Below are 288,358 nucleotides of genomic sequence, written 5' to 3'. Positions count from 1 at the left end.
CACTGGAGACATTTGAGTTCTGACCAGCCACACCCAGGATATTCAGTAGAAATCCCAGAAAGGTCACAACCTGAGGAACAGAACTTAAGTAGCACTAAAGTAAAGGCTACTCCAGATTCACCCAACAGAGCTTAGAAACAAGCCTGGGAAGGACCCTGCTGATCTGCAAGTAAGAGAACTACCTGCAAGAAGGAAGCCCAGCACTCTGTCAAAGAGGACAACAAAATCCAAATGCTCGAAAATGAAACATTTGCAATATCCTAAATTCAATCAAAAGATAGTAGACATGAAAAGAAGTATGAAAATGTGACCCATATTTCGGAGGTGCGGAGATCAAGGCAATAGAAAGAGAGCCAGAAATGACAGATTTTTTAAATGTCAGGATCAGACAAGGATTTAAAAACAGCTTTTATGAATATATTGAAGGATTTAAGTGGGAGGCGGAGCAGGGCTTGGGGAGGAGGACACGCTGGGCTGAGAGAACTGTCTGGGAGCAGTTCTGACAGAGGTGGGCGAGCAGCCCGTGGAGGGGGCGGGGCGGGGCCGGGCGGCCCCCCCCCCCCCCCCCCCCCCCCCCCCCGCCGGGGTAGCAGCCGGCCTGTGAGCTGTGCGTTGCTCATCGCTCATGGAGCGCTTTGTGCTGCAGGTGCACGTGTCCACGTGTCGCTGCCTGGCCACCGTGGGATGCCTTCCACCGAGGCTTCTTCCTCTTCTGCTACCAGAGCCACCAGGCTAAGGCGGCTGTGAGTTTTTAGGAATCAGGAAAAAGGAGTATTACTCCTATGAGCCACCTTCTGAGGATCCTCCCCACAGACAGGAGAATCCTTGTGCCTCCAGCTGGAGTCTGGAGCTCCCCTCTTCAGGGCCTGCGGCTAGCTGGGCCCCCAGACCTGCTCCAGATGTCCCAAAGCACATTACCGCTTTGGATAGTTGAGTTCCAGACTCCCACTTCCTCTTTTAAGGATTTGAAATTGTAATAGAAACAGAAGATGGCATTACACCTGAAGTCGTGGGAAAGGATGTTGCAGAGATCATAGGAAGCGTGGGTGAAGCACACGAGAAAGAATTGGATTCCACAGCAAAACATGAGTCCAGGGAAGATAAAATCTTCCAGAAGTTTAAACCTACCATAGCTTTTGAATCTGGACAAGATTCTCAGAGATTGGCGGAAGTGTTGTCCTGATCTGGATTCCTGGTGAAAATATCCCCCCAGAAAAGGGTATTCCAGATTGCCCCTGTAGTGCCAAGAGAGTATTTGAATTCCAAGCCATGCCTCAGCAGCTCAGTTCCCTTGAGGCAGACATACTAGGCAGAAGTGTTGACTAGGCCGCCCGGCTGGCCTCCCTGGTGCTCAAAGCTGTAGACTGGGCTCTGGATACACAGAAGAATTTGTATGAAGCAAGATGTAACAGATACACCTTATGGACATCGTTGTAAAGCCTTAAAAATGCTGCTAATCTCTCAGACCTTGCAGTTCTGTGTCTTGGACTTTATCCTAAGGAAATAATTATACCAGAGACACTAGTACAAAAATGTTATTTTAGGCATTGCTTACAATGTCCAAGAAAAATGTCCAGTGACAGGGAATTAAATAAATTTTGGTACATCCATGCAGCGCAAGACTATGCAGTCTTAACAGTACAGACCTATATGGACACCAAACAAGATCTGGCTCTAAACTGATCCATCCCAAGGGGCCATTATAAATGGTATTCACAGTATGATCATATTTTCACCAAAATATTTGTACATGTGTATGTGCACAGAAATAAATCTGGAAAGACATATACCAGGTGTGAACTGGTTACCTATGAATGGTGAGACCAAGTGAAATGATCCTTTTACTTATATGTATATGTCTCTTTACAATAAAAGTGGATAATATGCCTAAGTAAGGAAAAAGAAGTTTTGTTTTCTGTTAAGAATGGATTTTTAGCAATCCGATGATGTAAAGTGAAATGGTTACAAAACTGTCAAATTAGGAAAGATTAGCCGTGCCAAACATTAGGTGAAGCAAGATAGAACTAGTTTTAGAAGGCACAGAACATTTGGATTCCTTTTCCATTGCATTATATCCAAAGTTGAGATTTCCACGGTGGGAGCAGATCTAAATATTCCTGACCCACTGTCCCTCTAGAGTGGTAACATGCTTGGCCAGAGACATCAGCACCAAACCCTCCTGCCCTTTGCTTGCCTACTTCATATTCTCCTCACCCTGTGCTGACAGGGTTTTTATTGATTCTGGCCCGACAGCTGGGCTGTAAAATGTCACATAGCACGGATGATGCACGTTCACCCTGGAACATTTTTCATTCCTCAGCAGTCTGTAGCCCAGCCCTTTGCCAGCAGCTGTGAGGCCAAAACTAATGACTTGGAAGCAGGTTGAGGTCCATGGGCATCTCAGATGGGAAAACCACCAGGCAGAGGTTCCTACCAGGGGGCATAGTACTTATAACAAAACGCAGTTCAGCAAAAATTGGCTGATGGAGAAGTGATTGAGACCATTCTCTACACTTAAGAAACTTCAAGTGTAGCAGAGAGAGAAGCAGAATTTCAGCGTAAAATTGTCAGAACCAAGGGGGTGCAGGAAATCCACGTGGGCGTTCAGAAAAAACGGATTGGGGAAGGGGAGCCACATCTGGAAATGGATGGGTGAGCAATGAATGTCTACAGGAAGAGGGATGGAGCAGGTGCCAAAGGTCAGAACTGCTCAGCAGGAGATTGTGGGGACAGAAGTATAGTACTGGGCAGGGCTGGAGGTAGGGTGAGCTGTCCCTGAGAGGGTAAGTCTGCTTTCAGCAGGTATCAGAAGTGCCATATTAGGGGGCTTGCACTTTATACTGTGTGGAAGCAGAATTGTAAGAGAAATAACAGAGGGTCAGGTTTCATTTCCAATAATGACTCCTGCCACAGTCCAAGGCGTGGGTGGGAATTTTTCTGTGTTACACAGTGCCTCATGGTAGACATGGTAGGTGCTCAGTAAATACCTGTTGAATGAAAGATCAGTGAATAAAGGAAAAGAAAAAGTTCCTTTTTAATAGGCTTAGTGGGTTTGCAGCAAAAAAAGTAGATTATGAAATTCTCCAGACAGGTGGGGTGGGGGTGGGGGAATGTGACACCGCTGTCACAGGCACAACCAGGTGCAGCTTTGTTTCATTTTGTTTTTAATATGCTAATGTTGCCAGGGAAAGGTTTATCCTGGGAGCTCCAGAGCTAGAATGTGTCAAAACTCTACCGACATTATCTAGAGCCCTGCTACTCACAGGATGGTCTGGGGGCGGCAGCAGCATCCACTGGGTGCTTGTTAGAAATGTAGGGCAGCCAGCCCTGTCCCCAGCTGAGTCAGAATCTGCATTTTAACAAGTGCCCCGGGGTGGGGGAGGGGGAGAGCAGGCAGTCTAAAGTTTGAGGTGTCGGTCTGGGTGTGGAAGCTATGCCCTACATGAGGAGTCATCAGGAGGACCTGGGAGAGGGGAGAAGAGCTAGAAATCCCCATTTCCCTACTTCTCCTCTCCTGAGGCTCCAAGTGGGACCTAACAGGAATCTATGAGTTTCTTCCCAAACCCCAGCAACTTCACACAGTTCAACCTCACACTTGCCTGTTTTTTTTTTTTTTTTTTGCCTATGAAAATGTATTACTGTCGTGTGTGCACCATCAAACTTAAGATCCTGGTCTTTCCTTCTTGCCTTTTATACAAGCAAAACAGAGACTTTGGCTACTTTGACATCCTTAATGTCTCTAGGAATGTCACTGACAACATGATCTTTGCGACCAAATCCAGCCACCAGAACTTCCATCATTTTCTTCAATAAAATTCAAACAACCATCATTGGGTACAAAGGCTGTGATTATTTATTTATTTATTTCTTGCCTTTCTTGATCACCTGGACCCTGACGCACTTTCTGATACAGAATTTGGCTGTTTGTCTTCAACCCCTACTTTTTCCAACGCAATGCCTCTTGCAGAGGAAGCACCTCCAAAATGGTTGGCCTTCGAGGCTGTGCCCAAGCTCGCTTGTGCTGTTCATCACACCACCTCTGATCTCAACAGTGGCTATGGAGCTCCCTGGCAGTACAAAGCCCCCAACACTTGCCCGTCCTGCTGGCACCATGGGCCTGAGCCAAAGAGCTCAACCTTACACTTTGGGAGTGCCCACAATGAGGCTCGTCCATGCCCTCTCCTCACTCAGCTACTGTGTGTGTGTGTGTGTGTGTGTGTGTGTGTGTGTGTGTGGTGTCACCATCCCTCTGCTCTTTGACTTGAGTACCAGCCATGCCTCCTGAGGACAGACAGGTAGGAGGCTTGGCTGGGAGAGCACTCTGTTTAAGAGATGACAGTTCTGGGGTGCCCGGCTGGCTCAGTCGGTTAAGTGTCCGACTCTTGATTTCGGCTCAGGTCATGATCTCACGGTTCATGAGTTCGAGCCCTGCTTGGGATTCTGTCTCCCACTCTCTCTACCCCTTCCCCACTTGTGCATGCTCACTTGCACTCTTTCTCTCTCTCTCTGTCTCTCTTTCTCAAATCAATTAAGTAAACATTAAAAAAAGAGAGAGATGACAGTTCTTCTGTACGTGTTTAATGCTATCCATAGTCTTGACCACAATCAGTAATAATATCAAATACTAGGGGTGCCTGGGTGGCTCAGTCAGTTAAGTGTCTGGCTCTTGATCTCCACTCAGGTCATGATCTTATGGTTTGCTTCGGATTCTCTCTCCCTCTCTCTGTGCCCCTCCCCTACTCACACACTCTCTCTGTCTCTCTCAAAATAAATAAGTGAACATTTAAAAAAACACTGCTATTTTAGCAGTGTTCTAGGTACACAAATGCACTGTTCTAGGTATTGCATTTGTATATAACCTTACAGAACAGCCATAATGACCATTCCTAGTTTAATGATGCAGAAACTAAAACCTAGAGAGGTTAAGTAACTCCCCCAAGTCACACAGCTTATAATCAGAACAATGCCGGATTATCATTTGGGCACCGGTGGCAGAGCTGCTTGATGCTCTATTGGACAAAACCTTCAGCAAAAGAGCTTTGCTCATTTATTGTTGGACATGCGAGCTAAAAGCTAGAGAAAGCATTCAGAAGGAACTTGGGACTTAGTGAATGGCTTAAAAATGAGTTAAAACATGGGGCGCCTGGGTGGCTCAGTTGGTTAAGTGTCAGACTTCAGCTCAGGTCACCATCTCGTGGTCCATGAGTTTGAGCCCCACGTCGGGCTCTAGGCTGATGGCTCTGAGCCTGGAGCCTGCTTCGGATTCTGTGTCTCCCTCTCTCTCTGCCCCTCCCCCGTTCATGCTCTGTCTCTCTCTGTCTCAACAATAAATAAACGTTAAAAAAAAATGAGTTAAAACAGGACATATGGATCTGGCTATCCATCTCACTGCAGGGTAGATGTGTTCCCTGGAACCAAGGTGCTCCTACTACGTTCCCATAACTGAGGCATAATCAGTCCCAAACTCCAGCCCATGTGTCTGGGACAAATAGAGGGATCTTTACTAAAAGATGCTGTTGTCATGAACAACCGGTTGACTGTGTGTGTGGAAGGCAGGAGAAACGGAGCCAAGGTGGGGGGAGAATACCAGGCTAAGGCCATGGAGCTGAAGGATTTGTTCAAGAAGATTTGAAGCCCCAGAGAGAAATACCGACTGTCCAAAGGGGAAGTGTCTGCGTCGCCAGTGGCTCAGGGATAACTGAAAGAACAAAACAGAAACCCTGGGTAGCCCAAAGCCAGAGCTCCCACCTCAGGCCATGCCCAGAAGTGAGAGAAGGAAGGAAACCAGTACTTAGGGGGACAGAGGGCCCCATCCCAGGTCCATTGTGGCCCAAATGACCCAGTCTCTCTGCTTGGTGCCCAACTCAGACAGGGTTGAAGTAAGGAAGATGGCGGAGGGGAGCCCAGTGGACGGTGCCAGCTGAGCCAATCTGCAAGACAGTTGAGTTAGGACAAGAATCTTGCAGCTTAGAAGTCCTCTGCTCCCAAGCTTTAGAGTTTCTCGTTTCTTTTTCTTTTTTTTTTTTAATGTTTATTTATTTTTGAGAGACAGAGGGAGACATGGCATGAGTGGGGGAGGGGCAAAGAGAGAGGGAGACACAGAATCCAAAGCAGGCTCCAGGCTCTGAGCTGTCAGCACAGAGCCCTACACGGGGCTTGAACTCATGAGCTGTGAGATTATGACCTGAGCCAAAGTCAGACGCTCAGCTGACTGAGCCACCCAGGCGCCTCTAGAGTTTGTAGTTTCTAATTTCTTCAATGAAGTTTCTAAGTTCATCTTACAGAACTGTCCTACAGGGGTGCCTGGGGGGCTCACTTGGTTAAGCATCCGACTCTTGATTTAGGCTCAGGTCATGATCTCACAGTTCATGAGTTCAAGCCCTGCATCGGCCTCCATGCTGACAGTGCAGAGCCTGCTTGGGATTCTCTTTCTCTCCCCCTCTCTCAGCCCCTCCCCACTCACACTCTCTGTCTCTCTCTAAATAAATAAACTTAAAAAAACAAACAAACCTTTTTTTTTTAAAGGAACAATCTTGCAAAAGGGCTCCCCACCTGGCGAGAAATTGGGAGTGTCAGTGAACCCCTAGATTGCAGGAGGAGTGGTGATCTTGCAGTGACTTGCCTGAAGGCCTGGACATAGAAGCTGGTCTGGGGATGGCAGGGCACCCAGAAGGGCCAGGATGAGGGGCATCTAGGAAGGCTGTTAATCCCTCCTGTCCTGGACTGTAAATTCTCTTCCTCCTCCTCCTCTTTTAGTCAACAGCTTCCAGCTGTGTTTCTCCTTAACAGGCTCCTCTTTCTGGAAGGTCATTATTGGTGCTCATATAGAGAAGGCCTTCTTTAACTCACATCCTCCTTTCTTCCACCTCCTGCCTGGCTGGCCTCCTCCTGCTTCTGAGCTTCTGGTTCTGTAAGAAGCAATAGCATCACAGACTGAGGAAATACTGCAGAAAATAACCACATCTTCTATGTTTAAAAAAAAAAAAAAAAAAAAAAAAAAAAACCTAGCTGAAGCCTTGCATAGTTGAGTATAGGATTCAACACTAAAAAAAAAAAAAATTTTTTTTAATTCTTATGAATAGAAGTCAGACCCACACACATGGGTGCTGTATAATGAAGATCTGCCCACAAAGACTGCTCTGGGTAAAAGCTGGGTAGATGGCAGCCCGCCCTCTTCCTGTGCCAGCACACACACCAACCCCTTGGCTTTATAAGAATACCCAAACAAAGGAGCTTGATTGTGTGAAATGCTAGCCAAGGAGCCAGCCTGTGAGCCTACCCAGGTGACCAGATGGTGCAGGGCTGGGGGTGAACACCACAGGTCAAGAAGGCAGGAATGCTGAGTGCAGGACCCCGCTTCCAGCAGAAGAGTGGCAAGCTATAGTCTGGTGTGTCTCCCATGAAGAGAAAGAGACAGGATCTACAACAAGTAACAGTCATACTGTCTTCCTCCCAGAGACCTGTCAGCATTGCTAGCAAATAAAACAATAGAAGGAAAAGGAGTCCATGCTGAGGGTGACAAGAAGCACACAGTTCTGTACAGGAGACAGTACTCATTATCTCTCTGCATTTTCTTTAATAACATAGCTTGGCTGTTTCAAGAGCTACTGTTTAAATCAGTCCACCCTCCTACAAGAATCCTGATTCCTATTATTATGTGGATCACATTAGACCTTTTAGTTTGGGGGAATGTAAATGTTGCTTCTTTATGAAAATTGCCCTGGCTTCAAACCAATAAGAATTAGTTGTTGTCATCTCTGTGTCTCCATGGCACCTTCACAGCATTTACCGCAGTCTGGCTGTACTTAATTGTGCTTATACTTGCCTCCCTGACTGACTTTGGAGACTCCTTGAAGGCTAGAGTATGTTTATTCCTATTTGTAATTTTTAGCACAACATCATGCACGCAGTGGGTACCCAATAAATATTTGTTGAAGTAAATGAATAATTAAATAGAAACATGACAGATGGAGCTACAAGACTTTAGAAATGACTGGATTCTGGGAGATGTGGAAGATAGTGGAGGTGGGACCATAGGTTTGAATCTCCCTTGACCATCCTTCCCCATCAGCACCACCCCCCCATCAAAAAACCCCCAAAAAACAAAGAAACAAAAAACAGACCAAGAAGCTAACTAAATGAATGCTCAAACTAAAAAACCAAAATCCCTTTCAGAACAAGCCTGAAAGTGAGTAAAAACTGCTGGAAGGAGATTCCATGATATGGAGGATAAGATTAACAGCAGCAAAGGAAAAAGAATATCCCAGTAAAAATGAAGGAGAGGCAACATTGAAGATCTTTAAAGTAGGGCGGCTTCTGAAGCCAACAGAAGGGGGAGCTATAGAGCCATTCACCCCTTAAAACTATCCTGGCCTTTCTCTTACTCCTAAAACCACCGTAAAACTCATTTCATCTAAAAATGGGCAACAGAAAAGGATCATGATCAAATCCAATAAAATCAAGAATAAACAGGAGCAGACTAATGTCTTACAAATGATGAAAGTATGCCAGAAAGACAACAGATACAAACTAGTGAAAACTGTCACCTCAAATTTCAAATTCACCAAAAAAAGAAGGAAAGTCAAGCAAAGGATAACAGATATATAAGGAAAAAATATGTTAAAATTAGAAAAACTCTGACATGAGATTCTTGGAGAAAAGAAATATTTGTAAATAAGTGAAAGAACTGAGAAAAAAAGGTAAAAATAAAGAAAAAGTTAAAAATGAAGTCCAAATTAAAAGGAACACAAGAGCAAGGAAACAGGACGGACACTAAGAGAATTAGTAGATGGAAAGAAAGAAAACACACTTTTAAAATTTATTTATTTTGAGAGAGAGAGAGAGAGAGAGAGAGAGCATGGGAGGAACAGAGAGAGAGACAGAGAGAGAGAGAATCCAAAGCAGGCTCTGCACCATCAGCATAGAGCCCGATGCAGGGCTCGAACTCAGGAACCGTGAGATCATGACCTGAGCCAAAATCAAGACTTGGGCGCCCAACCGACACCCAGGTGCCCCGAAAACACATTTTAATGAAAGAAAATGAAGACAGGATTTCTACTTTTGGCTGGGATGAGGCAATCAGCGTTAGATATATCTTCCTGACTGCAATAACTAAAAAGGGGGGCAAAATATATGAACCAATATTTCTCAGGACATTGCACAACAAGCAATGCATGACAGACGGGGGAGAAATACATCATCTATGTAAAATCTCTCCCAGAGAGCTCTGGAGATCTGCAGAAAGGTCCTCTCCAGTCTTGGGCTGAGAATTGACAGGCACATACAAAATTAGAAATTACTCAAGAATAGGGAAGGAACAACTGGAAAGCAGTAAACCAAACAATTCCTTGAGGTCACACAGGGCTAGGAATAATTTATGTTCCTGTGAGCTGGAATGGAAATGCCTCCTGAGCATTGCCTTAATAGTGGGGCTAAATTATCCCGAGACCTAAGAGTACTCTGGACTTGCCCTTTTGTAGCTTAGAAGCAAGCTTCGAAAAGATCCAACCTATTCCAAGTATGTCCACTCTTCTTAAATAACAAGTTTTTTTTTTTAAAAAGGAAGAAAAGAGATCATCTTAATAAAAGCAGCTAGGCATAATAAAACATTACATACAGGGAAACAAAGTTGATAATGACTAGTGACTGCTCATACAACACAAGTCAGGAGACAATACAATGCCATCTTTAAACTTTTTTTTTTTTTTTTAACATTTATTTATTGTTGAGAGACAGAGAGAGACAGAGCATGAGCAGGAGAGGGGCAGAGAGACAGGGAGACACAGAATCAGAAGCAGGCTCCAGGCTCTGAGCTGTCAGTACAGAGCCCGATGTGGAGCTAGAACTCATGAACAGTGAGATCATGACCTGAGCCGACTGAGCCACCCAGATGCCCCTAGAATGGCATCTTTAAAGTGTCGGCAGAAAATACATCATCTATGTAAAATTCTATATCCAGCAAAAATATCTGTCAAAAATGAAGCAGAATGAAGATTTTTTCAGCCAAACAAAAGCTGAAAGATTCATTGCCAGAAGATCAGCGAACAAAAAATGTGAAAGGAAGCTTTTCAGGTAGAAGAAAATGTTATTCAACCCAAACAGAGGAAGAGACCTGAATTGGTAAATATGTGGATAAATATGTTTTCCTTAGTTTTTAATGTTTTATAATAACTGTTTAAAGCAAAGCAGTGACAGTGTAGAGTGGGGTTTTCAAATATGTGAAAATAAGATATGGCTACAAACGCACAGAAAACAGAAGGGTCAATGGAAGCACGCTACTGGAAGGATCTCATCCTGTATGTGAAATGAGACACTATTTTGAAGGTAGATGATGGTAACTTAAAGATTTATCTTAAAAACCCTAGAGGGGCGCCTGGCTGGCTCAGTTGGTTAAGTTACCAACTTCAGCTCAGGTCATGATCTCACGGTTTGTGAGTTCGAGCTCCATGTTGGGTTCTGTGCTGACAGCTCATAGTCTGGAGCCTGCTTCAGATCCTGTGTCTTCCTCTTTCTCTGCCCTTTCCCCACTCATTTTCTCTCTCTCTCTCTCTCTCTGTCTCTCAAAAAATAAACATTAAAAAAATTAAAAAGAACAACTTAGAATAACCACTAAAAAACATATACACAATGAAACCAATAGTGGAGATAAAAACGGAATAAAAAAACCTCACTCATAATAGAGAACCAACGAACAATAACCAAAATTGAAGGTGAAAATGTTAGGACTCGAGTTGAAATGGCCTGGCTCCTAGGACTAGACTTTTATTATACGAAATGCAAAGAATGTGCCACATGAGGCATCAGGTAAAGAAAGTTTTCTGAGAAGAAGTAGAACCTTAGTATAATGCTAAGAGCTGAAAATCATTTTGGGAAGAGAAGTAAAACAGGATATTCTAGGGGGGAGGGGAGGATGGTATCTACAATGGTGAAGGATGGAGAAGAGGAAGTGTGACATTTTAGTTGGAGAAATTAATAAAAGAAAGTAATCGTGCAGTATATTGGAAACTAATAAGGGAGGTGAAGAGGTTTGCCAGATGGTCCAGTTCTTTGAATTTAGACTTGAGTCGATAGTCAAGATGGAACCTCTGAAGATTTGCTTATCTGTGTATCAGGCATGTGTCCTCACCTGCTGCTCTAGATATCCCTTTATACGTGGCTCTCATCACTTTTTTGATGTTGTGCTGCAAATATCATGCACTTTGGAGTCAGAAATCCCTAGGGTTTACATCCAGATCCTCCACTTAGAGCTGAGTGATTTGGGGCAAATTGTTTAATCTAAGCCTGAATTCTTTTAGAAACTGTCAGTTCCCTAAACGATGAGACTGTCAGTCATGTGGCCCTTCCTTGTGCACCTGCTAGGAGGGCACATGATACAGGTAGTTAGTTGATTAGTGTGTCTTTTCCTTTCTCACATTACTGATCAGGGATGGGCACCTGACACAGTTCTGACCAGTCTACCTTCTTCTTTTCTCTGGTTCTCTAGCAATAGGGTGGGTTGAAATGAGCCTAAAGGTGCCACTATGTGGGGAAAGCCCGCCAAAGAATGAAGCTGAAACAGAATGCGGAGGTAGGACAATAATAAAGGAAAAAGTTCTGATAACATATTTAGAGGCTCCAGATGTAATCATGGTGGAACTTGAAAGATCTGCCCCTGGACTTTTTGATTATGTGAGTCCATAATTTCCAAAACTTACCTTTTCATGAGCAAACTTTTAAATTATCTTGGACTCAGTCAAAAGCACCTAAACTATATAGCATTTCTGTAGGATGAAATGAGAAAAATGTGTAACAAACAGTTCACATTCGATTAATACTGGTCATTATCATTTTCTTTTTATTTTTCTTTTTATTTTTTTTTAATTTTTATTTTTTTTACATGTTTATTTATTTTTGAGACAGAGAGAGACAGAGCATGAATGGGGGAGGGTCAGAGAGAGAGCGAGACACAGAATCGGAAGCAGGCTCTAGGCTCTGTGCTGTCAGCACAGAGCCCAACGCGGGGCTCGAACCCACAGACCACGAGATCATGACCTGAGTCGAAGTCGGACGCTTAACCAACTGAGCCACCCAGGCGCCCCCATTATCATTTTCTTATCACTGTATACACCTCAATGACATTTAAACCTCTGATAAGTAGATATTAAGAACTCTGTTTTATAGGAGGATTTAGAGAGGTGGGGGGTAGCTTGTTAAGGACCCGAAGTTAATAAATGACATAAATGAGGTGTTTCTCATTCTACACTATAGTCTCTGCAAAGCATTCCTAGCACATGGTAGGCATTTGGTAAATGTTGATTCCCTTCCTCTTTCCTGTAAATGAGACCCTAAAATTATGCCTAACTACCCAGAGATCTAAAGGAAAGCAGAGTCTGGTAACTTGTTTCTCTAGATCTGGCTCACTTAGGCATAGTTCACTCATCAGAGCATTAACTTTGAACAATCTTTCCTACTTAATGTTTGACTCTTCCTGTCCTAACCTCTGAAAGCTTGTCCCTCTCAGCTGACCTCCAAGATTCCCAGCTACTTCTGGATATGGGTATCTCAGATTCCCTGGCATGGGCTGGCCCTCTAGCCCTTTGACTTGCACTAGTCACTGATGCCTACCAGTATCTTCCTGAGCAGGTGTCTCCCATAATTTCTTCCATGTGACCCATGTGGCCCCACAATTGCTCATGCCTGGTGTGTTCCCTGGTGCCCTCTCCTCCCACCCGATTCACCAAAGTAGCTTTGGTTCTTTCTCCTCAGTGATCAAGTTTGCAAGTCACAGTGAAATACATTCATGAAAGAAAAATCCTATTGCTTTGGCCTATAGGCCAAATGTTCACGATCAGCACAACCTACTACTACGAACATTTCATTATAGCTCTTTGAAAGGAATTTCTCTAGAAGTCATGAATGTGTGTTGTCATCAGTTGATCACAAATTAGAAATGCTGAGAACTAAGTAAACATTTTGATTTAGAAATTTGACTCTAAATTTTCTAAATATTGTAATCCCGAAGAAGAGACATCTTCTTTCAGGGGCATCTGGGTGGCCCAGTCGGTTAAGCATCTGACTCTTGATCTCAGCTCAGGTTTTGACCTCAGGGTCATGAGTTGGGCTCTGTGCTGGGTGTGAAGCCTACTTAAAAAAAGACAAGACAAGAAAAGAAACCTTTCATTCAGTCTTCAGCTCTGTGCTTTGGAAAATGAGCACTTTAAACATGAAGCCCTTTGCAAACTTATATCTACAGAGAGCACTGGAAAGGAGCTGAGAGATCTGGGTTAATGTCACTTCTTGACCACTTTTTAATTATGAAAGAAACTTCCAGTTTCCCATCCAGTGTCCATTCTCCACTTCTTCCTTTCTAACAGAACTTCTAAATTATTGGGGGGATAATGTGTCCATCTAAAAGCCTATTTGTACAGCCTTCCCTGCAAAAAGGGTAGCCAATGCAATGGAAGAAGAAGTCTTTGGGGGGACTCCTGACATTATCTTTAAGGTGGCTTACTTAGCTAGAAGGTACCTTTTTACCCTCCCTCTTCCCCCTCTTCCCTGCTTAGATCTCTACAGTCCCCTCCATTCCTCTAACTATACAATATTAAGACTCTATATGAGTGCACAAGTACAAAATCCCAAGGCTTTCCTAATCTCTATTTTATCTTGGCCATCTGGGCAAATTCAAAAGCATTTACATCGTTAGGTGGAAGTTAAAATGATTTTGAGCGTAGAGTTACATGTGACCCTACAATTCCACTCCTAGGTATATAGCCAGGAGAAACACACACACACACACACACACACACACACACACACACACGTACATGAATATTCATAGCAGTGTTATTATTTTTTTAATTTTTTAAGTTTATTTATTTATTTTGAGAGAGAGCGAGAGAGCAAGCAGGGGAGGGACAGAGAGAGATGGGGAGAGAGAATCCCAAGTAGGTTCCACACTGTCAGCATGAAGCCCAACGTGGGACTCAAACCCACAAACCATGAGATCATGACCTAAGCCAAAACTGTGTTGTACCTTTAACCAACTGAGCCACTCAGGTGCCCAGCAGCATTATTCTTGATAGCTAAAAAGTGGAAACAACCTAAATGTCCACCAAGTGACGAACTGATAAACAAAATGTGGCATATCCATGCAATGGAATAATATTCATCCATAAACAGGACTGAGGCACTGACACGTGCTATGGCATGGATGACCCTTGGAAACATTATGCAAAGTAAAAAAAAAAAAAAAAACCAGACACAAAAAAACCAGAGTGTATGATTCCATTTACATGAAATGTCTAGACTAGGCAAATCCATAGTGTCAGAAAGAGTAGTGGTTGCCAAGGGGCTGGAGGAAGAGGGGAGAGGGAAGGTCTGCCAATGGGCATGGGGCTTGTTTTTTGGGTGATGAAAATGCCCTGCAATTACATAGTGGTAGTAGTTGCACAACTCTGTGAATATAATAAAACTCACTGATTTGTACTCTTCTGCAGGTGAATTTTTATGGCCTGTAAATTCTATCTCAGTTAAAAGGAAAAGAAAATATGACTATGAAACATTTTGAGTGAAATAGACTGCACCCAAATAGGCTTCTCTGGGTATGTGTTGGCAAGCATGCCTGAAGAAAAACATGAGGAACAGGGAAGATGGGGGGAAAGCTTCTAAGAAACAAAGGTATGAGTGGGCCAATTTTCAAGGTAATAGCTCAACTTTGAGGTGCATTTAAAAAAAGCATGACTACATGATAGAATCTCTCTTAAACACTGGAAGGAAATCAGCATTACAGTAGTTGTCAAACAGCTTTGTCTAGTATATAAGTCACATCTCAACTAAAATGGGGATGTGTAGAAGGTGGCACTCCAATGTGCTACTTCCTACTCATTAACTTCCTACTCATTTTCACAGTAACCATCCCCCGACAGAACATTCTAGCCACCATGATTACACTAGAACAGTGTATCTGCAGTGTTTTAGAACCAGGAAATTCAGCATCATCAGTCAAACAGTGATGCCACTAGAGACAAAGGCCCTTCAGCATTTCATCTGTGCCCAACCTATCCAGGGAGGTTGAGTTGCATTGGAATTTTTTTCTGGAAGCCAGGACATTTCTCTTTCTCGTTTTCATGTGGCCTTGTATATAACAGAACCTGAGAGATGTTGTAGAGAGAAGAACCCTGAGTCCAAGATCTGATTTGTACAGAAAAAGTCCAGTGACCTTAAACAAAAGTCACTGAGCTTCAATCTCTTCCCTTCCAAAATAAAGAGGTCAAGCTAGATGATCTCTTTGGTTCAAATTTCGATTAATTGAACACACTTGTGATGAAATGGGAGCTCCAACATAGTCTAAGATCATCTCTGGGGCTGATGTAGAGGGGCAGACAAATTTGGAACATATGGGATTTCTGTTCCTTCTCAGATTCTTGGAAGGACCTCAAGGTAACTCCAGCTTCTCCTCCCTAACCCCAACCTTTGAATCCCAACCTTTGAATCCTGCATCACATCCCAGTGGGTTTTATACTTTGGATACTGTGTCTGCCTAATAGTGAATATCCTCTTGGTGGCACCTCAGGGAGCAATAGAACATTTCCTTTGTTGAGGGGTGAAAACCCACACACATACACGTACACACATACACTCACCACCACCACCACCAGCCCCACCAGCCCCACTGCCATGACTATCCCCACCACTACAAATTCCATCAATGTACAATGGTAATGCAACAAAGGAAACTAAGAGTTTCAAAAAGTATCTTTTAATCTAAGTGTTAGTCTGCATTTTCTTGCTTTTGAACTGTTTTCCTAAGTATGCATTCCAAGTCATAGTATACAACTGTGCTTTTAAAGCTTTGCCCCAGAGCATCTGCTTGGACTGGTCAGTCTGGCACCCACTGTTCTGATCATGCGGAAGTAAGGTCTAGCAGCACACAGACCTGGGTATGCTGACAGGCTAGCAGGCTGGCCTGCTGGGTGCCTGCCTGTCCCCTTCTCACAAGGTGCGAAAGAGGCAGGATACTTACAATATGCCAAGAAGCACCTGGCAGTGATCCCTGTCTTCTCCAAAGTCACTGGATCATGTGTCTGACAGGTTGTGGGGAATGCATGGCCAAGGATCCAGGGGGCCCTGGCAGCTGACCCAAGTGTTCAGGGCATTTAAAACCAATGTTCCCCTTCAATTAGGTTGTTGGAAGCTTTACATCAGCCCAGCAGGAATGGCACCAGCCAGTTCACTGTTAAATACAGAATATTGAAACAGAAGTCACTGACTCTTGACTCGTGCCCCTACTCATCACTAGGTCTAGTTTTTATAATATAGAATTCTTGTAAACTGCTGCTCTTTTCCATTGTGAGGGCCGTTTTCACACCATTTAGAATGACGCTGCTCACACTTTTTCTTTGGAACTGTTTTCATGAATACCTCAGCCTCTTTAAAACAGAAATCCCTTACCCACCCCTCATCTTTTCTCCTCCTCCTCCTTTAAAAAAACAAAACAAAACAGGGGCACCTGGATGGCTCAGTCGGTTGAGCGTCGGACTTCAGCTCAGGTCATGATCTCACGGTTCGTGGGTTCGAGCCCCACATTGGGCTCTGTGCGGACAGCTCGGAGCCTGGAGCCTGCTTCTGATTCTGTGTCTCCTTCTCTCTCTCTGCCCCTCCCCTGCTCACTCTGTCCCTCAAAAATAATAAATGTAAAAAAAAAAAATTCCTTAAAAAATAAATTAATTAAAAAAAACAAAAAAAAACCATTTGTGTAGGAATAGAAGCAAGTAGAATGAAATAAATACAGGGTCAGATTTAAAGTAATAATTTTTCCAATTTTGCATTTGTTTAAAAAATGAGAAAAATTATAGCTCCAGTGTTTTATTTTTCTTTCTATAAGGGTATGTAAACAAATTTTGTACCTTTGTTTATAACTTACTCTCCGCTTCTCTTCCCCAAATGAGAAACTGACCAGCCCAAACTAAGGCAGAGCATGACACAACTTGGCAGAAAATTTCCATGGAAAAATTTAAGGGATAGCTATTCTCATACACACAATGACATATACACAAAATTATTTATTGTGGCACTATACTGTAGGAAAAAAGTGTGAACAACCTACATGTCCATTGGTAGGGAACTGGTTAAATAAAGTATGGCACCATACTGTGTATCCATTTAAAGGAGGGAAGCTCTCTATATTTTGAAGATAAACTGTTCAGTGAAGAAGAGTCAGCAGAACAGTGTTCCTATCATAAAATGTGTGAAGGGAAAAAAAGGGAATAATCTACCCAGATTTGAAGACATATGGGATATTTCTGCAAGGATTCAGGAAAGAACAATAAGAATGGTTGCCCTCCAGGGAAGAAAAGTGTAGCAAGAAACACAGGAGGAAGAGATGTACTTTCCACTCTCTATCCTTTAGAATTTTGTGCTGTTTGCACGCAGTAACTTATTAAAAAAAATTTTTTTTTTGGTAAAGCAAGTGAAGACACAGTAGGATTTCTACATGAAAGGACACTTAGTTGGCTTTCAAGTAGGCAACCTTTCAACTAATAAAATATTTAAAGGCATTTACAAATTCGGGTTGATGTCACATCTTCAGCTGGGTATGACTGTGGTTGGTTCAATTTTAGCATGCCATCGGTAAATTCATTTTCACCCATCCCTTCCCTTTGCTAGAGGAAGAATTTAATATAATGTGTTCCAAAAGTTACATTCAAATGGCAATAAAGAACTCAATAAAGAGAAGGAGGCAGAAGAGAGGACACCATTAGGACACAAACGTTTATGTGATTTTAGCCGTTACAACAGTAGTTCAGAAATAGCTCAAATGTTACATTGATGTCAATATTACAAAAAGAAAGGAAACCAAATGACAGGCAACAGTGAAGAGCACCAAAGATGCCGCGCACACACCTAGAGAAGACCATGCTTCTTTCCTTCGACTGCCACGAGATTTTCACCACTAAGCCCCCCTCCCCCGTGCTTTTCCTTCTCAGCTTTCCCTAACCCGCTTTACACCGCGAGCTTAAGCCTCGTCCTCGCCCTCCTCCTCCTCGAACTCGCCCTGCTCGTCGGCCGTGGCGTCCTGGTACTGCTGGTACTCGGACACCAGGTCGTTCATGTTGCTCTCGGCCTCGGTGAACTCCATCTCATCCATGCCCTCGCCCGTGTACCAGTGCAGGAAGGCCTTGCGCCGGAACATGGCCGTGAACTGCTCCGAGATGCGCTTGAACAGCTCCTGGATGGCCGTGCTGTTGCCGATGAAGGTGGCCGACATCTTGAGGCCGCGCGGCGGGATGTCGCACACGGCCGTCTTCACGTTGTTGGGGATCCACTCGACGAAGTAGCTGCTGTTCTTGTTCTGCACGTTGAGCATCTGCTCGTCCACCTCCTTCATGGACATGCGGCCGCGGAAGATGGCAGCCACGGTCAGGTAGCGGCCGTGGCGCGGGTCGCACGCGGCCATCATGTTCTTGGAGTCGAACATCTGCTGGGTCAGCTCGGGCACCGTGAGCGCGCGGTACTGCTGGCTGCCCCGGCTGGTGAGCGGCGCGAAGCCGGGCATGAAGAAGTGCAGGCGCGGGAAGGGCACCATGTTCACGGCCAGCTTGCGCAGGTCGGCGTTCAGCTGGCCCGGGAAGCGCAGGCAGGTGGTGACCCCGCTCATGGTGGCCGACACCAGGTGGTTGAGGTCGCCGTACGTGGGGGTGGTCAGTTTCAGGGTGCGGAAGCAGATGTCGTACAGCGCCTCGTTGTCGATGCAGTAGGTTTCATCTGTGTTCTCCACCAGCTGGTGCACCGACAGGGTGGCGTTGTAGGGCTCGACCACTGTGTCTGACACCTTGGGCGAGGGCATGACGCTGAAGGTGTTCATGATGCGGTCGGGGTACTCCTCCCGGATCTTGCTGATGAGCAGGGTGCCCATCCCAGACCCTGTGCCGCCCCCCAGCGAGTGGGTCAGCTGGAAGCCCTGCAGACAGTCACAGCTTTCTGATTCCTTCCTCACCACGTCCAGGACCGAGTCGACCAGCTCGGCTCCCTCTGTGTAGTGGCCCTTTGCCCAGTTGTTTCCAGCACCACTCTGGCCTGCCAGAGGGAGAGACTTCGTAAGTCACTGATGACTGGACTAAATTCTTTTTTTACCTTAAACCCCTTCATGTAGATTAATGAGTCAGTGTTAGGATTACTTCAGATTATCACCAAAATGACCAGACATTAAAATATGTGGTTATACATATAATTATAAATAAGAAAGACTAGGAATACCTGACTATTAAGGCTGAAAGGCAAATTGTTTTAGCCGACACGAAGACTGAACTGGCACACACAACAGGGATGTTCTTCACACAGTAAGCTACTTTCTCCCTTGGGCAGTCATACACCCCTCCACCCCGAGCTGTCAAATGAGCGTCCCATGCCATCAGCCATGCCAGTCACTCACCAAACACGAAGTTGTCTGGCCTGAAGATCTGACCGAATGGTCCAGACCTGACTGAGTCCATGGTGCCTGGCTCCAGATCCACCAGGATGGCCCGAGGTACATATTTGTTACCTGCAGGGAACACAGCTGGACTTAGACATATAGGCAGAGAGCTCTAAAGAGAAAGGCTTTTCTCCTTTTTGCAGGCACTGCTCTTGTCCCCAACAAAGGACATAGGAGAGGCTCAAAGGCTTTGGTTGTGAACCGGGGAACCCATTGAAATCATGCAGTGTAAAGTGGGAATCCTGAATCCTAGAGTCCTCTCTCCCCTGGGGCCACACTCCTGGAGTTAGTCCCGGGGACTAGAGAGTAAAAAACTGAAGGGCGGCCTGGGGGGCAGGTGTAAAGCAATTACCAGTGGCTTCATTGTAGTACACATTGATTCTCTCCAGCTGCAAGTCACTGTCTCCATGGTAACTGCCAGTGGGGTCGATCCCATGCTCATCACTGATGACCTCCCAAAACTAAGACACAGAAAAAAGTTTGCATTTAGCCACGCCCGACCTCTCAGAGAGCTTGCGTCTCACAATGAAAAGCCCTCGACTCAGTTGCAAAAACCCAAACTTTCAGGCAGCGTGACCCGGCCCAGCCTCAAGGCTTGTATTTTACAGAGTGAGAAAGTTGAAATTGGGCGTTTCCCCGGCGAACAGCTGCCGGCGGCAGGAGGTGGGAGTCTCGTCGGGGCGGGGTCGAGGGGGGCAGCCAGCAAGCTGCGGGCTCCGGCGACTGCGGAATTGCGCGCTCAGAGTCGCAGCTGCGTGAGGCAGCAGGAGGCGGGCGCGGAGGGGGTGGGCTGGGGAGCAGGGACCGGAGGCAGCGGAAGGAGGGTGGTTTGGGATTCAAAGCACGTCCTGAGACCTCTAGACAATCGCTCTCCTCCCCTCCCCCACAGCTCGCCTGGGGTTCCAGCGGGTAAAACCACTTCTCCGGGAGTCTCTGCCCCTCCGGTAAACCCGCGCGCACAGCCTCGGGGACACACCCGAGCCTTCTCCAGGCACGCTTGCCTTGCCGAGTGAGGAGCAGGGAGGAAGCGGAGACCGAGGAGTGCCCGGGATTCCAAATGAGTTACAGCAAAAATGAAAGAGAGGTTCCTCCCCCCTCCAAGTCGCCTCCGAGCCCACGCCCCACACCGCCGCACAAAGCAGCCGGGAAGGTCTGTTCTTGGGGAACCCAGGGCCTGCTCAGGTCGAGGCTCGCACCCGGGAACCCCGAGGGGCTGCAGGCGAAGGCACCCCACCACCCCCCGACCCCTCCCGGCGCGGCGCGCCCACCTTGGCGCCGATCTGGTTGCCACACTGGCCCGCCTGGATGTGCACGATCTCACGCATGGTGTTAGCTAGCTTCTTCTGGCCCTGGTCGGCGTCTGGTCAGTCTGTCCGTCCTCCCTTAAACACCCACTGTGGGGTCACCGGGAACGCGCTCGGGAACCGACTGGCTGAGAACGTCGGCCCGGCGGACTGGGCCTTTTATGCAGGGAGGGTGGGGCAGCCTGCGTAGGCCGCGCCCCCAGCCGGAGCCCCCCAGTCCCCTTCGCGCTAGCGCTCTCCAGGCCCAGCTGACGTAATGCTCCGAGCCCCAAGGACCATCCCGGGGGCTGGACATTGGGCCCGCAGCCAATCAGCACAGGCTTGCGGACCAGGCGAGGGCTGGGGGCTTAGGGTAGTAGGGTGGGGGCGTGGGCATTGTCTAGGACTTGGATGGGGGGAGGTGGAAGAGATGGGTACTGAGAATTGGGGGTAGGTGAGGGAACTGAGGGCGGGAGGTGGGCGAAGCCAGGGTAACCCGTGTGGTAGGCCGGTGATGGGGGGAGAGCTGGTACTAGATGGGGTGAGCAGGGAGACTGGAGCAGGTGGAGAGGCCCTCAGGTGCTCTGGAAAGGAGCGCACGGTGCTCCGGAGGCTGGCAGGTGGAAGGCTGAGGTGGAGGGCATATGTGGCAGGTTGCTCTGCCAGCGTTGATTGAGGCGCCCCCTCAGCTAACGGCCAGGGATCTCTAACCTACCCGTCCCTCGTGAGACCACTGCCTCTTTCCCCAACCCTAGAAACCACCGACTGTCCAGCGGCCGAACCTCGGTCACACAGAGCCTTGGGACACACGCGAGCCCAGAGGAAAATCGTGTGTGATAAGGCTTTTGGGGTCTGAAGAACAGTGCCCCTGGACACCCAAAGCCCAGGAGCCCCAGGGGGCTCTCCACCCCTCCCCCAGCATCCACTAGCTCTCTCTTTTGTCTCTGTTAAGGGCTTCTGGCTCCCTCTCGCTTGCGGTTGCTGCATCCAGGGGTGGGGCGACCTCCACGCCCCCTCCAGCCCCACCCGACTCTCTCCAAGACTCCCCAGCTCCCTGGATGGTACCAAAGACCCTTCCACCCCAGGGACTGGCTTTTGTTCCTTGGGAGTAGATGGGGTGGGTGTGGCTGTCCGCGCACTGGTACTGTCCAGTGGTCAGAAAGTGGGTGGGGTACGGGGGGCGGGGCTGCGGCAGAACAAAGGGCTCACAAATATGTGGGATACCTCTCACAACTGAGTATTTAAAAATCACACCCCAGGCACTACTCCTGTCTGGATTTGGTTCATCTATTGTCCACTAAGGAGATGGGTTTCAAGGGTGATCATCGCCCGCTCCACCGCTAACACTCTTATCTTTCATCAGGTGCTGGACCCTGCTGCCTGCCTGCCACGAGGTCCCCAACCTTGGTGCTACTGCTTGGGGGTGAGGGACACGCCTAAAAACTGCGGCACAGCGAGGGAGAGGCCACCCGAGACCCTGACGCGTACAGAGCGCGTGCGCAGACTCTGAGCACTGACACTTTAAAATCCACAGTTTGTAGGTAGTCGAAGGAGATTATCTCTTTGTTACTTTTCGTGTGTACGTGTGTATTGGGGGCGGGGTGCGGAATCTGCTTGTGTTTAAGGGTGAGAGTTGAAAGCGTGCATGAAATGTTTACTACGGACCTGGAACCTGACCCCTGCAATATCATGGGTGCAGGACCCTTCCCCTTGTCGACTCAGGACCGGTCGCCTGCAAGGTGACGTGACCCTTTTTCATCCTCTGGCGAGAAGGGCCGAATGACCCGGGTTCCCGTGGGGAAGCGGAGCCTGCAGCTGTTGAGTGAGACCCTCCCAGAACTATCAGCAAGCTGTCACCGCCTTTCTTTCCCGCTGGGAGGTGGAAGGGGGGCTTTCAACTCAATTCCAGTGCACAAAGAGAAACCGAGAGAACAAAAGCCCAGCCTCCCCCAGACACCCATGGCGCCCAGACTGAACCTTCAGAATTCCCCAGACGCGGCTTCCCTTCTTGGGGTTAGGAGGGGGTCGGGAGAGAGGCAGAGGAGCCGAAGGTCTGCCCACATGCCACACTTGCGGGGTTCCAAGGACCCAGGACCCCGAGTTTCTAATCCAGCTCCTACAGATGCAGAAGCGTCGAGGGTGAACGACTCCCGAGGTCACACAGCAAGTTAAAAACAGGGCTCAGTCTGCAATCCCGTCTTCCGGGCCCCCAGGCCTCGGGGAAGGGGGCCACGTTGGGGCCGCAAGAGCTGTGGTTGGTGTCAGCACCCGGACGTGGAGGGCGGCTGCGATGGGACCGAGGCGTGCGGGAAGGAACCCAGCGAGGGTGGCACCCGCGCCCGGTGTAGACGCTCACTGAGCGGTTAGCGCCTGGCTACCAGGGCCGAGGGGTAACCCTGGCGCGCGGGGCTCCAGGGGATCGGCTCCATGCCGGGAAATTTGAGCCGGCCTCCAGCCTCCCTCACCTAACGGTTTATTTTCTCAGCTTCGGTTTCAGAGCCAGATTTCCTCGGAGTGTCGGGTGAAAGCGTGAGCTCAAGATTATGTGGCTAAAAGGACCCTTTCCTCTTGGGTTTACTTCGGGGGAAAAGGCTTGGGATAGAGTGAGGCTGGAACTCGAAGCCCTTCCTTTCACACATTTGCGGGTACTGTCGCCCACCCCCAGCCGCTGCGAAGCTGGCATTCTTGTTCTTGGTTTTACATCTCCCCCTGCCTCCCTCCCCCCACCCCGCCCTTTTTGGATTTATGCTGCTGCACATTTTTATTTTCACAAGAAGCTGATTTTACGTTGGTGACAGCCAAATCTTTCAGTTTATCTGCTGATCCTTATCATTCTTATTCCGTATAGTTCCTGAGGAGAGGCTGGTGAGGAAAAAAAGAGATTCGGCCGCATTTGGGTCTTCCATCATTTCTTTTGTGAATTACACAGAATTCCTCTCCATCTAGGTCATTGTATATCAGGCGTTAAAGGTGTCAGAACTATGTATTTCACCATCACTTACAGGCTAAGTAGCTTTAATGATATGCTAATATTTCTAAATTTTCCCTTCACCAGAAGTTGTAGACATAACTTGGTGTAAAATAAAGTTCAACATTTATTTTATGCATAACTGATTGTATGGCAGAGGTAGGATACCCCCTAAGCAATTAAAATTATGTTTGCCCTCACAACATTGAGAGTATTTAAATGGCAAATTCTCAAGTGATTTTGCATTTATCTATTAGTACACGTAGAGTCACTGTTTTAATTAATTGAAGTCTGATAGGGAGTACTGTACAGCTGAATTGGTGGTGAATTTTTAAAGCATTGTTTCCTTAAAGCAAGATTTTTTTTGTTTTACACGCTTATTGAAATCACAAGACCTCTAGCTTTCGCATTTCCTTACTGCCTGTCTGCATTCACCACTTAATACACAGCTCCAAGCCCGGTTAGCCTAACAGCCTACTCCGCAGCGAGATGCACGCGGTTTCCTAGGCAACCGACACTTGGCCAATGAATGAAGAGAGATTGAAAGAGACCGCAAATCCATCATTATTTCCTTTTTCTTTTCTTTTCTTTCTTTCTTTCTTTCTTTCTTTCTTTCTTTCTTTCTTTTTTTAACTCTTCCGAATACTCTCCAGCTAGAGGTATTGGAAAGCTACCAATCCTAACTTTTATGTAAAGAAGTCAAATGCCCAGGGGAAGGGGTCGCAGCCCTATGTTGTGACTGTGGGGAGAAGGTGGTGCGGGGGCTTCCTAGGCTCCACTGAGACCTGCGCTTTCTCGGCTTTGTCATTCTCTCTGTTCATATCCCACTGTCCTCCCCCCACTCCCAGGCCTTCCCCTCCCCTGATGAGAAGCCAGCAGTTCCCGGCAGAGTCGGCCCCGTGCTATTTGGTCCAAGGGTTGCGGGGCTGTGAGTCTCAGAGCCCTTGACCTTCCGCAGTCGTAGGGCTCTGTGGGGACCAGCCGGCCCAGGTAACAAAAAAGTGGAATGAGCAGAGAAAACTGCGAGCCCGTGAATGCAGGGCAGTGCGGAAATATTTACTTTTGTTCCTTGGTAAAGCTGGCTGCTTTCCCGTTGCCTGCGTTCGAATTTGGGTTAAAATGGCCTCGGTGCAGGCTGAGAGTGCTGAGCTTTCACGAAGAGATTTGCCTTCTTTGTCATACAAATGCGCAGAGGGAGTAGAACCCGGCTTTCCAAGGCGCCGGCGCCCTTTCATAAGCAGCCCCTCCTCCCCCAGTGTATCAATGATCTGTAAGACTCTTAGGCTGGGGGAGGGCAAGCCAGAGAATGCTCGCTCTGTGAATCCTAGGTAAATGGCATCTCAGATACAGAGCCAGACTGTGCAAAAGCAGAAACACAGGAGTAGAGAGTACTCTTAAATGGGAACATTATAAAATACTAAGCTTGACAGGGTGCAGCTTGCAAGGTGCAGTCCGTGCAGTAGACAAATTTATAAATAAATCCCTAATGAAATGAATTGCACACAAGAAGATACATTCGGGAGCCATTTTAAGTGGCAGTGGCAGACTGCTGTGGATTCATGCGATGGCAGTTCCGTCACCACACCTTAGAAACTTCCACCAGCAGCTGCTGCTCACAGACGGCTAGGCAGTTCACAGTGTCTCTTCTACATGGGCCCCTAGACCTTTGCTTGCCATTTAAATAAAATTAAAACACTCATATTCAGATAGATATAGATACATATGGTAACCCCTTGCCTCTTGGATTTGGATGCCTGGTGGACTTTAGCTATGTCTTCACAGAAGAAAGAAATAGGTCAGCTTCTGAACAGGAACTCTTCTCTTGACATGCCCAGCCTACTTTGGAGTGACAGCGCACATTCTCCTTACGTTTTCAAGAAAATAATGCATTAAGGGAACCTACCTCTTTCAAAATAACCCAGAGGAGGGGCGCCTGAGTGGCTCAGTCCGTTAAGTGTCTGAGTTGGGCTCATGATCTCACAACTCATGAGTTCTCATGAGTTCAACCATGAGTTCGAGTGTGAGTTCAAGCCCAGCATTGGGCTCTGTGCTAACAGCTCAGAACCTGGAGCCTGCTTTAGATTCTGTCTCCCTCTCTCTCTCCATCCCTCCCCCACTCCAGGCTCTGTCTCTCTCTCACTCTCTCAAAAATAAATAAGCATTAAAAAGTTTTTTAAAAACCCAAAATAACCCAGAGGAAAAACATTGTAACTTATTAAAAGATAAAGTTTTTCATACATACCCCAAAGAATTGAAAGTAGAGTTTTGAAGAGGTATTTGTAGGGGCGCCTGGGTGGCTCAGTTGGTTAAGCCTCTGACTTCAGTTCCAGTCATGGTCTCACAGTTTGTGAGTTGGAGCTCTGTGCTGACCATGCAGAGCCTGGAGCCTGCTTCGGATTCTGTGTCTTCCTCTCTCTCTGCCCTCCCCCATTCATGCTCTGTATCTCTCTCCTTAAAAAATAAACTTTAAAAAAAATTAAAGAAAAAAAGAAGAGGTATTTGTACACCCATGTTTGTAGCAGCATTATACACAACTTCAAAGAGGTGGAAGAACGTAAGTATTCATAGACAGATGAATAAATAAAATGTGGCATGCACATACAATGGAATATTACTTATCCTTTAAAAAAAAAAGGAAATTCTGACACATGCTACAACATGGATGAACTTTGAAGATATTATGCTAAGGAAATAAGCCAGTTATCAAAGGACAAATGCTTGATGATTTCATGTGTATGAGGTCCCTAGAATAGTCAAATTCATTCATAGTCAGAAAGAATGGTGATTGCCAGGGGCTGAGGAGAGAGGATAATGGAGACTTAGTGTCTAATGGGGACAGAGTTTCAGTTTTGCAAGATGAAAAGACTTCTGGAGATGGATGGTGGTGATGGATGTACAGCTTTTAGAGAATGTACTTCATGCCATTGAATTCACACTTAGTAGTGAATAAGATGGAAATTGTATGTTCTGTGCATTTTACCACAATTAAAAGTGAACTAAAAAAAAGATTGGTTTCTCAGTATCTCCTAAATATTAAGCGGCATTTTTTGTCTTGGTGCTAATATAGGACTGTACGTTTCCCAACGAAAAATAAGTGGTGATAGATAGATAAATATCCTTTAATTTTTTTTAATGTTTGTTTATTTTTGAGAGAGAGAGAATGTGCTAGCAGGGGAGGAGCAGAGAGAGAGAAACACACAGAATCAGAAGCAGGCTCCAGGATTTGAGCTGTCAGCACAGAGCCCAACACTGGACTCGAACTCACAAACCCTGAGATCATGACCTGAGCAGAAGTTGGACACTTAACCAGCTGAGCTACCCAGGAACCCAATAGGTAGATATCCTTAAAACCAATGTCAATATCATCATTTATTGCTCCTTCTGTTGCCAAGTAAACTGGGGGTTTGAGAGTGGGTGAGTGTTGCTTGCCCTAGGGGTTGGGTTTCTTTTTCTTTTTCTTTTTCTTTTTTTGAGAGAGACAGAGAGAAAAAGAGCATGTGAATGCACATGCTCACACAAGTTGGGGAGGAGCAGAGAGAGAGGAGAGAGAAAATCTCAAGCAGGCCCTGTGCTATCAGCATAGAGCCCTACCTGGGGCTTGATCCCATGAACCATGAGATCATGACCTAGGCAGAAACCAAGAGTCAGTCAGGCATTTAACCCGTTAAGCCACCCAGGCATCCCTGGGTTTTTATCTTTTATTGATAGTTGTTAACTAGGGGAGCAGAATATTCATTACTTGGGTAGAAAGCAGGGTTTCATGATTTTTCTTCCTAATTTAGTCAGTGGTTTCCTGTCATCTCACCTACCATCTTGGGCCTGTCTGTTTGATTGGCTTCTTGTGGAGTGCTGCCAGGACAGACCTTTGACCTTCCCATTAACTGGCCTTGACATCCTCCTTGCTGACCTCCAGGTATCCTTGTAGAGCCTAGTCTAACACTTCCCCAGGCCAATATACTACTGACAGTGATATCAGACAACTAAACTCCTAATTGGATCTTGCTCATTCATCTCTATTAACTCCCTATAGCTTGTAGTGCATGGTCCAAATTCCTAGCATAGAATTCAAGTCTTTGGAATTTGGGTGTGATCCACCTTTTCTGTGTTTCCTGCCACCCTCCTGCCTAGACATGGTACATTCTAGAAGACTTGAACTTGCCCATTGCTTTCCTTTTTAGGTCATGTTGTCTGAGCCTCTGAGTCTCTGCTCATACTGTTCCATCAACCTGAAATGAACCTCTTCTCTTCTTCATCTGGTGACATTTCATTCATTCTTGATGATGCAGCTCAACCATCTGTGATATATCCTCTGGTTGCCTGAAACAATGAACTGTTATGCATACCCAGAAGTTTCTTCCTTCCTACTACAGGTTCTGCATTTATTACATTAAAACAATGGTCACCAAGCTTATCCAGTAAAAAAAGAAAAGTTGAGTATATATATATATATATATATATATATATATATATATATATATATTTATTTATAAACTATATATGTGTATTGTTTTAAGTCAGTATTTTAAGGTGTATATACTTAGATTGAGATACATCATTAATGATATCAGGTGTTAATATTTCAAATACACTTTTCTGTAACTTTTAATCTTATTTTGGCCAACATCTTTTTTAAAAATATTTTTTAATGTTTATTTATTTTTGAGAGAGAGAGAAAGAGAGACAGACAGAGCATGAGCGGGGGACGGGCAGAGAGAGAAGGAGACACAGAATCCGAAGCAAGCTCCACGCTCTGAACTGTCAGCATAGAGCTCTACACAGTGCTCAAACTCACAAACCGTAAGATCAGGCTCAGATGCTCAACCAACTGAGCCACCCAGGCGCCCCTATTTTGGCCAACATCTTGCCACACTGGAGTTCCTTGTGGTTCCCTTACCTGGCAGCGGGCCCGACTAAGAGCTTACATAAGCAGCAGAGTGTCAGCTCTGCTATTTCCTTATGTGTTCACATCATTAACATCACCTTCACTTCACCACTTCTTTGCTGTAGTGTTTCAAGTCCCTTGCCCAGTTGTGAAGATCAGTGGAGCAAAATCTAGGTAACATGGTCAGCAAACTACTGTCAATTCCTCCTTTATGAACCTCCCTTTCTACGGAATGATTCACGACATGTGACCCAAAGACATAAGCATCCTGTGAGGACACCAGTGTCATTTGAACATTTATTTAAAGAGTAATTTATTTTGGGGGGTGCTTGCGTGACACAGTTGGTTGAGTGTCAGACTCTTGATTTTAGCTCAGGTCATGATCTCACAGTTCATGGGATCGGGCCCCACAACAGGCTGTGTGCTGACAGCAGGAGCCTGCTGGGATTCTTTCCTTCCCTCTCCCTCTGCCCCTTCCCCACTCGTGTGTGTGTGTGTGTGTGTGTGTGTGTGTGTGTGTATGCACACACGTACTTTCTCTCTCTCAAGATACATAAATAACCGTTTAAAAACCAGTAATTTATTTCCATAGGAAATAAGTATAAAAAAGAGTTCTCATAGTTTCTTTTCATACTACAAAGGATGCCCTTGCCTGCCCCACTCTGAGATTTCTAGATTAGATTAGAACTAGTTCCATAGATGCCTCAGTTTCCCACTGGTTTGTGACTCCTTGGTGGCAGGGACCATACTATGTCTGATTAGCCTTTGTATCTCCTACATGAAGTATAGGCAAACAACAAATAGTCCTTGAGCAAATAAAATACTTCAAACAGACGGCAACCAGAAAAAAACAAAAAACAAAAAACCCAGCTCTTTTCTAACCTGAAGCAGGAGCAGGCTATTCTGCAGGTAAGTAGTACAAAACTATCCTTCTCCTTCTTCATCATTACCTCCTAGCCCGGCCAGGCCGAGTCCCATCTTTCCCAGACCATGCTGTTCCAGCAGGATGGTTGATACTGTAGGGTCCAGAAAATGAGGGCTTCTCTGGAATGATCTTCCAATTCCTTACAAGCAGCTGCCCAGCCCTTCTCTTGCATTTGCACACTCTCTTATCCACATTGGTAATGCATGACTGAGATCCCTGGTTAAGCCTACCTAATACGGCAGAAGGGAAGGAGAGAAGGAAATCATTCCTTAGAAATCAGCATTGTTTGATTGATTGTCTCCTATTTCTCACCATATAAATCAGGGGACTTAATCAGACAACTATCTTCATGAGCAGGTTTGGAGATGACAGAACAAAGTGGTTTTCTCCCTCCTGAATGAGGAAAGGAGGAGGAGACACAAAACTGCAAATTCCATCTTTCATGAACCAGGGGAAAGATGAAACAGTCAATATCAACTTTCTGGATCTCACTGGTAAAGAAAGAGCCCTTTGGGCAACCCAGAAAAAAGATCAAGTCATTCATAAAGGTGGGAAAAAAAATCACAGTTGTCCCAGATTTTCCCAAACAATATTGGATGCTAAAAGATAATAGGACAATTTTTTTGAAGTTTATTTATTTTGAGAGAGAGCAGGGGAGGGGCAGTGAGAGAAAAAGAGAGAGAGAATCCCAAGCAGGCTCAGTGCTGTGAGCACAGAGCCCAATGCGGGGCTCAAACACATGAACTATAAGATTATGACCTAAGCCAAAACCGAGAGTCAGAAGCTTAACCAACTGAACCACCAGGCATCCCAATAATAGGACAATTCTCATGAAATTTTCAAACACAGTATGCCCCAATATTTGTTTATCCAGTTATACTGCCTTTTAATTTTAAAGGTAACAAATATTTTTGAACATAGAAGAACTAAGGAAATATAGTATCTGTGAGTCATTTTGTGGGGGAAAAAGGGGATCCTAAAGAATGTAGAAACAGATCTTAGAAAGGTTGGCTTTTTAATAGCTTGTGACCTAAGTGATAATGGTACGTCTGAATATAGCCTGGAAACAAATATGGAAATCCTTCAGAGAGGGGGACATTCTACTCTTTCAGTGAAGGATGTTGCAAATGCTATTCCAGGATGCTGGTGGTGACCCTGGCCGACGACCTGAGGCTGACCAATCTCCCACAAATTGGAGCTATTACCGCCTCCCAGGGAATTGGTTGTTGGCCAGTTTATTCAGGAAGCTACTTCTGTCACAAAGAGCAGAAGATTATCAAATGATGGAAAAGCAGATCGCACAGACGTTCAAAAATATCTCGTGAAAAAATAAATAAAAAAATAAAAAATAAAATCCTAAACAAATTGTAAGATTTTATTTTTATTTTATTTTATTTTATTTTATTTTATTTTATTTTATTTTATTTTGTTTTGCTTTATTTTATTATTATTATTTTATCTCTTAGGGTTAGTGATTTGGTACCCTTTGGATATATGCCCAGAGGTGGAAAATTGTAAGATTTTAGACAGAAGATCAAAGCAACAAAGGTGCCTTTTGAACTCACTATGCAAAATAAGAGTGTCTGAGGTGAGAGGGTTTAGTGACACAGTCAAAGGGTTGGAAGAAAGGAAACCTGTGGCAGCAGAAAATTCTGCTTCTTTGACAACAAAAGACAAATGCCATGTATGGGGAAGTCAAAACTCTATAAAAACATCATGTTTTTCTAAGGAATGTTAGAAAACTTTCAGAGAGAAAAGTATGTTGTAATGAAGCTGACCTAGCAAAAGATGATGTCTAAACTCCACCAGGCTAAAGAAGAAGATGACCAAATTGAAGAGAAACATGGAGCTGTTATTGTGGGAAAATGACTGGAAAAGGAACACTCTGAGTTCAGTGGACCAACAAAATCATATGAGAACTCTTAGAAAGATGTCTAAAAAGCCTTGCTTGCAGAGGGAAGGAAATTGAAACTTTAAATAATTACATTTTGCAATTGAAACAGAGAGATCATTGGGGCGCCTGGGTGGCGCAGTCGGTTAAGCGTCCGACTTCAGCCAGGTCACGATCTCGCGGTCCGTGAGTTCGAGCCCCGCGTCAGGCTCTGGGCTGATGGCTCGGAGCCTGGAGCCTGTTTCTGATTCTGTGTCTCCCTCTCTCTCTGCCCCTCCCCCGTTCATGCTCTGTCTCTCTCTGTCCCAAAAATAAATAAAAAAAAAACCAAAAACGTTGAAACAGAGAGATCATTGGAATGGGATTTTTTTTTTTTTTTTAATCAGAGAAGGAAGAAGATAAAGTGCTCATAGACGAATCTTTGCTAAATCCTTTGTTTCCAACATGAGCTGAGTGGTGAGGGGTCATTTAGGCATGCCGTTCGGCCATAATTCTGCGGGAAAACAAAAGAAGAAACCTTGCAGCAGAAAATACAGATCCTTAATGATCTCTAACTAGAGAAAGACTTGGTTCTGAAAAAGGCCCTGATTCATGGTTGGTATAAATAGGAAAAGAAACAACAGAAACTACCAGCTGCAGAAGTGAAAAGTTACAAGCAGGGGAATGAAGACACGTTGAATGAATTATGACCAGACTGTTCTTCATGGTGAGAAAGCTCACGACAGCTGGCCCGCTGTCCTTCTGGAGAGGATGGGGAAATACGCCAGAGCCTGGGACAGAAATTCACAGAGCTAAAATCAGGGCCCGCAGAGAGAAATCCTTTTCACCATGCTTCTCTTCTCCACTCACTGAATTGAGGCATATACCAGCTGTGCCCAGTACCCACATGGATGATGTATCCATAGCTCCGAATTTCTCTTCTCTTCTCTCTCTTCTCTTCTCTTCTCTTCTCTTCTCTTCTCTTCTCTTCTCTTCTTCTCTTCCCTTCTCTTACAAAATTTCCTAGGACATAGGCTCCAGGAGCCTTCATCAATAAACCCAAGAAACTCTTCCCTTTTATAGTGATGACTATCAAAGGTAATGCTGGTGTCAGAGAACACGGACTTTCAATAAGAAGATGCCACAGAGTTCACTTGGACACCTCATCACTGTGGGGGGGCCTCTGCGTCTTCGTCCACATCTCATTCTTATGGGGCTTCTCCTCCAGACTTAGGGAATACTGCAAAATTGAAGCAGGCTTTCCCCTGGACCCAGGGACGTGTCTTTTGGCCCTGAAGAGAGTCCACCTTTTCGAATCGAGGCCCTCACATACTCTTCTCCTGACCTGAAAAGACCACTCCACCCTCGGCCCAGCCCAGGACCAGGGACTATTGTCTCCACCTTCTGTGAGATTCAGGAATGTCTTCGGGTCCAGATTCGACCCTCCTCTCATGGCTGGTCACGGGATGACTCACAGGCCTCGTCAGACCTTCATCGTAACAACAAACAGGTTGTTGGAAACATTCCCCATGCTTCAAACCCATTTTCGTTGTACTACTTTTATTAAATTTTTTATTTGCTTAGGCTGACCTAAACAAAATGTGCATTTTGAGCTGCAAATGAAGACGACTCTGAAGATGAAGCCGCCTGCAGTACGACCCAACTGTTTTGTTTTGGTTATTATAATTTGAGTGATTAGCAAATTATTGTAAATGTTATGAAAACATTATGCAAATGAACTACCTTTAATATATATTTTTAACGTTCAGAAATGTCAAGGTACTGTGGGGTGCCTGGGTGGCTCAGTCAGTTTTAAGTGTCTGACTCTTAATTTTGGCTCAGGTCATGATCGTATGGTTCATGGGCTCAAGCCCCACATCCGACTCTGCGCTGACAGCGTGGAGCCTCCTTGGGATTCTCTCTTCCTCTCTCTGCCCCTCCCTCCCTCCCTCCCTCCCTCCCTCCCTCCCTCTCTCTCTCTCAAAATAAATAAATAAATAAATAAATAAATAAATAAATAAATAACATTAAAAAAGAAAGAAAGAAATGTCAAGGTACTCTAAATTGGAGAAAAGAAACAATTCTATAAACTGAAGTGCAGTGAGGAGGTCTGCACCTCCACTAATCTCCTCACTCAAGAAGTCAGTGATCTGGAGTGGCAGCACACGTGACTCGTTCCTTTGTACGAGTTGTTGTCTTTATCCTAGAAATGGTTTGAAATCATATGTGTTCCTGACAGTGGTGGCACGCTGCCACTTTAAAGGTGCATGGACTTCTCTGACCCTATATTCCTCAGGATCAGAAGAACCCAGGGAGAGTGGGTTATGTCACAATGGGAGGTGAGGTTGGGAAAACAGTGCTTGCCTCACAGTGCTTCCCAAAGCCACCTTTGGTTCCAGGTGTAGACCAGGTATGACATACTTGTGCTTTCTCTAGATGTGCAAAGAGGCCCGGTGGACTTCCAAGGAAAATGGGCTCTGGCCTCCTCCTCCAGGTGAACTAGGAAGCCCAGTGTAAGACCCTCAGGGCCTTTGGAAGCACAAGTGACCCTTGAACACCACGGGTTTGAACTGTGTGGGTCCGCTTACATGTGGATTTTCTTTCCAATAAATACAGTGCCATACTGTCAATGTATTTTCTCTTCCTTATAACTTTTTTAAAATTTCTTTTATGTTTATTTATTTTTGGGAGAGAGAGAGAGAGAGAGAGAGAGAGAGAGAGCTGTCAGCACAGAGCCTGATGCGGGGCTCGAACTCACAAACTGCAAGATCATGTCTTGAGCTGAAATCGGACGCTTAACCGACTGAGTCACCCAGGCGCCCGCCCCCGCCCTTATAATGTCCTTAATAACATTTTCTTTTTTATAGCTTACTTTATTATAAGAATACAGTATATGATACATAGAACATACAAAACATGTGTTAATCGACTGTTTATGTTCTTAGTAAGGCTTCTAGTTAAGAGCAGGCTATTAGTAGTTACATTTTTGGGGAGTCCCTAACCCCTGTGTTGCTCAAGGGTCAACTGCATTGTCTTACAGCCTGGCACACCCAGTTCATCCTTTAAAACAACGTTAGAGGCCATCAAGCTCATCCAACAAATAGGTACTGTGTGTCAAGCACTGTTCTAGGCGCCAGAAAGATAGCAGTGCATGAATCAGGCGTGAATCGCTGCCCCCCGGGGACGGACACTGCAGTTAGCCTTGCCAACTGAAACGTACAGTTCTTCAAGTCTGCAGTTTCCTGCCTTTGTGTTCTTTCTTATTTCCTTCCCCCTTCGTTAGTTTTTTTCATCCCTGTCTTGATTCTTTTCCATAACCTCTCTCCTCTGCTAAATAGCATGTGTGATGAGGGGGTAATTAAAGGTTACAAAGGACTTAGGTGATACTATAATAAAAGAGTGTCTGGGATGGCTTTATTAGACAGGTGCAGCCAAGGTTATCTGAATCTCACTGCCACATTCAGTAATGACACTGCTCCAGCCTCCAATATGGCTCCACACCCCTCACACTCCCCCACCATCTTTTCTCTTTCCTTCACTCTTTTTCTCTATCTGAATGACTATAGATTACCTGGTATAGGAAAATTAGTGACTGATTCTAGGATTTCATTCAAAACAAGCAAACAAAGAAATAATCTGACAGCCTAAACATTGGTGTCTTTAGTTATTAAAGAATCATTACTAGAGTGACCTCTAGTTTGCTAAGAAAATAGTGTTGGAAACCCCAAATTAAACAGTGCTCCCCACCACCACCACCAAAAAAATAATACTAATAAGTAAAAAAAATTACTCTTTTATCGAACAGCTATAGCCAGGAAAGGGTGAAGTTCAATGCTAAATGAATTCCATCCTCGGGGCTCATCCACAGGTAATATCACACAGAGAGACAAAGGTCAATATTTTACCAGACATACTTACTCATTGTCAGGTTAGCCAGTGGGAGGGTTGGAAGGTAGGTCCTCTTATTAGGCGACAATTTTTACAGTGACAAATGGATTCAGAACACAACACGAGGCAGCTGAATTCACTAGGAAGGAGCTGCCCGACCGAATTTGCTTTCTCAGCCTTTCACCAACCAGCTATGAGACCTTGAACAAGCCAGCCACCTGCCCCTGCAGTGCATCTTCAGTGCAGTTTCATCTGTAGGTGGGAATAATAAGAATAATAACGTGCTTTCCTGAGATGAGATAATGCTGCCGTGTGCTTTGAACTCCTCTCAGGTTGGCACTCAGGGGTCCCGGCATGTTATCACAGCCATGGTGTGACACCTCCCCCACAGCCTGCAGAACTGCACGCTGGAATCTTACGTTGTCTATATTCTTCCATACCCTTTGCCTGCACCAGTGGAACACAGATTGGATGAAAAATTGTTCATTTAGTGTCATTGATCTTTGCTATTTTTCTTCCCACCCCCCCACCCCCAATTGTCAGTCTTTAGTTAGTGAGTGTTGCTATTGCAGAGACAGGGTAGATGCGTTGTTTTACCAAACTTGCAATTTTATTGCACGTGAGCATGTGTGTTAACAAGCAAACTGCACGTGGCTAACGCCAGTTCTGCCTCACCTTCAGGCCTGTTTTCTGCAATGCAGGCGCCTCTCTAATCTTACGTGTGTGAAATGTTCACATTGTCTTTCCTTTTTTTTTTTATAAAGTTTATTTTATTTATTTTGAGAGAGAGAGAGAGAGATGAATCAGGGAGGAGCAGAGAAAGAATCCCAAGCAGGCTCTGTCTGAGCTGTCAGTGTGGGGCTCGAATGTGAGATCATGACCTGAGCCGAGATCAAGAGTTGGTCGCCCAACTTACTGAGCCATGGGTCACCCCTATATTGTCCTTCCTTTTAATAAACTGTCACCGTAATCTATATTGCCATAAGTAAATGTAAGACTTAATACCATGGTCCCTGCCACATTTCTACACATAATTCAGCTCAAATGTTAGTTAACAAGTGACTTAATGACTTCTACTTTTTCAGGTCTTTCCATCTACTATGCTTTATTTCTTTTCCATTTGGTATGCACACTTTTCCCCTATAATCCCTGTAATCAGTACCTCTTAAAAATTTTATTTTAATGTTTATTCATTTTTGGGAGACAAAGAGACAGAGTGTGAGCAGGGGAGCGGCAGAGAGAGAGGGAGACATAGAATCTGAAGCAGGCTCCAGTCTCTGAGCTGTTAGCACAGAGACCAATGAGGGGGTCGAACCCACAAATTGTGAGATCATGACCTGAGCCGAAGTCAGACGCTCAACTGACTGAGCCACCCAGGTGTCCCTATCCAGCACTTCTGTATGATACTTTCAGACTCCTGTTCTGGTCAAACCCCAAGTCCTTCCTCCATCCATAAAGGGTGCTTTCTTACTGTAAGAGAGATGGGTTATTTGGGTGTGCAGGCTTGCCCTGAGTTTGACTCCGGGATGAAATCAGGCCATGCCGCCTCCACATCATTCACTACACTCTCTGTCTCTCTCTGCATGGGACTCAGGGGCAATTTAGAGAGTTTCCTGTCCCTGCAGCAAGAACCCTGGCGCGAGAGGTGTGCCATTCTTCTGTGAAATCTGCACTGGGGGAGTATGAAAGTCCAGTTAGAAAAGCTGAGCCCACAGAACACAGAACGTTTGCAGGCACAACACTTACAGAAAAGATGTATGTGTAAGGCTTAGATCTGCAAACAAACCCTTAAAGCTCTACGTCACTGCACTCCCAGAAATTCTCCGTGTTCCCATGTTCAGTGTTTGTATATTGCACTGTGAAGCCCACTTTGCTATATGAGGGGGTGGCGGAGCAAACCCCCCTGGGTCTCAAATGCAAAATCAGGGATTCTTTTGGCCCCAGCCTCCAGCCACAAGGCTCGGAGCCTGCGGGGTGAGCACTGCGAGGAGCCCACAGAGTTTCTTGTGATTTGTTGCGGGTTGGAGTGGGGGGAGGGGCCTTTTCCATAAAAGTCTACTTCAGGGTGCAATGGGATGGGTGCTGGTGACCACGTGAGGATTTTCATTTGCAGCCGGGAGAAGACAGCACACACTGCCATAGAAGTCGGGTTACAGATCCTCTAGCTTATGCCTTTACCAACTATTCGAGTTACCAATTATTAGATTCTACCACGACTTTATGAAGACCTGTACCATGAGCCCTCTGGGCCCGAACTTAGCAATGACATTTTGAAAGGTAAAAGAAGAGACAGAGAATGTGCTTCCTCCCCTCTAGTGTCGGCTCCCACTGGCTGCAAGAATTTCTGTGGTTTGCATCTGGGAAGGAGTGATCAGCAGGAGGGCAGGATTTGGGCAGCTGCTTGCCCATCCTTCAGCCTCAGATGGACTTCGATCCAGGAATGGCACAGCATCCATCCAGGAGGATATGGGTCTTTTCCCCATGGGCTAGTCAACAGGTGCGTTGGGGTTGTATTCCATGCAGACAAGTGCCATTGGTGTTGGAATTGTTATTGGACGAGACATTAGGTCCAGTTAGAGGCCTGGAAGGAATGGGGCAGGCCGGGCAGGATATAGGAGAAGCAATAGGTCGCAGGAGTATGTGACAAAGTTAAGTATGTTGTTACATTCTCTTTAACCTGGAGGGAAGCCTTAAATATACTTTCAAGGGGAGCCCATAATGCATGAATGAAGAAGAGCAGAGTGGGAAAAGCATCAGGTTTGGAATCAAATTTTGTAAATAAATGATGAACCCAAGGAAGATTAGTACCTCCCTATACTGGTAGTGTGAGCACTTAACGGCCCTGAGCAGAGTTCCAAACGCGTGGTAGGCACCGTTGATTGGTAACTACTATCCTCGTTCTATTATGGGATGGGGGATCATCCAATGTGCCAAATGCTTGGGAAGAAAATCTTGGTGTCAGAACTGAGAACGAGAACATGCATTTTAATGCTGTAGACAGGAAAGAAAAGTACAAAGGAGTTAATTAAGCAGGTTAAATGGGAAAGGCACAGACTGACTTCTCCTCTTGGCTCAATGTCTGCGGGCCTGTGAGCAAGTCACTTAACTCTTTGACCTCTGGGGCACCTGGGTGGCTCAGTTGGCTGAGCTTCCAACTTCACCTCAGGTCATGATCTAATGGCTTGTGAGTTGGAGCCCCATGTCAGGCTCTGTGCTGACAGCTCAGAGCCTGGAGTCTGCTTCAGATTCTGTCTCCTCTCTCTGCCCCTCCCCCACTTGTGCTCTGTCTCTTTCTTTCTCTGTCTCGAAAATGAAATAAACATTAAACTTTTTTTTTTTAACTGTTTGACCTCTTGATGAGACAGTCAGTTCTCCTCATGGTGCTGCTGTCAGGGACAGAGGGAACTCGGCAAGCAGTTCACAGTTGCTAAGCAGTGATTCTTCCTGCCCTGAGAAGCTGTGCATGGTGGGCTTGTGGCCACAGCTTCCAGAGCGGTGTCCAGAAAGTGGGCTGTTGACCCCGTAGGGCTTTTGGAAATGAAGTTGATTCAGAAGTTAGGAGAACTGTAAAATGGGGTCATTCTAGAGTCGATAATTTGTTACTTGTTCTGGGTTCTTGGAGGAGGACCTCTTATATTTTGGGCAACACTGTACATAGAAGCACCTTGGGATGATGGGGTTTGGTTAAATTCGTTCACAAGATGATGGACTTTCCAAGCCAAGGTCATCTTCCTTTTTTACCTTTTAATTTTTAATTATGGTAAAACACACATAGTATAAATTACCATAATGTATAATTTATGGTTCAGTGGCATTAAGTACATTCACTTAAAGCTGTGTAACCATCACACCATCCATCCAGTGAACTCTTTTCATGTTGCAAAACTAAAACTCTGTCCCACTTAAACACTGACTCCTCCTTCCCCTCCCCTTGCCCCTGGAAGCCCCCATTCTACTTTCTGTATCTGACAATTTGACTACACTTGGAACCCCTTATACATGGAACCATCCGGTATTTGAACTTTCTGGCTTATTTCACTGAGCATATGTCCTCAAGTTTCCTCCATGTGGTAGCACATGTCAGGAATTCTTTCCTTTTTTTTTTCTTTAGTTTATTATTTATTTTGAGAGAGACAGAGAGATCATGAGTGAGCAGGGGAGGGGCAGAGAGATAGCTGGTTGGGGCAGAATCCAAAGCTGGTTCCACACTGTGAGTACAGAGCTCGATGTGCGACTCGAACTTATGAGCCATGAGATCATGACCTGAGCCAAGATCAAGAGTTGGATGCTTAACAGACTGAGCCACCTGAGCACCCCAGAATTTCCTTCCTCTTTAAGACAAGGTTACCTTTCTAAGTAGGTTCCCAGACATTCAGCTGAGGGTTTTACAGGGGATCATATCGACAGGGGGCATTTTACTGAATTTAGTTCTGCCCTTTTCTTCCATATTGCTGCCCTTTCTTAGCTAATTATGTCTCTCCCTACTTGAGTAATGGCTTCCTAAGGGGCTCCATCCTGTGGTACCGCCTTTGTTCCCATACTGCCCCCACCTTCCCATCACCTTGCTGTTCCCCCATCTGGCTTCCTTCCCCTCTCATGCATGTGCCCTCACTGCCCTGCCCAGGGCTCCTGCCAAGTGCATTGGACTCCTCATCATCCTTTCATTCTGCTCTGCTCTCACCTCTTCCAGGAAGCTCTCCTATCAGCCCCACCTGCCCTTGGAGAGCCTCCTAAGTCACTCTGTTTATTTTTAGCCCAGCACTTGCTGTGCTGTCTTATAGTTTTCACTGGTCCATTTCTTTCACTAAAAAGAGCTTTGTCTTCTTTTTTTGATATCCTTGGTGCCTGGCGCACAGTAGGAACTCAGAAATGTTTGGAGGATAACCATGTGCACGAATAAATGAAAAGCTGCTTGGGAAGTCACCGCGCAAACCAGACGCTATCATCATAATCAGTGGGCATGATGGCTGCATTTCATGGGCTGAGATTGGCCATAAAGAAGACCTCTTAGGGGGAGACATGTTAAAGTTTGGGGTGAACACTGAAGGGGCCAGAATTATTTAGATACGATCTTGAGCAAAGGTAATACATAGAATAGCTGCCTTTAAAGACCTCCTGCTCTCCGACTCAGTATACAAATATATGTAAAGACATGTATAAATAGATTCTTAAGCTGCTGAAGGCTAGATTCAGAACAACCTTCAGGTCATGGGTATATAGCTCGACACAAGTCCTAGTGAACACTACCAGCCTTCCAGAAGCCCTTGATGTCCTCCCTCTCACCCCAACCTCCAAAAGTAACACTGCCCCAACCTGTTGCACCAAGGATTAGTGAAGTTATATTGGGACTTTATAGAAATAGAATCTGCCAGTATGTTCCCGCTCTCTCTCTCTTTTTTTTTTTTTTTAAGTTTATTTATCTAATTTGAGAGAGAGGTGCGCCTGGGTGGCTCAGTTGGTTGAGCTTCCAACTTCGTCATGATCTCACAGTCTGTGAGTTCGAGCCCCGCGTCGGGCTCTGTGCTGACAGCTCAGAGCCTGGAGCCTGCTTCGGATTCTGTGTCTCTCTCTCTGACCCTCCCCCATTCATGCTCTGTCTCTCTCTGTCTCAAAAATAAATAAACATTAATTTGAGAGAGAGAGCAAGCGAGTGAGCATGAGTGGGGGAAGGGCAGGGAGAGAAGAAGAGAGAGAAAATTCCAAGCAGGCTCCATGCTGTCAGCACCAAGTTCAGTGAGGGGCTCAATCTCATGAACCTTGAGATCATGACCTGAGCAGAAATCAAGAGTCGGACACTTAACCGACTGAGTCACCCAGGTACCCCATGCCAGTATGTACTCTTTGATGTGTTGCTTCTTTTTCTGAGATTCATTCATCTCCTTGCACACTCACACACACCTCCCACGAGTGCTCTGCTCCTCAGACACCATAGCACCGTGGATGGTGAGCCGTGCTGCATCTGCGTGGGCCGGTGTCTCCCGCTCCCTGTGGTGCGCTTGTTTGGAGCTTCCAGGGCTGGACTGCTCAGGGGAGGTGTGGTCACCATTCTCAAGGGCATCTTTGTGTCTGTCCGGCCCTCAGTGCAATGCCTGGAGCACAGATGGCTTCAGTAAATGTTTGCTGAGTGAACCCGATGAATGGACATTTTGTCACTGGATCTTTTCATTTATCCCTTGGCTTATTCGACTCCCCCTGAAATACAGCTGCTTTCATGGGCTGCATCTTTCTGTATTGGGTAGTTGTGCTTGCTTTCGGTGCCAAGAAGATAAAACAAGTGCAGAAATAGGCCCTCCAGGCAGCCATATTCTCTGCAAAGGAGATTTCTTTTGTGCCAAGAATAGAACCATCTTCGGATTAGATGGAGGTTTACTTACAGTCCATCAGGACTCAAAAGGCCATGTGTGGGGAATCAGAAGGGCCAAGTGACCAGGCTGACAGACAGGCCATGGTTCATGAGTCATGCAGTGTCCCGGCACCAATGCGGGGGCGGGAGCCGGGGGGGGAAGGTTTCAACATTATTGGAAAAAACCCCACAGTGTGCTGAACAGCCAGCCCACCTGCCCCTCCCATCCACAAGCCCTCTGCAGAAGGAGGCTGCTTCAGCATCACGTGATCTGTTTCAGCAGGAGGAGGGGGGGAGAGAGAGAGAGAGAGAGAGACAGGGAAAGAGAGATGGAGAGAAACAGTCTTTTGTTCTGCCATCCTCCATGATTGCTTATCTCTGGCACAAGGCTCTGACGTCAGGCCAAGGGTTCTAATAAAGTGTCAGAAGACGCACCCAGCAGACAGGATGGTCTTTCACTAGGCACTAATTTGGGCCTAGGGATGTAAATTCTGCCTCCCCTGAGATAGTAGAGCTGTGCCTGCTTCCTGGTGAGTTTGTTGTGTCTTACTAACCCTCTGTGTATCCCAGAGCCTTGAAGTAACCCCCAAACACAGGCACACATATGGACTATCACATATCTCCTCACCTCTCCTCAGCAGGGTACATGCTGCCGATTAAAACAATCCCTCCATATGTGTGAGTTTGCTCAATGAAAAAGCGTGGAGTCACAAGATAAAATCATACTGAGGCCTGCACGTAATTGAAATATTACAAATTAGGGTTGTGTGGGGGAATCCCAGGCTATTGGATAAGACACCTAGAGCAAGGGGACAGAATACAAGTCCCACTGGCTTCAGTGACGTGGTCTCAGAGCCACGATCCATCTTCAGGGCCTGCTGTGGATGAACAGCCCTTGGGAGTTGACGTGCGAGGCGGCATAGTGCATGTTCAGTGGGGAGAGAGGAGTATCTGGGTAGGTGCAGGATCTAAGGGAGGCCCAGCTCCACCTGCAGGGCGTGGGTGCCTCTGAGCACTTCATCTATTCTCTGAGCGTCCATTTCCTTGTGAATCATAATACCTACTTCACAGGATTTTTGTGAGGCTCAATTGGGACAATGTGGGAGTCTTCAAATGTGTGACATCGCTCTTTTCCAGCTGGGCTAATCTACTTCCCAGGACAAATCTGCCTCCCTCTTGCCCCAGTACACCCTCCTCTCTTCTTTCAGCCTGTTATCCACCTCCCCTCATTCAGGCCCCGACTGCCTGTCCAGCCTTACCCAGCCTTCCTTGAACTCCTGACCTGTGAGTACTTGGCCCCTGGACCTCTCGCTGGCTTGCGTGTGCCCTGCCCTCCATTGTTAATTATCGTCTTGTCTCTTCAGCAATCTGTGTGTACCTGGAGATCAAGATTAAATACTCTATGGCTCAGAGCTCAGTGTATCATAAAAGCTGCTGAAAGAAGCAGAGGCGTCAGGAAGGTGAAGACAAACTGCCACCGTCTGTCGCTTCCAAACTGCTTCTTGTTGGAAACCCCTTTCCTGCTTTGCTTCCCTAAATCCTCAGGCTGTGCCCTTTCCTAAAACAAGTAAGTATGCGCATAGGCTGCCCCTTGGCTCACCTGACTAGGGAGGAACAATTTTATTCCCCACTCATGGCTGCTCCAGACCTGCACCTGCACTGTGAGAGGGTAGAATTTGGGCTCCTGTGTAGCTGGGGTGCAGTGAAGAAGGGGACGGCCCCCTCTGGGGCCCCTGGCAGGGCTGTCCAGTCTAAATGGCAGAGGTACAGTTGACTTACCAGCTGTCCTCTGGGTAAGGCAGAGCCGTATCGAAGCTTTGTTGGTTAAGAAAACTATATTAACATTTTCAAAGAGTTATAAAAATCTCTTTGTGGTGGATTCTGCCTGTGACCAACAGTGACAACGGTCAACTTGTTTCCAATCCACTTTGAGATTCCCCCCCCCCGCCCCCCGCCCCCCGCCCCCCGCAACAACCTGATAGGATTAGCTTATTTTCCTTTTGTGCCGGAGCCTGATGACATTAGAACTTGGGCAGGGGTTTTTCTTCCGTGTGCTGAGAAATGCTATGGGACAGCTGCAGCCAGCAAAAATATTTTGTCTGCACTTGTGAAGAGTGGGGGATGGGGGAAGCAGGGTGGAGAAGGTAGGGATGGGGGCAGGGAAGAGGTGGATGTGCTTGAGAATAATTGCCTTTGGGGGGATTCAAGGACTGATAGGGGAAATTTTAAAAAGTATGAATTGTTCTTATAGCACCAAGAAAGTCTAACATTCTGGAAGCCTCCCTTGGACACAGACTGCTCAAATTAGACAATTTTGGTATTAGAACCTAATCCTTCTATTTCATAAATAAGGTAAGAGGAAAACTGCTTTGCAAGAGTCCTTCTGACTGTTATGTTGAGAATAAATGGTAAGCGGATAAGGGCGGAAGTAGGGAGACCATTTAGGTCAGCACATGAGTCCAGACGAGAGCTGATTGATGGTGGAGAGGATGGCCACAGTCAGTCTGGACAAAGCCAGCAGGATTTGCTGATGCATGGGGTGAGCTGGGAGAGGATGAGAGGGGTCAAGGAAGATGCCAAGGTTTTTGACCTGACTGCCTGGAAGAAAACAGGTGCCACTTTCTGAATGAGGAAGGCTGTGAGGAAGGCAGGCTTTGTGGGGGACCCTTGTGAAGTTTCCAACACACGCTCCAGTGGAGGTGCTGGGTAGGCAGCTGACTCTAGAACAGGGTTAGAGCTCAGGAAAGCTCAGAGCCACAAATGTGGGAGTCATCAGTGTGCAGAAGGCATGGAAGCCATGGGCTGGGGGAGAGCACCTTGCAGGAGGGCAGCTGGAGGAGAGAACTGCCGGTGGAGCATTTCCACGGGGGAGGCTGGGACTATGAGTGAGAACCAGCAGAGGTTCTGGGAGGAGGGGCAAGGAGGGAAGAGACAGAATCCTGTCCCTGGAGTCAGTGCTGCCCAGGGCAAGGTAGAGACTCTAGGCCTTGACATCTAGAGACCTTCAGTGACCTTGGCAAGAGCAGAGTAGTGAAGGGAGGGCAGGATGCCAGGACAGAAAGGGAGGCGAGGATCTGGAGACAGCCATGGGAGCCTTTCCCAGGGGTTTTTCTGTAGAAGGGGCAGGGACACAGGGAGGTAGTCAGAGTGATGTGAGGCAAAGAAAGATATTTTAAAGCCAATATCTGTATGCTGATGAAAATAGCCTAGTAGAGAGGAGAAGATCCATGATACAGGAGAGAGAGATACAAATCAATGGCATGCTGTCCTTGAGGAGGGGTGAGGAGGAAGGGGACAGGTGCACAGGTGTAGGGTTATCTTCGGGTGGCAACAGAAGGTTCATCTGTAGTAACGGGAACCAAAGCGGACTTACTGGGTTCAGTTGTAGACAGTTTGTTGGGTTTGGTGGGAGGAGCAGATTTGGAGCAGAACGTGAATTATTCTATGCTCTCTAGATCAGAGGGAGGCCACTTGGGTGATGAACAGAGCTTTGGGCTACACCTCTTGACTCCAGGCCACAGGGGTTCCTCAGTGGAGAATCTGGACAAACACTGATTGGCAGATGTAGTGACTCGGCAAATCATTTGTACATCTTGTCACTGTGGCAGGTGTGGGGCATTCTGACTGGTGTGGGCGGTGAAAGAATTTACCCAGGGCAGATCAAAGGAGAACTTTCTGAGTATACTGCAAGGGAGCAGTGGGCAGGACAGCAAAGGAGAGACTGTCTGCCAGGAGGTGGTGGTAGGGGGCTGTAGTTATGGGGTGCAGTGAGGGGGGTTGGGAACCTATGGAATTTTCCCTTTTTTGGTAACTGTGCCTGGTTGTAAGTAGCCCATTGGTCAGTTAGGGCTTGTGGTCATTCAAGGTGGTCACTTATGAGACTGTCAGCTCAGTAGTCACTGTGGGCCCTTTTGCCTTAAGTTTCCATTGCTCAAGCATTTCAGGCAACAGGCCTGAAGGTGGCCTCCACAGCAGGACAGTGGTGTTCACCAAATGTTCTGTCTGCCTCCCAGTTTTTTGCACACACCCCTCCCCCGAATGCAGGGAGCCAACAACAGGTGACAGTTTCTGGCTAACGGGCTACAAGAAGATTTGATATGTCACTTCTAGGTCAGAGCATCAAAAGGCCAGACCCAACACCAGATGTTGTCTGGGGTCCCTAAAAAACTATATGGAGCAAAGTTCTCCCACCTTACCTCCTACCCCCAATGCCAATGCCCTTGCAGGATTAAAATGTTACCAAAGCATAACCCAGCCTACTGCTAAACCAAGCACCACATCACCAGTCACGGCATATAACAGAGTTTGGGTTGGGTTTTGGATTAAATGCCCAAGGGTCTCATGAGAGAATGCTGTGATGCTGAAAACATCCTGGATGTTCTTATGACTCATATAATTGCACTTTGAATGTGCCAGGGGCAGCTCTGTCTTCAGATGGCGTGCATTATAATTCCAAGACTCATCTTTCCTCACCTGGAAGGGAGGTGACAGGTAATCCTCCCCACAGAGCAGCTTCCTTATCTGTCATCTAAAAAATCCTGAAATTCTTGGTTCCTACTGAAATTCACAGCCCAGATTGGTGGCAGAAAGAGGAGAGGGATGAATCAAAGCACTAATACCCTCCTGGCCCTCTTTTCAAGCAGACAGCCAGTCGGCTGGCCTCTTTGGCGATGTACAGCTGGGTGTTTTGCATCCGTGGGCTGTGGGCTTCCTGAGAAACAAGACTTGTTGTGTCATCTCAGCATTCTAAAATTGCAGAGCCTGGTGAAAACACTACCCCTGACAGAGTTCCTGAGTTAAAAAGAGTGGGAATCCAGCCACTCACCCTTGCTTTCCGAAAGCGAAAGCTCTCAGGCGCAGTTAGCCCGTTTCCTTCCCACCTGCCACCTAGTGGCACCAGGAAGAATTACACCCTCCTGCTCGGGACTGGCCGCCTGCAAGGCTCTTGTTACCATTCCTCCTTCTTATCTGATCTGCAAAGGGCATTAGTCTGGAAGGCGCCTTACAGATCATCTAAGCCGATCTTCTCAGTTTACAGCTAAGGTAACAGAGACCTAGAAGAGAGGCTTAGAACTAATTAGTGGTGGAGCCAGGCCTAGCCTCAGCCTAAGGGCCTTAGGAGGCCTTATTTATCTTTCCAGCATTTACTCATTTACTCACTCAACCACTCAATCCATATTTGTTCTGTGCCTATTAGGTGCAGGGCACTGAAGATGAGAGCCCTGGTAGCCCTCAAGGAGCTTCCTGAGAAGGATGATGAGCCTGCATACAGGCCAGCACCTAAAATGAGTGCTCTGGGGGAGGTGAAGATGAAGGGCCAGAAGGGCTACCCCAAGGAGTGGTACTGGGGCTGACTTCAGGCCGAGGGGTTTCTCCAGCAGGTGAGTCAGGGATGGGCCCAGGCAGGGGGAAGCAGGAACAATGGTGCACAAGGCAAATAGAGGTGGTGGGTTCTGGCCGCGTTATGGGGTTCAGGAAAGCAGGAGGTGAGGGAAGGGACAGGCATAAGTAGACTGACAGCTGGGTGAGGGCCTTGTATGTCTGCAAAGGCATTGAGAACATCCCTGAACATCCCTGAAGAATTTTTCATTACAGGAAATACTGTGAGCAGATTTATCCATTCAGTAGATCTCTCTGGCGATGGTGAGAAAGACACACTGGGGCCTACTGCAACACGAAGCAGGGGAGCCGGTCAGAATTCCAGGGCAGAAGTTCAGGCAAGAGGAGAAGGGCAGGGTCTGCACCAGGACGGAAGCGCAGGTGGGGCAGATGTGAAGGAGGAGTGTGGGAGAAATCCGCAGGCAGTGCTGTTTGCAGTAACTGAGAAGATTCTTTAGTTGTGGTTCGGGAACATTCACCAATGTAGGGAATACAGTAAGGAAAAGAGGGGGGGCAGGAAGGTGAGGATGGAAGAGATGATGATATTGGGCATGGACATACTGAGGGTCCAGGTGTTGTTGGGGACAGTTGGGAAGTAAGGGCCAGGAGGCAGTGCAGCATGTGCGTGCCTCTAAAAAGAGCTATGATGGCCGTACATTCATACTTTAGAGATTAGGTGTCAAGGAAATCATTACCATGGATGAAATTGCCCAGGAATGCATACGGTGAGAGGAGAACAGGCCATAGAAGGAGCCTGTCCCAGGTTGGGTTCGCCAGAAAGCAATTTCAGAATTTAATCTGAATATTTTATTAGGGAGTACCCTTGGGATCAATACCCTTGCAGGGGAGTGAGAGGAAGTAGGAGTAGGCAGAGGAAGAAGGAAAAGCCTCAGTTGACCCTATGGGGACCTCTGAAGCTCACGTGGCTGTCAGAGTTGAGTGCATTGGGCTAAAGTGGCTGCATCTTTTTTCCCTTGCCCCCATCAGAGAGCCCCCACCACCCATCCCCCTCAGTCCCAGGAAAGACCTTGGGGCAAGACAGCTCTCAGTAGCAGAGGTAATCACTAAAGGATTGACTCTTGAAGGCCCTATGTTCCTAGCAGCTGGGCAACAATTCTTTGCTAGAAGGAGGATCTGCCCTTAGGCCAGAGTTACAGTTATCTGCTGTCACAACTGGGCAAGGGAGTACCAAGTGGCACCCAAGTAGGTCACCTGAGTGCCAGACAGTTTCCTCCCTGCCCCCACCTGGTGACAACAGCCCCATCTCCTCCTTATGATGAGGATGGAGACCCTCCCCCAGGATGGTGACTCTTCTTTTTGAGTTGCTGGGCTCTGGACACAGGGATGATTCTCCATCCTTGTAAATTACCATCTCTGAGCATTTCTGTCTTCAGTGGGCAGCTTGTGGGTAGCACAGACTGTGTGAGGGGGCCATTGGCTCCCCTTGTTCTGGGTCCACTCTCCCACCTCTTCTGCTGTCTCATGTGACATCACACACAAAGCTATGCCGGAGGATCACACACTCTGTAAGCACTCAGATAATGGCACTAAGGCTCTGTGGACAGGAAGGGCAAACACATACCCACCACGTGGTTCTATTTCTGTCACAACAAATTGCTGGTCCTTCTGGGTGGAAAGAACCCAACATCCCCACCTTGCTATGTAGTGGTCAGTTCTCCTTGAGCAGTGGTGCTGCACATAACAGAGCGTCAGCCTGGGTCTCTGTGGGTAGGTAGGATGTTTGGTGACAGCAGCAAGAACAGCTTGGCAAGCAGAATTCCATGCTGTTGGCCCCACACAACCTCACCTCTGTTACCGCGGCTGTTTTGTGCATGGCCTGTTTACTGTACCAGCCTGAGTGGTGGGAGACAGGGGCTGTCATCAACTGGCTGTGTCACTTTGCCCACTCATGTTCTCTGTTGGGTCATAACACTCGTGATACAGGGATCTTCATACTTTGTGGGCCCTCTATCCACATGCCTCTTCCCCCGACCTCCCTGTCCTATTCTCCATCTTCCCATCTTTCCCACAGTTTCCTGACTGGCCAGGCCAAGTCATTCCCCACTGCCCCTAAGTCTGTGTGCACTCTGACCTGGGGCTACTGCTCTGCCCACATGGCATGGATGACCAGGTGCACTGCCAGAGTGAGGCCGCATCACAGCTGCGCCCGTGTGTACCTTGCACCCACGCACTGACCCATCCCAAATCCAAGCTCTGGCTTTTACCTCATTCTTCAGCTATTCCTATGGGATCCCCCATGCAGCCATAGGTGCTAACTCAAGACAGGGCATTGGTGAAACAGAAGTGATAGTGACGTAAGTCATCAGTGTGATATTTTGTGGGATGTCTGGATAGTCTAGATCTCTTCAAATGACATTCTGACCGAGGGTGGAGATTTAACATGGTCTTGGATGAAACTGTATGTGAATATTGTCCATCTCATGTAAATGCAAACTGTTTCTGCTCCTCTTTTCTGATTGCAATAGAAAAGAATGCATTTCCCAAAGCTTTGGCCACATACTATGTACCTGAGGCCTTATTACACTGCTCTATCAAAGATATCACATCAGCTGCAATTGGGACTGCTTCTTGGTTGAGTTTATCGTAGTCTATTGCCACCTTCCAGGATTCAACTGGGGAAGTAGAAATATGGTGAAGGCCACCACCATTGAATCCTCTGGATCCTTAGGGGTGGCACTAATTTCCACCATGCTCCCCTTGATGCAATATTGCTTGGCTGGGGCAGGGGCAGTTTCATAGGCTTCCACTTGGCTTTCTTCACTATGATACCTCTTATCCCCCAGGTACAGGCCCCACTGTGGGGATTGTGCCAACTTTCAACTATGCCTATTCCAATCATATATTCAGGGACCAGGCAAATGATCCCAGATGGGGCTGCAGACCAAATGGACCCTTGGCGGGGACTCCATCTAATGTCTGGTTCCTGGAAGAGTCAGTTCCAACTCTAACTCTTAAAATGCTCAGATCTTCCTCTTTCCCTAGCATAGTGTTACCTGAGTAAATGACTTTTGGTCTCTTTGGGGGAGGGCTGGATAGTAATACTGTGTATACTTACTATGGTGTTGCAGGGGACCAGGACATGTCTTCAGTTATTGGGTTCTAGGTCTGGAAACTGAGCAAGGGACCATAAGATTTGACTGGGGTGACACACTCAGCATCCCAATCATCCATCCATAGTTTCCTCTGATGGTGTAAGGTGAATACAACTCTTGTAATCAGCCTCAGTTGAATCTGTGGGCACTGTGGAGCAAAAATGGCCCATCATAGTTGTCTTGCATTGGACTGAAATGGCCTGACCTCTATACTGTTACCTCCATCAGTCATTGGATGTGAGCTGCCCTGGGAGGGGTATTCAAACTCCAAAGGAGGTGACAATAGAAGACTTTCTGCTAACAGCTTTTCCAGCAGCTGAGACAAGTCCTTTCCTGAAGGGGGATCTGGGTCGTACATCTCAGAGCCCACCACTGACCCTTTGGAGAAGCCACCAAAGTTGACAGAATTCTTGAGGATGTGGAGAAAGACAGGTTCAGAGTACAGGCGGATAGATTAACCTTTGACAGGGGAGGAGAAACTCACTGTAATGGAGGGAGGAGAAGATGGCAAGAATGAGGTCAGATGAAGATAAGAGTAACCTCTGTTTTGTTTGTAAAATTAGAGGCAGCTTATCTGGTGAACTTGAGCTCGGGTAGGTTTAAGGCTTGAGGAGAATAGTCCTTAGAATAAATGAGAGAGGACACAGTCTAGGGACTGCAGGGTAATGTTTGAGGGGCAACTGATGTTGAGGGCCATGGCTGACTGTGACCCTCACCTGCTGGGTCAGGTGGTTTTCCCAGGGGTGCTCAGTGCCCTGATGTAGGTGCAGAGAGGGGTTCTCTTCCACCTGTGCTGGGTGCGTGTGGAGGAGAGCATCGAGGCAATAGGCTATTAACTAGTTGCCCAATTTCTCCAGACAGTTCTTCTGGATTCCTTAGATATAAATTCTCATTTTAAAAATTGTTTGTTGTCTAGGGGATGAAGCATTAGAGGGTGTTAGAGGTGAGAGGTGGTGAGATCATCTGCTCCATTGGTTCCATTTACCAATTTGTTCTTTTATGGATCTTGCTTTCTTTCATGATGCTTTCTTGTATCTATGAAATCTTTGTCTAAAGGTCACAAAGGTTTCCTCTTACATTTTCCTCTGGAAGTTTTATAGTTTTAAATTTTATGTTTAGGTCTATGAACCACTCTGAGTTTGTTTTTGTGCATGGTGTGAAGTATAAACTGAGGTTCATTAGTAATTAAGGAAATACAAATTAAAACCATAATGAGATACCACTACATGCCACTTAGAATGACTAAAATGAACAATCTTGATTATATCAAGTAGTTGGCATGGTCCTTGCTGTTTGATGGGGATGTGGAGGACCTAGAACTCCATACACAGATGGGAATGTACAATGGTATAATCACTATGGAAAACAGTTTGTCAGGTTCTTAAAAGGTTACACATACAGCTACTGTATGATACAACCATTCTACTCCTAGGTCTTTATATATGAGAAGTGAAAGCATATGGGTAACGGCTTTAGTGTAATAGCCCCAAACTGGAAACAGCCTAAATGAGCATCAGTGTGTGAAGGAGTAAACAAAGAGTGGTGTGACCATACGATGGAATACTGCTCAGCAATAAAAAGAAATGAACTATTGATACACACAACAATGGATGGATCTCAAAGTAACTATGGTGAGTGAAAAGGCAGACAAAAATAATTGTACATACTCTATCATTCCATTTATCTAAAACTCTCGAAAATTCAAACTAATCTGTAGTGACAAAATGCAGATTAGTGGTCATGGGCAGCAGGAAGGATTAAAGAGGGGCTTGAGGAAACCTCCGGGGCTGATGGACATGTTCACTATCTTGATTGTAGCCATGGTTTCACTGGTTGTACATGTGTCAAAACTTCAATATATACACTTTAAATATGGGTAGTTATTGTATGTCAATTATATCTTAATAAAGCTGTTTAAAAAATTGACCTGAAAGTTAACTATTATAGTGCATCATTGCTAATTAGCAAATAGAATAGACCTGTAAAAATACTTAATCTTTTATTATTTTTTTAACGTTTACTTATTTTTTTTTTTAATTTTTTTTTTTAACGTTTATTTTATTTTTGAGACAGAGAGAGACAGAGCATGAACAGGGGAGGGGCAGAGAGAGAGGGAGACACAGAATTGGAAGCAGGCTCCAGGCTCTGAGCCATCAGCCCAGAGCCCGACATGGGGCTCGAACTCACAGACTGTGAGATCGTGACCTGAGCTGAAGTCGGATGCTTAACCGACTGAGCCACCCAGGCGCCCCTAACGTTTACTTATTTTTGAGAGAGAGAGGGCATGCAGGGGAGGGGCAGAGAGAATGAGACAGAGGATCTGAAGCAGGCTGTTGCTGATAGCAGAGAGCCCAATGGGGGCTCAAACTCAGGCACTCTGAGACCATGACCTGAACAGAAGTCAGATGCTTAAACCACTGGGCCACCCAGGCACCCCAGTACTTAACCTTTTAAATTTCAATTTAGTCAACTGAGACCTATTAGAGATTTAAAAAGTAGGACTCTGGGGCGCCTGGGTGGCGCAGTCGGTTGAGCGTCCGACTTCAGCCAGGTCACGATCTCGCGGTCTGTGGGTTCGAGCCCCGCGTCAGGCTCTGGGCTGATGGCTCGGAGCCTGGAGCCTGTTTCAGATTCTGTGTCTCCCTCTCTCTCTGCCCCTCCCCCGTTCATGCTCTGTCTCTCTCTGTCCCAAAAATAAATAAAAAACGTTGAAAAAAAAAAATTAAAAAAAAAAAAGTAGGACTCTGATAGTTTTATTTATTTTTTATTTTTAATTTTTTTTTTTTAACATTTATTTATTTTTGAGACAGAGAGAGATAGAGCATGAACGGGGTGGGTCAGAGAGAGAGGGAGACCCAGAATCCGAAACAGGCTCCAGGCTCTGAGCTGTCAGCACAGAGCCGGAGGCGGGGATCGAACTCACTGGCGGCAAGATCGTGACCTGAGCTGAAGTCGGACACCCAACGGACTGAGCCACCCAGGCACCCCTGGACTCTGATAGTTTTGATGTAAAACCCAAGAGCCTGTTGTAACAGAATCTGACAAAATGGGTGCTGCTTGCTTTTACCATAAACATTCTCTTATATTGCAGGCTTCCTTATTTCAACTCTGCAATGTCCAATTAACGGGTTCTTTAGCAGGCGTTATAATGGCCACCATTGATGGTGCTTCCTACATAGAGACTCATGCTTTCTACTCCTCTGAAAGTTACCTATTCTTATTTTCGTTTTGCCTACGAGGAAGCTGAGTCTCAGAAAGGTTAAAAGGTCACCCCAAGGCCCAGGCTTGCCCAAGACTACAAACCTCAGGGGGTCTGAGTTCAATCAAGAGTTCCAGCCCAGCCTCCTGCCAATTTAGTTGACTCAACTTTTAGAGGCTTTCTCCCAATATTGCTGCCTTTCTCAAAGCCTAGCTGCATTCAAGGCTTCCCTGAAGGTACAGGGCTGCTAGGGGAGGAGGATTTTGGTAAACCAAACCTAAGACGGTGTGAGGGGAGGAGGCTGCGCTATGAGCGCTTAAGGCACTAATTTAAAAGTGGTTGTCTCCGAAGGGCTGTGAGTCAGGACTTGGGAAGACGAGGCAGCTAGCTCCAGCCCTTGAATGCTACTCATCGAACACTAATTGGGGTGAAGGAGGGAAGGAACAAGCAAGGGCGGGTTCTGCCAGGCGCCCGCGGACTCCCTAAGGTCACCGCCGGACACCGGCCCAGCCCCTGCTGCTGAGGACCGCGGGTTTTCAGTAGACCCGGGCGCCGGGAGAGGCCGGCGGGACAGCGCAGCCAGGGCTCGGCCTACTCGGCGTTTTCTAGCCGCCCGCCCCCGCCCACTCCCGGCCCCGCCTACGTCCCGGGCTAGCCCCGCCTTCTCCCCTGGACCGAAAGCGAAAGCGCGCTCGACCTCTCGTCGCTCGCTTGCTTGGGTCTGGCCCGGCCGACGACGGCGGCGGGACCGGAGTCTCGGCGTTTGCGGGCGTGGGCCCGCCGGGCGGCATGGACGGGCCGCCGGCCGCCGCTGGCGGGGACGTCTCCCTGCACAACTTCAGCGCGAGGCTGTGGGAGCAGCTCGTCCACTTCCACGTCATGCGGCTGACGGACTCGCTCTTCCTGTGGGTGGGGGCCACGCCTCACCTGCGCAACCTCGCGGTGGCCATGTGCAACCGCTACGTGAGTGCGGGTCGGGAGGGGGCGGAGGCTGGGGGAAGGACTGGGAATGCCGGCCGGCGTGGAAGGTTGAGGTGCGAGGGGTCGGGCGGGTATGGGGGCGGGGGCTGGGAGGCAAGGTGACTGAGGGTCCAGGCACGTGACTGAGGGTCCAGGCACGCGCCTGGTGCCCGCCCGGAGTAGTGGGGGTTGTGCTTCCCTACTTGTGCCCTCAGTCTTTCCTGGGCCCAGGGGGCCTCGGGGCTCTCCGGAACTCTTCCTGTGATGTCTTCAGGAACCGGGGTTCTGGCCTGCACCATCCGTGGGGAGCCGAATGCCGTCGGCCGGGCGTGGGCCCCCAGGCGATCCCCGCCGATCCCTTCCTCCTCTATCTTTAAGGCGGGCGCCCCTCTGCTGGCTCCTCGAGCCCCGCTCAGTAGTTGGAATGTTCAGGGCTTTGTCGTGGGACTTCTGTCTGGTCACACTCACCCTCCCGGAGGATGGTATCCACCTCTTAGTTTTCCTGCCATCTCTGTATTGAACACACCTAATTTTCTTTGTTTCCAGTACAGACCTCGGACTCCTGTGTCTCCACCTGAAAATCTGATAGGCATCTCACACTAGACTTATTTTAAGATCCAATTCCTTCCTCCCCGCCCCCCCCTCCCCCCGCTACTTCTAAGGTGCTGCTTTTTTTAAAATATGAAATTTATTGTCGAATTGGTTTCCATGCAATACCCAGTGCTCATCCCAACAGGTGCCCTTCTCAATGCCCATCACCCACTTATACCCAACCCCCATCAACCTTCAGTTTATTCTCAGTATTTAAAAGAGTCTCTTACGGTTTGCCTCCTTTCCTCTCTGTAACTTTTTTCCCCTCCTTCTTCTCCCCCTTGGTCTTCTGTTGAGTTTCTCAGGATCCACATATGAGTGAAAACATAGGGTATCTGTCTTTCTCTGCCTGACTTATTTCCCTTATAACACTCTCCAGTTCCATCCATGTTGCTACAAGTGGCCAGATTTCATTCTTTCTCATTGCCAAGTAGTATTCCGTTGTATATATAAACCACATCTTTATCCATTCGTCAGTTGATGGACATTTAGGTTCTTTCCATAATTTGGCTATTGTTGAAAGTGCTGCTGTGCATCAGCACTCCTGTATTCCTTGGGTAAATTCCTAGCAGTGCTATTGCTGGGTCATAGGGTAGATTTATTTTTAATTTTTTGAGGAACCTCCACACTGTTTTCCAGAGCGGCTGCACCAGTTTGCATTCCCACCAACAGTGCAAGAGAGTTCCCATTTCTCCACATCCTCTCCAGCATCCATAGTCTCCTGTTTTGTTCATTTTAGCCTCTCTGACCAGTGTGAGGTGGTATCTGAGTGTGGTTTTGATTTGTATTTCCCTGATGAGGAGTGACGTTGAGCATCTTTTCATGTGCCTGTTGGCTATCTGGATGTTTTCTTTAGAAAAGTAAGACCTAACTCAACCTCTTCCCTCAGACCTGCTTCTTTCACAGCCAGCCCATCTGTTGTTGTGGAAACTCCATTCGAACCTTGATTACTCTCCCACTCTCCCCATGGCGAGTGTCAGTGAATCTGTAGGCACTGCCGTCCATCAACACATAGGGGGAATCCAACCACCCTGTTGGCCTGGCTGGGTCAGTGAAAGAGTTCACCCAAGGCAGAACAAAGGAGGTAGAAGTTTATTGAATACACCGCAAGGGAGCTGGGGGAAGGACAGCAAGGGAGAGACTGCCTGGAGGCAGTGGTGAGGGGCTGTAGTTAAGGGGGTGTGGGTTCTAATGGAATTTTCCTTTTTTGGTACCTGTGTTACGGAACCAGGCTGGAACCCTGGCGGAAAAACCAAGCGGCACTAGGAGATCTTTGTGGATTGGAGATAATTATTTAACACCAGTGTTCTCAGAGGAGACTGTTTCTCCAAAGGTCTGAGCCCGAATGCAAGTGAGGAGGGTAATTTATAGCTGCCAGCTTCCATATCTGTGGGGGTTTTCGTGCACACAGCAAAGGAGGAAGAACCTGGAGGAGGGGTCTCTAAGCTAGAGACCAGAGTTTGTTTTAGCCCCATTGGCCATCTTTGGCGTACTTTATTTACTTTTCCAACACCTGTGCCCAAGTATAAGTAACCCACCCATTGGTCAGCTAGGACTTAAGGATATTTTGAGGTGGGTCACCTAATGGGCCTGTTTGTATTCAGCCAAGGGGTTGGAGGGCACTGTGGGCCCTTCTATCTTACTCAGGTTTCCATTGTTCAAGTTGGTTGCCTAAAAGGTTGCTTACACACCTCTCACCTCCTTTCCAGCCTGCCTTCGGTGAAGCCCGCAGCATCTCCTTTCCTCCTAGCCTGATTCCCCCTTTGCTGTTTGTGTTCATTTCTTAGAGCTGCTGTGACAAAGTGCCACAAACTGGGGGGCTTAAATCAACCAAGATCTATTCCCTCACAGTTCTGGAGGCCAGAAGTCCAAAGTCAAGGTGTCAGCAGGGCTGGTTCCTTCTGGTGGCTCGTAGGGAGAAATCTTCCCATGCCTCTCCCATCTTCTGGTGTTGGGGGCAATCCTGGCATTCCTTGGCTTGTGGCTTCATCACTCAGATCTCTGCCTGTGGTGTCACTGGCCATCTTCTCTGTGTGTTTCTCTGTGTGTTTTCTTGTAAAGATCCCAGTCATAATAGATTAAGGGTCCACCCTATTCCATTATGACCTCATCTTAACTTACATCTCTGCAAAGACCCTATTTCCAGTAAAGTCACATTCACAAGTGCTAAGGGTTAGGATGTGGACTTTTCTTTTTGGAGGACACAGTTCAGCCCACAACACTGCCATGTGGCTAGTTGCCTGCAGGGCAGCAGACGGCAATCAGATACTGTCATCCTTCTGCTGCAGACCTTTCAAGAGGTAACCTCAGAGTACAGGTCAGAGACTTTACAGTAACCCTTTAGGCTCTGCTACCTGGTAGAGCTCCCCTGCTACTGCCTTCCTCCCTGCTTTAGTACATGGGCATGCCCCAGTATTGCTTCCTCTGCAGTTTATTGTCAGTATCCATGATGGAGGTGAGGTTTGTCTGGTTTAGGAGTAGCCTGGCAAGCTGCTCATTAAATCATTGCTGAATGAAACAATGAGGCCCCCCTGGAGGAACTCTGGGTTTGCTAGGGAGGGCTACCAGTAGTAACCTGCAGCCTGGCAGACTGTAAGGATTGTAATCTATAAGGGGCCCTTGGGGTGGTGGGCAATCAGAGGAGAGAGCCATCAGGCAGGACCTGGCCAAGGCTTCGGGAAGGAGACAGCCTCTGAATGGGACCTCTGGATGTCTTCACACAGTGTCCTTCTTCTGCCCTTTCCCTTCTTGCTGTTCTTTTCCTGGGTGGGTTTTCTTTGATTTCTTTTCTGGTGGGTACCCGCAGCTGGGCCTTTGGGCAGGTGGCAGTTCCATGTCTTCTTTCATTGGAGGGGAGAGGTAGAGGGTCTACGGGGGTACAGGGTGACGGATACGGTGGTGTGTTTGGAGCTTGTGGTGCCCTGGAACCTCCTTCTTTCATAGTCCTAAGGCTATAGTCATAGACAGTGGGTTAGGCTGTGGGTCACATGGGGCTCAGGACTGCTCATTAGTAAAACTAGGCATTGCTTCCTTGAATCAATTTCAGGATTCCTCCTGTGGGCTGCTTTGGTGCAGTTTGGCAGTCTGACCATTTGGTAGTCATAGTTCCTAGAAGGGTGTATTTTCTCAAATGGAAGCTCACATTCCACGAAGATCAGGTAGGAAAAGGAAAAGGGGCCAGTCTCAGTTACCAGACCTGTCAGAAGTTCATTCCCCACTTATTGGCCACGTTGTGTACCTGTACATTGTCCTTCAGGAACAGAGCACCCAGCCAACCGGAGAGAAGTGTAGACCATAGCTTACAGCAGGAAACACAAGATTCCTGTGGAATAGGGCTTGGCAAACCAGGACCTACAGGCTGGCCTGCTGCCAGTCTACTTTTGTAACAAAGTTTTATTGGAACATAGATCTGCCCATCCATTCAGTGATGTCTGTCAGAGCTTTTGTAATTTGATAGCAGCATGAAACAGTTACAACTGGACCTTCTCCATAAAAAACTAAATGATTTAGGGGCGCCTGGGTGGCTCAGTCGGTAAAGCGTCAGACTTCAGCTCAGGTCATGATCTCGTGGTTTATGAGTTCTAGCCCTGCATTGGGCCCTGTGCTGAAGCTCAGAGCCTGGAACCTGCTTCAGATTCTGTCTCCCTCTCTCTCTGCCCCTCCCCCACTCGTGCTTTGTTTCTCTCACTGTCAAAAATAAATAGAAACATTTAAAAAAGCAGCAACAACAACAAAAACCTAAACGATTTACCCTTTGGCCCTTCCTAGGAAAAGGTTGTTGGCCCATGCATGGAGGATGGCACCAAAGGGTCTGTGATGTCTCCTCCCTCCTCCCTTTCCCCTCTACCCCCACACGCAAGACAAGACCATCTAGAACAAAATCACATGCCCTGCTTTTCTTCCAGCTGGCCCCATGTGGTCTGTTTGTGGCACCATGAGAGGCTTTAGAACAAGGGTGATACAGATTCCCCCAACATGATGGAGGCTGGCCTGAGACCAGGGAAAAGGGGACATGGGCCCTATTTGCTCAGGTAATTTAGCATGTGTTGGGCCCACTTGGTGCCCCATCCACAGTAAAACTGTCTAGGCCTATATGTGTGCCTGGGAGACCAGTTGGGTGCAGTATGATTTTGGAAATAACGAAGTACTAAGGGTAACAATATGGAGTTTTTAGTTTTGTTTTTGGTGGGAAATGACCACCTTGTTAAGGTAGATTTTCTAGAGTTTAGATACTATTAGCATAGAGCTGAATGTTGAACTTGAACTTTGTAAACAGCATATTCATTAAGATCATGTTTTTGTTATCTTTTCAACAAAAAAGCTTGCAGTAAATGCTTTTGTTCTTACCCTGTGTTTTTTGATCATCTCTTATAGACCCGAACAAGTTCTCTCTCCTTTTGAAGTGACTTTGAACCCCTAGGAGACCAAGAGCAGTCTCTGATCCATGCTTTACTCACAGTATCTGGCACACAGCAGGTGTTTGTTCAGTTCACCTGTCTCTACCTGGACAGTGTAGGGGGATGGGCACCAACCCCAGAGCCTTTGGTGGCAGAAGCTTATTCTTCTAAAAATCTTGCCTCTGTACCGAGGCTGTTTCTTTTAGAAGTTTAATATTTTGATAGAAGTAAGTTTGACCATATTATAAGTTAGTGATTTTTTTTTTCTCCTAAGCTAGGTAGGAATTTTAATGGTAAGGGGAGTTACTTCCAAAAGTAATTGAATGGGGCGCCTGGGTGGCTCAGTCAGTTAAGCGTTTGACTCTTGATTTCGGCTCAGGTCATGATCTCCTGGTTTGTGAGTTTGAGCCCCTCATTGAACTTTGGGCTGACAGTGTGGAGCCTGCTTGGGATTCATATTCTCTCTCTCTCTCTCTCTCTCTCTCTCTCTCTCCCTCTCTCCCTCTCTCTCTCTCTCTCTCTCCCTCTCCCCCTCTCTCCCTCTCTCCCTCTCTCCCTCCCACTTTCTCTCTCTCTCTCTCTCTCAAAATAAACAAATAAACAAAACCCCAAAGTAATTGGAAGTAACATTTCTTCTAAATTTCAGAAGGGCCACATTTATTTATCTTTAGTTTTATTGCTTCTTATCTGAAATGAGGATTGGCCAAACATAATCTGATGTTCCTTTATTCGATATTTGGACCCTGATGACTGATGTCCTTTTGCAAACTCATAGGGCCCTTGTTGACCTTGAAGAGCGTAGACCCCTTCAGGGGCATGGAGCCGTGTGCTCTCTTAAAGGTCTGGATGAGGAGATTGGCGTCCTGCCTTCTCCGTTGATGCCTGACTTGCGGGCGAGAGGGACCTGGTAGCAGTGGCACCCAGACTCTGTGACGAGCTTTCCTCTGCTCCCTTAATGATCTCTTGGTGGTAATGTTGCCCTTCAGCATGCTTTGGGGCTTCCAACCCTAAAACAAGCCTTTTGTGTAAAGTAAGTCTTATAGCTTATTAACAGCACTGTGATGCCAGCTTCAGGTGACTGCTCTTCGTCTGTCCTAGCTCTGTGACATCACATACAGTAGAGGGTCAACCGGCCTGGCTGTTGACACAGATGCCAGACCTTCCTCCTCTTGGTAAAAGTGTCTAACCTACCAGAACCTGCCACTGCCAGGAAGGATGAATCAGAAGCTACAGAAGTTTGGCCAATGGAGAAGCAGCATTATTTTCTTTGTTTCTTTTTAGGATTCCATCCCCGTGTCTACCTCCCTCCTCGGAGACACTTCTGATACGACCTCCTCTGGCCTTGCCCAGCGCTTAGGTACGTGCCCACGGCTGGTGCTGCAGGAGCAGCTGGGTGGGGACCTCTCTGTTTAATGGAACCATGAGGCCGGTGACTTTAGAAGGAAAGAATCCTTGTATTGAGAGATGAGCACAGATGTCTTCTTTAAGGAGGGCTTGTCCATGCCCTTGACCATGACCACTGTCTCAGGGCCAGCATGTTCTTAAGGGCCTCCCACGTCATGCCTTGGCTGCTGTGCAAGCTGATGAATGACAAGGTGATTCAGTTCCCTCCTGTAAACACATGACCTCCTCGTGGGAGGAGAGTGTGAGTGGTGCCCACAGTACCTATCAGGCAGTGGCTCCGGGTAGCCGCCTGGTGACTCAGGAGACCCCAGGCAGCCGCCTGCCAGCAATGCACAGGAGGGATTGTCCTTGTTCAGAGCTCGCAAGAGGGGAGGCTGGCCTGACCTGAGTGTGGCGTGGAGGGTGGTGAGCAAGAACGAGAGGTTAAAAGCGCCACCCTCTCCTGGGCCCCAAACACATACTTTCTGGAAATACCCAGGTAGTTGGGGTAAGGATGGTATGTGTTCTGCCCTCTGCCGGTGCTCAGTCGCCACGTCTCCCAGGGCACCTGGAGACATGGGACAGCCGGGCAACCTCTGTCTCCTCCTCGGGCATCGTGTTCACCAGTGCTTCCTGTCAGTTCGGTTCCAGAGCCCATTATGGGGCCCCATGTCCTGGTGCTGGGGTGTACGGTGGCTGAGGTCTGGGTCCTGACTTTAAGAAGCTTCTGGTTTAGTGGCACTGGCATTTCTATCGACCTATCCCTGCTTAGTGGGAGTTTACATGCTGGTCACTCAGGGAGGCAACTGGGTGAACAGCACAGCCACACACTGGAGGGGGGGTGGGGGAGGAGGGGGCAGGGTGAGGACTGGTCATTCTAGACTTGCCACTCTGAGTTCTGTGTGTGAGGAGGGCCGACCACGAGGGCAGCTGTGGCATTTTAGGAACATCTCCTGTACCTTTTTAGAGAAACCTGGCTAGTAACTAGTGTGTGCTAGTAACCAAACTAGTAAGTTCTGGTAACTTGTTATTAGTAAATAATTTTACATTTACAGAAAATTTGCCCCAAAGATACCGGGAATTTCTGCTTAGCCTTTGCCTAGATTCCCAGTTGCTCTCATTCCCTGTGTTGATACTATTTTTTTCTGAACCACGTGAAGTTAGTTGACGACAAGATGCCCCTTGGCTTCTATGTGCATCACTGTGTGTTTACCGGCGTTGAAGGGCTGACACACGTAATATCAAATAGACCACTGCAAGCCCTGCCTGGTCAGACGAAGACGTGGGAGAGTGTTCATGTTTATAGGATCACCCCAGTGTGGGAGACGGATTCTGGTAGAGGATGGCGGGGGCTTGTTTGCTGTGCCACGAATAAATTGTTTATGCCAATAAAGTAAGATGGGCCCAAGGGTACCCTTGAGATGAAAGCCTAGGAGCAGTTTGTATGCAACAAACTATTATTTTTTTTTAGTTTTGTGCAAATTTTAAAAAATATTTTTCCTATGTGGTTTCCATCAATTTATAATAATCTGTATAAATTGTGACAGAACATAGACAAAATAAGTCCTCACCAACTTATTATTAAACTCAGATATTAACGAAGGGTCCCTCCTGCCTTGTTATCAGCAAAACCTGGCAGTCCTGAGTCTTGAGTCCCAGCAAGGACAGGCACACAGAAAAATCTGGAAAAGTCAGTGGTATGATGTGGCTGGGTCTGGTGATGCACTGGTGCTGGGGGCACCAGGGGGCTGTCCAGCACTGCCCTTCCCTGTTCTGGTCATCTCGAGCTTAGGTCTGGACCCTGCAGTTGAAAAGACATTGCTTGTGTAGAGGGGTAATGAGAAGAGAGAAGCATCCTGAAACAGTATCTTTTTTTGTTTTTTGTTTTTTTTAACTTTTTTTAACGTTTATTTTTGAGAGAGAGAGACACAGCATGAGTGGAGAGGGGCAGAGAGAGAGAGAGGGAGACAGAATCTGAAGCAGGCTCCAGGCTCTGAGCTGTCAGTGTGGAGCCCAACATGGGGCTTGAACTCACAAACTGTGAGGTCATGACCTGAGCCGAAGTTGGACGCTTAACTGACTGAGCCACCCAGGCGCTCCCTGAAATGGTATCTTATATGGAGGATGAAAGGAAGTAGAAAAAGAGAAGATCTAGTGGGTTCAGAGTAACCCCAGAAGCATTGGAGGGCTTTGGTGTGCATGGGGACGCCCTTATTCTGTGCAGCACAGAGGGCACAGCTGGGTCTGCTGGGTGAACAGTGCAGGCAGATAGTTTTGCTCCCTGTAAGAGCCTGTCTGAGCAAGTAGAGTGATTGCCCACCCCCCCTTCTGGGGACAAGGAATTTCCTGCCACCGAACAAGAGTAGGCCGAGTGGGCTGTGACTTGACAGATGCCAACCTCACCTCACCTCACCTCACCTCACCTCACCTCACCTCACCTCACCGTGTTTTCACCTTTGATGACAGGGCTGGCATGGTCATCTGATGTCTGTGGGCTGGCGGAGGGCGGGTGGGTGTCTCTGTGGGGAGTAGGAGTTTGCACTTGCCCTGTGTGTGTGGTGAGGCCAGGTTGCGTCAGGAGGCGTCATCACTGGTGTGGTCGATATTTAACTGGTTTAGGCTTACTGCCTGAATTGCCGTCAGGATAGGTCTTTCTGATTCTGGGCATGTGACTGTGCTTGATTTTTGTAGTTGGAGCAGTACACCCCAACTGTTGGTTCTGTAGAAAGGGTCAAAATGTCTCTTCAACATCAAATTGAAAGTCCTACATTTGTGTGTATATTCACACAATATGTGCATGTAAGCGTGTGTTATATAAATGTACAGAAATGTAGCCCCAGGATTATCCCTGGGAAAAGACTGGAATTGGTAGAGAGGGTGGTACTGAAGGAGAAATTAAGTATTTTAAATACTTTGGTATTATCTGTATTTTAAAAAAGTGAAAAAACCCCACAAAAAAACAAACCAACTTTTTAAGTAGAATAGTGGATTAGCGCTTGGATCCCCTGGAGGGCTTGTGAAGCAGGTTGCTGGCCCCACCCCCTGCTTCCGGGATGGGGGCCTGAGAATCTGCAGCTCTAACAAGCTTTCAGGTGCTGCTGCTGAGGTGGGGCCGTGCTTGGAGAACCACTGAGGCAGAGAGCAGGAGGGGGTCTCAATGACTGTAGTCTGCATTTGTGGCCGCTGCTGGGGAAGAGCATTACAGATTAGATCCACCTTCTCTCCCTGAGACCTCGCTGTCTTGTCCCAGGCATCTGTCTGCTGTGAGGTAGGTGTGAGGCGCACACAGCCTCCAGGCTTTTCAGTCACGTCTGTGCCAATGTTTTCTCTTTTTAGCCAGGAAGACCAACAAACAAGTGTTTGTCAGCTATAACCTTCAAAACACGGACAGTAACTTCGCATTACTCGTAGAAAACAGGATCAAGGAAGAAATGGAGGCTTTTCCGGAAAAGTTCTAGGCAGAGTGGCAGAAGTGAGGATTTGTAACTTATGTACAATGTACATTTAAATAAATGGATTGAATTTCACTGTTTGTCATTAGGTTCATGTATGTGTTGACGTTTTGTTTTTAAAGGGTTAATCTTCCTAACTTTCCTTCTTCCCCTCACCAGCTTCTGGGCCAAAGGCTACAATTGATCAGCTTGGGGGAGGAGAAAAGCAAAATGGGCAGGTGGGGTTCCCCTTGTGACCGCTCAGTACTAGGGAGCTGGGGTAAAAAATGGGATTTTGGGGCGCCTGGGTGGCTCAGTTGGTTAAGTGTCCAACTTCGGCTCAGGTCATGATCTCATGGTCCGTAGGATCGAGCCCCACATCATGCTCTGTGCTGACAGCTCAGAGCCTGGAGCTTGCTTCGGATTCTGTGTCTCCCTCTCTCTCTCTCTGCCCCTCCCCCACTCATGCTCTGTCTCTTTCCATCTCTCAAAAATGAATAAATGTTAAAAAATTTTTTTAAAAATAAAAAAGGGATTTTGTTGGAACTGATAATTTAGGAAGGAGGTAAATTAGTTATGACCCTGCTGTGTACCTTCCCAATTAGAATTAAGGTAATAAGTCTTTGTGCTTCACATTATGTTCTTCCTGTCCCATTCTGGCTGAGCCTTTTCCCATCATGGCTCCTCCTGCCGTGTTCTCCCTTGGGCCTGGGTCCAGTCCTGCCTCACACTGCTCACTGGATTTATGGACTGGGTGAAGTTCTAACTTCTCTGGGCCCTGTTTCCTCACCTGTAAATCAAGAATAATCTCTGCCTTGACTGGGTTGTTGTTAGGATTAAGTACACCTACATGTTTTGCAGACTCTGTGAGTGCCCTCACAATTCAGATGTCAGTTATTGTATTTATCCACTTAATTTTTATGGATCCAAATGCTTTAGTTCCTCCTTGCTCTTTTTGCTATCACTTTCTTTTCTCCCAAGTCCTAAGAACCTGCTTTGGCTACCTTCGATCTGTAGCCCTTTCCTGCCTGCCACGTGTAGTGGATTCCGGACTTTCTAGTTTCCCACACTACACATTTTCTTTCACACTCTTTTCTAAAAGCCAGTATTTCATGGGTGAGTGGCTTCTAACCCCAGCTTCACATCTGAATCCCTGGGGGTGGCCTTCACAGATTGCCCACGCCTGACCTTTCCCCAGAGGTTCAGATGGCCTGCAGCCCAGGTTTTGGTGGAGTTGGAAAGCTCCCCACAATGTTGCTCTGCAGAGGCAGGGTTGAGGACCCCTGGCAAAGGATTTTCTAATCTTCAGGGTCCATGTGGACCCCTTTTGTTGCTAGAGGCAGATAGTTGAGGGCCCTGTAACATGTTTCATGCAGTGGCAAAAGTCTCGTACTGAGCTAGTAGGCAACCAGGGGTGGGTACACTCTGGCCAGGACATAAAGGCACTTGAGAGGAGCTGATCTGGGGTTTAAGACACTTGCCTCCTTTGCAGACTTCCTGTGCTAATGTCAAAGGCCTCGGCCACATGGTAGGTTGCAAGCACAGTGGGCCCCTCTCTAAGAAGAGTAAGTAACACAAAATCAGGGATATGGAGAGAAGAGTTTGGTATAAATACTTTATTAAAGAAATAGTGTTTTCTTGTTAAAAAATACTACATTAAAGAGAGTTTTGGGTTATCAGTCTTTCCTCCCAGAATCACAGTGTAAGAGAGTCATTTCTTGACCTCTCTAGGGACTGTCAGGCCACAGAATAGGACATCGACACACAAGAGAAAAGAACTCTCCAATTTCCTGATGGCTCCCGTTTCTCAGGTGGTTTGAGAATATCACTAAGTGAACAGTTTGTGTTTACTCCAATCTCTGCTTCTGCCTGCCTTTTAAGACTAGGACCCTGCAAGCGAGGTAAGAGGCCACCCGCTGTCCCCTCAGGGTGAGAGTAAAGACTCGGTTTACAGAGGCGCTGAAGTAGGGACAGTGAGAGCTGCATAAACAGGTAGAGTTTTTATTACTTTGTAGTCAATGGTTGTGAAATGCCCTTCATTGGATACCATCAGATGAGGTAGGGAAGACATTCCAGTGGAAATTTGTTAATGGGGCAACATTTTTATTTCTGTACATTTACATACAAATTTTCCCCAAAGGTACAACAGATGTGACATCATGCAGACGTTTAGCTTTGAACGACAGTTCAGAACCCGATTTAGGCTTGTGCTATGAATGAGCACCTCCAGAGTAATCCCGGTCGACATGTACAGTAACACGGTTCTTACAGAGAAACCTCAAATGTTGGGGTTGCAGGAAGGACAGAGGGAAGTATTCCCCACTAGACATAACACACTGTACTGCTTTTCCAAAACACACAATACATTAAAGTGAGGTGTCCTTTAAAAGAGTTGAAGTGTGGGCTCCCCCAGCATGTGCGTGCACCTGCGCGCCACCTAGGGGCTGGGCGATGCGATGGTCACACGATTCATTTAATGGCACTTCAGTCATTTCTTGTTTGGCTCTAGGAAGTGGTAATGTTTGAGTGCAATTACTTCCTTTACGAGGTTTATTTTTGCTCTCTTTCTGTTCTGTGGCGAAACCAACTTACCAGCCCCTTTTCCCTAGTTGAAAGTGATTATACTCTTTTAGAAAACAAAGCATTTAAAACTGTTTCCTATTTGTCTTGGTGCTAATATTTAGTGCATGTGGTGTTCTTGTTGACTTCTGGAAAAGAACAAAATGAAATATCCAGCCCTGTCTCAAGTGTTCACATTTGTGCATAACTTTTATTGAAAGGGGATCACAGCTCCCTGATAGGATAGCAGGATGCACGAGTGGGTGGCAGAGGAGGAGGAGAGCTGGAGCACGTACCCTGGGATGTCTCCCCGGGCAGTGGGGGGTGGGGGTGGTGGAGGTGGTGGGGAGGGCGGACTTGAATAGCAGGTGCCTGAGAAGTGTTTCCTCACTAACGACGAAGGAAACAGGACCGAGGAGTCCAAACACTACTGACAGGTGCCAGGGAGCTGGTGGCCTCAGCCCCCACCCATGCAGAGATGGATCAGGCTCCAGTGGGCCCCCTGCTGCCTTGCTCACTTGGTACGGGATTTCCCAGTGCTCAGCCCACACGGAAGCTTTTCTGCTTTGGCTCCGTTTCGTAAAGGCATTCCTCAAGAGCTTCAGAAATCCCTAAGCTGAACCAGCAACAGGACAGGAGCTCAGCCCGACCCTGAGGCTGCTGGGAGAGAAGAGCTGTGGGACCTCTTTGCTGAGACCTCACTGATTGTTGGCAAGACAGCCTCCTTCACATCTGCCAGACTTTGGTCCCAAGAGCCCAGTCCTCACGCTAGCTTCTCTTCTAGTGGATGATGAGTTAGTCCTGATCGCTGAAGCGACAGTGCTGTCTCTGCTGGACTAGTTTTTGTAGTTGTCACGTCAGATGGAGCTCAGAGACCAAGGAACAGGACTTTGTGCTGTGCCTCGCCTCTGCCTTCCTGGATAGAGATTACTGGCAGCACACGACAGCTTCAGTACATTTCTTACAGAAGGTCTACTTGACCAGCGAGAGAACACGCTCGAGTCCTGCAGGACAGCAAGGGGGCTGTCCCAGCACTGCAAGGTGTCCCGGGGCTGGGGTGAGGGATGCAGACATGTACCCGGCCAGGAGCAGCCCCAGGGACCTCACTGGCTCCTTCCTGCCTCCCCAGCTGCCCTGTGGCCTGACTGCTGCCTGGACTTAATGGGTCTTGCTGCCAGGTGGCTTTGTAGCAAGTACTCTAAAAAAGGCAAAAGGTATGTCACAAGTTTGGCACGTGAAGGCTGCACAGATGTAAAGAAAGTTCTTTTTAAATTAAGGTGAATGCAGACTAACATTGAAACATGGAACAAAAGTGACTTAACTGACATGAAGGAAGGCCTGGGTGAGCTGGGCTCAGAGCAGGTAGAAATGGGGAGAGACTGCTAGGCGCCCTTCCTTCCCAGGAGGCCCTCCTTCCCAGGTGGCTTCCTTCCCAGGTGGCCTTCTTTCCCAGATGGCCTCCTTCCCAGGCGGCCTCCTTCCCAGGCAGCCTTCTTCCCAGGTGGCCTCCTTCCCAGGCAGCCTCCATCCCAGGCGGCCTCCATCCAGGTGGCCTTCCTTCCCAGATGGCCTCCTTCCCAGGCAGCCTCCTTCCCAGATGGCTTTCCTTCCCAGGCAGCCTGCTTCCCAGGTGGCCTCCTTTGCAGGCAGGCTGGACACCCCAGGCACTAGTGATGAGTCAGACACAGTGCAGTTGACTCCCTGGAATCACGCATGCCTGCAAGTCTGCTCACCTCCCCAGCAATGTTTTTATCACATCCGAGGGCTCCTACTGGGGTCTAGCAGTTTTGGAGGAGAGAGGTGGGTGGACTGAGAATAGGCCAGGTGGAAAGCTGGAAAGGGAGAAGGGGAAGTTATAGCAATCTCTTTTCTGGCCCTTTTGAGTTCTAGCAGCTGTCAGCTGGAAGTCACCTAGTTGCTTCACAGACTCGAGGCCACAAGTTCCCTGGAAGAACACAGCTCACAGCAAAGACATATGTCACAGAGTGCAGAGGTGGACAATTCTAGAAAGAACCCAGGCTGTCCAAAAAATCGGGTGCCTGCGTTGCTACAAGGCAGTGCCTGCCTGCGCCAGTGTTGTTTTTTAGTGGCCCCCTGGGTGTCCTTGAGGAGGCCCTCCAAGGTTCCTCTGAAGTACCCCCAGACAGGCGGAGAAAGCCTGACCTGGAAAGGCAGGAAGAAGCCTTCACTGTCTGGGACAAAAATGAGGAACACAATGAAAACCCTTGGCTATCGGGGATGGGTGTTGAACTTTGGTGAGTTATTGCTTTCTCTCCACTGGTCTTGATGCTTTAAAGAGGCTGGAGGTCAGGTGGACTCACCTGTGAGATTCCCACTCCTCGCCCTAAGCCCCCCTCTGTGCTGACGGAAGTGACAGGAAGCAGGAAGCAGGCAAAGGCAGGCTGGAGGGGGCAGCGGCTCCCACAGGCTTCGCAGTCTCTCAGCGTGAGGTCAGTGAGAGCTGACAGTCGTCCGGGCTGGTGATCTCTATGCGGTGGTGTGTGCTCGAGATGTGGGTGACGGGCTGTGTCTGGGAGAGCACCCCTTGCTCCTGTGGGTTTGCCTCAGGCGTCTGTTTCAGTTATGTCCCTAGTGGTTTTCAGTTCAGAGAGTAGCCATGTTTTCAAGTTGCACTGGCCAAGAAGCTGAGTGTGAACGGGGCGCTTTCCTGGTGGAGCCAAACTCGGGAAGGATTCCTGATCATGTTAACATGTCTCACGTCTCCACACCGTTGCTCGTCGTGAGCTCGGCCAGGCAAGCCTGCGTCAGCGAACTGTGGCCGTAGTACCACTCATTGTTTAGGATTTCTGGTGAAATGTCCAAACTTTTCCCCAGACACCTTCCAGCGTCAAGTACGAAAGGATGATCCTGAAGGAAAGACTAAGCTGGTTTTAATGACATCTGGGAGCTGCTTTCCCCCAACACATGGAACAGAAGCTCTTACCTCACAAACACACACACACAAAAACCCTTTAAAAACCATACACAGACTCTCTAGCAAAAACCTAATCATTTACATTTCACTCTGTCTACAATGTGGTCATGGAGATGCTCCACGACCGGTCAGTCTGCACACAGGCAGGCGGCCTTGGGGGGAGCGGGCCCAGAGGGAGCGACCCCTGGCTCCTCTGTGGGGTGCTGGGCAAGGATGGTGTGTAACCTCCAGGACCGCTGCGCTGGTTGCCTACAGCGTCCTCCTTGGTGGCCGTGTCCCTCTTCCGAAGGAGGTGGTTCCGTTTCGAGATCAGAGGAAAAGGGAATAAAGTGCTTCTTGTAAAAATGACCAAAATAAATACAAACATTTCATGGCAGAAAAGAAAGTCCAAAGGGTTATTTCCAAAGAGTCTGCTTCTTCAAACACGGTCCTTAGAGTCTTGGAAAGACAGAGTTTCCCCACACCAGTTGACAGTCTTATCATCTGTGGCATCAGCAGGAGAATTAGGGTTTCCCTGCCCCCAGCCATGTGTTCGGTCCCTGGTCTGTAAACCTGTGCCCAAACAGCCCCAAACCCTTGGAGCCCACAGCGCCCCCCTTCAGGGAAGGCCATGCTGAGAGCTACATGGACTTCATGCCGTTGGCCGTGGCATTCTCCGGCAGCCCATCCCCCGCGGTGGCCGCGTCGTGGAGGCCAGAGTAGTCCTTGAGCTCGGCGTTGGTGAGCAGGAGGGGCTGCTCCCCCTTCTTGTGCGGCAGGAGCGGCTGCCGTGTGTAGTGCTCCCCATTGGAGATGTTCTCGGGCAGGCTCTGGTTCCTGCTCTCAGGCAGCAGGAGGATGCAGATGATGCAGATGAGCGTGCAGCAGGCAAAAATGATGTGGTGCAGGAAGTAGCCTTTCTGGTTGTGCAGATCGATGATGGGTGCCGTCAGCATGCCGAAGCCCGCGCTGGCCAGCACCAGCCCCAGCCCGCCGCACCTGCAGGAGGGCACGAGCACACACGGTCAGTGTCCACAGTCACACCCTGCCATGGAAGGGCACGGCAACTCTGTGGGGGGTGGCGGAGGGAGGGGACACGCTTGGGCAGGATCACGGAGCAAGTTCATGGCACCACCCCAGTGTATCCCACATGATGGATATCCCAAACCACCTTCGCCTTGGCCGGCTTTGTACCACCTCTAGAGAATACTTTTTCTCACCAGCGCAAGTTGTTTTACTTTATTTTGAAAGGCAATTTCACAACACTACTGTAAATGGAAAACCAGTACCACTTGCCATAAATGATATGCAATGAAAAACAAAGTGTTATTAAATTATGCTCTTTCCCAAGGTTTGCTCTTCATTTAGAAACTGGGGAGTAGGGGTGGGGGTGGATTAACAGAGGTTAAAGAGAGTAATATAGACATACCAGCACTAACAGATTTTCTCTGGCCATAACTAGAGAGACTGGGAGATACTTTGAAGGACAATAATTTTTCTCACCGTGAGTCGTTATTTATTGTTGCACACCATACCATCATTCCCAGCTTGGGGAGCTACTATACCAGGAACCTTACACTGTGATTGAGAGAAATTCACAGCAGCACTGAGCTCAGAAAGTCCTAAATGTAAGCCTAGAGCGAGTGCCATTTATCTCCGTTCCTCTGCCATTTGAGGGAACCTACCAAAAGTTCTAGAGAGATTAGTAGATATGCAACATTAAAATCCGTCAAAGCTCCAACATCTCTCCTTTGACATAAAAGCATATTTTGGGGGATAAGGTATCATGTGGCCACTGAGAAAGCAGTGCAGGGCCAGGCTGCAGTAAAGGGGACCATGAGATTCAGGTGACAGGAAGTCGTGGCCCCACTGGGCCCTGCAATGAATAGGCCAGGGAGGGCTGTCTGGTCTCTGCACTGGAGCTACAATGAAGGGGCCTGATGGATGCAGTCTTGTCTCAAGGAAGGGGTCGTCTCAGAGAGCAGACCCAGACCAGTGGGCAGAGGGTACAGGAATGTGGATTTCAGTTGTTTTAAAAAGGAAGAACTTTCACTGGAGTTGCTTAAGAGCTTATGCACCACCCTTTAGTAAAATGACCTTTATTCTTGGATGTGCTTGGGCAGAAGGCCCCTGCAGCAGGCTCTCGGAGGAGCCTCTGATTCTCTTGGTTGGCACTACAGGTGGCTCTAACTCACAAAAGTACTGACATACAAGGGGATGAGACACAAAACCAATGTGCGAAAGTCAACTGTACATCTACATGCTAGCAACAAAGAAGCTGAAAATGAAATTAAGAAAATTCCAGTTATAGCAACATCAAAAAAATAAATACTTAGAAATAAAAACAAAAAAATTGCAATACTTGTATACCGAAATCTATAAATCATTGCTGAGAAAAGATTAAAAATATATAATAAATGAAGAGACATTCCATGTTCATGGTTTGGAGGACTCAATACTGTCAAGATGGCAATTCTTCCATCTTAGAAGGAATGTATAGATGCAACACAACCCCTATCAACTTCCCAGATGACTTTTTTTTTTCCAGAAAAAGATAATCTGATCCCAAGATTTATATGGGAATGTAAAGGACCCAGAAGAACCAAAATGATTTTGAAACGTAACAAAATTCAAGGGCTTACCTTCCCAATTTTAGGACTTAGGATAAAGCTCTAGTAATAAAGGCAGTGTGGTATTTATTGGTGTGTCGATAGATCAATGGAACAACTGAGAGTTCAGAAGAAAAAACTCTTACATTTACAGTCAACCGATTTTTGACAGAGGCAAATTCAATGGAGAAAGGAGAGTCTTTTCAACAATGGTTCTGGGACAACTGGAAATCCACATGCAAAAGAACAAAGTTGGGTGTTTATGTAATATCACGCATAAAAGTTAACAAAGAATGGATTTGAGGACTCGAGTATAAGCGCTAACCCTAGAACACTTTTTTTAATGTTTATTTTTGAGACAGAGATAGACAGTATGAGCAGGGGAGGGTCAGAGAGAGAGGGAGACACAGAATTGGAAGCAGGATCCAGGCTCTGAGCTGTCAGCACAGAGCCTGATGCAGGGCTTGAACCCACGAGCTGTGAGATCACAACCTGAGCTGAGGTCGGATGCTTAACCGACTGAGCCACCCAGGTGCCCCAACCCTACAACAATTTTAAGAAGAAAATATAAGGGAAGCTTGTTGTGATCTTAGATGCGGCAAAGATTACATGTGAAATCAGAAGCAGGATCTAGAAGAGAAAATGATCAATAGGACTTCATCACAATAAAAAACTTCTGCCCTTCAAGAGACACTCTCAAGAAAATGAAAATGGAAGCCATGGCCTGGGAGAACACGGTTACTGAGCATGTCTGATAAAGGACTTGTATCCAGAATATATAAAGAACCGTTAGTGTGAAGACACCCAATGTAATAAATGAGGCACAGATCTGAACAGACATTTCTCCAGAGAAACTGTACAAACTATAAAACACCTGGAGCCCACAAGCAGGTGTATGGTATCCCTGGCCATTAGAGACATGGATATCCCCACCCCAATGAGACACCGCCTCACCGACACGCACTAGGACGGCAGGAATCTAAAAGGCAGAGAGTAACCTGTGTTGGCAAGGCTGAGGAGAGGATGAGACCCACAAACCCTACTGCGAGGAAGGAGGGTGGCGGCTGTGGAAAAGTTTGGCAGTTGGTGAAAAAATTAAATATAAACTTTTGTATGACCCAGCAATTCCACTCTTATGAGACATGAAAACATAGACCACCCAAAAACCTAGAAGCGAAGGTTTGCTGCGGCATTATTCATCATAGCCAAAAACCAGAAAGAATCCCGATGTCCGTCCACAGGTGACTGGATAAACAAAAAAAGGCACGCCATGCACAACGGAACAGTATTCGACAGGAAGAAAGGGGGTGAGGTGCAACAGGTGCTCATGGGTGAGTTTCAAAAATATACTGATTGTGTGATTCCATTTATGAAATACCAGAAAAGGCAAGGGGGGTGCAAATCTGCAAGACAAAAAGATGAGTGATTGTCTGGGGCTGGGAGTGGGGACAGAGACGGACTGCAAAGGGCCAGGAGACAACTTTTGGAGGTGATGGAAATGTTCTATAACTGGGTTTATGGTGGCGACTGCACTAAGATCATTGAATTGTAGATTTAAAATGGACGGATTATATGGTATGTAAATTATAGCTCAATAAAGCTGTTAAAAACACCCCAAATTATTCCAGCTGTGGGGACTGGGTCCTCCTGCAGACACAAACCCCCAAAGCTTCCAGTGGCTGCCCCTCTCTGTCACCCCTGCTCAGGCTCAGGTGGCTGAGCAGCCGGTTCCTTCTCCCTGGAGCCTTTGCTGTCAACAGTGAGTGGGACGAGCTCCTGCTGTCCTGCTGGCCAGTCTTGGATGCGCAGGAGTGACAGGAACAAGGGGGACTCCGACAGGGAGGGCAGGCGCCTTGGGGCTCTCCAGGTTGACAGTTGTACCTAAGTGCCACCTTAAAGCAGACATATCAGAACTCTACAGCCAAGACAGGAAGGAGCACAGAAAAGAAACACTTTTTGGGGCACCTGGGTGGCATAGTTGGTTAAGCATCTGACTTTGGCTCAGGTCATGATCTCAGGGTTCATGGTTTCCAACCCTGCGTTGGGCTGTCTGCTGTCAGCACTGAGCCTGCTTCGGATTCTGTGTCCCCCTCTCCTCTCTCTGCCCCTTCCCTGCTTGCACTCTATCTCGCTCTTTCTCAAAAATAAATAAATGTTAAAAAAATTTTTTAAAAAGAGAAAAAGAAACGTAAAGAAACACGTTAACAAAGAATGGAACAGAATAATGGCAATCCTGTGCTTGGGTGGGACAGTGGGTGAGTCTCCCTTCCCCATTTTGTCATGTTTCATAACAAGAGAAGACACTTCTCCCTTCCCTTCTCTCAGCCCCAAATGAGCAGCAGTCTTGTACCTTCACACGCGGGAGGGGTTTCCTCATGTCCCTTGTGCTGAGGCCAAGGTGGGGGTGGGGTGACACCGCTTGCCGGCTCACCAAGCACACGGCCCCCAGGACAGAGCCGGAGCCTGGGAGTCTGTTCCCTTTCCCAGCCTCTTCTGTCCAACCCATGGCCAAGCCCCATGGCCAAGTTCAGCCTGTCTGGGTCACACCCCCCTAACTGGCATATCTTGTGTCCTCCTCCTATTCCCTCGGGTTCTTTCCTCACTGCTGACAAGTGACTTTTCTAGAATATGCTCGCTGGCCTCTGGCCGACCCCTGGCCCTGCACCCCAATCCCTGAACTCCTTGGCTCCCCCGACCCCACTCCCTCTGTGAGGCTCTCGCCTCTGCTCTGCTCAGTTCTGCTGGTTCCCCAGCTGGAAATGGTCTCCCCATCCGTTGCTCTGGAAGGAGACAAGTCTCGTCCCCTGCGGTCCCTGGGCCTGGCACAGAGAGGCTCACTGGGGTTTGTTCAGGTAGAGGTTGTGAGGACGGGCAGCCGCCTGGCCCACACGCACAGGCCAGGCCAGAGCAGCTGCCGAACAGACCTTTCTTGCTCCCCAGGCTGGAGATGCACTGATTTAAGAGCACAGGTTGGGAGCCGGTGGGCCCCAGGTAAGAATTCTGGCTCTGTCATGAGCAGCCTCACCTCTGTGAGCCTCAGGGAGGATCTGAAACGGGGACAAGAAGTCATGCATCGGCAAAGCTGGGGCACTGTGTCCCTACTGCTGGGACAGGACGTGCTGAGTACACGTTGGCTGTTTTGATTCCCAGCTGTCTAAGCTCCTTCTCCCTTCTCCTCACAAAGCAGAAATATTGGTGTATTTCTAACTTCTTTCTTGCTGCGTTAATATTCAACAAGTGACACAGAGCAGGAAGTGAAGGGAAGACCGGGAGATTGGTGGGTTGGTCTCGGGTGGTGGTGTCTGTCCCGCTAGTGCTGGGGAGAAGCCTGACAGCAGGGGCCCAGCTGGGGCTGAGCAAGTTCAAGAACTGATGGGATGAAGACAGCATGAGCCCTTCTCATGGGTCCACCGGAGCCTCCAGGATGAGAGACCCACAGGTGGCAGAGGATGCCGGTGCCACTTTGGTCCTTCTTCTTCCTTCTCCCCCTGGCCTCCCACCCACACCCTGCAAAGGACGCCTCTTAAAGCTGCCTCAAACCCACCCACCCTCTTCCTCCCAGGGACCCCTGCCCAGGCTCCCTGCTCCTTCGGAATGAACACTTGCTCCCTCCTGCCTCTCCTTTGGATACACACATCCCTCCTCCCGGGCCACTGTCTCTCTGCAAATCACAGTCCCGGCAGTTTCCAGAGCACAGACTGACCAAGCCGAAAAAGTGCTCTGGCCCAGCTGCCCCGTCCTCCCTCCCCTCGGTGCACCTTACAGAGCTCAAAGACTCCTTTGTGTTTGTGTCTGTGTCTCTAACAGACATTAGTGGTTTTTAGGGGCAGGAACCAGGTGAACTCAGTTTGGTATCCCTCTGCATGGCAGTCAGATTTCTAAAGTGGCTCCAAAGATCCGCACCTCCCAAGCATTCATACCCTTGTACCTTGAGTGTGAGCTGGACCCAGTAACTTTTCACCAGTAAAATATGGCAAAGGTAATGAGATGTTCCTTCTGTGATTAGGTTATGAAAGACTTACTTCTAGTAGATTCTCTTGCTGGCTTTGATGAAACAAGCTATTATGCTGCTACACTCCAGGCAGCAAGGCTAAGGTGACCTCCAGCCAGCAGAGAACTGAGGCTCTTGGTCCAATAGCCAGAGAGGAACTGAATCCTGCTGTTATGGTCTGAATGTCTATACCCCCCAATTCCTAACCCCCATTGTGATGGTATTAGGAGGGGGCCTTTGGGAGCTGATTAGGTCATGAGGGTGGGACACTCATGAATGGTATTAGTGCCCTTAGAAAAGGGGCCCCAGAGAGCTCCCTCACCTCTCTCCCATGTGAGGACACAGGGGGAAGATGGCCATCAATGAACCAGGAATCAGACTAAACACCAAATCTGCTGACACCTTGATCTTGGACTTCCAGCCTCTAAAACTGTAAGAAATAAATTACTGTTGTTTATAAGTCACTCAGTCTGTGGTATTCTGTTCTAGCAGACCCAACAGACTAAGAGATCTACCCATTACTGAATGAGCTTGAAGACTGATCCTACCCTGGTCCACTGCAGCCTGTGGGAGATCCTGAAGCAGAGGACATAGCTAGGCCTTGCTGACTCCTGCCCACGGAAACTGTGAGACAGCAAGCCTGTGCTGTTTTAAGCGACTAAGTTCTGGGGGGTAATTTGTTACACAGCAATAGATAACTAATACACTCAGTGAGTGATGGAATTTCCTAGCCTTAGCTATGGAAGAAAATAGACAGCCTGCTCTCACCAGGCTGTGATGTGTCACCAGTTAGAAACTCTTCCACCACCAGAGGCACCTGGGTGGCTCTGTTGGCTAAGCATCCAACTTCGGCTCAGGTCATGATCTCACGGTTTGTGGGTTCGTGAGTTTGAACCCCACATCTGGCTCTCTGTTGTCAGCACAGAGCCTGCTTTGGATCCTCTGTCTCCCCTCTCTTTGTCCCTCCCCTGCTTTCTCTTTCTCTCCATTTCTCAAAAATAAACAGACATTTAAAAAAAAAAAAGAAAGAAAGAAAGCCTTTCACCAAGGGAGAGAGACCGGATGTACTATAGGAATAGTCACACCATTGTGCTACTGGGCCAACAAGGGGACACAAATAAGGAATAGCAATATTTTGGAGAGGGGAGGATCTTCCAGATATCAACCTCCTTCCCAGGCAGAGTCCCAGACCACTTTTTAAAGACACTCTGTACCTTTTTGTTAGTATTTCCTCATATGCCCACCATCTTCATTTAGTCTATGAGCTTGTCAAGGGCAAGGATTATTTTCTAGAATACCAACTGGCACGTATTATTTATGCCTAATAAATATTGGATGCTTGTGGACTATACTGGCTTCCTAGGTAGGAAGGTCAGCTCACCCAAATGAATGGGGTAGGTTAAATATAGACAGACATTATGAAGGGTGATGTGAGTAAAACCATCTGTAAGATGGATAATATGAACACCCAAAATAGCCACTCAGTCTTTTTGATAATTCTGGCCACTCTGGAAGCCACAGGATGCTGCAAGGGACATACTGGATGCTGGGGGTAATGGGTGTGTTTCCTTGGGGCTGTTAATACCAGTGAGACATCATTTTCTCTGAAACCTTCTGGGTTTCTGCCTGACCTTCTTGTCGTTAAGTGTGGACGGCACTGACTAGCAGTGAGAGAGACTTAACTTGCTTAGTGCAAATGAAGTCCACACATGAGTTTATATACAGGAGGGTAGAGGACACAGGCCCACAAGGAAGGGGGTTCACAGATTCACCGTTAGAGAAGTTGGCATGGGATGAAAGTCTTACTTCATAATATAAAAATATGTAATATTAATGTTAATAAATCCTGCCATATATATTTGATTTATGGTAGGATTAGACAGCTCATTTAAGAAAAGTATCTACATATGTGTGTGTATATAAGGTGCAGTCCACGTGCATATATAATATGCAGTATATCTTTATATATTTTTTCCATGAAAGCAATTTGCTATTTGGTTTTCTATCAAGGATACTTTGAAATTACACAGGAAGGTGAGGGACACTTTTGGAAGAATTTGGTATACCATTTTTGGCTTGGTGTTGTTTTTCTGAAATCTCAGTTTAGAGAATGGGGTCATTATTAACATTACGTTAATTTTTCTCTTCTAAATGCTGACTTTGTGCATTTTTTGCTTTTCTTTCGATTGGCACTAGAGGGCAGCATATGCCCATGTTTAAATATCACAGCAGGCGGCCACCTCAATTTACAGTTAAAAGAGAACCGGGGGGCAAATTTTGCCTCCCCGTGCTTTAGAAACAGAAACATTTTAATATCCAGTGGCTTTTATTTTACTAGTAATAGTATCTAAATTAAAGATATAAAGAGTAATACACAGGCCAACTGTTAGAAGTAGCAAGCTTAAATTAAGAATTCTAGAATCTTGAAATTATGCTTTTAAACACTGGAATCCCAGCATCTTGCATTTAAACAGAACAAACCTCCCAGTTTTCACTTCCTCTTTTATATTACTTAGTTTGTCTTTACTCTATTTCTGTAAGTCAAGGATAAACAAAAATTTGTGCCAATTCTTACAGAAATAAATATAACTGCCAACAACATTCAGGTAGGAATAATTAATAATATCAACTGTCATCTGCTGAGGCTGGATCCTTTCTACATATCCTTTTCCCCCTCAGCATCCCCGCCAAATAATAAGGCGGTCATAACGAGTTTCGTGTTAGGGCAAAAGAGATGAATGAAGGCTGGCAGAGGGACTTGCCTAAGGCCACCCAGAAAAGCAGCCCTTGGGATCACACACAGTTCCATGTCACTCCTTCCTCATGCTGGAGATGCGAGTCTGAGGCTCTAGGCCACATCCTCTGCACTTTGGTTGTTCTCACCCTGCTCTTGAACTAGCCAGTGTGCCTTGGCTCCTTGGTCCTCAGCATTTGTAATATATGTATGTATGTAGATTATGTAAGACACAAATCTTTAGAAAGGTTAAACAGACTCCAGATGTCACATTACACATAGGCCATCTCTGTCCTTGAGGCACTTTAGAGAGGAGGACATCAGGGCCCAGGTTCTTAATCCTGACGTGGGCGTAGGGAGGAGTTACTCAGAAGGAAGTTCTCCAAGAAGGCAAGTTCCAAGAAAGAAGTTTCTAGAAGAAAGGGGTGAGATAGCCTGGAGGGGAGGAAAGCAGGAGAAGACACTAGGAAGGATTAGGTAAGCTCAGACAGAACAGAGAATTAACAGCCAAGGCCCAGGGGCTCTGAGGAATCTGTGTGGAATTGTTGGAAAATGAAATGGGCCTGTTATCACCAGTGCCTGCCTCCTCTATTAACTGATCCCTTTTGTGAGGGGTGAGCAAGACAGCAAAGGCCTCAGGGGCTCCCACCTGCAGCTTCCAGATGGACACTGCATGGAAAAGATGATCTTGCACAAAAAAGCCACCAACTGCTTGTAGACCAACCAGGGCCCCTGGCCACTTCTCACCAAGCCAAAGGGGAGAGGGTGCTGCAGACAGGTCTTCCCCTCTCTCGCTTGCTCTCCCTCTCGTTCTCCCTCTCTCTCTGTCTCTCTCTGTCTCTGTCTCTCTCTCTCTCTCTCTCTCTCTCGTCCCTGTCTGCCTGCAGAGGCACGTAACTCCTGAAGCCTTTGGAAGAGAATCCAAGAACTTGTTGCATCAGCTGATGATAAATGAACAGCATGTGGACCATGCTTGGGTCGGAGGGAAGTGCTTCTCTGTAATATAAAGTCTGGATGGAGTCTCATGAAACAATGGTATTAATCAGTTCATTAGATTCTAGTGAGTCTCTGTCAATTTTTTTTTTTAATTTAAAACGAAAAAAAATTATTTTAGAGGGAATGAAAGAGAGACTTCTTGAGTGGGGGAGAAGGGCAGAGGGAGAGAGAGAGAATCTTAAGCAGGCTCCATGCTCAGCACGGAGCCCAAGGTGGGGATTGATCCCAAGGCCCGGAGATTGTGACCTGAGCCAAAAATGCAAGAGGTGCCCTGAGTCTCCGTCATTCTTGGACAATGGATTTCCACAAGCCTTTGTTCAAAAAAAGTTCTTACCCTCCTATTTGCTTCTAGTTAGTTAATCCTGGCATCTTAACCTTGGCTACTGTTCTGGTTCAGAAGGTATGTTTTTAATAACAGCCTTGTAAAAAAAGGTTAGTTTAGTATGAAGAAAAATGAAACTAATATAACACTGGATATCGATGACACTTCAATGAGAAAAAGAAACAAACAAACAAACAAACAAACAAATGAAGCTCACACACCCCAAGCCGCTCATCCTAGTTTATCTTGGATTTATCTTTGTAAAGTGGGGGGAGGGGAGGGAGGCCAATTATTGTCCAGGGACTCCATGGGAATTGTCCCTGAGTGTATTTGCAAAAAAGAGACTCTGAAGGGAAGGGTAAGGGAATGACACCAGCAACTCTTCCCTCCTGGCCTGAGACCCCCTTTGTACTTGATTTCCTTTCATCCTCGGCAAGTACAAAAACATCACCAAAGGTCAAATATTTTTTCCAGTTTGTCATCTTGGCAAGCCAAATCTAAGAACATATTTGTTGAATTTGTATTCCCAAATAATCTTTCCAGGTTTGCATCAAAGAGGAAAAGGATACTGTATTTCCTTCAGTTTAGCTTGTTAAGCAAAATCTAACAATGACTAATGAGGTCTATCAACTCCCAGAGTTCAGGGGTAGCTGGCCGCTCCCAGAGAACGATACATAATCACACAAATCTGCGGGGAGGCCAGCTGGAAAGCCAGAAGGTCCAACCTTGACTTGGGCACTAATGAAAGAACCCTCTTTGCTGCATTCTTTCGTAAAGTAAGGGAATTTAGGTAAAGAAAGGACACTGAGGGAGATGCTGTCCGCCTAAGGCATTTTGCAACCTCTAGCATGAAATAAGCTTTAGGCTCTTCACTTTGGCTTAGCAGAGGGTTGGAACAGGATGAATTACTTGGCATTTAATTGCTTTTTTCTTAAATATACAGTTCCTTGGCATGTATTGTAATAATCCAGGAGAATGAAGCAAAATGAGGTCATGTGAAATTTCTCTGGTCAGCATGACTCGTGGAAATGTAGGAAGAAAGTCCATGAACCTGCCTGTCTGCTCCCAGAGCCCCATGCAGCACCCGAGGGGCTAAAATGATTAGTCTGCACAAGTCCTGCCTTGAATTGTACTGGGCTCCACTTGTTTGCTCATGTGGGCAAGTAAGGGTGGATGGGTGGCATCAAGCTGACTTCTGCATTTTAATTCATGGCTGAGTAACTGCCTGATTTATTCACAATTTATATTTTTTAAAAAGCATGTGTGTTAAACATGCTAATGATATTCCCATGCAAAGTTCAGTGTGATGTAAATCAAGATGAGCTCTTCCATAAGTCACAAACAGTAATTACCAGGAAAATGACACGACTCTGTAGTTTAGTGATGCCCTTTTAAATGAAGGGAAACCCTTTTATTATACTGTGATCTTAATAGCATCATGGAGCATCCATGTACCACTATGTGGGCATAGCACGAGAAAGGATCAAACCTTACCTTGTGAACTAAAACAAAAGTAGCTAAGCACGAGCTTCCTATACCCTGAAAAGGTCCCTGCTCCCTGTTCCTCAGGCTCCTTGCCTGGATGGACCCCAGGGTCAAGTTCTCGGCTGACTCTCAGTTGCCTCAGAGTCAGGGCAAATTTCCCCATTGGAAGCCCTGACAGGTCCAGCACACAAGCCACGCCCTCATCCGGAGGCCAGGGTGGGACAAAGCTGATGCTGGTTCGTTCCACACAAGCCTTGCTAAACCTCCCGCCCTCTTCGGAGTCCTAGGAAGAAGATGCCCTGGGGGGGCACCTCCCATTACGTACCTAATTACTGTGGGGGTGATCTCTGCACAGAAGAACACGCTGAGGCTTCCCACTGCGTGGGAGGCGAACATGCCCACGATGGAAAACGTGATGGAGAATTTGTCCTTGACACTATCACTCATACCTGAAGGAGAATCAGAGGGAGACAGTGAGGGGGGCAGGAGGGAAGGGAAAAGGAGGCTGGCACGGCAGGCAGGGGGTGGGGGAGGGGTGCAGAGACAGCAGTGGGACAGGGGTGGGAGGAAGGCCTGGGACCACAGGAAGGGTCTTCCTCCTTCCCGAGTAGAAGTGCAGACTAGGGCACTCAGTTCCCTCTGGAGACCGAGGAGCACGTCAGGTGTAAGAGGTCAGACGCTCTTGGTGGAGACTTTGTTGGGGTTCCCGTGATGTCCTGTGGGCCTCAAATGCTAGAGCTCACGCGGACTCTGCCAGAGTTCCTTAGGCCACAAGCCGGGCCTGGCAGGAGGGAAGGTGGGTAAAGAGGGGAAGGCTGGTCTCCCTGGTGCTCTAGCAACACCCCTTCTATCCCAGCTTTCAGAGAAAGAAGGTCTCTGCTATTCTGGCCTCAGGGCTGACCTGTCCAGTACACAGGACAGGGTTTACTAGGCTGGATTTAAGGGAATAAAAACTCAAATAGCCCAAACAGAAGAATTTACAGCCCAGAGGGTCAGACTTAACCCATCCAGGCATTTGCAAATGGCACCAGAGTCTGACCACACACCCACGCATCATCTAGCACAGGGCATTGGCATGCTGTTGGGGTCATACACGTGGGGCACAGCTCAGTTCCCTGCAAGGCTGCATTACGAACTCAGGGAGCCCGCTGCAGAAAGCCCTGGCAGCATGGGCTCGGGTCAGGCCAGGCGTGTGTGACCAGCAAGATGCGGGACACCAGCTCTGCCATCCCCATGGCCAAGAGCAGCGAGCTTTCACGATTCACAAAGGGGGATAGCAGCTTCCCCAGGCAGCACAGTCAGCCAGGCCTCCAATGCTCCCTGGGGTTCTCTGATGTCACCCAGGCACTGTCCGAAAGATAGCCCGCGGCACTGTGTCGGCACCAGGGTGCCCTGCGCTGACCGCCCATGCCGGCGGAAGACATGAGGCCATGCGTGCAAGCCGGGCGCAAACGGGGAAACGAGGTGCTCTTTCTAGAGGCAAGAGGGAGTAGAGAATACAAATGTATGCTTATAGTGTCCAACCTACGGCCAACTTCAGCTGCAACTCTTGAAGGGTAGGAAGAGAGGAGGAGAAAGAGAGAGGGAAGGGAAACCACAGGTCTGTGAGTCTTTATGAAAACGTGTATTTGGGTGCAATAAAAAATGGTGATGTGCACAGCACAGGCATTTGGGGCTCACCTGAGTCTGGATGCTGGCTGTATTTCCCAATCACTGGGCCCATGCAGACGAAGGTGAAGAAGGTGGGTAAAGAGGGGAGAGAGAAAGCATGTTAGATACAAAGCTGTCACTGTGCTTTTCCATGGGACCAGTTTCTAAGCCAACTCCCCTCCACGTCTGGGTTGGCCCCACTGCCAGCCCGCCAGGCCCACTTGGGGAGCAGAACCAACACCCATGGAGGGGCCAAGTGCTAGAGGGACACGGAGACCTGGGGCTAACAGAGTCCCTAGACACTGGGATTAGCACCTGACTAAACAAAACTCGTTTTGTTTGGAGGGGAGAGGGCTAAAACCGTTCTGGCCTCCAAGTGTGGGGAGAAAATGGAACTCTTCAGAACAGAGACTCTAGCACACCTTCTAGACCTCAAGCCAAAGGGTTAACTTCATTGTGAAAAAAATTATCCCAGAGTCACTGCTGGTCTGTGCTCAAGGAAGCAGCAAGTTCTGCGGGGGCAGACCCATCAGGCGGCATTTCTGCGAGCTCCGAGCCCTGATGCTCATAGTTACTTGTGTGCAAGGAGTGCCTGGGACATTCCTGCTCAGGGACAAAGAGGGCCTCTGTGACACTCCCAGGGGCTGCTGCTGTCACCCAAAGCTCATGAGCTTGCACAAGGGGATGGGATGGTCAGGAGCCAGTTGCCACTTCTCCATTTCCTTATTGGTCACAGCTGACAATAAGACCAGTCTCCCATTAAGATACGGAGTGCATGAGGATGTGACCAAATTAGAGAAAGGGCTCCTGGGTTTGCAAGTAGCTGCTCTTTAATCCGGTTTGCACAATGAGGTTGAGAAAGTGTGGAGTTTTTCCGTCTGTTCTGGATACAGACTCTCGCAGCGTGGATGACGTGAAGGCTGTTTTCCCTGAAGTTCCACTGCACCTGGACAGTCGTGAGTCTGATTCCTGGCTCTCCTTGTGAAGCTGGGGGATGATCGGTGGCATCTGTTTCCTGCAGTGTCCCAGCCTGTCCCAGGAGGACCGCGCCTGCTCAGAGCAGGCTCGGCTGCCCGGCTCTTTTGTGTCTCGCTCTGGGCAGGTCAGAGAGAGATGCCTGGTGCCTTTTCCATGCACGAGGAGCTGTACCAAGTACGCCTCCCACAGCTGGAGGCGCTACATGGATTCCCTCATTTTCATTTAAATTATTTTTAACATTTACTGAGGAATTCTTTGGCCCAAACGCAAGCTGGTAAACTTGGGAACATCTGCTGACAAGCAGTGTCCCGATGTAGGGGTGTCCAAATGTCCCCCTTGTTTCCCATGAAAGAGTGCTTTGTTCTTCTGGTCATGTGATGTGTCACAAAGAAACAGTCTGGCCGTCAGTGAAGTCATGTCCACCAGGACTGGGAAGGCCTCACGTGCAGGGAATTGTGGTGAACCCAGGAAGGAAGGCTCCAAGTGGCAGCCCGGGGGCTGGGCTGGGGCAGGAGGGGGAAAGGCACAGTGCACTCAGGGACAGTCACCATGGATATTCCAGTTAAAACCTGTCCTTCCCAAGGTACTTCCCTCAAGCTGTTGGCTTTGGAATAATAGCTTGGGTCACAGAAAACTTCCTAAAGTCTCCCCCAGCTCTGCTGAACACCCTTTGGTCACAGGCCAGCTCCCCTCCCCCAGGCTCTGCCCCCGTGGCCCATCCGCACCCCCAACCCCCACTCACAGTTGAGCAGCCCAAGCTGCAGGAGCGAGGCCAGGGCGGTGAGGATCATGAAGAGCAGCAGCCCTCCCCTGCGCCCCAGGAACCTGACCACCACGCACATAGCCAGGCAGGACGCCAGGGCGATGCTGGCCACGGTGTAGTAGTCGGCATAGAAGTTCTCGAGGAGCGGCACCTTCACCTCGTGGCCCATCATGCTCCTTGCAAAGCAGTGGTGGATCCCGTACCCCGTCAGCCTGTGGGAGACGCACACGCCGAGGGGGGCGGTGTGCAGGCGTACAAGGACAGGAGGGCTCAGTGACCAGGAAACAGACATGCAGCTCAACACATCACAGAGAACATGCTGTTACCACGACCGCATGTCTGATGGGGTGCAATGCAAAGAGACTTCAGAGAAAGGACAGCAGCAGCCTTCTCACGGGGGTGCCTGATCACTCTCCTCACCATCACTTTAGCAGAGAGTGTGAACATGAAAGCGGTGAGACATTCTGTTCAAACACCATCAAATGGATCCAACATGTAAGACAAAGCGCTCCCATTCGTTAACTCACTTAATCCCATGTCAGCACCATAAGAGCTGCTGTCAGACCCATTTTACAGATGGGAAAAAAGGCTTAAAGAGGGTAAGCAGCTTGCAGAAGGTTACTAGACATACTGCCTATCTGAACCTCTGACTCTGCTTTCAGTGCTCAGGGTTCTGGAAACTTGGGGATCCACCCAGAGAACTACCTGCTTAACCCATTCCTGCTGCTATTGACAAACACACCCTGGGGAAGCCAGCAGGAAGTCAGGCCAAATGAAGACACCTGGTTTTAGAGACTTTGTTTCAGTTCTTAATTTATCATCGTTTCCCTCCCTTTGCCCTGGGTCAAGCCTCTCTAACGCCTCCAGAGGCTGGGAGGCTCGTATAAACCTGCTGGGAAATGTGTGTCCCACCCGCTGCAGACAGATGTCCACTTGGGGAGATGGGGGTACGAATGCACCCATGCACCTGGGAGGCTGCAAGTGCATGTTCAGGGCATGGGCAGTGCTGCAGGAGCGCATCTGTTACATCAGCGCTCGGCACCCACCCCAGAGTGACAAATGTCCTTCTCTCCCAACCCCCACTTCCGTGCTTTGGGGAAATCAAAGTGCTTTCATCAAACTGTGAGGATGCATCAAGGTCAACTGCGGCAGAGCCTTGCCCCCACAGGGGAAGCTGCTGTCTGCCAAATGAACTCATTTCCACTTGGGACGTACTCAGCAAAGGACCTGCTGGGGCAGTCGCTTTATAATCTTGCAACTGGGGAGATTCGGTTAATCTCTGGGGATCCCAGATGACTTTCTCTGTCTCTTGGCCTACAGAGGTCTCAGAGAAATCATCTTTTTGTTCTGGTAAGAAGGAAGTCTTCGGATCATAACGGGTAATTTTAAGATAACAAGGTCAAAGAGATTGATCCCCCTTTCCCCAAATAAGAAGCATTAAAATAGAAACTTGGCATCTCCTCTATGTTACAATTTGTGTTTTTTTTTCAAACTAAAGTTGGAAAAGGCATTCCATTTGTAATGGTCCCGTTAGCCTAGCCGGCATCTGCCTGAGACTGGACAGCAGCACGGTGGCCATGTCTGGAGCCGACTCTGGGCAGGGAGGCTGAAGCCTGAGGGCTCGGCCCTGACCAATGGAGTGGCTAGGGCCTCCATGTCCTTGTCTGTAGGACAAAGGTGACAGGAGGAGCCCCAACATCGAGAACTGATGAAGTGGAGTGGCTTTGATAGAAATAGCCATGGGGAATGGTAGGAACAGAGCCCTGACTCTGGGTCTCTCTCTTTCCAGGACAGGAGTCCTGATGCCTTTCAAAATTGACTGCAAACCCTGCCCCCTGCCCTCCAATAGTCTCTAACATCAAATGAGAGTTAACATCCTCCCTCACCTGAGGTGACCTGTGACCCTGAGTGAGGGCCACTCTGCGTGGTCAGGGAAGGGCAGGGTTATTGAGCTGTGAGTGAAGATGGGAAAGACCTTCTTGGTCTACACAGCGACCCTGGGGCTTATCAGACTTATCCAGGGCCCCGTGGCCAAGTGCGAAGCCCTGGGCTGACCAGAGACCCCCGAGTTGTGGCTGTAATTCAAGATGCAGCTGTGGGAGAAGGAGGGCCCTGCCGGCCTCCCCTCCAGACACTCTCTTCTCCAGCCTCTCCCTGACCTCCACCCTGCTCGTGTCCCTCTTGTGACTCACGAGTTCACACACAGGACCACGATGTTCTTCCACAGGTTCCGGGTTCCCACCACTTTCACGATGCAGACCTTCTTGGGCCTCCGGGAGAGTTCCTTCTCCAGCTCTGCAGACAAAGAGAACCTGTGACCTGTCGGCAAGACCCTGGATAGGCAGCCTCCTAGGCGTTCCTGAATTGGGGCATCATGAAAAGGGGCAATTTTTTTTTTCCTTTAAGCCAGAGGATAGGGTCTGGCTCTCAGGATAGAAAACGCATTCACAGAAACACTGACTTTGCCGTTCAAATTTCCCCATGGGGCCTGAAGGGAGCCGAGGCACACCCTAAGTGTACCTTTTCACTGCAAAGCCTTTCTTGTGAGTGAGGCAGGGTACATACAAATAAACAATGAGTGTAGACTCACTCCACTTTGCCTGAGTACCAAACTTAATGACAGGGGTGCCTGGGTGACTCAGTCGGTTAAGTGTCTGACTCCTGATTTAGGCTTAGGTCATGATCTCATGGTTACTAGGATCGAGCTCCACATCGGGCTCTGCACTGAGAGCACAGAGCCTGCTTGGGATTCTCTCTCTCCTTCTCTCTCTCTGCCCCTCCTCTGCTCATGCTCTCATGCTCTGTCTCTCTCAAAATAAACATTTTAAAACATGTAAAAAAAAAACCAAACAAACCCAAATGGGTTACAGAGGGACTAATTTTGGGTTACAGAGGCACTAATCAGGTTCAGGTTGTATTAAAACAAGCAGTTCTTTTCTGTGTGGAGTCTGATCTGTCCACCTCACCCACTGTTCAGAGACCAGGAGAAGCATGTGCTCATATGCTCCCTAACTTCACAGGTGGGAAGTACAGTGGCTGTGGCTGTAGCTGCTCCTTCTGATGCGGCCCCTAAGGGTGTGCATCTCTTTGGAAAGAGAAATAAACACATGCATGAGCATGTATGCACAGAAGTGCATATATGTGTGTACGCACATATGTGTATATGTACATTTTAGTTAACAGTCAAAGGTCTTTGGGGGCTGAGCAAGAAAGTGTTCTGCCTCAGAGTGATATGACCAACTACAAAGTTATTAGACAGAACTCCTCATGAGGCTCAGATTAGCTCTGAAAGCCATTCTGAACAGAGTCCACTAGTGCCCCAATGCCACATTGACATTTGCTGAAGCCCAGGTGTCAACCTGGCAGTTTAACAGGGAGGGTCAAAACACAGAAATGTCCCAGCCTTCAGGATCTGCCCTTGTGTCTGCGAGCAGAAATGCCATACATTCAGCCCCCAAGGCCCCTCTGTGCTCTCCTAGCCCAGCAGATCCTCAGGGAGTAATCCTCTCTACTCAGGAGCTCAACAAGAAAAAGGAGACCTAACCCATTGGTTGCGTGGCCCGTGCTCCTCAAGACTGTCAAGGCCATGAGAAACGAGGCCCAGACCAGAGGAGGCTGGGGAGATGACAACAAAGTGTGATCCTGGATGGGATCCCGGAACAGGAAGTCATTAATGGAGACACTGGCGACATCCAGATGAAGGCTGGGGTTTGGTTAACACTACTCTACCAATGGCAGTTTCTCAACTGTGACAAAGGTCCTATGGTATTATGTTAACAATGGGGAGACTATATTCAGAAATTCTGTACTAATTTTGTAACCTTTCTGTAAACCTAAAATTATTGCAAAATACGTTTACTGAAAGAAACAAAAACACAAAGCCAAGTAGTATGGGTGGGAAGGCCCCATCTAATGAGGGCAGGGCTTCTGTGCTTGGAGGAAACAGAATTACCTCGGGACAGACCCTGCAGCAGCCACGTGCATGGGGACTGCTACTGGTGTGCTCTCTGGCACTTCCTAGGGCCTCTTCCACCTCCTTGATTCCAGTTTGAAGGGAAATATGTTGCTTAACCATAAGGCTTTAGGAGTTACTTAAACAAAACATTTTTTGGATCAATGTCACCAGCTGGGGCATTGAAGGGAGAAGGAAAAACCTTTTCGATGTCAAAGGGATGCCATGCCACTTGAGTTCCCAGACCTTTCTTCCTTCCCACTTTTAGGTGCAAAGCCTGAGGTGTGTGCAAAAGCCAGAACAGCTAGCACTTTGGGTGTCTGTCCACGGATCCCCCTCGACTCCCAAGCTCTTCGGAACCTTTATTTTCCCCTCTGCAAAAATAGACTAATCTGATTTACAAACATCCTTTCCCCATGGCTAAAACACTAAAAAACTTTTAAAGAGCATGGCAATGTTACAGTTAACAGATAATGTGGGATCCAATGATCTTAGTATCTTCATGGTTATAAAACTCATCAGGAATCAACTATAATAGCCACACTTGCTCACCATGGAAATCATCCAAGAAGAAAATTTAAATGTCTATTAGCATGTTTACAGAAGTTAAAATCTCTTTTTGTAATGTGGTCCAAACCTAACTGCTAATACATTATTGTATATGAAATAGATGTTTAAAGAAACTGCAGCAATTTCAATTGTGACTTAATTTTTCTTTTTTATAGGATTAAACTGTAGAGCCCAAGGTCTAAATAACTGACTGTAGTCTACAGGGGTAACTGCATTATTCTAAATGGAATTAGATTAACCTGTCTGGAGCTATTGACATGTTGTCTCTGTTACATACCTTACCAGCCTATGAATAACAACATAAAGCTTCCTCAGCACTAGGTCTGTTTCTCTGGGACAAAAATCCCCCATCTCTGCATTGTGAGAAACATCAGATGACTTTTGAGACACCCTAAGGTAACTGAATACAGGAGGCCTTTCTGTCTCTCTAGTCATCAGACAGAAATCAGGGATGTCCTAAAGTCCCTGAACGTGACTTATGAGAATAAGAAGGGGAAGTGCAAGTTGATCAGACTCTGAGCACCAAGGAAATGACTGATAAAAGCATTTCCTCTCCCTGTCTCTCCTCCCAAGCTCTCTGACCCTCTGGATTCACAGCCATTAGAAAAATTTCAAAATGGGGCGCCTGGGTGGCTCAGTCGGTTAAGTGTCTGACTTCGGCTCAGGTCATGATCTCATGGATCGTGGGTTCAAGCCCCACATCAGGCTCTATGCTGACAACTCAGAGCCTGGAGCCTGCTTCAGATTCTGTGTCTCCCTCTCTCTCTGCCCCTCCCCCACTCACCCTGTTTCTCTCTGTCTCAAAAATAAACATTAAAAAAAAGAAAGAATAATTTCAAAACAAAACCAAGTGGGGCTTATTTAGTTTTGACAAGCCAGCAGCTCCCACTCCACTCTGTATTTCCCTGCCCCTTCTCCTCTGCATGTTTGGTCACAACCTAACCTGGGATACAGCAAGGAGTCTGAGAGACCTGGCAGAATCCCACTTTTGATTCTCTTTGCTGAGCTTCCTTGGGAAAGCTGCTCTGTGCCTCAGTTTCTCAGCTATTAAGCGGGACAATGCCCCTACAAGGCCCAAATGAAGGAAGCAGATGAAGCCCCACGTGGCCCTTGGTGGGCAGGCAGCCTTCCTAGCCCAGTGCTCTGGCTGACCAGGACTGTCCTGGCTCCCCCCCAAACAGCTGTAGAAGGGAGAGGTGTCCTTGCAGACACGCAGAAGGAGACATGACCTCTACGTATGTAAGAGATCCAGGCGAGGGGCCAAACCGTGCTTCTTGAGGACAGCACAGGGAGAAGACGGTGATAGTGCACCGAAGCCCAGGCTCAGAGATGCAGGGACAGCACACACAGACGAGAATCTGTGTTTGTTTGGATGGGGGTGTGAGATTAACTGGCTGTGCTTTGATGCTTGTGTGCACTGTTAATGCATTACGGGTGAAACTGGGAAAGCATCAGTTATAGAAAAGAGAAGACAAGAGAAGTAGGGGAAAGAAGAGGGAGGAGGAACGGGAGGAGGAGGAGCAGAATCAGGAGGAGCAGAAGCAGGAGAAGCAGATGTAGCAGGAGAAGAAACAGTAATAACAGGAGGGGGAGGAGCAGGAGTTGGAGCAGCAGGAGGAGGAGCAGGAGGAGCAGTGGGAGGAGGAAGAGCAGGAAGAGGAGAAGCAGATGTAGCAGGAGAAGAAACAGCAATAGCAGGAGGGGGAGGAGCACAGGAGGAGGGGGAGGAGCAGGAGTTGGAGCAGCAGAAGAAGGAGGAGGAGGAGCAGGGGGAGGAGGAACAGCAGGAGGAGCAGCAGCAGGAAGAGGAGGAGCAGGAGAAGGAGCAGCAGCAGGAGGAGGAGGAACAGCAGGAGGAGGAACAGGAGACGGAGGAGCAGGAGGAGCAGGGGGAGGAGGAAGAGCAGGGGGAGGAGGAATGGCAGGAGAAGGAGGAGCAGCAGCAGGAAGGGGAGGAGCAGGATGAGGAGGAACAGCAGGAGGAGGAGGAACAGGAGGAGCAGGGGGGAGGAGGAGGAGGAGCAGGAGGAGGAGGAACAGCAGGAGGAAGAGCAGGGGGAGGAGGAATGGCAGGAGAAGGAGGAGCAGCAGCAGGAGGGGGAGGAGCAGGAGGAGGAGGAACAGCAGGAGGAGGAGAAGGAGGAGCAGGGGGAGGAGGAGGAGCAGGGGGAGGAGGAGGAGCAGGAGGAGGAGGAGGAGTAGAAGGAAGAGCAGGGGGAGGAGGAACGGCAGGGGGAGAAGGAACGGCAGGAGAAGGAGGAGCAGTGGGAGGAGGAGGAGGAAGAGGAAGAGCAGCATAGCAGTCCCCCACCCCCATCACAGCCATTGTCAATGGCATGCACTAAAAGCTCCAAGGCAGTGGCTCTGAGGCCCAGGCCCAAGCTCAGAAGTAGAGAAGGCGCCCATTGTCTCCCCCACACAGCCCCTCAGTCCTCAGGTGTGGATTTAGAAATGATGGCACTTGGCCATTTGGGTAAGTGCTTCAGAAGCAAGCAGATGAGAGCGACTATACGGACCTTAGCGAAGTCACCTCACACAGCTCTCTCTTCAAAATCTACCCAAAGTTTTGACAAGTGACCCAGCAGTGCTGACCTCTGCGACTCCCTCTCTGTGCACGTGACTGCAGCTGGCCTGAAGCCCAGAGGAGAAATTTTCTGTAACCACTCAGGTTAGGATCAGGGCGCTGGGGTCAGCCTGCCTGGGCTGACCTTGGTGTCATCACTCTCTAGTGGTGTGGCTTTGGGCAAGTTACCTAACCTGGGGACTCTGAGGAGTAATTCACAGACCCTCTTCTCACCTCAGTTTCCGAACTTGTCCATCTGGACAAGACAGAGGGGGCAGTAAGGGCAGACTCCAAGCCTCATGCTGGGACTCACCCTCCCATCTGGCAATGCTGGGCCAGGTGGGCTTCTCCGGGGGGGTGCTTCCCAGAGAGGGCCTGATGCATGAGGACAGAGGACACCCACTCCCTGCACGGGGCTTGCTCTTTCCACATGGAGCCACATCAGCAGCAAGAAGCAGTGCTCCCCAACACTTAGCTTCTCTGGGCCCCACATCCCCATATGTCAAGCAGGGATGATGTGACGACTGACCTCATTAAGACTCTGGTGAGAATCAAATGCCGGTGGAGAGTGTCACCCATGCCTGCAGAGTCACTGCCCAATGACTGCCTGTGTTACCGTTACTATTGCCAGGGGCTGAGCACAGGTCTGACTCCAAGATGTCTTCTCACGGTGGGCTGCAGTCCACAGGCCACAGCTGGGGCCAGCAGCACTCAGACTCTTGAGAGGATGCTGAAAGTCTTGGGAATTAGGACGTGAGGACAGATGCCAGTTCCTGGTCGCTTTCTGTGACACTAATGTTTGCAGGAATGACACTGACCATGACACTCAGGAGGCACATCCGCTGATCTACCTAAATTCAGCTATCAACTCTGCTGGGGAAAGCTGACATGTTCAAAGATAAACCAAGATGGCTTTAAAAGAGGAAAGGGCATGGACAATTCTGGAACGTCAGGTTTTCTTCTAGCATGAATACAAAAGGATGTGCTGGCAGGGGCATGAGCATTGCTCCCACCCCAACCCCCATATGCATCCAGGCCTGAGACTCTCATCTACCCAGAGGTGACGTGTCCAGCAGCCATGGCCGATTCCCATGTGAAACTGCCCTGCCCCCTCCCGGACTGCGGGAGGCCTCGATTCAATCGTTCAGTAGACATTCAGGGCAAGCCTGCTTCGTGTCAGGTCTGCTGCTGGTGCCAGGATGCAAGGGAGCCCAGCCTTGCACACCCAGGCTGCCATGCCAGCTCTTGTCCATGGCAGGGTGATCGGCCCCAACAAGGAGCCACAGAAACTGGTCAGCTACAGCTGCACGTGAATGATGGGGGAAAACACCTAACTGGAGGGCTGACCTCGTCCCTGAGGAGCTGACCACAGTATAGATGGGGTAGCAGGAGGACCCAGTGTGGGGACGGCCCTGCAGTGGGGAGGCATTCGGTGTGTTCTGAGAGCCTAATGCGGGCTGCAGCGCCTTGGAGAGGCAGGCAGAGGTGACACAGGGTCTCTGAGCAACTTCAGTGAAGGTCTTAGGGATCTAGCTGGAAGGCCCCTAGAGACTGCTGAGGGATTTCTGAGCAGGTGATGTGAGGGGAGGGGCAGTGAGGTCAGAGAGAAGAAGACTCATTAATGTGAGTCCCAGTAAGGGACAGGTATTGGCAGGTGGACGAGATGAGGTGATGGGAGAAAGATTCCAAGCAGAAAAACAAGCCAGCCTAAGAAAGTTGGAAGTGGCTGATTCAGATGAAGCAGACTTCACCTACCTTCCCCCAGCACTGGCTTCAACGCATTTGACAGCTGGGAGTGAGCAGAACTCCAGAGGCAGAGGGGAAACATGTGTCCCCTGGGAGTGAACGCAGTGATAACCCTCCCAAGAGGGGGAAAGTCACATGCATCAAGCTACCTCTCCCCCCGCCTCCTGCTGGGACAGCAGCAGAACTCATAAGCAAAGACAGGCAAAAAGATGGAATACCACTTGCCAAAAATAGGAGGAAAATGAATCAGTGTAATTAGTATTGAGAAAACAAGCTTTTCCCAGACAATATTTTAACCGGAAAGAAGTGGATTGTGGTGATTTAATTAGGGAAATGCCAGAAACAAATTATACTGTAAGACTTAAGAACATGAACCTGCTAATGAATGTGGCCCAGAGAAGTTTGGGAAGATGGCTGGACATTCCAAAATGAGCAAACATGGCCCCAAAGGGGAAATGAAACCAATTCTCATTCTTCTCCATAGTTACAGTAGTATCTCTGTCTCTCAGCTCCCCCTGATCTCTCAGAAGCAGCACAGTGAAGCTGCCTCTCTTGGACTTCCCAGGTTCAGGTCCCAGCTCAATTACTTACTAGTCTGACTTTCAGCAAGATGCTTAACCTCTCTGTGCCTCAGTTTCCTCATCTGCAATTCCAGATAATTTTAGTACCTCTCTCAGAGGACTATTGTGAAGAAATAGAAGTTAATATATGTGAGGCACTTAGATTCTATATTAAATAGAAGTTGGTATTTGCAAATCATTTGGAAAAGTGACTGACATACAAGCACTATGTAAATGTTATTCTGTTTATTATCATTGCCACTGGATAAAAAGGGACCACAGATGTCCCTCTGCAAAGCACCAGCACTCAGTACTCTTCATGTAAAGCAGACCTGATTCATGTCCTTCCTCAATCCAGTAATGCAAGGGTTCCAGGCTTCCTGAACTCTTCTGCCTGTGCTGAAGTGCCTGGCAGATCAAGCCTACCCTATAGGTGGAGGCTGCCTAGCCTTACTGTCCCCATCTGCCAGGTCATAGGTACAGGCCAAGGCAAAGATGCCACCTGGTTAAGCAGCAGCATCTGGGGGACTTTTATTGACCATGAACCCCAGACCTGAATCAGGAGTCTAATGAAAAGCCTAAGAACCATGGAATAGATGATTCCAGAAGCTCTTCCTAGCCAGTGTGATTCAGATTTCCTGTGTTCCTTTCCTGTTGTGAATGGAGACGTCCATTCTCCTCCCGCACTTAGGTCTCTGCTTACCTGTTACCTTGGAGCCGGGCTCCCCCTGAGCATCTGACTGTGACCCCTCACCACCACCCTCTATCTCTCTACTCTGGATTTTTCTGACAGCATTCATTCCTCCTGATGTATTATACACTTAATTGTTCACTGCATGCCTTCCCCTGCTTGCCGGTAAGCTCCACGAAAGCCAGGCTTTGCCTGTTTCTTTCTCTGTTCTAGAACAGTGCCTGATGCCTGATACACAGCAGGTGTTTCAAAAATATCTGTTGGACAGAATTTCAGATCATGCAGAGGGGGATGTGCATGTTCTGTCTTAGAGCCTGCAGATTATTTTCCTGGGAAATTTATAACAACAGTTCTGTCTACACCAGGTTGTCAGGTTGTTGCAGTGGGTCAGAGCTTGGGACTGGTTTTATCAGGACTTTCAAAAGGTCTGTGTGCCATGTACCTCAGAATTTCTTCTGGTGCTTATTAAAAATGCAGCTTCTCAGAGCTTATTCCAAATCTACTGGATAGAATCTCTGGGTACCAGGGAGGGGCCCAAGAATATGGATTTTAATGATGTCCTGGTGATACTTAATATAGGATCCCCAGCCTGAAAGCCCCGATCTAGCTTGTGGTGATGCTCCTGGCACAGACAAATTCTATGGATCTGAACTGCTATATTAAAATACTTCACTTCTCCACTGCTTTGGATGCCCAACAAACAGGTCACGACAGAAACCAACAATGGCATCTATGAAGATCATGCTAGGGAAAACAGAGACAGTACAGACAAGTCCTACCCCCAGCCAGGACTCTGCTGGTATATAAACCTGGCTGGCAGGCAAGGCTGTGTTCCAGACTCAGGTTGTCCCCCTCCCAAATATTCCTTGACAGGTGGGTGCATATTAGGCTCAGGCCTCACTTCTGGGTCTGGAGAGGCTATGTGGGGTGCCACAGTGTGTTAGGCTCAATCAGGAGAGAATTCAATTCTCTCCAAAGGAAGGTGGAGAGAATTTCAATTCACCCACATTCCTAGTTTGGCTGCAGACAAACAGCTAAGGAAGCTGCTTGGTAGGAGAGTGATGACTCCTGGTCCAGCATGGGAGGCACCTCTCCCCACCTGGGTGGGGCTGCAGGGTTGATGTGAGCAGTACTCACCGGGCATCACACCTTTGATGTCACTCTCAGGGTTCATGCAGTTCTTCTGTGTGAAGTGCAAGATCAGCTTCTTTGCAGACTCAAACTGCTGGGTAGCCATCAGCCACCGGAGGGACTCGGGGAATATCCTTCAAAGAGACAAAGGGAACTGGTGAATGTCTTCAACTCTGCAGGGCATCCAGAGGAACAGCTTCTGTCCTGAGCCTGGAAGCTTCACAGGTGGGTGGTGTTCATTCCTACCCACGTGCAGTGAAGGCCAGTGAATGCTCAGGACTCTCCTGAGCCAAACCATAGCAGTGGACGGTGTCTAATTGTTTTTTTGAGAAAGTATAAAACTGGGGTGCCTGGGTGGCTGAGTCAGTTAAGTGTCTGACTCTTGGTTTCGGCTTGGGTCACGATCTCACCGTTTCACAGGTTCGAACCTCGCATCAGTCTCTGTGCTGATGGCGTGGAGCCTGCTTGTGATTCTCTTCCTCTCTCTCTGCCCCACCCACTCATAGGGTCTCTCTCTCTTTCTCTCTCTCTCAAAAATAAAGTTAAAAAAAGTATAAAGCTTACGATTTTTAAAATGTGGCACATAGGAATAACATCCTACCAATTATATCAAGAAATCAGTGTAAACTCTTCCAAATAACTATGTGTTTCTAAAGCATGTTTAAGCAGTTTGTTGAAGGGCTGCTTTTGTTATATGTTGTCATGAAAACAAACATTAATAGAATTATTTTAAGTTTTAAAAATGCCCGGCACGAGCAACTGGACAGTTATTTTCAGTTTTCGAACATTTCACAGGACTTGCCTATAGAATTATTTTCATCTTGCTGCTAACTACATGCCACACTGCTCTGAGATAATGCTGCAAGACAGCAGTTTTCAAGTTTTATTAGCAACAGATTCCTTGTTTGTTCTTAGTCTGAAATCTTGTGAGGATCCCAATAATAATAATAAAAAAACCACTAGTGTTTTATTATCAAAGCACTTTCTAAGTTTCCTTTTATGACGACATTTACAAGTCAGCCAAACAGAACCATGTGCCTGTTTGGAGCAGGGTCAGCTCGCTTTTTCTGTACAAGGTGAAAGTCAATATTCTAGACTTTGCACACGACGAGGTCTCTGTGATAATTTCTCAACTCTGCCATATGCAGAAGCGGCCACAGACAGCACATGCAGGAACAGGGGTTCCCTATGTTCCCTTAGACCTTTATTATAGGGGAGGTGGCCCCCCTAATTGGGAGAAAAGCAAAAGCTAGAAATCAGGCCAGGGCTCCGGCTATCACCATACTTTACTTCAGTTACACAGTATCAAGGAGTCATGGCGAATGCTGCTGAGACGTTACTATTGTAACTGCTCCATGCTGGCCATACTAGCTCTGGAGAGCCTCTAATTAAAGTAATCCAGAAGCTGGATTGTAAATCTTCCATTTCTTCATGCAGGATCCCAAACACAACTATTAAATCAAGCTCATTTTCTGCGTCCTCTAATCTGTCTGATCAAGTTATTGAGCTCTGAGAAGTGGGTTAAGCTGCTCCTGACTGTAGATTTTAGGTCCTGATTTGGGTAGAGAGCACTCCTTGCACAGGCCATTCTGAGTGGCCGGCCCCACGGCGGGTGATGGTGGGGACCTGTGTGTTGATCAAGGTGCTTCTATAAACAACGCTGGGGAGGCTGGATAGAGAGCCTCAGGCCAGCCAAGAAGCACCCCCATTTCCGGATGCCCCACACGACAGCCCCCAACGTGGCGGGACACCTGCCACGGCACTTGACTACTGGGCACAGCGACAGTGCAGGGCCTCTTCGGCTCCGCATGGCTGTGGCCTCAGCGTGGGACCAGGGGGCTGCGTGGACCATGGTGTGCCGTTCAGGGTGGGGGGCAGCGCACAGGCCCCATCGCCAACACCAGCACACAGCTGCCACCTTTCTCACATGGGCACGTTTGCAGGTGGTCCAAATATGCTTCGCCACTTTGGGAGAATCTTGTTAAAAGGCATCCCAGGACACCAGCTAATGTATTACTCTGACAACATGGTGGTTTTGCAGGTGGTCTCTGAAGTGTAAAATATGGTATACAACATGAGAAAGCTTAGAGTTCTTTTAAAATAATTGAAAATAATTTATATCCAATGTTTATGGAACTCTACAGCAGGGAGTGGAATTTGAAAATCAAGACCATAAACAAGCATGATGAGAGAGGAATAGGGCCCAGAGCACAGGAGGCAGCAGTGGGGAGGAGCACAGCTCACCTCTACTCCGAGGCCGATCCCCAGGTGCCCAGGGCTACAGGCACAGGGCCAGTAAACAAGCAAGGAGCGTCATCCACCAGAACACAAGGTTTGCATGTCCCCAGCACGCTGAGGTCCTTGGCCTCGATTTACCCTAAAGCTTTGCCAACAGGGTAGGGCTAGTTGTGGAGAACTGTAGGGAGATGCTTACTGTGAACAGTTTTGATCCCTGAATGGGAGGCAGGTGACAGTTCTGGGAAAATACAAAGTGATGTCTATTTGATGCCATTTTGTCTTCAAGGTAAAGCCCTGCATTACACATAAAAAGCCAACATTTTTGTTACTGAAATCCCATCAGTCTAGGCATTAAACTCCAGTGAGGACAGCTGCTCACCTCTTACCAGGACCCACAGAGCCCTTGCCCTTCAGGAGAAGAGGTTTTTTCCCCAGAGATCACAGTCCCATGGGGAAGGAGTCACATGCAGTCTGGCGATGCAGAGGCTCATGGGTCTCAGGGATGCTGCCCCACCCGGCTGGCTGCCCCACCCGGCTGGCTGCCCCCGTCACCCTCTATCACTTGTTTTGTCTCACCCAAATTGTGCCTGAGGACAACAGACTTTGGGTAACTAAAAATGGCTAAGAATAATTAAATACCCTTTACGAGAAATGACAATGAGGAAGATTCTTCCTGGAGAATCTTTGAGACTTGCAAAGCTTGTGGAAGAGGCTTCAAGGACAGTACCTTTGCAAATGCATGGCATGATCTTTGCATTTAAGAGGTGGGTGTGGGCCTGTTCTGGAGCTCAAACACCCATTCAGTCACCAAAGTATTTTTTTCTAACATGTGTTGATCATCCCAAATGGATGTATCCCTGACCACAACGTCAGAGTCCTGTACAAGGAGATCTCTGTAAATAAACAGGTAGATGGACAAAGTAAATAAGTAAACACACACACACACACACACACACACACACACACACACACACACGATTTATAAGTGATTTGGAGAGAAGCCTGTGCAGTATGGGACACAACTGGGGCCAAGAAGAGTGAGCACTTGTAGAAAGGAGGTGCAGGGAAGACTGTTGGGCAGCACTGTGCTTGGGCTCCTTAGGGAGACGGGCAGGTACTACAGCATGGCTGTGGGAGGGGTGTGGGGACAGGACCCCAAGAAGAGGTGCAGGATGTGAAACAGCATGTGTCTGGTGAGGGGTGGGGCTGCAAGCTGGTAAAACGGAATGCTGGGGGTGAGGTGAGAAGAGAGAGGAGAGGGAGAGTGGCAGGACCCAGGCAGCAGAGGCTCCTGAGTGCCCTGGAATCTCATGAGTGGCGGCCGTCTGACCAGAAGGACCTGCAGTGAAGAAGCAGTGCTCTCTGGGGAGACTTGAGCATGAGAACATGGGCCAGCTCCCATTAGCCACCCAACCCTGCTGCCAATGGCAAATGGCACTGCAAATCACCTTCCCTAGGGCTGGATTTATGACCACCAGGCACCCTTCTGCATGTTTCCCACATACTAAGCTCTGTCAAGCTTGTGATGGGGTAGAGTAATACTACCCCCATTTCACAGATAAGGACAATCAGGCACAGAAAGTCCAGACCTTTAGTTAAGTGGCAGAGCTTGATCAGAATCCAGGCAGTCTGACTCAGGAGCCCACATCCTTAACCTCAGTGGCTGCGGCAAGGAAACATACTCCACATGCCCAGATGGTGTTTAGGTGACAGCAGCTCAGGAGGTACCGTTCTAGTGATGCTTCCTCAGGTGTTCCAGAAAACCACAAGCCCGATGCGCACATGCATGGAATAATGAAGTTTTGTGATGCCCTCCACATATTTAAATTTACTGCAAAGTCATAAAGAACTTGTTGGCCCATCGGCCTCTGAGAAAGCCCAGAGATGGCTTTTTAGTTTGGATAACATGTAGTGTGGCCACGTTATGGGAATTTAATGAAATCTCTCCTGACAAGTACATAATGTAATAACACCATGCAAATTAAAAAGCCGGCTGACAGCCCAGGACCTGGAAGGAATGCAGCTGAACCTTAGAGAAATTGATCATTTTCAACAAAAATAAAAGATCACAGCAGGCAGTGGGCGGCCACGTCTGCCTGGTGTCCCCTCCTGTGTAGATATGGTGAGAAAGTGGTCGTGAGAGTGACTTCTGCTACCACGAAAGGTAACCTGGCAGAAAAGCCACAGTGGGTTCTCTGGGAGATAGCTTTGCAGATGGCTGCTGGAGGAGGCCGTGCCTCCGGAAGAAGGAAGTGTCCACGGAGCAAATGGCTTGCCTCAACCCCCAGGAGCAGAGCAGGAAGTTTCAAAAGCTGCAAGCATTTAATTCTTTCAAGCTCAGTATGAGGTATTGTTATTATTATTATTATTATTATTATTATTATTATTATTCCTCTTTTACAGATGGGGACACTGAGGCAAAGAAAGTACAGGCACATGGTCCAGCTTGCACAGCTGGTAAGTGACAGAGGTGAATTTGAACCCATGACTAGAGAGGTTGGGATCGCTCCAAGCCAGGTGGTTCAATGAACCCCAGGGCTTCTGCAAGAAGGATGTAGGCAAATCTGAAGTCTCCACTCGACCTGCTCTGGTCTTAAACCCTGCAAAGGAAGTGAGCAAAGAGCACAGTAAGGGCGGATGGAGGACCCTGTCAGGCAGACATCTCCTCCCTCTGCTGAAGATCACAGGTCTGATGGGCCTTTCGCCCCAAGGCAAATGATGGATTGTTCTGAGGCCTTCTCCGAGCTACATCAGGATGGTTAGAAGGTCCCTGATTCCTCAGTCACAATTTCAGAATCCCAAAGGTTCTGAAATCCAAAAACCTTACTGATTTAATTCACTTGGCAATGAAGCCTGAACTGGCCTGACCTCACCAGAGGCAGAACCAGACCTAATGGATACGAGCATTCTGAGTCTCAGGCACAGCTCCTCATGAATGTACAAACATTTCATTGCAGAAGCATCAAATATCTGATGCTGAGTAGCTGAAGATGGGATGGGGGCTGGGCACTTCAGAATTTGGGACAGGCGAGGGTGGAGCTGCACATGGATGATGAGGGGGGTGCGGGGCACCTGCCGAGTGCCTGCCTGAATGACACAGGCAGCGCCCTGTCTGGCTCTCCTGATGGCCTCCTGGCAGTCATAGGCAGGCCACCATCCACCGAACTACAGCTGGGGAGACTGGATCAAAGGCTTGGGCTATGGAATTCATTTTGCATTAAGCAAATCACAGATAAATCCATTCTCTACTTAAAAAATTAAAGCATTCCAGCCCTCCTGGAACCCTTCCCCCAATCCTGGTGCCCTCGAGAAGGCCTCCGCCCTCCCGTCGTCCTCCCCTCCAGGGGCAAATACACCTGCCTGGTGGGGGCGAATCCTTCCAATCATACTCTGGGCACTTGTACACTGATAGATCTTGGTGTTTCTTCTGCTGTATTGCATTGCCCCCACTTTCAGTGAAAAATACGAGTTTCACCCTCAAAAATTCCCTTCCTGCCAGACTACATCAGTGGTGCAGAGAGCATCACCCTCAGATGTGTGCATAGTGGTTTCTATCTCCAGGTCCTAGATATGACCTACACTAACTTCCTACTTGTGGGCTGAGGGCACCTGACACAAGGCTGGTCCAACATCAGAACAAGGTGAGCAGCATCATTTTCCAGCATGTACTTGGAACATGACAGAACCACCGTTCTATAGGTCACTCACCCTGTGGCCTCAATTATTCCACAAAAAGCCAAGAATCAGCAGTCAAGTGAAAAGGGTCTTTGACTCAATCACCTGCAGCTTTCAGAGGACATCCACTGAAACACAGACTTTCCTCAAAGAACTCTGAGGCTCCCGTTCAGACAACTGTGGTCTAGACAGCCCCAGGCCAAGGGGCAGAGGGTGCACACCGGCTTGGGAAAGACAGCAGGACAGCAGCCAACATGGGAAAACACAGATGTTCCAACCTTGATCAAGGTGCAGTGAAGGCTCATCCCACCATAACACAGATGTGCCTAGTGCCATGACGCAAACCCTCTCATCACCCACCAAGAAAAGGCAAAGTTACAAAAATAAACCGCAGAGTCTGAGGGGGGTGTCTCTCATTTGCACTTAATGCAGCTCCTCAGGGCAAGCACATGGGCTGAGCCCCTGCCATGCCCTCCTGGGGGAAAAGGGTAACATCAGTGGCAGGGTCAGACCTGGAACTTGATCTTTAGACCTCTAGATCAGTGTAATTTTCTGCATGTCATGCTGTTTACCACATTGCTTCAAAACCAGGAAAATCTATTTTAGAAAGATGCCTACAGGGGCGCCTGGGTGGCTCAGTCGGTTAAGTGTCCGACTTTGGCTCAGGTCACGATCTCGCGGTCCATGAGTTCAAGCCCTGTGTCGGGCTCTGTGCTGACAGCTCAGAGCCTAGAGCCTGTTTCAGATTCTGTGTCTCCCTCTCTGTCTCTCTGCCCCTCCCCAACTCGTGTTCTTTGTCCCAAAAATAAATAAACATTAAAAAAAACTTTTAAAAGAAAGATGCCCACCAAATAGCTACAATGAAGTGTTGACTCTTTAAAAAAATTTTTTTAATGTTTATTTATTTTTGAAAGAGAGAGACAGAGCTCGAGCAGGGGAGAGGCAGAGAGAGAGAGAGGGAGACACAGAATCTGAAGCAGGCTCCAGGCTCTGAGCTGTCAGCACAGAGCCCAAACTCATGAGCCGAAGTCAGATGCTCAACTGACTGAGCCACCCAGGTGCCCCTAAAATGTTAACTCTTAAAGAGGTATATGGAAAATTTATTTTCATAAACCTTATTTTCCCAATAGCGTCACAACTGATATTACCACGTCATCATAGGCGGATAAATTTTCTGTGTTTGCCTAATTGATACTATGAGGTGGTTGTTCTTCAAAGCTGTGTGTCTGTGTGCAATTCAGACAAGGAGAACCCTATCTGCTTCTCCAGCAACCCCAATTCACCACATGCTTTTCAGACCACAAGACTCTTATGATTTAACAGTCATGTGTTGTTTCTGATACACTTTCCTATCTTTGCCTTCATTCCTGCTTTCTCTGTTATTTGGCTAAGTCATAAACCCATCTGATTTACATTCATTGACCTGTTTTCGCACGTTGGTCTTTGTAACCTGTGTAGTCACTCAGTAGAATCAGTAATTAAAACTCAATACTGTGATCCTTTCCTAATACTATGAAGTCAGTATTTTTCTTTCACATTTAAAGATAAAACCACATATTTCTTCTACCCAATTGGAGAACCTGACACAGACAAGTATACTATCTAGGCTGTCTTCTTCCTAATACATTTAACACCAGCTCTGATGAGATGCCAACTTGGCAATTCTCTACATTAAAAGCATGTCTATACTCTTTAAATTACTGTCCTAGAATATTTATTCATAAAGGAAATATAGGACAGAGGTTACTAAGATTAACAGCTAATACTCTTATTAATTTTATCTTCAAGTATTAATTTTAGGGCGATACACGTGGAGAGGTATGTCTTCACACTGTCAAGTACAACATTACATCATTCATGGAATAAATGTATACGGGGCATGATCAACCTGCCAGCAGAGAAAAACATGTCATTTAACAGACACCTTACAGGTAAAAGCTTACAGCAGGTAGGCCATCCAATGTAGAGGGAAGGACACAAGGGTCATGAAAGGCTTTGTAGAAGTCAAGTTTCCCTGAATGTGTATGTGAAAAAAAAAAAATCTCAGACTGTACTAAGGGTACTTCTGATTTAGAGGTAATTGTAGCTGTTGGTACTTCAGATTATCACCAAGTTATCACATAAAATCCTGAAAAGGTTCTCAAAATTAAAAAAAATAAAATCAAAGTCTAGAATTGAATGAGTTACAAATTGGGAGAATATCTTAAGTTTCTGGTCCAAAGCTCTTATAATAATATAAGCTTGGTTCCTGTAAACAAGCTTTCACTTGGATTTTTTTAAAACTTTAGTTCTGTCTGATATATATTTATACACACACATATATACATATGTACACACATGTATATACATATGCACATGTGTATATGTATGTATGCATACACATGTGTGTACATAGGTACATATATGTATGTATATATATAAAATTAAGTCAGTTCAATTCAGGGGATAGCAAGTGAATATAAATGAGCTCTTTTTAAACAAAACTTTAAATCATGATTTGAGTTAAACTTAGTAATTAAGTGAGAAGGGATGAGTATCATGAAATCAAATAAAAATTGGCTTTTAGGATGGTTAAACCCCAAAGTTTTCCTGAGACAAATAAACTCTTCATATAAATCTCTTTGTAGAATATAATTCTTTCATAATTACATGGCCTTTCCACTTAATTATCTGTCAAATAAACTCAGAACTTTGTGTCTCTAATGTTTTCCAAAATGGTATCCACCTAAGAGCCATAATTCTTCTGTTACAGAAAAATTATAGAGGAAATACATCAGGAACCCTGTGTTTATATACTAGCTTTGTGACCTTGGGAAAGTCACATCACCCTCCAGACCTCAGTTTCTCTGTATCTACAGAATGGAGTGGGGGGTATGGAATGACACCAAGGCCTTACCAGGCACCAACATTCTCTAGATTTATTTCATGGGGCTAATGGTGACTGTTGCCTTCTTCTGAAAGTTAAAAAAGATACTGATCAGGGCAATGCACTGTACAAATTCTAACACTGCTTTAGGTTTTTGCCAAGCAGAATGAAGTCAGTAACTAAAATGTCTTTAGAGCTAGCCTTTTAAATAAGCAACCCCGGAATACTTAACAGTTGTGATAAATTGAAAACATCCTTCAGCTCACGTTCTAAACAGATGAATGCTTGGAATTCACCTAAAAAGATTCTGTAGCCTTGAGTGTACCTGGGTTGATTTTTTCCACATTCTCCCTCTTTATATTCTCTTTCTCCAGCTCCTTTTACTAATTTATCCATGTAAGCAATTATGAGGCCACAGAAAGTATAAGGCACCCAGGGCATTCAAAACATAATGCTACAGGGGGAATTAATTTGGCAGGCATTTTTGCAAATCACACTAAAAAAACTGTGATGTTGGAAAACAACTGGAGGAGAGAAGTAGGCAGAAGCAACAGAGGGTTTATGCGGCACCTGCTTCTAACTGGAATTTTATTGGCACCTCTGTCGTAGCAGTCTGTCCAGGGAGTCCTGTCAACCTTCTCCCCAGAGTCTGCTTCTGTCCTTCTGGGTCCTATCTTGATGACAAAGGAGCCCACGGAGGCCACACATTCATGGACTCATCACGAGGGTGGCCCCTGCCAGTTCCACCCTGACCTTGTACCTGACTCTGGAAAGCAGCTTCTTGCTATTAGCACGTTCACCCTCAGAAACAGTCTCTGAGACTGAGTGAGGTCATCCTGCTCTGTCTGGAACCCCCACTTCGTAGCACCAGGCATGTACTTTGCTAGAGTGGCCAGCTGACGGGGCTGGGCCCCTTGGCCTCATTCTGTGTTCCTGTCCACGTGGACACTTGCCAGCAGTCCGGGGGGCAACCGCTTAGCAGCTATCACTAGACATCTGTCACTGGGAGGCCATCTACCTGCTTTCTGCCTGCTCCCAGCCGTCTGACCCCACCACTCCCACAAAAGACACACGTGCATGCATGTATATGCACACGCGTGCACACACTGACCCCCCGAGGTCTGCCTGGTTCCAAGGCTCAGTGCTCCTCCAGCTGGCCTGAAGCACCCCAGCTTCCACAGGGTAGTGAGACGGAATGTTGCAGCACATTCCAGCTGTGGGGACAGTGGGACAAAGGAGTTGGTAACACTGGCTTTTAGAGCAGAGGCTATATCCTCTGGCACAGCACGTGGTTTTTAAGGATCACTTGTTGCCATGTTCACCAGGCTTTCTCCACTTTGAAGAGGAAGTGGTTTTGTTGACCACAGGGGTTCCTATTATTTTACATAATCTCTGCACAACTCACAAGTTAAAAATGGGCAGCCTCTTGCCTGAGGGTTCCCTAAAATTCCATGCCATTAGCAAATCCCCAAACACCAAGTCAGAGAACATTTTGATCTCCCCTTTAATTGCTCATTCAATTGTTACGATCGAAATGTGGGCTACCATTTTTATTTACACGCTTGCCTTGGTAAGTATTACCTAATCTTCTCGCCATCTGGATAACTGGTAGACAAATGGGATTTGAGTAATTTTTTTTGGCTTTAAATTTCCTAGAAGTCTCCCCAAATTAACTGTCTGATAACCTGTAAAAATAATTATTGCACATTTTCAAGCTCCCAGAGGCTATATGCCTTTTATGATTTACCTCTTACACTTTCCTTTGAGGCAAGCATTTTCTCTAGTGACTTTACTGTTGGTATAACTGAATTCTGTTTCCCTCCTGCTGTGCAGGGAGCCCTGCGGCCCTTATTTTACCAGTAATAGAGTTTTCAGCATGTGGTACTTTGACCCCCTTCTGAAATAAAACTGTTTTTGATGGAAGAAAGTGTTGGGTCCCTCAAGTGTGTGTGGGCAAGAAAAAAGACTGATAATCGCTGGAATGAATATATTTATGTATCTGTGTATAAAATTTAATCTAAAGGGTCAGGGTGCCTGCGTGGCTCAGTTGGTTGAGCGTCCGTCTGACTTCGGCTCAGGTCATGATCACACTCCGTGGGTTCAAATTCCACATCGGGCTCTCTGCTGTCAGCACAGAGCCTCTTTGTATCCTCTGTCCCCCCTTTTTTCTGCCCTTCCTCCACTTGCACACTGCCCCCCCTGCCCCCGCCGCTCTCTAAAAAGTAAACATTAAAAAAAAAATTTAAGGGTCTTTTGAAATAATTTTAACAATGACAAGAAGCAAAATTAATTCATCAATTTAACAAATTTTTATTGAGCCCCCCATTAAGGAAGGTACTGATAACCCAATGATTTTAAAAAATGCTTTGTGGGGCACCTGAGTGGCTCAGTTGATTAAACATCTGACTTCAGCTCAGGTCATCATCTCACGGTTCTTGAGTTCCAGCCCCACGTCAGGCTCTGTGCTGACAGCTCAGAGCCTGCAGCCTGCTTTGGATTCTGTGTCTCTCTCTCTCTCTCTCTCTCTCTCTGTCCCTCTTCTACTCATGATCTGTCTCTCTCGAAAATAAACATTAAAAATTTTTTTTTTAAAAAAGGAATACTTTTGTAAATGTTAAACAAATATAAAAAGAGGAACTAGAAGAGAAGACTCCTCTGGTGAGAAGTGTTGCTCTGTGCCTGGTGCATGTTGCTCTCGGTGGGCCAGGGCTCTGCTCATCTGCCTGACATTTTCGGTCCTATCCCTGGGGCCCAGCAGCACCACTGCACGTATGACTGAGCCAAGAGGCTTGTGGTCCTCATCCTGGCTCCGGGTTGCCTGCAGGTTTTTATATCCTGGCTCCAGGTACGAGTACTAGGACCTCAAGGCAAGCTGCAAATATCCCTGTACCTCAGTTTCTCCACCTGTACTGGAGGCCATCCTGGTCCCTACCTCAGAGGATTAGGGAGAGGAGTTAAGGGACCAAATTATTGAAAATGCTGGGCAGCACCTGGATAGGAGCAAACCTTCCAGATATGTTAAAACTTGGAATTATTCTGGGGGCGCTTGGGTGGCTTAGTCAGTTGAATATCTGACTCGATTTTGGCTCAGGTCATGATCTCATGGTTCATGAGTTCAAGCCCCACGTTGGGCTCTGTGCTGACAGTGTGGAGCCTGCTTGGGATTTTTTTTCTCTCTCTCTATCTGCCCTTCCCCTGCTTCACGCACTCTCTCAAAATAAAAAACTTAAAAAAGAAGTGGAATTATTCTGGCCAAAATATTTCTGATGATATTCAAAAGAGCCAATGATATTTAGGACCATTTACATATTGGAATTGTTAGTAAATTTTTATGCTGGATACTTATCTAACCTGAGGCCATTTAAATGTTTTACAATGGGTTTTTTTTCTCGAAATTTTTAAAAATTAAAATCCCTTTTAGCACATTCTTTTTTCCTAAGGGTTTTTTAATTGTTTTACTCCTCTACCCTGTGAGTTCCTTATGACAGCGTGCTCTAATTTCCTCTGTCTCAAGGTTTATCTTTCATTTGGGGAATTGATACTATTACTTATTCTCCGTGTTATTCAGTGCTGCTTGATCCATCTCTAATTTCCTCATTATTTCCCATACGGTTTATTATCTTCTTATTGCTTTCCCAGATGCTTTTGATGATCACACGGATTGCCAACAGCACTTTTTCTCTCGTCAGGATGAAACTCCCACTGAACAAAGCACTCTCCAACATATCTGTTCTTTCTCGAAGCAGCTCATGCAAAACACGCATTAGGTGAGTCCAAGATGAGAATCCGTCCTAACTCGGTACTTGGCTAACAGTCTTGGAAGAGAGCAAGAGAAAACTGTATGCAATGCTCTCCTGCATTTGAAGGTAGAAACTCACAGGAAGATGCCCCAAAGCAGCCTGCTCAGAGGGCAGGTAAGCAAGGTGGGAGAAACCTTTCCTTCCCATTAACCTTGATCACAGGCTGTAATTTAAGACTCCCAAACATACTTGTGTATAGGTTTATGTTTGCATAGTACGGATAAAAGTGTTAGATCCGGCACCCAGAGTTTTTGCCTTCTTTCATCAGTTGCAGGAATACCTATGACATCTGCTGTCTGAGATGACGAGACAAATTTGCTCTCCACAGTGGAATTGGATTGGACAGCCAGGTCTTGCATGATATCTCACTGATCCTCAAGGATGGCATCTGTTTTCTTTCCCTACAGAGCCGAGAAACCTCTTCCTACAAGACGTGTGGCTTCTCCACAGCTGACTCAGATCTTCCCTCACGCCTCAACACCACCTTTATCTGGGGAGCACCAGGTTCCTCAGTCCTTGTGCAGGACATCTGGCTTTTTCTTCTATGATACATCCATCATACTTCTCGACCTTGAGCACTCATCAGCATCCCCTGGAGGGCTTCTTAAACCACAGAACTGCACCCCACCCTAGACCTTCTGACCCAGTCAGTATGCCTGGGGTGGCATCTGAGAATCTGTGTTTCTAATGCGTTCCCAGGTGGTGATGATGATGCTGGTCCAGGGACCACATAACAAGAACCACTGATGTTCAGAAGCCAGCTTTTAATGACTTTCTCACACTTCTGAGTGTTCTGGTGAAGCTTTCTAAATGCCCTGGTTTCCCCAGCTAAAACCAGGAATAATCCCACCAACCTAATCCAAGGGTTAATGGTTAATATAGTGCCACACACAGAGAAGCTTGCAGCTGATCTCGGGAAAAGTGTGTTCCTAAAATCTGAAGATATGTTCAAATCAGTATATATTACTGTGCCTCTGCCACAAAGGAGGCTCGAGATGTGAAATGTGATGTTTCCCTCCCTTGCCGAGCTGTTCCAAGAGTTAGGATGGTGTCTGCCATGTTCATGAGGATACCCTGACACTCATGTTCTGCTCATGTCCTCATGTTGCAATGACAGCACTCATGGGGACCTTACTGAACTGGTATCACAAGTGTTCCCCAGCACATGCCGGGTCCAAAGCTGACATGCATACACTTGTTTTTACAAATAATCACCCATACCCAGCATCACTAATTTACATGTTAAGGCATGGTGATGTCACGTACTGACATCTTGGAAGAGAGGCAGTAACATCTTCATCATCTCTTGGAATCCATACTTGGTGCTGTTTCCTCCACTTTATATAGACACCATGTGGGTGCCCTGTCCACCACCTTCTCACTCCTGTGTCATTCTTCTACGAGACCCACCCAGAAGGCCAGGTGCCACCTGTTCTGTGTATCGCCTTCCTGATTTTCCACCCTGTGGTTTTCTTAGATGTTCTCACTTATCACAGACCTGGAGCCCCAAACACCCTGCCCCCCACAAGGGCTCCTGGCCGAGAAGGGCACCCTGTCCCCGAGCTGTGTGTCCTGGAGCAGGCTGCAGCCACCTGGAAGGGACACCTTTTACACACTGTGCAATCAGAAAGCAGAAGCCCTTCCAACCAGCCCCTTCTTCCACTCTGGGGTCACTGGCCACTTCCACATCCAAGCAGATGCTCTCTTAGATTCTCCCTTCCTCTAGTATTTTGGCTACTGAATCTGCGCCTCTGCCCCCTGCCTCCATTTGTTTTCTGTGACCCTGGAAGAATTCCACATTTCTTCTGGAAAAAGGATGGATCGATAGGATTTCCTTCTAGATTAGCATGGAAGCTCTACTGCTCTGACTTAAGTGATAATGAATGCCCAAGAAAAATGACTAAGGAAGCACTTCTATTTGGTCTTAGTGTCCTGAGGGACAAAGGCAGTGTGGATCTTGGCTTCAGGCACTGGCATCCGCCAGTGGATTTACCCACTACCTCTGACAGGATTTTCATTCAGATAAGAAATATTCACAGAATCCCCTCCTCTGTTTTTGCTTCACAACAATGTGCCTAAATATGACTCTGTGAAGCATGCTGGAATACCAGCTCCCAAGCAAGCACATCCTTTCCTTCTCCTGGGCCACCAGTGAAGCTCTCCCTTCACCTAAGCCTGCAGGCCAACTGCAGTGGGTCCTGCCTGGACCTGGGAGGTATGAGCATCCCCAGGCAGCTCATGAAGTGACATCAAACTCCTATCTTGGCTCCACTTGGTGGGGCACAAATCATGCACACGCCACATCCTCCCCAGAATTCACCTGTCCTCACCACACCCCCTGTCAAACTCTGTCTGGTCCCCAGGCACATCATGCCTCTGCTGCTGCCACCTCTTCCTGACTGGCTTCTCTAGTCCTGGGCTCACTTCATTCGAGAGCATTCTGTAACCCTGTAGCTGCTGTACGGCCGTGTATTAATCATGCCCTTTTATTTTCTATGTTTTCTGATGTTTCTGGGAGGAAAGACTGCCCCTCCCAGGGTCAGCCAATTCTTAGGGATAGCCAATAATTCACCTGCACACCTTTCAGATACAAACCAACCAATCAGAGCCCACAACCCCCACCACCTCCTCTGTGGCTCTCACACTCCAGCCGCTGTCCATCTGCTCTGATCGCCCCAGGGCCAGATGCCAGACAACCAGGGGCAGCCCCTGAGCCCCACAGCCTGCAGAAATTACTCCAAATAGCTAACCTGGAGCCTGCCTACCCTTCCTCACCCCTTTCTTCTGTCTGAAACCACAGTGAAGGCTCTTGCCCATGTTCCCCTCCCTCCTTCTGCCTCCTGACCAGCTGGTGCTTTCCTGTGGGGCCCCTGGGATGTGGTGTGCCCCCTTCTCTAGGGAACAGAGAGTAACAACCTGTCTTCTTTGTGGAGGTCATCTCCTGATCTGCTAGCCTCACCCCACACCTGGCTAATAAAAAACGTACACTTCCAATCGGGCTGGCTTTCAATCATGGCTGAGCTCTCCATCCCACTACCCTCAGGATCAAACCATCCCTTTTTGAAGCTCCCCCCAGCTGGTCACCTTGTTTCTGGGCATGTACTCTCTGAGCTCTGCCCTCAGGATAGGAATCCATGCTCCAGTCCCTGGTGGGGCCTCCACACCACAGAGAGCCCTGTCTCTCCACCCCAGGAAACAGCCCGAGGCACTGCTCTTTGCCCTCATAGGCCCAGCAGCACCCCTAACTGGGGCTACTCCCAAACACACCTGGAGTCAGGCCTCTCCAGGTGAGCAACCTGCCTGCCCCCGGTGCAGACTCCTGGCCCCGTGGCAGTGGCCATCCTCCCCTCGGTCACCAAGAGACTTTCTCACAGCACCGACCAGAGCACACTCCTCCCTGGCTTAAACCTTGACGTGTTTTCATGGCTTTTAGAACAAACCCAATCATGCTGAAGACAACCCCGTTGTGTGTCTGAGCTTGTCCTTTGTTCTCAGCCCCAATGGTCTTCTTCCTTTTCCAGTGGAAGCCAGATTTTGCCCTGCTGTTCCCATTTGCCTGTTTTCTCACCCAGAACCTTGTGTGACTTCCTCTCTTTGATCCTTTCCTTACGTGTCAGCCTGAATGTCACTCCCTCAGAGACGCCATCCTGACCACTGTTCCTCTCTACCTACCGCTTGGTTTCATAGACATAGTGGTGGTTCTTTGAAGAATATTATTTGCTTGTTTATGGGCTTATGGTCTCTGGCCTCCCTCCCACCCCCATATAACCCACTGTAATGTATGTTTCAAATGAGATTTTTGCTCACATGTCTGGGTCCTCTCTAGAACCCTTAGTATCTAGGACAGAATTTGGCATGAGGTGGTAGTAACTACTTTAATAAATTATTTGAATCCACTTCTCTTTCAGATTGCTGTATTTCCTAGAGTTCCTGAGATGCAAACTTCTCCATTTATAGTTCTGGGCCCTCCTAATGGATTCCTGTGGACCCTGTGAATTTTGGCTGTGAGTTCATCCTTGGTGAAAATTTTCTTCTACGTGAGTCTTGAGTATCTGGCTCCAGTGATTTTCCAGGGGAGGTTTTATTCTGGACCCAGAGGGTCCAACGAGCTTCACTGGTTCTTATTTCTCAATCTTGGAGAACGGTTGAAATTTGGAACCCATAGTCACGTGTGGTGCAAGACTTCAAGGCTCCACTGTCGTAAGGGTGGATCATTTATGCCCACAGTCCAAGGTGTCAGCCACCTTTGGAGGGGAGTCCCTATGATGGGAAAAGACTTTCTAATCCTGTTATTAGAACAGCACGGTTTGGAGGCCTGGATTCATTCAAGGAGCTCAGTTCGAAGTGCAGAAAGGGCCTGAGATCTCAGCTCCAGCCCTCAATGCAGGTATTACACCTCAAGCTCTCTGAGCTTCTTTCTGGCTCATGTGCCATGCAGGCTGTGTCTGTGTCCACTCCTGCTCGAACATTCTCCTTGGTCTGGGCCCCGGGAGTTCCCCTTTCTGGCACTGGAACTCAGCACTGTGTACATATTTGGTTGGTGCAGGGTCTTAGCCAGCCTTGGGTGTGTGTTTGGAGGGTCCCTGTCAGTTCAGCCCACCATCTGGACCACAGAATCCCTTCTGGCCAACCTCCATCCTTTGTCTTACTGCTCCCAAGCCAAGACCCTACGTCTTGGTGATGTTGTGTTATGCAGTTTGGCTTATGGTCCTTGTTTACACACCTGCTTCTGCATCTGTTCTTAGAGGTACTGAGAGCACCCTGGGTACCCACCATATATACTTGCTCATTAAAAGGAAAGCGAGAGGCTTTCAACATTTTGTCATCAACAGCTGGCCTTGCTAGTTGGTGCTGCAGCTCTGTCCACTCCCCAGCAGCCCACTTCATCCTGTCTAACTATGGAGGCTTCAGGAGTGAGGAACTTCCTACCGCAGCAGGTGGGAGGAAGGGTGGCAGGCGATAAAAAGACCATGATTCTTACGGAGACTTTCAAGGCTATAGACAAAGGTGGAATATGTCCCTCACCAGTGATTTCTTTACCCTGCCCCTGGCTACACCCTAGTTTCCATGCATATGAAGAAGTGATACAATCGCAGTCATAAAGTAGCTAATATTTATGAGCACTTGTAGGTCAAACATGTGCCAAGCCCCTTAGAGAATAATATGAATAAAAAATAATTACAGTAAAACCTTGGATGGCAAGTAACTTCTTCTGTGAGCATTCTGAAGGACAAGCAAACATTTCTAATAAACTTTAACTTGACAAGTGAGAGATGTCTTGCAATACGAGTAGTATGTGACATGGAACATCACATGATCACAACTGAGCCAATGGTTCTTGAAATTCACTTTGAGATATGAGTGCTTTGGATCACAAGCATGTTTCTGGAACAAATTATGTTCTCAAACCAAGGTTTTACTGCACTGTGATGATCGCAGCAGGTAACATATTTGGGTAGAGCTGGTCTACCCCAGAGGGCAGCACCAGAGCTGTAACCACATGGCGTCAGTGCCTCGGCACATCCATCCGTCTATCTGTTCATGTGTACACACGTCTCACTTATTAAATTACCCTGGGTGCCCTTTTTCACTATAAAGTTTTATTTTTACATTTGTGAGTTTTAAAGGATTTTTTTCCTTAGGTTTTATAACATATTTAAATACACGAATGTCCTACCTGTCATTAAACCTTGATATACTTTTTAAATTTAAATAAGAGATAAAATATGATAAGCGAAACCCCCAGTCCTTTACCATGTGGGTCAGGTCCATAGACGTATTCCAGGAAACCCTTTCCTGCCGTTTTTCCCCTGCCAGGTGTCCTAAAAGCCTAGAGGTGGTGGGGACAACCCCATCTTCCTGTATGGGAGTGTGAGCCTCTGAGAGGCTGTGCCTACCTTGTCCAGTCCCCCAGGGGCTGGCAGACAGCCCTGGGGGCCCTTGGGGCTATAGTGAGAGGAGGTGGCTGAGATGATGCCAGACCTCACAGAGCGAGGGTTTCCAGTGGTCAGAGACAAGAGACAGAAGCACAGGGAAGACAGGAGGCCGCGCTGCGTGTGGTTAAGAGAGGCCTGGGTTCAAGGGCCAGCTGGGAGACCTCAGTTTTGTCATCTGTACAATGGGGTGATGAAACACAAAGACTGAATAATCTACTATTTGTACAGCGCTTGCAATTTGTGTCTGACATGGAGCAAACACGGTATAAGCATTTGTTAAATAAATCAATGCCCTTGAATTCCAAAACAAGTGAAACAAACTCTAGATGCACCAAGGGAAGGAACAGGAAGGACTTGCATAGAAGATTAAAAGGAAGAACTGCCTACTCCATCCTGCTTTGGGAAACGATTTCATTCTTTGCCTCTTGCGACCCTGCTGGAGGGAGCAGGATGTCCTGAAATATGCACAGCTCCCGCGGGAGGGGGTGTGATGTCCAACCCCAGCGGGCTGGCAAGGCTGGAGGAAGCGTGGGGAGAGAAGCAGAGGAGACAGGCGCAGTTTTGGCCCCTGATGCGTGGCTCCCCGGCAGGTGGCCTTTTTTCATCTGTTACCGCCAGCTGCCTGCTGCTGAGGCTCTCCTGATCTAGCGAGCAAGAGCTGGGCTCTGGAGGAAAATGCACCTGTGCCCTCACCCAACGGTTTCTCTGCCGCAGGACCTACCCGCAGGGTGGGGCCAGGGCCCAGCACCGTGAAGTTAAAAGGTAGGTGCTTTCTTCCCCTCCCTGGCACCTTAGAAAAGGAAGCCTGATGAGCAGCCCTCTCTGCTCCTGAAAGCTATGACACAACTGACCTCTTGCCAGAAATTTGGTTTTCGTCAGTGACTAAACAAGAGCAACACAGCACAGTACGCGTTATCCATACTACAGTGTCTCGCACTAAGGGTGTGAAGTGACTGTTGGCATGAAGAGGGGCTGGGAGGGGCCGGGAAAGAAAGAAAAGAGTTATTTATAAAAAAGGCCAAACAATCATTTTTCCCCTAAACATCTTTCTATTCACAAGTGGGGTTTTTCGACCTCGGCTGTTCAGCCAATTGATAAACATCGATGTTTTTAAAAATCTGGTTGCCCAGGTCAGACCCCCTGGCCCTGTGTGTTCAGTTGTTTCCCGCCTACAGTCACCCCAGCCAAAAGCCAAAGTCACACATGGTTCGAAAAGTCCAAGTGGACTCATCTAGGGCAGGGGCGGGCAAACTTCTTCCGTAAAGGAGCAGAGGGTATATATTCCGCTTTGTAGGCCACTTTGTCTGTGGAACATACTCAACTCTGCCACTATAGCGTGAAAACAGCCAGAGATGATGACACTTATGCAAACATGTGGGCAGGCTGTGCTCCAATAAAACTTTATTTCCCCAAACAGATGGCAAGCCAGATTTGGTCCATGGGCCATAGTCTCTCTGCCCATCCCTAATCTGGAAGTGATAAGGGGGCTTTCCTAAATCACTCCTTGAACATCTCCGTATTTTACCCCTTCCAATACAAGAACCCACCCTTTGCAAATCAATTCATAAAAATCGTGTCAAAAGAACCCAGCAAGCAGGAGTCCGAGCAGACTGATAGAGGGCAGGTTCCTGGAGCTGGGTGAAGGGCACCTGGGAACTCACTCCCCTCTTCTGTCTACTTTTGTGTATGTTTCAACATTTCCCAAGATAAAGTGTTTAAAAAATGAAATTTCATAAAAGAGGAAAATTCCCTCACACACACAAAAAAGCACAAGCTGAAACCGGCAAGAAGCCGGGGCACTGTGGGACCCCAGTCGTTTGCTTCATGTGTCTCCTCCCCAGGGGATGCGCCCTTCAGAAAGCATTTGCAGATGTACCAGGCGGTGATGCCTGTGGGGAGGATACTCACGACCAATAGAGCAGCATGAGGAGGAAGGGGCAGATGATGAGGGCCTGCAGGACCTGCCAGTCCCGGCACAGGGCGGCCAGCCCGGGCATGAGGAACTGCCCCGCCATGGCCACGAAGCTCGCCACCATCGTGATCATGAACCGTTTTCCAGGGGGGCACAGCTCTATTCCTGGAACACAGAAGGGACAAGAGAGATGTGAGCGCCCTGACCCGTAGCCTGGAGGAGCCACGGGTGCACCATGGTCAGTGCACTTCTCAAACAGCCAACAACTATAAAATCGTATTTATTTGCTGGACTCCGTGAGAGCCCTACATCGTATGTCAATGTTGAGATCCTTGTTTTTACAGCTGGATGAGCTGAGGCCTGAACTGGGAAGGGAGCGATCATTGCTCGAGGTCACAGAGCAAGTCAGTGGCAAAAGAACGCTGTAATTCAGAGTGGCCCCAGCCCAGAAACTAGGAAACGCTGCTTTGTATGGGGATAGTATTTGTATCACACAATTCTACTTCCTCTGCTCTCTGGATGTTACTGAGCTTGTTGTAAGGCAGGATCCCTCTGAGGCTCATGTGCTCCCATTCCTTCCCCTCATGATGCCATATTAGGGGACCCCCTCAACCTCTGCACAGAGCACCTGCTCACTCCCACCCACCTGCACCATCCCTCCTTCTGGCCCCGACTCTAGTGCTCCTTCGGAGTTCAGAACTCCGGGCAACCTACTCACACTTGTGAGACCAACACAGACCAAGCTGCATCACAACTAATCTATTTGAACAAGACCAAAAAAAACAAAACAAAAACAAAAACAAAAAAAAGAAAAAAAAAACCCACAAAAAACAATCAATAAAGCAGATATGGACCATGTAGTATCTCCTCCTCCATACTGGAATTCTGTAGCCCATGATGACATGGGTGTGTCCCACTACCCTTCCTCTGTCCCTATTAGATAGTCAGCTCCTCTGACAGAGGCAAATCTGGTTCATCTTCATAGCTTCAAAACAACACCACTGTCTGCCTTCAATAACTGTCTACTGAAGGTGGGGGGCACCATGCTCCCCCTTGTTTGCAAAAGAATCTATGCTCTTAATTTGACCTAAAAAAGAGGGTCACAAAGCTTAAATGGTAGCATCCAAGTGCCAGCCAGTACAGATTAGTATGTAAATTCCTATATCAAGGTCCTCAGGGCTAGAATGGGAGCCGGGTTTTCTACATTTCCCTTACAGAACATGTGTGTTTGCTTGTTAGTCTTGTACAATATGCAGTATTCCTCAAAGCTGACTTTTTAAAAAGTATATATATTTTTAATGTTTATTTTTGAGAGAGACAGAGAGAGTGTGGGGAGGGGGGAGAGAGAGAGAGAGAGGGAGAGAGACACACATACACAGAATCTGAAGCAGGCTCCAGGCTCTGAACCCTCAGCACAGAGCCTGACATGGGGCTTGAACCCACGAACCAAGAGATCATGACCTGAGCTGAAGTTGGATGTTTAACCAACTGACCCACCCAGGTGCCCCCAAAGTAGAGTTAAAATGACTTTTTAAAAAAGCGGAAAGACTCTCAGGAGAGAATACTTTTTATGTGTCTCTATTCAAAGATTGTTTGTAGATCGGTTGCTACACCCCTTCTGCTGGTTGTCTAGAGACCAGAGCTGAGGTAGCAGATCGAAAGGCAACATGAGGGGGAGCAGGTTTGAGGGGAAAACAGACAAATTACAGTTGGCCACAAGGACAGAATCAGCCCTAACAAGGATAGGACATCATGCCGGCCAATATCCACACTGGCTCGACTACAAGGAAAGAAGAACAAAGTCATCAACGTTTCCATTCCTGCTCCACCACAAACAGACCATCATTGCAGTTACCAGTGAGTGAGAAACCTGGCCTCACTGAATGTAGCTTATAAAGGACTTTTTGCCATTTAATTAAGAAAACAGGATTAAGCATCCCTCTCCTGGCCATTTACTGTGATGCTCTTTCTTTCCACATGCACAGATCAGGCTCACTTAAAGATCACTTCTGGTGGGACTCAGGTATTCGCTCCAGACATGGCATTTCTGTTCTTAAAAATAACAGATCAGGGGCTTTTTAGAAAGGGCAAACTGGTGCACGTGCTAGCTTTCACTTATTAAGCACATGCATAGATTTGCCATGGAAACCAGAAACTGGGATTAGCCAGGGTAAATTCATGGCTCTGGGCTCAGCACAGGCTCTTATCAGAAGAGGAAATGGAGCACTTTGCCACCCAGGTAACCTTTTTAAAAAAAAAAAAAAAGTTTATTTATTTTGAGAGAGAGAGAGTGCATGTGCACACAAGTGGGGGATGGGCAGAGAGACAGAGAGAGAGAGAGACAGAGAGAGAGAGAGAGACAGAGAGAGAGAGAGAGACAGAGAGAGAGAGAGAAGGAGAGAGGCAATCCTAAGCAGGCTCTGCACTGTCAGCACAGAGCCTGGTGCGGGCCTCAAACTCATGAACCATGGGATTATAACCTGAGCCGATATCAAGAGTTGGACACTTAACTGACTGAGCCACCCAGGTACCCTCAGAAGAGAAAATGAAGCACTTGGCCACCCAGGTAACCTTTAAACAAAGTCAGAGAGATAATGTCAAAATAGCACAATGGCTTCATGTCAGTGGGTTGCTGGTACAGTGGGCACAGCACACAGCCAGCGGTTTATCTCTCCACCACCTGTGATAGGTAATTCCGTAATATGGTAAGTATGAAAATTATCCACAAATAGATTCCTTTACCAAAGACCCACTTTGGGACATCTAATCCCACACACTAGTCTACACTCCATGCTATCACATGAAGGATCACAAGGCAACTTTCCGAAGGAGGGTCTAGGTTTGTGGAGGCCAAATTTGTCCCTTGATGGGCAAATGATTCCACAGTCTGACTTCTCACCCTTCCCTTGCTGCAAATGACATGCTGTGACCGGTGCATATGTCAGTGTTACTGTCGATATGACAATGATGAACTGTCAGTTTCTCTCCCGTAGGGTTCTCTCGGCCTTCTCCCATGGGTGGTCCAAGTCTAATTCCTTGAGACGTCCTGATGAATCTGCACCACCTTTGAGACTGTCAGGGATGACACAGACCCTCAGTCCCCACGCAGACATCCAGAACCAGCTTCCGCATTTCAATGAGATCCCCAGATCACTCATTGAGAGGCACTGGCTAAGTATCCTTCCCCAAAATGGTTACCCTCACCCATAGCAGGAGAAATGTTTTTGCCTCCCAGACACACTATCTGAGAGCTGAATAAGTAAAATCATTTTCTGACCCCTCCACTTCTGTTTTTGTTAGGAATTTTAGCAGAGATTTTACTTTATTTCATCAGGTAGAAAAATGTAAGAGCAGTCCGGCTGATACATATGTATTTTAGCATTCCTGTCAGGGCAGGGGAAACACAGTGATTTGATGTAAGGACACAGGTATGACACTTGCATATAATGACCTTTTTAGCCTTGACTCACCAGAAATGCCTTCCCAACTGCCTGAAATCAACTACAGTCTGAAGGTGGCTATAAAGATGTTTAAAAAAAAAAAAAAGAAGCAATTATCAAAGAACCGTGGGCACTTTACACTTGCCATTAATCACATGTTCCCTTTTGGATGATGAGAAATCAGTTTTCCTGAAGTGGAAGACAGGAAGAAATACATCAGAGCATTAAAGCCTTAAGTCCTGGCATCCGGTAAAAAGGGATGGGGACAGCACGTAGATGGTTTCTGCCCACAAAGGGCCTGCTCCCAGCTCTGCAAACAGGAGCACTTGGTGTAAGGGTTTGCACACCTTGGAGATGCCTACAGCCACCAGGTCAGGGCCACCGGTTTTGGTCTTGAAAGTCAGAGAAACCTGCCACCAGCAGGAAATGGTATCCCCAGTCCCACTGCCTCCTCAGGACCTGGGGATCATGCAGAACAGGTCACCCAAAGGCAGGCATCCACAGACCTGAAGTGCCAGCCGGTCAGCAGCACCTGTGGGTGGCCTGGGCTGCATGCTGCATGCAATACTCCTTAGAGCCACTTGTACTGTAGGCCCAACCTAAAGTCATCTTAGCAGATTTTCACTTATGAGCAGCAAACAACTCCCACCCCCTTCCTTATGTAAAACAATTAAGCGTCACAAAAAAAGATCATCTTAGGTGAGGCATCACAGGTTCAAACGTGGAGAACATGCACTCTGGCACCAGACAGGCCGGGTTTCAATCCTGTCCCAGCACTTACAAGCTTGTGACCGTGGTTCAGTCATCTGTGAGTTCTGTCATCTGTAAAATGGGCCATTGTGAGCATTAAATAAGCATGGAACGCCTGCATATGGAAAAAGTGATTTTTTGGCTTTTTTAAGTAATAATATGGATTATTACCATATATAATAATGTAATTATTAGCAAGTCACTCTTTTGTCTCATTTGACCTCTTTATTATTATTCACCTGATCTGGTGAATTTCAGGGTAGGACTGAAGGGGCATGCCTGGCTGGCTTAGTTGGTAGAGCATGAGACTTTTCATCTTAGGATTGTGAGTTCTAGCCCCATACTGGGTATAGAGATTACTTTAAAAAACATAAATGAATGAATGAGTGAACGAATGAATGAATGAATGGATTCAGGGTAGGACTGAGTTTTGTTCTAAAAGACTGAAAAAGAGAAATAACCCACAGTGACAGTCTGCACTCTTTCTTCTCCATATACAGTAAAACCCTGGATCGTGAGAAATTTGTTCTGTGTGTGTTCCGCAAGACGAGCAAACATTTCTGATAAATTTTAATTTGATAAATGAGCAATGTTTTGCAATACGAGTAGTATGTGATGTTGAATTTCACATGATTGCAATGGAGCCAATGGTTCTTGAAATTCGCTTTGATATACGAGTGCTTTGGGTTACAAGCATCTTTCTGGAACGAATTATGCTCACAAACCAAGGTTATCCTGTATTTTATTTCACGGAGATTCTCTCAGGCCTAGCAACAATCCACCAATTAAAAACCAGAATCAAGTGATTCCAAGAAAACCACATCAAAAATCCCTACTGGTAAATTACTTTTCCCCTAATGCCTTCATGGAGAAGGCTTAAAAGCTACTCTTCCAAGATTGATGTATTTTGACGATAAGCAGAGGAACTGCAAAAGGTTATGAGAATTAATAGCATGTAATTAAGACTTAACTGAGGCATTTGGCCTGTAGAAGAACAGGGGATCACAGCCACAGCAGTCTGATCACGCAGGGGACAGGAGCAGCCCAGGGAACACGGGTGACTTCTGTTGGAGATGTGGTGTTGGGACAGGAGAGCTTTTCAGGGGCTGTAACCCTAGCAGGATGTGCTTTTAGAAGCTTTCAGATTCTTACAAATTTCCTGGAGGAAAGGAAGTGTGCTGCCCAGGTCAGTTGCTCCATGTGAGGGAGGACAAAGACCCAAGGGGAACCAGACATCAAAGTGTGTGTGGGGGGGTCATTAGCTGGCCCACAGCTGCTCCTTAGAAGAAGGATGTGAAGGTCAGAGTGATGGGTCAGTGTGACTAGGCTACAGTCTCAGGTATTCAATTAATAGTAATTGAGGTGCTACTATCAAGGTATTTTATATCTGTGATTAAAGTCCATAATCAGTTGACCTTAAGTAAGGGAGATTATCCTAATCTTGGTGAGCCTGACCCAATCAGTTGCAAGGCCTTAGCAAATAGAGCTGAGGCTTCCCAGAGGAAAAAGAAAATATCCTGCCTGTGGACAGCAGCTTCACTCTTTGCTCAGTTCCAGCCGGTTCTTCTTGCTGGCCTGCCCTCTGGATTTCAGATCTGCCTCCTGTGCCCCCACAGTTGTGTAAGCATCTTCCTTGCAGAAAATCTCTTCCTATAGATCTCCTCCTACTCCTGTTTCTCTGGTTGAGCCTTGATACAGAGGGCAGGCTTCTTGTACTGATGGAGGGTCATACAGGGCTCCCCGTGAAGCCTTGTCTCAGGAGCCGCTGGCCCAGCCGGCCACCTGGACTTCCTACAGTGCTGCCAGTGGGGATCGACACCTCCTACCTGCTTCTCTCTCCAGGCCAGCCTGGACCTGGTGCCCCAGCCTCACAGGGCACTGCCAAGCTCAAGGGGGCATCTAAGTCAAACCTGTGATGGTGGCATTGTTTCCCTCTGCACTAAGAAACACCACGATGGCTTTTATTTTTGTTTTGGGAGCACAGGGTTAGGAGAGGATGCTCTGTCCTACTGACAACCTCCCCACCAGGGATTTGAGGGTCAATCTGAAAAGGGAACAAACGTCTCTCCAAGGTCCCATCCAGCTTGGAAATTCCATGATTCTACAAGAGCCACTAAGAAGCTTCATACTCAAGGGGACCAAACTTCAAACACCCTCCTGCTCGAAGTGATGGCATCAGAGCAGAAGCAGCTGAAATTAGCCATGTGGTCTGGATGGTTTTAAAGGTGCAGAGTCCCCAGGGTGGGTCCGGGTGGCTCCAGCACTCAAATCCAGCTCCACTGTGACCTCTGAACCAGGAATGCTACAAACTCTGTGGGCAACAGGGCACCTTTAGGGGAACCTGGATAATTAGGAGGTGCTGCAGGTAGAGCCTAAAAGTTCAGGTGACAACCATGGAGGAAAGTTCTTCTAGAAAACACCCCTGAAGTTCCACCAAGAACCTCAATGTCCTCCTTGGGCTGAGACCAAAGGTTCTGCCGTCTCATTTATTCTGTATCATAATGTTCAGCCTGATGGGTTTTAAAAGCCTATGGTTTAGCTGGTATTCAATGCCAAATAATAACTCTAGATACTCCTTGCTTATATAATTTAATTAGAAAAAAAAGATGCCCTGTTCAGATAAAGCAGTCTTTGTGGATATGTGCACTCAGCAGCAGGTGCACCTGACCTCCTGCTCAGGCCCCCTTGGGTGAGTGATGTAGTGTTGGACCAGGGCCATGCTCCACGTGTGGAGAAGCTTCCAGCCAAGGAGCACTAGGGGAGAGACGAGGGTCTGTGATGGCATTAGCTGGGAGAGCTCGTCTCTGCGTCAGTGTCTAAGGTATTTGCCAGCCAGAAATATTCTGTCCCCACCTTCCAACCCCTGTCAGCACACTTACCTAACTGCTGACTGGATTTGGGAATAACAATATTTGATTTAAAAACAATCACTTTGGAACCAGGCTTAAAAAGACATGTCCCATCCTTCTAGAATATGTAAGTGAAAAAACCACGGGCCTTTTCTTTCTTAAAATACATATTCCAAAAGCTCTGTGCATGTTTGCTGAAATCTACATTTTCTTGGGATTGCTAAATGCTCCCAGCTCTCCTACAATGAGTCTCTGGGATTTTTCTGGATCAGAGTTGGCAATTAGTGAAGGAATCTGTGCAGTTGACTGATCATATTTACACCAGAGAATAAGGAAGTGTGCTCTGCAGGGGGAGCTTAGTTGAGGCTCAGGTATAGGTGACAGTGGGGGTTAAATTCCTCCTGTCTCGTCCAGGCCTGGTGAAGTCACTCAACCTCTCTGTGCTCCTGTTTCGTCATCTATATAGCAGATAATAATAGGACCTGGCTCACACTGGCGTATACCTAACTGGTATAGAAGGCTTCCTACTTACTGTTGTCCTTACAGACCTCAGGCCACTGCTGCAAGGGTCTGGGTGGGCTCAGGTCGCTAAGAGACTAACTCCAGTGAATGAAGTTCTTCCACCAGGGGCCTAAACTATCCTGTGTTTTAGGCAAAATTTGGACAGAACTGACTGAAACGATGTGATATGATGTACAAGCCCCATAATAGGATTCTTATTTTTTAATAGTCTCTGCTATCCAGGGAAAGCTGACAAAACTCCTTGGAAAGAAGAAGAGTATCTTCTGGGGGCAGCTGGGTGGCTCAGTTGGTTAAGCCTGTGACTTTGGCTCAGGTCGTGGTCTCAGGGTTCGTGAGTTCAAGCCCTACATCAGGTGAGCTCAAGCCCCTCATGGGATTCTCTCTCTCCTTCTCTCTCTGCCCTTTGTGGGATTCTCTCGGTCTCTCTCCCTCTCTCTGCCCTTTGCTCACTTGTACTCTCTCTTTCTCAAAAAAATATAAAAATTAAAAAAAATAATTATATATAAAAAAAGAAAAGAGTCTCTTCTGGGAAGGGCCTTCATCCCACCTGAGGTTGTGAGGCATGGTGGGGGAGGGCGAAGCCTGAGATCCCTCTCTTCCTGCCATCCACGTCCCCCTTGTGGTCCTTCATTCTAACCATGAAGCCCAGGCCCAGGCCCGCTCCTGCCTCCCTGATTAATTCATACACAAGTTTCTAAGGAAGGGAGCAGAGACAGTTGCACTGGGGATAGGCCTGTGAGCATATAAAAGCACACACTCCTCCTCACGGGTTCGGCAAGGGGTGAGCACACTTCTGTTGCACACCCTGGTTTATGAGAAACTTTGGCCTTTGCAGCTTCCCTGGCTGAACTGTCCCAGGTTATTCTGACCGGATCTGAGACACCTGTCCACACAGGATGAGCTAGCACAAGTTTAGGGAGGAGAGGGGGGGCGAGACCTGTTCAGGAAAGGGCAGCGTCTTCCCCAAACCATATCCAAGCACCAAAATTAACCACGATTCCCGGAAAGGCCCAGGGAATGAGACACCTATGGAAACAGCACACTCTGACTGGTGGCCCTGCAAGGGGGCAAGCCCACATAAAGACCGACCACACTACACAGCCCCATGCAAGAACGCATGCCATTCTCAGAGGCCACTTGACCAAAGTCACGGTCCTTTCAAAGGGAGCCCACTCTCCCTCTCCTCTGCCAACCCTCCTCTGTTATCAATCAAATGGCTCAGAAGCGCACTCACTGCAGCCACTGGAGAAAAACTGCCCAGTGGGAGGAGGCCCTGCTCGCTCAGTGGTGTCCTCCCACCTCATCTGGGAGACGAGGCGTTGGCAACACCACCCGCCTCACCCGGGTACTGGCTTCCTCCAGCCTGGCTCACTCGGCTCAGCGTCATGGCTGCTGCTGCCCACCCAGCGGCCACCGGAGCCCCCTCCAAGCAACCCCCGAGCCACTGTAGGCTCCCCCTTCCTCCTCCCTTCCCAGCAAGAAGAATTCCTTCCAATCTCTCACTGGCCTCCGGTCTCCCAACGCCTGTGAGCCTCTCTCCTCCTCACTGCACTCAACCTCTCCTTCTGGCCACTCACCCACCGGGCCTGGAAGTGAATGTGTCACTCAGTAATTACGGCCCTGGCCGAGGACACAGGGCCCCCCAGGATCCTGCAAAACAGACCTCTGCGCATGTGATTGTGGAATTCCTTATTATAGAAGAGGGCCTGAAATTGCCAGTCATGTCGACTCAAATAGCATTTGAGGGTATGGCTGTAAAAGGTTGCTATTATCAGAACAGCTCTGAATCTTCCCTGTGGAAAACTCCCTTTTCCTCTTCATTTAGGACCTGCTGTCATGAAGGAATGCTCAGAAGAGTCCGAGAGGCTGCCTTCTCCACTTAGTGAAAGGGAAAATAAAAAGCACAGAAATTGACATATTTCTTACAAATCACATTCTACTGTCTGCCAGACATGTGGACAGAGGCATTTAAAGCTCGGATGTAGAAGTACTGAATTAATTACCAGTCCAGTAACCTAGTATAATGTCTCCACTGCTGGCCTGAGTAACAACTCCCACTCACTGGGGGCCAAACGCTTTGGTAGGCATTTTTCACACATTAAACTCACTTAACCTGCACGACGACTCTATGATATAAATATTGTTTTTAATGCTCATTTTACATAAGAGGACCTTGAAGCTCAGGGTGGTTAAGTGACTCATCCAAGATCACAGAGCTAAGGGAGAAATGACGCAGGAATTGAAGCCAGGTCCCCCCTGTGCATCTCCAGCCCTCTGCTACAGGCAGGCGCTGTCTTCAAACAGAACCCCCGGTGTGTATGGCCTCTGTGCTGTGTCCTGCCAGAGTCTAAGCTCTGTGAGGGCCAAGGCTTCTTCAGCTTTGCTCACTGCCCTTCCCCAGAGCCTGGGACAGTGCCTGGCACACAGCAGGGGCTCGGATATCTGCATGATGCAAAGCTGCATCATGGACTCTTCCTGTCTAGATTTGTCACTTTTTTGTTCCTCCTTTCTTAGATTTCTATGATGGAATCAGTTATGGTGGCTGAGATCAGTCAGTAAATCTGCAGAAGCTAGTCTTACATGTGCACGCAGTCACATGCTGATCAAAATTTGAGAGAAATATTAACCATAAAACCCAGCTACCCAATTATGAACTGTAAAAAGTTCAGTTTCCTTTCCAGATAATAAATTATTTCTATTACTTCATGTTTTTTTAAAATAACATTACAATTACTCAAAATGAGGCATGGGGGTTTAAATGCTTATGAATGTTTCTGCTCAGAAACACTGTTTAAAAAACAGTGACTGATGGGGATGCCTGGGTGGCTCAGTCGGTTAAGCACCAGACTCTCGATTTCGGCTCAGGTCATGATCTCACGATTTGTGGGATTAAGCTTCGCATTAGGCTCTGTGCTGACACAGTCGAGCCTTCTTGGGATTTTCTCTCTGCTTCTCCCTCATGCTCTCTCTCTCAGAATACATAAACATTAAAAAAAACCCAAAACAGTGATGCCTGACATCCAGCAGTACATGCTGAAGAATTTAAATTAATACCACTTTTTTGGTTTCCTGGTATTTAATAAGAGAAAAAAAATCCAAGGAGAGAAATGACTTCAAACACCAAAACAGCCTCAAGTCCATTGAAATCCCTGCAGTTCAGATCTGTGGATCATTCAAGCTGAGTGAAAGCACAGAGGCAGAGAGTGGTGATTTTAGAAATCATCATCCTTTAAAATTCCACACTTTAGAAATTCCACACTTTACAAATTATCATCCAGGTTTTCCAGCTGGCAGTTCCAAAGTAACAATCCTCACTCTTCCTTTTCTCTGGTACTGTCCATGCTTTGGATTAAAACCACACTTACGAACTGATCACGTTTGCATAATTAGATTATGAATATGAACAAATGGAAACCTCCCAGGCTTTGCTGTTTGAAACAATTGTGGCCAAACAGAACAGTCCTAAATTACTTACAGCTCTGACTTCAAGCGGCATGCACTTGGCTCCCCAGATGTCCGAGGGCAGAGACTGGTGATATTGTCGTTATTTTATGAGACTGGCAAGCAACCAGGAGTTTTAGGGTTGGGTTCACAGTAAATGGAATATATCTCAGTACGAGTTCATAGTATCATTACTTGTAACATGTAGTAAGAAAAAGTGCATTTCACTCTGTGGAGTAATTTTCCTAAATAGGCAAGAATTATTAGTAACTTAGTCTTTCTAAATAAGGCCTTTCTTTTTTCTTATTTTCTTAGCTTCCCATCTTCTCTTGTTTCTGAAAGAACTTTTGTAAGTTCACAAATACACAAAGAGAGAATAGGGTAATCAATCTCCATATACCATCTGCTAAGATCAGCAATGATCAATATTTTGCTTCTCTTGGTTCTTCTGCTCTTTTCTCTCTTTTAGTCTGTCCCATATTTTAAATCAAATGCTTGAAATTATGTCATTTCACTTCTAAAGACTAATGTATGTCTCTTTAAAAAAAGACATTTTCTTACATAAAGACAATACTGTCATCATATTGGAAAAAAATCAATAATAATTATTTGATATTATTTCCTCTCCAGTTCGTGTTCAAAATATTCAGTTGCCTCAAAAATGTCCCTATGTGGGTGTACTTTTTAAAAATCAGGTCCGAGTAAGATCTGTATGTGGCACATCTCTTAGGCCTCTTTCAAGCTAGAAAATCCCCTCCCCATCAACTTCTCTGTGATAGCCTGGTTCCGTTGGAGAAGCCAGAGGGGTTCTGGTTTTATGGGATTACTTTCCCATGGTTCCTTATCCCTAAACTGGAAGCTAGACCAAAAGATCTCACTGGACTCAAGTTCAACGTTTTTGGTAAGAAAGTTTCCTGGGTGGGTTTGCACTTCACCTCACAGCACCCAGGGGCGCACCTGCTTCAGATGATGTGAAAATTAATCACCTGATTCCAGTGGTGGCCTCTCAGCCTCCTGTCCTGGATTCATTTACCAACATTCCCATTACTGGTTTTGGCATCCTCTGATGATTGATGCCCGTTATCAATTATGTCATTAGGGGGTACAAAATCGTGATGTGACTTTCTAATTCCATCATTCATTGTGCATTTTTTTTCACCTTGAACTATTTTGTAAAGGACTTTTATTCACCAACGAGGTCTATTTCTTCACCCAGAAATATAGTTAATTCAGAAGAGGCAGCAGTATATAATCATGATCACTCTGGGTGATGGATAATTTCACCCGTCATGTCACCCTCCCACTGCACTCAGAGCAAAACAACGCCTTTCACAATAACTCAAGACCTCATGTGATCTCCACCCCTCCCTCACCCCTCAGACCTCCTCATCTGCAACTTTCCCCCTCCATCATGCCACTTTGGCTACACTGGCCTTTTGCTGCACTTCTGTCTGTCCCCTGTGCTTGGAGCACCCTCCCTAGAGTCACAGCGGTCTGTCCTCCCTTCCTTTGGGTCTGTGTCCAAGCGTCACCTCATCAGGGAAGCTTTCTGCCTGACCAGCTTATACTGAATAGCAATCCTTACTCCCCCAGTTCTCCTTGATGACTTATCACCCGGGTGAGAGTGTCTATAAAAAGGCTGGTTCTCAAATGTGGACCCAGACCAGCAGCATCAGCATCACTTGGGACCATGATGGACACACAAATTTTAGGGCCTTTCTCCAGACGACTGAGCAAATCAGAATCTGGGGTTGAGTCCAGTAATCTGTGTTAACAAACCCTGTAGTGATTCTGCTAACTTTAAGAACTATTGTAGTGGACTTTACAAATATTATATCATTTTATCCTCCTAATCAGCCTATGAGGTAGGTACTATTTTATCATTCTATTTTCAAGGTGACAAAACACAGATTTCTGGGTCCCATGTCTGGGGATTTGGATTCAGGGTCCCAGTATCTACATTTCTAATAAATTCCCAGGTATTACAGATGCTACAGGTTCAGGGACCACACTTTGCAAGCCAGTGCTCTGAACAACGTAGGCAAAGTTTTATACACCTCAAGCCTGAGATCTCACAACTGACTCTTCCTTTGTAGCATTAGCATATTAAAACCGGGGCACCTGGGTGGCTCAGTTGGTTAAGTGGCCAACTCTTGATTTCAGCTCAGGTCATGATTTCACAGTTTGTGAGTTCAAGCCCTGCATTAGACAGTGTGGAGCCTGCTTGAGATTCTCTGTCTCTCTCTTAGTCTCTCTCTGTCCCTCCCCCACTCATGCTCTATTTCTCTCTTCCTCAAAAATAAATAAATAAATAAACATTAAAAAAAAAAAAAAAACAAAACAAAGCTACCTTACAACTTATAATACCTGTTGGCCCACTGGCTGTGGCAAGACTGGATGCTTGCTTTTTTCCTATCACCAGACATGTGATTTATTTTCCCTATTGAAGAAAATAGTTCTTCCAATGCCCAAAGGGCAAGGCAGGCAGAGGCACAAAAGACCTGGTGTTGCAAAGAAATTCAACTCTTAGTCTATTTCAGATGAAAGGAAACTCAGAGAACACCCACCAGTGCTGCTGGAGTCAAATGCCAGGCAGATAAGAAACGTGCGAAACTGACCTGGCATGGGGGGGTGGGGCCTGTGGCAAATCACCCAGTGCTCACCCATTTAAAGGCCTTTAAATTCAATTAGAAAATAAAACACTGTCTGGGTCACACAAAACATACCTAGGGTCAGGGTCTGGCCACTCACTGGCAGCCTGCAGCCACTGAACCTCACCCAAACTGCTCGTTTTATTCAAGGGGAAAATAAGGTCACAGAGTTAGCTGGTAGCAAAAGCAAACATGAATTCCAAGCCGGGGACTTTCTGGGCTTTACTGCCTCGCTTCTGGAGAATACAAGTCACTTGGATTGCTTCCGGTTTATTTTTAAATGGAGATTACAATAAAAACAAAAATTAAACTTGACGTGCCACATGGCAGTTAAAATTAGCTCTCTCCCCCTCCACCAAACTGGAAAACCCCCTTGTACTCAATTCAACCTAAGAACATCAACCAACTAAACAAAGGGTCAGATCAGGCCAGCAACTGGGAAGGGATTTTCAAGAACTAGATCTGTGGTGAGGGCATATACTGGCCAGAAGGAGTAACAAGTGGTTTTCCTCCCAAACCAAGTGCAGTATTCTCAGCAGAAGTGAGTGTGAGATGTTCTAAGATGTTCTGAGATGTTCTAAGTTCCACTGCCATCTTGCCCCAGGGCCATCTTGTTTGTTTTGTTTTGTTGTTGTTGTTGTTCTTCTTCTTTTTTAAGTTTATTTATTTATTTTGAGAGAAAGAGAGCACTAGCACGGTAGGTCGGGCAGAGAGAAGGAGGAAGGATCCCAAGCAGTCTCTGCACCGACAACGCAGAGCCCAGTGCGAGACTTGAACTCAAAAACTGTGAGATCATGACCTGAGCTGCAACCAAGAGTCAGACGCTTAACTGACTGAGCCACCCAGGCACCCCTGCCATCTTGTTTCTGACAGTTTGCTCTACTTGGTGTTTGACTCTGAATTTCTTGTATGTGGGTTGAGGGAGGGGAGGTGAGGAATTTGACACTACAGAGCACTAGTTCTTGGCCAAGTCCTGCCTGGGAAATTGTGAGACAACGCCTCCTCTGTGGCAAAGCCTCTCGTCCCAAGAGGGAACAAAGCCTCACAGGGCACGGCTCTGAAGTCCAATCTAGGGAACTCCAAAGGTCACACGGTGTTCATCACACCCATGTCCTGCTGCATGCACAGTGCGGGCTCAGTTAATAGATGCTGAGTAACATCTTTATAAACTTCAAGTAACAGAATACTCCTCAGCTTAAATCCCCCACCAGTTTGCCAAACTCTTCCACAGCCAGACTCAAGTTTACTCCACTGGGTATTGCCCTACAGTGACCCCAATTACAGTGGTATGGCCTCGAGGCAACCATTCATCCTCTTAAACCTTAGTCAGGGGCCTCGCCTTTCCAACAGGGAGTGTGCGCTTCTTCTCTCCTGGAAGTCAGGTGCTTGTCTCTCCTGGGGGGACTCTGTCTGTCCCTCCAGCTCTAGGACGTAGGAGATTATAACACAGCAGACTCCAAGCCAGCCCCTGGGGGAGCACTATGTTCAAGTACTGCTCTGCCGTCTCCTACAGGTGGCTCTTGGAAGCTATGGAGAGTGCACACACAGAAATGTGCAAGTCACTCAACTCGGCAGATGGCAAATGCTCCCAGAATGTCCTCCTGGCCATCCACTCCAGGTGGTTGGAGGCAGAAGACAGAGTCTCCATGGCACGATTCCTCTGCTACCCGTGTTGTTTCTCACTTGGACTGTTACAATAGCTTCTCAAGAAGGTTCTCCCCTAAATTCGTCTGAGAGTGCTGATAGACTACTGACCCTAAAGCATGGCTCTGTTATATTTCACTATTACTGAAAATGCCCAGTCAAGTCCAAATTCTGAGCATGCTGTTGACAGTTCTCTCTGATTTCGCCTTCCTGGCGCATTTCTCTCTCATTCTCTGCTCTCCCCGCATAACTCAATATGCCGGGCAAATCAGGCCATTCCAAGCCTTAACACTGTGCCCTCCACCCTTGCCCTTCCCAGCTGCCATGCCTCTGTCTACCCACCTTCTAAGGCCCAGCTGTCTCTGCACCTTCCCTGACGGCCAAGCCAGATGCAACCTCTTCCTTCTGGACCCCAGAGCACTCGGCCAGTGCATTCTAGCAGCTCTTACACAGCCTTCCCCTTGTGCGGACGCGGGATCCTTGAGAAGAAGAATGCATGCTTGCCCCTCTCTGCGTCCTCCATCATATCTAGCATTGCATTCAGCACCTGCCAGATGCTCAGTAAGTGTCTGCTGACTTAAAACACAGGAATGAGAGAGGCACAATTTTCTACAGGAGCCAGAGAATCTGGTAAACTAAGGACTGTAGCTTTTTATTAAGAAGCACACTGACGTGAGGGCATGAGGATCCATCATGAGTAGAGCCTGGGAGGGCTCTTTGCACCAAACACAGATGTGATGAGCTTCTCAAAGCTGTTCTACAACAGAAGAGCTTGCAGGCCTATTTGTTAGAGAATCTCCCCCTCCCCCACTAGGGCTTCCGATGGATATTTACTGAGCTCCTACGGTGGTGCTGGGGGTGGGGGACACACGTACCATTTACAGAGGGCTTCTATTTGCCAGTCACTGCGCATGGCACCTTGTATTTTTATTTTTTTTTTCTTTGTATTCTTGCAGGGAAACTCGAAAGTGTGTGATTATGATCTGTTTTGTGCCAATGAATGAACAGGCTGCGACAGGCTCAGTAATGCACACAGATTCATGCGCAGTGGGGTGGGGTACTATACACACATCTTGTTTAAATTTCATCTGCACACCCCCCCTCTTAGGTAGGTGTTAATATTCTTTTTTTTAATGTTTATTTATTTTTGAGAGAGAGAGAGACCGTGTGTGAGTGAGCGGGGGAGGGGCAGAGAGAGAGGGAGACACAGAACCAAAAGCAGTCTCCAGGCTCTGAGCTGTCAGTACAGAGCCTAACGTGGGGCTTGAACCCACAAACAGTAAGATCATGACCTGAGCTGAAGTCAGATGCTTAACAGACTAGCCACCTAGGTGCTCCTAGGTGTTAACATTCTTATGTGAGGCTCAGCAAAGTTACTTGACTGGCTCACAAACATACAGCTGGTGAAGGGAAGGGGCAGATTTGAAGCCCAGGTCTCTGTGGAGTCCCAGTGGAATGGTAATAGGAGAGGAAGGCACAGGACTCGGGTCAGTATTCCCTGTGTGCTGGTGTGCACACGCTCTACAAAGGGTGTAGACAGCCAGAGTGGGAGAAAGGTCCAGCAAGGCCCCAGGCTCGGCTCTGCCTCAGTGACCCTCGAGCACTCCCCTGGGCACTTAGTTTTCTCATTTGTAAAAGGAACGTTGGAGATCTGAGTTTGCCACTCCAAGATATGCCACTTTGGTGGAAAAACTGCTTTGAGCTAAAGGCAGCTGAGAAACATCAGATACAGGAAAAGCTTCTCGGCCTTCCTTTTTTTTTTTTTAAGTAAAATTTATTCATTTATTATTTCTGAGCAAGAAAGAGAGAAAGAGAGCACACAAGCAGGGGAAGGGCAGAGAGAGAGGGAGACACAGTATTGGAAGCAGGCTCCAGGCTCCCAGTTGTCAACACAGAGCCCGACATGGGGCTCAAACCCATGAACTGCGAGATCATGACCTGGGCCGAAGTCAGACACTCAACCCACTGAGCCACCCAGGTGCCCCTGCCCTCCTCCTTTCTGCCTAAAGCAGGGCAATACATTTGCTTTTCTGAAGGTGTCCCCCCTTTCCCTTTCCTGGATGAGGAAACGAGATGACTCTTGTCACTGGAGATGCCACCAACTAGAGTCCTCATAACACAACTCTCTGAAGTTGCCCTTATCTCCCATTGCTTTCCCCCACATAGTTACATCTCCACAACTGACCAATCTTAGAAATCTAAACCCTTTTTCTTTTGCAGGTAACCTCTCCATCTCCATATATTATTGCTATTATTGCCCCTTGTTAAAATTATATATAACCTCTCAGAGCTAACGCTTCTTTGGGTTTTCACTTTATTTTCTGTGAGACCTTACGTACACACAAAACTTACAATATTAACATCGAATAAAATTTGTTTGTCTTTTCTCTTGTTAATCTGCCTTTTGTCAATTTAACTTACACGGCCCCAGATAATTGAATCTAAGAGAGTAAAGGAAAAGACTTTTCCTCTCCTACAGTTGCATTCTTTTAAGTTTTATTTATTTTGAGATAGAGAGTGCTAGTGGGGAAGGGGCAGAGAGAGAGGCAGAGAGAATCCCAAGCAGGCTCCACACTGTCATTGCAGAGCCCAATGAGGGGCTTGAACTTACAAACTGTGAGATCATGAACTGTGAGCCAAGGTCGGATGTTTAATCGACTTAGCCACCTGGGTGCCCCTGCATTCTTAAAATTGTAACATTTTATAATTGTGTGATGATTTTTTTTGGTAATAATTATTAAAAAGGAACAATGTTGAGAAAGAAAAGTGTGTGTGCAAAAATAAAAGTGTTCAATTGTACAAGAAGATGTAGACATTTGAATTTTCTCCTTTTGTCTGAGAACATTGGCTCTTTCCAGCCCAGAGTGCTATTCCAGCAAGAATGATAAGATAGAGAATAAGAGGCAAGAGAGATATCAAGGTAGGGGCTTCAGGGGGAGAGCTGCAGGGAGTGGGGGTACAGGAGGGCTTAATAGAGAACATGAATCCCTAAGCTGAAACCTAAGAGATGTGGTGGCAGTGCCACATGATGGGGTGTGGAGAGAACACACAGAGAAAGGGAGGGTCAAGGGAGAGGGTAGTCGGTCATCCCTTAGGTGACACAATGGCTCTGTGGCTATTATTCCCATCACAACTCAAATCCATGCCAGCTTCCTGCCTGCCAATCAGGGTTTCACATCTCTTAAAACTCCCCGCCAATTCTGATTAAAAAGAAAACTAGTATACTTTCCCCTGCCCTCCCCATGCTATCCCTAACCCAATAATACAGCACCGTGTGCACAGGCCTTCGATGGAGACAGATGATGATCCGTCTTCAAAGACTGTGTCAAGCTTTGCTCTAAAGCTTTTTGTTTCCTGCCCACTCCCCAGTGCAGCTGAGTTCCCGAGCCCTGGCCCCATGCCTCCTGGGGTGAGAACTTCAGCTTTCCAACTCATAATGCTTTCGGATATATGCCCAAAGGCTGGCCTCCTGATGTAGACAGATGTATGGGATTAAAAATGACTGTATCCACGAGAATCCACCTTCTTTTTCTTGCTTCCCCATAGGCTCTCCTACAAAAACAGTTTTATCCAAGCGTGACAGACTGGAGAAGGCAGTGGAGAGAATGGAAGCTTTGAAGTTGGTTGGACTTTCCATCTTCCACTTAGGTACCAAGTGAGTGGCATTAAGCAGGGTACTTCGCGTACTCCTGTCTCTCTTATGAAATGATCATAGGTACCATCTGGAAGAATGGGAGCAAGAATTGAAGAAAATGAATGATAGTCCCTTGACATAGCACATCAGTATAATTCAAGGACACAGCTCGACTGTGGGCTGGCCAGGGGGCCTGTTCACAACCATAACAGAGGCTGTGACAAAAATGTCCCTTTACTTCCAGGTTAACCATGATATAAAAGAACTTTTATAAAAGTCTCTAACTCTTGCAAAAGTTGGGGACTTTTTGCATAAGAATGGCAACTTCCAAAATGACTGGATTTCTAACCACAATATAAAGGCCTTGCTAAATGATCTACTGTGTAAAGGGGGAAAAAAGAAAAGATTTCCAAGGTCCTATGTAAAAAAGGATGAGACAATTGCCATAGCAAATTTACAGAGCAACAGAGTGCAATTCTTATGGAAAACAGACAGGGGTTGATGGAGAACACACAGCCCCACAATGTGCTGAAAATGGGAGAGCAGGGAGATCTCCCCAAGATATTTGTGGATTTTGATGCAGATCCACTTGGAACAGACACATTTAGTAGTTGGAAAAGCAGAAATGGAGATAATATAGGTCTGGAATATTTATGTTTAAAAGGGCAGTTTTTTCACACTACATTCTTTCTTTAGGGGGAAAGCTGAGCGGTCAGGAGGCCTGTCTTTTATTTTCCGTGTGCACATGGTCATTAAAATCACATTTTGCACGCAACAATGCCTTCCGATCATTTTATACTATTGAAAACGGCCTGCTGTGAAGTCAGGGATTATATGGCTCCTGTGAGTGCTTGGTTCTGAAAGAAAAATGTTCAGAACACATACTATTTTGTGAAGAGAAATATTCTGCACATTAATGCCTTAGACAGGCTCGCCCATTCACAAATGCTCTTCCCAGTGGGACGAGCTTCTCAGAAAGCATTCCCTCATATTGAGTTGGGAGGAAAACCTTAAATGCAAAGGATTTAAAGTTTAGAAAAGTTACGCCACAGAAATTTGTTGTTTTTGTTGTTCAAAAGATGTTATTCCAGAAGTCTACCTTTTATATGGCCCAAGGGGCCATTTGGAAGTTGCGAGGGCACACCTGATGCTCATGTTTGGTAAGACAACTGTCCGACCTCACTGAAAAACTCCTTTGGTGGGTTTGTTTTGTTCTCTCTCCCCCTGTCTCTTCGGCCCAGGACATAAAAACACAGAAGAAGCCATTCCATTTACAGCACTTTGGAGGTGATGCAGCAGTCCCTGGTTAATCATTTCTGTGGTATCAGACGACATTCACATGGAAATGCCACCACACAAAACACTCCCAGACTCTGGGGGTAAATGTTCAGCCAGCACTCCTGACTCATGCTGGGCTGACTTTGACAAAGTTGACAGAAGAGAAGGAGGCAAAAGAGCAGAAACCAAGTGAACAATTCATTTACCATCTATGAGACCAAAGCCATGGCTTTCCTGCCAGAGTTGGGGGTGGGGCAGAGGGAGAGAAGCCGAAGCCTCGCTTGGCCATGAAATACAAATGGAGAACAGCTCCAGCCCATGCCTGGTTTGGGGAAAAAAATAAAATTCGAGTGATGTGCTTTATGCCAAATAAATAATTGAAGTAAATACTTTCAAAGAAAAGTTAACAGTTTTTTTTTTTAAGTCATATAACTAATCTCCATGTACTTCTCTCATTTCATAAACAATTCCTAGGGCCTAAGTGATTAAACATATATATATTTTAAGTTTATTTATTTGTTTTGAGAGAGACAGAGCAGGGGAGGGTCAGAGAGAGAGGGAAGAGAGAGAGAATCCCAAGAAGGCTCTGTGCTGCCAGCTGCAGAACCTGACATGGGGCTCGAACCCACGAACCATGAGATCATGACCTGAGCCGAAACCAAGAGTTGGGTGCTTAACTGACTGAGCCACTCAGGTGCACCTAAACTTTGGTTCAGGGAGACAGGAAGCAATCTGACTTGTGGAGGTAGGAAGATCATCTAGATTTAACAATTCCAAAGCTAGCATTTTCTTCCTTTAGGTAAATAGTGTCGGTTTAAGTGCTAGGGGTGTCAGAGTGAAAACTTATTTTTAGTGACCATTTTGTTTCAAGCTGATGAAAGAGGACTTTGGCACCTGCATTCTGTTGTCAGTACTTTCTAACTGATTAAGTTCTTCATTCCTGCTCATCTCTGAACTGGGGCAGAAGACACCGTGTTCCCTGTGGGAGCCAAAACTACCCCCTTGAGCATCAAGGGCTGTCCTGAGCCATCAAGACCCCTGTGACTGATCCCACAGCCACCCCACCTGACCTTCATGGCCCACCTGCACGTACCTGCCCATCTCTGTCCCACATCTTCCTGACTTAAACTTGCTAGGATTGTCAGTACTTTGGCAACAGTCTTTGAGACTCTAGTCCACGTCCTCCCAGTGTTGGCCTCATGGAAATAAATTCCTTTCTTGCATCATGACCCCTCATCTCTCTGCCTGTGGATTTTGTCAGCAGTGAGTGGCCGAACCTAGTCCATCTGGGACCCCCCAGAGCCAGATGCTCCCACATCCCTGTGCCCCAGCTACAGTGGAGCTCTGAATTTCAAATCAACTCGTTATGGTTTGATATTTCAAGGATATATATCTCCTTATCATAATTCAACTCTTTCAAAAAGTCTTTGTGTAGTGTTAAAAAGAAAACCACAGGCCCAAAATGGAGTCATTTTTGCCAGGCCAAGTCACCAAACTGGGCCTTAATACCTAACCTAATTGCAGTTTCAACCTCCCCCAGAAATGTGTTCTTCACCACTGAGTCTGGAATTTTCTGGTCACACCAATCAATCTGTCACGTGGGCCCTCTCCATCCCCCAAAGGAGGATGAAGTAGTCCACCTAATAAGACCCCCAGCACTTCCCCCTAAGGGAAGGTGACCTTGCCTGAAACAATTCTTTTTTTTTATTCTATTAAAAAAATTTTTTTTTAAACATTTATTTATTTTTGAGACAGAGAGAGAGAGAGAGAGAGAGCATGAACAGGGGAGGGTCAGAGAAAGAGGGAGACACAGAATCTGAAACAGGCTCCAGGCTCTGAGCTGTCAGCACAGAGCCCGACGCGGGGCTCAAACCCACAGACTGCGAGATCATGACCTGAGCCGAAGTTGGATGCTTAACCGACTGAGATACCCAGGCGCCCCAACAATTCTTTGTTCATTTTGCTAATCTCTTCCCTGTACCACCCTCCTTCCTATAAGCCTTCCAATTTGTACAACTCATCGGAGCTGCCCTCTACTTGCTACATGGGAGGCTGCCTGCATCACAAATCAATTAATAAAGCCAACTAGAGCTTTTTTTTTTTTTTTTTTTTTTTTTTTTTTTTTTTTTTTTTTTTTTTTCAACGTTTATTTATTTTTGGGACAGAGAGAGACAGAGCATGAACGGGGGAGGGACAGAGAGAGAGGGAGACACAGAATCGGAAACAGGCTCCAGGCTCTGAGCCATCAGCCCAGAGCCTGACGCGGGGCTCGAACTCACGGACCGTGAGATCGTGACCTGGCTGAAGTCGGACGCTTAACCGACTGCGCCACCCAGGCGCCCCAAGAGCTTTAAAATTTACTCCGTTGAATTTTTGTTATTTAACCGTAGCTGACAAACTGAAATAAACCAAACCCTAAACTTAAAATGGAAATTCAGAATGAAGTACAGCCCAGAAACCATGCAAGGTTGGGCCATCCCGGGTCATTGCCTACACTTTTTGATCTTCCTATATGCAGAGGTCCCTGAAAACAGTGCTTCTTGAAGTGTGGGTTCCTTAACCCTCTGCATCAGACTTCCCTGGGGCCCTAAGCCCAGACCTACAGTATCAAGATACTTTCGGGGTAGAACCCCAGAGGCCAGAGTTTAACAGGGGGCCCAAGAGGTTCTGATGCACATTAAAGTTTGAGAACTTTTGTCATCAAGTGTCAGCAAAATTGCCGGGATTTTCCATCCATCACAAACCACTACTGTACAAAGAACACCTTCACCTATTAGTGTTGGGGAGGAAAAACTTTTATATATCCTCTTAGATTCAATCACTGGGCATTGTAAATTAAACCAACAAAAGATTAGCAAGAGAAAAGACAAAGTTTGTTGGTGAACGTGTGCTTGCAAGGGATCATAAAGAAGGTGGCTCAAAGAAGTGGTTAGAATTTAGGGGCTTATCTACCATCTTAACATGGGGAGGGAGTTAGGATTTTAACAAACAGTAAATGGTGGCAAATGACTGCAAAACAGATGAATGAAAGCATTGAAAGGCGAAGTTTGTTTTAGTAAAGCCTATTTAAGCAATTTCTCATCTCTGGTGACAGGGTCACTCCTCTCTCTGGTACAGGAAGCTTCTCTTAAAGAAGGATTTATGACAGTTGAATTCTTTTGGAAGGATCTGCTTTCAGGCAGTAAGGGGAGCACAGAGAAAGCCTCGTCCTGCATCTATCAATTCTCGAATGTCTTCATCTCAAAATAACCCTTATGCCACAGTGGTATATTCTGGACTCCTTCATTAGCAAACACAGTCAGCTGCATCCCTGCATTTAGTCCTAACCATATTCTTGTCATGTAAACAAGAATTAATCCCATTTTACAGGGTGGTCCCAGGAGATTGGTTACCAACTAGGCCTCAGGTCATATGGTTTATGATATCCAGAATTCAGAGCTTTTGATTTTAAACACCATATTTATCCTTTCAGAACAAAGCAAACAACCCATCCTCCTAACACACTAGCTTCCTTTTAGTCATGTCTTTTCAATAAGACTAGCACAATTTATCACCAGGACTGTTAACAAGACCAGCCCTTAATAAACTACACTTATCAACGAGGGCTCTAGCCAGTGTTTGCCGAGACATAATTAAACACTCAGCAACCAGTCAAATGTCTAAGGACCATAGGTTGCTTTTGAATTGTCCATCTGCTTCCAAACATAATGACACTGATTGATGACCTCAGGGACTAGGATGCAGTTAAACCTAGTGAAGAGCTAATCTTTGTCAAACACTAGTATCTGCTAGAGAGTAGCTCTTACCAGGAAGGGAACAAGAGGTTTCATCTGGAAAAGGACAAGGAGAAGTACAAGAAGGCACTGGAAGGAACTTACATTCTATAAATATTTAGGATATTATTTCCTTTGGTAAATTTTAGACTGGTTCATTAATTCCTAATAAGCCTTTAAGAGGATTTTTTTTTTCCTAAGGAATGATTCACAAATTAGAATATACAGCCCAGTCTCTGATAGCACTGAAGGACTATCCTGGTTTTTGCAGATTTTTCTTCTAGAACTGCACCTGTCCACTATGGCAGCCACATATGGCTATTTAAAATTAAACTTAAATTTAATAAAGTTGAAATTAAACTTAAATTTAATAAACTTGAAATTAAATAAAATTTAAAATGTAGTTGTTCAGTTGCACTAGCCACATTTCAAGTATTCTATTAGACAACACTGATCTAAACTCTGATGTTAAAGTGTCAAAGTAAAGACATTTGCAAGAAAATATAAATACAAAGGCCAAATTGAACTTGAATTTTTTTCACATCATGAAATATTTCAAGTACAGTCGATCCTTGAACAATAAGGGATTTAGGGGAACTGACACCCTCATGCAATTGAAAATCCACACATAACTTTTGACTTCCCCCAAACTTAACTACCAGTAGCTTATCGTTCACTGGTAACATAAGCAGTAAATTAACACACATTAAAAAAAATTTTTTTTAATGTTTTTAATTTATTTTTGAGAAGCAGAGAGAGATGGAGTGTGAACAGGGGAGGGGCAGAGAGAGAGGGAGATACAGAATCCAAAGCAGGCTCCAGGTTCTGAGCTGTCAGCACAGAGCCTGATGTGGGACTTGAACCCATGAACCACAAGATCATGACCTGAGCCAAAGTTAGACACTTATCTGAGCCACACAGGAGCCCCTAATTAACACACATTTTATGTTACATGTATTATATACTGTACTCCTACCATAAAGTAATCTACAGAAAAAATTTTATTAAAAAAATAGTAAGGAAGAGAAAATACATTTACATTAATGCATTGTATTTATTGGAAAAAAAAAAACACGTATAAGTGGATTCACACAGTTCAAACCTGTGTTGTTCAAGGGTCAACTGTATAATGGAAAAAGTATAAGAGATAATAGAAAACATTTGGGTGTCCAACATTTGGCTTGGTCAAATCTTTCCATTTGTCATCTTCCCTCTCCGCCTTTGCTTAAGTGAGGATAAGAAATAAAACACAACAGATATAGAAGCCCCCCTGGACCCCTTAAATGAATCCAGTAAATGCTCTACTGAAGAGTTCAAAGCATACAAGCAATGGTGTTCGACACAACTCTGTGGTTAAGATCCTGCCTGGACTCTAGAACCAGACTGCATGGGGGTTCTAAGTTTCCTGGACAACTAAGAACAATTCTAGAATGTTTGGAGTTTCTTTGAATGTTAAAGCAAAACTAATTTGAATGCAGGGAATGATTCATAAAGGTCCTTCTTCTCGAGGTAGAAATGGCCAGCACATCTTAAAAGAACCAATTTCAAACTTTAAGCATATTGAAATAAGTAATCATTATGCAATCACATACCCCTCCCTCAATATCATAACCTTTGATCTTTATAAATAACTTCAGGAACAAGCTTCTTGCAAGCTATCTGCCAGCTGCCTCCTTAAAACAGAATGAAGGTGCTTGTGTAGCTATAAGCAAATTCACAGGAAGCTCTGTTTTGTTTGTTTGTTTTTGTTTTGCTTTGTCTTTAGGCAGCTCTGGGAACCTGGGCTGAGGCAGCCATCTCTGTACTCTTGGTAAATCATTCAATAAATATTAAGTGTCAGGAAACAAGGGGACCCCTCACTGAGTAAGCTTCCATTATTCAAAGAAAATGGCTCTTTATCGTCCAATACTTGACAAAAGATCCATTGCTAAGTCTGTAATAAATATGTCCCTCATCCAAATGTGATGAATGCATGGCTTGGTCAGAATTCTTTATGCTCTTCTACTTTAGTGCCACTTCTATTATGTTCTCAAATCCAGGAGAATCCAGGCATCAGCATCTGGGGAATGAGCACGGAAGGGTTTCAATGGCCACAGAGACTTCAATGATGGAGAAAAAAATCCGAAGACACGTGTTTAGTTTTGTGCGATCCATCTTTACTCACCCGAAGAAAATAGTTTCTTAGCAGGAAACCACTCACTTTTAAATTATAAAGAAAGTACACGTAGCCTAGATTTCTAAAAACATGCCATCTTTCCCAGGATAAGAAGTGGGACTTGTATTCACACAAATGCGAGGTGGCATGGTCCATGTGATCTGAGCAGCTGACGACAGTAATACGTTCCCATTGCTTAGAAACCCCAAATAATTGTTCTGCCTCCAAATAATCATTATAAAAGAACTGCCTACCTGATGGTAAACAGATTTCAGTTTTGTTCTTGTTTTGTATTTATAACCTACTATACATACAGATGAGCCTTTCCCTTATTTGGGGGTCTTTTATTCTCTAAAGCATGCTAAAGTAGGCTTCTTTGGTTTTGGAGAACACACCACATGACCCTGAAGTGACATGGAACCCAGCCTTGCTGTCAGCTGCCCTGGGCTACTAAAGGGCTTCTATCCAAGCATGTGAAGTGTTTCACAGGTGCCTGGCTGGCTCAGTTGGTGGAGCACAGGAATCTTGATCTCGGGGTTGTGAGTTCAACACCCATGTTGGGCACAGAGACTACTTACAACCTGGGTGCAGTTCACCCTGGTACCACTGAACCTCTTCTGTGCTCCAGCTGCTCAAAGCCAGAGATGGGCTGCTGTCCTTTAGAGGCACGGACTCCCCTCTGGTACGTGAAGGATGCCACTGTGCCCTGCCAGCACTGTCTTCCCTCTAAGTTCCAGCTCTACATCTCTGCTTCTCAGCTTGCAAGTTTCTGCCGTGTTGAAAACCCAATACTCAACATCTGAAACGAAATTGCCCATTGCCCCTGCCCTCCTCCACAGAAGTCAACTCTTCTGCTGACCTCTTACATCTGTTAATGGCATACACACCCCTTCACCACCCCAGGTGAGAGCTGGGGGCCTCTTCCTCCCCCTGTCAGGACTCTGTCTTTGGATCCAGCAAGATTTCTCCCTACAGATCTTAGATCTGACTATCCTCCCCATTTCTGTCCTACTGCTCCAGCTCAGGTGGGTCCCCTTCTTCTCCCCCTCCAAATCTGCCACAGAGCTTACAAGATCATTCCTCAACCATCAAGTTGCTATTGAAACCCTTCTGCTGGCATTCTACTCCTATAGTGGCTAGAATTCCAGCGCCTCCTGTGACTCTCCTAGCTGTGCCTTCCCACCACCATCCAGGTAGCGCACTGAGCGGTACTCATTCCCTTGCTGTCCTGCAGATGCCTTCTGGTCTATTTTCTGTGGTGCCATTGCTAATCCCAGTCCTCCCATTAGAAATATTCTGGGGATGCCTGGATGGCTCAGTCAGTTAAGTGTCCAACTCTTGACATTGGCTTAGGTCATGATCTTACAGTCATGAGATCAAGCCCTGTGTGGGGCTCCATGCTGAGCATGGAGCCTGCTTGGGATTTCCTCCCTCTCTGTCTCTCCGCCCCCCCCCCCCCCCCAGCTCTGCCCTCCTCTGCTTGTGTGCACATGCGCATGCTCTCTCTCTCTCTCTCTCAAAATAAATAAACATTACAAAAAACATTCTGCCCTTGCTGACCCCCAGGACAAATGCTACTCACCTTCTAAGATCTACCTTAGAGTCCTAGGACCTGGTGAAACTGTCTGGGGTCAGGACATACATTTGACATAGGGCACATGTTCCCTTGTAGCATTTAAAGAGCAACACTCACATTTTAACTTCAAACATTAAGACACATAACAATGCAGGAAATTTTGAAAATATAGGTTAAGTCTACATTAAGTGAATCACCAGTAATCCAAATGCCCAGTGTTGATATTCCAGAACATTTCCTCTCTATCTTTTGAAGAGTTACTTAAAAAAACGATATTGGCTATAAGTTTGCTTTCTTTATTTAGCATGACATTGTAAACATTTTCTCAAGTCATTAAATATTCCCCTAAAATATGGTGTTTCGTGAGTGTGTGAGGTGTGACTGATGGCTACACCATTAATGACCCTACCCATTTCTTCACTGCCAGACACCTAGCTTCTTCCCATTTTGTATGGTCATTTTATCTTATATGTATATGTATTTAGCTCCTAAAATGCATCTTAACTTGCGTCAGGGTCAGGTCCTCCTCTCTTACTTCCTGGCAGTCCCCCATGATATAGTAAAAACTGACCCAGCCCCGGATAAAGGTCAGTTGGTTGACTGATTTAAGTGCTGTACCTGCTAATGTCTGAGCTTCCCCAGATCTTACTTCTAATAGCAGAACTGTATGTAGAGTATGGAATCCAACTGCAGCAGAAACACCTGGTCATTTCCCCACCTAACAGGAAGCAAGACCCAACCACGGCATGAACTCCCCAAGGGCTTGGATCTCTGTTTGGGTCTCCTGGATCTCCCACACTGTTTCTCCTCCAGCTTCCCGTCCTAAGTAAGAAGCACCTATACTTGGGGCGCCTGGGTGGCTCAGTCGGTTAAGCGGCCGACTTCGGCTCAGGTCATGATCTCGTGGTCCGTGAGTTTGAGCCCCGCATCGGGCTCTGTGCTGACACCTCAGAGCCTGGAGCCTGTTTCAGATTCTGTGTCTCCCTCTCTCTCTGGCCCTCCCCCGTTCATGCTCTGTCTCTCTCTGTCTCAAAAATAAATAAAACGTTAAAAAAAAATTAAAAAAAAAAAAAAAAAAAGAAGCACCTATACCTGCTCACAGCTCATGCTGGAGACCTGGTGATTCTTCCTGACACTGTCCTCATTCTCCCAGCCGTCCCCAGGCCACATCTTCTCCCTCTCTGCCTGTCCCCATGCTGGGCTACTCTGCTCTCCTACCCACAGGACATCTGGGCTTGAAGCCTCTGCCCAGATGCTCTTCTCCTGTCTTTCCCCTTGCTAGCCCTCGAGGTCCCTGTGAGGGTGACATGTCCTCAGAGAGCCTTTTTTTTTCCCTCTGTCCCCTTACCTAAAATCAGTTCTTCTGTGTTACTTTAAGTCACCCTAAAGTCCTCCTTCATAGCACTTGTCCCACCTGGGGGGCTGATTATCTGTATAATCAGATATAGATCTCCATCCTGTCCTAGACCTAAGAGCATACCATATCACATCTTTAATACTGTATCTCTAATCCTCCTGAACATTACAGGTGTTCTGTGCTTGTGGAAGGAAGGAAGTGGGGAAGGGAGGGAGGAGGTTGCTTTCTGACCACTGCCCAGTACAACTACTCCAAATGACGGGGTCCTAACTTTAAAGCAAAGCCCAACCACCATCTTCCCTGGAGCAGGGGTTCTATTTTCCATGAGCTTCCATTTTACCTGCCTACATCTGCAAGGGTGTACTCTGGCTGATTTGTGGCCATTTGCTTCGAATGACAATACCAATCTGTATTTTATTCATCTTCCTCTCTCATGATTCTGTATTGAGGCGGGCCACTGCCTGGTTTGCTGGCTCCCATCTGTCCCATCCATATAGGACACTGGCCCTGTTGACAGAACGACACACCCTGCCATTCTGCATTTACTAACTCAGCAATTCCTTGAGTGTCCACCATGTTTCAGATACTGAGCTGGTTGTGAAGCTTTCCTCTACTCCCAGGACCTGCCTGCCCAACATCTGAGGCTAGACACCTCACTACATGTCTACTCACTCCAAATCCAACGGACAAACTGCACGGGGGACAGGGGACTTCACACCTTCCACCTAGGGAAGATTCCCTGATCAAGGACCTTACAACAAGGGTCCTTGACCATGAGGAGATAATCCCTCCCAGCCAACCTACAGGTCAGAAGCAGTTACCCAAAGGTCAGGGCAGGGGAGAAGACATCTGGTGTCAGTTAGAGTCTTTGTTCTGAAGGGGAAGCATCCGACACTCTTCCCTTCTACCCTATACTTCAACCTTCATCACCACCCTGGAAATAGAGGCTAATCTTTCATTATCCCTTCAGAAGAGTAAACATTTCTCCCCTTGGGTAAATAAGAAAGCCACAAAGCATCGTCTCACCCAGAGAACACGGAAGCATGACTCTCCTTGTGCTTCAGCCAGCAACTCCTCTCCTCCCAACAGCTCCTAGATGGAGTGTTTCCCACTCATTGGCCAGAAGCATCCAGCTGGCCTCAGGGCTATTCTCCCTGCTCCTATTATGTCCTCTCTGTGGAGGCCTACAGAGCTGAGAAGGCCCAGAGCCCTCTAGGAAGGCCGTCCCCAAGCACCAGGAAGCACAGGGCTGAGCTGAAGCTTCACACTGTTCAGTTTCCAGACATGTTTCTATCCCTCACTTTTTCTTCTTCCTCCCCACTCTCATTTTCTAGAACTGGTCTGAGAGGCAGGAAACTAATGGTCCATCTCTCCTGCCCCCTCCCCCATCTTACCGGCTGGAACACTCTTCAGCCTGACCGACCCTGACCACCAGAATGCAAAGCCACAGTCCCAGAGAGCCCTAGGGCCCCTGGAGTTCCCGGAACCTTCTCTAGGATGTGAATGACCTCCAGGGCATCCCCTGTGGGCCCGGAATTATTATAGTGCCCAAATATTCCTTGCTTCCTCCTCCTCCACCTCCTCACAGCCTGGCTTGCAGTTAGGCTAACAGTTATGGTTGGCATAAGTTGTTTTTATCAGATTAAAATGCACCATCCCTCTTCCCACACACAATTGTGTTTCTGTTTGGTGAAGAATACTGAATATCCAACCAAGTGCTTTAAATATCACAGAGTCTGGGGCGGCAGAAGAGCAGAGAGCTAAAGAAGGATTCTTAGAACTGCTTAGAAAGAAGCAAAGCATGAAAGTAGGCAATTTCTTTCATGTGCAGTGCCCCAACCAACCTAATATCATAAGCATAGATATTTGCTTGTTGCTGTTATCTCTCTCCAACTACAGATCTAGGAGAGAAAATCGATGTTAAGTCTTGACTGCTCTGACACATGAAGGAAGGTGACCACACTAGCTTCTGTCCCTCTTGTTGGCTAACAACCTGAGCACTCTGTTGATTCTGACTCTTTATGTTCCTTGGGGTATACAAAGTCTGGGGATGGGGAGGGCCACGGCTAACATAAAATTCTTTCTGAAAGCTCAACACAGTGACCCCGTACATTTAACTCTTACTATGTGTGATGCACTAAATCCTTTTCTTTTTCTTTTAAGATGCTGAGAGGACCCCCCAAATGGACTTCATAACCCACAGATGCATTAAAATTTTTTTTTTCTTTTAATGTTTATTTTTGAGAGAGAAACACACACATAGAGCATGAGCAGGGAAGTGGCAGAGAGGGGAGACACAGAATCTGAAGCAGGCTCCAGGCTCTGAGCTGTCAGCACAGAGCCCGACACAGGGCTGAACCCACCAGCTGGGAGATCTTGACCTGAGCCGAAGTTGGATGCTCAACCGACTGAGCCACCCAGGCTCCCCTTGACTGATGCGTTCTGAACTGTAGTTTGAAAATACAGCTTTAGAAGGCACCTGAGTGGCTCAGCCGGTTAAGCCTTTGACTTGATTTCAGCTCAGGTCAACATCTCACCATTTGTGAGTTTGAGCCCCCCCGTGCCAGGCTGTGCGCTGGTGGCTTGGAGCCTGCTTGGGATTCTCTCTCTTTCCTTCTGTCTCTGGCCCTCCTCTGCTGGCACTCTACCTCTCTCTCTCTCAAAATAAATAAAATAAACATTAAAGAAATAAAAATAAAATAAAATATGGCTTTAGAATAGGATTCAGAATCATCGCTTGGCCTTTTGGCTAAGATCAAATGTCAAGTAGAGCTCAGAAAACTATGACCTGTGGGCCAAATGCTGCCCGCAGCCTGTTTTTGCACAGCCTGCTGCCTATTTTTATTCAGCGTGTGAGCTAAGAATGGTTTTTACATTTTCAAGTGGTTCAAAACAACCAAAGAAGAATAATATTTCTTGTGTGAAATTTATGTGAAATTCACATTTTAGTGTCTGCCAACAACGTTTTATTGGAACACAGCCACTTTCATTCACTTGCAGATTGTCTGTGGCTGCTTTCACACCAGAACATTGGTGCTGAGTGGCCGTAACATAGCCTGTACAGCCCAGGTGGCCTGATGTACTGAGTTTTTGACCTTTTACGGAAAAAGTTTGCTGACATGTGTTCTAAGGCTATGATAGGTGCAGACTGGATTATCTGATTAATTTGTCAAATTGGTTTTCAGAGCTAAGACGTTCTAGTTTTACTTCAGCTTGTAACAGAAAAATCAGTAATATCACTTGAAGAAAGCAAATAATGATTTTTATTATGAGAACAGAGTCCTCAAGGAGGCTGAGCTATCTTCATATCAGAGATAACACAAATGGAATTTCTCAGGGTGTGGGGGAGATGGCCATGCTCACGTATTCCGAGAGCAATGAGCTAGCATCGTCAAAGGGCGTTTTAATTTTTAATGCTCTTCTCTTATTGAGGCATTTAATTTGTGGTGGGAGAGAAAGATTTTTAAAAAGCAATCCCTTTTGCATTTTAGTAACTTACAAATCATGAGCCTGCATTTCCTCTACAAGAAATACCACCAGGCTGATTAGAACAAAGTTCACTTAAAATTCAGGAAACCAATGTCAGCTGAAAAGTACCCTCAGAATAGTTGCAAACAAAGGCATCGTAAAAGGCTAATGCCATTTGTATAGAATTACAGGAAAGAAAGTGAGAGCTAGGGAGGCCCCACAGCTAAAGCCTCAGCTTTTGTGAGGCTCACACGGCATAGAAAAGAAATCTCCCTGTTAGCATCACAGCCCATGGTTCTTTGTCCAGTGTAATCAGAGTATGGTGGAAAATGCTGGGGATTTAGCCTCTTGGAGTAGAAAAAAGGAGGGGAGAAGGAAAAGGTGAAGGGAAAAGTAATCTGATGTTATCACTCATGCTGGCAGAAAGAAATCTCAAGATTTTATGGGGGTGGGATGGCTGAGGTGGGCAATGGACGACAAACCCTGGGGTTTTGTCTGAGAATGCGAGGCCCGTGTGCAGCCTTCGCCAAGTGTGTATAGTCAGAACTAATGAGCAGTCACTGCGGCTGAATAAATGGCCCTTTCTTCCCCGACCTCCATTCCCACCCAACCCCAGCAACTCTAAAAACCTCTCCTCTTTGCCTGTCCCAGCTTCAGCCCGAGAACGTACCACTGGCCACTTTGAAGATTCACCACCTCTCTCCCAAACCCCCCCACTTCCCATAGCAGCTGGCCTAAGGGAGGCCATATTTCTGCTATTTGGTACCAAAATGGTAGCCATGGAGACTTGCTGCTTCCTTTTGGACAGAGTCAGGAGACCAAGGCTCTAATGTATTCTCATTAGATATGCATACCCCTACCTGGGCAGGATTAAGGAATAAGGAAAACAATGCCAAGGCCTGTCCCGTGCTCTGCAGATGGTGGGATCCCCCTGAGGCAGCCCTGGTTCCCTCGTGGCCTGGCAAACAGGAGAGCAGGAAGGAATGCTCAGGGTTGATGATCGCCCAAGGCCCAACTGGCAGGGCTGCTCCTTCCCAGATGGGTGAGATCAGAGTGGAGGGGGAAGCTTTCTCCAGCCTCCCTCTGCTGGAAGGTGGGCAAGAAAGGCAAAGAACAAACCTGGGCCTACAGGGACCACAGAGAAGGGCAGTTATGAAAGGAAAAGTGTCTCTTGTCTTTGTACCCTGCCAGGGAAAAACTAAACACACACACACACACACACACACACACACACACACACACACAGTGAGAGACCAGGAGTGCGCTAGAGTGTCAAGCTTCAACGATAACAATGGTTTACAACAAAAGGGTTTGAAGAAAGCTCGCTGCAAGGGTTTAATTTCTACAGGCTTTGCCCTTTGTTTCCATCTGAGTCTCACTTTTCCACCTATAAATCAGAAGTCTCTACGGGGACTCACCGGAATCATGGAAAAAGGAATCACCTGTGTCCTTAAATCATATTCTCGCATCATGTGAAAACTGCCAATGTCTTAGCAGCAAGTTTCTGTGACTTCTGAGAACGATTAGTGCTGCTTACCAGTGGTAAAAGAAAAGACTACAATTCTGTCATTAATCCGAGTGAGAGGTTTTTGCTGAGAAGGGAAAGCACATAGCAAAACCTCAGCTTGCACAACACTTTGGAAACTCATTCGGGTCCGACATGCGGATGTGTTGAGAGCAGTGCAAACATCTGGGAGAACATTAGATAGCCCACCTGACCTTCCTGCTGTGAACAGAACCAACCCCTGATGACTGGCTTGCTTTCAAGAGAACTTTGTTGCTGAGAAGCAGGGCAAAAAGTCTTACTTAAAAAGGAAGGCGGTAAGTCAATATAATTACTGTACAAATATTGACTGTCCCACAATACATCAGGTGAAGCCAAGACTTGCCAAAACTCTGCTTAATCTAAAATTACATATAAGAATTGCTTGTGCCCAAAAGAATAACCTTTATCTTTTGGAAGAAGAGACAGCAGAGTGCTGCAAAACACATATGACTAGGGGCTTTACCTGGCTGCCGGAACTGAAACCTTGTTCTCCAATAAATGAACAAAAACAGAGAGGCTCTGTCTGTTCGATTCCCCACACTGCAGCCAGAACTCCAATTAAGAGGTGCCTCCCTTCCCCAAGCCTCTCAAGTTGTCAAATTTACCCTTTTCTGTGGCTGTTTTAGTTTATACAACAGCCCGTGTCTCCTCAAAATCTCTCAGGTCAAGTGGCCTGGATCATACCCAGTTGAGAACGCCGAGACCCTTGGTTTTGAAACACCCTACTGCTCTGAATTAGGTGTCTATTACCCTTAAAAAAATCATATAGGTATAGCCATCAGGAAAAAAGTTCAAATGAAAACAAAAAGACTAGAACTGCTAGTATTTGGTCCCCAAATCACCAAATGGACCAAGTGTTACTCTCCCAGGTGGGCGGTGGGGTGGGGAAGGGGGTGGGGAGGTTGTGGGGGAGCTTCCTCTTCTTCTTACAGAAGCTCTGACAAGTTCTTTGTGTCCCTCCCACTGCCACTCCAACGTGTTCCTGTGAGTTCTCCTTCCAGGAATGCTTCCCCAAGGGCCTCGACTCAAGGAGCCCCTGCAGCCCCTTTCTTAGTAGGGGCGGACCCCTCTCCTCCACTGGCGAATGTTTCCCAGGACCCTAGCTCTGAACATGACAGTACCAAAGAAGCCACATGCAGAGGCTCCTTCCAAATCCTAGCCAGACAGTTTTCTAGATCTTCTGGGGGTGGGCTGCTTTGCTTTTCTAGGAAGACAGTGGGAAAAAATACCACTCCTTGGGCAGGTTGACTGAATTCTCGGATGTGTTCCCAGGAGTGACTGATTAGTTCCCGATTAGGTAAACCTCACTGGCAGACTTGAATGGCTTGTGCGAATTTCAATGACAATCATAGGTATTTATTCCTTAGAGTTGGCAAGTCCCAGACAAGAGCCCCAAGAAAGGCTGGGAGAAACTTCCAAGCCAGAAACACACAGACAGCTTAGCATGACAGAATGATCCTTTCCCCACAGAGGCACAGATACTCCTTTCAAGAAGACTCCATGGTAAAATCAGCAGGAAATGTACATTTGCCAAAAAGCTAGTAAATAAGGGTACTCAGAGACTCCCCCTTCTCTTGGCTTTTGTTAAACAACACCTTTACCTAAAGGCGAATTAAGCGAAGGAAAGAAAATCTCGGAAAGATTGAGATTGTCCTTCTCTGATATCTCCACTGCATTCAGTATGTGCCTCCGTCACAGCGAACACTGTACCATGGTCAGATGCCATAGTCATACTAGAGACCATGCACCTCAATGTCAGGACAGTATCTTTTCATCTTTAGAGCCCCAGCATCCAGCAGGCACTCAATAAATGATGGGTGAGCCATTTGTTAGTGGATAAACTACAGCATAAATTGAAACATGCTCTGTTTTTTAGTAGATGCCCATTAAGAGCCTTAGGGGGAAGACAAGAAGTTGGAGGGGTTGCTTAGATTTCAATTAACAACACCATCTCTAATTTCCTACTAATCAATCAAATAATTAGTGAATGTCTATAATGGGGAAGGTAATACGCTGAGCCAAGTTACCTTGTAATTGGTTGCTGAATCTCATAATTCAATGTCATCTCCTTCAATTAGTAATTGTCCTTCCACGTCAATTAAGATGGTGGCTTTGTCAGTTCATGGGTGGGTGAGATGGTGTAATAGAAAAGCAATGATCTGAGGGTCAGAGGGTTACAGCATTGATTCTGTCCCTAAAAGCATGAAGTATTTGAATGCCTTTGTGCTCCATGATTTTCTTTAAACAGGAAACAGGAAAAATATGGAGGCTTCTATTAATGAGTTCACAAAAATGAAACAAACAAACAACACATTGCTTCAATACCTCTACAGCATGTTGGTATTTAAATCCTTATCTTGGGGTTCTTGTCCTCCAGCAGCTTGGAAACGGTCCCCTCCTTTGGTGGTTACTGCCCTCGCCAATCAAAAAAATCATCTCACTCCCCAGTATGGACTAGAATCTCTTCATCTTTACATTGTGAAATAGGATGAACAGAGAGGCCCTAACTATCAATTGTCTTATCTTCAAACTGAAAATCTGAAGTAAGAGTATCAGAGGAGAGAGATGAACTTATTATGTGTGGTAGAAGGCTTTGAACTTAAAAACTAGGAGAAAGACAAATTTCCAAACTTTAACTTTAACACAGACGAAACAGAACCACATTATTTCCTGGCTCATCTACTTCACTCCTGTGCTATTTCTTAAGGGAGGGTCTAAGTCTTGTTCAATCCTGAATCAGCCCCAACTATCAAAACTGGTACTATTCCAGTTCATCCCTTCTACCCCTGTCGACATGTAGGGACCTCCCAAACATAAAACCGAGTGTTCAAAAAGGAAAAAAAAGGCGGGGGTGGGGGTGGGGTGGGAGTTCAGAAGAACAAATACAGTATGATTATCACTTATTTTGAGCTTTTAAAAAGGGCAAAACAGTACCCTCCAGCGTTCTAGAGAGCACTAGGTGGCAGGGTGAGTAGAGATGTTAGTAAAAACCAAAGGAAATTCACAGGGATGATAAAGAGCAACGCAAAACTTCTGGAAATGGTGGGGAAGAGGAAGATGTGGGGCAAGAGGGTCAGACTACGCTAATAAAGCTTTGTTTCTGAGTCTGGGGAGTGGGCGGGTAGATACCTGATGTCAGAATTAGTTCATCATTAATAATGATAGAAGAAATCAAAGCACATATGCTTCTTCTGAGTGCCTTCCCTAAGCCTGTCAGCCCTTGGCATGTGGACCAGGGGCTACAGGGACTGTTCAGAAGGAGATGGTGAGCAACTAAACAGCTCACAGAACCGGACGGATCATAAAATAGTGTATTAAACCCAACCTAATTGCCTGCAAGGGTAAAGGGCCATACCCCCATAGGGCGGGGGGGGGGGGGGGGGGGACGCCAACCTTCTCAAGGAAAGTAAAACCTCTGGGGAGTGATCCCGGCAGCCCCTCACTTCCTCCTCTGCTTCTGAAAATGCAGCTGACCCTAAACTTAGCTACTACACATGGGGCCTTTCTATTTCTCTGGGCAAATCTTCAGCTCAAGACACGGGCATGTTTATTTTAGCACTGAGCTGGGAGGCCAGGTGTGCAACCTCTCTTCTCAAGTCGGGAGCTTTGTTGTAGCCGGGCCATCTCCCTCCTACCTGTGGTGTAAGGACTGGCTGGCTTGGACCCTTGGCTTTGGATACCAACAACCACACATAATAAGGTGTCCAGTTACGCCCAAGCCCTTCAAAGCACTTTTGGAGGTGTTACCTCCTAGGCCCTCACCAAATCCTATAAATAGGGACGTGAAGTACTATTCCCATCTCTAACATAGGAAATGGCCCTTTGGAAGGTCAGTTCATGGGCACACTGATGCCAAGTAGTGTCTCCAAGAGAGGTTTCTAGATTCCAACCACTGTGGCGAGCCCCAGCACAATGTATGGAGTTGAGTTTTTGAACTAGTTGAGGTCTGTGGCTAGTACAGTGTGTAAAAAGCTGGGGAAAACACACCTGGGGGGAAAAGCAGCCGAGACCACACACCCAACCTTGAAGCAGACAATCTAGCAATGCAGCCTAGAAGAGAAAACCAAAACAGAACGAGAAATAAGACACGAACGAGGCAGGCACTGTAGGAAAAGCTCCATTCGGTGCAGTGCCCACCTCACATTACCAGTCTCAAAAATCCGGCAGCTCTGAAATGCCATGGGAATATTTATCACTGTTTTTGCCAAACAAACCCTCCCTTACCTTAAGCGAAGGTCAAATGCACTGTAAAACCCCCAGTGCAAACAACCAGCTGGGAGGACTTGTCATAGCCTCAGTAAAGTGTTCGCTAATAATTATCCAGACAGCTTTCATATGTAAACACATGTGGTTCAGTAATGTTACACAGACTAGTCCTTTGTCAATTATCATGAAACAATGACTTCAAGCACAGAGTAGGTGTGTTTCCCCCAGCTTTTTACACACTGTACTAGCCACAGATCTCAACTATTTCAAAAACTCAACTCCATATGTTGTGTTGTTTATGCCTTTCTAAATATCAAAACAAGGGGCGCCTGGGTGGCTCAGTCAGTTAAGTGTCCAACTTCGGCTCAGGTCACGAACTCGTGGCTCTTAAGTTTGATCCCTGCATCCGGCTCTGTGCTGACAGCTCAGAGCCTGGAACCTGCTTCAGATTTTGTGTCTCTTTCTCTCTCTGCCCCTCCCCCTTCGAAAAAATAAAGATTAAAAAAAATTGTTTTAAGTATCAAAACAATATCTAAAACCACATCATAAATCGAAACTTAGTGTCTTTTTTTTTTTTTTTAAACCAAATTAACATCTCCTTGAGTTTAGAGACATTTCTTACTCAATGTCCCATGCCCAGCTCCTGACCCAGGGAAAACACTGAATAACGGTGAATAAGGGAAAACAGAAGGATGGTTGTGCATAATGAATGCATCCTGTCTACTTATGCAGCAAAGATGATGCAGTGGTGCTATGCCTGGGGAGATGCTGAGATGACTAAGCCACATTCCTGGCCTCAGGGGCCAGCAGTCTGATGGAGGAGACACATGACAAGGCACACCCAGGTATGATGCCTATGCTGCAGGAGTGAATCCTGGGGAGGATTTTGCAGAGGAATCAGCATTTGAATTTGACCTTGAAGGGGAAAGTCAGTAGGACTGTCCTGCCTGGTAGAGTGTTGGGGGAGAAAAGGGCACTAAGATAGACAGGGTGGGAGGCAACTCCTTGGAGAAAAAGGGCCTGTGCAGAAGAGGCTGAGAGAACAGGTTTGGTTATCAGTGTCAAAAAGTCTCTGGGAGGGTTTCTGTGTCATCAACCAACTACAGAACCATAAGGAGCCCCAGCTCTGGTGAAAAGCAGACAGCAGGGATTTGCCTTTGGGAGGCTGGCAAAGGCATTGGGAGATGTTGCCCAACATCAAACGGAAGCTCTGGCATCCCCTGCTTTCTCTCCCCCTACCTGTGGTGTTTCTCCATCAGGTTCGCTGCCCCCTCCTCCCCGTCCTTCACCCCTGTGCATCCCAGTCACTTAGCATGACAGGACGAGAAGTCCAGGTTATGTGCCTGCAAAAAACAAAACTCCTGATAAATTCAGTGCCACAGAGAGGCCACACCCAAAGTCACAGATCATTGCAACTGAGAGCCGGACGGGCACTGAGAAGGGGGAGTGAGGAGTAGGACCCTGGAACACGTCACTCTGGGGCAGTGCAAGAATGAGCATCTCCCTGAGGAGCTGCCTCCTTTGGGCAGGCAGCAGATGCTGTGAGCCAGGCTGGCTGCTCATCTCATCTATCTTTCATCATTGAGGGGTTCTTCTCAGGTCACACACATAAGTATCCACATGAATGAGTATCATGAGTTCAAGCTTAAAACAAAATAGAAACCAAGGAAGATAGAAGATAGCCAATAAGCACATGGAAAGGCGCTCAACATCGCTGATCATTCAGGAAATGCAAATCCAAACCACGATGAGATACCGCTTTGCCCCCGCCAGAATGGCAAGAATGTGGGGAAAGAGGAGCCTCTGTGCCCTGCTGGTAGGAACTTAACATGGTGCAGCCTTTGAGGAAAACAGCATGGTGGGTCCTCAAAAAGCTAAACACAGAATTATTATATGACCCAGCAATTCCACCTCTGGATATGTACCCACAATAACTGAAAGCAAGGACTCAAAATGATATTGGTATACTCATGTTCACGGCAGCATTATTCACAGTAGCCAAAAGGTGGAAGCAACCCAAATGTTCACTGGCTAATGAATGGGTAAACAAAATGGGGTATATCCCTCATTAATACAATAGTGTTCCGCCTTAAAAAGGAAGGAAGTTCTGACACAGGACACAACATGCATGAACCCTGAGGGCATTATGCTCAGTGAAATATGCCAGTAACAAAAGGATTAATACGTATTATCCCACTCACATGAGGTCCCTAGAGTCATTAAATTCATGGAGATAGAAAGTAGGAAGGTGGCTGCCAGGGGGTCAGGGAGGGAAAATGAAAAGTTAGTGTTTAATGGGTACAGAGTTTCAGTTTTGCAAGATGAAAAAGTTCTGGAATGATAATGTGAAGTACTTAATGTCACTGAATTGTACACTTTAAAATAATTAAAATGGGTAAAATTTATTTAATGTGTATTTTATCATAATAAAAAAAAGCCTCCTCTAAACAAAGAAAGAAAGAAACAAACAAACAAAAAAACCCCAAGATGTAAAGTAGGTGTATTTGCCCTTGGGGACACTGACCCCCAGGGTCTATGACCATCCCCTACCTTATTCTACCTGCACAAAGACACAAGGATCCTCGTGCTGGCCCCTCTTTTCCTTCAGAGGATCAGATAAACTCAATCACCAAGACATGGAAGTGATTCATAGAGCTTGCTGTGTTACCATTCTCAGTGGTCAAGTCTCTGTCCGATGTGGCTTAAAATAGAAAATGACATTCGAATGGTCAGATTTCAGGCACTGGCTCAATAGCAGGGGGGAGTTGCTTCAGGGCCTTTTCATCTCCTAACGTTAACCCTGACAATCTCATTACACACATCTCCACACTTCCACTTATACCTATGGTTCAATGCTCATCTCAGCCTCAGATGCTATCCCAGGTACTTAGGGAACAAAGAGAACCAGGAGCTGAGCCCTCCATGATAGAGACAGGGGAGAAGCAGGTGTCCTCCAACAGACACTGCAAATGATGTGGGCATCCTGCCTGGGCCAAGAGCAGGCCGAGAAGGGCGAACTGAAGGGGACTTCCCTAGGATGGGATGGTGGGAGGAAGGGCACGCCAAGAGCTAGAGCACAGTGGGTCAGTAATGGAGAGCAGGGTGCACGCAGCAACAGAGGAGCACGAGGCTGGAAGGACCCCACATCCAGGCTGCAGAAAGCACCCCACATTTTACATATCCACAGATAATTTATTTTCTATTTCTATGCATTTTACATTTGTCCCCAACTTAAATTCTTCAAACGACTCATCAACTAGCTGGGATTTAGATTGGGGCTTCCTTCCCAAAGAAGACCTGTAGCTGCATCCCACAAAACATACCCTCTGTGCCACCTTTCTACCAAAACATCAACAATCCACATCAAATGGCATTTTGAGAGGGAGGATGTTGGGTTCCCTAAGCCTTCCCTTTTTAAGATGCTTTAGGATGATTTCTACATCATTTTTCATCTTTTTAAAAACTTGGATGAATTAAACCTGTGCCAATGGGTGGTTTATCCCACGTCCTGTCCTTCTCTGTCCTTCGAGTGCCTTGAGTCACCTCATATAGCATGGCCAGGTAAGGGCCAACCTGTCACAGTGATGGAGGTATCTGAAATTCAGTGGCTAGGAGAGGTCACACAGGCCAAGGTCCTGAGAGGAGGTGGGGAGCCTACCTATCACTAGTTCAATTTCCAAAACTCTGGGGTTTGGCCCGTCAGATTTACACTTTTATTCCCAGTTTCAGGGCAAGGGACTGGGCTGATGCCCTGGAGAGATCTCTCTGCATCACCAATACCCCACTCTCTTTTGAAAGTGCTGGGAACACCCTCTCTACAAAGCACAGTCTTGACAAGAGCAAGCCCTATGTGATCCAAGAAAAACCCTCAATAGCTTTGTTTCTTAATATTCTTTCTGTTGAAACCTATCATTGGGGTGATAAGAAACACAAGGCCATCTCCATGGACTATAAGAGGCATTTGTGCAATAAACATTAGTGAAGTATGACACATGAGTCATTCCCATGTTAATAGCTAAGAGCGTACAGACACAGTCCCTACCCTGGGTGAACTACAGTGAGATCCAGAAAACACCCCAAATCCCAACATTGCTCTGCCTCATGCTGCCACGCAGAGACCATAAAGAAACACAGAAAACATGTGGCTCACCTTCCTCAGAGATTCATATGCATATCAGTAAGTTAAAGGCTCTGCAAACCTCTACTGGGCATGCGTGCATGTACACACACATGGTATAATCTTAAAGTATGCTCAAAAAATGTTAGTATAGGGGCGTCTGGGTGGCTGAGTTGGTTAAGCGTCTGACGTCAGCTGAGGTCATGATCTAATGGTTCCTGAGTTTGAGCCCTGCATCAGGCTGTCTGCTGTTAGCACAGATCCTGTTTTGGATCCTCTGTCCCCCTCTCTCTCTACCCCTCCCCAACTCGCACTCTTTCAGAAAGAAAATGAACATTAAAAACAAAACAAAACAACAAAAAAAATTAGTGTACATTTTAATTAGGCATTGAAACCCGTTCTTGACCCAAATAGTTGTTCAATAGGCAAGGGCCTGCTGGGGTCCTCCTGGGATCTCTCATGGAGCCAAGCTTTGTAGGATTAGGATTAATGACACTAACAAAGCCCCAGACCAATCTTCCTGAAGAAGATAGTGCAGGACCAGAATTCTGGGGCAGGAGGAGATCCCCAATGTGTCATCTATGAATGTGGTTTGTCTCTCCACCACTCAGGCCGCACAGTGGAAAACAGCAGTTCACAGCTGCAGGTCCCAGAAGCCTGTGGGCCCCTCTTAGCCAGGAGACACAACCTGAATTAAGTGGAGATGTTAGAGGACCATCAAATCAAGATTTTTGAGGGCAAGGGGGACAGGGTGGCGGGGAAAGGGGAAAGTTCTGTGCCAGCCTCTGCCACGGGCCAGCCTCTTTGTTTCCATGGGTGTGAATGAAATATTAAACAGGCTCAGCCAATTAACAGCCTTTCAGTGACGGATGCTCCAAGGCTGAGGAACTGAGTTTTGATCCGCATTCGCACTTGATGGCTCAGCACTCAGCCGGGAACAGTTTCCTGTTCTGCTGTTATTAGCATTCTGCTCACCTCACTTCCTACCAAGCTGGCAGCACTTGATGGGATCTGTGCCCACCACAGCTTCCGGCAGGCTACGGCCAGCCTAGGCGGCCTGATCCCTGTGCCTAAAGCAGGTGACATCCCCTGCTCTGAGAAAGTCTAACAAGGGCCCTTCACTGCTACCCTCAGGGCCTGTCCTGCAGCCCACCACCCATAACTTCTGACGAGGTCAGAAACGGGCCCTCCATTCAGCTGAGGACATAACGTGGGTTTTTTGTTTTGTTTTGTTTGGCTGTGTTCCAATAAAACTTTATTTACAAAAACAGGTGGCGGGCCATAGTTTGCTAACCTGCTTCAGAGGCAGCAGTGGAAGGCATCATTTTTAGCAGACAATTGCAGGAAATAGGGTGCAGCGTGTGGTAGAAGATGTAGAGAGGAGGTCCAGATTCAGTGGTTACAAACTGAGGCCAGAATGCTGCCTTCTTTTTCAGTTTGGAAGCAGCTGTTTAATGAATATTTATTTTGGTTCACATTGATATGAACACTAATAGTGATGGTTGGGCCAGATTTGGAGAATCTTCACTTCTATGGTTCTTTTAAGAGGGGATAATTAGAACTGCAATTTTCAGTATTTGAAATCTAACCATTTGACCTCAGTTTTTTGTTTTTGATTTTTCCTTAAGGATGACTTTTCTTTGTTAAAAAAAAAAAAAAAAAGGTGTGACATGCTTGAGCAGTGGCATTTTTTCCATGTGACTCAGGTTTGTATTGTTTCAAAACAAACAAGAAAACACAAGCAGTTGTCCTCCCTTCACCAGTTTTTTTCTCTCTGCAGCCCTGCCTCACCTGTCCTCACTGTGCACAGAAGCAGGGGAGAGGTTCAGAGAGCTCAGATAGCCATGTAACATCAGGGCTGACAGCCAGCAGGGGCCTGTGGCGCTCTGTCCCAGGGGCCAGGCCACCAGCCAAAACAGGACATAAGAAATGGCCCAACTGGGATGCTGTGGCCACGGCAGGCTTCCTCCTCAGAGAACAGTGATGGCCCAGGGGGCACAGGCTGAGGGGAAGCTGGGAGGGATAAAGTGAGGAGGAGGAAGTAAGAACATGGCTCAGGGGCTCAGTTCCCCTTTCACTGCCTGGCCATCCAGGGGTCACCTTGATGAGATAGGATGATGCCTGAGGCGAGCTCCAGGACTAGTGGGGGGCCCTGCTGCCACACCCAGATTAAGACTAGGAACTGAGGGTCCTGCCTCCTACTCTATCTGCCTCCTACTCTACAAGGACAATGGTTTTTCTTTCCAAAAAAAGGAAAACCTAGCACTGTAGGCTGGCTCTTTCTTGCTCCAGCCACTGCCATGCTATGGGGAGAAAGAAGCAGATTCTTCCAGGGGCAGTGCTGAGAGGGGCACGACTCAACCTCTACTCAGGCTCCACTTCAGCAATTACCCCACTGCTCCCACCCCTCCTATCCTGGCACACTCAGCGGTACTAGCTTTATGTCTCCAAGAGGACACAGAGACATGGGACAGAGCCAGGGACTGCCTGGCCCCACGAGTCATTAGCCACCTACCAGGCACAGCCAAAGGGTATCCTTAAACTTCAGGCCATGAGATTCGAGTCTGGTCTAGAGGCCCAGATGGATGCTGACTTTACCTGGCCTGACCCACTGGCCCAGAAAGCACAGGACCTCAGCGTGGACCTACGTCCATGCCCCTTACCAAACCCTGCCTCTGCTGTCCAGCTCTGCTGGGGCACTCTTATCAGTCCCTTTGGGATGGGACAAAGGTAAGGCATATACAGAAGAAAAAAGCTCATTATCCAATCTGCACACAAATATGCAATATTCCCTCCCTTGAAGATGAACACCAAATGCACTGACAGTGCCAATGAACACCTGCACGGAGTTTTCTAGTTTACAAAACCCTTTCCATGCATGCGAGCATGTTTGATCCTGTGTGATGGGGGTAAAATGGAATAGGTATAACTCAACTCTCAGCTCTCTGAAGTGAATTGGCCTCGGTTACAGAGCTAATAAATTCCTCACTTTAGGGCCATAATCTACATTTTTAGGCTCCTAGGTTAAAGTTCTTTCATGCTCATTCCCTTATTCAAACAAAAACCAAAAACCAATAGTCAGGACCAGTAAAGCACTGTGGATGAAGTCACATCTGTCCCACGTGCCCTATTCACTCTGTGTGATGACCTGCCCGGGTACCTTGCTCTTCCTACAGGATGAGGTCACACCTGTCCCAAGTGCCTTGCTCACACCATGGGATGAGGTCTTACAGGAAGGTCATCTAAAGTTGACACAGAAGTGAGGGAGGGTTTCAGGAGGTCCCCCCACTGCTTCATTTCAGTGTCAGTTCATGAAGCGCACATGTGAAGGAGCTGCGGGAGAAGGAACAGTTACTTCAGGCTAAGGAAGCCACCCAGGGAAGGAGGAGACATGCCCCATATCCACTGCTGGGCCTTCTGCTCAGGATGCCTGGGACACAGGTCCCTGAAAGGATCTGATGCTGCACAGTGATGTGATGGGTTTGGGGTTTAGACAGGTCACTCTGGCTGTGGAGTGGAGAAGGGATCAGAGGGAGGATCAGAAGCTGTTCTTGGTCCCTGGGAGCCACGGAGAAAAGAAAGGAACAAGAGGATAAGACACAGGGGTCTGCTTGTCACTAAGCTGTGACTAGAGATGGACCAGTCCTCCAACCAGTATTCTGGGTCTGGAGAACATGGAAGGAGACCACAATCAACCTAACAGCACAGAGCCTGGAGAAAGGATAGGACTTCCTTTAACACTGGCTTCCAGAACAGCCCAATCAGGCACTAAGTATATGCTGAGTCCCCATTGTGTGCCTGTCCCTGTTCGGGCTCTGCAGATGCAGCAGTGAGCAAAGCTGGCAGGATACACCTGCCCTTGGAGAGCACACGTTTTCCATTTCACAGTATTTCTGGCAAAGGATTAAACATTATAGAACATAGTTTAAAACTATAACCATGGAAACTATCCATTATGGATTTTCCAGAATAATTCCATTAAAAATCTCCTTTTCTGTTGTTACTGTAAGACAGGTGTTGAGCTGAAGTCCACAGAACTCACACGGACCTTTTTCATAAGCAAAACACCCACCCCAAATATCAGTCTTAGAGGAATACTAAACCACAGAGCTCACCCCACTTCTCCCCTGCCAGGAGCCACTGTGGGCCCTGGAGCAATGGTAGGCAAAATTTAGCTTAAGCAAGCGACCTGTGTCCCCACCCCATCCTCTACTTAAAAATAAAACTTCTTTGAAATCTGTCAGTGTTACAGCAATCGCCCTAAGTATTTCCTCTAGAAGGAAAGGGCAGGGGACGATCTCAAGTCTGGGGCAGTGAGCAGATGAACAGGATCCTACCTACACACAAACAAAGCCATCGGTCAATCCATGTGCCCCATGAACTTCTGATCAAACATCTTTGTTTTTTCGTGCCAGACATCGCTGCTAGCAAACCTTTAGAGAAAGCGCACATGTAGATCACGGGGAATGCTCTTTTTCGAGGAGCTTCCTGCTTTCTTGGGCTTCTTGGAGGTCACTGCTGCTTCTGTCTCACAAGCTTCAGGAATTCAAAGCACATAAGTAGTCCAGAAATCAAATTTTCATGGCAGGATGAGGGGTCCAGGCAAGTGCAATTAGTTGGGATATTCAAAGCCTTGTCCTTTGGTCATCTTTGAAAAAGTCTATTTCTATATGCCATCACCTCAGGCGTCAGTGAGCCAGGCTTGATGGCACCTGCAGGGCCATCCTCTCGCAGCCCCAGGCCCAGGCCTCAGCAGCACCTGCAGATAGCCCTGTGTATCTCGCTGCCAATGCCCCCTCCCCCACAAGCAGTGCAGGCCTGTGGCCACACCAGCCAGGACCGAGCCACATCTGGGTCATGGAGAGCAGAGAGGAGGGGCCAGACATTCACTACATGGCTTTATAACCACCCTGAGAGGAAGATATTGGTATTCTCATCTCACAGATGAGGAAATTGAGGCTCAAGGAGGTGAGTCAGGTTGCCCGAACTCACACAGCTTGTGGTAGCAGTAGAAGGACGCAGACTACATCCTAGGTGAGGTTTTCTAGTGGCTGCTCTGCTGAAGGATCTCATTAGCACTTAAAGATTAGTTACATGAGGCAAAAAAGGGATTAGATGTGCCCTATCCCCACTTATACCCCATGTCCTCAATTGGGACTCAAATGAGTAACTAGTGTTCCTTCTGCTTACCACAGGGCAAAACCCAGGCACTGGTCCCCACACCCTTCTCAGTGGGCTAAGTCACATTTTCTTGAATGCTAAGTCCTACTATGCTGTCTCAGCCTCATTCAGAAACTCAGGCTCTCTGCAGCTTTACAGGCATCCCAAGTGCCTGTCACGTGGAAAGCCCATCACTGGGTTCCAGCGAGGTCAAGGCCACTGAGGGTGGAGAGAAGCTGGGAGGCCTTCTGGGGTGGGAAGTCGCAACCACTGAAATCCCCACCCTTTTGGCCAAAGGTATTTTCTGGTACCGGGGTTTTCAACCCAAAATTTGAATCCTTGGTTCAATATGACAAAGTAATTGACAGCACCTCCATCTTGGTTTTATGCTTCTCACTCTGGTTCTTCCCAGAATGCATCTTCCACAAGATCCTAGTGTTTAGGTCACAAGTCAGGCTCCGTCCAGGTCCCCTGGCCCTGGTGCTCAGCCAGAGTCTGTAGTTCTCAACCTAGGATCCACAGATATGTTTTAGGGATAACCATGAATATTCTATAGTTTTATGTAAAACTGTGTGGGCACGTGTGTGTGTGTGTGTGTGTGTGTGTGTGTGTGTGTGAGAGAGAGAGAGAGAGAGAGAGAGAGAGAGAGAGAGAGATGCATTTTTTCCAGGGGAAGGACCCATTGTTTTCATCAAATTCTTGAAGGGGTCTCTGACCCAAAAAAAGATTCAGAAGACTCAGAAGTATTGCTTTAAAAGGAGCTTTCGTTTCTGTCAAATTGGCCAAATTTCAACATAAAGTGGGTCAGAGAGATTAAAAGCTGAAAAAAGTCAAGGATGGGCAATTCAATCTGTAAGATTTCAGGGAAATTAAAACAAACCCTCTGATGCTATTCAGAAAGGATCCCCACAGAATGGGGGCTCACCAGCTGTGAAGGGGCAGGGGCACAAGAACAGGAATCAGGGAAGGAGAGCAAGAACCAGCAGAAATGAAAAACGGAAAAGGGAGTTCCACACGGGGCTTGCTACCAACCAATTCCAGTTGCCAAGATGTATGCTGCTCATAAGGTGGGCTCTATGGGCAGCCTGTCGAGGCTGCACACCAGTTCCTATTTTTACCTCAACGTACTGAAAAAAATGTGAATGCAGCACAGAGGTCCTGGCATCCCCTCTGGGACCAACCTGCTGACACGTCAGAACTGCTCAGAGTGATGAGCTAATTAAAATTCTGTGGTCTTTCCCAGAGATGGCTCTATTTTTAACCTCATTCTGACTGTCACTTAACGTGTAAGGTTTACTTTTTTTTTTTAAGGAAAATACATTTTTTCCTTCTTAATATTCCCATGAATAATTTAGCGCAGCTGATAATTCCTCCAGACCCCTTCAAGCATCTCTTCACAAGACAGATAGGGACACTCCAGGCAGAAGGGAACTAATGAAAGCAGGGGAATCCTGTGTCCTACCCTTTGGGGCCCCTAATTAAAAACACAAGGACAAAAAAAAAATTATGACAAGCAAGGACTATAGTCACAACTCCCTATAATTTTCCTCTAACCCTATGTTCGAGGCAATTTCCACCTCACAAATGCTTTTCAAAAGTTGATGTGTAATTTGCTTATTAAAAATAATGGTGTAGGGAAGCATGGGTGGCTTAGTCTGTTCAGCATCCAACTCTTGATTTTTGCTCAGGTCATGATCTCACAGTTCTGAGTTCAAGCCCCGCACTGGGCTCTGCACTGACAGCACAGAACCTGTTTGGGATTCTTCCTCTCCCGCTCTCTCTGCCCCTCCCCTGCTGGTATGCATGCATGTGCTCTCTCTCTCAAAATAAATAAATACACATTAAAAAAAAAAAAAGAAATAATGGTGTAAACATAGGTTTAGATTCTCAACTAGAAGCACTTTTTTTAGAGGCCCTAGCCTCATCCACACAAGCATTTTAACCCAAAGACTGCTGAGATGCATCAGTCTTAAAACATGTCTATGTTGAAACAATCAATACTTCTTCAATATTAGAAGTGGTTTCCCTTCCATATAGATACTTTTTCTTCCTTCCTTTTCTTTCTTCCTTTCTTTCTCTCTTTCTCTCTTTTCTCTCTCCCTTTCTCTTTCTTCCTCTTCCTTCCTTCCCTTCTCTTTCTTTCTCTCCTCCCTCCCTCCCTCCTATCTTTCTTTCTTTTTCTTTCTTTTCTTCCTTCCTTCCTTCCTTCCTTCCTCCCTCCCTCCCTCCCTCCCTCCCCCTCTCTTTTCTTCCTCCCTTCCTCCCCTCCCCTCCCCTCCCCTCTCCTCTCCTCTCCTTTCCTTTCCTTTCCTCCATGCCCAGCATGGAGCCCAACATGGGGTTTGAACTCACAATCCTGAAATCAAGACCCGAGATCAAAAGTCAGATGCTTAACTGACTGAGCCACCCAGGTGCCCCCATAGAGGTACATTTCCATATTCAAGAGAAAAAAAAACTCACTACATTATAACCACAACTAATATTTGTTGTGCATCACACTTTTAAGAGAATGAGGCAAATTTTATGAAAATAGATCCAATTTTATGAGGATGACCATTAGAGAATGGATTACAGTGTCCTGAACTTCACTTTACGGAACACACACTTCTATTTTAAAAAATCCCTTGGTTGGAGCTTTTTTCTCCTAAACTTATTTTTCCACTGATTTTCTGTATAAAACTGAAGGTGATTAGCCACATGTAGGAATGCAAAGAAGTATTTTTAAAATTGTTTTTTGGTGGGGGGAATGACTTAAAAAGGGAAATTATTTGGTAAAATAATTTAAATGCTTAAAACTAGTTTTGAGGAATCTTGAATTGGTCCTTGAGGAACTTCAGGTCTTCCCAGGGGGCTGGGGGAGGGGGCAGTGTCCATGCAAACTTCCAAGGGCAGGTGGCCCCAGCTCTTGGTTCTGACTTTGCATGAGGCTTTCTCCACCGGGGTGTAATGAATGGAGCTCTCTCCTGAGGGACCCCTGAGCTCCAGAGCAAGCAGTCTCCAGGTGGGCGGGGAGAGAGGGCTATAACTGCAGAGCTGGCTGGGGCACTGGCCAGCTATGCTGGTCTAAGTCTGCTCTAGCTGCCAGCACATGAAGCCCCCAGGGTGTTCCTGTGCCACTTACTTCCTGCAGTCAGACAGAGTGGAGCTCCTCATTCACCTCAGCACCCATCGCCTGACTGTGGATCCATGTGCCCCACAGCTGGCTCAAACTCCAAGTTGAGCAAGCCCTACAATGACCTTGCGTGTGTCTATGCTTGCCTACGTTGTAAACATTTAATGAGGAGGAAACATTGATCCTGGTTTAGTTTCAATAATTTGATTGATCTCTTGAAACTAACAGGGACTTCAAAGCCAGGACTTCATGGATTCATTTCTTCACACACCTGCTGAAGGGTCTTCTGACAGCTGAACCCCCTGCCATCTGCACTTGGCCCTGTGGCAGCTGTATGGCACACCTTCTGAGGGCTGATGAGCAGGGAACTGTAAGTGCTCGGTTTTCTGAAAACATCTCCTACCTGAGACTTATTTACCCATTCAGCTGCTCCTAGAATGTGGCCTTGTCCTTAGGGAATCATTTTATTTTATTTATTCTCTAAGAGATACTGCAAAACAAATGTGAACATGTGAAAAAGTGTCTTAGAGAGTTTCTGTAACTGGTTTTCCTCTCCTTGAGCTTATGGGCATTTTATTTTGATGTTTATCTGGTGCCATGGTAACCAGCATGACTTGAGATTTACTTCCTAGACTTAGGACTGATTACAGAAATTCAATTCAGCAAGCACTTACTGAGTGCTTACCGAGTCTGGAAGATAAAATCATGAACAAGAAACTCTCTTTCCTCAAAAGGACACCCGTCAGAGTGCAAAGAGGAGTTGGCAAAATTTTCCCCTTAAAAAACCAAATGGCAAATATTTTAGGTGTCATGGGGTCATGTGGTTTCTGTTGCACTCACCTCTGCCACTGTCGTGCAAAGGCCATTACAGACTAGATGTAAATGTATGAACAGGGCTGGGTTCCAATAAAACTTTATTGAATATACACTGAAACTTGAATTTCTTATAATCTCTATGTGTCACAAAACATGAATCTTCTTCTGATGTTTACAATTTAAAAAAAAATCTAAACACCACTCATTGCTCACAGACCACATTAAAAAAGCAGCTGGCCAGGGGCACCTGGGTGGCTCAGTCGGTTAAGCATCCGACTTTAGCTCAGGTCATGATCTCACGGTTTGTGGGTTCGAGCCCCGCGTCAGGCTCTGTGCTGACAGCTCAGAGCCTGGAGCCTGCTTCAGATTCTCTGTCTCCCTCTCTCTCTGTTCCTCCCCCACTCGTACTCTCTGTCTCTCTCTCTCAAAAATAAACATTAAAAATAAAAAAATTTTAGAAAGGCTGCCCAGGTCTGGTCGTGGACTGTAGCTTGCAGACTCCAGGTGTGCACTTTGCCAGCTCCGTGGGAGAAGCTAAGCCACCAGGACTTCCTGAACCTCACTTGGCTCATCTGTCAAGTGGGGATAGGAATCTTTGTCTTGTGAGTTCTAAAGCTCCTATACCTAAACAGGAAAAAGAGCTGTTCTCCTTCCTGGAGGAGTATCTGTTTGATGATGACAATGAACTTGATAATGGCAATGACAACGACCTTGATAATGGCAATGACAACTAACTATCCTGCACATTTGTTCCCTATGAGGCATTGTGTTAAGTGCTATAAACTTCTACAGTATTTCATCTAATCCATGGTGCTATTGATTTTAGGGTGTACCATTACTGAATGTACCACTAAAAAGAAAAAGCTGCCAGTTAACCTCTAACACAGCATTGATTGTAAGATGCGTTCTGATTTCACAAATGCTGAAATGTGTGTGTGCGCGGGGGGGGTGGGGGGGGAATGGAGGATGCATTTTAGAACCAATAAAAACAGTATCTCTGTTAAGCCAAAAACAATCCTGCAGGATAGGTATTACCTATCATCCCTATTATCATCCCTAAGTTTACAGATGAGGAAACTGAGGGACAGTTTCGGTCTGTGCTCAAAAACCTACAAGTGTCAGTGCTTCGTAAAACAGGCAGGTTAACCTGGTCTAGAGTTGAAGCTGTGCCTTAAGGGCATGAACACTTGGAAGCCGAAACAGCTGGAACTTCGGGAACACGATCCACTTCGAGGAGTCTTGGCACAAGTGAACTTTTTCTTCAGGGAGAGGACACACCTCACGCCAATCACGTCCCTCTGGTATTTCAAAGTAGGGCGCTAGTGCAGCAAGAGGTAATGGGAAACAGGAATTCTTAAGTTTTTTTTTTAAGTTTATTTATTTATTTTGAGAAAGAGAGAGAGAGAGAGAGAGAGATTGAGAGAGAGAGAGAGAGGGAAAGTCAGAGAGAGGGAGAGAGAGAATCCCAAGCAGGCTCTGCACTTATCAGCATGGAGCCTGAAGAGGGACTCAAACTCACAAACCGTGAGATCATAACCTGAGCTGAAATCAAGAGTCAGATGCTTAACTGACTGAGCCACCCAGGCACCCCTAGAAAATAGGAATTCTAAAATACAGAGTAACAATGGCAAGGCGCACTAACATTTAAGCTTGCAGATTCCTTGTAACAGCTATACTGGGCATCCTGTCCAGATCATGGGCAGAGCAGGGCAGAGAAGACCAGGGAGAGGTTTCTTATCCTTGAGATGTATTTTTTTGTGGGGAAGGAATGTTTGGGGGTGGAGTCCAAGGCCAGAGACCAGCCAGCAGCTCTGGTGCCTGTGGAATCATGCTCCCCTGGGTCTCTGCACAGGGGGCTCAGGACACGTTCTGGCCTCCTGGCTTAGTCTCCATGTCAGCCACTGACAGCAGGAAGCACAGTGCAGGTGTTAGGTACAAGCCTGTGAGCGCAGAAATTACGGAAGAATCTGGGCCAAAATTCTCTTTCAAATTTAGAATTGTTTCTCCTCTCAAAAGTTTAGCCTCAAATCTCTTTCTCCCCATTATTAATTCATCACCAAATATTAATAAAGTGCTTAAAATATGCTCAGTGGGATGAGATTTCTCTTTTTCCTGTAAAATTCCAATTAGTCAAAAGCTTGCTCAACACGTAGCTTCGGTCTGAGTTGTTGTGCTCAGAGGCGTCAACACAGCAGACCCGAGAATGCCATCCTCAGAAGGGCCTGCTTGCATGGCTGGCCCTCGGCGGGCATCTGGGAACTTGGACTTCAGGAATCCTACCATTCCTTAGCTGATGAGTATCTCACACTGTGCCCATACTGTTTGTACAGACAATGTGGTTCATGTTGAGCACCTGCATTCCTTCTGAGAGTCTGGAGTTTGGTACATGCTCAGCAGAAGGTGCCTGTGTGAACAGCCTCTGGGAAAAACCTTGGGTGCTGGGTCTCTAAGGAGCTTCCCCGGTAGACAACATTTATGTTGTCACAATTGTCACATGTTGTCACAATTCACTGCTGGAGCAGCGAAGCACATCCCGTGTGACCCCACCAGGAGGGGACTCTCGAAGGCTGCTTTCCTCTGCACTTTGTCCCATGTGTTTTTTCCCTTTGCTAATTTTTCTCTGTATCCTTTTGCTATAAGCCAAACTAGATGCTGAGATGCTGAGTCCTGTGAGACCTAGTGACTCCCCCGTTGATCCTGGGGGTGCTCCTGGGGACTCTTGACACAACCACCCTCAACCAATTCACTTCAGAACACTGTCCTTCTGTGCCGTGCCAGGCATAGGAAGTTGGGGGGGGGGGGGTGCAGAGAGAGAGCCCACTTACTCTGCTGGTCCTGAAGCAGAGTACACGGGAAACCAGGTATCAGATGACCTACTGTTCTATTCAAATGTTGACCAAGCACCCATCACATGCTCAGGGAGATATTAACCTTGTCATTTCTGTCCTTGAAATTTGCAGTCACATGTAAGAGATGATGATGGGGAGGACCATGAGGACCAAGGTGATGGCAGGTGGAGATGATAATGGCTAACACTCACCTGGTGCTTACCGCGTGTTTGACACTCTCCTGCGCACTTCCAGTGTTAATTCATTTGATTCTCCCAGCGGCCCCGGGAGGTGGGCACAGTTATTATCTCCATTCTTACAGAGGAGGAAGCTAAGCTCATAAAGGAGACGTACTGCCCCAGGTCACATAATACACACCTGCCTCGTTATTGCCAACACCTCCTCTGGCTTCAGAATCTGAGTCCTTAACTACGATGCTGCATCATCTCCCTCTCTGGACCCAGAGGTGAATCTGAACTAGTGTAAACAGGCTCAATTTTACTACATCTTTAAGAACCACAGTCCTTATTACATTCCACCCAGCATTAACATCATTTATATGCATGTTTTAATGCCTGTGCTAGCCTCTGAGCTGTGTGGCCAGGCTCACATGCAGCACACCTCTGGGTCTCCTGTATGGCACCGCACTTTGCAGACGATAAGCATTTAGGCACAGATGGATGGAAGAGAACCACCGTTCAGGAGGAGGAAGTCAGCGTGGTCTGAAACTGTAATGATAGGTCTCAGGGAACACTGAGGGGGATCTCAAAGGTAAGTTCTGAATAGTCAGAAGGGGAAACAGGCAATCCATGTGGCAGTAACAGTATGAGCAAAGAGGTGGACCCTGCAATGACCAGCATATATGGTGAGAGCACCAAGAGAAGACTGGCTGGAATACAGGTGTGCCTCGGTAAAACTGGGTGAAACCAAACCATGGCAACCCTTAAATGAACAGAGTTTCAAACCGATGGGCAGCCCGTGAGGAAGAGAGTGATGGTGTTCCAAGGGATGATTTGGTAAGATTTATCTGGGGGCAGACAGATGGATGGCTTGATGGGCCAGAGCCCTGCAGCAGGGTGAGGAGGTTAGAGGCTGCTGGACGAAGTGATGCCACCCAGCACGAGGTGTGGCCAGAGCCCCAGACCCACTGTGAGGCCAGTGCCAGGTCTGCTGTGAAGGCAATCAGGGTCCAGGACAATGCAACCAGCTGACGCGTGGTCCCTGACCATCTCAGTCATTCTTCCCCGCTCTCACCCTTCAGGATTCCAACAAATTCAGGATGGAATTAGGATGGGAGCTGTGTTCTTAAAGAACCATTTCTAAAGAGAGAATGGATGGATCTGGTATCTAATGACAGTAGCAGGAGTGTTAAAGGCAGGCAACTGAGTGAGTCATGGTGATACTAACAGGACAGGAGTAAGGAAGTCCAGAAAGAAAATACAGACGTTGTCTATTTCACACACAAACAATGTGTTTACAGGAACAATCTTAAGAGCTATAAGAAGTGAGCCTTTAAATGACAATAAACTACAAGAAAAAAAAAAAGCAGAAAAAAATTAAAAGCAAGCCCAACAAGAAATGAATGAGTGGATAGTTGCTTTATCCACCGCTATTCATCATTTAAAGTTTCCAGTATGCCCAGCTTCAAAACAAACCACCCCCTGTCACAATATTGCTTATACAACTACAGTTGAGTCAGATTAATTCTCATGATTATATCTGAGCACACTCTGTGTTTTGAAATAGAATATCAGCTCCTGACCCTCAGGAAGCTAATTGCTTTTCCACATATCCTGCACAGTTACACATCCAGCTAAACCATTTGCTCCTACTACGGTGCCCATGCATTATAGTGAACTTGATCACTGGGGAGTATCGAGGGCCAGTGGGCCAGTGCCGCGGCTGTGAGTGGGGCAAAGAGAGGAGCTCTGGGGAGACATAGTTTAGTCCTACCGGACACCCTATTTTCAGCATTTATAACTTACTGCTCTGCTCTCTCTTTCCAGGGAGGGGAGGTAAAGCCTCTAATGTTGTATATCTGTACCGAATATACAAGGCTGATGTTAAATACGACAGGCTAAGCAGTTCTGCAAAATGGCCCCCTTCCAGTTAATTATCTTGCCTTGTACACATATACTAGGTCACTACTGGCAAACACCAATTTCTAGTTTAATGGGGCAGAAAGAAGAGATCCAGATATAAATGTCTATCAACTGTCTCTATTCTGATTAAAACATTCCCCTTAGAGGAAAGCACATGTCTCTTCTGTTTACTTGAATTTGCCTTTCAAGTACTTGGCAAACTAGGAATTTTAATACTAGCAACAAATTCATTTGGTGCTGTGTGTATTTCCATTCCATTTCTAGCAGGCACTAGGAAGCCTTTTCTATATCTCATCTTTGAATGCTTTATGGCCATAGATATTTCTCTGGAAAAACACATTGCATTTGGGGTAATAAAGATCCTGCAGATTTCATTAAACAACTGTGCCAGTAAGAACACAGCAATAAACACTAATGCTGGCTTCAGAAGACAAACATTTATTGTGCAATCATTTCAGGGTGGCACCCACTAGTGGGAAGCCAGACCAAAGGATGGACACCCAGCCTCTTCCTCCTCCCTCTTCATTTCATGGTCTAAATTGAGCAATTCATGTGAGCCTTGGCCAAACAAGGCCAACACAAAATCATGGTGCAAAGCGAATGCTCCCCTAGCTCTCCTCGCAAGCCGGCCTTTCCGGGCTAGGTGTGAGCCCCTATCAACCCTGCCCCCTTCCACTGCCCCTGTGCTCATACCCTGCAGCTGGCATCTGACCCTGTCACCTCGTGCCTTTCATTCTAGAATGTGCCTTCTTCTCCCTGCCACGAAACACCTCTGCTTCCAGCCCTTGTTCCCACAGGAAGGCTTTCTCAGCTCTCAGTGCTCATGTCCTTCTTCTCTACTCCTGAATTTCCAATGACTTTTAACGCCCCCTGCATCAATCCTTAATTCACGCACTGCTATTACAAATACTTTATGATCTGTTAAATACAGGTCAGTGTATTTGGGTGTAGTTCACTGTACAAACACTGTGTGGGGTCAGTTGGACAAAGCCCAGTGGGACACACATTTACCCTGTAAGCTGGCTGGAGAGGAACACTGATGATACAAAAATTATAGTCAAGTGGGGCAGGGGCTCAGAGACTGAGGGGGCCGCACCCTGGCTTGGGGTGTGGGGGGTGGAGGATCTCTGTAGAAAAAGGGCATTTTGTGCCCACTTGGGCAGCACATGTACAAACACTGGAATGATACAGGGAAGACTAGTATGGCCCTTGCACAAGATGACAGACAAATTCATGAAGCATTCTGGATTTTAAAAGAGAAAAAAAAGGGGCCTTTTGACTTGGCTCAATGAGACATTGGTAGAATTTGGAACTGCAAATGGTGGATGGAGGGGGAAGGCATTTCAAGTACAAATGAAGGCATGGAGAAGGGGTTAGGAGCAGAGTGAAGGGGGAGGGGTGGGTCCACAGGAATGAGAGCCCCGGGAAGGGGATCAAAGACCCCTCCTGAAGTTCAGATGGCACCTCCTCCAGGGGGTCCTCCACACTCCTGGCCAGGGCAGTTGCCCCATGGGAAGGAGGTGGTGATATCTCACATCTAGGGTCTTATCTCTTCCATAGAATGCACATTCCGAGAACATATCAAGTCTCCCCCATGGCTTGGTGGCCACTCCAAGGTCAAAAGGACATACACAGTCTGCTGGCTGAGGACAATGCTGTTAGGCAGCTCCTATGAGTGGTTCTACTACCAACCAGGATGCACATATCAGAGATGGGTGACATCGCTATGCCATCTGTTTATCAGGAAAGTAACGATGAGACACACTTAACACATTTGTAACTAATTCCTGCATGTTCTCAACTCTCTATAATATTTAGCACTGCTGACACTCCGGACAGCCCCTCCAGGTGGGCCTGCATTAGTCAGATGGGTGCACTGGAAGGTCAGAGGTCACCATGGCCATTGTGGTCAACAGGTCAACATGGTCATCAGGTGAGCACAAGGGGAATCTGGGTGGTTCTCCCAGGAATTAAAAGCCCATGTGTCAGCAAGACTTGAAGGGCACTGAAACAAAACTTTTTACAAAGTGGCCATTGCCATCATTACTACTCAGGCAATGGACCTCCATTTTTCATGTAAAGCCATCATTCCCTTTACTTTCTGTACTTTCCCTGACAACTCCGCTCTCCTTCCAGTATCTGAGGGGCATCTGACGGTTATTCATAGGTTTCCGTTCTGACTCTGGTTCAGACACTGTCTGGACATAGGTACATCTCTTAACCTCCTGTAGCATCAGATTTTCCCAGGAGGGAGGAGCTGGACTGCAGTCTGGGCCCAACGCTACAGCTCCAGCAAGGCCTGTCTTTATAGGACAGCCTGGTCTGGGCCTCCCTCCCAGCCTGCCCCTGTCTGCATTGTTTTCTCCATGATGTAAGCCTGAGTCCTTAACAAGCTCCCTGGAGATTCTCTCCTCTACCTGGCCTACCTCTGAGACAAGCTCCACTCTAATGCTGAGTATAGACAAGAGAGCAGAGCAAAGGGGCTTTAGAGACTTCTCCCCAACAGGTGCTTTCTTCTTGGCAAATGTCTTATAACCTACTAAACTAGAAGCTCTCTGAGGGAAAGTCCCACTTTTTTTTTTAAACATATATTTACTTTTTTATTTTTGAGAAGGAGAGAGTCTGAGCACAAGTGGGGGAGGGGCAGAGAGACAGGGAGACACAGAATCCAAAGCAGGCTCCAGGCTCTGAGCTGTCAGCACAGAGCCCAACACAGGGCTTGAACCCAGGAACCGCAAGATCATAACCTGAGCTGATGTCGAATGTTCAACCGACTGAGCCACCCAGGTGCCCCAGAAAGGCCCACTTTTTAATGATAATCTATAAACTTTAAAGATCATCAAAGGCTCCCTGAGAAAGTTCAGGGTTCTCTTTGTGCTTCTCCTTTTCAAGGATGAAATTTTCATCCCAGGCTATGGGACGCTGTCAGTGAACTAAAGGGCACCATGTGGCAAACTCAAGGCATCACACTTACAGCGCACAGGGAGGGAGAGGGGAGGATGGACAGCATTTCTACTTGGTTTTGGAAACTTTAGCTTATGTGAAAGAGAAAGGCAAACATACCTTGTGGGGATTGGAACGCTGCCATCTTTCCTTTCCCTCAATATTAAATTTCCCCCACGCATTCTACCCCTGCTCCCTATCACCTTGAACACAAGTTGAAAACCTAAGCCTCTGGAGTACGTGCTTGAGGCAGAAACTTAGGCAGTTCAAACTGAAGTCATGCAGCTGGGTGGGCTCAGATTACTGAGCACTACTCCAGTCTCCCTAAGTTCCCAGCAGAAGCGTTTCAAAGGGTTCCTACAGCTGTGTTCAGTGGGGGTGATGAGTAACGTGCAGACATTTTCCCCAGTGTCGGGGATCTTACAACAGGACCAATTTAAATCTTTGGGTGTAGGGGCACAAGGGAGAGGGAGAGAGAGAATGCCAGTGTGTGAGTGAGAGAAAGAGAAAAATATGAAGAACATGATGAGGGATAAGGGGGAGAGAAGGTGAAAGACATAGAAATCCTAAATGGTAGCTGTTCAAGACATGATGAATGGAAAACAGGTTCTGGGCTGGAATAGTGCTTGTATAGGGACAATACACTAACTCTACAGGGCTAGTGGGGTGAATGGTTTGCCCAAACTTGACAATTTAAGCAGGTTTTTAAAATATTTAGGTGGAAGTTGCAAATGAACAGAAATCAGTTCAGGCCAATAGGAATGATGTTGTTGAACACCACACCTACACTGACCTATCCTGTAACGTCTGACATAGTTGGGTAAGATGTTAGTAGAAGGTCTTCCTAGAAAGAGTGATTTCAAACCACAATAAGGAATTGATAGGAAGAATATCAAGGGAGTAACTTGCATGTATCAGTTAACAGTATTTATAAACATCTGAGTCCCCTAACAATGGCCTGCCAAGTTAATAAACATTTCTTGACAGTATCAGGAAGCCAGCCATTTTGGGATATTTATCAATATGTTACAAGGTCTTATGGAACTGGACTCTATTTTTGGAACTTATTTATTCTCTAAAAAACTCTATATACCCAAGGTCAACACTAACATTTCTTTCATGCTTAACTCTTATCAAGTAATAGTAATAAAAAATTGTATAAAAAAGCTGTTTGCAAGAAAACTGCAGTATGTTTATATATTAGTCATGAACTATGTCATGCTACAGTAATAAACAACTCTTAACAATTTTAGAGGCTTAAAATACCATAAATTTATTTCTTGCTCGCACTACATTCCCATTGAGGGTTGGCAGCGGGTGGGGCGGGGGGGTCTGGCTCTGCTCATCACTGTCACTTGGGATGCAGGTTCAAAGATCAGACTCCATCTTGAATGTTGTTGGTTGAAATGCTAGAGGCCTAGAGGGTGTCTCACGGGTAATTAAATGCTCCAGACCAGAAGGGACATGTCAATTCTGTTCACAGCTCATTGGCCAGAACTAGACACATAGACCTGCCCAATCTCAAGGGAAATACTGGCAAAAGGCACCAGTGACATCTATACTTTGTTATGTGCAGTTAATTATTTTAAAATGTTCCAAATACATATCATATGTGAAGACACTGACGTGATTTCCTGGCTGCTTTGTGTCCTTAGAGAAATGGCTGACATCTCTAGATCACTTTCTACGTCTCCTTCATCAGAGCCCTAGAACCATCCCTGGGACTAACTGAAGTCCCTTGCCATGTTATGTTTATAGAGCATTGAGGCATAACATCTTGGGGAGGTGGGAGACAGGATTCCCGGCTTAGCAATGCCTGCCTGGCCAATGACCACAGCACCTGTATCACAGTGTAGCTTTGGCTCTTTTCAATTTGCCATAGGTGGGTATAATCAACTACAGGAGAGCCGCATGGGCTGACCAAGTCACCTCAGTGGTGAGGGATTTCAGGAGCATTCCCCAATCACAACTGGCTATTGCTATAGCCAGACTTAAAGCCTCAGTACCAATACCATGATAAGCAGTGCCCTGGTGAAGGGTGGGGACTCTCCAGCCAGACACATGTGTAACAATCCTGTTTCCACCATTTACTGGCCAAGTGACCTGCCTTCTCTGGTGCTTTATTCACCATCTATGAAGGGGGCCAGTAACAGTACCCTCCTTGCCAGGGTCACTGTGAGGGTAAAAGGAGGACTAACGAGCTAGAACAGTGCCTGGCAGTGCATGGTACATTCTGGCTTTTGTCATTCCTATTCTTTTGCTTATCCTCATCATCTGGACCTCCTTTCAGCCATATTGCTTTGAAACTAATTTGCTACCGCAATGAGCAAGTTGTATTTCTCACAATAATCCTGTGAAGCAGGTATAAGTATTCTCACTTAAATGATGAGAAGACCAACACTGGGCCAGGTTTCAGATCTGTTTGTCCGAGCCTGCATTCTTGCACTGCGGCGTTCTACCCATGATATGGGTTTGCCCGTATCATGAAAACAAGGGGGTCCACTTTAATGTAAGGAAAATGACCCAGGACATCACATCCCTCCACTTATACTTAGAACTCTCCAAAGAAGCTGTTCTGCTCAACTCAACAAACAGAAGTCAGCATTTCCTCCATCAGGCTATATTTGGTGTGCTTGACACAGTTAAGACACCAGCTCTCAGTTGTCTGTATGCAGAGCCAGCCAGGCTCAAGCCTCAGATGTTAGAAAGGAACCAGGAAAGAAAGCGTAGGGATAAAAAATGGTAAGATGGATATCCAAACTCTTACCCAGCCTGCAACTCAAATATTATAGTAGTATTTTGATCCATGCCTTTGTAACACAGTCTTTATGTTATATACATTCATGACAACCTTGAACATGCATGTTGGTCCTAGTCTGAAAACTGCTACTTTTCCACTTTGACTATAGCTGTATCATATTGCTTAAGGCCTGATAAGGTGCCATAAGCCCACTGTATTTGTCTTTGTCTGTGCTAGACTGGGAGGGTCCCCCTGGGAGGCACAAGATGATCAAGGCTTCCTTTCTTGACCCAGTAGCTGTACTGGTCAATAGTAATTAAATGCTCCAGACCAGAAGAAACGTGTCATTTCTACTCACTGGCCAGAACCAGACACATGGAACCAGGAAAGTACTTTATAGCAGAGGCTGGCACGCTATATAGGCTGTGGGCCAAATACGGCCCAATGCCTATTCTTGTAAATAAAGTTTTATTGGACCACCCATTTGTTTATGTATCATCTACGGCTGCTTTCACTCTATAGTAGCTGAGTTGAGTAGTCACATGAGAAGCCATATGGCTCAAAGCATAAAATACTTACCATCTGGCTAGATACATAAAAAGTTACCTGAGCCCTGGTCCAGAGTGCTAGAGCCCGGGAAGGTGCAGGGAGGAAAAGCCTCTGTCAACCAAGAATGCGGTTGTACTGATTACCATTCCCCGGAAAACTCTCAGACCAAAATTTACTGGGGCTCATTTAACAGATCTTTTCTTACATGCAGGACACTAGGACATAACAGTGGGCAAGATAAACTCAATCTTTGCCCTTGGGGAATTTAAAATTGTCTCTTGGGATAAAGATGGGGCATAAGGGAAAGAAAAGGCATAGAAATATGTAAAAAGACAAGTACAGGCCAGATAATGGTGGTATATTCACATGGCAGTGAAATGAATTACAGCTATAAAGGTCAATGTAGATGCATCTAAGGGATAATGAGGAGTGAAAAAAAGAAACCACACATAGAAAAACACACGCGCTATGATTCGACTTACTAAAAGCCCCAAGCCATGCAAAATGAAATGATATATTGTTTAAGGATCCTAAAAAATGAGGCAAAATTATACAGAAAAGCAGGGTAAGGAGGAACACCAAAGCCAGGCTCATGGTTACTGGGAGGTCAGCAGGGACACAGGGAGCGCTTGGGAGGGGCACATAGGGCATTTCAAAAGTCACGACCATATTCCTTCTCTAGAACTGGGTGGTATATGCACAAATGTGCATAGTGTCAGAATCTTTTATACTTGATGTGTTTTATTGGTCCTTTGATGTGTACTTGATATTTAATTGAACTGAATTTTACAAGTAGAGTCACTGTGATGGGCACTAGGATTCAGTAAGAAAGACAGCAGAGGGGCGCCTGGGTGGCTCAGTCAGTTGGGCCTCCAACTGTGGCTCAGGTCATGATCCCATGGCTCGTGAGTTCAAGCCCTGTGTTGGGCTCTGTGCTGACAGCTCAGAGCCTGGAGCCTGCTTCGGATTCTGTGTCTCCCTCTCTCTCTGTCCCTCCCTGCTTGAGCTCTGTCTCTCTTTCTCTCAAAAACAAATAAACATGAAAAAAAAAAAAAAAAAGAAAGAGAGCAGAGAATGCTTTGGGAGGGGAGGGGCCAGCAGAGAGGAGGCACGGCTAACTCAGACACGGATCTCTGGAGAGAATCCCTAGAGAAAATGGCACATGTCACTTGAGGACTTCAAAAGCAAATTTCACCCTGAGAAAAAGTCAGGAAAGAGTGTTCTAGCCAAGAATAGTCTGTACAAGAGTCCAGAGATGCAACAGATTACACCGTTTTCAAGGAATTGAAACCAGCAAGGAACATGCAGCGTAGGGAACTCAGGCTGGCAAGGATCCCCTGGGGCCACACTAGTAAGCCTTGCAAGCCGCAGTGAAAAATGTGTACTGTATTCCAAAAGCAACTTGAGCCTTTGAAAGATTGAAGCCAGGGAGTACAGAGATGTGATCAGAGTTGTCTTTTATAAAGACGGTTCTTGCCGTGGCAACATGTTTACTCTGCTATCCGAAAGTCCCCTCTGCTTTCTGCCGGGCTGAGAACAATGACAGTTCCTGTTATGTGTGGAGCAATGATGTATATACTCCTATTACTTAAACCGATGAACAAAACCAAGAAGGTGTCAGGCCAAAATTACCAGGTACTTCATTAATACAGCAGATGCTTATTGATTAGAGACTGTTATAAGCAGAAATATAAAATTTTGTGTAAGTGAATTTTTTGTACATTGAATTAAATATTAGTGCACTGGAATAAATAAATATTAGCGCACCAGCTAACAATGGTAAAGACACTCCATGGTGGATCTTTGCAAAGCAGATGTTCCTTCTCTAAAATAAAGAATCTCCTACAATATACCAAATTTACAATAATAGATTTTAATCTATCAGCATTCTATCTTTAAACAAGCATTCTATCTAAAAATGCTTAAATTTACCTAAAAATACTTTTAAAGTATAGACAAGTGAAGACTGCGAGTGCTATAAATATCTTTAAATTGTAGCAGTAGGAAAATCAGTTAAAAACCACACTTCTCTAGTGGCAAGAATAAACATGGATATACATAATGTTACAAAGAAGGGACGTCTGGGTGGCTCAGTTGGCTGACCATCCGACTCTTGATTCCAGCTCAGGTCATGATCCCAGGGTCATGGGATTGAGCTCTCCACGCTTAGCTGAAAATTCTCTCTCTCTCCTTCTTCCACTCTCCCCAGCTTGGGCTCTTTCTCTTTCTCAAATTAAAAAAACAAACCCAGCACTGTCTTCTCTTCTGGTTTCATCATCACGCCTCCTAGTTCAAACTTGTACCTTAATTACTAAATAATGACCACGTTTTTTGCCTCCTGTTACTTCTATTTTGAAAAATGTCAACAGAATCTTTTATGGATTAAATTCTTATGACAAGTTAGGCCAAAACTCCAAAGATATTCTCCAAAGAATAGAGTGAGTTTAAGAGTCCTTAAAACTCTGATCCAGTAACTCTGTTTCAGAGGATGTATCTAAAAGAATTGAAAGCAGGGTCTTAGACAAATACTCAAGACAGTCATGTTTATAGTGGACAGCCATGTTTATCGCAGCATTATTCACCATGGCCAGAAGGCAGAAGAAATCCAAGTGCCCATCAACAGATAAGTGGATAAACAAAATGTGGTAGAGACATATAATGAAACATTATTCATCCTTAACAGGGAAGGAGATTCTGACACAGGCTACAACACAGATGAGCCTTGGACACTGTGCCAGGTGAAATAAGCCAGGCACAAAGGACACATGCTGGATGATTTCACTTACATGAGGTCCCTAGAGTAGTCAAACTCCTGGAGACAGGAAGCAGAAGGGTGGTTTCCAGGGAGGAGGGGGCAGGGGAGTTAGTGTTGAATGGGTACAGAGTATCATTTTTGCAAGATGGAAAAAGTTCTGAGAGGGATGGTGGTGATGGCTGCACAACAGTGTGAATGTACTTAATGTCACTGAGCTGTACACTTAAAAATGGTTTAACTGATCAATTTTACGTTATGCATGTTTTTTCACAATAAAACAAAAGAGTTCCAAAACATGGATGCCTCAATGGATGCCACACAAGTGCTGAGTTTATTACAGACTAGACTTGCCCCTCATTGTTGGACTCAATCGTCTGGGTTCCCTTAAAAACTTCTTTGGGGAAGTCCCTTAAGGTCACAGCAAGTGCTTGGCCTGGGGTCAGAGTATCCCCGACCACCTAGCTATGGTACCCCACACAAGCACCTGTTACTGGCCCATATGGAAAACAAAAATCCCTGTCCTCAGAGCCAAACATTCCTCAGAGAACACTTTGTTGCCAGGACGGAGAGATGCATTAGAGGTGGGATGCTGTGAGGGCAAATTTGGTCACCCAAGTTTTTTCAGTTCATCTTCTCTAGAGAACATCCACAGAATACTCCATTAGGCTGCCAAAATACTGTGACAAGTGACCCCGCTCTGAGTTCAAGCGGCATGCTGCCAAATTAAACGCATCGCGCCCTAACTGATGCAGCGAGAAAATTCCCCTTAAACATCAGTCCCTGCTGGACTTGGAGAAGACATGCCAATAAGCTTTAACAAATATCTTTCCTACATCTTTACATACTTGGCAAGACGGATTTTTAAGTGACCCCGCTCAACATTAGCTAGAAACATGCCCCGGACGCCACCAAGGCTCAGAAAGCACAGTTAGGAGTTTAGAAAGGGACCGGAGGGGAGGGGAGAGAGGAAAGCAGGCAGGGCTGCTGTGGGGAGGTGGCCATACAGATATTGCAGGAGGCAGACAAGCCTCCCAGCTGAAAAGAGAGAAGGAAAAAGAAATACTCACTTGTTCCACAGAAACCATACACAAAGCCAACACCTATGAGCCCTGGAAGTGGGCACTTGTAACTCATTTCTCCCTATCCCTCCTCAAACACTTGGCTTGTTTGCAAAATCGAAGGAGGGGCTCAAAACAAAGCAGCCACGGAGGCTGGAAGTTCTTCCAAGAGCCTTGTTCTTAGTGCCACAGAGGTGACTGGCACCGCTGGGCAACTCCCACCCCGCAGGCTGGGGGCTCTGAGGGCCCTTGTTCCTCAGCAGTCATGCCAAGCATTGCTGGAGATAGCCCCGGAGCACAGAGCGGGCTTCGAGGACCAACCTCTGGTTTCACAGATGAGGAAAGGGGGTCTGTAGGATCCAGCAATCCTGCTTCTGGGTCAATGTCCAGAAGAACTGAAAGTAGTGTTTGTACGGCCATGTTCACTGCAGCATTCCTGACAACAGCCAGAGGGTGGAGGTAACCCAAGGGCCCGTTAGCAGATGAAGGGGCAAACAAAATGTATATACATATACTGGACTATTACCCAGGCATGAAAAGGCGCCTCTATCACAGGCTCCAACGTGGACGAACCCACTTCTATGAGGTCCTTAGAGCAGTCAGATTCACAGAGGCAGAAAACAGAAGGGTGGGTGCCAGGGGCTGGGTGGGGAGAGGGGAATGGGGAGTTGGTGTTCACTGGGGACAGAGTTTCAGTCAGAAATGGACGGTGGTGACACTGCACAACAATACTATCCACGGAGCTACAAGCTTAGATGTGGTTACGATAGTCAATCTTATGTGGTCTTCTATTTTACCACAATTGAAATGTTCTTTGAAGCAAAGAATTGGAGTGTGCTTATAGAAGTAAGCTAGTGAATTCTGAGAGAAGAGTCGAGGAAGGGCTCTCTGAGGAAGGAAGTTGGGTGGAGGGCAGGACAAATGTCTAGGCAGAGATCTCTGGCAGCTTTTGTTTCTGCTGCTCTCTGACCACTCCATGTCTTTCACCTTTGCAGGCTATTTTCTGGCAATCCTCTCCTACTCCAACCTCATGAAGGTCTAGACTGATCAGGGTGAAGGAGCTAATATACATGTATTCGGCCCGCACGAGGGAAAAGGCTGTTGTTCCTGATTTGTGAAAGCATCATAATGAACACATGCAAACCAGGCATGAGGGGAAAGCACATTTCAAGTTGTGGCCAGATGCTGGAAACCAACCAGCATTATGCAGTTGTTACTGAAGAAGTGCTTTGTTGGAACCAGTTTCAAATATTTGCCTTTTTTGCTAACTCTGCAAAGTTGATGTCACTTGTCCTCAAAAGAGAATACTCAGCCAGTCCAAGGGTGAGTTAATAGATGAAAGTGACATCATAATTTTGTGTTTCAAAAAAGGTCCAGTGTTGGATAAAATGCACAGACCTCTCCTGGCATGCCATCACCAGGCTGGGTGTTGCCATCTGTCTCCTAGCTCCTTTGGAACAGCTACCAGCTGTAAGCGACAGTCAGGCATAAGGGAATGGTGCTCTCTTCACAACCTCTTGGCCTGAACTAAATCTTATATCTGATGACACTGAAGAAGAAAAGGTTTGGAAGAAAAATGAACAATTGCCTGGAAAATTTACATACACTCAGCCATCTCAAGTAACTGGCTTCAAATCACAGAACACACTCATCACAATTCTAAAGATCCCCTCCATGAGAATGGAGAGAGATCTAGGCACATCCTGTGTCCTTCTGCCTGCCTCACTGCCTCTTTCCTCCATTTGAATGCCTAGTCAAGTCCCCATTCAAACCTATGCAGGCCCAGAATTCTATTCATGGTTGCAATGACCTTAGCCCCCAGGCTCTCCATGAGGGAGAGCCTTAGAGCCCAGAGTAAACTAGTCCTTCCAGGCGGACAGAGCTGTGGGTATACTTTATGCCCACCAGCAGGTTTTAATATATGCTAAGGAATGATCTGGGCTGAGACGCTTCCCCTGCAGCCACCTTGGCTCCATTTCATGATCAATCTGTGTCACATATGGAAGGTTGGGTGAAAACGGGGGAGCTGGCATGTACCCCATATTGGACTGCTATGTGTCACTGGACCCTGAGGGAGGACACAGAATATATGAAATTCTGCTTTCTTTATTTTCAAAACATTGGTTTCAGGTCCTATGGGCTGAAATAAAATGCTGGCTGTCAGTCACACCATTGGCTGGACAGAGTTAGAGCCAAGGACTCTAACGCTGAAGCTGGAGTCCTGCCGAAAAGCCTCACACACCAGTATGAGCGAACCAGAAGACTTACTGTTGACGTTGGTTCCACTTTTTAAATGAATCTGGTGAACTGCATGGACAGAACAATACCCTGATTCTTTATAACAATGGAAAGTTTCCCAAACTTACCAGAAACCCCTGACGGTATTTCCCCCCATCTTTTAGTGATCATTCCTCAGAAGTTTTTATTGGGCTATTGGGAAGGCACTGTGTGTCACACAGAGGATGCAAGACAGGTTCTGTCCCCTCTCTCATGGAGCTATGATGAAGATAATAGCAATGACCCTGGGGGAAATCAACTAATTATGGTAAATAAAAGGAAGATGGTGACCCTATGTCATCATTCATTCTTGAACAGCCCTTAACTTTATGCTCATTACAACATTATTGGCACATAAATGTCCTCATCAAGTCGCCAAGAGCTTATCTGACTGCTACCAGTTCATTAATCAATAGTTGTGGGACATGGTTGAGGCCAGCTTTAAACCCAACCAACTTTTTTGGTGTCCTGTCCAAATCGATCCAGTGCATGAGGATGTCACGGGAAGTCTCAGCACATTATCTCTACTATTTATAACCTCCTATGTGACAACATCAGTTGTCCTTTATCCTCATCTTTACTATGTGGGAATTGAACTAAGAACTCCAGCCCTTCCAGCTTTACTAATTTACAGTCATACACCTACATCTACTCGGAACTACTGCTGCATAGATTTTCATCATGTTCCATGAGTTCATTCGTTCATCCAACTCATATTTAGATGCTCTTTCTGTGCCAGATGCAGAAGACATAGTGGATAAGAAGAATGATAAGGTCCTGCTTTTGTGCAGTTTACTCTAGAGTAGGTGAGTGGCATGCATGGGAATGCAAATAAATAAATCTATTTTCAGGGAGTGGTAGATGCTTAAAACAAGGCAGATGATTTTAAGGAAATTTTGAGTGCCGATTGGATAGGTGGTCTGAGAAAGCTCTGCAGATGTCACAGGAGCAGAATCATAGTGACAAGACATGGCTGGGCCCACAGATGTCAGGGATGGAACGTTTCTGGCAAGGGGAAAGGCTGGTACAAATGATCTAGGGAACAAGTGAGAGCTTGGCATGTAAAGAAACAAAAGAAGGTCAATTTGGCTGGAATGCGTGGGAGATCAACAGGGGTCAGACCCCATAGAACCTCACGGCCATGGTGAGCAGCTTACGTTGCACAATAAAAGCCTCTGGAGGGTGTGGCAAAGACCGTAGTCATCCCAGACACCATTCTCCCCTTCTTCCTGCAGGCATATGTCTATACAAAACGGGACGGTATTTCCCAGCCACCTTGCAACTGGGGTGGGCAGGTTACTAAGCTGTGGCCAGTGGGGTGTACAAAGTGGTAACTACAAGTTCTGGAAAGTGACCTTACTGGGAAGAAGGGCTCCCTCCTCTTCTTTTCCATTCCTCTGCTGGCTAGCACATGGACATGACAGCCAGACTGGCACACAGGAAGGGTCTGGGACCCCAGTGTCACGAGACTCTCCTTGTCAGCCCTGGACTATACTGATGGCAGAAACAAACTTCTACTTTGTTTAAATCCCTGTTGTTTTGGTTTTCAGTGTTTCACAGTGAAGCTGTTGCTAACTAACACAGAGCGTTTGAAGTAGGCGAGCATAAGGTCTGATTCACGTTGCAGAAATATCACCCTCGTCGTAGGGGAAGAATTAGTTGTAGAGGTTTGGGCAGGAAGCAGGAAGATCCGTCAGGAAGTTATGATTATCCAGGCAAGAAATGAAAGGCTTTGCCTCAGGGGCTGCGGTGGAGGTGGACAGAAATCCAGGGACTCAGTATACACTCTGGAGAAGAGCTGAGGCTGATCAAGAGAGAGGGAAGAAGGGGTGGCTCAAATATCTTTGCCTGAACAAGTGCACAGGTGGTGTTTCTCCTTACTGAGACTGGAAAGATGAGGGAGGAGGAGGTTTGAGGCTGCGGGAGGAGGAGGAGGGTACTACGGTGGCCAGACGGAATTTAAATGCCTGTGGGACTACCAAGTGGAATATCCACTAGGCAAGTGGATATAGGAGTGTAGAACCTGGTAGGGAGGCCAAAGTTTATGATATAAACCATATGGAGATGATTAAATGTCACATTTCCATCAGATCTACCAATATAGTGGCCACTAGCCACTTGAAGCTACTTAAGTTTGATTAATTAAAATAAACAGAAAGGGCACCTGGGTGGCTCACTAGGTTCTGCGTCCACCCTCGGCTCATGGTTTGTGGGTTCAAACCCTGCATCGGGCTCTGTGCTGACCGCTCAGAACCTGGAGCCTGCTTCAGATTCTGTGTCTCCCTCTCTCTCTGACCCTCCCCCTGCTCTCTCTCTCTCTTTCTTTCTCTCTCTCAAAAATAAACATTAGAAAACTTGAAAAATAAATACAATAAAATGAACAGAAATTACCGATTCAGTTCCTCAGTGGCACCACCCGCATGTCCAGTGTGACCAGCGGTTAGAGCACTGGCCAGTGCAGAGAGAGGACATTCCCACTGTTACAGCAAGTCTTCTTAGAAAGCTGTGCTCCGGGGCACCTGGGTGGCTCAGTCGGTTAAGCGTCCGACTTCGGCTCAGGTCATGATCTCATGGTCCGTCCGTGAGTTCGAGCCCCGCATTGGGCTCTGTGCTGACCGCTCAGAGCCCGGAGCCTGTTTCAGATTCTGTGTCTCCCTCTCTCTCTGACCCTCCCCAGTTCATGCTCTCTCTCTGTCTCAAAAATAAATAAAACATTTAAAAAAAAAAAAAAAAAAAAAGAAAGCTGTGCTCCAAAACTCTTTAGAAATAGTTTATTATGATTGCTTTGCCTTGTCTCATAGGATCACATGTGAGAGAGAATGGGAGAGAAAATAAAAGCATACGTTCCCCATTTGGTTTTCTTTTTTCTTTTACAACTTCAGAGGGTAATTGTCCAAAGAGTTTCATTTGTTCTTCCATTTCGAATTGCCTTGTCGTCCCCTTTAAAAAAGGGCGGATGGAAGCAAAAGTGATCTTTCAGTGTGCTGGAGGCGGCAGAGGCTGTCCCCTGCATGTCCCCTTCCCTCCCCACTCCACACAAACACCGAAGCAGCAGTGACGGAATGGAAAGGCCAACTGTGCAAACATTCGCTTCCAGCGTCACAAGACAGAAAGGAAACAGGCCAAAAAAGAGAGTTTGGAAAAACAGCAAAAGAGCAATTACCCCCTGAAGAGAACATGAAATAAGACCGTACAGTGACCCCACAAAGGAAATGGAAAATAAGATCCAACCATGGACAGGTCAGAGAACACCACTGTGTTCTTGGGTAAAACAGGATTTGGGCACTGTGATATCCCAGGACTTCATCCGGGGACTCACTGGGTGGCGCCTTCTGTAATTCAATTAAACCCTTTTAAAGAACAAGATTCATGTATCCTAGAGGAACTCGATACTCCCTGACAATTCCAAGCTCACATGAAAGTTCTAACAATAATTCTTGTATGTGGTTCGTAGGCTCTTTATGCGTGAGACTCAAGAGTCCACCAGAAGCCTGAGGAAGCTGCCCGATGATTCCAAAGAAGATCATCTTGTCAGTGACAGCACTGTCAAGAAAAGGAATGGTTTTGGTAAATTTCGTTTGTGGGAAATACAGATTTGGAAGACTAGTTCTCCATTTAACTTTTCCCAGGGATGCCATATACATCAAAGGGGGGAATTTAGGGGTCAAACTTGTCAAACTGCTCAAATGAGTATTGCTTCCTGGTGGCCCATGGGACAAGGGAAAGATCCCGAGAGTTATCTCCCTGCAAAAGAAAACAAAAGCTGATGACGGCTCTCCACTGCCCACAGAGAAAGCCCAAACATCTTGTCCCCATGGCCTGACTCCTTTGGGAAAAGCTTCCCAGTCCCTCCTCTGTTCCATCTTTGCACGGCCGCCACCTGTAGAGAGGTCATATATGGGCTGGCCAGGCTTCTTAGTGACAGGGACCGAGGTAGGTCTTGGGATGCTGGAGAACAACACCAAGAGTCAGAGTGGAAGCTGAACCATGACAGGGACAATGGAACAGGGAGCAGGTCTGAGCTGAGCCGCAGCACAGTAACAAAGTGGGAATTGAGGGCAGAAGAGGACAGGGAGAATGGGTCACCTCGGTAGGGTCACATTCTAGAACACGGACTTCTGAAGTGGGGCGGGAAGACTGTGGCCATCTGTGGATGCGTTCTTGGAGGTCTACAAGAATTTTTAAATTTTATATTCTTGTGTCAATGAAAATCTTAGTCGTAACCTGGCTCATCTAGATGAGGAGTTTGTAACTCAGTGTGGACCTAAGATTTCCAAGCTCACGTCTGCATCTGGATGTATACTCACAAAGACCAAATGTCATCATGACAGGCTACACAAATGCAGGCTTCCCAGGAGTCCACACACAGTAGCAGGAGAATGGAGTGGCCACATGTGTACCATGGCATAGGCACACAGGTCTCGGTGGAGCCTGGCATCGGGAAGAGGGTACCCATCACAAAGCACAAGAGTACTAGGCAACAGGTGGTAATGATGGTTTCTAGTCTCGATTCCAGTCATAAGTGGATTAAACACCAATTTAATCAGTATTTGAATAATGCCATGAATCTACCTTTACCTTCAAGAGAAGTAGACGGGTTGGTAGAGCCCTCAGGAGGCACCCTGTTAGAATGAGTGACACGGGTGCACTCATGAGCAGGGATGGGACAGGAGGAGGTTGGAGTGTTCCGCGACGGCAAAGCCTTAGAATGGTTCGCAATGGTTTAGATAGCAAAATAAGTGAAAAGGCATCATGAACACTGGAATTTTTCAAGTCCAAATGCCAAAGTAGATTAAATATGAAATTGCACCTGAAGCTCTGCCTTTCTGCTATTTAACCCAACAGGGGTGAGCGGGGATTCCCCTTCAAGAAAAGACCATCATCTATCACATTAAAGTATCGCAATTAATTTGGATAGTATCAGTTTTCCAATTGGATGTTGTCAATATTTTGATCTTATAGTTATTTAGAAATTATAAGAACTAATCTACTCCTTATAAGATATTTGTACACATTTAAATAATCTTATAACAACATGTTTTAAGACAAAGAAAAAGAGGGCTGTTTGAAACAACACTGGAGCCATGCAGACCTGGCTTTCAGTTCTGGCTCTCTACCTCTGGTAAGGGACCTTGGGCAAGTTACCCTCACCCACATGTCAAGTTTCCATTTGTTAAACGGGTTAAATAACAGTGCCCATAGAATGATGGGGTGGATTAAATTAAATATTTGTATTACACTCAGCATAGCAGCAATGTACGTTACAAAAACCCAATAAGTATTAGCTCTTACTTAAAGGCCCTACTAGTGAGGTAGGCAGGCAGGTACAGGGACTAGATGTCTCAGTTTCCTTATCTCTAAAACATGCCCATTATTAGGATCTACTAGGTTAGTATGAAATTTGAAACGTTGTGTGCATGTGGGTGTGTGTGTATAAATTAATAATTTAGCATAGTATCTGAACTTAGAAAATGCTCAATTAATACCTTATTATTGTTACCAAACAACTATCATCATGACCTCTTCAGTTTCTCCTTTTTACTCCTCAACATCAAAATACTACTCAGTTGTGAAATACCATGCTACATACATGCCATGCACATGCTGGACTGTGTGAAAAGGGAGGTCACAGCACAAGGCTTCCCTTAGATATTCTGTCAAACCCTTGCACATCAGAGTTGCCTGTGCCTCTTTCTAAAAGGAAAGAAGGGACATTATCTACTTATCCATCCATCCATCCATCCATGCATCCATGCATCCATGCATCCATCCATCCACCCATCCAAGCAAGGGAGTGATATAATGAGATACCAGACAAAATCATGCTTCAAGCACTGAGACCAGCTAAAGAGTGAGCAAATGACTGGGGATGAAGGGCCAGGCAGCCTCCCAGCATGACCTCCTACACAGTAAGGAAGGGCAGTCACACGCCCTCCCATCCACACACACAAAAGAAGCTAATAACATTTACAAACATGGTCCTTTGTTTTTGTTTTTAAAGTTTATTTATTTATTTTGAGAGAGAGATCACAAGCAGGGGAGGGTCAGAGAGAAGGAGAGACAGAATCCTAAGCAGGCTCCGCACTGTCAGCGCAGAGCCCCGACACAGGGCTTGAACTCCAAAACCGCAAGATCATGACCTGAGCCTGAGCCGAGATCAAGAGTCGGATGTTTAACCAACTGTGACACCCAGACACCCCAACACAGTAAATCATTTTTATCCCTACACGCTACTCCATCTCAGGAGCCCCTGGTCGCCTCTGCAATTAGAGCCCACGGCCAGATAGACTGGGCCGTGCCAGCTTGACAAATTACATAGATGTCAGGGAAGAAACAGAAATTCCAAGTCACAGCAGAACTAGCAATAGCTCTTTCTTATGTAAAACTGCTGTGACTGGGGGCTGGGCTAGAACTAAATGGCCCTAATTCCTCCCCTGCCCCCACTCTGACAGGGGTTTGGAGAGAGTTCTGAGCCCTTTCCCAGAACTGGCACAAAGCAGATATCAAGCCTTGATGCTTTCAAAAGGCACAGGTTGGAAGGGACACAGGCACCTTTCAGTTTTCAAAGAAGTGTGGTCAGAACCAACTCCAGTTGGACACAAAGTACCCTTTTCTACAAGAATCGTCAAAGGCCCCACAGAAGGAGGAAGGAGGGGAAAATAGTAGCCCTCAATCGGAGACCCATAGTTTTCCAGGCTCTGTGTTGCATGCAGGAGGCTCAGGGGGAACTCGAAACCTGGGTCTCTGAGCTGTCCTACTCGGTCACCTGAGAATGCTGCCCGGGGAGGCCCTGTGGTCTCATTCTGGGGCATCTGGCCCAGCTGTTATGCTGCTGGGCTCCTCAGACTCCCTGAGATTGGTTTCCATCAGGGTAGAGTCACAGCCTTAAAGATGCCCAGAGGCCCCGGGGGGTCCAACTTCACAGAGAATCACCACATCCAGAGACCCGGCCAGCAAGAGCGGTACACGGGGTGAAGGGAGGGCCTGCCTGCCATAGAGTTTAGTGGGTTCCGGGTAGAAGAACCGAGTGGGTCCCCACAACCCAGGAGAGAGCCTAACAGGACGTCCCAGCTCAGCCTCTGACACATGGTCCCTAAAGGCCTGGATGCTGGGTTGGGGGGCCTTGTTCCTGCAGAGGGAACACTTCTCCAGAGGGGGCAGCAAAACCAACAAATAAAACCAGGTGCTGTCCATCATGTCATCCCACATAGTGGTCAAGTCTTCTGGATTCTTGGACCAGCAAGTGGAAAGTGGCTCCTGAACAGCTTTTCCTCCTGAAGAGTCATTTGGGAAGAACAACAGAAAACGAACCTTGTGCCATTTCAAAGTAAAACTTCTCTTCACACCCCACTCACACCTGTCCTGGGAGCAGACATTTTCACACAAATCATGTCAAAAATAGGAGTTGCCATCTTCCTGATACGGAGGAGGGCAAATGACACAAAGTAAATATATTTTCAAAAGGCACAGGTTGGAAGGGACACAAGTACCTTCAGTTTCCAAAGACAAGGAGGATGCTTGTGCAGGGGACACATCAGTTAATCCTAAGCAGACCCCCAGAATCTCACTTGGACCTTAAAGTGTACGTGCTTGGGGGTTTGGAAATATCATGGCAGAACATGGCAGACAACAGGACCACAATAGGCCAATAGCTGCATGAAGGGACCGCAAGCAAGTTTTCTGAGTTACCATTTAAAACAGGGGCGCCTGGGTGGCTCAGTCAGTTAAGTGTCTGACTTCAGCTCAGGTCATGATCTTGCAGTTTATGAGTTCGAGTCCTATGCTGACAGCTCAGAGCCTGGAGCCTGCTTCAGATTCTGTGTCTCCCTCTCTCTCTGCCCCTCCACTACTCACATTCTGTCTGTCTCTCTCTCCCAAAAATACATAAACATTAAAAAAATAAAAGATAAATAAAAGTATAGAGAATAAAAGGGGCACCTGGGTGGCTCAGTTGATTAGGGGTATGACTCTTGACTTCGGCTCAGGTCATGATCTCATGGTTCATGAGTTTGAGCCCTGTGTTGGGCTCTGCACTGACAGTGTGGAGCCTGCTTGGGATTCTCTCTCTCCCTCTCTGCCCCTCCCCAACTCATGCTGTCTCTCTCAAAATAAATAAACTTAATAATAATAATAATACCCCGAAAACCACATCTCTAATTCAACTGTAGTTCTAAATGCCCCATTTCGAGCCATGAAAATGTACTGTTTCAGGTGACTTCAAGGAAAAACAGTCATTCCAGATTTGCCTTCCAGTTCAATTTTTTCTCTCAATTATAATGAACATTTGCCATTGTTAAAAATGTATTTCCTTGCACAGCAATATGGGGTATAATTAAGCCACTGAATTGTACACTTAGTGGTTGAAACGGTACATTTTATGCTATATATATTTAATCACAATAAAAAAAACCCCGTTATTTCCTTTCTCAAAATACTTGACGTTAAGGACAAGGCAGTGCTGCTCTGGGGAGGACAGGAAGTAAAACCTATGTTTGAAATGATTTAGATTACATTAATCACTAAATTGAATTATGGTAGCTTTTGCTCTAGTTAACTCTGACCTACTGGGCAATCATGGCTACATCCAATGGACATTTCTCAATCCCAGTCTTGCATCATTTGACACTCGGCCCCTTCCCTGACTCCCTGCTTATTAGCCTATTCAGACTTTCCGCTGACTATGCAGGCTATCCCTTCCCATCTCCCTCAACTAGTTCTTCTACCTCCACCCATTTATTCCTCATGTTCCATAGAGTCTGGGTGATCTCAGTTATCCATAACCCTTAACTGCTACCTTTATGCTGAGGACACACAGACCTTACTTCTGAACTTCTAAATAGCCAATCACCTGCTAAGCAACCCCCTCAGATATCCCTAAGGCACCATCGAGTCACCCTATCTGAGACTGAAACTGTCATCTTCCCCTACCAAACCTGCCAGAGGAAAGGAGTGGACAGTAGCTTCTAAATCCTAAAGGATTTGGAATCAGGATGCCTAGGCTGCATCCCTTGTCTCATCACTTGGGGGGAAATCCATCCAATTGTCCAAGCTGGCCACCTGGTCCCCCCTCTCCATTCTCCCAGTTCTTCAATCAGCTAGGCTGTGGATTCCACCTTCTGAAAGTCTCTTTTCTTGTGGCCATGGCTTTCTTCAGGCTCTTCTTCTGCACCTGGATCCTGCACCAGCTCCCAGCTTTTAGCATGACCTTCTTCCTTAGTCTGCTCTCCATTGCCACAGCCTAAGTGATTCCCCCAAAGCACATAAAGGTTTGCCTTTCTTGCTTGAGACCCTTCAGTAGCCTGACACTGTTCCAGGGTCATGGAGGATGGGACTTTGTGCACTGTCCCAGCCTCCTTCCCAGGCTGTGCCATTCGTGATTCAGACTCTGGGTTCCAATCAGTCCCAAATCACCCACAGTCCCCAGAATTACTAGTCTCCTTGACCTCTGAGCACCCACTGCAAATAACAAGCACCTATTCTCCCTGACCCCGACCTCATGATTCAGAGGTCGCTTCCTGACACTCTCGCTTCAACCAGGGCCTGTCCCTCATCTTTACTCATTAACTTCTGACGGTCCTGGACGGCAGGAAGGTGCGTCTGCCTTTGTGTGCTCAGCACTTGACAGTGCCTGGTAAGTGCCCAAGTCATTCCCCAGGCACCTAGTAAGCCCTCACATGTTTGCCAAGCAAGTGAGTGAAGAAGAAAGCAGTCTTGTGTTTCCATGAGGGTCACCAAAGACCAAAAGGTAAACTATCGAAAGGAGGGTTTATCTGGCAAGACACAGTAACACAATGCAAGGTCCAAGCACATCTGGTTTCATGCCCCTCCAACACTGAAGTTGAGCTTAGAACTCAAGAGCCATAGAAGGAACGGTGGAGACCTGTGGTTTTCCATTTGGTTTTGTTGTTATTGGTTTATTTTTTTACAGCAATATTAAATGTTGTCATATAGAATCCATTGTTTTTGTTTGTTTGTTTTTTGTTGTTTTCTGTCCATCTCCTCCACACATGGTTCCAGGAAGGGATCGCACAGTTCCACAGGACACAGTTTGAAAGCCTGTGCCCTGACTTAATAGACAGGGGAGAGAGAAGCTTACAGATAAAGCAATTTGTCACTGACACAGAGTCAGTCCATGGCAGAGCTCACACCACAGCTCAGATCTCCTGATTTCTAGATCTTTCTACTTCCCCTGTTAGTGTGGTGAACTGTTTTGTTTCAACTGAAGCACCACTAAAATTCCAGTGTGGGAAAAACCTCGTCCTTAAGGATGCATACAGCTTTCAGCATCCAATACTCTGATTTCAAAATGCTGGATATCTAAATATCTGCTGTTTATCCCCGTGATTTTGAGACAGGACCATCTTCAGCAAATTTAAAACACCCAAAGAAAGAGGTGCTTCGAAGCCTACTTATACTTTTAGATAATATATACACGCTGTCTTGGCCTGACTTCTGGACAGAAGAACACTGGGTGTGTGGGGCTCAATGACACCACCCAGCCACTTACCCTTCCTCTGGGTACCCTTCCACTTACCCCTCATCCCATCCTAATGTGCAAGTGAGGCAATAAATCCTTACCTGCTCTTCAGACATACAGACATTGTATTTTTTTCAGAGAAAAGTCTCAATATAAATTCAAGTTTGGGCTAACATGTAAGTAGGGATAGAGATGTTTAATAATTTTTATTTAAAGTGAGAAAAATCAGTCCTCAGTGGCATTTTCTGGTTCTCTGTTGGACAACTCATCCCCAGCATGTGGGGCCAGTGAGAAGCATGGCCCTAACTGGCTGCCACACTGTCTCCCTCCTGGGGACTAGAGCTCACAGACCAGGAGCTTCTGTACTGACTCAATATTTCGTGGTTACCCCCAAGAAGCGATGGTTCCTCAGAGCTGTGACAGAGGCAGGTAGAGAGGGAGAGGATATATATATATATATTTATATGTATTTGCTTATAGATTAACTCCCTTACTCTTCACAGTCTGCCTGCATGCTTAGTAAAGTTTCCAGTGAAGAAAAAGACTGGTGGGGAAGCCCCAGTCTGTTCTGATTTCCCAGCTACTCCAGTCTGAATCTGGATAAACCCAAAATTCTTCCCAGGCTTAAAAAAAAAAAAAAAAAAAAAAAAAAGCATTTGTCAAAGGCTTTTGGTAAACTCTGATTCATTTCCTTGGTGGAAAAAAGCCCTGTCAGTAGAGCTGGTCCCACCAGAAGATCGGGGTTCTGGCTCTGTCTTGCTGCTCTGGGGAGGGCCCAGAATCTGAAGATGGGGAGGGGTGAGAGGGGAAAGAGGAAGGCTGTGGTGGACAACCACAAATTCACGTGAAACTTCCCCTTTGCCCGAATGCACTGCCAATATTTGCTCTGCAGAAGAAGAGAACCACAAGCCAGGGGAGGTCATTTGTACTGGACAGTGGCAATCACCGTTCTTTCTATTTATTCCACAGTTCAGCAACTCACTACCTGAAGAGTTTTGGCTCAGTCAATTCTTCTTCTTCTTCTTCTTCTTCTTCTTCTTCTTCTTCTTTTGTTAATGTACAGTATGACTTTGGTGTTAACAACCCATCTGACTGAAATATGTTCCAAGGAATAATAGTTAAGAAAGACAGCATGTTACAGAAATATATGCAATTGTGAGGAAGTCACCCAACACCAGCACATTAGGAATTACTTGACCACTTCAGTGTGAAGTTAAAACCATCCGTGCCATGTGAGACAGAGAACATCACACCTTGAGCAAACTCAAGTCTTTTCTGAGTCTATCTACCAATTAGACCTGGCTTCTAATTTTGCAAAATACTCAGTACCTTAGTCACCTGTGACACTTCTGGTTACTGCCTGATTATGTGTAAAAATCACCCAGTTATTGAGGCTGATTGGGTCTAGGGAGGGTTGTTCTACTGAGAACATGAAGCTTTGAGAGCAATTTTCAAGAAAAGTGTTCACTGTTGTTAGGTCCAAAAACAAAACAAAGGAGGTGACATTCATTTGCCCATATTAACTAAAATATGGTCTCTGCCAGCAAAAAGTAGTGTTCATTATTTCAAATTGGGGGCAGGGGAGGTTGGCAGTGATGGGGAGGGGGAAGACAGAGATCAAATGAAGAGAGAGACTAGAAAAAGTATTTATATTTAAAAAAATTGTCTCCCATAAGACTTATTACATCAACATCAAATTAACTTAAAAAGCGATAATCTCGTATGGGCTTCTTTTGAAGAAAGATACATTTGAAATGATATTGCAGTACCCTTCTGTGATGTTATGAAACCCAGCTGGAGAAAGAATTCATACCACAAGGCATCATGACAGCCTGTACTGAAAAGTGACTATTTCTTTAGTCTTTGAGAAGACTTCATTCATAAACAAATAAGGAAATGTAATCCATTGCTTCCTTTCTCAGTCTGTGGTTCCCTACCCCTTGCTTAGCAGAGTCAAGATTTTCTCCCTTATTTTTTTTTTCAGTCCAGAGGCAAAGGGATACAATTAAGCCCCCGATTGAGCCCAAGTATATTTAATTATTTCAGTGTCTCATGATGGCCTCCCAGGAAGACAGGGACACACAAACCCATCTACCTTCACTGGTTCACTCTGGTGCCAAGCACTCCGCTTCCATGTAAAAACTCCTGGGGAAGTTGCCAATAATCTCTATTTTATGTCCTAATTACACAACCACATCTCCCTTTGATGACTTGAAAGAAACAAAAGTTTAAAGGATGGCGTATTTAACTGGAATGTACCTTAGAAAAATTCCAAAGCAGAAAAAAACCCACAAAAAACAAAGCAAAAAACAAAAAACAAAAAACAAAAAACCTCAGGCTGCCTTGCACATAAAGCCGAAAACTTTCACGAGTCAGCAGCATTTCTCAAAACTGAGAGTCCACGCTCACGGCAAGCTACACAAGAAACAAAATGTGCACAAATCAGTACTTCCCCTCCTTACATCGCCAAGCACCTGCAAGGCTAAAAAAGGACAATATCCAGTTCTCTTCTGAGACAGTACAGGCCTTTCCAGCAGATGCATTAAGTGAGATAAAAAACCTCACGGCTGAAGCAGGGAGAAAACGCTGGGACCATTAAGAATATATTTTCCAAATAATCGATGTCCCAAATTTAAAAACTTTTCTTCAGAGTCAATAAATATTTCAACCCTGTGACCTTTCCTTTATGTAAAACAAATTCCCAAGCATTAACTAAGCACATATACTACCTGGGTATAAACACTAGCAGGCACGTAGACTCAGCTTGCCCGACTGACTGGGGAGCTTGCCTCTCAACGTTTTATCACCAGCCTCTGTCTTTGCCCCAAACTGCCAGAGAGATGAGCTATCTCAGCCCAGCACATCCCATATCCTACCCCATCTGGTCTGCCCATTACAACTTCATTTCCACTTTCAACTCCCCTTGCCAGTCTTAGCTCTCCTGCCATGACTCAACCTCCCCCTAATTTACATTGTCTAGATAGTAGTCAATGAACTCCCACTACTCGCTGACATCCTTTTGCTTTAACTTTGCTCTATCAGATACGGTATTAACTCAGAGGACTGCTAGGTTGATACTTGAAAATGTTCGTTGCAATGATATTTGTCACAGTGTTTGACGTGGAATCCTGATTTAAGAAAATAATTATTTATTCATGCCTGGCTTAATTTCCCCCAAAAATGTAAGGCTCCTAACACAAACACATGCAATAAAGTTAACACTTGCATTACGGAAATAGGAAAATGGGGCAAAAAACAAATGAAGGCAGGAAAGTTCAGAAGGAATTAGGAAAGAGGCCAGAGTTTAAAGCTCAGCCTGACAGGCCCATCACACACATGCTAGATTACAGTCTAAGCTTTTTAGAGCTCCCTAGAAGCCAGTGGACAGAGAGAGACTCACACATATCAGTGGCTGAAATATTATGGCTCATTGGTCAAACCTGGCCCACTTTCTGTTTCAGTAAGTGAATTTTTGTTGGCACACAGCCACACCTACTCATTTACATATTATTTATGGTTGCTTTCAAGATACAGTGGCAGAGTCCAGTGGCTGCAACAGAGACCTGCAAAATCTGAAGTATTTACTATCTGGCCCGTTAAAGAAAAAAGTCTGAAGATGACCAGGTTATATGATTCTGTGCACAGCAGTTTCCTGGGACAAGCACACCCAAGCATGGTTCTGTAGTGGCAGAGAACTTTCTACTTTAAAGCGCTCACTGTGTAATCTCATGAAAACACATCCTTCGCTTCATTTTCCACAGTAAACACAACAACAGGTTTTGCAGGGCGGATGGCATGATGTCACCACACACGTCAGTGAAACCATTCCACGTGAGGCTGAAACAATGCAGGTCAGGAGAATTGGTCTCCTGCTTTGGCTTCATTCAGGGAGAGTTGTACAGATGGCAAGTGCCTCCCCACCCTCCTCGCTTATCATGGGCAGACATGGCCAATGGCTCCAGGTGGTTTCGCCCAGTGTCCTCCGAAGGCTTCTCTGAGTTCTCTGTCTGGCAGCCTCAGCCATCCACTAGCGATTGGCATGCAAGGTACATTGGTATGCCATCTTTATTTTCTGAGTTTTCCATTAACACTCCCTCTCTGAGTCTGAGAAGTACCAGGATGGTGAGATGGAGGAAATGCTCCTGAGCAGAGCCATTCTATTCTGCCTCTCACGGCATGCGTGAGGATGCACCGGGCTGATGTCCTCCTGAGAGAACCTGGAGCTTGGCAAGGACGGCTGCCTAAAGGGGAAAACCCATCACGCCTGCACATGTGTGGGGCAGGCGAGCATCTGAGAGCAGGGCCAGGGGCTCTCCTCCAGAAAACAGAGCAAGGAACCTCCTCCTCTCCACAGACCACAGGGTGGATAGGGCCAAACACTGGCACTGGCATTTTGTCCGCAAATGTTCAAGCCTGATGCCCATGTTGTTTGCTCAAAGAAACAAAACCTCCAAACAGCCATCACCCAGACCCACTGACCTTGAATGCACATATTCCTAAAGAAACCCTCCCTGCCAGAAGCAAGGGTTCCAAAATAAATGCAAATAAAAACTGGCAACGGTGATTTCTAAGAAAGTAAAATTCAGTTGAGTGTTGGAAGAGGAAGACAGAACCTGCCTGCTGTGGATCTGGAAGAATACATCTGTCACCTTTCTCTATGCTCATTCCTCCTTTGTGACTGTAAGACTATGTTATAAAGTGATTCTATTTCTATTCTCTACAATAGGGAGCAAAAATTCAGGTTACCCAAAAGTGCTACTGAGTCTAATATACAAATCTAAGAAAATCAAAACTATAGGGCATTGCCACTTGATGTGATTCCTACCCATGTTGTCAAAAGGAAAGAAACAGGCAAAATACGTTATAAATCATTTTACATCGTCCCTAACAGATCTTTCCACAAGGTAATTAGAAAGTATAAAACCAGGAAATAAGTAAAACATCAATGCCTAAAACCTTCCTCCTCCCTGTGAGTTTGCAGCTGTATCTCAACTACAAAGAGGTGACATATAACCACATCTGACAAGGGAATTAATACAGCCAACAAGCATGATAGGTCAGTGCAGGACATTTTTCTTCACCCTAAAAAGAGCAAATACTAACAAATGCTACCATTTGCTCTTCAAATACCAATGCTGAGGGTTCAAGTCCAGATTACACAAGGCCACATCTGGACACGACAGAATGTGGAAAATTTGGACTCCATATAACCCTTGAGAAAAAAAGTAAGAAACACTCTCAAAGAGCCAATCAGAATGCTGAGCCTAGACCAACGAACAGTGGGACTCAGTGTGCTGTTCCAGAACTAAGTTCAGGAATGCCCAATTATGCACTGGATTTGGAAGTACACAGAATGTCAACACAGAAGATTCTGGAGGAAAGCAAAAGCCCCTCCATATCAGGAGCGGGCTGACCCCCACTCCTCCAAGCAATTGTGTGACCCTCCACGTCCTCTCATGAGCCCTGAGCCCAAGCTGGAAATCAGAACGGAGTATTGGATGACATTGCCTGAGAAAACTTTTCCAGAACAGTTGAGGCCACTAAAGTTTGTGCTCCCAAAAGACTGTCATCCCAAACCACCAGCACGCAGGGTGCCCTGCCCATAACCTCATAGGCAGCAGCAATTACTTTTACTAATTTTTTCAAGACAGTTGTGAAGGCTCTTACTTACGTAATGCATACAAGGTAAGAATTATCCCAGCCAGGCAGAATCCTTCAAAGAACCTGAGTGTGCTGAACATTGTCACATTCACTGACAGTGCCACAGTTAGTCCGAAGATCAGAATGAAGATGATGGAAAAAAGCAGCACAGGCCGCCGGCCAACCCTGCATATGGAGAGGGAAAAAATGAGGAATCATCGTTAAACAGGATGAATGCTAGATGCTGAAACCCTGTGTCCAGCCGGTGCTCTACAGATGTTGATCTGTACTCACTACAGTAAAAGGCTTTGTAGTGTCTACACCAACTTCGTAGATCTAGGGGTCGCTCAGGAGACATTCAGCCCAAACCCTTGTTTTGTACATAAGGGGACAGAGGTCAAACAGTTACTGAACAGAATTGAGACAGGGACTCCATTCCTGTTGGCAAGTCTGTTTCTAAGTATGTAGGAGGATGACTCAAGGCAAGAGTAACAAAATCAATAGTAACTCCCCAAACACAAACCTCGACACGCCCAGCATAAAATGTGCTGAGAAATCGCTGACCTTTGGATTTGGCTCCAAAGTCAACATGGACACTGAGCTGAGTGGCTTCATTTCCTTTTTCTGGGATGTTAAGTTGTCCTACCTGACCTCAGGTACATGCGGCCTATCAGAATCAGGGCCCTGATGGCTGCTGGCTTGTTTTTTTTAAGGGATCACAGGCTAAACTAGGACAGGCTGAACTTTAAATAAGGAGTGTGGACCTGAAAGTGAAGCCTACTAGGCAGCAAGGCGGGGGTGGGGGGAGGGTGGCGGGGGTGGGGGGAGTGCAGGGGTGGGCGGTGGTGGTGGTAGAAAGAACCCAGCCCACTGTGTTTCTGAAAAGGGCAGCACAAACACTAGGTTGGCGGGCTACAGAGTGGGCTCCTGCAAGATCGGTGACCGCTAGGCGGCAATGTGCTTCTAGGTGGGGCTGGCAAGACAGTAGGGGTGGTCCCAGGGAAAGGGAAGTCACTAGTTCTCCATTCTTCCAGTGCTACCTTTCCATCTTTTCCTTCATCCACTCATTAGGAAAAAAACCAAAAAACAAAACCAAACTCTCCATCACACAAATTAACATAAATATAATCGGCTTGAACTAGAAGTCTAGCTCACAGAAAAACTGGATAGTGGACTGTCTGCCAAGGGGAAAAAAAATCTACGCCTGGCACCCCAAACACCTAAAGAGTTGCTGAATGGCTTAAGCTCGCCTAGACATCCTTGTGACAGTCTTATGACCAATAAAAACAGAAAGTAGATTCACAGCCTAGGGCTCAGGATGAGAATAGGGAAATGACTGAAAGTGAATGCAAGATTTCCTTTTAAGGTGCTGGAAATGTTTGACACTTAGAATGTGGTGATGGTTGTATAACTCTGTAAAGATACTAATATTCATTGAGTTATACACTTAAACTGAGTGAGTTTTATGGTATATAAATTACCTCTCAATAAAGCTATTAAGAAAAAAACAATACTCTGTAATGCATATCCTTGTCGATGAAAGAAATGGATGTAATTTCAAGAAAATTTGGGGGAGGGAACTCGAGGAAACAATTTCATCCATAATTTCTTAGGCTTCTAACCATCCCCATTAGTCACACTAGTTTAATGAAATGAAGCCAAGGCCATGAACTCAATGCCAATGTAAGTCAACTATCTTGTCAAGAGTTTTTAGCCATTACGTCCCTTTGACTGGTGCTGGGGTCATTAAGCCCTTGTTGCGTAAGACTCTATACGTAGTTTTATCCAAACCCAATTCATTTAAAGAAATAAATTTAGAATATGGCTTAGTTGGTCTCCTGAAATGAAGGAAAACAAAGATGAGATCTACCTTCCCCATTTTTATTTCCCTTTACTCCCCTTGTTTGTAAAGTGGGGATAACAGTCTGACTTCACAGCATCGAGATCATTAAGAGATGGCAGATACAGGCACAATGTGTAGCACAGACCAAACGGTTAAATGTTTAGCTTGTATGATTCCTCCCTACACATCTACATCCCAGTTGCCCACCAAACATGGTTTGCCCTGTTCCAATACTTTAGAAAAGATCCTGATTTTTTTTTTTAACTTGTAGAAACTATTCTAAATCTCTCCATCCCAAATGGTTGCTAAAATCATGAAGTAAAAATTATTTTTAGGAACTCTGGGGCAAACATGGTCTTTGAAAGCAGACACCCTGGTCTTGAATCCAGGCTCACCACTTAGAAACTATGTGATCTTGGGAAAGACTAAGCTTGTTCAAACGGGCCTTGAGTTTTCTTTAGGAGGGACCAGTTAATGCCGACCTAAGGGGGCTACTGTCAGGTGGGGATATGTGATTCAGTAAGCGTTCAACAACTGTTACAATCGCTGGAGTTTTAGTGTGAACTGGCTCCATCCAGAGCAGGATCCTGCTCAGAGATGTCTGACAAAACTACACTCCTAAGTCTGTAATGCAGAGGGGGCACCTAAGGGGGGGCAGAAGAGTGGCCCTCAAGGATGTCCACGTCCTACTCCTCAGAACATGTGAATATGCTACCTTTCATGGCAAAAGTGCTCTACAGATGCAAATACGATTAAAGACCCTGAGACGAGGTGGTGATTCGTTCAGGTGGATCCAGTCTAAGTACATGGAGACCCTCTTCTGGCTGTAGGGAGCCAGAGAGATATCAGCGTGAACAGGACCTGATTGCCATTGCTGGCTTTGAGGCTAGAAAAGGGGCCACAAGCCAAGAAATGTGGGCAGTTTCTGGAAGCTGGAAAAAGCACAGGAAAGGATTACTTCCTGGGGCCTCCAGAAAGAAATGCAACTCTGTTGGCACCTAGAATTTAGCCTTCCATGAACTGCAGACCTGTCAGTTCATTAATTGAAGCTACCAAGTGTGTGGTAATTCGTCACAGCAGCCATTGAGAAGTAATACAGGCTCTCAATAGGGAACAGATGCCCCACTCAAAATGAGTGAGTTGAGGAGATTTTAATAAAGGGATTATTTGCAAAAGGCTGGGCAGGCTGTAAGAGAAATTTGGGTCTGCTAGCAGAAGGGGGATAAGGGGGAAGATGGTCTGGGAACCCAGAGAGAGAGGTGCCATGTGGAGGGGCTCCTAATGGGAGGCAGCTAGCCTCTGATAGCCCTGCAGAGACCCAGCTGGGGACAAAAACATCCTGCCTCACTATCATCTCTCCTTCAGACCTCTAGCTGGTACTCTCTCCCCATGGCCAGGTTCAGCCAGGAGCTAGAGGGCAAGGGGTCCTCTGGTGCAGTCTAGAAAGGCCAGGGCCCAGGACCCAGGGCCCAGTGCCAGCTGGAGACCATGTAGAGGGCTCGTGGAGGGAAGCGTGCTCAATATCCAGCAACAGAACCAACCACGGAAGGAAGGGAGCTCATCTAGCAAGAACAGTGACTGGGCTACTCCCTTTCAAACGTCTCAACTAACACATTACAGGACAGTATATAATGTATATCCCCAAACAAGATTTGTGTGGAAAATGATACCTTTTTAAAGAAAAAGGTGTACTGGGGTGTCTGGCTGGCTCAGCCAGTAAAGCATTTGACTCTTGATCTCAGGGTTGTAAGTTCAAGTCCCACATTGGGTCTAGAGATGACTTTAAAAAAAAAAAAAGTGTATTCCTGAATTTCATTATATGCTGACTTCAGTCTTAGAAAGCTTAACCTAGGACTTGGTCAACTTCCCTATGTAGCCATGAAACGGGTGCTAGCAGCTGTGAAGTTTGAAGTTCCCTCTAAATGTGCTTATTTCCTTTCAGCAAGGCTCTAGCAGGGAGTAAAAGGCCAAAAATAAATTATAATAAATACAGGGTGGAAAACACCAAACTTTCAAGCTGGAACTGAGGCCCTCTCAAGATGTTCAAGAACCACAGCACAAAGCAGCCTGGCCTGGCTCTCCGGGCACCCCTCGCCCACTCACCCCAGACTTTGGAAAAGCAACCGCAAGAGACGTGGCTTTGCAGCATGAGGCTCTGGCTATTTGCAAAAGGAGACCTCCAAACTCCTCTGCCTTTTGTCCCCAGGCCTGGTGTGTGATCAGGGATGCCAAACAGCAGGTATGTGCCAGAGGTAAGAAATCACAAAAACAACTTCTAAACAGTTGAAGCCATTACAGACTGATCCATTAATAGAAGTCCATGTTTACTTTTCCATTATATAATTGAATAAGGACACTCAAACCTCAGCCAACTCTGCAGTTTTTACAAAGAAGTGACATGGATTATATTAGTATATCTTCCTCATCTATTTCAACGCAGATCACTGGGAAACAAAAGTCCTTGTGGTGAAAATATTGGGATTACAGTATGTTCCAAATTAGTAACCGTTTACTCTGAAAACCTGTACGCTCAAGTATTTGGTTAAAAAAACCCTACGCTCCTCCCACTTCCCCACTCCTCCCCATGACCATGTCAAAAAAAACCCTCAAGGGGGCTGTAGTATAGGTTTTCAGAGGTCACTGACAGCTTCTCTGTTACTGTTCCCAGGGAACTTGTCCTTAAGAAGCATTTACAAATGCTGATTAAGCAAATTCTGAACACACAGGAAGTCACATTACCTGAGAATGCAAGGAACTCCCAAATAGATGTTTGCTTTTGGCAAGAAATTTCCAGAACTTGGAAGTGCTTTTGGAACCCCTCTGGGCCCCACCTGCTGCTCTATTGCTCCCCTGCCCCCCTCCAGCCTCTTGCTGGATGGCCTCAACCAGCTGTGTCAGCTAACCAGGGTACAGGAACAGTGCAGAGCAAAGCCACGATGTCAGGAGTCTGCTCCATATCACTCTTAGCCCTTATTACATCACTGGGTCCAAGAAGTCCCTATTCACAAAAAGTCCCTTTAAAAACAAAACAATGTCAAGAGTGGGAGAACAGCTACCCCACACCTCTCTCCTAGAGCAGTCCCATTACTGGACAACCCTGTCACCATTGGGCAATGCTGCTCAGATGTGTGCTCGCTGCTGTCCTTGTGACCACATGGTGCCTTAAATAAAAGTGCTGTAGCATGCTTGTGAAGAGGCAGGCTCTGGAGCCACTGGGCTTTCGCTCAAATCCAGCTTGAAAAGCTGAGTAAACCTGGGGTTTTACTTAGACTTCTGTGCTAAGTAAAGCACTATAAAACAAAGATAATAAATAGTATCTACCTAACAGGGGTGCTCTGAGGATGGGATATTTTAATGCATAGAAATATTTAGCACAGTGCCTGGCAATAATAATCAGTGTTAGCTGCTAATATTGTTGCTATCATCATCATTATCATCATCATTATAATTCTCTTCACTACTCCTCTCCATCTTTCTAACCTTCTCACTTTATCATGAACCACACACTTTGCTCCAGGCACTAAGAACTCCTTACCCACCCAAGTAAAGCATATTCATTCTCACCTCTGGTCACCACCCTTCCTCCACCTGCAAATATCCATCCATTATCCAAATGCTGTCTACCTTACAAGATCCACCTTCCCCATGGACCCTGCAGAGGTGTCTCCTGGCCAAGCCAACTGTAAAGGACTGTGCCTCTCTGAAATCTGCATGGTATTTGGAAATGTCATCAGCCTACCCATTCAAATCATGTGGGTGGACTTTCTAGCTCCTCCTCTCCCCATTTTTTGATGCATCTCATACACCTCCTCAGAGCCCAGCCCACAGAGCCCTGAACCTATGCCCTCAAACTCTTCCCAACTCAACAATAAACATCAGGAGCAGATGGGGCTGCAAGTTGCATGCAGGTTTTGCTAGACTTAGCAGCTAGCAAATTGCAATGACTTTAAATTCTCACTTCAAAAGGGTCTGTTGTATGCACTGGCCAATCCTTTTGGTTCTGGATTCTCCAGGTGATGGCTTCAGCCCTCTGCACCAGCACCAACACCAGGGCAGAGAAAAAACCTAGTTACAGTAAGCTAACACTGACCATTCTTCTTTAGCCAGCAAAGGCTTGCTGTGGCTTCCAAAGGTTCGTGCACACGGCATGTTGGTACTCACCAGTCAGCAATGCATCCAGTTATTAGGTAGCCAAAGATTAATCCAACCAGTAAGGAGAACTTAGCGATATGGACCTTCCAGGCATTATCACACACAAGATCCCACTAGAGAGGGGCAAATAGAAAATAAATCAGAGAGAAACATACACAGATGCCAGTTGTAGTTAATCATAAGGGCAATATAACAACTACAGTAAGGATCATGACACCATTTGGAGCACCAAGTCACACATCCCATGAAGAGTCCCTTCCATGTGTTTGAAAATCCAACAATGAGAAATAGAATTTGCCCACAAAAGGCAGTGTAATGTTTTAGTCCAGGACAGACCATAAAAGTCTGCAGGGAGCACCCCATGAAATGTGGGGGCACATGCTCTTCTGTGCCAGCTACTTGGGGACATAACCTGAGGGAGAGGAAGCAGCTAGGAGGCTGGGCACCAACACCCCTTCTCACCCACAGAGCTGTCACATGCGCAGGGAGGGAAGGCCCTGTCAACTTTTTGCAAGAGGTATCACAACATGAGAAAATTAAAGGCAACTTCTGTGTTTCCATCCTCCCAAACCTCCCCTGTGCTTTATAAGCAGTCTTAAAAATATTTAATATTTAATGTTGAAATATCAACTAACAAAACATTCTCACTTTTTCCCTTGTAAGTGTCCCTTATGCTTTCCCTTATTCCATTCTAAGGCTATCTGCTTAGAGAAGAGAGAGAAAGCCAATCAATTGGTAAATACAGCATTTAGACGCTTTTTATAATTCCATTTTATTATTTAATAAAAAATAAAACAAGCCTCCAAAGTTTTTGTTGTCCTTTTGCAAAATCAGAAGAGAAAACCATGTTTGTTCCCTGGAGGTGATGTGTGTCCAAGTGGAAGACATGTGAGGAGGACACAGCGTTCAAATCCACAAATATCTGGGCCCCAGGAGCAAACCAGCAGGATCTCCGCTGGTGACGCTATGAAGGCTGTGGCCCCCACCCCACATCACCCCATTGATGTCCTCCTTCTGGCACAAAGAAGTGGCTAAAGAACATCAGGTCAGTGGAGATGGAGAGATGCACAACAAGGCAGGGGAGCTGGACATGTCAGAAGTTCTGGAAGCAGAAATGGGAATTTGTTGGGGTGAAACCTGATCTTAGCTGTGTCTTACTCAGTACCTCCCACTGCCCCCTTTTCTGTCCATCTTGAGACCCAGATGGCAAGCTCTGGTCCTGCCCCCCCGTTTCCAAACTTCTGGAAAGCCTGAGGGAGCCTCCCTAGGAACTCTTAGGTGTGGGTCTCAACTTCAACAGACTTTGGGAAAAGCCAAGCTTCTGCACCTGCCATTGCAGAGTAGAGCACTGGGCCTAGACAAAGCAGGAAGGCAGCCACCTGTCACACTGTTCCATGACTCCTTGGGACACACATTTGTTCCCTGATGCCCCCAAGGCATGTTCGACTTTCCAGAGACCTTGGAGAGAATAAATTTCTCTTCTACCCCATCTGTTTGCAGAGTGATGTCCAATGCCAGGCTCAGGAAGAAAGGGAATGCAAGCACAGACCACACAGGCCTTGTCAACAAAGGATGGTTTGTGCTTGGTTCTTGTCGGGATTTATTCAGGTGTTTGGGAGCGGGGCACTGCTGCTTGCACAGAATCTCATCATTAAGAATTGAGATACATTAGGGAGTGAATTTCCTCCTGTGTCTACTCCAGTGGTCTTCAAACTGTGCTCCAGCAACCAGCAACCTCAGCATCACCTGGGAACATGTTGGAAATACAAATTCTTGGGCCCCACCCCAGACCCATTGAATGAGAACTCCTGGAGTGAATCACAGGAATGTAGTTTACAAGCCTTCCAGGCAATTCTGATTCCTGCTTAAGTCTGAGAACCAATGGCCAGCCCTGTCCTGCCATTTCCCTGTCATTTTGAGGTTGGTGAATGAGCTTCGAAGTCCAAGGCTGGGGTTTAATCAACTCACCAAAGGCAGGATGCAGCCAAAAACTGCACATACGACAGTATTGTCTATTATCTTGTACTGCAAATGAAGGAATGTAAAATTAGATTTAAGTGGGCTTTTTGGAGGCAAATCTGGAAAACCAATATTCATGTATATATTGTTTCCAGGAATAAATATATTTAAAAAAATTTTTTTAACGTTTTATTATTTATTTTTGAGAGAGAAAAAGAGTGCACAAGCAGGGGAGGGGCAGAGAGAGAGGGAGACACAGAATTTGGAGCAGGCTCCAGGCTCTGAGCTGTCAGGGCAGAGCTGGACATGGGGCTTGAACTTACGAACTGTGAGATCATGACCTGAGCAAAGTCGGACATTTAACTGACTGAGCCACCCAGGTACCCCTGGAGTAAATATATATTTTAATAATAAACACCTTTCAAGGTGCAACCCATCTTCAGAAATACAGGTTCTGCTTTATAATGTGAGTTACGGCATCATAACTGTGTGTGTATATTTGGTTTCTCCGGCTAGGTTTATATATTCTGAAACCATTTCTGAATTGTTTTCTCTCCTCTCTGCCCAGCACAGATCCTGCCCACAGAGCAATTGATTCCAAGACTAAGAGCTACGTCTATAACCACACCTGGCCAATCTGAAGAGGAGGTGCCTACAACACCTGTAATCATTAATGTCCCAATCACGTCAGATTGTCCTGCACCTCAGCATGGCACATTCTTGGCAGGAGTGCCTCCTGGTCCCAGGCTGCTGTTGAGGAGGAGGGCACCAGCTGCTGGCTCTGGGGCAAAGAATCACTGGCTTATGTCTCCACACAAACTTCCCATTGATGAGTTTATTTGAGGTTAAGTGACGCAAAAGAGTACATTATGCTTATATTAGATGGCCAGGAGACAAAAGAGATTTTAATGAAAACATTCAGGGAGACGGGGGTAATGCCAATACTGTTGTGAGCTCAGCCACCTGAGCAATAATGGTACCCAGCTGAGGGCAGCCACAACCCCACTTAGTTGCTACCTAATAAGACTTTCCATGGTTACCTAACACAACTTGTATCAATTAACAATGCTGGAATGAAAGAAAACACAGTTGAGAGAGACAGAACTGCTCCCATGGCCAGTAAGGAAAGAAAGCCTGCCTAGAAGTGTCGGCCAGCATGGTTGTTCTCAGCTTGGGGTAGGGGGTCAGGGAACCCAGCGGGTGCCCTGACCCCCTCCAATTAGGCACAAGACTAGACAACTTCTCTGAGACAATAAGCAAACTGCCTCCAGACTCCCCAAGATAAGGTGTCTCATTCCTGGGGATCTGTCTGTAACACCACCCCTGGGGCACATTCCAGAAGCTGGGTAGGGTGGGGCTGAGGGAATCCATGGAGATGGCATCCCTTCCTTTGACTTCTACTTCTAGGATGGACAAAAGTAACTGGAAGACAAAATGTGTTCAGATACAGTAATATCTCCAAAAGAATTTCAGAAGCACGAGGAAGCTTTGAGATCACCTTTCTCTTGAAATATGTTCACACCAACTCTTGATAAAATAGAGCAATTAGTCATTTCGCTAAGCAAGGACTAAGAGACTTTTAAAAATCTAAAATGTATGTAGTATCTGGGTGGCTCAGTCGGTTGAGTGTCTGGCTCTTGGTTTTCAGCTCAGGTCATGATCTCATGGTTCCATGAGTTCGAGCCCTGCGTCGGGCTCTGCGCTGATGCTACAGGGAGCCTGCTTGGGATTCTCTCTCTCTCTCTCTCTCTCTCTCTCTCTCTCTGTCTCTCAAAATAAACAAATAGACTTTTAAAAAGAATCTAAAATGTACTTTGTCCCTGACATTAGTCTCTACACCCTTTGCCTGCCACCAAAACAATCACAGAATCCAGAGGATTCTCCCTTTCAAACATATCCTGCCCCCATCCCCCACACTCCGTCTTCACTATGGGCAACCTGACCGACCTGGACTTGGTAGGGATGCACTCATCATTCTGGTGTGTGTTCTGCAATGTGAGCTGGGAGGCTAAAAACAAACCACTTCCGGACTCCCTTCCAGCTAAGGTTTCGGCGGTGATTTAGGTTCTGTCAATCAGCTGCACACCCTAAAATAACTTCCAGTACACAACCCAGACCTAATTTGGGGGATCACTTGCATTAGGAAGAGTGTGCAGTGGGGGTAAGTGGGCCATCCATTCTGCTGTTCAGATCTAGCAGTGCTCCATCTGGAGGTGGCTCAGGTGTAATCGTGAGCCAGCAGTTGGACAGTGACCTCCTGATTCTTTAGCCTCCTCACTGGGCGGGCCAGTTCTAGGGAGTTGTTCTAGGAAACCTTCTGGAGGCCCAGCCTACAGCTGCTCCTGCAATTTAGTGAGCACTGTTTCCCTGTATTTGATCCCTACTCCCTAACACCTAGAGTAGTTTCTGTTATCTGCAAATTGAACCAAAGAGCCTGATTAAACTTCCTTGGGACGAGTTGGCAGGGTGAGGACAGGATGTGGGCCATGTCACCATCCTCCCTTCCTGAACTAATACAAGCGTCTCCATGCATTAACTCTGGCCTCCCTCAAATCCATTCCCTACAGAACAATGAAAACAATCCTCTAATTAAGCATGTTAACACTTCATCAGCAGGTTTAACACGACCATAAAAGCGTTAAAGTCATGGCCCCGTTTCGTAATCTTAGGCTTGCTTTCTTTGCCATTGTTCCCAAACCAGGGACATTCTATGGAGATGCCTCATGATGCTTGCCAGCCATGACTAAATGGTGAGACAGCTGACCCTAAAAAGTGTTCTCAATTTTAGCTGCACATGTTCTGTTTAAAAAAAAAAAAAAAAAAAAGGCAGAGGTTGTGGAAAATCTGGCAGACTGTTTTTCTATCTATATATTTTAAGGATAAGCTCAAAGAAAAGAAATAAAATTTGCATTATTTTCAAAGGAATCATCTAATTGCTTGACTTGCCAGAGTAGAAAAATATTCATCAAGGAAACTAATGAAATTTCTAAAGAAGATGCAAAATCAATGGGAGGTAAGAAAAGCAATCTTATTTTCGGTAATAATAAATCCTATGATAAAGTAAATGTAAAACAAGAACATGAAAATATTGGAAGAAAACAGATTACTTCTTCAATTTTGAAATGGAGATGAAATCTCTAAAAATTAAGGGAGAAAAAAAAAAGTACCTAAGGAAAGAACTGACAGATTTTATAACACTTTAACCCTTACTACTTAATTACTATTCATTTATTTACTATGATTTAAATTATGTAAATTATTGCTTATTTATTATTTGAAACTTCCATGGGTTAAAAATACCATAAACGAAATTATAAAGATCTAAATTTGTCAAATATATTAGGGGATCAGAGTATGCCGTTCCAAAATATGCCATGTTGGCATAAAGATTATTTTGAGCTGAAGGCAAATGAGAGTCAACATATACAAAAAGAAGCCTTCTCACAGCTTCTTTTATCTGATTAAAAGCAGAAACTTCTGAGAAATGAGGACTGCTATAAATCCCCTCTCCTGGGAAGTTTTATGGCCATGAACAAGACAGAAAGTCTGCACAGAAATGGGTCTGCAAACAAAACTCACTACAGGGAACCTTATCTTCCATGAGTTTCCCCACATTATTTATCTTCCCAGATTTGCCTCCCTTGACAGCCAAACCCCCTTTTCCTTTGTCTTGTCACTTCTCTAAAAATTTACTGTACTTTGTTCAGAATTTGTATAAGCTCAGATTCTAACACCCCTTTGAGTTACTATCACTGAGTTTCTCCTGTGTGTTTTCACACTGCATATGTTCATAAACTCTGTTTTTCTCTTGTTCATCAACCTTTTGCCAGTCTAATTTCCAGGGCCCCAGACACAGAACCTAGGAGGGTAGAGGGAAAAGTGTATTTTACAATATCCAAAGAGTTAATATCCTTAATATTTAATAAGCATTTACATAACAATATAGACTAATACTCCAACTAGAAATGGGTCAAGCACTCAATCTCAAAAAACATTTGAGAAATACTCAATTCCTTTAATGAAAATCAAAGCACAACACTTTGATTAAAAAAAAAAAAATTTTTTTTTTTAATTTCTTAAAGATGCAGGAGAAACACCAAGGTGCAAATCTGTGCTAGGAATGTAAACTAGACCCTGTTTCCAGAAGGCAGTTTAACAATACACATCACGTTACTTTAAACAGTGTGCACTCTACCCCAGTAATTCCCTTTCTTGGAACTTTTTCCCAAGGAAATTATCAGAGATACCCACAGAGGTCTCAGTGCAATGATGTTCACTGATTGTTAACCTATAAAAATAAAAAATGGGAACTTGACTAAATGTTCAATACTATACAGTCATTAAAATTTTGCTTCTGATATATACAATGAAATATTACTCAGCCATAAAAAAAGAATGAGATCTTGCCATTTGTGATGACATAGATGGACACAGAGGGCCCCATACTAACTGAAATAAGTCAGACAAATACCATATAATTGCACTTACATGTGGAATCTAAAAAATGAAATAAGTGAACAAACAAAAACAAAAACAGACTCATAAATACGGAGAAAACACTGGTGGTTGCCAGAGGGGATGGGGTAGGGGATGGGTGAAATAAGTAAAGGGGATTAAGAGGTACAAACTTCCAGGTAGAAAGTTTCACCTGGATGAAATGTACAGCATAAGGAATACAGCCAATAAATATTATAATAATGTTGTATGATGACAGATGGTAACATACTTACAGTGATGAGTACTGCATAATGTAGAGACTTGTTGAGTCACTATGTTGGACTCCTGAAACTAATGTAACACCATGTGTCAGTTAAAACAAAATCTGCCTTGGGGCACCTGGGTGGCTCAGTCAGTTAAGCTTCTGACTCTTGATTTCAGCTCAGGTCATGATCTCATGATGAGATCAAGCCCTGCGATGGGCTCTGTACTGACAGCGCAGCCTGCTTGGGATTGTCTCTCTCCCTCTCTGCCTCTCTCCAACTCATGTGTGCATGCGCTCTCGCTCTCTCTCTCAAAATAAATAAAATTCAAAACACCCATTAAAACAAAATTTGCCTTTGAAAACTAATGATTGAGAAAAATGCTCATGATGTAATGGTATGAAAAAAACTCAGAATAAAAAAGAACCCAGTGAATGGAAGAGATATTTAAGTATGTAGGGAAAATTATTAGAAGGTATTCCAAACTATTAAAGTGATTATCTCTGGAGGGCTGAATTAAGACTGAGCTTTATTTTTGATTTTATTCTTTCCTTGACTTTCTCAAACTTTCTACAATGAATCTATGAACCTTATAATGACAGAAAAAATACAGCAAATATAATGTAAACTCCCACAATGGTAGGCAGAAATGGTGGTGGTGAGGGTAAGACAAAAATCATTAAAAATTAAAAATAACACCCAAAAACCTTGCCACCTTTTCAGGGATGTGCATTTTATTTTATTTTATTTTTATTTTTTTTTTTTTTTAATTTTTTTTTCAACGTTTTTTATTTATTTTTGGGACAGAGAGAGACAGAGCATGAACGGGGGAGGGGCAGAGAGAGAGGGAGACACAGAATCGGAAACAGGCTCCAGGCTCCGAGCCATCAGCCCAGAGCCTGACGCGGGGCTCGAACCCACGGACCGCGAGATCGTGACCTGGCTGAAGTCGGACGCTTAACCGACTGCGCCACCCAGGCGCCCCAGGGATGTGCATTTTAACACAATCTAAAAACTCAAGCCTAGAGGAAGCTGGTGTGGAAACTGACTTAAAACCAGATCTTCAGGGCCTAAAGATTGCTTATGTTAATGCTCACTGACTAAAGCAAAGGCATATTTCTTACAAATGGGAAAAAGAAAATTTTCTCCAAGCTCATCTCTTGTAGTGATGAGCTCGCTCCATTAGAAGCCACATGCTTTCACCCATCACTCTGCAAGTCCTCTGTTCTAAAGCTGAGGACAGTCTGTTGAGATAAAAGGAAACATTTCTGTTCAGCACTACAAAGGGGATAATGCCACTTAAAATTTCAAAAGCTTAAATAAAATAAAACTCCTAACTGAGCTGTAGGAATTTAGAGAGATATAAGGTCAGCATTCTTCTGCCACCGTTTTTCTCCCTAAAGTAGCATTCCAGCAGCTTCTCATGAACCACTGGTTTATAGACCACGGATTTGCCATTTCCACATTTCTTAATTGGAGACCATAGAAATGGGCAAGTGTGCACACACCCGTCTACCTGCAAGATCAGTCATGGACGCACACACTCTACGTGAGCAATCTGACGAAGCACATTAGCTACAATCAGCTCCTCGACATTTAGGCAGCCTCTTCTACCCTGTGTTTTTAAATAATTTTTTAGTCTAGCAGTACATGGATTTTTTTTTTCCCTAAAAGACTTCATCAAAATTCAAAATATACTGCATGTCCTGAAAACCCCAAATTGCTCTCTGCTTTTTGCCTCTAAGCTCACCCTCCAATTCTAGGAGACTCACTGCCAACAGTAGCCAACACAACTGACAATTAAAGTTGGCATCCTTGCAAGCTTCCTTATATGACATAATAAACACCCTTGCCAGGTGCTCTGGGTTTTTTTTTTTTTTTTTTTTTTTTAGTTTTGTTTCTGTGTCTTTCATTAATTGCTACTGAAATTGCTCTTTAACTTTCTTTTTTTTTTTTTTTCTTAACTTAGTGCCAAAAAACCAAGGCATGTTGAAGGAAACAGTTGCACAAAAATCTATTGCAAGCCCGTTCATGCTAGATATAAGACACACTTCGACTAGAAATCCTTCATTCCCAGTCATTTGCAGGACACCCAATCCAGAACCAAGGCATTAAAGTTTATTATGTTTCTTAAACTTCACACAGCCCCATTTCTGATTAATGTAGTAATTTTGGATTCATTCTAACCCTCATGCAGGGATCTCTATCTCGTTTCTTCATTTCTTTTTCCAATGACAACTCTTACTGCCTGCCACTTCCTGCTGTCACGTTCCCAGGAAGAGAAATGAAAACTGCAATGCTTTAGTTATTGATATTGGGGGCTTCCCTGGTTCTTCCTGAATTTGACCATTTTTTAAAGTGCTAGAAATACAAAACTGTGATCGAAGAGAATTTTAAAAGTAAACAGAAAAATAACCACCAATGTAGGATCATCTATGGGAGACACTGATTTTCCTTTACTTTTTCTTAAAGGAAATAAAGACATGTATTGTTCTCAGCAGAGGTTTACATTACTGAATATTCTTATTCATTTGGTTTAATGCCCCCTTTGGCATTTGGGGAAACTGTATCTATATCCCACAAGGCAATGAGATTATAAATAAGTAATGCCCTTCTACCAACCAAAACCTTGGAGAGTCTTTCCAAATTCCAAAATGCATATTTTACTAATGGCCCTCACCAGCTACCCTTATAAAGGGAAATTAAGAGTAAGCCCTATAAATTAAAGAGGCCTATTGCAAAGCCAGAAAGAAAGAAAGAAAAACCTCCACAGTCCTAGGCATTAAACAGGAGGAACTATTAATGCCCTGAGTGAAATCAACACACAGGCTCCTTAGCACACTAATTCATATTTAAGTAACTGGAAGACTTTTAACTTGAAAAATTAAAAAGTTGCTTCATATGTTACTAGAGGATATCTTTTAGTATGACACAATGCCTGAGCAAAACTGGACTGTAACATTAACATTTAAAATAGCTCCACTAATTCTGGAAGGAGCCAAGTATGGGAAACTTTTGACAGTTGGATCAGGGAACCTTTGGAATGAGAAGAATTTGATGAGCCAGGTGATCAATCATAGAAGAATTCAGAGGCAGAAGGAAAATCATCTTTCGTTTGCTGAAAACAAATGCCTCAATCCCATCCTACTGCCTGACTTAACACAGCCCTGTTAAGTTCTCTGTATGACCTGAGCTGCCCCTCCCCTCCAATTCACATGCCCGCCCCACCTGCCTGCCAACCCCTGGCATGATCCAGCCATACCAAAGCACCCGCCAGGTCCCCAAAAGCCTCGTGGTCCTCGCCTGCATTGCTCTTCTGCACCTGCCTCACAATATCCACATACACCCCAATTTTTTGGGCTCAATGCCCATCTGAAGGACAAAACTCATTTCAGCCAATGATATACAATGACATTGTATATCACCAGTGCATTGTAGTGTGCTGACTTTCTGTACTGCTTGCATTGTTTTCTTTCAATGAGCATGCATTATCTTTGTAAGCACGCAATTAAATGAACAGGGAGAGGGGTACAAAATTACAAAGATTCAAATGAACACATTTCCATAGATCTATCAAGTTCAATAAACTCAATTGAGGGTGTCTCTTGTTCCTGTACTGGATCAGAGACCCCTTCTCCTATTCTGTGATATTCTGTATCACGACAAACATGCAGACTATGTAACATGCATATTGTAATCACCTATTGTTTACAAGTTTTTCTTTACTAGCTCAGGGATCAGCAAACTACAGCCTGCAGGCCAAGTACGGCCCTGCCACTTGACTTGTAAATAAAATTTTATTGGAACACAGCCACACTCATTCATTTACATATTGTCTCTGACTGCTTAGGCGTTTCCACTGCTTATGCAGGGTTAGGTAGTTACAATAGAGACCATAAGGCCTGCAAAGCTGAAAATATTTATTATTCGGCCCTTCACAGTTAAAACTTGCCAACCCCAGAAGTAAACTGTGAGTCCCTGCAAGAAAGAGACCATGTCTTATTTCTATAACCCTAATCTCTAAGCTAATGTCTGGAAGGGGGGATATGCAAAGCTGCATCCTCACCCAGGAGCTCCCACTCCCAGAATTTCTTTGTATTTGCTTGTGTTCACTGAACCATGCATCTTCTACTCTTCCCCCCACCGTGACTGTAGTTCTTCAAATATAATTTAATTTAAATAATTAATACATAATTATTATACAAAATTTATATAGGCAATATAGTTTTAAATGTTTCCGCTTACCTTTCCACTATTAGCAACTTACCTCCAGGGAAAGATAATTCTAGTTTTATTACAAAAACCAAGAGAATATTCAATATATGAGAAATTTTTCTTAAAACAATAAAGAACTCGGGGCGCCTGGGTGGCGCAGTCGGTTAAGCGTCCGACTTCAGCCAGGTCACGATCTCGCGGTCCGTGAGTTCGAGCCCCGCGTCAGGCTCTGGGCTGATGGCTCGGAGCCTGGAGCCTGTTTCCGACTCTGTGTCTCCCTCTCTCTCTGTCCCTCCCCCGTTCATGCTATGTCTCTCTCTGTCCCAAAAAAAAAAAAAAAAAAAAAACCAATAAAGAACTCTCTAATAGAATAAATATCTATTTTAAATTAGGCATTGTTTTAAGAAGAAAGGAACTAACATTTGTTAACTACCATAGTCTAGCACTCTGCAAGCCGCTGTGACCAGCCTTTCTCATTCGGATATCACAACGATCCTACAACACAGGTATCATTATCAGTGTGCCCATTTTACAGATGAAGAAACCAAGGCTAAGAGACGTGAAGCAACTAGTCTGAGGTCAAATGGATCTTTAAGAGAAGATAAGAAATCCATGTCTGATGAAAACTACTATCCTTTCCCCCAATAAACTCAAAGAAATAGCTCTAGTTCATGCAAATAAAAACAACTCCCTGGTTTGTATTACACAGGTTATAAAATTTTTTTTAATGTTTATTTATTTTTGAGAGAGAGAGAGAGAGAGAGACAGAGTGTGAGTGGGGGAGGGTCAGAGAGAGAGGGAGACACAGAATCTGAAGCGGCCTCCAGGCTCTGAGCTGTCAGCACAGAGCCTGATGCAGGGCTCAAACTCACAAACGGTGAGATCAGACCTGAGCCAAACGCTTAATCGACTGAGCCACTCAGGAGCCCCAATTGTCATAGGTTATACAGCTTTGGTGTTGCTGGGTATGCAACACTTCGTGGACACAGAAGCAAAGCATTATAGTGGAAGTAGGACAGGCTTTGGTGTTATTTCGTTGTTACAGTGACGGAACCAAAGTAACTTAGAAAGTGCCTGTGAATAGCAGGTGTTTCATAAATGGTAACTGTTAAAAATAAGAATATCACAGTATCTTTAGTATTCATAGAAAAATTTTAGCACCAAAGTGCTGGGAAAAGTCAAGGTCAGCATTTTAATGGAGACCAAATTTTGGGCTTCCTGTCGAATGGCTATCTTTTTTATAATATAGTATGAACCAGAGTAGTTGAGAAGCTATCCCAGCTTTTCTTCTGTTTCATCTCTGCTCTATGCATCTTGAAAGGGCGTGAATATTAGGTGAAAAGGTCTCTTCGAACAAGGATGTTTTTGCTTTGTCTGACTCGGACTGGAAAGCAGTACCACCTTTTCCACGAAGACAGCCAACACGGACCTGCTGAGGACAACGTGCACAGAGCCCACAGGCTGCACCTGGCCTGTGCCCTGGCCCACGTTACTGCACACAACAAATGGTCTAACTAGAGGACAGCACAAGTCGTTGAATTTTTACCATTTTTGTCTTCATTGCACTTGGGCTGAGCTGTTTGTCATCACCCCCGAGGAGGAGCATCATAGGAGGAACAAGAACACTGGAAGAATGAAACCTAACCCAACATGAGGGCTGAGCCCAGGGTCCAGATGTGACTGTTGGGAGGTGGTGTCATGTCTGGGAGGCACAGATTCTGCATCAGATGCACCTGAGTTTTGATTCTCTTGTTGCCCCAGATAGTCGTGTGACCATGGGAAGTAATTTCACCTCTAGTGGCTTGAGTTTCAACATCTATGATAGGGCAGTCACAAAACCTACACTGTAGGTTTGTTCTGAGTCAATAACATAAAGAATGTGCCTCGCGTAGTCACTGGTACAAGGTGAGGATCACTCATTAATTCTGTCATTTAAGCAGCTCCTTGGGGGCTGATGTCTGTTGATAAGTAACACCTGAATGTGAGAATAATTAAGCTATTTTCAAAAAGGGTTTTGATATTTCGAGTCTGTGTTACTCACATAGGCTTACCCCTAATGGATCCAAATGAAGGGGTATCTTACTGGCTGTATATACTAGCTAGTTGCCAGAACAGAAGGTGGGAGAGGCCAGTAAAGAAGCTGCCCCCCGAGGGGAGAGCTGTGTTCACGGCTGGGGAGGGACCATCAGGAGAAGGGGCACAGCTCTGCACAGGGTTTCTACCTGCTCTCCAAGTCCCCGCCAGATCTCAGGATGCAATGCCCTTCACTTTGACCTCATCAGCAGCAACAGCTCCATTTCCCAGCCTCCACAGTCATTCAGTAAAAATACTATTTCTCTGATCAAAAAGAGAAAAAGCAGCAGACAACACTATTCTACCCAAAGCCACGTTTATATTTTTTCCCCCCTGAACTATTAATCTTCTACAAACACTGTGCCGAGCTGGCAACGTGACAGCAAAATGTGACTATGCACTTTGTCTCCTCAGATGCCCGGGGCTGGGCGGGGAGGGTGTTAACATGCAGACACAGCCCATGGGCACGGGGAGCAGTAGGGGGGCTGCCCTGCCCCAGGAAAGGGCCCTTTACCTTCCACTTTGGATGCCTCTGACACCCTGGGCACAAGTTCACTGGCAGACAGTTCTCTAAGATTCTGCCTCAAATAAAACTCAAAAGCATCCTGAAGTCAAAGCCAGAATCATCTCACTGGGGGCCCTGCTTCCTACCATGAATCCATTCTCCTGAGGACAGATCCCAGGAGCCCACATGGGCCTAGCCAGATGTATGGGAGAAGGAAATGGAGAATGTGCTAGGTGTTCTGAATCTCACCAAGAGGAGAAAGTTACAAGGGACCCTTTCAAGCCAACATAGCTGCAAAGTTATAAGACCATGGCTTCCAGGTGGTTTCCCAGTGGCCCTCCAATGTGGCTTTTCTGGATGTCCTCAGCCCACCCAATGCTGCAGGTGGTCAGAATTATATCGTATTTAATGCTGATGACAGGCCTGGAGGGGCTAGCTCCAGAGAGGACATCCTTCTGCTGCTAATGGACTAGAATTAAGTTACAGGACCCAGGAACTTGTCTCGAGGAGCCCCTTCCAGTGAACACAATAAACAGCTGTTCTGATCTCAGTGAGCCTCAGAAAACCATGGGGTTTCTGCTATAGTGCTAACTGCAATCATTATCTGGATGAACTTGGCCTGGCTTAGCTAAGCCAGGGCATCTGAATTCCATCCCAGCCCTAAGGCGTGCTCTGAAAAGGTTCAATTCATACAATCCAAATTCATATTCTCCATTAACCACAGGGGCGCCTAGGTGGCTCAGGCAGTTAAGCGGCTGGCTTCAGCTCAGGTCATGATCTCACAGTTGGTGAGTTCAAGCCCCACATCGGGCTCTGTGCTGTCAGCTTGGGGATCTGCCCCACCCCCACTTGCATCTCAAAAATAAACATTAAGAAAAAAAAAACTATTCTCCATTAACCACTGATTCAACAGAGCAGCTTTTACAAAGCTTGTCCACACATTAGGTCCTCCTCACTCCTCCTCTCTCTAAGGCAGACAGGAAGCAAACGATGAGATAAAGTGAATGGTCCATAAACGAAACCCTGCCCCTGGACTGTGCTCCCATGTGTGGCTGCATCTTTAAAACCCATTCACCTCTGAGTCAGCATTTAAAGCATTTTCTCAAGGCAGCATGGCTGAAAAAGCACCAGGAAATGTTCATTTCAAAAAGGAGATGGACGGTCACATAATTTGTGGTGACATCCAGTTAAACGAAGTGCAGCTGGGGTCTCATTTGCCGGGTCTGTCAGAGCCTTGACTATGTTCACATGCATCATGAATCCTGAAGGGTGGGATCTACACATGGCATTTCCCAAACTTATTTGACCTTGGAAACCCTCTCCCCCTTCAAAGGGTGTGTTTTTGGACTGCAGCATTCGAGAGATGTTGGCCATGTGTTTTCTGTTTGCCCTTCATGACATACTACTCTCTGATCACAATGTGAATTACAACATGACAATTCTTGGATTTTAAGGCTGGAGTGAAGGAGTCCCGTCAACTCCAGCAAGCCACGTGTGGGGAGGCGGGGCGCTAATCACATGACTCGAGGGCCACTGAAAGCAAGCATAGGGATTTGTTTTCCCTCCTTTTGGTCAGAGAAAATAAAAATGATAACTATTTTCCTCTGTTTTTGCAAGAGATCATAAAAGATCACCGATAACAGATGGACAAACATGAAATACTCTTAGGAAATGATATGCAAAAGGTCAACCACCACAAGAGACAATCAGCTGTGTAAAATCCAGCCTCCTCCAAAAGCAACGTAACTGCCCTTGTGCATCCCTGCTTCCCTTGAAGGAGGACACCCCCTCACCAGCCCACAACCGGTTGCATGTACTCTGTAGGAAATTGCACACACTCTCTCATTCTTTTAAAAGTCGTCTACACCAAAGAAGTGAGATGGGGACGGAGCTTCAGTTGGGCAAGATGAAGTTCTGGAGAAGCATGGCGATGATGGATGTACAACAGTGTGAGCATTACTGCCGCTGAACTCTACACTTAAAAATGGCTAAGATGGTGAATTTTATGTGTATTTTACCACCATTAAGAAAACAATTTTTGTTGGTGTATTTTCAAGTCTTAGCTTCAACTGTTCACTGTATTCCAGTGCTGCTAATGACAAACTCAAGATGTGGGACGGGGATGTGGGCTCACCAGTGTTCCATGTAACTCACGCACAGACAGCATTATCGCTTTGAAGAGAGCCCCAAATTAAGATCTTAGCAGAGTATAGTGGTGTAACCACTTCCTTCCTGTGTATCATCAGTCCTGTGGATTCTAACACCAAGGAAAATCTGCAAGGTCCGGACCCCTCTGCATGGCACCCTCTTGCCACTGGAGTGACTATATCTTGCAGGGAGATAACTTTTCCCCTCAAACTTGCCCATGGATGAACGGTGGAAAGGAAAATCCCCCACAATAAAGGAAGAGTGACAGCACCTTCCTGTGTCACATTGTCACCTGTGCCCCTCAACCTTCCCCATCAACCTCACACAATGTTCCAGGCAGATTACCCCAAGCTCTTAGGGCCGGCCCTCAACATAAGCAGTTTTACTTTTTCCTTCAGGCCCACCAGGAGCTCATCTGCGTGTTGCAGAGTACGGCACAGCTTCAGTGTTTAATGACCATGTACTGCTCACCTACAGGGCGCCACACCCCAGGGGAATAACACTGTCCTGGCTCTGAAGAGTTGCAAGTCTAAGAATGGAAAATGGCCACGAATAAGAATGACAACTCTGAGAAATGAAGGGCCTTATGGTGGATGTGTATTAGGTGCCCGAGCAGTGCATCAGGGGGGTCTAAGTTTCCATTTCTCATCATGACTTCTTTGTGGGAACCTTCCAAGCCTTGGGCATGTATGGGGCTATGGGTGAGCAGAAAGCTGCACTAGAAGACGGCAGAAGCATGGGGAAGGAAGGAGACCCACACCTGGGCCTGACATGGGGCAGGAAGGAGACCCACGCCTGGGCCCGACACGGAGTTAGAACGAGGGTGGGGACAAGCAAGGGGGCGAATCCTGTGGGGGGGCCTCCCACACCATGTTACAGAGCTGAAATTGATCCAAAACAAATTTTAAATGGAATTAAAATGTTAACTGAAAGCAAACTTTCTTTTAGCTTTTGCTTGATGCTGCTGTTGTTACACATATCCTGATCAAAGATCTCAGCCTTTTTCAGAGGAAGACAACCAAATCCCTGCCCCTGGCTCTTCATGGGACAGGGTGGGAGGGAGGGTGGTAAAGACTGTCAAAACAGCCTGCCCATGGGTGGGCATGAGGGTTGCAGGTTGTTGGTTAGTCATTGATTAACAGGTTTAAAGATGTGGATGAGCCCAGAAAGGAAGAGAATTAATCCTATCAGTCATTTATACCTAGGTGTGAACTGCTTTCATTTCTTAGCTAGGAGAGTTGCACAGATATTTTGTTTTTAAATGTTTTTAATTATTTTTGAGAGAGAGAGAGAGAGAGCAAGTGGGGGAGGGGCAGAGAGAGAGGGAGACAGAATCTGAAGCAGGCTCCAGGCTCTGAGCTGTCAGCACAGAGCCCAATGTAGGGCTCGAACTTGTGAACCATGAGATCATGACCTGAGCTGAAGTCAGACGCTTAACCTACTGAGCCACCCAGGCACCCCTGGATGTTTTAGAAAACAGGGAGAGGAGATTTTGAGAACCAGAGCATTTAAGGAGACCTAGGAAATGCACCTAAATGAGGAACAGTTGACTAGCCTGGAGATGAGGTGGGGCCAAAGGAAGAGGGTTTCTCAAAGTGAAAAAGAGTGGAGTAGCCGCCTGTCTCCATGGCTCAGCTGGCTGGCCACAGGCTGCAAACACTGGCATTTGCCAGGGCTGATCTTAATTATGTCCGGTGGCCTTCCATACTTGTTGTAAAGGTCTAACGTTAATGGCTGGGACAGTGCAGCAAGCTCCAAGGTGCATTACAGAGCCGACTGCGTGACTGCCCTCCTAAGTGCAACGTGAGCCTCTTGCAGAGAAGGACTCAAAATACACACTCTGCTGAGACAGAGCGAGCACATCAGTCATTTGGTTTAATCCCCACAAAGCCTCATGCAGTAAACGTTGTCTCCACCTTGGCAGTGGGGTTCCCAGAGGCTAAAGAACCCCCCAGCTTTTCATAGAGGCGAAGAGGCAGCACTGGGATTCAGACCCGGGTCTTCTGCACTGAGCTCCACGCTGGGCTCCCCACCGCCACTCCACGCAGCACCCGCATGCAGGAGAGCCCGGATCCCCGCTGGATGTGCACTGAATTCCTCCCAACCACTCAGGGTTTGCAGGGGAGCTGGCTGCGAGACCATGAAAAAGCCCACGCCGAAAATCATTTTAAAAAAAACGTCTTTTTTCAAATCATGGGACTGCTTTCACAAAGCCTGAAGGGACCAAGCTTCTTTGCTCCTGTGTAAAAACGTTGTTCAAAACACTAAATGCCTAAATGTAGGGAGAACCTTCTTCTTGGGTTTTGTCATTTCAACAGCCATCATGATGAATGGGTCAGTACGGTGAACGTGTTGGGGTCTCCAATCTCTAAATGGTTATTCACTAAAAGTGCACCCCTGGTTGCTTCACCAGCTTTAAAAAAATGCAGGTCATCTTGGGTTGACACGTGTGCACAGGCACAAACACACCTCCTGACAAAACGCTGAGTGATTTGCAAACAGAAATGTGAAAACCCTGTGAAAAATGCCACATGGTCGTATGTTTAAAAATGGTGGGCAACGTCTGCCTACATTTTATGGCTTCCTTTAAGGTTTTCAGGCAGGTACTGAGAGACTGGGAGGGCCTACTCTCCTCTCATTCCCTCATTCCTGTTGAGAATTACTCCCCTAGGGGTGCCGGGGTGGCTCAGTCAGTTGTGTCCGACTTGGGCTCAGGTCATGATCTCGTGGTTTGTGAGTTCAAGCCCCGTGTCGGGTTCTGTGCTGTCAATGCAGAGCCTGCTTTGGATCCTATGTCCTCCTCTCTCTGCCCCTCCCCTGCTTATGTGTGTGTGCATGGGTGTGCTCTCTCTCGCTCTCAAAAAATAAACATGAACAAAAAAATACTCCCCTAACTCCGCCCTTAATCCAGTGAAAGGAACAAACAGGATTTTCCATCAGAGAAGAATTCCCCTTGCTAGGGCCCCTGCAAACTGGGGCCTTGCCACCATTTCCATCCAGCTATGGGCTGGCTGATAGGAGATGTACCATGTGTTTTGTCTGGGGTTTTCTCCAAAGGTTCTTTAAACCTTGAGGTCTCTGCCCTCACAAGATTGACCTGGGTCGTTATCATCTTCTTCTTGTTTTTTTTTTTTTTTTTTTTTTTTAAGCATATTCATTTTTTGAGGGGCGGGGGGAGGAGCAGAGAGAGAGAGAGGGAGACACAGAATCTGAAGCAGGCTCCAGGCTCTGAGCTGTCACAGGCTCCAGGCTCTGAGCTGTGCTCTGAGCACAGAGCCTGACACAGGGTTTGAACCCACAAACTGGAAGATCGTGACCTGAGCCAAAGTCAGATGCTTAACTGACTGAGCCACCCAGGAGCCCCTGACCTTCGTCTTGTTAAAGAAAGAAAGGAAGAGGAGGTTGTCAGCAAAGTTGCCACCAGTGGGAGGTAGCTACAAAACAGGCAGGAAGGCCTGGCTGCTGCACGGGGTTCTCTGTGTCACAGGAGCAGCTGCCCGGGGCTCTGTGTCACAAGAGATGGGATGAAACTACAGCTGACCTTTGAATAAGGTGGGAGCTAGGGGCACTGACCTCCCATGTAGCTGAAAATCCACATAGAACTTTTAATTAATTCCTCCAAAACTTTACTAACAGCCTACGGTTGACCAGAAGTCTTACTGATAACATAAACAGTTGATTAATACATGTGTTATATATGTATTACATACTATATTCTTACAATAAAGTGAGCCAGGGAAAAGAAAATGTTATCAAGAAAATCAGAAAGGAAATAAGTTTACTGCCCTGTATTTCTTGAAAGAAATCCATGCATAAGTAGACCCTTGGAGCTCACATCTGTGTTGCTCAAGGGTCAAGTGTACATCAGAACCCTTTGGTGACAGCAGCTGCCTGGCAGTACCTTGTCCAGGTGTGGCCTCTCCCTGCCTGTCCTTATTCCTGGTCTGTCGCAACCACCATCCTCAGGGCCTCCTCCTCAACCTGGGGAGTGAGTCACCAGAGCTGTGGTGCCAGAACTCTCTAGGGCCAGGGAAATAGTATCGAGATTCCCGCCCCACAGAGTCGGGGGCCCCTCCTTCCCACAGGCACCCTGTCACTCCTGCTTCTACCCATAAAAAGAAAAGACAAAAAAGGAAACTTACCTAGATTATAAACAAGTCAAGATTTCTCTCTAGCTGCTCTGATTCTGTCAATCAACTTTTAAATATTAGAGCTAGAAGGTAGTAAGGACCAGAAAGGATGAATGTTCTTGGCAATCAATGCATAATAGCCAGAAGCAGGAAACAACTCATGGGTCCACCGACTGGTGAAGAGAGAAACAAAATGGAATACTGTGTGGCAGCAAAAGAGACTATTGGTTTACACGGTAGCCGGGACGAGTCTCAAAGATGGGGCTGGGTGGAGCAGCAGACACAAAAGCCTGCATACTGTGTGGCTGCATTTCTGTGACATTCTGCACTAGGCAAAGCTAAGCTGGGGTACTGGAAATTAAACCAGTGGCTGCCTGTGGGGGTGAGCTGATTGGACAGGCACGAGGGAACTGAACAGGGTGAGGGAGATGCTCTCTGTCTTCATGTAGATGGTACTTAATGGGTGGAAGAGGAGTTGAAACCCACTAACCTATACAGTTAAAATATGTGCTTTTTACCAACGTGTTAATGATACCTCCACCTTCAAAAATCTGGGAAATTGTTTTAAATGGGTCCCCAAAGATAAGACAGGAATACCCAAAGTGACTGGGGCTTCCCAGTTTCCTCCTCCCACTGGCCAGAGGGAAAGGGGAAGGAGCCGCCCAGGGCACAGACCCCTGGCTGACAGTACATCTCAAATAGCTGGATTAACCACAAAGAGGGAAGGCATGTGTTTGTACTTTCCCCTTCTACAGTAGATCTGGAGGCCAAGCACTCAGAACAGAGGGAGTTACACAGTTGCTATTTCAAGGCCTGAGATTCTAAACAAATGTGCTTATGGGTTGTACGTCAGTTCCAAACAAGAGTGTTATTGTTACTGTATCAAAAGGCAAGCAAAACAGATCCCTACCCTGGGTTTACGCTCCTCCCTAGAAATGCAGGGCTACGACCACCCTGGTAAGGAGCCTCCGCGAATGCCTGCCTTCAGAAGCCCGTTCACAGGGACAGTGATGCATCCCCAGAACTGGAACGCTGACCCTCAGGGGCCCAAATCCCACCACCCCTGCCGTTTTGGTCAGCTGGGTCCATTTAGCCACGTTCCTTTAATCTCTCTTAAGTCCAAGTTCCTTATGACTAAGCCGGAACCAGGCCCACTTCTCAGAAGGGCTGTGGTCAGGACTCAGCGATGACACATGTAAGACACTGGGCCCCAGTAAACCTGCCACAGCCTCTGTGTCCTCCTCCTTCCCCTCCCCGCCGCGTGAAGTACCCCACAGGTACCCACCTTGTTCACAGCTACCTCTTCTCTTTACCTGCCCCTTTCTGTCACCACCTTGATTCCAACAGCACCAAAATGGATGGAAAGCCCCCTTCTTGCAAAACTGACGTGAAAGATACAATCACCAGAGTTCCAGTGATTGGAACCTTCTCCCTTCTCCCTGAAAGGGCTCTGTGGTGGGTGAATTGTGTCTCCCCACCCCCGCCACCCCCTCTAAGTTCTGGTGAAGTGTTACCCCCGAGGGCCACAGAACGTGACCTCATTTGGAAACAGGGCCTTCACAGAGGTAATCAAGTTACAATGACATCATTAAAGTGGGCCTCAACCCAGTGTGACTGGTATCTGTATGAAAAGGGGCAACTTGGACACAGAGACACACAGGGAGGGAGGATGAGGTGGAGATAGGAAGACATGGGGTGAAGGCTGCGGGAGGGTGGAAGATGGGAGTGATGCATTTATGAGCCGAAAAGAAACCAAAGACGGCAGCAACCACCAGGGGCTGGAGCAGTCTTCCCCCAGCCATTGGAAGGAGCCAACCCCACAGACACCTGGATTTCAGATCCCCTCGAAGCTTCATGCCCTCTCATCTCCCTCCGTCAGATACGTCAGTGACTTTGCTCTATCTTCCTTCTCCAGCACCCCTGGCCTGGGTCTCCAGCGTCAGCAGCACCGGCCCTTGGCACCTTACCCCCTCCTCCAGCACAGCCAGCTTTGTCTTCTGAAAATGTGGCACTGCTGTCATAGAACGAGCATAGATATTGGAGCTGGGGTGATGCCTGGTAGGCTGCTGACTTCACCACCTGTCCACAGTGTGACCCGGTCGAGTTTCTTAGCACCTTCATGTCAGTTTCCTCACCTGGCAGATGCTGATAACAGGGCAGCCTCATTGGCTTCTCCCAAGGGTGAATCGAGGGGCCCACTTAGAGCAGCCAGTACACGGCTGGGAATATAAAGGGCACCTGGGAAGGTCATGCTGCCGTGACCTTGCTTAAAAAATCCTTGGGGCGCCTGGGTGGCTCAGCTGGTTGAGCGTCTGCCTTCGGCTCAGGTCATGATCTCACAGTTCCTGGGTTCAAGCCCCACATCAGGCTCTGTGCTGACAGCTCAGAGCCTGGAACCTGCTTTAGATTCTGTGTTTCCCCCTCTCTCTGCCCCTCCCCGACTCATGCTCTGTTTCTGTCTCAAAAATAAATAAACATAAAAAAATTTTCTTTAAATCCTTCAATACCCCCCATCACCTGCCAGAGGAAATCTGAACTCTCTGCAGAGAGCGATGGGCTGTGCTGGTAACTTACAGTGCCTCCTCTCACCAGTGCCATTCTTTGCAGAAGTCAGCTTACACAGACACCCTCCTCCCATAGCACCCAGGGTAAGGTGGCCCATCCCTAGTGCACACATGGCATTTCCCAGTGAGTGGTGTCAGTCCAGGGGCAGGCATGTGATAAGGGAGGGCAGATGACAGAGAAGGATTCGCGCCCTGTGCTCAAGGAGAAGGCTGTTGGTTCCCTCTTCTCCAAGTCACCAGGGGGCTGGGGGGACAGCAAATAACCTGCTGTCATAGGAAGTCACCTTGACACTACAAGGAACTTGGTATTTGTTATGGGCTGAATTGTATCCCCTCAAAATACACCTGTTGAGGGGTGCCTGGGTGGCTCAGTTGGTTAAGCATCCGACTTCGGCTCAGGTTATGATCTCGCAGTCTGTGAGTTCAAGCCCCGCGTCAGGCTCTGTGCTGACAGCTCAGAGCCTGGAGCCTGTTTCGGATTCTGTGCCTCCCCCTCTCTCTGGCCCTCCCCCGTTCATGCTCTGTCTCTGTCTCAAAAATAAATAAACGTTAAGAAAAAAATTAAAAAAAAATACACCTGTTGAAGTCCTAACCCCCTCCATTTCCCACCCCCATTCCTCAGAACGTGACTGTATTTGGAGAAAGGGTTTGTACAGAGGTTTAAGTTAAAATGAGGTCGCTGACCAGTGTCCTTATAAGAAGAGATTCAGACGCAGACACACGCAGAGAGAAGACTATGTGAAGACACAGGGAGAAGATGGCCATCTGCAAGCCAAAGAGAGAGGCCTCGGAAGGAACTATCCTGCCGGCCCCCTGATCTCGGGATTCTGGCCTCCAGAGCTGTGAAGAACGAGTTCTGTGGTCCAAGGCCCCCAGTCTGCAGCACGGACTAACATAGCATTAGCGTGAAGCAATGCTGAAGAAGGCCCAGAAGCATGCAGGGGAGCCCATCCTATCTCTGGATTTCTGGAAACATCACAGGTATTTCTGTCTATTTAAAAAAATTTTTAAGTGTATTTATTTTATGACAGAGAGAGACAGGGAGAGAGGTGGGGCTCTCACCATTAGCACAGAGCCTGACATGGGGCTCAAACTCACGAACTGTGAGATCATGACCTGGGCTGAAACCAAGACTCAGGCTCAACCAACTGAGCCACCCAGGCACCCCTCAAGATAATTTTTAAGCGCATTTGCTCTGAGGTTCTCTACGATGTGCAGCAGACAGCACCCTCATGAACCCTCCAAGCTTTCAAACCCTTTACACTACCATACGTGCTCGCCCATCTCGCTGAAAACACATACTTCTTCCCATTCCTTGCACAGGCCTTACGTTCTGGTTATTCCCCCACTCATACCTGCTCCCCCTCTTCACCATCAGTTTGCTCCATTCTTCCCTCTGCCCAGACTGCTCTCCTACTGCCCATCTCTGCCTATCTTCAAGGCACAGCCCACAGGCTCCTTCTCCCCAGCAGCCCCAGCACAGTGCCTTGCACAGACAGCCTGCTCAGTGAACACGTGCATATCACACGCTGCTCTGGACTTTTCTCGGGGGTGTCTTCCCTGCACATACTTTTAACTATATGAGATTAGGCCACTATATTTGCTATACAAACAGATCATTGAAAAAAGACTGCTGTGTGTCCTGCCTCCCCATACTAAAGGAATGTAGATTTAAAAACCTATTTTCAGTAGGATAAACTATGAGTCTTTAAATTCCCTGGTAACCTTTTGCCTGTTCAAGGTCATTTCAGTTTCCCCCAAATTGATTTTGGAGATGAGATTCATAATTGAGGTTATAGTTTTCCTTTTCACCATCCCTCCCATTAGTCACTTATCTGAGGTCCTGTCAAAGAAGAACTAGAATTATAAATGGGGATAAATCCAATGGCAGATGAGAAATTAATTAGAGAAACCACTGCTTATACTTAAGCACAATTCAGTTTAATTCAAACGTGTTATCCGCAGCTACACAAAAATAAAACAAAATAAACCAAAAATAAAACAAAAACAAAAACAAAACCCCAAAACACTCTCACAGCCTAGATGATACGCATATTTGAAAACTTGTTTCTTATGGGACTTCCCAGAAAAAAGATTAAAAATAAATCTTCTATTAAGATGAAACAATAAAAATCCTACCTTGGAACACAGAAGATCCGATGACTCACCATACAACACGGCTCCAGAAACTACCAGGCTCCTATGAAGACACATCGCCTTCCTGCATTTCACTACCTCTCACTGGATGACCTCTAGTTGAAGCACCTTTATTTACTACTTGAAAGTTCCTTCTAAGAGTGAGATAGGACTCTCTGCCCTGCCCCAGGACACTCAGCTGTCTCACCATCTGTGGCCCTTGACAGTTCTTTATTAGGGATATCAAGGATATCAAGCACAAACTCTCCAAATGTAATATAAATGAGTGGGACTGCCAGGTTATGCCATGAACATCTAAGGAAGGAAAGAGTCCACTGCTGAGGAGGGCATGGAAGCTGACTGGGGTCAGGACCTCCCTGAGGTGGGGAGTTGGCTTAGGTTAATTAAGGGGGTGCCTCACCAGCATCCCTAGCTGATACCTCACATCCTCACTTTCACAGATAAGCACAGGTAAATGTCACAAGAGGACCACTTAAGGTTCACTGCCTGTGCCCAAGGGAAAGGTCAAGCCCGAGCTGCTACTCAGTCAATGTAAACAGTGCTTATGTTTGATTCTGAACTCTACTTCTTGGCCTCTGTCCCCTGGGGGAGTTCTTGTTTCCTGCTGCTGAAAACATTATCAAACCACCTCAATGGGAATTAATTATGGAAAAAGCTGGTCTGAATTAGAGACGTTTTGAAAATAAATACCTTTTACTTCCAAATAAATGTTTCCTTTTCAAGTAATTAACCATTATTCCAAGCAGTTCCAAAGGACCTCCTTTAATGAGTGACTTGGTCGTTTAGCAACATTCATTTGTACATAAATATGCTAAGGCAGTGTTTCATAATGCGCTTCCCTAGGTAGGCTAAACGTGCCTGCTGACACTTGGTTTACACCACTAATGCACTTAGCAAACCCGTTCTTCACAGAGGGCAGAGGGGCCCTGGCTGAACTGTGATAATTCCTGGTGTGATGAATCGCTCTTCTATAACTCCTGAGCCTGCATACCAATGCTCCCCTTGTGGGTTACAGAGGAACCAAGGTCTCACCCGGGCTGACCCCGGCCATCTGCTGGGTATGGTCAGAAAAAACAATGAACTTCTGTATTAGCCTAGACCAGGATTTCTCAAACTTGGCATGCTCAACTGGATCATTCTTTGCTGTGGGGGCTGTCCTGTGCATTGTGGGATATTCAGCAGCATCCCTGGTCTCTACCCACCAGATGTCAGTAGCACTCCCTTCTCAGCTGTGACCACCCAAAATGTTTCTGGATATTGCCAAATGTCCCCTGGGGGAAAAACTGTACCATGTGGAAATCATCCAGAGAATGTTTTTAAACAACCGATGCTGGGGTCCCATAGATGGTTCCAAAAGTTCCTGGGTGACCTGAAGAGCCCCAGCCACCACCACTGCAGTCCTAGATTCAGACCAGTTCTATGTGTCACTTTCATGAGAAAAAAAGGCTCTGTGACTTAAAGTTCTGAAAAACCAGGACTTAAAGTAAACATACAATCTAGTCTATAGCCTAGCATGAATTCAAGTTTGATTAGCTGCTATTTCAAATATATTACATCACCTTCCTTAGTTTTCAATAACTCACTGAAATTAGACTTTAGGTCTGAGTTGGCCTATGTACTTGTCCTCTGGCTTATTATTATCATCCTAGAATTAAATCACCTTACTTTGCCCAGATGAGAGTAAAGGCCCCTTTACTATCCCTTTACCTTCACCATTCAAGAAATGTTAATTGAGCACCTACTAGATCCAGGTACCATGGATGCAGATCTGGGCCAGGAAAGCAGGGACAGAGGATTAGAGTGGAGGAATAGGGAGGCAGGAAAGGCTTGAAGAAGGTGACAGGATGATGGGGAGGGCAGGTGTATTCTGGGCCAAAAGAGCACCACATACAAAGGTCAAGTATTATTTGAGAAACTGGGGGCTGGAGCACAGAGTCCCTGTACAGGCATGATGGGGGTGGGGGGAGGCAGTGCAGGAGAAGTGTGCAGGGTTCAGACCATCAAGGACCCCGAGAACCAACCAACCAGACCCAACTTCATCCTGAGGGTCATGGAGCACCACAAACCACAAATGATTTGAAGCAGGGAAGTCAAAGAAGCTTCTCATCTTCAATTTAGGACCAAAACACTGGGATTTGAAGCAAGGGGGGCGGAAAAGATCAGGGGCCAGATGTTAACCAAATACACAGGTTTAGGGCTTTGAGGAAACATTCAGGCTACAGATAAAGATCTGGTGCTGCCCTACTCAGGTGTGCTGGAACTTGGATGTTATAGGCTGAACTGTGGCCTATCACCCTCCAAAAAAGCCCCCCAAGCCCTCAAATGTTGGGAATCCTGACCACTAGTACCTCAGAATGTGAATGTAAATAGAGACAGGGCCCTTACAGAGGTGATTAACTTAAAATGAGGTCATTGGGATGAGCCATAATCCAACAGGGCTGGTGTCCTTGTAATAAGAGATTAGGACACAGATACATACACAGAGGTCACAGGGAGAAGACACCATGCACAAGGCAAGAAGAGAGGCCTTGGAAGTCCTGCTGACATTTGATCTCAGACTTCCAGAACCAAGAGGAACTAAATGTCTGTTGGGTAAGTCCCCCAGTCTGTGGTACTTGTTACGCAGCCCGAGCTGACTGAGACACTGTGGAATGATCTGAAGATAGAGGGTGATGGAAAGGATTCCCGAGAGAGAAGAGAAGCCAGTGAGGCAGAAGAAAAATCAAGGAAAAGCAGCATTCACCAGCCCCTGCCCCTTGCCCCCATCCCAAAGAGAGAGTGCTGAAGACTGAATGGTCACTGCCAATGCCATGCAGAGGCTGACCAAGATCACTGAAGCAGTCCCAGTGATCTGGCATCAGGCAAACTGACACCATCTGTGGCACAGAGACCACAAGGCCCAGCAGGCGAGGCAGGGATGCTGGGCCAAGCCAGTGCTTTCCAGGGGAGGGCCGCAGCCCCTGGGACTTGGCCACACTTGTGATGGGAGCTTGGCGAGCATTTTTCATGGAGGCCCAAACCAACATGCGTGCTGCAGGAGATGCATGTGGCAGCCGGAGAGGCCAAGAGGGCTGCTGCAGGGGTCCCAAGGACACAGGGCCATGTGGACCCAGGCTGGGGCTGGGGGTACCCCTGCCCTGGGTCTCTACTATCATTTCTCCATTACAAAGCTCAGATGACTCACTGTCCACTGGGGGAAAACCAAACCTATCTCCAAGGACTGACTCTGGTGGCCTGTGTGACGGCCCCCCCGCCCTGCACCCTGCACTCATCTCTTCCCAGCCCTTGTCAGTTCCTCTGCACACAAGGCCCTTTCTCAATCCTTTCCATCTTTTAAGACCCCAGCCCACCTTCAGGACCCAGCTCCAATGCCATAGCACCCAAATCCCCTCACCCATGGTGAGGACTCACAGGTCAGGGCACACACCTCACCTGCTCTCCTGGGCATGCTCACTTCAGCACCCCACACCCTCAGCTCCTGGCCCCCACACCCTCCTCTTAGCTGGTCCCACACTAACCTTCCACTTACTGATGGTCTCAGCTACACCATGAGCTCCTTCTCCAGGGCACAAACCATCTTCTACCCCTCTGTGTCACCTACCCAAGGCAGGGCAGAAGGCCTGCCTGCAGAGATAGGCCAGGGCCAGGTGCCACACGTGTGGCTGCAGAAATCCCTCTAACAGGGGAGGGGAGGGAAGGAGGGGCTGTATGTAACTTTCTTCAAAAAAGTAGGACAACACCTATGTCCACAGCAGCATTATTTCCAACAGCCAAAGGGTGAAAGCAACCTACGTGTCCATCAACGGATGACTGGATAAGCAGAACGTGGTCTATACGTACAATGGAATATTGTTCGGCATTAAACAGGAAGGAAATTCTGACACAGGCTCCAACTTGGATGAAGCCTGAGAATGTCACGCGAAGTAAAAGAAGCCAGTGACAAAAGAACAAGTCCTATAATGGTTCCACTCACACGAGATCCCCAGAATAGTCAGATTCAGAGACAGAAAGTGGAAGGGTGCTTGCCAGGGGCTGGGGGAGGGGAGTGGGCAGTTAGTGTTTAATGGATACAGAGTTTCAGTTTGGAAAGATGACAAAGTTCTGGACACGGATGGTGGTGGTGATCACCCAACAGTGTGACTGTCCTGAATCCCACTCGACTGTACATTTAAACATGGTTAAAATGGTAAATTTTCTGTTATGTGCATTTTACCACAATTAAAAAAAACTTGAAAAAGTAGGACAAAACTTTGTGTTCACTGCAAATGCTCATGTATATTCATTTGAGAACAGTGGAGTTTCTCAGTATGTAACAATCAAGGGTGCCCAATTTGTAAAGCATCTTTTAAACACACAGAAAAAAAAAAGCAGCTTTTAATCTAATCTGGGAGGAAACACTCTGTAGTGCAAATTACTATGCCGAGTGCATAACCCATCCATAATTTAATATGACCACTGGGATGCTCGTGGTGGCTTTACACTGGCATCATCTCCTTTGCACTTCTTCTTCAAATGATACGAAGAAATAAAGTGTGACTGCTAGCTAAAACAGAATTAAATTAGAGGGAGGGCTGACCCTCTTCTCCCGTAAAAAAAAAAAAAAAAAAAAAAAAGGCTGATAAACACTTAACTAGCATTCCTATGACTTAACATTCTTTACCACACATTCCTATGACTCAGCTGTTTGGTTTACTGCTCAGATAAGTAAACCAACTGTCCCACTTCTGGGGCAGTGTTTTCAAATGTAAGAATGCTCCCTGGCTCCTTCTGGCTGTGGCACACCTTGAGCAAACTCAACATTCAAAACAAAACTGGCCAGGACTTTCTGAAGCTGTTCCCTGGGAAAAACAGACCCACAAAAAGTGTGTTTCACTTTTACTACAAGAAATCTAGAAAAAGATACAAAACACAACCAAGGAACAGAGAAGCAGAAAAGACACTGACAAGTCAGGAAGAAAGGCTTGGAACGGCTTGGGGACGCTTGCTTAGCGGTGACAGCTGGCTTGGTGAGAGACCACAGGCTGGAGGTCACCAGAAGCGTTGCTACTCAGAAGGGCCCACATTTGGCTTCATGCTCGGCAGTCACTGTCTTGATCTTAATAATTTTTCAGCCAGGGGTTCTGCGTTTCCTTTGGCAATGGGCCCCACAAATTATGTTGCTGGTCCTGACCAGAAAGGTTTGGAGAAACAAGGAGACTCACCCTGTGTGGGGGCAGGGGTGGGGGTGACTATTTGTAAAACTGTTTCAGTGACCGCCCAAGGGCTGGTTCCAAGCTCCCTCTGTGATCTGGAGCTAATAAATGAAACCATTTATCACTATTTCTAGAAAAGAAAAAAAAAAAGCCTCAGGAGGGTATTCTTGCCAATTCCATGCTAAGCTTAAGCAGCCAGGTAAGTTACATCCCGAGTCTTTGGGAAGAAAAAGAATACTTCATTTAAAGCATTTAATAGTTAAACTGTCAATATTCAATTATTCCCACTTAATTGCCAAAAAGATTCATCTCTAATCCCTTGCATCCCAATAAAGAACTGCCACTACCACCTCCTGTCACACAGTTCAAAGGAGCTGTCCCAGCGCTAGGTAACTGTATCCCCTGCTCTGACACCCCAGCCCCAAGCTGGACATCAGATCTACACCCGAAAATCTGGAATCGACAGAGGAATGCTGGCCTCTGTGCTGACTTGCCTGACCAGGTAAGCAAAAGCACGGACAAAGCCAGTCTGCAGGGGGAACAAAGCGGACTTCTGGAGAAAGGGCCGAGAGCACATGTGGACTCTCGAAAGATCCAACCCCCTGTCCCTCAATATTCAGATCCCATCCCGGGTTCCGTGAGCCATTCCTGCATGTTCCAAGAGATTTCCTTTCTGTTTTGTGAATTTGAAATTTGTTCTCGTTACTTGCAAACCAAAAGAGTCCCAGGAGAGGTTTTGTAGAATATAATCCTATGCAAATGGGGTGGCCTGGAGAGCCCCCAGCAGGGTTCTTTTTCAGCAAAGATTTATTTTAGGGGACATCCAGCTAAATCTGTCAATAACCACTGTTCCTCTTTCCTAGCAATATAGGGCTTGTCAATCTCTAGATCACTTGTTCAGAGGAAGATCTGCCCACACATAATGACCAGCACTGAGCAGCCTGGAGGAAACGAAAGAACAGACCCCAAGTTGCAGAAGATCAAAGTCTGAAGGTTCCTGGGGTCAGTCCGCAAGGACAGCACTCCATGTGGGTGGGGCAGGGGCTGGTCTTCACCCACCCCCTGAAGTTAGCCCTCTGATGCCTGCCATTGAGGTCCAAAGTTACCATCAACTCCTCTAAAAGTCCATGGTTTCTCTGATCTGTTTTCAATAGCACAGCTAACCCAGAAGCTTTAACATATTTAGATCATTCTCCACCCAGGGGCATGAAGTCAGGTTTCTGAGCGAAGACCTTTGTGGGGGCATGAAGCCCCTGGCAGGGCCCTGCCCTCCCATTCCTCAAGGTCGGCCAGAAAAGGCTTTTCCTTTTCAGATCCTTTGGAGCCCTGTGACCAGTGACCTGAAAACAAAGCCATTAAATGGTCTTTTTCATCAGACTAGGGGTCCTTTTTGGTTTGACTCCTCAGGCCTCCCTGGATTCCTGTGTCCTGTATGAAGGGCACACCTGCTCCCCTATGTTATCAGTTTCTGGGCGGAGGAGAAAGACACCTCGGATTGCCCGAGGAATAAATCACTTCCAGGTGTGGCCTGTCAGCTCCTCCCCACCTAAGTATTTCTCAGATGACTCATTCCGCTGGTCCTCACCCCACAGATAGGAAGGAGAAACGGATCTGAGATTCCCAGGTTCCTCCTGATTTGCCAGGTGCCTGGAGGGAGGGCAGTGGGCTCTCCCCAGCTTTTCTCATCCTAGCCTTACAACAGCCCTCGAGGTAAGGTGAGCAATGACCCACTTTGCTGACGAGGTTCCTGCCGCTCCCAAAGATACAGATAATAGAGTTAGACCTGTAACTGTTACAGCTGCTGGTAATACCTGCTGAGCGTAAGCAGCAGAGTCAGGACCTAAACCCACACCTGCCAAACTAAAAAGCCCTTCCTCTTTTCATGACAGCAAACTCAGGTGAGCTCAGACATTTACAGGGAAGACTGTGGGTAAAAGCTGAACAAGGCACGCCTCCAGTCGGAAGGGGGACAGCGAGCACATTGATCACCACACAGCCAGTGTTAGGACAAAGGGATGGTTGGGTGCTAGAAACACCGAGTGAGGATGAGCAGACCTGGAGGAGGAACAGGGACCAAACGGATGAAGGAAGGAGGAAAGGGCATCCCAGGCAAGTGGGCTAACAAGGCAGAAGGAGCAGAGGTCAGTGACATCTGCACAGAGAGGTGGTCTGCACGAGCCCACCCCAGAAGCCACAGTGTAGCCAACCACACCTCAGCGTGCAGCTCCTGACAGGTATGACCCTCCTCAGGCAGCACAGGAGGATGGAGCCTGACAGGCCAGTGAAAGGGATCAAGTCCAAGAGAATGGGCAGGAGCCATTCTTCCAGCTCTTCCCGGCCCTTCTCCCCTCATGGGGGCTGCTCCTGGCCAGAGGCAAGAGTACAGGTGAGGGGAACCAGACTCTAGCCCTAATAGGCTGGTGGCTCTAAGTCAGCGACACCCCCCACACTCACTCCAGCCTCAGTCTTCTCATCCGTAAACTGAGGACTTTGGACTAGGAAGAGAATGTTATACGTTAGCCATGCCCAGGACAATTCATTTTTTTAACCTACACTAGGCATTCGGTAAAGGTAAAGCTGGTTGAATCAAAGTAAATTCTAGACTGATGGTTTCCCCTGTCAGGGTCTTTCAGCTTTGTGGAAATCAGCATTCTCCTCTTTTGACCAGGAGAGCAGGAGAAAATGCTAGAACGCTCGAATGGGCCAGTGCTGCTTCCTATCAATAGCCCTGGAAAGAGGCTTCAGGCCCACTTGCCCGGGGTCTGGTCTGGGCCTGCAGCAGCAGTAAAATTTCCCACAGCTCCTCCTCAGACCCGCTTCCTGGGCTGGCCGGCCTCCTCCCTACAGCCCAAGCTACCCGGTTCCCCGCCCCACCTCCCAACCTGAGACTTTGGTCAGACTGCCTCTCCCCATCTGACCCTCTCCCCTCACCCCAACCTCTCTTCAGAGCCCCACACCCTGAGTCCCTTCTCACTTCACATGCTCTGCCTGGCCGCCCTCCATCCCGGTTCACCCCCTCAGCTCTTCATCTCATGGCTGACGTTCTGAACATGACTCATAAGCCACCCCTCCCCACCTTCCCACCTTCACTGCCTCCTGTCAGTTCTAAGCTGGCACATACCAGAGGGCCCGTGCAAGTGCCGTTCTCTCTCTCTCCCACTCAAACCTAAGATCTTAACTCAGATGTCAGCTGCACTCAGAGACCAGTCAGTTTAGGCCAGGCTTTTTGTTCTAGTCTTTCATTTCCCTTTCTTTCTACACACTTAACTCAGTTTGTAATTAAAGAATTATTATTATTTCAATGTGTACTTATTATTTATTTTGAGAGAGAGAGGGAAAGGGGTAGAGAGAGGGAGGGAGAGAATCCCAAGCAAGCTCTGCGCCATCAGCTTGGAGCCCAGGCCAGTCTCACGAACTGTGAGATCATGACCTAAGCCAAAAGCAAACCCAGGCACCTTAAAGGATTATTATTAATTAGTTAAGGTGTGACTCCCTCATTAGTCTATAAGCTCTATGTGAGCTGAGCTGTCTACATGTCATTGTATCCCGAACACATAGCACAAGGCTTGGCCCAGAAAAGGGACTCATCTATGGAAGGAAGGAGGCAGAAAAGTTAAAAAAAGAAAGAAAAAAAAGGAAAGGGGTGGCCTAGGGTCACACTTGGTGGCACAATAATTGTTTAACAACTGGCTTTCTGCAGAAAAAAGAAAACCCCATGTGTAGTGTTTGCCAGTTCCATGGGGTAACTGTTCCCACCATGGCTGATTGCAAGCCACAGTAAGACATTCCTGAGTGTGCAGGTGGATGGAGATGGGGGCACGGGCTCAGAGTCCGGAGAGGCCCAGCTGGCCCCTGCACAATGCTGGTTTGTGGCGACGCCCACACGGAGATCCACAAAGCCTATCATGTTTTTAAATGACATCAACTTTTGACTCAGTCCTACCTTGGGCTGAAGGCCAAAATGAATCGAGACCTGCAGAAAATGCTACGGACAAAAGAGGAAAAAGAGAAAAAAAACAAAACAAAACAAAGAAAGAAAGAAGAGGTTTTGCAGCTGGCTCAGAACAAGACAATGAAGGAAAGGTGAGCCCGGTGCGTGGGGATGATCACTGGCTCCCAAAACACGTCAAGAGCTGCTAACAACTGTGTAGCTTCTGGTCTTCTTGCTGGGGCCACTGCCAAATGCAATGTTTAGGACACTGTTAGGAGCAAGTCAAAGCCCACATGAAACGCTGGTTATACCCACAGACCCAATATTTACTTCCCTTTCTAGCAATTTATCCTGCTAGCTCAATAAAAGCAAAACTGATACCTGCAACACTAAATTAAAGAGGAACTAGGATAAAAAAAAATTAGAAGAAAGTACGGGTGTTTTCCTGATATTCCAGGATTACAGGAGCCCTAAATCTTAATGCAGAACCCAGAAATCGTAACAGAAAAGATTAATTTGACTCTATACAAATCAAGTTTCTGCATAACAAAACCAGCATAAATAGAATAAAAAGACACACAAAAAAAACCATGGGAAAAAACATTCACAAGACATCCAAAGAGTTAATTTACTTTCTGCTTGAAGTACTCTGACAGATCAGTAAGAAAATAAACCCCCTCCCCCAAACCACACACAAAGGCAAAGTCCCTAAGGAGGCAGTTCAAAGAAAAGGCCACATGAATGGCTCAAGAAATTTCAGAGCCGTCTTTAACCTGGCTCATAACAATAGAGATGCAGATTACAACAATAACCATATGCACCTCACATATCAAACTAGGAGACATGTTAAAGTGTGTAAGTCCTTGGCCAGGGAGGGTGTGGGGAACAGGACCTCAAGCATTACTGATGGCAGTGTAAATTGGTTAAGATCTCTAGAGAGAGCATTTTGACAACATGTATCAAAATAAAAACAGAGCCTACTTTGACCTTCCACTTTTTAAAAAAAAAGTTTATTTATTTATACTTTTAGAGAGAAAGAGCAGATGAGGTGGCAGAGAGAGAGGGAGAGAGAGAGGATCTCAAGCAGACTCTGCACTGTCAGCAAGAGCCCAATACAGGGCTCGAACTCACAATGTGTGAGATCACGACCCAAAATCAAGAGTCAGCCGCCTAACACACTGAGCCACCAATGTGCCCATGACCCCCCACTTCGAAGAGTTTCATGTATATCAGAATTTCATTATATATTATGTAACAGCAAAGACTGAAAACAACCTAAATGCCCCCTTAGTAGGTGACTAATTAAATAAATTATGGCCTGGTCATACAATGGATGAACAATGAGGGGCTCTCTAAGTAGTGATATGCACCCATCCCCAATTTAGGTGAAAAAAGGCATAGAACAATGTATATATTATGTCATTGTTTGTGAGAGGAAAATATATAAATGAAAATATACTTAGACTATTTCTGGAAGGATACATAAGAAACTGGTAACCATGGTTGCTTCTGAAGAGGGAAACTGGAGGCAGGGATGGCTAGAAATGTTACTTTTACTGTCCGCTTTCTGTAACATGTGCATGTATTATCTATTACAGTCAATTTCTAAAAATAGATATGCATAAAGATGTTCACTACTGTGTTGTATACACTAGACAAAATAAATAAAATACCATTAGGATGACCTAACACTGGGTTATTTTTAAAATATTACCATTGCAATGAAATTGTAATTATTTTTAACCCTAATTAAATTGTACTGAATCACTTTAAATACTTCTAGACTTGAGCCCCAGAAAAAGAATACAAATTACTTCCCAGGATATTTAAACAACTCTCAGATGTACTTACAGGATGAAAGCCAGCAATTTTTGAGAATTCATGGAGAACAGAAGAAGAATCAGACTGGGGACAAACATCCCAAGCTTCATATACAGGAAAAGGATCGTGCTTATTACTCAAGGAAGTCGTGAGCACTGGAAACCAAGGAAGATTCACTCGGAACAACGTGGGATAACGATGCAAATTATTAAGAAGGATATTTTAAAGGCAACAGAATCGTGAGGTTTTGTTAACCTTGTGTAAAATCTCTGACCATCTGAGCTGCCAGGGAATGCTCACGTCCGGCCTCAGTTCTTCCACAGCTGACCTCTAAGTGACTGCAGAGCTTGGTGAGATTCGTTTCAGGAAGACACAGACACGGTTTTCAACATGGCTGGGAGATAAAATGCAGAGCTATGCAGTTGAACACAGGGCTCAAGGTACACCACACCTGGCCCACTCAGGTATGTGTTACCTGGAAATCCACAATAATGCTCAGTGTTAAGGCGGGCTTTGGATTATTCAATATTCTTTTTTTTTTTTTAAGTTTTATTTACTTATTTTTGAGAGAGAGAGAGAGAGAAAGAGTGTGCATGAGCAGGGGAGGGGCAGAGACAGGGAGAGAGAGACTGCCCAGCAGGCCCCACGCCATTAGCACAGAGCCTGACTCAGGGCTCGAACCCACAAACCGTGAGATCATGACTTGAGCAGAAATCAGGAGTTGGACGCTTAACCAACTGAGCCACCCAGGTACCTGGATTATTCAACATTCTTTTTTTTAAAAATTTTTTAACGTTTATTTATTTTTGAGAGACAGAGAGAGAGAGAGAGACAGCATGAGCAGGAGGTGGTAGAGAGACACAGGGACACAGAATCTGAAGCAGGCTCCAGGCTCTGAGCTGTCAGCACAGAGGCTGATGCGGGGCTGGACCTACAAACTGCGAGACAATGACCTGAGCTGAAGTTGGATGCTCAACCCACTGAGCCACCTGGCGCCCCTCAACATTCTTAATAAAAAGAAATAACATGATAAATGTTTGGAGAACTTTATATGGTTGCACACAAAAAGTCATATTATTATTATGATTATTTTGAAGGCATTGAAAATTTTGGGACAGATAACAAATACCAAGGACCAAGGCATAAAACAGAAATAAAAAGATCCTAACAGGAAAGATTTAATAACGCAAAACTATGATGAAATCTACATCATGTGCCATGTCACCGAAGTGCAGCCTGAGAAATCTCGACTTAATGTAATCCTATAAAGACAGAAGCTTGTCATGTTTACTGAAAGCCTTTCATGCATCAATTGCAGGTTTTGTCATTGGAAGCATAGGGTCCATCTATGGTCCCTTTTGATTAGAACACATGGGGTCTGCCAGGCTGTTTTCAGAGTGTCCTGTTTAAGACACACATGGGGCGCCTGGGTGGCTCAGTGGGTTGAGCGGCCGACTTCAGCTCAGGTCATGATCTCGCAGTCAGTGAGTTTGAGCCCCGCGTCGGGCTCTGTGCTGACAGCTCAGAGCCTGGAGCCTGTTTCAGATTCTGTGTCTCCCTCTCTCTGACCCTCCCCCGTTCATGCTCTGTCTCTCTCTGTCTCAAAAATAAATAAACGTTAAAAAAAAAAAAATTTAAGACACACATATGTCAAGTAGAGCAATTGCTATGGCCAATTTTGTTATGTGTGGAATGTCTGAAGTAGCTGGGGATTTTTTAGCCAGGGAAGAAACCACTTGGGTATCCTCAAATATCTGAACACGTATTATACAAAGGAAAAAGAACCCTTCAGAGGGGGCAAGCCATACAAATAACTGTGAGATGACCTGAGTTATATTCACCAAAAAACATGCTTGGCTGCAATTATGGAGCGAGCTGCCTAGCCAATAGCCAATGGGGCCCTCCCTTCCCATCCTGGAAATGGTATCCATGTCAGGGATATTAATCAGGAGGGGAGATAGGCTCATCAGCCCAAAGATCCCTTTTAAGTGTTATAACCTGGGATTCCAGTGGCTTGGCAGTTTCACATGTGTAGGTGGTATTATATGCGTATAAAATATGTGATAGCCTATGTAATGCATATAATATATATTAATAATGTATATTTATAATGGTATATTTATAATACAACCTATGTTCAGAATATAATATATATTTATAATATAATGCAATATAATATAATATATGCCTGGCAGATTTTCTATGTTCCCCACCCCACCTAACACTTAGGGACAGAATAGGACACATATTGGAGGGCCAAGGATAGGCTGAGGCAAATCTAATGACAAAGGCACTGCGTGAGATTATTTGCAAGTGGGAAGATCATGGTTTGGAGTGAGGAAAGAGGGTACAAAAGGCAACTTCTCAGACTCTGAACTTTCAATCTACAGACAGAAAGCGAACCGTCTCCACTTCTGCTCCCACATACAAACAAAGCTGACAGGCACCTGACCTCTAGGATGCTGCACCCACCACAGTATACATTCCATATTTGTACATCTGATACAGTATCCGCTGTGCACAGACCGCTTCAGCGCAAGTCTGGCCTTAGTATATGCCAAATGTGCTCAAGGAGCTCTTTGAAGCATTTGTTATGGAAATAGAATGCTGTGGCAGGACAGTCCTTTATTTAGATCTCTATTGTGTGTGAAAATCAATATGTCCTTTCTAGTCTTTATTTTACAGGAAAATGCATCTCTAACTATTGTCCGGAGGTCTTCAGCTCCCAGTTTCGCCGTGTCTGCTACACGTAACCATGGCACAGCTATCAAGCACCCCTAAAGCATAGTGCACACATTCCTACCATCTTTGACCCTCTTGAGTGCTAATTTAGAAACATTGTCCACCTCTCCAATATGCCTTAAAAGCCAGTTTTCAAGAACTATTTTAGTTTTTTCATCCCGCCCTCCATGGCAGTGTAAATAGCTGTCCATGGGTCCCCACCACTAGGATAATGATGCTCTCTCCCACCTCCTAACTTTCAAGTTCCCCTCCCCTTGGACCCCAGGATGGAACAGCTTCTAAACACATTCGCTTTCATCTATATTATTCCTCTTCTACTTTAAAGAAGGGGTTTAAAGTATTTGAAAATGTTGCCAAATTCTTACTTTCACAGAGTATTAAAATTGTCACTGTAGTCATTGTTCTGAATTTTTCCATGATGGTAACAAAAAAACAAACACTGCCCTCCGCGGATGGGAGAGGGTCACAGCAAAACACCTTTGGAAAGGAGAGGCTGTGGGGCTGGGGCTGGGGGTGGGGGTGGGGTACACCTCAAGGTGAACCTAGCCTGAAGGATCTTCCCCATTAACAGTGAATCCTGTCAATTCCCACAGGACAGATCATTTCTTGCCAGTCTGGTACAAGATTAAAACAGCGATTATGATGATGTAAGAGTTTCATCTTACACATCCATGAGCTACAACTGTTTACTAACACTCATTTGGGGGAGAAAGTGCATGCACATTGATTTTTACAAACTGTCCAATTTCAGTCTCACTTTTAAACAAGGTATTTAAAATTCTGCCCAGAACTGCCCAGAAGGGTGGGAGGGGAAAGGTCTACACTACTTGGAAATGTAAATTTGTTATTTAAAACACAGAAAGGGCAAAAAACACAAATTGCTTAACAAATGGGCATACAATGTCTCCTAGATGTTAAGAAAAGCAGAAAATACAGATGTCTTAGGGACTGGATTTCAGACATTGCCCATTCTGCATTTTTCTGCTGGCACACATCTTCTCAAAAAACACTGCTGCTCCATTTCACACAATGCAACACCTCTGTAGAGGGGCTACAGGACTCTCAGCAAGGCAGCCGCTCTGCTAAAATCTTACCAGGGTCTCAATGCCTCACTCAGACAAAAGCAGCTGCTATATAAGAGCAGTGGTGGACCCGGAATACAAAACAGATTCGTAGTTTCCTTCCTCTACTCTATAGGGATATGACTAAAGTCCCAAGAAAACACTTGAGGGAACACTTGGGTGGCAAAATCTAAAATCAAACATCCCAATCTTGGGAGAGGGATGAGCATGATGAGGGGGGGAAAGGGAATTTTCCCAAGCTCTTTGCTTTTGTGGCCAGCACCTGGGTTCTTTAGTCGGCTTTAATAGTCTGTTTCCAAACCTGGCGCGGGATGACTGAGGTCTGCGGGAACGAACACCTGGGAATATGACATCGGTCCCACGGATAGATATTTCTTTGTGGGAGGCATAAGGACACTCTAGCCCCACAGAAGACTAGAGCCAGAGCCATGGTCCTGGATCTAGCCATCAGACCCTGAATGAGGCGAGTCTTCCAGAGCTGGACGGCTGACAGGTCAGCAGCCTTATCCTTGGCAAGGGACACCCCCGGCTGAACCGGGGTGATAGTTTGAAGGATAGGTGAAGGGAGCCCAAGTCATTTTAGGGGGAGGGGCGCTCTCCCCAAATGTGCACTCGGACGGGAGTTCGGGTGCAAACTAGAAAAGGCTGTGGAGCCCCCTTAGGGTTGGGAGGCAGTGTCCCCGAGGAGGGAGGCGAAAAGCCCCTGCTTCACACCCAAGCAAGCGCATCTGGTTTGGGGGACGGAGGATGAAGCCAACGCGAGATGCATACACACAGGCTGGCATCGCTTTAAGGGACCTCGGTCTGCTCGGAGGGAGACGGAGGGAAGGGTGGAAGAGATCCAGGAGTAAAAGGCTCGGGAGAAGGACTCGAGGCCCGGGCGGTCGCAGCCCTTACCTTGCTGACCACGTTTTGGACGAGGCCTGTGCGGATGCCATAGTCCCACGCGTGGCAGTCGCAGTTGGAGGCGTTGTCCCCCTTGTCCGGAGGGGACGGCAGGGGTGGCGTGTCGCCCCCGTCCGCGCCGCTGCTGTTGCTAAGGTTGCCTGCGGCCCCCCAGGAGGCAGTGGAGAAGGGGGTGGTCGGGGGGCTGGTCCAGTTGGCCACGTCGCCGGAGTCCCACCGGCCCGTGGCGGTGACCCCCGCCAGCTCCGCGCCTTTGCCGGCTCCGCGGCACCAGAAGTTCGGCTGGTCCAAGAGGAAGGAGTCCGAGAACTGGCTAAAGCCGATGAACAGCGCCGGGATCCAGGTGAGCAGCACGAGGGTCTTCTGGTAGCCCCCGCCCAGGCCCCCGAGGAAGGGCAGCACCGACCCGTCGTAGTCCAGCAACAGGAGGCTCGGGGCCGCCGCCGCCGCCGAGCTGCAGCCCGGGTGCTGGCCGCCGGCGGCGGGATGCGGGGCGGGCAGCGGCTGGATCTCCCCGCCACCGCCGCTGGGGCCCGCGCGTCCCCCGAGGGGCGCCGAGGCCGCCGCGTCTCCGGGCGGCAGGGAGCCGTTCTCCTCGGCCGGGGGCGGCTGCCGCCCGGGCCCGCCACCCGCCGCCTCGCGCCGCCGGTCTATCGCCATGGCCCGGGCCCACGGCGCCCGCAAAGGCGCATAGAAGCGCGGCGGAGGCTCCCGCGGGCGCTCCGGGCAGAGCGCGCCGGGCCGGGCGCCCGCAGCCGCCGCCGCCGCGGAGGAGGGCCCGCGGCTCGAGAGAGCGCTCGGCCGCCTCGGGTGCTTCAGTCCGCCCCCATGTCACCGGCCCGGACCCTGCGCCCCGGGCGCTGCGGCCCCGCTCGGGCGCCGGGCAGAGGGCGGGCAGAGGCCGGCCCGGGCCCTCAGCCGCCGCCGCTCATCGGCTCCGCGGCCCGGGCGCCGGCGGCCGAGCCCGCCGCTCTCCGCTGCTCCGCGCCGGCCGCAGGGGGAGGAGCGGGCTCCGCGCCTAAGCCAGGCGGCTCGGTGCTCTGCGGACCGCTGTGCAGTCGGCGCGGGCGGCGGTGCGGGTAGCGTCCGCTGCTCCCCGGGTGCCCGGGATGTATTTATCCGGCCTCGGGCGCCTCCCGGAAGCCGCGAGCTCGGGTCCCAGCCTGCCGAGCCGCCGCGCTCTCCGGCTCCGCGAGCCGGCCTCCCTTCTCCTCCTCCTCCCCTGCCCCCGGCCCGCCCCCTCTCCCCCCGCCGAGGTGGAGGTAACCGCGGCACCTGCTGCGCCCGGCTCCTGCGCGCGAGCGCCCCCTCCAGCCGGGACGCGCCGCCGCCGCCGCGGGATCCACGGGAGCGGAGGGGTGGGGGAGGGCGGGGAAACGGGACACCCCGCTCCTGCCAGGCTGGAGGATCCCCTGCTTGTTCCCCCTCCGCGCTGAGCGAGGCGGAGGAGGAGCAGGAGCAGGAGCGCGCAGCTGCAGGCGCGGGTGGTCTGAGGGTCCCGGAGGAGTCGGCGTGCGCGCGGAGCGTGTGAAGCGTGTTGTCTCCAAGGCTTTGGCTCCCGAAGCCTCGAGGGGTTTCCACCCACCCCCTGCGCCGGGGCTCGGTGACCTCTGTTGGCTTCAGAGGTGCCTGCAATCCCGCTGTCCACACCCCATTCCCAGTCTTGAGCCCAAGAGTAGCCAGCGTTCGGGGACAACCCCCTCGCACTTTTTAGGGATTCTGATACGGTTGATTTTTGTATCCACGGAGCACCGTCAAGAATGCGCATTTGCCAATATCAGGTCGCTCGTCACCCGCAGCGTCGGGTCACCCGCGACCGACCGCGGCACCTACTCCCAAATCGCCATTTCTTCCCCACTCCAGAGTGCATGCTGTATAAGTACAATGCTAGAAGGATACATGGCCAACACGAGTTATACTGTATACACATAAACGTGAATGGTGATGGTATTCCCCACCCCCTCCCCAAGATCTTGAATTCACGTTTCGAATGCCAAGTGCACAGGCGCACGCGTCTATATTCACACACATGAAGACAAACCTCTCCCTCCTCTCCCGTGCTCCAGCGCGAACCTTGCCCAGCCAGCACTATATAAATAACACCAGCCCTGCGGCAAACGGCTGCATTAGCATATTTCCTCCTGCACCCGGGGACTGGCAGAAATGAGAATAGCGTGGCACCTTTCACCCCAGCGTCCCCGCATGTTGGAGACATTTCACATTCTGAGAAGTTTATTAATGGAAGTCTTAGAGCAATCCATTTCCAGTAGGATTTGGGGGGGGGGGATGTAAAAGAAATACTTTTGCTTTACAAAAGAATACACTCTAAGCTACATATAAAAAAGGTATTCGTTTACATTTCCGTTATTTGCTTACATTTTAAACCTGCAGTTCTTTTTGTTGTTGTTGTGGGCATTCTGTGCTTACTACTAAAATACTGGCACATCTGAGAGAATTATTTCTGAAGGCTGTTGGTGAGCTGGGCCTTGGGGATGGGAGGAGGTCATGGACTTTCTTGGGTGGCTGGAAGGGGAGATTAGATAACTGTAGGCCAAAGGGGCCAGCAGGGCTGCAGAAGACACCAATCTTCCTAGAAATGGGTCTCAAAACCTGCACGCATTTAAAGAGCTTTTGGGGGTGATAGGGCACATTGTATAGTAATGATTTCTTTTCCAAGTTCATATTATTTATTACCTTGATTTTTTTCTCTCTCTTCCCCTTTCGCCATTAGAAAGGATTATAAATGCAAAGTGCTGACCATGCCTGGAACAGAGAAAGTGCTTAATAGTAGCTGTTTCTTATTACCACCGCTGTTACTATTATATAAAATCTACATTTTATTTCTGAATTTAAATATGGCTATACAGATATTAATTTCCTTTTCAGTAGCTGATTTTTCCAGAAGCATTCTGTTTTGTTGGGCTCTGCCTCCGTACCCCAAAGTCACAAGGACGCATTTATTTTTTTAGAACTCATCACAAAATAAGGATTGCCAGTGACCTTGACGGCCATTCCAATCATAAGAATAAATAATATTGAACTCTGCAGGGTTAGTTTTCTAATACACACTCTCATTCAGGCCTCACAGGACCCCCAAGTGGTGGGTCTCCAAGATGAGGCTACAAAAGTCAAGTGTCTGTCAGATAACAGTGTTTGCCCACAGCAGAGCCAAATAACTGGCTTTGAACCCAGATCTTCTGACCTGACGTTCCAGGATGTCTCCATTTTAACATGCAGGGGCAGATTATAATACCACAGGAAGAGTTTGGGGGTTTTTGGTTTTAAAAATTTTTTTAAAGATTTTATTTTTAAGTAGTCTCTATACCCAAAGTGGGACTCGAACTCAACCCTGAGATCAATAGTCACACCCTCCAATGACTGAGCCAGTCAGATGACCCAAGAGGAGTTTTAAGAGATACTTGTTAATGTACATTTTTAGGTGGGAGAAACCCTAGCCCTGGGGAGAAGTTTCATTGCCATGTTGTTATTATTAGTCCTTGTCCCCAAAGGTGATAAAAATCCTCAAATGGTACATTCTCAGAATTTGGAAGTGCACTAGAAAATGGTAACCTCTAAAATTCAAACTAAAAGGAACCAATATAAAATGTTTGCAATTAGCCGTCTGCAGCCCTGACCCAGCCCTGACTTAACTTTAATTAAGTTCCTGATTAGATTAGAGGTTTCCCTAAATCCCTCTCAGAACAAGGTTCTCCCCCCTCCAAATGTAGTCAAGATTAAAAAGTAACTAATTTAAATTACACTGGACTTCAATTCATTAAGACATCACCAATGGCTTCACAGAGAAAGCTAGACTGCAAGAAGGAAGGGAGAATTTAACACTCTGATAACCTTCAGGGTAAGGATAGAGGTTCACCAGCTAGTATGGGGGAGCCAATCTGGCACCCACTACCTCATTACCCTCTTTTACTCTTCTGGGTGATAGCTCTTGCTAAGTACTAGTTTTCTCATTTACTTATTTATTTACTACCTCCTGCCTCTAGACAGGTACTTTGTATTTGTTCTCAGCTGTATTTCTGGTGCCTGACACAGTGCTTGGCACATGCAGGGCACTCAATACACTCAGACCCTCAATCTGCTGAGTAAATGAGGGTGTCAAGTTATCATCACTGGATGATATTAACATCAAGGATGCTGCAGCTCTATTTCCTGTGATTCTTAAGCCACCAAGCAACCTTTTCCTATTTGCTGAATCTCTCATATACACTGCTCAGATCAGCCAGCATGAGAATTCATTTGAACTTAACAGTTATGTAGTTTTTAAATGTTTATTTACTTTGAGAGGGAGAGAAAGAGCATGTGCATGCATGCTTATTTGAGCAGGGGAAGGGGCAGAGAGAGAGAGAGAGAGAGAGAGAGAGGGAGAGAGAGAATCCCAATCAGGCTCTGGCTGTCAGCACAGAGCCCGATGCAGGGCTTGATCTCACAAATGGTGAGATCATAGCCTGAGCCGAATCAAGAGTAGGATGCTTACCTGACTGAGCCACTGAGGGGACCCAACAATTATATTTCTTCTTATAAGTTATTGTTGTAAACGGATTAGCTCCAGTATGATGTTCTTGTGCACAGTTATCAGCTTGCAGATGATTGGCTTGTAAGCCAAATGCAGCTCACAGACCACACACAATGTTTCCAGAAAAATGATGCTCAATGTTTGAAAATCAGGAGACTGAACATTAAAAACAAAAAACCAAAAACAACAATGACATAGAAGAAGCCCAAGGCCTTTTGATGCTCCCTTTTGCAGGGCCATGCTTCCTTGGAGTATAGCAGATGGGCAGGTATTCTCCAACTGCCCCTCGTCCCTGCCTGGCACATCCCTTCATGCATGTCATTTGTCTGGCCCCCAAAAGCATCTGAGCTTATGACCTTAAACTTGTATTCATATCCTGAACTCACTCTTCTCCAATGTCAAAAAGAAAGCTACAGGCCCCAAATGGAGTCACTTATGCTAGGGCATGTCACCAAACTGGGGCTTAAAACCTAACTTAATTGCACTTACAACCTCCTCCAGAAGTGTAGTCTTAACTGGTCAGTCAAGAATTTTCTGGTCAGTACCCATAAGGTCATCTGTCACACGGGGCCTCTCCATCCCCCAAAGGAAGATGAAGTAATCCACACACTAAGACCTTTTTGTCCCTAAAAGAAGGTAACCTTGCCTGAAAGAATCTTTTTATTTGTTTATGGCTTCATTGTCCTGTCTTTAAAAACCTTTCCCTTCCTATAGCCCTTTGGAGCTCTCAGCTGTAAGCATGAATCTGTTGCCCAATTCATAAATGAATTAATAAAGCCGATTTGATCTTTAAAATTTACTCTGTTGAACTTTTGTCATTTAACACTGTAAGGAAGCTGAGCCATTCTCTCTTGCTTTTGAAAAAGCATGTTAAATAATCTCTCAGTTTGTAATTTCCTAAAAATTGAGGAAATAAAGAAATGAAAGCTACAACCTAATCATGAACATACTTGAACAATTTTATTTCTTTGGAGATAACAGGAGGAAAAAAATTTTTAGCTTACTTCTAAAGTTGATAGAAATCTAATTTTAAGTCCTCCATAATTCTTTAAAAGTTAGTTCCAAGGAATTGGTGTCAGGGTTAATTAACTTATTATGTATAATACTAGTCATAGCAAATGGAATTCACATTAGTTTTACTTGTATGTTCATGTTTTCTTTTTAAAGCTTATTTAAGCAGCTTCTACACCCAATGTAGGGCTTGAACTCATGACCCAGAGATCAAGAGTCACATGCTCTTTTGACTAGCCAGCCCGGTGTCCCTGTATGTTCCTGTTTTTTATTTATACTTGAAATATAGATAGACAGCACAGTTTGGAATGTTATGTCTTTATATTTTTTTTCTTACTATAGTTTGATTTCTCTCTTTCAAATAATTGTTTGAAAAGTAGGTTATCTTGATTGGGGTGGGGGGTAGGAAAAAGTGAGATGAAATTAGTTCAAACTCTAAATGTGTATACTTGAACATTATTTATATCATCCTTTGACTTTTGGAATGTTAACTCTGACTTTCTAACAAGAGATTTGACATTTACAAGACCTAGCATAAACGAAAATGAAAAATCTACTTTTGTTCAGTGGCAGAAGTAATAAAAATGTCACATAATCTATCCAAAAGAAAACTACAGGTAATATCTTAAGAAAAACTTACTCATTGGGTAGAACCAAATTCATCCTTCCTGATCAAAAGGCCAAATAAAATAAATAACAAAATGAAGATAAGGCTTCCATGCAAAACTCTATTCAATTGTAAATGTGATTGATAAGGCCCAATTACTTTTAAAAGCTTGGTCAAAATTTAATTTTGAACTCTTTAATTGAGTTAAAAAACAATTAGTATAAAAAATTGATCTAGAATTTGATGTCGGCTTTTGTTTGCTAAAAATCACAGATGTCACATTTGCCTTATTGTGCTTAAGAATATTCTTTGTCACACTCACACACACACACATATACACACCAGAAAAAGGGTAGAATGAGAGGACTGACAAGTAAACATTATATGTTTCATTCCAGCATAGAAACAGCCCTTTTTGCTTGGGCGAATCATCCCAAAATTTGCAAAGGAACCTCAGGTTTTAAATAGGGACACTTTCAGCATTGAATGAGCAATCCACTGTCAGGAAGGTTTGTGGGAACAACAGTCAAGTAACAAGTTTAGAGAAAGAGGCTTTAACTTCCTAAGAGAGAAAAAAAGAATGCTCTTTAAACAACTCTTTCCCCCTCTTTCCCTCATAATTCTAAATGGAGATGAAGAAGCACTCACAACTGGATGGTCTAGGTGTTCTCCTGGCCAAATCTGAATCTATGAAGCTGATTTCTTTCAATGACTAGAAGCTAGAAGATTGAGAGTAGGGAATAATCCTGAATGGGATAAATCATAGACCTAGAATATACCTTCTACAGCAAGATGTTTTGGTTAAAAATTTTTTAGATAAATGTTTGGTCTCTAATAAGTTTGGTTTGAATTTATGGCTATTAGAGTCATGAAAGTCATGAAAATCATGAAAGACTTTTCATCTTAAAAAAATTAGAGATGACTAGGTGGTCATTCAGTTAAGTGTCCAACTCTTGGTTTTGGCTCAAGTGATGATCTCATGGTTCATGAGTTTGAGCCCTGAGGTGGGCTCCAAACTGTCTGTGCTGGATTCTCCATGCTGCTTAGGATTCTGTCTCCCTCTCCCTGCCTCTCCCCAGCACCGGTGTTCACGTGCACTCTCTCTCTCTCGCAAAATAAATACATTTTAAAAAAATTTTAAAAATTAGCCATATATGCATATTATTGTCAGTCTAACTTGTTGGCCACTGAATAGAGCTTTGAATAAAAATTTAGTGCTTCTATAGTAAAATAACATATAAATATATAGATAAAGTCACCGAAACATTTTTTGTTAACAGTATTTTAAAAATGAAGCTAAGTTTTTATTTTTTTTTTTTTTAATTTTTTTTTCAACGTTTTTTATTTATTTTTGGGACAGAGAGAGACAGAGCATGAACGGGGGAGGGGCAGAGAGAGAGAGGGAGACACAGAATCGGAAACAGGCTCCAGGCTCCGAGCCATCAGCCCAGAGCCTGACGCGGGGCTCGAACTCACGGACCGCGAGATCGTGACCTGGCTGAAGTCGGACGCTTAACCGACTGCGCCACCCAGGCGCCCCTAAGTTTTTAAACTTAAGTAAAACACCTTTCAAAATGTTATTTAACACCCCAGTAGTAATGAGTACCCCTAACATCAGTTCTTGGTTTCTTTTTTTTTTTTTCCAATATATGAAATTTATTGTCAAATTGGTTTCCATACAATACCCAGTGCTCATCCCAAAAGGTGCCCTCCTCAATACCCATCACCCACCCTCCCCTCCCTCCCACCCCCCATCAACCCTCAGTTTGTTCTCAGTTTTCAAGAGTCTCTTATGCTTTGGCTCTCTCCCACTCTAACCTGTTTTGTTTTTTTTTTCCTTCCCCTCCTCCATGGGTTTCTGTTAACTTTCTCAGGATCCACATAAGAGTGAAAACATATGGTATCTGTCTTTCTCTGTATGGCTTATTTCACTTAGCATCACACTCTCCAGTTCCATCCACGTTGCTACAAAGGGCCATATTTCATTCTTTCTCATTGCCACGTAGTACTCCATTGTGTATATAAACCACAATTTCTTTATCCATTCATCAGTTGATGGACATTTAGGCTCTTTCCATAATTTGGCTATTGTTGAGAGTGCTGCTATAAACATTGGGGTACAAGTGCCCCTATGCATCAGTACTCCTGTATCCCTTGGGTAAATTCCTAGCAGTGCTACTGCTGGGTCATAGGGTAGGTCTATTTTTAATTTTCTGAGGAACCTCCACACTGCTTTCCAGAGCGGCTGCACCAATTTGCATTCCCACCAACAGTGCAAGAGGGTTCCCATTTCTCCACATCCTCTCCAGCATCTATAGTCTCTTGATTTGTTCATTTTAGCCACTCTGACTGGCGTGAGGTGATATCTGAGTGTGGTTTTGATTTGTATTTCCCTGATAAGGAACGACCCCAGACTCTTAGGGCAGGATCTCCCCCTGGGAATTCTGACACCGCCCCCGTGGAGAACCCCGTCCAGGACCTCTGGAGGTGCCTCCAATTGCATTCCCAACCCCCTGCCCTCGAGTTCTTCCCCCTACCCCCCACCAGCCTGGCCCCCCTCAGACAGGCCTCTGAGAACCCCTAGCACCTCCCTCTTCTGTAGCTGGTGGCCACCGTCCTCCTGGAACCGTGTGACCACTCGCTCACTTGGCTCCTGCTCCCCGGCCCTCCTGCACCCCACCACCCAGCCTGGCCCATTTGCTGAAGGCCCTGCACACAGTAGGCATTCCGTGCATCGTGGTCAAGGAGCGGACCAAGGAAGGAGCGGCTGCACAGACCCGTCAGGGAGACGTAAGCCCTCTTCACCTGAAAGGGCATGATTGAGATACAGGCTGCCCGCTCCTCACATCCCCAGGCCTCTTTGCCCCAAAATAGGAAGCTTTTATCTCCCTTTGCCCCTCCAACTGCCCCATCCCACCACCCCGAGGCTTTCCGCTGGGCCTCTGCCAGGACCTAAGCCCATGAGGGCAGGGAATGTGTCGATCCCAGGACCTGGCAGATACGGCTGCTCAATAAATATTTGTTGAAAGATAAAAAAAAAAAAATGTGGCTGTTGGCCATCCGGATGTCTTCTTTAGAGAAGTGTCTATTCATGTTTTCTGCCCATTTCTTCACTGGGTTATTTGTTTTTCGGGTGTGGAATTTGGTGAGCTCTTTATGGATTTTGGATACTAGCCCTTTGTCCGATATGTCATTTGCAAATATCCTTTCCCATTCCGTTGGTTGCCTTTTAGTTTTGTTGATTGTTTCCTTTGCTGTGCAGAAGCTTTTTATCTTCATAAGGTCCCAGTAATTCACTTTTGCTTTTAATTCCCTTGCCTTTGGGGATGTGTCGAGTAAGAGATTGCTACGGCTGAGGTCAGAGAGGTCTTTTCCTGCTTTCTCCTCTAGGGTTTTGATGGTTTCCTGTCTCACATTCAGGTCCTTTATCCATTTTGAGTTTATTTTTGTGAATGGTGTGAGAAAGTGGTCTAGTTTCAACCTTCTGCATGTTGCTGTCCAGTTCTCCCAGCACCATTTGTTAAAGAGACTGTCTATTTTCCATTGGATGTTCTTTCCTGCTTTGTCAAAGATGAGTTGGCCATACGTTTGTGGGTCTAGTTCTGGGGTTTCTATTCTATTCCATTGGTCTATGTATCTGTTTTTGTGCCAATACCATGCTGTCTTGATGATGACAGCTTTGTAGTAGAGGCTAAAGTCTGGGATTGTGATGCCTCCTGCTTTGGTCTTCTTCTTCAAAATTACTTTGGCTATTCGGGGCCTTTTGTGGTTCCATATGAATTTTAGGATTGCTTGTTCTAGTTTCGAGAAGAATGCTGGTACAATTTTGATTGGGATTGCATTAAATATGTAGATAGCTTTGGGTAGTATTGACATTTTGACAATATTTATTCTTCCAATCCATGAGCAGGGAATGTCTTTCCATTTCTTTATATCTTCTTCAATTTCCTTCATAAGCTTTCTATAGTTTTCAGCATACAGATCTTTTACATCTTTGGTTAGATTTATTCCTAGGTATTTTATGCTTCTTGGTGCTATTGTGAATGGGATCAGTTTCTTTATTTGTATTTCTGTTGCTTCATTATTAGTGTATAAGAATGCAACTGATTTCTGCACATTGATTTTGTATCCTGCAACTTTGCTGAATTCATGTATCAGTTCTAGCAGACTTTTGGTGGAGTCTATTGGACTTTCATGTCATCTGCAAAAAGCGAAAGCTTGACTTCATCTTTGCCAATTTTGATGCCTTTGATTTCCTTTTGTTGTCTGATTGCTGATGCTAGAACTTCCAACACTTTGTTAAACAACAGCGGTGAGAGTGGGCATCCCTGTCGTGTTCCTGATCTCAGGGGAAAAGCTCTCAGTTTTTCCCCATTGAGGATGATGTTAGCTGTGGGCTTTTCATAATTGGCTTTTATGATCTTTAAGTATGTTCCTTCTATCCCGACTTTCTCAAGGGTTTTTATTAAGAAATGGTGCTGGATTTTGTCAAAGGCCTTTTCTGCATCGATTGACAGGATCATATGGTTCTTATCTTTTCTTTTATTAATGTGATGTATCACGTTGATTGATTTGCGAATGTTGAACCAGCCCTGCATTCCAGGAATGAATCCCACTTGATCATGGTGAATAATTCTTTTTATATGCTGTTGAATTCGATTTGCTAGTATCTTATTGAGAATTTTTGCATCCATATTCATCAGGGATATTGGCCTGTAGTTCTCTTTTTTTACTGGGTCTCTGTCTGGTTTAGGAATCAAAGTAATACTGGCTTCATAGAATGAGTCTGGAAGTTTTCCTTCCCTTTCGATTTCTTGGAATAGCTTGAGAAGGATAGGTATTATCTCTGCTTTAAACGTCTGGTAGAACTCCCCTGGGAAGCCATCTGGTCCTGGACTCTTATTTGTTGGGAGATTTTTGATAACCAATTCAATTTCTTCGCTGGTTATGGGTCTGTTCAAGCTTTCTATTTCCTCCTGATTGAGTTTTGGAAGAGTGTGGGTGTTTAGGAATTTGTCCATTTCTTCCAGGTTGTCCAATTTGTTGGCATATAATTCTTCATAGTATTCCCTGATAATTGTTTGTATCTCTGAGGGATTGGTTGTAATAATTCCATTTTCATTCATGATTTTATCTATTTGGGTCATCTCCCTTTTCTTTTTGAGAAGCCTGGCTAGAGGTTTGTCAGTTTTGTTTATTTTTTCAAAAAACCAACTCTTGGTTTCGTTGATCTGCTCTACAGTTTTTTTAGATTCTATATTGTTTACTTCTGCTCTGATCTTTATTATTTCTCTTCTTCTGCTGGGTTTAGGCTGTCTTTGCTGTTCTGCTTCTATTTCCTTTAGGTGTGCTGTTAGATTTTGTATTTGGGATTTTTCTTGTTTCTTGAGATAGGCCTGGATTGCAATGTATTTTCCTCTCAGGACTGCCTTCGCTGCATCCCAAAGCGTTTGGATTGTTGTATTTTCATTTTCGTTTGTTTCCATATATTTTTAATTTCTTCTCTAATTGCCTGGTTGACCCACTCATTCTTTAGTAAGGTGTTCTTTAACCTCCATGCTTTTGGAGGTTTTCCAGACTTTTTCCTGTGGTTGATTTCAAGCTTCATAGCATTGTGGTCTGAAAGTATGCATGGTATAATTTCAATTCTTGTATACTTATGAAGGGCTGTTTTGTGACCCAGTATATGATCTATCTTGAAGAATGTTCCATGTGCACTCGAGAAGAAAGTATATTCTGTTGCTTTGGGATGCAGAGTTCTAAATATATCTGTCAAGTCCATCTGATCCAATGTGTCATTCAGGGCCCTTGTTTCTTTATTGACCATGTCATAGATGATCTATCCATTTCCGTAAGTGGAGTGTTAAAGTCCCCTGCAATTACCACATTCTTATCAGTAAGGTTGCTTATGTTTGTGAGTAATTGTTTTATATATTTGGGGGCTCCGGTATTCGGCGCATAGACATTTATAATTGTTAGCTCTTCCTGGTGGATAGACCCTGTAATTATTATATAATGCCCTTCTTCATCTCTTGTTACAGCCTTTAATTTAAAGTCTAGTTTGTCTGATATAAGTATGGCTACTCCAGCTTTCTTTTGGCTTCCAGTAGCATGATAAATAGTTCTCTATCCCCTCACTCTCAATCTAAAGGTGTCCTCAGATCTAAAACGAGTCTCTTGTAGACAGCAAATAGATGGGTCTTGTTTTTTTATCCATTCTGATACTCTATGTCTTTTGGTTGGCACATTTAGTCCATTTACATTCAGTGTTATTATAGAAAGATACGGGTTTAGAGTCATTGTGATGTCTGTATGTTTTATGCTTGTAGTGATGTCTCTGGTACTTTGTCTCACAGGTTCCCCCTTAGGATCTCTTGTAGGGCTGGTTTAGTGGTGACAAGTTCCTTCAGTTTTTGTTTGTTTGGGAAGACCTTTATCTCTCCTTCTATTCTAAATGACAGACTTGCTGGATAAAGGATTCTCGGCTGCATATTCTTCCTGTTCAGCACATTAAAGATCTCGTGCCAATCCCTTCTGGCCTGCCAAGTTTCAAAAGAGAGATCAGTCATGAGTCTTATAGGTCTCCCTTTATATGTGAGGGCACGTTTACCTCTTGCTGCTTTCAGAATTTTCTCTTTATCCTTGTATTTTGCCAGTTTCACTATGATATGTTGTGCCGAAGATCGATTCAAGTTACGTCTGAAGGGAGTTCTCTGTGCCTCTTGGATTTCAATGCCTTTTTCCTTCCCCAGTTCAGGGAAGTTCTCGGCTATTATTTCTTCAAGTACCCCTTCAGCACCTTTCCCTCTCTCTTCCTCCTCTGGGTTACCAATTATGCATATATTATTTCTTTTTAGTGTATCACTTAGTTCTCTAATTTCCCCCTTGTACTCATGGATTTTTTTATCTCTCTTTTTCTCAGCTTCCTCTTTTTCCATAACTATCTTCTAGTTCACCTATTCTCTCCTCTGCCTCTTCAATCCGAGCCGTCGTCGTTTCCATTTTGTTTTGCATTTCGTTTAAAGCGTTTTTCAGCTCCTCGTGACTGTTCCTTAGTCCCTTGATCTCTGTAGCAAGAGATTCTCTGCTGTCCTCTATACTGTTCTCAAGCCCAGTGATTAATTTTATGACTATTATTCTAAATTCACTTTCTGTTATATTATTTAAATCCTTTTTGATCAGTTCATTGGCTGTTGTTATTTCCTGGAGATTCTTCTGAGGGGAATTCTTCCGTTTGGTCATTTTGGATAGTCCCTGGAGTGGTGCGGGCCTGTAGGGCACTTCCCCTGTGCTGTGGTGTATAACTGGAGTTGGTGGGCGGGGCCGCAGTCAGACCTGATGTCTGCCCCCAGCCCACTGCTGGGGCCACAGTCAGACTGGTGTGTGCCTTCTCTTCCCCTCTCCTAGGGGCGGGACTCACTGTGGGGTGGCGTGTCCCGTCTGGGCTACTTGCACACTGCCAGGCTTGTGGTGCTGGGGATCTGGCGTATTAGCTGGGGTGGGTAGGCAAGGTGCACGGGGGCAGGAGGGGCAGGCTTAGCTTGCTTTTCCTTAGGTGATCCACTTCAGGAGGGGCCCTGTGGCAGCGGGAGGGAGTCAGACCCGCTGCCGGAGGGGTGGCTCTGCAGAAGCACAGCGTTGGGTATTTGCGGGGAGCAAGCAAGTTCCCTGGCAGGAACTGGTTCCCTTTGGGATTTTGGCTGGGGGATGGGCGAGGGAGATGGCGCTGGCGAGCGCCTTTGTTCCCCGCCAAACTGAGCTCTGTCCTCCCGGGGCTCAGCAACTCTCCCTCCCTTTGTCCTCCAGCCTTTCCGCTTTCCGAGCAGAGCTGTTAACTTATGACCTCCCAGAGGCTAAGTCGCGCTTGCTGTCGGAACACAGTCCGTCCGGCCCCTCCGCTTTTGCGAGCCAGACTCGGGGTCTCTGCTTGGCCAGCGGGCCGCCCCTCTGCCCCGGCTCCCTCCCGCCAGTCCATGGAGAGCGCACCGCCTCTCCGCACTTCCTACCCTCTTCTGTGGGCCTCTCATCTGCGCTTGGCTCCGGAGACTCCGTTCTGCTAGTCTTCTGGTGGTTTTCTGGGTTAGTTAGGCAGGTGTAGGTGGAATCTAAGTGATCAGCAGGATGCGCGGTGAGCCCAGCGTCCTCTTACGCCGCCATCTTCCTCTCTCTGAGTTCTTGGTTTCTAATACCATTCTCTACTAAAAGGAACCAAGCCTTCTTGGGGCTATGGTTGATTCCAGGACCGGGGCTGGAAATATACAAGATGAGCTCGGGGCACCTTGTAGTGCCTCAAAGTAAGGAAATGCTGAAACCACCCCCTATATGATAGGGTTGTGTCACACGAGCCGACTGAAAGAGCTAATTTGAACAACAAAATCATGTAGTATTGGATAATAACCCAAAGTATAAAATATTCATGAATCCATACTGATATAAATAAATGATTCAATAAAAAAAAAAAAAAAGAAAGAAATGGGAAGAAGAGACAAATCTTCTCTGCAGAAGAATTCCAAAGAATGTATGTAGATACATGGCCCTCAAGGTGGAACATAACTCTCAACTGCGGACTGTACAGAGTATTTCTTTCCAAAGAGGAGAGTATGGAGAGGAAGGGGGAAAAGAAAGAGAAAAGCTACTGTGGAAAAACCTGATAATCACTACCTCAGCTAAGTGACCAAGGTCAACATCAAGAGTGATGAAACATGTTGATAGCATGTAGCCTCCACATGATGTGATAAGAATGGCCCTTTACCTCTGTGATCTTCGTCCCCCAAACCCATAACCCCATTTTAACCACGAGGAGAACATCAGACAAATTCCAATTGCGGAGCATTCTAGAAAATACCTGATCAGTACTAAAAACTGTCCAGGTGATCAAAAACAGGGAGAGTTGGAGAAACTGTCACAGCCAAGAGGAGGCTAAGGAGACAAGATGATCAAAATGTAATGTGGCATTCTGGATGGGTTCCTGGAACAGGAAAGGACATTAGGTAAACGCTAAGAAAATCTGAGTGAACTAGGCTTCAATTAATAAAAATGTATCATTATTGGTTCATTAGTTGTGACAAATGTTAGATATCAATAATAGGGGAAATCAGATGTGTGGTATATGGCAACTCTGTGTACTATCTTTGCAACTTTTTCTAGAAGTCTAAAATTATTCTAAAAGAAAAACTTCTTTTAAAAAAAGGTGATTTAACAGTCTTTTCAAACATTAATATTTCATTTAAGTGCAAATCAGTAATTTTTCTCTGTATAGGTCCTAGCTCTGTGATGATGTTTTTAATCAAGTAAAGTTTTAATGGTTTGTAACCCAAAGTTGATGGGGGAGAAGAAAATGAAGAAGATGTAAATAAGAAGAAAATGTAAACAATTGAAAAATAAATGCTAATAAAATCTTGTTATAGTAACCAATTTTTAAAAATACTCCAAAATGTTGAAAGATGCCATCAGTGAGGTGCCTGGGTGGCTCATCCGTTAAGTGTCCAACTTCGGTTCAGGTCATGATCTCACAGTTTGTGTGTTCAAGCCCTGCATCTGGCTGTGTTCTGGCAGCTTAGGGCCTGGAGCCTGCTTTGGATTCTGTGTCTCCCTCTCTCTGCCCCTCCCCCGCTCACTCTCTGTCTCCCTCTCTCTCTCAAAAATAAATAAACCTAAAAAAAAATGCCATCAGCAAACTAGTCAGCTGTGGTCCAGGCTCTAGTCTGAAAGGCCACCAAGCCGGGGTAAGCCTCAAGGCCCATCTGAGAAACTTGGCAACTCCTACTGTTCGGATTCCCCTTTCATTTGAGTTACGTTTCCGTGTTTTGTCATGTTTTCATCATACATCTAAGAATGTACTGCAACCAAGTGTTCCTTTAATTTCTCAGAGATGTTTTCCTCCTGTCTTGTTAACCTCCTCAAAGATTCCATTTCTTCAAAATTAACACAGTACCTTTAGGGAGGCTGCAAAATACATGGGTATGGAATAACCAGCACACATTCAGGTAATGTAATAGAGCGGCCTGTAGCCTCCAGGTTAACGGTCTTTGACAGAGTCTTTTTATCAGCCAGGAAATTCTGGGAATATAAATCTAACGGCATTCAAGTAAAACTCCATTTTCTAGCATATGTCCCTAAAGGGCAGGGGCCCCTGATTTATATCTCAGCAACCCCACTGCCTGTCACAGGGCCTGGCACTCCATATATATTTGGGGAATGAATGAATGAATGAATGAGGAATCGGATAACATGTAGGATTGTGTCAGGGAGTGAAGAGGGAAGAGTGTGTTCCCAGTTGAGGGGACAGCAGGAATGAAAGTACAAAAGAAGTAGCAAGAATCGCCTATTTGGAAAATTTTGTGGACCTCATGGCATGTCTATAGTATCATTTAGTCATAATATTTATAGAATAAAATTTGATGATACTACTTTAAATATAAACATTTTGAGTCTTAAAGTTAAGAAAATCCTAGGGAAATACTTCACTTAAACTTTATTGAGGTATATTTTACATTGACACATTTTTAATGTACAGTTTCATGATGTATACATTTGTGAGACCATCACCCCAATCAAGATACAAAACGTTGCACTCACCCAAAAAGTTCTGTTGTGTTTCTTTGCAACCAGTCCCCCCATCCCACACAAGACCCTAGGCAACCACTGATCTGCTTTCTCTCACTATAGGCTAGTTTTTTTCTTCTAGAGCTTACAGTAAATGGAACTGTATAGCATGTGCTCTCTTGTGTCTAGTTTCTTATTTTTAAATTTTTTTTTAATTTTAGAAAGAAAGAGTGTGAGCAGGGGAGAGGGGCAGAGAGAGAGAGAGAGGAAGAATCTTAAGCAGACTCCATACTCAGTGCAGAGCCCAATGTGGGGCTCAATCCCACAACCCTGGGGTCATGATATGAGCCAAAATTAAGAGTCAGACTCAACCAACTGAGCCACTCAGATGCTCCATGTTTAGCTTCTTTTACTCAGCAAGATGCTTATGAGGTTTGTGCACGTATTGTTGCATGTATCAGTGTTCTATTCCTTTTTATTTACTGCTGAGTAGTGTTCCATTGAATAACTGTGCTAGAACTTCTTATCCGTTCTCTGTTTTAATGGACATTTGGGTTGTTTCTAGTTTGGGGCTGCTTTGAATAAAGCTTCTATGAACCTTAATATATGGGTCATCATGTAGACATATGTTTTAATTTCTCTTGGATAAATATCCAGGAGTAGGATTGGTGGCTTATACAGTAAGTCATGTCTCACTTTTTGAAAATGATACCTTGGATCCACAAAAATTGTCCTTATGGCCACTATTAAATAAAGAACCCAGGGCTGGAGAGGGCATCATCTGACCCAGCATAGGCCAACTTACATGTTTATGAAATTAGAATAATGCCTGTATTCTTTGAGGAAACAAGTAACAATGAAAAGATGCCACAGAATATGCTGGTGAGTGAGTCTAAAGCTAAAATGAATTCTTTACATGTCCTTATCTGAAAAATTGACTTATTTTAGGCAGCATACTAGGGTCTCATCATACTTCCTTACATGGCAAAAAATCTATAAGAAATTACCAATACTGTAAGGGCATTAGCATCTTTTCATATATAAACTATAGAAAATCCAAGGCAAACTGACTTATGCAAAAAAGGGACTTTATAAGCTTATGTAACCAGAAAGACCAAGGATTGTATGGCCTTACACATGACTAAATCATGGTCTATTTCCATGTCTTGGATTTGTTTTCCTTCTCTGTTACCTTCATTCTCAGGCTCAGTGTGGTGTTTCCTCTGCTCAGCTTGGCGGCTCTGACAGAAAGAGAATGCCTCTCTTCTACAAGCTCCAATAATATCACAGCCAATCTCATTGGCTGGGGCAGTACTATTTTTTACCCTATCACTATGGTCCCCAGCCCATGATGCTCTAATTGGCTAGGCTTAGTCACGTGTCATGGAGGCAGCCATAGCCAAGTCTGAACCATGATGATTGAAAGTGGAATAGCAGAGTTTCCCAGGCACAGTTACCAGAAGGAGTAACAACAATGTCCATTTCTGTTGTTCCTGTTAGAAATAATGTGCAAATTTTAGATTTTTAAATATATAGATGTTATTGTGGGTCCCCAAGCTAAGACAGAAAGTAGGTGTGTTGTTAGTTATAGGCTGTGTCAGGAAAGCCTCCTCCTTTTCAGGATAACTCAGGAAAAAAAATTAGAGAGAACTGCTACAGAACCACCAAGGACTCCAAGTTAAACCCTATCTTTCATCTAAAGCAAGTATGGGAGAACCATTAACATGGCCCATCATTAGGTGATTGGGATACAGGACTTCCAAAGCCCCCCTGGCTAAGGTGACTGTGGGGATGATGTCAGTGCTTTGCTCAGTCAGACCCCTCAGGACCCTTTTAACTATTTTTGGAGGTCTGGGGGTTGGAGAAAAGGAGGTTAGCTTTAAAGGGCTTTTACTTCCATCAGCTTGTAACTTAGACTTACTTCCAAAACACTGCTCTGGGATCAGTGAAGGTGATTTTTCAGGAGAGCAGGAAGTCCCTGGGAGTTTAGTTCCCCCTTAACCTGTGACAGGTGAGTGTGGGACAACAAAAGCCCCAGTTCCCTTGCTTGCTTCCTTGCACATGAAGTCCCATTTTAGGGTCTACTTCTAGGCATCAAAGCCTAAGTACATGAGGATAAAAGTCTCAAGGCCAAAGAAACACTCGATAGGATCATGTGGGGTAAACAGCATCTGAAGTCAGACTTCCTGATTATTTGTCCAGACCTCACAGCCTTATGGTTGTGTGACCTTGAACAAGTCCAGTCACTTCTGTGAGCCTTGGTTTTTTCATCTGTAGAATGGGAATCATCATAACACCTGCCTCACCCACCTATCACACAGGGTTGCTGTGAGAAACAAATGACAATGTGAACATAGGGCACTTGCAAATGTAAGCAGTTATACAAACATCCAGTATTACTTAGGTGCTATCAGAAGCGTTCATGTTGACCCCAACCACCTGAGATAGCTATGCTTAGTTTATCTGATTCTTCATCACCACAAACCTGAGGTCAGATTTCAATATCAATCAAATAGAGAAAAGAGGTTGAAATCCCCAGTGGACATTTCATTCCATTAGCTCTGCTAAATAATTCTACAGTAGAGTCAGACAGACACAGAGCTGGAGTTTGCTGCGTGTGGTCAGAGTTCCTGGTAGTGAATGTTTGCTGGCCCAGGCCTTTGTGTATTGTTCTGAATCCCCAGTTGCCTCAGTCCAGGGGCAGGCAAGCCTGTCCTCCATCTTGTCTACCAGGCTAAATAAACATCACGAAGAGTGGAGAACCGTCATGCTGTGGACAGGGTCTCATCCTCCTGACCCAGCCTGCACCAGGAGCAGCCTCTGTTTCCTGCCCCTGATTTTATCCACTAGTAAGATCTGATGCTATGTTCTGGCCTTACCTCATCCTGCTTGCCTCATCTTGCTGCAAACACATTGCTCTGCATCTTTGAAGGAACCAGAAATCTGACACAGTCCTAGTAACCTTAATAATGATCATAGTTTCAGGGCGCCTGGGTGGCTCAGTCAGTTAAGCGTCCGACTGCAGCTCAGGTCACGATCTCGCGGTCGGTGAGTTCGAGCCCCGCGTTGGGCTCTGGGCTGATGGCTCGGAGCCTGGAGCTTGCTTCCGATTCTGTGTCTCCCTCTCTCTCTGCCCCTCCCCCGTTCATGCTGTGTCTCTCTCTGTCTCAAAAATAAACGTTAAAAAAAATTAAAAAAAAATAATGATCATAGTTTCCATTTCTTGAGTCCTCTGACACCTTTCCATACATGTGTTACTTCACTTAAAGTACCCTTCACACCTGTGAAGGAAGCACCATTTGCACCATTTTGGAATGAGGAAAGTAAGATTTATTTGTTTGTTTGTTTGTTTAGAGAGACAGCTCAAGTGGGGGAGGGGCGGAGAGAGAGAGAATCCCAAGCAGGCTCCACGCTGTCAGCGTAGAGCCCATTGCGGGGCTGGATCCCAAGCCCCATGAACTGTGAGATCATGACCCAAGCCAAAATCAAGAGTCAGGTGCTTAACAGACTAAGCTGCCATGGTGCTCCGGAAAACAAGTTTTAAAGACGTCAAGTAACTTGCCCAAGGTCGCACGTATCAGAACCAGGACTCAACCTCACAGCAGAGCTCAGGATTCTAGTTCACTACAGTAACCGCCCTCCCTCCACCCCCACACCACCCCCATCCCTGGCTCTGGTAGGAGTAAGCTCCACAAAGCAGGGATTTGTGGTTCCCTCATCTCTGTGATTCGGTTGGGTGAATGTCCAGATCTGACAGGGCTCATCCCCAGCCAGAGGGCTGCTTCCCCTTTCTCTCTCCATCTTCTCAGCACAAAGTCACACTTGGTGGGCTTCCTCGGCCCCTGTGAGTGCCTTTGCTTCTGGGACCAGTTTCCTCTCTGTTCTAACATCAGTGACCTTAGGAAACCCCAAAGTGCTTCCCTACAGGAAAATATCCACTTCTAGATCCTCAGGCCATTACTGTCACCCACTGCCCTCCCTGGAGACACCTCTGAGCCCTTTAAGCACTCCAGGAATTGTTTACCTAGTCAAGGGGATAATTTCGGCATTAACCTTCAGCCAATGAACAAAACAGAACTCTAAACAATGAGGTCTTCTTATAAATTTGCCTGATTCTCTTTTGTTCCAGGTTCAGAAATATTCTCCCACTGAAAAGTCTCTGGAGTATAAAATTCTGTCTCTCCCTCTCCATCTTCATTGTGTGAGATGCCCAGAAAATCCCGCTGTTGCAAATGGAACTAACCAGAAGCACAGGTGAAGTACTTCAATCCTTCACCTTTCTTTTGAGGCCTTAGGGATTCACCTTCTGGGCTGGAGCCAGAGCTGGTTTGAGTCATCAAGGGAGCCAAACATACCTCCCGAGATCCTGGGGAAACTTTCTGCAGAAAAGATCCAAAAAAGGAGAATCTAAACTCTATTACCTGTGAATCTATTTTTTGTTTTTGCCTTTTCCCCCCCACCTAATTCATTTAAAAATGTCTTGCATCAGGTGAGACTTTTACATACAGAAACATATTTTTAAACGAGCAGGCCTGAATGGGTACCTATGAATCTCTCTCCTCTTCAACAGAGGACAATAGTCTTAGGAAAAATGTGCAGCCATTGTTCAAACCTTTTCTGGCCCTCTTTTCTTGAAATTGCATTTGGAGTCTGCAACACATCCTCATGAATATTTTCTCTTGTGATTTTTTTTTTTAATGCTCTTGACTTTAAGAAAAGTAGCTAAAGTCAATTTAAACCAGGTTTAGTGATTAAACTGAGAAATATCATTTGGGGCTAAAAATGATCTGTGAGTATAAAATAAGGAGGAAGAAGGTCTTTTGTTGTCCTTAAGGTGGCTCTGACAGTAATGATTTTCTTCTGAGGCACACGAAAGCTTTTCAGGGGAGGCACCCTCACCTTGGTAAAAAGGCAATTCGAGATCAGGCTGTGGCTAGCTGCTAAAGAGCTTTCTTTCTTCTCTGTTCCCGCTTTACAATACTGCCCCTTTTTGATCTTTGCCCAGTGTTTATCCTTCACATTTTCATTTAATGAGACTGACAACTGTCTGAACCCCAAGGGGAATTGGTGAAGAATTTAAATCCTTCCTTGCATGTATGTCCTCTACTTAAAGGTATGTGTGATATTTGCTATTACTGGTTACTCGGATGGGCCTCACTTTCTAACAGCGGGAAGATAAAAGGATAGAATACAAAGTCCTGTTCCTTTGGGTTCTCTCTTCCTTGCTTTTTATTTTTCCCCTTTCAAAGGAGTAAACATGTGATGGGTGCCCCGTTCACATTCCCCTACCTAATTAAACCTCAGGGTGTGAAATCTTGTCGATGGCAGTTTGGCAAGTTTCAACACCACGAACCCTTATCAATAGTTTGATGGGGATCTTCGGTCACTTCAGGGTAACATGCTAATCAGCTACTTAAGCCTTCTGGGGAAACTAATTCAGGTGGGTCCCCTTCCTCTTCTAGTTACCATGGTTTCTGGATTCCATCAGAAGTCTCTCATTTTCCCCTTCGACATCGATTGCTTACTCCCTTCTGGAAGTGTCCACACTGGAATTCAGCCTCACTGTTTGAAGTTCTGTGTTGCTAAGAGATGCTGTTTTGCAGTAAACCCAAGTGTGAACACACACTAAGCAAGGCCTTTCTGTACCTCTGCAAATATCCACTTGTGCTTATGCCCAGGACAAGGAGGACATTCTTCTCATTTGTTTCAAGAGCTAGGTGGCCACCAATGGCAGCTGGTCAAAATATAAGACGGGAAGAAGCAGCTTGTTCAGGGTTGAGCTTACTACTGTATTTGCTAGTGCACCACATCTGGTTTTCTTCCAAAACAATAAAAATAATAATAATTTCTCCCTCTCTCAGGAAGGAAATGCAATTTTTAAAGGATAACAAGTAGTGAAGCTGAATGGCGTCTCTAGTCACCTACCTTAAGCCTCCTTTTCTGGGAGAGGAAACTGAGGCCCCAGAGAAATGGAATCCTTTGACTTAAATCAGTTAATCACAGGTCAGCCTGGGACTAGAGCTCAGTTTTTCCCGCTCCCCGTAATACATCCTTGGTGCTGCCTCCCTGGGAACTGAAATTGTGTAGAATATCTTATGATCGATAATAATACCATTGACATACAATCAACAGGGCATTTTTCCCTTTAGCAGAAATGATGGATTTATACCAATGATTCTCCTCCTTCATCACTCTGTAAACAAATAACTTATATGTATTAAAATAGGCTCTCTCTGAGTTCCTCCAGAGACTTCAAGCTCTTTGAAGACCCAAGGGTGCATCCTTCATATCCTGTGCTTAGTAGGGACTCAGTAAACGGTGAGTGGCCAGATGGATAACACAAGGCGAAACCACCCACCCACAAGGGACTGCATGGACTCCCCCATTAGGCCAATGAATTTAAACAGCCACAGGCAGAAGTAAGTACTACCATGTTTACCTCTGTTATTTTGATGGAGATATCTTATTTTAAGAACATCAATGCAATAAAGTAAATCAAAATCCAAAATAAAATGTTACTCATCCGAAGTTTCACTGTATCTCCACATTTTTAAGTATATGAGTCCCGGAAAGAAAGACTGTTCTTCTGAAAGCGCTAGGCTCTTTCATGAATTCTGCCTTGCTTGAAATTTCTGCCCTTTTCAAAATTTCTGTCTTTTTCAATCAACCTCTGACCTCACTCTGATTCTAGGAAGAGCTGACTTATGTCCCCAGGGAATCATTTCACAAATATCTGAGAGCTGCACGCAAACAAGGCAACAAATAGACCAGGCTCCCATGACTCAGCACTAATTTAGAGCCACACAGGTTGGTGGTTTGTTTGGGGGCTTGTCAGGGGGCTCAGGGCTTCTGTGGAGAAGGAAACTCCTCTTTCTGGCAACATAATTAAAATGCTAGACCTACACAAAGTGAAAGAGCTTTGCAAAGCTGAAAACAGTGCAAATGTTCCTTATTATATTAGTACTATTCTTGTACTAATGTACTCACAGATCTGATGACTAAATGTCAGGAGAAGTGAGTATTCCTGGAAGGTGGTGTTTTTTTCAGAAGGGCTTGGGGGTCACCCATTGGGAGGGGTGGGCATTGGACTTTCCTTTGAGGCAGCCTTGGGGAATTAAACCTCAGGATCTGGGCTTCTTACATCACCAGAATCTTACACAGAATGGCTCCTCCTTTCTCTTGATACCTTTGGGCATTACATGTTTTTTTTTAAATTTTTTTAATGTTTTATTCATTTTTTGGGAGACAGAGTATGAGTTGGGGAGGGGCAGAGAGAGAGGGAGACACAGAATCTGAAGGAGGCTCCAGGCTCTGAGCTGTCAGCACAGAGGTGGACATAGGGCTCGAACTCATGAACCACAAGATCATGACCTGAGCCAAAGGTGGACGCTTAATGCCCTGAGCCACCCAGGCTCCCCTTACATGTTTCTAATGCTTAAACCATGTGGTTGTTAGATGGTGTTTGTAAATAGAATAAAAGATTTCTACTGCTTTTGTGACTGCTACCAAGGACATTTTATGTATCTTGAGGGGGGAAAAAGCCTTTTGATAAAATGTTGTTTGAACCAGGCAACTGAAGATAGGACTCACTCCTTACTCAGGCCCACATCCCTCCTTTGTGATTGCCTATGACTGACTGTAAGTATTGATTCTAGTGCTGACTTCTTGTTTTCTAGACTTACAGGTGGAAATTGTGAGATTAATTCAAATTGAATACACTTTATTAGCTGGTGATGGCAAACGTTATTAGGTGGTCATGCTTTTCACAGGATTGCTGGGATTACTTTTATAGCAAGAGAAATGAGGTTGCTGCCAAAGGTATCATATGGTGGGAATGTCCACAGACATATTTTTGTTTACATGACACTGTGGAAAACCCTAAAACAATGAGAGGTAAGGCTATCCTGCACAGCCTTTTAGACTTTCTTTGGAATTTGTAGATACTGAAATTATAAACTTAAATTATGTGCATTTACCTGGGGAGAAGACCCACATCTTTATCAAGCTTTCAAATGGGGCCCAGACTTCTGGAAAGATTAAGAGTTCCTGAAGTAGAGACATTTTTAACAGCGCTTGACTAAGGTGTGCCATTGAAAACCAAACTGAAACAAAACAAAACAACCCCACAAAAAAAACAGCACTTTGCTACAAAATTTTAAGCATGCATGTTTTCTTAAATGCTGAAAATTTAAAAGCAGATTTAATTTATTTTATATTTAGAGCCTAAAAAGGTGGTAAGACATTGATTCCATGTATTAAAGTGCTTTAGAACTAGACATTCCCATCCCCTGGATGAACAGTTTTAACATGAATGATGGCCAGTCGTGGCTAAAAATGTGGGTCTTGTGGATTCATGGAACATTCCTTGAATTTATGCCTTATGCCATATATTGTGAAAAGGACGACTGTCTAAAGGCTTGTAATGGGAGACTAACAAGGAATTCACAGTCCAGTTAGCAAATGATGATAACGCTGCAGGTTTTGAGAAAACAACTCTTGACCTACCCAGGGGTTCAAAGAAACCTTAGAACAGGCAATCATTTAACTACATCCAGATTAGAGTTTTAGGAGTTGGCTGGTAATAGGGACAGCGGGCAGGAGGGATTGCAGCAGGAGCAGTTTCCGGGAGGCGGCTCAGACTTTAATGTACATTAGGAATTACCCGGGGCTTGTCAAAATGCAGATTCTGAATCTTTGGGTCTGGGTGGGACCTGAGATCTACATGTTCAAGAAGCCGCTAGTGATCGCTGTTGGTCATCCCCACTTTGAATCTCAAGGGAGGAGAATAGGTGTACCAGGCTGTTTGGGGACCAGCAAGTAGCTCAGGGTGGCTGGGGCTTAAAGAGGGCTCAGGGTGGGTTTGCTGCAGGTAGATGCCTGGAAGAGCCTCTCTCTCTCTGAAATATTTCAAACATGTAGAAAAGAACAGAGAATAGTATAAGCATGTACCATTCGGACTTTACAAATGTGGGTATATCTACTTCGTGGTTTTTAGAGATACTTTGGAATTCCTTTCACTTCCTCCACCATCCTGCCCTTTACCTTCCCCTCAGCATCCCCTCCTCGGATCCTGGTGTCTATCTTTTCCATCCGTGCTTTTATGTTTTTACGTGTATATTTGCAAATGATCAATATGTACTGATGTTTGTATTTTAGATAAATGACACTTCATACAGTTTTATGCATCTTATGTTTTTTATTCAATTCTATATTTTCCAAATTTGTCTTGCTTGATACTTGGAGATCTAGTACATTTATTTTGAACTGCTATTTTAGTATTACTTGTATAAACTTATTACAATAATTCATTCATTTCCCTATTGGTGAAGATTTGGGTTGTTCATTCTCCACCCCCCCCCCCAATTGTTCATTCTTAGAAACAATGATTTAGAGGGGTTTTTCAATATACTGGATACTAACCCTCTGTCACTTCCGAGCATTGTTAATATCTTTTCCAGGTCTATGGCTTGTTTTGTTGCTGGTATTGGTTTTACCTTTATTACGGTGACTTTCGTTACATGAAAGTATTAAATTTTAACATAGTCTAATTTGTCAACCCTTTTCTATTGTTGTTTGTGCTTTTTAGATCTTGTTTAACAAATCACAAAGTTATGTTCTCTAACTCAGGATGTTAATACAACACTGTGGGTAAACTTGACTGAGGTTTTCTTAACTATTTTCTGAGCTATTAATACAATGATGTCTTTTTACAATAGTTGCTGCACAGTCGTAGTCTAGTTTGATCTGTTTCTCTGGAAGGCTGGTAAGTTCTTCTCAGTGGAAACAAAGGCAAGTCCTGATACTGTCCATCTTATTTCTTAATTTTGGTTTTTAAGTGTATTGCCCACTTCTGGGGTCTTTGGCTGGTACTCCCTGATAGGTGGGAGAATTCCCTAACTCTCCCAGAATCTTCAGCTCCAGCCCCACACAGGATGAATGCTCCTGCCCAAGTGGCCTCTCTGCATGCCTCCTGTTCTCCCTGATTTCCACTGGTATTTCTCCTTGTCCTTTCAGTTCTGCGGGCTGCCAATAGCTTCTCTCTGCTGCCAGATTCTGGGTACCTTAACACCCCTATGTCTTTTCAACAATTCTCCATTTTTTTGGACACCAATTGGATGTTCCATAATTCAGCTCAATCCTGACACTAACCACTCAGAGTTAGCACAGACTAAGGGGCTCAGCCCCACAAGACTGCCCCTCTCCACCCCCGCCCCTGCCGCTTCAGATGGCAGTTGCAAATCCCAGGTTTCCAGGTGACCCATACTTCTGTCCAACTTGGTTACAAATTCACGGATTCCCACAACACACCATCAGGTTTGATAACCTACTAGAATGACTGATAGAACTCAGGAAAGTACTATACCTACAACTAAAGTTTTATTATAAAGTATATAACTCAGAAGCAGCCAAATGGAAGAGATGTGTAGGGCAAGGTCTGTGGAGGTCCTGAGTACAGGCACTTCTGTTCTTATGGAGATGGGGTGAAATACCCTCCCAATGCATCAATATGTTCACCAGACAGTCCCCTGGGCCTTGCTGTTCAGTGTTTTTGTGGAGGTTTTGTTACTTCCACACAATTGATTAAATCATTGGCCGTTGATGGTTGAACTCAACCTCCAAGCTCTCTCTTCTCCCAGGAGGTCAGAGAGTGGGGCTGAAATTTCCAGCCCTCTAGTCATGTGGTGGTTCCTCTGTGGACCAGCACCATCCTAAAGATGTCTAAGGGCCCACCAATAGTTGCCTTATTAGCATAAACTCAGGTATGGTCAAAAGGGGCTCATTATAAATAACAAAAGACATGCCCATCACTCAGGAAATACTAAGAATTTTAGAATCTCTGTATCAAGAATGGGCGACAAAGACCAAATAAAAATTTTTAAGTTTATTTATTTATTTTTAGAGGCAAGGGGCAGAGAGAGAGGGAGAGAATGTCAAGCAGGCTCCATGCTGTCAACACAGAGCCCAACACGGGCTTGAATTCATGAACTGTGAGATCATGACCTGAGCAGAAACCAAGAGTCAGATGCTTAACTGACTAAGCCACCCAAGCACCCCAATATTTTTTTTTATTATACCACAATCCCCAGTTGTTTCCCCTAATCCTATCCACACCTTCTGATGAATTGTCTGGAGAAATTTGTTTCCCACCTGTATACCCACAGGTTCCTGCAGACACAGGGGCCATTCTCGGTACCCCCATGTGCACATACCATCATATTTGTAACACCACGTTGTGGCATCCTGTATGCCTACTTGTGTTCTTTGTGTTCTTCTCTAAATTGTAGACTCTTTGAGGCAGAAATGTGTCTTTTTCTCCCCTGTATTCCCAACATTCTAGCCCAGTATCTGGCCCATAATGGCTGTCAATCATTTTTTTGATTAGTGAATGGTTTCATTCTTCATTCTGGGCATCCATTCATTTAGTATCTCCTGTGTAAGAGGCTGCCCTAAGTGCTGGGTAGACAAATTCACTGCTAGTTAGGTCCTGACATTCTAGGGAGCTTGGATTTCATCTTGGAGTAGACAGAAGGACTGCCCAGGTTCACCTACATTTCTACCAAACCTTAGACATACCTCAGAAGAAGCACGGGTCTCCTTCACAGACACGGAGATAACCTGTAGCAGTGATGACCCTACCATGGCTCTCTGGCTGGGGACAGTCTTTGCTACTCTACCCTTCATGGTCCAGCGACCTCATTGGCCTATCTTCTAATACCCAAGGAGCAATGGTTTATTTGATTCTGAAATGGTTCATCCCCTTGGAGAGGATATAAACTCTGCAGAGTTTTCTCTCTGACTGAGTGGAAAGAGGGTAGAAGGTCGGATCTCCAACCCCGCCTAGTTCAAATCCTACCTCTCCACTCATTTGGGCAAATTACTTAATTCAGTTTGTACCTGCCTCAGTTTCTGCATCTATAAAATGGGGGTAGCAATAATACTTACCTCAGAATTAGTTTGAGGATTAAATGAACACTTAGAGGATGTTGTAAATATCTAATAAATGTCATCTGCAATTAGCACTTCTTGTTTATAATCATCCTATTGGTGGGGGGAAATAAAATATATCCTCATGTGCACAGAGGAATGCTGGAGAGACATACCAGGAACTATTAAGTAAGAGGCGGGAGACTGACTTTTTAATGCCAAATTTTTAAATCATTTTTTCACATGTTCTGAGTTTTAACCATGTGTATCTATTTTAAAAACTCTTCTCTGTTATATCTGACAGATTTCAAAATCTTTCCTCTGTATATATCTATAAGTATCTGAAGCTGAACACACACACACACACACACACACACACACACACACACACACACACAATTTTATACTCCTCCACCTCTATCCTGCCTCACTACTCATGGGTCATGATAAACATTTCCAGTGGCTTGTCTTGCAACCTCTCTGTTCATCGAGGTTGTGCTAGAAAATGAGCCTTGGAATTAATGACTGGGGCAGAACACATCCCATTGGCAATGTCCTATTTATGTGAACTTGTACTTCCATCAATGATGGCAGTGAAAAACAAATATCAAAGCAGGGCCTGGATTTAAAATGATTTGAATACATTATAGAACATTAATTCCATAGAGGCTTTCAAACCAGACTGATCAGGCATTTGAAAATCATTTATCTTAAGTGGGTCTCTGAAATGTACCAGGACATTAAAAATGACAGTGAGTTATGTTTGCTTCATGTTTTACATTAAAAATAATCGGATGCATCACAATTCCTGTTCAGGGTAAGGGCATTTTTCTAATCCCATAATTAGCTCTGTGAGCATCCAAAATAACATCTAATTCCAGTCTTTTGAATAGCCACCTCTTTTTAAAAAGCCAGCTAATGTATGCGTTTGCAGACACAAAGACCAAAATAAATCAAGTGGTACCGCTTTGGTACCCTTAGGTGATGGGATATGGGAGAAAGAAATGAGAAAAGGAAGTCATGGCTGGCATCTCCAGCTTTGGGAACTTGATAGCTCCCTTCCTCATTTATCTGTTGAGTCTTCTGTCCCACAAACAATCCTACTGATGTGGGAGATTGTGTGCCCAGCTTTGGCAACACAGATTAAGAGGGGCTTCTGGCCCTTAGGGAGTTCATTGTCTAATGGGAGAGACAAAATAGAATGACAGTGACAAAAGTGACAAAAGTACTCAGAGTGACAAAAGTACTCTTAGAGCATACAGAAGTGAGATGCCTGTCAACATAGGTAAATCTGCTTGTAACTATTTATTGGTTTAATTTTCTTAAGTATTTTTCTTGTCTGAGATGATACGTGGCAGTTTTCTGTTTGCTTCGTAATTCAAGGTATGATGCTTGAGGCATGAAATCTAACAATACTAACTTAGCAATGCTTTGTGCATGCATGCAGGACCTCACTCATCAAACATTCACTTCATGTAGGCTCTATGCTCATTTCTGGGAATACTGAGGATTCACAGGATCTTAGTTTGTGGTTTAATCATTAAACAGTGCTTACTATCTTCTGATATTATGGTTCCATAACCTTGAACAACAAATCCCCATACTGGAGAGTGTAAGTAGCATTACTGAGAACCTGGGAAATTATAAATGAGAGCCCAGTGACTGACACCCAAAGCCCCAAGTAGTCTGGGTTGAGTGTGCCCCTCCCCCCTTTGTGCATGGCAGGCCCCACCACCCAATCAGGCCATGCTGAAACTGGACAGTGCTGAGACTCCTTTGCAACACAGTATTTGCTACCCTTGGTCTCTGTTCTAAAACACTGTACCCTCCAAAGCAGTAAAAAAAAGTACCCAAAAAAGAGGATGCTACCATTCCTGCACTTACCAGCAGGCAAGAGATTAGTATGAGGGGTGTGTCCCCAGGGATGAGGCTAGAGATGGGCTTTGGTTGTTTGACTGTTAAACCTGGAAGGCTGTGACTAGGAATCCCTTAGGTGTGCAGGGTACTGAAATGCCTCCGCATTCACGATTGGATCTAACCCTTTATACAACTCTGGGGAAAGGTCATTTTTCCCTGGACCACAAAACTGAGAGCTAATGTAGTTAAATGGCTTTCCAAGAAGGAAGGGCCAGGATGAGAGCAGAAGTTGACCTGAATAAGGTCCAGTGCTCATTCCATGTTGTCACCTAAAACAGACACATACTGCTATGGACTGAATTGTGGAAAGGGTTTCTTATGGTTGAAACATAAGAAAACCATTTAACATAATGGTTTAACCATTTAACCATTTTAACTATTCTTCACATGTACAGCTCAGTGACATCAAGGACACTCACGATGTTGTTTAACTATCACCACCATGTGTCACCAGAACTTTTTAATCTTTTCAAATGAAAGTCTCTACCTATTGATCACTAACTTCCCATCCCTCCTTCCCCAGCCCCTGGCAACCACACTTCTATTTTCTGTCTCTATGAATTTGATTACTTTAGGAACCTCGTATGAATAGAACTATCCAGTATTGTTCTCTTTGTGTTTGGCTTAGTCCACTCAGGACAATGTCTTCAAGATTCATCCACGACGTAGCATGTATCAGAATTTCTTTTCTTTTTAAGGCTGGATCATATTCCTTTGTATGTATAGACAATATTTTGTTTTTCCATTAATCCCTCCATTGACATTTGGGTTGCTCCCACCTTCGGTTGCTGTGAACATGGCCATACAAATGTGTCTATTTGAGTCACTGCTTCCGATTTCTCTCTCCTAGCATGTTTTTCTGTAAGTGAACCAAAGCACTTCTTCAACATATTGCTTAGAAATCTCCTCAGCTAAATATCCAATTTTATTGCTTGCAGGATTTACCTTCCACAAAATACAGTTCAGCCAAGCTCTTTTTTTTTTTACTTTTGTAACATTTATTATTTTTAAGAGAGAGAGAGAGAGACAGAGCATGAGTAGGGGAGGTGCAGAGGGAGAGGGAGACACAGAATCTGAAGCAGGCTCTAGGGTCTGAGCTGTCAGCACAGAGCCCTATGCGGGGTTTGAACCCACGAATTGCAAGATCGTGACCTAAACCTAAATCAAGAGTCAGACGCTCAACTGACTGAGCCACCCAGGTGCCCCTAAAAAACTATTTCTTTTAAAAAAGGAAGAAAATAACTCTTCATCTCATTTTTATGACACAAGAATTTGCCCTACACTTTTAACCTAGCAGCGTCAAATCTTTTTACCTCTCTTACCTAAAGCCTCTCTTTTCTCCATCCGTTGCATCTGATCTATTACCAAATCCTGCCATTTTCACCTTGGAGTTGTTCTTTCTTTCCCATCCCCACCCCAGCTACCCCAGGCCAGGCCAGCACCTCCTAAAACCTACCCCACTCCTCCTAGTTAATGTCTCTGCCACCCCTGGTTGCTCCTATGCTGCCTCCTGACCAATTTCTCTGAATTACTTGCTTTGCTTCATACACCAAGGCTTTGCATGTCCCCTGCCAGCTGGCCCCACCCAGCTAGTTAACCACTGGCAGCTGGGCTCACCCAGCTAGGTAACCCTGTTGACCCACACACCCACCCTCCAGACAAGCTGGTCTCGTTGAGGTGCCCTGAGACAGCATATCTTTCCTGTCCCTGTGCCTTAGTGCCCACACCACCCTCACACTCCACGATTCCCCCTTTTGGCACTTCCCTGTTCAAGTCCCACCCCTACCTTCTCCACCTGCCGCTGTTCCTTGTCATCCCCCCATCCTTCAGCTGCTGTTACTGTCAGCATCCGCGTCCCACAGTGAAGCACCTAGCTGCTGTCTTCAGCATAACCCGGGCCTCCCCAGGTAAGGGGGAAACTGCTTTTAGATATGGCCCACTCTGTGCTTCTTTTGACCTAGCAGAGTCCCAGGTTCCCAGTTGATATTCCATAGCTACTAGCTGATTGATATGAATAGATTTTAACTTAAGAGCTGAGCCGAGCAAACATCAGGTTACTAATCAGTTTCCAAAATATCAGCTGTGCTATTCTGAATTTATTTAGAATGTGCAGTCCCTGGCCCGAAGGTGCCTGCCGGTGGCAAAAATGCGCTGGGTCCTCATTTGGAACAAGACAGCTTTCAGGGTCACTTGAAGGCAAAGCTGGGAGCATCAGGGCAGGACTGCGTGGGAAGCAGTTGAAATGTGAGACAGAAGAGCTGTCAACAAGGACACTTCAGTCATCTTATAAAGAAACACCACTCTATAGAAAGGCAGCTTGGATTCCTGACTCTCAGATCTCAGTGGTGGGCAGGAAACTAGGTGGCTGGGCTGTTGGAATCTAGACTATCTTCAGGGGAAAAAGGAAGGTCAAGGTCGAAGATTCCTACCTCGTCACTGCAACCACCTCCCACCCTTTCCATTCTCTCTCCTGCTAAAGTTGCATCGATCTGCACGAATGAAATAATCTGAAAAGCTCTAGGGTAGGGCATGCCTCTGGATAGTGAGAACTTGACTTTTGAGTCCTTGGATACTCATTCATCAAATACTTGCTGAACTCCTCTATGCCCCAGGTGCTAGAATAGAGCAGTGACCCTGCAGACATCCTGCCCTCCTGTGATGTCGCCTTGTGCTAGGCACTGTGCTAGATACTGGAGATTCTTTGATGCAGATAACACGGGCCTTACAAGAAGGGACTTACAGTCAAGGGGAGAGACAGTCATCAGTGGGGAGTTACAGCACAATGTGTGATGTGAGTTCTAAATAGTAGTGTTCAAGACTTGGTGTTCACTTAGATAAAGAGGCTGATAGGGGAACATTTTATTTTTGCTTATGTTTTCAAATTCTGTATGATTTTTAAAAAACCCTCTTCTTTGAAATGCCATTCTCCTATTTTTCCAGATCTTAGCTTCTTGCCTTCACTGCCAACACTAACAGGCCTACATAGGCTAATTGTCTCATGGGTATATTTGATTATTTTCAAGCACCTGTTCTTAGGATTGTAGGGACAGTAGGAACCTACTGTGTCATGGTCCCTAGGGAACTGGTGGCAGAAGGCCCACTTCCATCCAGACATCCTCTTTCTGCTAAAGCACCACCAACAATGGAAAGACTGTTTCCTGTCCTTTGAGGATTATGGGTGTTGTATAGGGTGGGAGCTAGTTCTTGGCTTGAGCACAGCTCAATGCATTCTCAGAAAATGAGTAAATTTCTCTGTTCTAAATAAGGGAAATGACACGACAGCCGATGTCTCAGCCCCCTATACTTTCAGACAAGGATGATCTCACAAAGCACTAAAATGACCTCATTCTGTTATTTGAAGAACAAAAGACTTGTCTGTCCATAGATATTTCCCCACCATTGACATTGGTGGTTGAAATTGTCACAATTAAGGTCACTTACTGAACAAGTGCACCTGTTACAAATGTTCATGTATGAACTGTGGAAAAGATACCTGAGAGCAGTGGTAGAAATACCTGGGGAACTTCTTAAAAATACTGACACCAATCCCAGACTAATCTGGATCTCTGGGAAGTGGGACCATGAGGACTTTGTTCAAGCTCCCTGGATGGGTCTAATGTGCTATGAATGTTGAGAACTTCTGCCCTGAGTTCACAGAACACACTTCCTTGTTGAGAATTGTTCAGTCTTACTCACACATTAGCAAGACCTCTCCAAGAGGAGAATAGTCCTGGGAGAGGCCGCATTCCCTCCACTCTCAAAATGTGATTCATAGACCACCAGCATCGGCATCAGCACCATCTTGCCAACTGTTTTAAAAATACAGAATCCTAGGGCCCACCCAAGATTGACTGAATCAGAACCTGTATTTAATAAGGTCTTCAGATGATGCATGTGCATATTAGTGCATATTATAGTTTGAAAGGGACCATACAAGATGATGTCTTTTTAAAAAATATTCATTCATTTTTGAGAGAGAGTGTGTGAGCAGGGGAGGGGCAGAGAGAGTCGAGGGGGGGGGCAGAGGATCTGAAGTAGGCTCTTTGCTGACAGCAGCAAACCCAATGTGGGGCTCAAACCCACAAACTGTGAGATCATGACCTAAGCTGAAGTTGGATGCTCGACCGATTGAGCCACCTAGGTGCCCCACAAGATGTTGACTTTCATTGTCTGCTTTAATGTCCACTCAGTTACTCACTGTTACAGGTTATGTTGTATCCTACCCAAATTCTTATGTTAAAGTCCTAACCTCCATTAGCTCAGAAGATGACTTTATTTGGAGATAGGGCCTTTACAGAGGAAGTCAAGTTAAATTGGATGACCTCCCACATCATCAGGGTGAGTGCTAATCTAGTTTGACTGATGTCCTTATAAAAAGGGAAAATTTGGACACAGAGAAATACGTACAGACAGAACATCATATGAATGTGAGGATACCTTTTTGCAAGCCCAAGAGAGAGGTGGGGAGCAGATTCTTCCCTCACAGCCCTCAGGAAGAACCAACCAGTACCTTGATCTCAGATTTCTGGTCCCTATAACTAAGAGACACTAAATTTCTGTTAAGTCACCCAGCTTTGTGGTACTTTGTTACAGCAGCAGTAAAAAAAGCTAGTTCACTTGTGATGTCTTCTATCTATTTTACATACAAACTGCCCCCGAAAGGAGCAGAATCTCTCCATCCTCCACTGACATTCCTGGTCCCCCAAACCTTGGGTCAGGTCCACTTCAAGAACCACTAGCCAGCCTATACACTAGCTGCCTGGGTCTAGAAGCCCAGTGCAAATCCCATCAGCTGAGGGCAGGGTAGTGGTGGGTTTCATGACCAGCTTTCTTGGAAGGTTGAAGGGTTTCCTGGAGTGGTTGGAGAAATGTCATTGTCACCAAGTTCCTTAATCAGTCTTGATCACCCACCATGGCCAGCACATGGTATAGGAAACTGTGGGGACGAAATTATTCTTATCACTATCAAACTGCCCTGTAGACGTTTGCAGACTGGTGAAGAGGGAGTCTTGGTAACCCAATAGATAGTACTTGGGGCCACTCACCTCTCTGAAGGTATTTGCGTATAGTCCAGTTTCTTCAGCCAATTATCGTAAGATTCAGCCCCTTTTGCCCCAACCCCAGACCCAATTTCAAGAGTTTAATGAATGGTACTGACACTATTGCAGTTTTTGTTGGGAGGTGGAGGAAAGGGTTGCCCTCATAGAGGCAACCTTCTTGGTGCCTCCATGGAGGCACCAAACCTGTCTCTCCTTTTGGAAATTGACAAACCTCTCCTCTTAAACTTTAATGACTCCACTTCATCTTCCTTTTCACACCCCTTCTTAAATTTTTGGCACTTAGTATATCCCACTCCATCAAACAAAACCCAATTGAACAGCATTGTCAAGGGGCTCCAGCCTGAGATCACCAGGGACACATTAGGGGTTCATTACTAACGGCAGTGAGAACATCACTGTGAACAACCAGGGGATCCAGTAGGAGGGTGTTAGGACCTATTGTAGGATTGGGGATTTGGTTACCTGATTTGGGGGAGGGTCTAAGGAAGTCAGGATTGGCTCTATAGATTGACTGCTTGGAGGTTGGGGGCTGCCAGAAGGTGGGAGAAATTCTTTGGGCACCTCAGTAAATCTTTATGAAGAGGGGAGACTAAAACAACATAAAGCTGTAATTGGCAAAGTAGCAGTCACCACAAACTGGGTGGCTTAACAGAAATTTAGTGTCTCTTAGTTATGGAGACCAGTCATTTTAGTCCAAACAGGGGACTTTGGGAAGAGTATTTTTGTGGGCGACACGGTGACCTTGTTTTTGTCTGTGCTTAGATGAAATTATGAACTGGCCTTGCTTTGTCTCATTTTATTGTGGTTTCAGAGTGACATCTGGGGTTGGTGTTCTGTGCCAAGGCTTATGTTCAATAGGAGAATAAGATGACCAGGTGAGCCTCTGGGTATCTGGGACTGCTTTTTAAAAAATTTTCTCCACATTCAACAAAAGTAAAACCTGTGTGTTTTCAGCCACTCCCTTTTGCCTGTTGTTTTTCAAGCATAGCTCTGGGCAGTGGTAAGGGTTCTCAGTTTATCTCATGTGTCTCTTATATCTGATGCATACAATGGGGCTTTATTAATGAAATATCAGGACGCTGTATATATGGATTCATCCAATGATTCAGGGAACATCCACTTCCCAAGGGCCTCCTAGGAACCAGGGACTACCCCAGGCATAAGGGTGTCCAGGCATGAACTTCCAGGATAAACAATACTGATCTCTAAGAGGACAAAGTGTCTATTACATTTGTTGGGGTGGGTGTATTAATCTGCTGGGGCTGCAGTAACACATACCATGAGCTGGGTGGCTTAAACAACAGAAATTCAGTTCTTCAAGGTCTGGAGCCTGGAGGGCTGAGATCAAGGTGTCAGCTGAGTTGATTTCTTCTGAGGCCTCTCTCCTTAGCTTGTAGATGGCCATCTCTATCCTGTGTCCTCACATGGTCTTCCTTCTGTATGTGTCTGTGTCCTGATCTCCTTATAAATACACCAGTCATGCTGGGACACCTTGGTGGCTCAGTCAATTGAATGTCTAACTCTTGATCTCCGCTCAGGTCATGATCTCTATGGTTTGTGAGATTGACCCCTGTGTTGGGCTCCATGCTGACAGCGCAAAGCCAGCTTGGGAATCTCTCTCCCACCTCTCTTTGCCCCTCATGCTCGTGCATGCATTCTCTCTCTTTCTCTCTCTCTCCCTCAAAATAAATAAATAAGCATTAAAAAAAAAAAAAAGAACACCAGTCATACTGGATTAGTGCCCACCCTAATGACCTCATTTAACCCTAGTTACCTCTGGGGGTTAGGGCTTCAGATGTGAATTGTGTGTTAGGGAACACAATTTAGCCCATAATAAGGGTCAGATAGGGGAAGGAAAGCATTCTTTAAAGTGTCTCAGATGCTGAGGTATAAACATGTCGGGTGCTGGGGATGGTGGTGGTTTGAGGGAGGGTCACTGCAGGATGAGGGTGCTGGCCCCAGAAACCCCATGGAGGGGTGGTGATGGACCCAGCCTTCACAGATGAATGATTACCCTGGGGGCACAGGGTTGGGGGAGGAAGTGGTGAGCTTTCTGACCACCAGCAGGGGAATAGCTGTGCGGAAGGAACTACGAAGAGGAAGAGCTGGGCACCCCTCATTCTCCTGTGGAGTTTTGGGGGCACAGATGAGAGGTCCTGATAGCCCTTGTTGATGGTTGAATCTGGGATGACTGTGTCAAATAGACGCTGAGAACTAGCAACCATGCTAAGAGCATGCCCACTCTGTTTCACTGGTCCCTGTGGGGGCATTCTGGTTTGCTTATTTGTGACCCCCACCTTTCCACCCCTCAGTGTCTCCCTCGGGCCTCTGAACAGGGCTCAGATTGCAGCTTCATTGCTTGCCGGCTGGGTAACTCTGGGCAGGTTACTGTCTTTCTTAGCTCAGTTTCCTCCTCTGGAAAATGGGGCAATGCCACCTGCCCCTTAGGGCCACCCTAAGGATTATGGGAGGTGCTTGTGTCTGGCTTGGCTCCTTTAAACCACAGCTCACTGAGTCTGTGCTTAGACAGACTTTGGCTATAACCAAGTGGAGAAGCAGGAGATACGCCCGACAAAGAAGAGAAGCACAAGGGCAAGTTCACACACTGTCGGCCACTCTAACTGGTGCAGGATGCAGACACTTTTAACATTTGAACGTTCAGAAGAAGGTGTGACTGGATGTAGTTTCCAAGCCAGGGACATTCAAAGGTCTTCCAGTAAGCTGCAGAAATCACTTTGTGTTTCTGTTAAAAGGAACCTTGAACCCAACTCTCCAACTCTCCCACTTTATGGGTGAGGAAACTGAGGCCCAGTTATTAGTTGACTAGTCTCAGTCTAACAGCAAACAGCTGAGGGGAGAATGTGGATTCACATGCAAGACATTTAGCAGAATGGATTTGCTTACTCTGGGCCAGACTGGGGTCACAGAACAAACAACGCGATCGTCTAAGTTTAAAAATTTATAATATTAGCTAATATTTGTGCATGGTTTTTACCATGTGCCAGGTATTGTTCTAAGTGCTTTATCCAAATAAATGTATTCAGTTCTTCAGACAATGCTATGAAGTAGGATTATAGTCCTAACTCCCATTTACAAATGAGGAAACTAAGGCACCAACAAGTAATTGCCCAGGACCACACAGTGAGCGAGGTGGAACAAGGGTTTGGATCCAGGCAGTCTGACTTTCAGACACTGTGTTCTTAGCCACTATAGTTTCCTGCTTTGTAACTAGTGGTTCTCAATGATCTCTGGACCAGCAGCATGAACATCATCAAGAACTTGTTAGAAATGCAAGTTATCGGGCTGGCCCTGCTCTTGTGGGGTTGGGACTCAGTGAGCTGTGGTTTAACAGAACTTCTAGGTGATTCTGACATGCGCTCCAGTTTGAGAGACACTGGCTTTCTTTCTCTTCTTCCCTTGGAGAGCCTTTGCTGGAGGTGGAGAGGTGGGGTAGAGAGATCCATTAGTGAGACTCTGGGAAGTTTCCTCCAGGACACACTTGGACCACAGCTTTTGAATTTTAATGAGTGCAAGAAATGATCTGGGCTGGGAAGGTGCCATATTGGTATTTGGCCCATTTATTTTTGCAGAAGTAAACTTGGGGATTATTTATATTTTTCCTTCTTTCTCCTTGCCTAAGTACCTACCACAGAGTGGACCATTGGTAATCAATAAGCTTTTATGGTGCCCCTAAATTACTTGTTTTCCACATAAAGCTGGCCTGAAAGCAGTAGATCACTGATGGGGAAAGGCTTTCCGGATGGAGATGGTGTTTGTGGGAGCGAGAAAAGGACTCTGGTGTGATGAGGTAGTAAAACATTCAAAGCTGGAGGTTTCTTGCCTTCCTTCCTTCCTTCCTTCCTTCCTTCCTTCTTTCCATCTTCCTTCCTTCCTTCCTTCCTTCCTTCCTTCCTCCATCTCCTTTTCCTTCTCCTTCTCCTTTTCGTTCTTCTCCTCCCTCCTGTAAAACTACATTCCAATTCCATTATTTATATTTTAAAAATGACTTAAATAGGATACTTGGGCCTAATTTGGGACATTATCCTCAAGGGCAGAGATAAAAGCTTGATTCAGAGGGGAGAAGAAACCAGAAATAAGGGAAAGAAGAAACGGTGTACTAGTTGGCTTATCCATGATTTGACTTTCTTTTTTTTTTTTCTTTTTGGTAAGGGAAGAAGGAATGCTTTGAGAGCCATTCAGGAAAGCAAATCTGCCCTGATCTGCCCTGTGGAACAACCGTTACAGATTCACGAGCTTGGTGTCTATTGGGAAGACCGACACCTAAAGTGTACAAACTGAAGAAACCCATTTGGGGACTTTGGGGAGTAGGCTGACTCACAACAAAACTAAACTAAAGAATTGTTTCTGGCTTGTGAGAGATGGATGATGCCCCAGCAGGAAGTGTTCAGAAAGTCTACTGAGAGGCATAGGGTGAGATAGGGAATGATGAGTGAAGCAGGATCAATCATCAGGGCCCAAATCCACTGACAGGGAGACCTGGATGCCCATGCAGTAAGGAGGAACAGACAATTTACTGTCTTCTACTCCTTCTTTTATTACATCTGGCCTGAAAATCTTCATAGCTACTTCAGGATCATTTGATTTTAGCCATAGCATCTTGACAAAGAGAATGATGCCTATAAAATCTAGTAGTTAAGCAAATTCCACTACTTTGTGTTAATTGCTGGGAGTCAGGGTGGGATGGATTGGAAATCTTCATTTTCTGGGTTTAAAATAGTCTCATAAATCTAACCAACTGAAATATAAAGTCTTTCCAAATAGAGGTCTCCCTGGACCTACTTCAATAAATATAGTATATTTAAAAAAAAGAAACAAATTGCTGTTTGAAATAAAATCAATCTAGTTTTTTTTTTTTTTTGAGGAGGTTAGATTCTCATTTTGAAGCTTTTTCTTTTTTTAATGTTTACTTATTTTTGAGAGACAGAAAGGGTGAGCAGGAGAGGGGCAGGGAGAGAGAGAGATACAGGATCAGAAGCAAGCTTTGCACTGCCAGCACAGAGCTCAATGTGGGGCTTGAACTCACGAACCATGAGATCATGACCCGAGCTGAAGTC

At 46.1% G+C, this 288,358-nt stretch overlaps 3 protein-coding genes, 1 long non-coding RNA gene, 1 other non-coding gene and 2 pseudogenes across 7 annotated transcripts; 4 read left to right on the top strand and 3 right to left on the bottom strand.

The window, feature by feature from the left end:
• The first annotated feature begins 625 nt into the window (after positions 1-625).
• Positions 626-1,507, top strand: LOC132667889 (uS5 assembly chaperone PDCD2 pseudogene; annotated as a pseudogene).
• Positions 1,508-3,661: 2,154 nt separating this feature from the next.
• On the bottom strand, positions 3,662-4,174 carry LOC132667888 (small ribosomal subunit protein uS12 pseudogene; annotated as a pseudogene).
• Positions 4,175-17,734: 13,560 nt separating this feature from the next.
• Positions 17,735-20,906, bottom strand: TUBB2B (tubulin beta 2B class IIb). The gene is made up of 4 exons (XM_060627735.3): positions 20,719-20,906; positions 19,803-19,911; positions 19,409-19,519; positions 17,735-19,053 (listed from the first exon to the last, which is right to left on the bottom strand). Exons 1-4 carry the CDS (start codon positions 20,773-20,775, stop codon positions 17,993-17,995), a joined length of 1,338 nt encoding a protein of 445 aa, XP_060483718.2. The 5' UTR covers positions 20,776-20,906; the 3' UTR covers positions 17,735-17,992.
• A 33,076-nt stretch (positions 20,907-53,982) lies between these two features.
• PSMG4 (proteasome assembly chaperone 4) lies at positions 53,983-64,158 on the top strand. Its single transcript, XM_060614931.3, has 3 exons — positions 53,983-54,263; positions 60,530-60,605; positions 63,968-64,158. The coding sequence occupies exons 1-3, from the start codon at positions 54,090-54,092 to the stop codon at positions 64,087-64,089; spliced, it is 372 nt and encodes a 123-aa protein (XP_060470914.3). The 5' UTR covers positions 53,983-54,089; the 3' UTR covers positions 64,090-64,158.
• Positions 64,159-66,043: 1,885 nt separating this feature from the next.
• SLC22A23 (solute carrier family 22 member 23) lies at positions 66,044-248,922 on the bottom strand. Of its 3 annotated transcripts, XM_060614927.3 has the most exons (11): positions 247,679-248,919; positions 207,572-207,675; positions 201,599-201,753; positions 116,700-116,868; positions 96,283-96,410; positions 87,256-87,358; positions 85,043-85,275; positions 83,353-83,385; positions 83,197-83,220; positions 81,998-82,121; positions 66,044-70,534 (listed from the first exon to the last, which is right to left on the bottom strand). In XM_060614927.3, the coding sequence occupies exons 1-11, from the start codon at positions 248,345-248,347 to the stop codon at positions 70,177-70,179; spliced, it is 2,100 nt and encodes a 699-aa protein (XP_060470910.1). In that variant the 5' UTR covers positions 248,348-248,919; the 3' UTR covers positions 66,044-70,176. The 3 variants fall into 3 exon arrangements, with proteins under 3 accessions (XP_060470910.1, XP_060470911.1, XP_060470913.3); XM_060614928.3 differs by lacking the exon at positions 83,197-83,220 and having other exon boundaries at positions 247,679-248,918; XM_060614930.3 differs by lacking the exons at positions 66,044-70,534; positions 81,998-82,121; positions 83,197-83,220; ... (3 more) ...; positions 96,283-96,410; positions 116,700-116,868 and adding an exon at positions 196,614-197,019 and having other exon boundaries at positions 247,679-248,922.
• Positions 100,916-114,080, top strand: LOC144616359 (uncharacterized). Its single transcript, XR_013555554.2, has 3 exons — positions 100,916-100,971; positions 108,695-108,822; positions 109,263-114,080. It is a non-coding gene; the product is annotated as an uncharacterized LOC144616359 (long non-coding RNA).
• On the top strand, positions 174,276-174,381 carry LOC132668098 (U6 spliceosomal RNA). The gene has a single exon (XR_009605467.1). It is a non-coding gene; the product is annotated as a U6 spliceosomal RNA (small nuclear RNA).
• Positions 248,923-288,358: the final 39,436 nt, after the last annotated feature.

The sequence above is a fragment of the Panthera onca genome, chromosome B2, assembly GCF_046562875.1.
Source record: "Panthera onca isolate mPanOnc1 chromosome B2, mPanOnc1 haplotype 2, whole genome shotgun sequence".
Classification (NCBI taxonomy): Eukaryota; Metazoa; Chordata; class Mammalia; order Carnivora; family Felidae; genus Panthera; species Panthera onca.
This window is presented reverse-complemented; position numbering and strand designations above follow the sequence as displayed.

Excerpts from the sequence above, each read along its gene's own strand:
- PSMG4 (XM_060614931.3), top strand. The coding sequence starts at position 54,090 with ATGGACGGGCCGCCGGCCGCCGCTGGCGGGGACGTCTCCCTGCACAAC. Across the intron at positions 54,264-60,529 it reads TGGCCATGTGCAACCGCTAC|GATTCCATCCCCGTGTCTAC; the intron begins GTGAGTGCGGGT and ends GTTTCTTTTTAG. Across the intron at positions 60,606-63,967 it reads TGGCCTTGCCCAGCGCTTAG|CCAGGAAGACCAACAAACAA; the intron begins GTACGTGCCCAC and ends TTCTCTTTTTAG.
- TUBB2B (XM_060627735.3), bottom strand. The coding sequence starts at position 20,775 with ATGCGTGAGATCGTGCACATCCAGGCGGGCCAGTGTGGCAACCAGATC. Across the intron at positions 19,912-20,718 it reads GCAACCAGATCGGCGCCAAG|TTTTGGGAGGTCATCAGTGA; the intron begins GTGGGCGCGCCG and ends TCTGTGTCTTAG. Across the intron at positions 19,520-19,802 it reads GTACTACAATGAAGCCACTG|GTAACAAATATGTACCTCGG; the intron begins GTAATTGCTTTA and ends TGTTCCCTGCAG.
- SLC22A23 (XM_060614927.3), bottom strand. The coding sequence starts at position 248,347 with ATGGCGATAGACCGGCGGCGCGAGGCGGCGGGTGGCGGGCCCGGGCGG. Across the intron at positions 116,869-201,598 it reads TCTTACCTTGTATGCATTAC|GAATAGAGCTGTGCCCCCCT; the intron begins GTAAGTAAGAGC and ends TCTGTGTTCCAG. Across the intron at positions 96,411-116,699 it reads CTCATGCTGCTCTATTGGTC|GATATTCCCCGAGTCCCTCC; the intron begins GTGAGTATCCTC and ends GTCTCTTTGAAG.